The sequence below is a fragment of the Musca domestica genome, unplaced genomic scaffold (genome assembly GCF_030504385.1).
Source record: "Musca domestica strain aabys unplaced genomic scaffold, Musca_domestica.polishedcontigs.V.1.1 46, whole genome shotgun sequence".
In the NCBI taxonomy this organism is placed as follows: Eukaryota; Metazoa; Arthropoda; class Insecta; order Diptera; family Muscidae; genus Musca; species Musca domestica.
The window spans coordinates 996,614-1,240,406 of record NW_026712336.1 but is presented as its reverse complement, the minus strand read 5'-3'; the positions used below and the strand labels follow the sequence as shown (position 1 = coordinate 1,240,406).

The following is a 243,793-nucleotide window of genomic DNA, read 5'->3' as shown; positions in this document are numbered from 1 at the left end:
TACACGCACTAGCAGGGAAGGCAAATTGGAATGGAGAGCAAATCTCACAGATACAAAATCCCCGCCGAAGTGTTTGTGAGTGTGCGGAGAGAGAGAGAGAGAGTGCGAGGAACTCTCTGTGTTTTTGGTTTCTTATTTGACTGGCTCCTCCAATAAGAAACACTGTATTCAATTTGTTTGCCACAAAATTAGGGTGTTGTTTTGATGGAGAAACCGTGAGTGCAAGAGAGAATCAAATGTCCTCTCTCGCTGGGTGTGTGTGTTCGCCACATACACGTTAATATCTTTTGGGGCTAGTTAAGTTTTCTTTTGCTGCCATGACAAGTTTCCTAAAGGGAACAGTTCAGTTCAGTCAGTTCGAGTATATTGTTCGTGTCGTGCGTTTGTACTTTTTTCAGTTAGCGAATGTGAAAAAAGTAAGCAAAACCAAGCAACCAACAACAAAAACCAAAAGAAAAAAATTTAGAAGGCATTCAACAAATCTTTATGCCCTGTCGTCTTCTTGAATTTATTGAAAACAAACGCTGCAAAAAAATATTTAACAAAAACGAAATTAAAAAAACGACGCGTCTAAGAAATTGAAAAAAAAAATAGAAATCTAAAGAAGTGTCAAATACCCATTCTTTGAGATTGTTGTGTTGATTTTCACAACAAAAATGCCTAGCTAGTGTTTTGTGTGGATTTCCTCCCAATCTATTGCATGAAGAAAAACGGAAATCTATCATTAACAACAACAAGAAGAAGAAAAATAATAATCAAAAATTGTTTAATTGTTACAGGCAAACAAAAAAATAAATTGTGTGGGAAATTTGCTTGAAGCTTAAAAGAAAAACCCAAGCCAAATCAAAATAAATGCGAGTGAACTAAAGAATAGAAAATTCATCAGCAACAACCACGTACAGCAACAACAAAAAATCTACACAAGATTTCAACTTTAATTTTTTTCTTTAACAAAAAAAGGTAATTTTTTCTACAAATACCAACAACAACAACGCAAGAAATTAACATGTTTTTTTTGGGCTGTGGCCGTTAAATAAATTAACAACGTCGTCATCGTCATCACCAGCATTAACATGCTGGGACTTGATCATCATTGTCTTCATCATGATGATGATGATGGTGACGATACGATCCAACTTGAAGTCATTAAGAAAACTTACTTGGCCCAAAGACTCAAAACTTGTCTTTAGAAGACGGCCAATGAGAAGAAGAAACAAAAAGTAAAACAAGAAAAGCTTACGTTTCAGTGGTTACAAACAGCAGCAGCAACAACAACACTACTAAAAACCCAAACAATCCAAACCGTCAAGAAACGGCAACATAGTAGTAATAGTGGCATCAAAGAAAAACAAGTAGTAGAAAGAATACACAGAGAGAGAGAAAAGAAACCCCAAAGAAGAAAACGCCAAAAGGAAAACGCCAAATAGCATGCCTGCCTTGGTATGACTTCATAGTCTAAAATTCATACAGATACCAATGGCGCGCGGTAACAACTGCCAGCCAGGCCAGGCCACCAAATCACAACAATAACAAAAATCATTCAAGCAAACCACTCACACAATTCTTATTTTCGGTCTGTCACATAGATACTCAAATGCTCTCTCTCGCTCACAATATTTCACAACAATCATTACACAAATAAAAACAAGAACAACAACACCACAAATAACAGAGGCCCAACAAATTGTTAGAAAAAAGGGAGCTAAACAACAACAACAGACGAGTCAGTCATTTCATTAGTCAGCCAGTCAGTCAATCATTCAGTGACTGTCATTTGGTCATGTAGTCAAACAGACAGTCAGTCCCTTACTTAGTCATATATCTTCTGAGGGAGAGAATATTTTTGACCGCTCTTTGCAATCAAGTTCGTTGTTCTTATTTTTTTTGTTTTGTTCTGCCGTCATTTGGCATATGTGTGTGTGAGTGTGCAAGTGTTTGTTATTTAAGCCAGTCAGCCAGACATTCAAGTGTTTTGGTAAAATTCCCTCTCTATTATGGCTTATATCCGTTGGCTTCTGGTCTTGATGTTACAGTTTTGCTCGAAAAAATAGCAGAGGTTTTTGATTTTTAAAATGCACTAATATTTATAGACTTCATTCCAGAAAATTATCAAGGGAAATCCATTGATCTTTGATATAGTTGTGCAACCCTAATTCACAGGGCTTACTAAATTCGCTATGCTGTAAATGTACAAGGGTAAGCTAGATCGAATTATGTCGATAACTAAATAAGGAAGCCAGAGCGATAATAACGATTGCATTCTATTTAACAGAACCTAAAACATTTTTCCAATTAAAAATTAGTTAATAGTCTGTTCCAGAACTGCATGAATGTAAAAGTTTTTTTTACTACGATAACCGATTTTCCATTTATGATATCGAAAACAAATTGCAAGACTTGTAGATTCTTTCATGTACTGGAACGGAGCATAAATATTGTACTTTTTCAAAAGACCTCCAAAATACGGATACATAGTCGAAAATTAAGGTCGGCTGTTTTGTTCCTTTCTTTTTTTTATACCATCAGCCAGTTATATCCTCAGTTACAGAGTGTATATATACTTTTTGATACGGCCAAAACGTGTCTCATCGTTATAACGGTTTAGACACCAGGTCTCTTTGGAACAAATCCGTTTCACGACATTTAAAGTCGATCTAGCGATGTCCATCCGTCCATCTGCCTGTCTGTTTGTCTTGCTGGTGCGCACGATAACCCTCGAAGGGAGTATCCGATTTGATCCAAACTTGGTACATCGTAATATTATTGTCAAACTTAGATCGAGTTTGGAGATGGGTAATATCGGCCCACTCTTTCTGGTACCTTCCCCACAAAAGCTCGAAAATTTTAAAGAATTTTTTTTTGCACAGAAAGTGAACGGATATTCCGATTTTGCTCCAATTTTGCAAATCCCAATATTTGCATATGTTGTAGGTCAGGTGCGAAAATGGACAATATCCGTCCACTCCATCAAGTACCTGCCCCACAAAGGGTCAAAATTTGGAATAATTATAACTTTTATAAAATGTAATGTAAGTGGCTGATTGTCTTTAAATTACACACAGCACAGTATTTTTATTAATCCAAGGTCTGATGTGAAGATGGAATATATTGGTGCACTCCTTCTGATACATACCCCACAAAGGTTCAAAATTTTGAATTTGAAGTCCATAAAACACGAAATTAACATACGATTCCTTTCAGACTTGGCACATCCCAATATTTCCATCAACACAATATCTGTTATAAGTATGCTAGAGGTCGGTCAATTTCATCTGATACCTCCGCCACAAAGCGTCAAAGTTTTGAATAACCAAAGCGATCATAAAATCCAAAATAAGCATTCGGTTCTCGTCGTATTTCACACATCACAATATTTTTATTAAACCAAGATCTGCTGAGAAGATGGGATATATCGATCCACTCTTTCTGATACCTTCCCCACAAGGTGTCAAAATTTTGAATATTCATGAAGCTCATAAAACGTGAAATTAACATCAGATTCCATTCAGACTTGATACATATCAATATTTCTATCAACACAAGGTATGTTATAAAGATGGTAGAGTTCGGACATTTTCTTCTGGTACCTCTCCCACAAAGGGTCAAAATTTTGAATAAACCAATCGATTATAAAATCCGAAATAAGCATTCGCTTCTCGTCATATTTCACACATCACAATATTTTTATTTACCCAAGATCTGCTGAGAAGATGGGAAATATCGATCCACTCCTTCTTGTACTTTCACCACAAGGTGTCAAAATTTTGAATATTCATGAAGCTCATAAAACGTGAAATTAACATCAGATTCCATTCAGAATTGGTACATATCAATATTTCTATCAACACAAGGTATGTTATAAAGATGGTAGAGATCGGACAATTTCTTCTGGTACCTCTCCCACAAAGGGTCAAAATTTTGAGTATCCATAGAGCTCAGAAAACGAGAAAATAACATCCGATTCCATTCAGACTTGGTACATCTCAATATTTCTATCATCAAATGGTATGTTATAAAGAGATCGGACCATTCCTTCTGGTACCTCACCCGCAAAGGGTTAAAATTTTGAGTATCCATGGAGCTCAGTAAACGCGAAAATAACGTCTGATTCCATTCAGACCAATACTTATGTCTGTCATAACATGGGAAACAAGTCAGCGATTCTCAAAACCTCAATCTATGACACATAACCTCAAAATTCGCTCTTCAACGGTCTTATTAGAATAGATTTAAATAGCCCTGCCTTACTTTAGATTCAATAATTCCTTTTAAAATGTGTTATCTGTTGCCCAAAGTAATTTCCATTCCTAAAACTACTGCTATTTTAACATAAACCAACTCTTGTTATTCTCTGTCCCTCTCTCTCTCTGCTCTGTTTTGCTCGGTGTTGGTTACTCTCAGACGGTGTTATAATTATTTGTTGTTGTGACGCCTGTTATAATTTTATTCTGTGGCTTTGCTTTACTTAATTTTCCTCTTATTCGTTTTTTTTTGTGCCACAACAAAAACAACAACAAGGCATTTGGTGTTTTAGCCACATTTCTTGTTTAGAAATGTGCTGGGTTCAAAACAGAACACGAAAAAACAGAAAAGAATGTGTGTTTTACTCTTTAATGGGAAACACACAGAAGAAGAGAGAATTATTTTTTTTCTCTCTCTGCCACTTCTTTGATTTGCTATAGCTTGCTGGCCGGGGATTTCAACTGAGTTTATGTTGACTGTTGCTATTAACAACAATAAGAATGGTAACAATAACACCAACACCAATGCAAGGGGTTCTTAATAAACGTACAATTGGAGAACAGGGTTAACACAAAAACAATGGAGATTTTTACTCTAAGAGTTTAGGTGTTTTTTTTTTTGTTCAGGGGAGAAAAGGGAGGAAGTTCATAGCAGAGTTATGGAAGATTTTTTTGAGGCTTGAAATTTATGCCACAAACAAGTTATATTATCTCTCATCCCTTTTCCTCACATACTCAATGAGAACATTGTGGTGTGCTGTTAACTCCTTTGATACTGAGTCTGGCTGAGTAGAATTGGGTTGGGTGTTGCTATTGTCCCGCTTTTTTGATACCCTTTCGACTTTCTTTTACTTTTTTTCAAAGACAAATAAAACATAAGCTGTTTTGATTTGTGTTTCTTGTGTTTGTTTTGTTTTTATCCCAAGAAATATAGGCATAAATAAACACCTCTCTCTCTCGCGCGCTCTCATCAATTCACTGAGAAATAGAGACACTTAGAAATATTAGCGCGCAAAAATGTATTTTTGGCAGTTGGGGTGTTTTGCCTGGTCTGCCGCATTCACTTTGGATTGGGTGTTACTTTCTTTGCTTCTTCTTTTGTTCGTCTGCGGCCCGCAAAGGAAAGGGTTCGCTTTTGTATTTGGTAGGCATTTGATGAACGAAGTGTAAAGCCTTGTTTGCAACAAAGAAGTATTTGATAGACTTAAGGGATTTTTAACCAACCGCTTGACAAAAATTTGACACTTTCCCAGAGGGAGAAATTAATGCAAAAGGAAAAAGGGCGAAACAAAAACAACAACTTCTCAAAGTAATGTTTTGTTGTTTTTATATTACAAAGTGAGTAGGAAACTCATGGAAGCACTCGATTTGAAGTGCCATCATCAAGCACGTTACAAATGTTGCTTGAAGGGGAAATACAAGGCATTAAAATTGAATTTTAATTTGAAATTCATTTGAAAAATTGAATGAATTTGAATGGTTATTTTATTCAATTCCGTTGCACAGAAAACTTGTCACCACCAAAAAAAGTTTTGTTCTCATGATTTAAAAAAAAAAAAAAATAAATAAAAAAATCGAAACACATTTTTTTTGAGAAATTCAATTTAAAATTTTAATGTTGTCTGCTGCTGCTGTTGTTGTTCCCAAAAAAGCATGACGTCAGTTTTTTATAAGATTCAGGGTCGATAGCAAATGTTTTGTATTTTTGTGATGAACAAAAATATTCATGCACATGTATGTGTATGGCTATCAGAACACACACATATAGAATGTCCATGGCAAATGTTTGTAAACGAGAACGCCAAATTTATGGCTAATGTCGATTGTTTAGACAGTACGGGTCGTGATGGCCGCTATTAAGGGGTTTGATAAATTTTCTGCTAATTAGGGAAATGTTATTTGTATGGATTTTGAATGAAAATGGAATTAGAAATATAATTCAGATGTGAGGCCAGGGGGTCAGGCTAAGGTTATTAAGGTTTAAGTTTCATGGTGCCCAACATAAGTCTTTAAATGTTAGTATTTTGGAGTCCATACCTGCCATAAAACCTGGAAAAATATATTTATCTCAAAAATTAAATGGCGCCCAAAGCGGTGAAATTTCAGATTTTGTAAATCTGTGATTGGAAGGAATTTAACTATTTGAAATAAATGACGTCCAACCTGAATTAAATGGAGCATTGTTTTATCTTGAAGTGAAAATAAACTTCCGAAAATCCTCTTTTTCAGATTTTGTTAATCTGTGATTGAAAACGATCTTAGGTAGTGCTCAACAATGTTTTTTCCATTCGAATAAACCAAAAAAGGAATTAAATGGCGCCCAACCTGAAGCTTTGAATTTAGTGCTTTTTGACGTCAATATCTCCCGTAGAACCTGAAAAAAAATATTTATGGCGCATTGTTTTATCTTGAAGTGAAAATAAACTTCTGAAATTGTGGTGGCGCCCAATGCGGGTCAAACCCCTTATTTTCAGGTTTTGTAAATCTGTGATTGCAAAAAGGATAACAATTTTAAGTAGGGGTTGAAACAATGATTTTTCCATTCGAATAAACCAAAAAGGACTTTTGAGTACTTGAATTAAATGGCGCCCAACCTGAATCTTTGAATTAAGTGTTTTTTGGTGTCAATATTATTCGTAAAATTTGAAAAAATGTATTTATGTTGCATTGTTTTATCTTGAAGTGAAAATTAACTTCCGAAATTGTGGTGGCGCCCAACGTGTGGTAAGCCCTCAGTTTGTAAATCTTGGCCTGGAAACGTAATTTAGAATGTAAGAAGGGGTTGACCATGTTTTTTTGGTTTTTGGGGTTAGGCCCAAAGAACTTTGACCATAAAAGTTAAATGGCGCCCAACGTAAATCTTTAAATGTAAGTGTAATTCACCGCCTATATCTCTCGTGAAACCTGGAAAAATATATTAATTTATTTTAGCATGGAAATCGATAAAAAGTAGTACCCGTCCTGAATCTGCAACCCAAAAAATATATATGGCGCCCAAACAGAATTTGAGACTCTGAGTTTAAACAAATCATTTTCGATATGGCTATAGTTGATGCCTAGCAATGTAGGTATCAATGTTCGAAAATGATGATCTAAAATGATTAAATGGCGCCCAACGTGGGTTAATCCCAAACATACCATTACTTCAGGAATTACAAAAAATACAGCGAGGGTTTTTATCCTCGCTGCTAGGTATGCCAGCTCATATCTTCCTAGCTATTAATCCTGCAGTGACAATATTGTTAAGGTCTTGAGGAGAAAAATTAATACCCGACCTGTATCCTCAATTGGATACTCCGAGCTTTAACGAATGATTTTCGTTATGGCTGTTATGTCTACTAATGTAGGGTTTGATACCCAAAAACGTAAAATGGCGCCCAACGTGGGTCAATCACATACAAACCATTACTTCGCGAATTACTCAAAAATACCGCGAGGGGTTTCATCCTCATGGCAAAGTATACCAGTTCAGAACTTACTGTAGCGACAATATTGCTAAAAATATTAAATGGCGCCTAACGTGGGTGAGTCACAAATAATCCTTTACTTCATGAATTATGTTGAAAAAATATCAGCATTGAGAAAGGTTTCCTAACTAGAAACCCTACCAGAACAAGAGGTTTGCATATGGCATATTGCTCAAAAATTAAATGGCGCCCAACGTGGGTTAATCAAAAATAATTATTTTAAAATAACTGTGTTGGGAAAATTGGCGGAATAAGAGTTTGCATAGGACATATTGTTCAAATATTAAATGGCGCCCAACGTGGTTCAATCACACACAGCAATTTTCTTCACGAATTATGCGAAAATACCTGATTCGTTAGGATTTTCATCCTCGAGAATAAATACGCTAGCCCATAACATCCTGCAGCGACAATATTGTCCAAAACATAAAATGGCGCCCAACGTGTGTCAGTCACAAATAAATCTTTACTTTATAAATAATTTTAAAAATAACGGAATTTAGAAAGGTTTCCAAACTAAAACCCTGCTCGAACAGGAGGTTTGCAAAGGACATAATACTCAAACATCAAATGGCGCCCAACGTGGTTCCATCACACATAGTGGTTTTAAAATTACTGTTTTTTGGAAAGGTTTCCAAACTAGAGAACTTGCAGGAACAAGAGGATTACATAGGTCGCATTACTGAAAATGGTGCCCAACGTGGGTCAATCAGCCTTAATTCTCTCAAGTAGGAATTATGTAAAATAAAACAAATGTATTTGTTAATATTTCCCATCGAGAAACCCAACTGGGACAAGAGATTTCCATAAGGAATTATGCTCAAACATTAAATGGCGCCCAACGTGGGTCAAACACACATAATTCTTTACTTTATCAATTGCTTAAAAAAAAGTTCGAATAGAAACCGTGCCTAGACACGAAGCCAGACGTTGGAAGCATTTAAACATTGCGATATTAAAGCCATCAAATACATTAACAATTAAGTGGCGCCCAACGCAGGAAAATCTAAGTAAGGCTTTAAGTGAGACCTTTAACTGAATTTTTCTTAGCGTTACTGATAATTTTCTATAATTCCATAACAATTTTCCTTATTCTTCCTCACTTTTGTCTCCAGCCTGCTTTTTGGCTTCACAATTGCCCTCTGAGAACTTCAATAAATGCCAGTGGGTTATCCAGGTGTGACCTGGCATTTATCCGAATTCTAAGCTGATGTTTCGTCTATTTTTCAAATTAAATTAAACTTCTCTTCTTACCTTCTTCTTTTTTTCCCATTCTCTAAAAAGCTTTATAAGTTTAAATATTAAATATATGAAGAACACTCCCCTTTTTTTCAGGGAGCGGGAGGTAGGGGTAATTCAATGTTCAGGTTGTCTAGGTGAATAAAATTTATGATGTGTTGCTGGCAACCAAGTAAATAAACAACAACAACTAACAATTTGTAAGACAGTAAAAAAGCAAACATTTCATTTCTCTACTGTGCCATTTTGAAGGGGGGCAGACAGACAGACAGACAGATATGCCATGGCATAAGTTCTTTGGCCAAGTGGCCCAAGCACACACATACCACAGAAAAAGCCATCAGTGTCAGTGTCATCATCCATACGGCAGCTATACAAAGTCTCACTGCATTGTACTCAATCATTTTTATGGTGATCCAAAAAAAAAAAAAAAACTGGAAGTCGCTAAGGTGAGGCCAACTTGGTATAGGGGGGAAAACATTAGAAGCCGAAGTAGAAGAAGACGACGAAAAGAAGCAGCCATATCATACACACGTACGTGATGACGGACTATCAAACATTTTCATATTTAGGTCAAAGTGTCAGCTTTCCTTAAAAGAAACGAAAAAAAAAAACAAAAAATAGAAATGTGTCTGGGCCCAGGATATGTTTGCCTGGGATATCTTTTTTTGGGGAAGAGAGGGGGAGAGGGAAAATGTGCGTGTATTTTTTTGAATCTTGATAATTTCATATGGGAAAATCTCTTGGCTATTTGAGGAGGCCATGGCTTTTCCCATGAGTTCCGTGAATGTGAATTTTCGCCGATGCCACTGATGATGACCATTTGATGGCAAATGAGTGTCCATCTTTTAAATACATCATGGTGTGAACGGTGAGGAAGAGTTTTACCATAAATCTGATTTATGGCCAGATGAGATGGCTAAATGGCTAATTTCTTTTACTGCTTTCATGGGAATTTAATGGCGTTTAATCAAAAAGAAAATTAAAGAGAGACAGGGGTGGTCTTTTAGCCCCAAGCGATTTTCAAGATTACAAACCTCATGGCCTCATAACTTTGAAACTACGGCTCGTATTTAAATAAAACTTGCATTTATGTTCCATGGAATTTTCCAGGCAACATTTCTGGCTGAAAATATCCCGCATTGGTAGCCATTGGTAATCCTTAAAATACAATTCAACTGAGACACTCCTGAATTCTTATCATTACTTTTTTTCTGAGTTTAAATATACGAACTCACGTTGGGCGCCAGTTTGATTTCTTATGATAATTCATTGGCTAACACTTCGTAATATATTTTTAAGTCGTATGGCTTCTTTATAAATGACTACGGTTCCATTAATTAGATTTTCTTTTAATTTGGCGCCCAATATGGGGCACAAAAACATATTTTGTTTTTAATGGCTCAAAGAAGCATCTACAGTGTCATATAGTACCATTAAATGCAATTTAACGGCGGTTAATCAAAATAAAAAGTAGAGGGAGAGAGACAGAGGTGGGCGGTCTGAAAACTCAAAGCGATTTTGAAGATTACACTTCATGACCTCATAACTTTTAAACTACGGCTCATATTAAAATAAAACTTGCATTTATGTTCCATGGAATTTTCCAGGCAACATTTCTGGCTGAAAATATCCCGCATTGGATGCCAAGAAGGACTAGTAATCCTTAAAATACAATTCAACTAAGACAACTCCCAAATTTTTATCATTGCTTGTTTTCTAAGTATAAATATACGAAATCACGTTGGGCGCCAGTTTGCTTTTTTATGATATTTACTTGGCTAACTCTTCGTAATATATTTTTAAGTCGTATGGCTTCTTAATAAATGACTACGGTTTCATTAATTACATTTTCTTTCAATTTGGCGCCCAATATGGGGCACAAAAACATATTTTGTTTTTAATAGCTCAAAGAACCATCTTCCATTAATTTAATTTAAATTTAATCTTCGGTCATTTTAACGGCGTCTAATCAAAATGAAATAAAACTTAGTTATGTTCCATGGAATTTTCCAGGCAATATTTCTGGGCGAAAATATCCCGCATTGGTCTCCAAGAAAGACTAGTAATCCTTAAAATATAATTTAACTTTGGCAACTCTTGAATTCTTATCATTGCGTGTTTTCTGAATTTAAATATACGAACTCACGTTGGGCGCCAGTTTGTTTTCTTATGATAGTTCCTTGCCTAACTCTTTGTAATATATTTTTAAGTCGTATGTCTTCTCCATAAATGACTACGGTTTCATTAATTACATTTTCTTTCAATTTGGCGCCCAATATGGGGCAGAAAAACATATTTTGTTTTTAATAGCACATAGAAGCATCTACAGTGTCATAAAGTATCATTAAATGCAATTTAACGGCGTTAAATTAAAATAAAAAGTAGAGAGAGAGAGAGAGAGAGAGAGACAGGGGTGGTCTTTGAACCCCAAGCGGCTTTGAAGATTACAAACCTCATGACCCCATATCTTTTAAACTACGGCTCGTATATAAATAAAACTTGCATTTATGTTCCATGGAATTTTCCAGGCAATATTTCTGGGCGAAAATATCCCGCATTGGTCGCCAAATAGGACCCGTAATTCTCAAAATACAATGAGACCAAAAAAAAAAAATCAAAATTATAATAATAATAATTTTAAGCCACTTTTTTCCTTGAGTGTAATTGAATTGTTTACACAAACTGTCCAAACTGAGTCATCGGCATTCGGTAATTGATTGGTATTTACACGCAGTGCGATAAGATAAGTGAAATATTATTTCACATTTTAGCGAAAAAAGAAGAAGAGTAAATGGAGGAAATCAATAAAGCTTGCTTTTGTTTTCCGAGGGAAATCATTTTGTTTTTATTTTATGTAATGGGAAGGAATAAATTCTGCTGATAAAAGAGGTTGCGGAAATTTATTATTGATATAGTAAAATATGCAAAATAAAGGAAAAGAAAAAAAAAACACTTATGGCCACACGTTGGGCGCCAATTCTATAAAGACAATTTGGTCCTCCAGCTTATCTATGAAGACAATCTGGTCCTCCAGCTTGTCCATAAAGACTCTCTGGGCTTCAGTTCATCTGCTAAGACTCCATAACCCTCAGGTCTTCTATAAAGATTTCCTAAAGACTCTCTGGCAAGTTTCATATAAGGAAACTTCCTGATTGTCATCTTGCCTAAGGAGCTAACCTGGCCTTTTCTTCATAGACGAGATTACCTTCTGTCGGAAATAGCATTACATTTTAGAATAAATTTAGATTTGTTCGAATTGGTCACCTTTGGAACGAATTATGGCCTTCAAACGGCCAGTGAAACCGTCACACGCTGCCCGAATGTGGCTGTGCGGTATTGTGGCCCATTCCCGGCGAAGCGCTTGCTTGAGGTGATCGACACTTTGGTATTTTTAGTGCCAACCTTGCTTTCCAAAATAATCCAGACACAATAGTCCTACGGATTGGTATCCGGAGATTTTACTGGCCATTGTGTGCTGGAAATGAAGCGTGAAACCTCATTTTGTAGACATATTCTATTGGCGTCCAATGTGGGGCACTATTTGATTTTCTCCTGAGAATATTTGGCAAAATCTTTGTAAAACTTGTTTTAGATCCCTTGCTTGTTTATTCGACCAATGATTCTACAGTTACTTCTACTGATGCCTGTCGTCTCGATTTTATTTCATATTGGCGCCCAACATGGGACTCAAAATTATAATCCTGTTAATAATAGCACACACAAGACTCTGCAATGTCTTAATAGAGTCATTCAATGAATATAAAAAATATTATTCCATTTCTTAAATTGGCGCCCAACGTTGGTCTTGGACATTTATGATTTTTGGAGTCAAAGTTTTGTTTTAATATTTTTCTTAAGCCATCTACTCTTGATTTGTTCAAGAATTTGGTTATTTTATCTCCGATTTACTAGTTGCGATGTCAGTTTCCTTTTGTTCAATTTAAAAATAGGAGATCTCATTGGGCGCCAGTTTTTTTTCTCACATTTTTATTTGGGAAATTCTTCGTAATAGGTTTTTATGTCGCATATCTTTTTTATTCTATCAATAATTTTACGGTTTCAATAGCTGATGTCTGTTCACGATATTTTTACTCATATTGGCGCCCAACATGGGGCACAAATTGTATTAAATTATTTTGTTATAAATAGAAAAAAAATATATGTAGCCTCTGCTGTATTATGTACTACTATGCAAGGATTTTTCAACTATGTAACTCACTTTCTTGAAGTGGCGCCCAATGTTGACCTTAACATTCAATACTTTTAGACCCTGCACCATGCCTTGAATTTATTTCTTTTTTCTATTCTTCCTCTCCGTTTTTACTTTTTATATAGCACAGCCCCAACACCCATTCATCCCTGCATCTACTGAAAAAATGCCTTACCGCTCCACATCTTCCATGGCAAATCTGTATTAATCTAAAAATGTCAATCTTAACGAAGCATAAAATCACTTTTACGTGCTTTTTTATTCCTCCTCCATTTTTCTTGGGAGGTGGGTGGAAAGACAAAAACAAAAAAAAATGGTTCAGACCAAAAAAATGTATTGCGGCTTTGCTCATAAACACATTGTCACATTGGTGATTAGTAACCGTAGAAAAGAGAAGATGGGTATCTCTTCAGGGTTGAGTGAATATTTTTTTTTTGACCAGAGGTAAAAATAAGTTATTCTATGTCAGAATATTTTAGAATTTTGTGGTTGACACACGCACACAAAAACCTACCTCAATAAAAGGTCATGGAGATGTAGTTGAAATAAATAGATTGGTAATTATTGAAGGTTAAGGAACAAGAGGGTATAAAAAGGTAGAGGTGGAAAATACGTCTCAATATAGTATGGAAAATTTACAAGAAAATTGTTTTACAACAGAATTTTCCTAAAAAACGAAAAAAAACAAAAACAAGTAAAAAAGCTGCAAGTTCCACCATTTGGAGTGAATTTGGCAATTTTCAAACGAATAAAATCCGTTAAAATTTCTGTTGAAATCTTAAAAATACCGAAAGTAGCCGTTATATTAGGGTGTATACGACGACGTGGACTTGCACGGACAATTTTCTGTCATAGGCTGTAGTATCCATTACGACCTTCAAACACCAAATTTGAAACATTTCCGGTGAATAATGTCGCTTAAATCATCATCATACCGAAAATAAGGAGGTACCATTATATGGGGGGCTATACCAAAACGTGGACCTACATGGCCCATTTTCAATGCCAAAAGTCCTGCAGACATAATATACATTTAAATAAAATTTTATCAACCTACTTCATTTCGTTCGGAAGCTAGAGTGATTTCCACAGACGGACGGACATCTTGATATGTAGGTGGCGCCCAACAAAACCTGAGAAAGTGTTATCTTATTTCGTAAGATGAAATGAATCCAAAATGTAAGTTCCGCCCATTATTTGCCGCAAATCGAGCATTACAAAAATGAGTTCATTAAATAATGTGTTGATTGTATTTTAACTTTTGGGAAGTTTCCATTATCGAAATATAGATGGCGCCCAAAGTGAGCAGAAATGTATTCCCTTCTTTTCCAAAATGAAAGGAATTCAAACGATGAATGCACATGTCATAAAATATTTAATTACCTATCCATTTCGCGTTTCCTTTGTAAGTGCAAAGAATTTAGGAATTTCCCAAATTTTGATGTAAAGATGGCGCGCCAAATTCCCGCAATTTGGTTATAGATGGCGCCCAACAAATTATGAAAAAGTATTCCCGTCTTTCCAAAGATGACATGAATCTAAAAGTAAAGAGCCGCCACATCGGATCTTGAGGTCGACGGCCTATTTGTGGCAAAAATATCCGTTTTAATGTATGTTGGTAGGCCTTTTCGTTAAGGAAGTTTCCGTAATCGACATATAGATGGCGCCACATGTGGGCAAGAATATGCTCCCTTCTTGCAAGTTGAATGTTTATTTAATGTTAAATTTAAATGGTACATAATATTCAACCATCTATGTTCTACTTTTACCAGTACTCATACTTCTCAATTTGGGAAATTCTCATAATTTGATGTAAAGATGGCGTCCCGCACAAATTAAAACATGTGTTCTTCTCCCATTGCAAATCAATGATCCAAACTTTATCTGATGTTTAACTAGCCGGTCTAGCTACGTCATGTAGCATTTTGTGCTACAGTGGCTCCTCCGTTAGCCAAATTCCCAAAATTGAATGTATAGATGGTGCACGAAAATTGTGAGAATATGTTATCTTCTTCCCCGAAATTAAAGTAATCTTAAAGTGAACGTCCGCAACATCGCGTCATAAGTTCAACGGCAAATCTTTACCAAAAATATTCTCTTCACTGTATGTAGGCAGGACTTTGCGTTAAGAAAGTTTCCACAAACGACATATAGATGGCGCCCAATGTGAGCAAGAATATATTCCCTTCTCTAGCAAGCTGAATGGATTTTAAATGGAAATGCCGTACACTATTCAATCAGCTAGTCTACCTATTTCATATTATCTTTATCAAAACAGAGATTTATTAGAAATCAGGAAATTCCCAGAATTGTATGTATAGATGGCGTCCCACAACAAATTCATGGCATTGTAAGTTAGAGTCTATTTTTTAGTTATTTCCATTTTTTTTTTTTAAAAAGAATTTAGAAGATAAAAATATTTAGACTGGGTTAAAAATTAAAAAAATTTGAATATATTAACATTTAAAGGGTTTTTCCATGATTTTTGTAAAATAACTTGTCAGGCCTTGAACCTTGTGGTATTTACATTCCCTACCACGTTTGGGCGCCAAATTTGCATTTAATAGGAAATTCCCAAAGTTACCAAGTTTTCCTGTCACTTATTTTGTTAGGCCTTGAACCTCATTAAATTTCCTACCAGAACTTCTATGATTCACTCGGTAAAAAATAAAATTCACTAATTACACTGGCCAATGAAATTCAATTTAAAAAAGGGATTCCACGCAATTTGAAAATGTCTATCATAAATAGGCCTCGCTTATCTACAAAAAAAAAAAAAAAAAAAAACAAGCAACAAGAACTTGTCACCTCGAAACAGTAAACCTCATAAAACGGCTGTTATTTCGTAGGTGATATGCAGACTTCTCACTTTCTGTTCGAAATCAAGGGCAAGGGTGGAACGGTTGGGAGGTGAGAAGTAAGCAATCGATTAACTTAAAGATAAGATAAAAATTGAAACGCTTTTTGGTGGTGCTGGAGAAAAAAGCAAAAAATAACGATGTCGAACGAGTTTATTTGTCCAAGTTTAAAACAAAAAAAAAATTGGGACTCAAGAAGTCATCCGCAGAATTTTAGTGAGCCTGCAATTCCATTTTTAATTTTGTTTTAGAAAATTTATTTCGGACCCGTTTCAGAAAAAATATTATTCCCAAACTTCATCATCCATTCCCTTGAATTTTCTCCATTGAACTCACGTATTGCATTATCTAGTGCTTGAGAATTTTCAATATGGTCCGCATTATTATATAGTCTTCATTGCATATTGATAAGGCCAAGTAATGACGTTATTGATGCCTGTGGTATTATTTATGATTCGTTGGGACTCAATGGCAATTTGCGAAACTATCAAAGAAGAAAATAACAAACAAAAACATTGGTTGGAGTGTCATTTCACAACATGAACTCAAAGAAAAATTTCCATACGAATGGAGAGTGAGGGAAATATTTCTGTCAAAAATCTCGTTAAACATAATCCGCCCTATACATACCTTGAGATTTGGTAGAGCTATTAAAAAATACTCAAGAGGATTCTCCTTTAATTTGATGAAGTGTTGTCCATCCAAAAAAAGCCATTAAAGTCTGTGGTTTAGGTTTCCGTCCCCACGTTGGGCGCCATTTCACAAAAGCATTCCAGATGATAGACTGGCAATCGAAATATTTGTCTGATTTTATGTCCAAACCCATATAAAATCCTTCAAATTTCAATATTAATATATTTTTCCCATTTTTTGATCCTTTCTCACGTTGGGCGCCACTTTTTTATTTTAATTTTTAAAAACTAAGACAATGTAGTATTTCATTTCAAACTTTAAAATCGTTCATTATTTAAACAATATAGACCCAAGGCTAGCTTAGGTATATTAAAATGTTGGGTATTAAACATATCATGGGATTCTCTTCCTAAGTTGGGCGCCATTTCACGAACGAAAGAAAATTCGATACAAATAACTTTAATATTTTTGATCACCGTACAATTTAAAATCTTCAAGATATTGAAGAGGGAAAAGAGTTGATGATTGTCTTGGGTTACATTTGATTGAGAAATCTGAGAAGATGCTCACGTTGGGCGCCATTTTGTTATTTTATTTTTTTATTCTTAGTGGAAGCAAACATTTCCATTTATTTCTAATTTTATCCGAAATTAAGAACCCTGAAAATGTGTTAATTGACCACAACAATTACCAACCGAACAATTAGTTCATTATAGAACTCAATAGAATTCGAAGAATAATTAAAGAAGAGAGAACTCGATGAAGAGCTACTTAAAGAGCAGACAGGCATGTCTAATCGTCTCGAGGGCAATACTTCTTAAAGACACTTCAAAAAAAATTGAAAGAGAAGTAAGCCTGATGTGGAAACCAGTTTCAAAACATATCGATCTATGGATTCCAAAATACACACTTCTTCTGCTTCGATAAACTGCCACCTTCATCATGCCAACATAGAAGGCTTGTAATAAGAAGAAGCTGGGAGATGGTAGGCAAGCAACGCTTTGATTACAATTTTTTATTTTATTCAGTTTTTTTTTTCAAAACCAGTTTTTCTTCTAACAATACCAGCAAACACATATTTTCATTGTTAGCCGAGTTGATGTTAACTATTGGAGCATGTCGAACCCATGCTAGTGGTTTAGCTTTACTTCTTCTACAGCTATGCCAATGATGACACAGAACTTTTTTTTTGATAGTTTTCAAAGTTCAACAATTTATTACCCAAAAGCTTTGGTGTGTTATTTAGGAATTGATTCTGCCCTGGCATTACAAAATAATCACACAGCATCTCGAAGTGAAGTGGTAGTGGAGGGGGGAGGATACTTTTAAAATTTCGTCTTGTCAAAAGTTTCGTGTAATGAAGTCATGACAAATGAAGCTGAACCTAAAACAAAAGAAGTTTACCCTGAAAATCAAATTTATTACCAAAAACAACAGCAACAACAACAATGACAACAAAGACCAACAATTTTGTGTGTGGGTTGGTATTGTTACCTGGGCCCTTATCATAAAAAATTCATTGCTGCGAATACAATTCAAAGAACCTTGATATGGATTTTTTTGGTTTCTCAGCAAACGACTAGATTCTAAAAGGGAAGAGGTGGTTTTCGTTTTGAAAATTTCAACAAATAGTTGCAAATCAATAATTTTTATAAATAAAAAAATAAAATATAAATTCTCTTCGATTTGGACGCCATTTCGTTGGTAGAAGCAGATCCTCATATAAATTGAATTCTATTTTTCAGTTACTATCTTTGGCAGTGGAAGGTAGATTTTGTGGCACACAACGGCAAGGATATATCTATCTATGCTTGGGAGAAACGAGTTGTTAATTATGTTGGACGCCACCTATATTTAAAATTAGGAACTAAAAGGGGGAATGTTCATATTTAACGCGAAGCTTATTTCTGTTAAGGAGGGAAAACATTCATAACCGTGTTAAGCGCCACCTATGTGTGACATTCGTATATAGGATAGAACATTCGTATTTCACGTCATCTTTATATAAAAACGAAAAATGTCTGTACGAAAACAAAAAAAAAATAATAATAAAAAAATAATAAATAGTGGCAACCCCCGACAAGGAAAACTCTAAACCAAAAAAAAAAAAAAACTTTAGAATCAGTGATACCTGGTACATGGCTGTCTATTGTTCGAATTATTTTACGTGAAGAGGGAAAGAAAGACTTCATTACTTAAATTTAAGCGCCATCTGTATTTCAAATTACGGAATTTGCAAAAAAAAAAGAAAATCCCTATGAGAAAAAAATTACTCCGGCTATATTTTCAAGCCAGGAAAAATAGTTCTTAAACGCCATCTATATATGAGATTATATGTCTCAAATCTCATAAATAACAAATGATGTAGAAAAAATAATGGGTTCTTCTTACCCATTGATGGCCCTCTATTCCCAGAAACAATTCACATGAAAATAGAAAGGAATACTTTCATACACATATTGGGCGCCATTTTTATACCCTCCACATATTTAGTTCGTCATTCCGTCAAAACGTATAAAGATAGGAAGCTAAAATTTTGCAAATATCAGTCTTTTGTCTGCAGGCAGGTCAAGTTCGGAGATGGGCTATAACGATCCACGATATTGTATAGCCCCCACATATCGGTACCCTCCGATATTGGGTATTTTGATGATTTAAGCGACATTATTCACCGGAATTGTTTCAAATTTGGTATTTGAAGTTCGTAATGGGAACTACAGTCTATGCCAGAAAATTGTTTATGTAGGTCCAGGTCTTCATATAGGCCCCATATATCATTACCTTCCTATATTCGGTATTTTGACGATTTTAGGTACAATATTAACCGAAATTGTTTGGAATTTCGCATTTGAAGTTCCCAATAGGTACTACAGCCTGTGATAGGAAATTGTCTATACAGGTCCAGGTCTTCGTATAGCCCCGATATAACGATACCTCCCTATATTCGGTATTTTGACGTTCTTAGGTACAATATTCGCCGAAATTGTTTAAAATTTTGTATTTGAAGCTCCTAATGGGTACTACAGGCTGTGACAATTATATATGTATAATTGCGTATGTAGGCCCACGTATAGCCTCCATATAAAGGTACCTCCCAATATTCGCTATTTTGATGATTTTAGCGACATTTTTCACCACAGTTGTTTCAAATTTCGTATTTAGAGTTCGTTATGGGAACTACAGCCTATGACAAAAAATTATCTATGCAGGTCCAGATGTTCGTATAGGCCCCATATATCAATACCTTCCTATATTCGGTATTTTGAAGATTTTAGGTACAATATTAACCGAAATTGTTTGGAATTTCGTATTTGAAGTTGCCAATAGGTACTACAGCCTGTGATAGAAGATTGTCAGGTCTTCGTATAGGCCCCATATATCAGTACCTCCCTATATTTGGTATTTTGACGATTTTAGCGACATTATTAATCGGATTTTTTTAAGTTTCGTATTTGAATATTGCAATGGCTTATGACAAATATTGCCTATGCAGGTCCACGTCTTCATGTACACCCCAATATAACGGCTATATTCGGTATTTTCAAGATTTTAACAGAATTTTTAATGGATTTCATTTTTTTTTAATTTCCAAATTCGTTCCAAATGGTGGAGGGTATTAAAGAATTTCAAATTTGTAAGCGTATTCTTTAATATATGAATTATTTAAATTTTGCTTGTATTTATTACCTTTTGGGAAATGGCGCCCAACGTGAGGGGAGAATCCTAAAATATGTCCAATAACAACAACATTTGGGAAAAATTCGTTAACTTACGATATATTTTGTGGAATTGATTAGAAATTAGTGTGGAAAGTGAAATTGCAAATGCTTCTCTCAAATGGCGGCCAACGTGGCGTCTCAGTGGGTTGAAGTGCTGAAAGATTTCGTTGATCAGTTAAAGCCTTAGTTGAACAGGCAGCGTATTTTTCCCCTCAAACCTCCCCTCTTTTCACTGCAATTTGTGAATGAAATATTCTGGTATTCAATTTATTTTGGATCGATTGCAAGTTCATATTTTTTGGAGATTCTACATATTTTTTTACAATTCTTCACAATACCTCCCATCATTTAAATATACTTCCCTTCTAGTCTTCGCATCTCTCGTCACGCCCGGCAACATCGTGACGTTTTTTTTTCTTTATTTTCCTAAAACAATATTTTATTTTTTTTGCATTTTTATACAAAATATTAATTTTTCTTTGTCTCTCTCTCCTTACCTCTTTTCTCATTTCAGGTAAATAATTGAAATTCCAACACATTATCGATACAAAACTCCTATGCCTGTTTAGTATTCATTTTGTCATTCCCGTCAGGTAAGTCATCGATGGCAAATAATTGTCAATATTCTCCCTCTCTCCCCCCATCCTCTGTAGATTTAGCAACAAAGTAATTTAACAATTTCCTTCCAACCTCCTCTTCGCTCTCTAGCCACCCTCCACAAAAAGATAATCACTGGACCATGACTCTGCCAGCCAGCCAGCCTATTGAAATTCTATTTCATTGGATTGAAATTTGTCACGCTTTTCCAGCTGCCATCTGTCGTTGGGGATTTTATTTTTACCTCATTTGAAAGATTTACTGAAAAAAATATTTTCATTTTCAAATATAAAAGGCTGTGCAAGTGAGGTTGAGGGACGATGGTGGTGTCGCCATATGGCACAGGTGTTTCGTTGGAATGTAGCCCCTCCAAACTCCGCCCTCTCCCCTCAATGTGACATATCTATTTATGGTTTTTGCCATTTATAAATCTAATCCAAATTTAATAAAAGTTTAGGGGAAATGGAGAGGGGAGGTGGTAAATGTTTTGGGGAAGCTGAACATTTGGATTTATATGAGTCTGTTTGGGCAATAGCCAAGAAATCTAGTAGCACGTGCTGGGCTTTTAAATTTTAATTCAAATTTATAAATTTGGGATTGTATTTCCGGAAGGGGGAAATGTGCAGGGATGCATAGTTTCAATGGGGACCTATGCGAGATAAAAAGGTTTTGACGTCGACGAAAGAATTTTGTAAACAACCAGAATTGAATCCAGAGAGGGATTCTTCACATGAACTCCCTGAAAGAACTCTGTGGAGTCTCTTTAAACGAACTTAAAAGTCACTCTAAAAAAACTCTCTAATGAGGTTCCCAACGACTTTAAATGAGCCTATATAGGGACCCTCCAAAGGAACAATCTATATACTCCCTAAACATACTTTCTAAATATGTCTTTCACAATTTCTAAATGGACTCTCAAAATACTCCCTAAAGGGGCCCTTAGGGGACTCTCTAAATACTATCGAGTGACTCTATAAAGGGACTTTCCAAGGAAACCCTGAAGGACCTCTATAGACACGCTCTAATTGGACCTTCGAAGAGACTCTATGAAGGGACTCCTGAAAGGGACTCTCAAAAGACTCGCAAAAGGAATTATATAAAAACTTTCTCCAGAGATTAATCTACGGAGACTATTCGGGTTCCCGAGTGACTCTATAAAGTGACTGTCTTGAGACCCCTCAAAGGGCTTCTATAAGCACCCTCTAAATTTACTTTTTATAGATTCTCGAAAGAGACTCTCTAGAGACCTTATAAAGGTACTTCCAAAAGATATATCCTCTATACACCCTTCATACTCTCTAATATAATTCTCAAAATTCTCCCGAAAGGGTCTTTATAGAGATTCTCTGAAGGCAAAATTTTTGGACTCTCCTGAGATTCCTTAAAGAGACTTTCTAAATACTATCGAGAAACTGTATAAAGGGACTTTTAAACGACTCCCCAAAAGGCCTTTTAAACACCCAGTAAATGGACTATTTATTGACACCCGAGAGGAACTCTCTAGAAAATTTTTGCAAGGGACTTCTGAAACGCTCTCTCAAAAGACTCCCAAGGAGAATCTAAAAATGCATCCCCAAGTAACTCACTCTCAAGAAACTATCAATAGAATCCAATGACGCTATTGGGACTCTTTAATGACATCTCTCCAGTGAATACTCTCGTGTGACTTTAAAAAGACTTCCAAAAGAAATTTCTAAAGATACCCTTTTTAGATATTCTCGAAAGATACTGTCTTCAGACCCAATTAAGGGACTCTCAAAAGACACCCAAAAGCAATCTAAAAAAACTCTCAAGGAATTTTATAAAAACACTCCAATGCACAAAGGACTATTGGTAGAATCTATAGAGACTATTAGGACTCTTTAGAGCGGCTCTCTAGGGACTACCTAATTGCAATCTGAAAAGACCCCAAAGGGGGCCATCTATAGACCATATCAAGAGGTTTTTTAAATACTGTCTAGACTTTTCTAAAGGGGCTGTGGAAAGGCATCATAAAGTGGTTCTCTTAAAATGAGACTATAGAGACTCTCCGAAGGGTAAATTTAAAGTCTCCCTAAAGAAACTCTATACAGACTCTCTGAAAGACTCCCTGAAAAAACATTCTCAAAAGAATCTTTGAAGAGACCATATAAACTCTCTCAAGGAACTGTCTAGGGACTTGCCAGAGATGTTCTCTAAATACTCCATAGATACTCTCTAAAGAGACTATTTAAAGCAGCGCCGTAAAGAGATGTTTGTTTTCCCAATTTTATTATTCTCTGCTAACTTTGTTTTTTAATGGTTCCGATTGTGAGTGTGGTGATGATTAAGAGCATTAATGGCGCGCGTGCCCGTTTCGGCCTGATCCTTCTTTAAAGGAACTCTCAAAAGTCTATTTATAGTCTATCTATAGGGACTTCATAGAAATTCTTTAAAGAAACTGTTTAGACACTCTCTAAAGAACTCCTTCGAGACTTTCTTAAGTGATTCTGCAGAGACACTATTCAGAGATTTTTACCATTCTCTAAAGATATCTTGCTTGTTTTCAAGACTTGAGGGTCGTAGTTTAGAACGCAGCTAAGAAATTGTCTCCTTCAGGGTTAAAATATAAGCTATTTAGTCCCGCTTTTTCTCTCTCTCCCAGGTTGAAGAATTTCAAAGGCCCAACATGTTCTTATAGAACGACAGAAGTCCTTTTTTGTAAAAAAAAAACCCAAAGGCCTCCCTGCAGTAGTGGCGAAGGTCTTCCTATGGAAGAATATAAGGACTTCCAATAGAAAAATTGAATGCCTCTCTCTCTGGGTCAGGAATTGAAAACAATTTCAAGGATCTGGCTTTCTTTCTCCTCTTCCCTTCTCTTCTTTCCTTTCCTTCCCTTCCCTTCCCTTCTCTTCTTTCCTTCCTTTCCAGCTGTCCCTATCTCTACCCGCTAAACAATCCCCAAGAAAGTTTCTAAAGGAATTCTTTGTAGACATTCTTCAGAGATTTTTAACATTTCCATAGATTTGATGCCTGGGTCACAGAATTAAGGTTCGTGGTTCCGAATGCGCCTGTTCAGTCTTCCAGGGTTTAACATTTGAAGTATATGACTCTCAGACCTTCAAGAGAAAAAATTGAATGAAAATTTTCAATCTGGTGGCTTAGATTTCGATGTCATCTTATTGAAGAACCTAAGGTATTTTTTCTAAAGAAAATCACAAGATCTTCTGATAGTAGAAGAGATCTTCCTGAAAACGAGTAGAAGGTCTCCCTGTGAAAGAAAAGGGGGTCCCACAAGGAATCGCAAAGGGTTCTCTCCCTCGTTCTTCCCCTTCCTCTCATCTACCTACCCACCCACTCTCTTGCTCCCTCTGGTGTTAAGCTTTGCATCTTGTGGCTTTCATAGAAGAATTTTCCTACAAAAAGTATTGATTCTCGCAATATTTCTCTATAACTGGACTGAAAGCCAGCTGTCTCAGCGGTCCCTATATTGCCAGGCATGCGACTTACTTGCCCCAGAAACCCATCATGGATGAAATCATTTCTAGATAGCTCTCGAAATTGATTGAAATGATTTCATTCATAATTTTCCAACTAACTTCACATTCCCCCAATCTCCGTCTCCTCTCCGCCAATCTTCATCTTCAAAAATCATCTTAAACTGCCATTCTGTTCTCCATCATCTTTAATGTTTTTTCACTTACAAATTTTCCATTTTCATTTTTTCATGTTTGATTTTTTGTTTTTTTTTTTTTTTTTGGGTCATCCACCCATCAAGCCATCCACTCAATCCATTATTTTTTCTTTCTTTTTTTGCTCTGTGTTCCGCAAAATAATGTTTACAATTTTCAAAACTGCACTACTACAAAAATGAGGAAAACATGAAAACAAAATCGGGTAAAACAATCAACAAAGTTCAATGATCTGTGGGTGCAGAACATTTTGCTTTGAATAATAATAAAGAGCTCAACTTTGCGTTGTAATTGTTGTAACGAAAAACGAAAACAACAACAAAAATAAAAATAAACACAAAATGTGTATTTGTTGTTGCTGTTGTTGGCATGGAATTGGGTTACATTTGTAACGCCCCAATGATAGAGAATACAATTAATTTCATTTAGATTTTTTTTTATTTTTTGAAATCTAAGATTGAGGCAAGGGAGACTTTATAGAGAAGATTGGAAGATTTTATTTTCGATGGCAAATGGTGTTCCTTTGGAGGGCCAAAAGGTCTTTTTTTTTGAAGAAGAACCGAACTTTTACCTATAGAAGACTAATTGAAGTCCATGTCTTTTTTCTCCTTGAAACAGGGAATATTTTCTTCCAGTGGCTCTCTCAATTTTTTTTCAAATTTTCTTCCCTTTCTGCACTCAGATTCTGGCCTGCATTCATTTCAAATAACCAAAGAAAAAAATAGTCCAGCCATGATAGCAATGCCCAAAAATAGCCAATGAACTCTCCATTTAATTTGAATTTCTGGCTTTGGACCATAAACGTACACGTACACGCACGTACTCCGTGTCAGCAGCCGAACTGCCTGCCTCCCGATCCCCAATTTTTTGCAAAATGTTATTTTCAAAGTAGAAATGCGTGAAATAATTTTCGCTTTTTTCGCAAACAATAATTTATTACAGAAAACAGCTTGAAGTCCGACAGGGAGATGAAATATTTTGAAAAATTCGGAAAAAAATAAAACCTAAAAATCTTTCGTTAAAACAGCAGTTGGTTTCCCGCTTCCCCAGTGAGAATGTTCAATATACCGAGAGCAGAAATACTGAAAATTTTAAAAATTTAGCAATTTTTTAAGTTTTAAATTTTAGAAATCTTTTAGGTCTGTGGGAAAATAGCCCTGAAAAATCGTCCACTCCTTATCCTTATTTTGAAATCAAAATATTTTCCATTCACTGCTCAAAGTTAATGAACTTGTTCGTTTGTTGTTATTGCTGCGGGTTTGTTATCCACCCCCATTTCCTCAGATGGGCCGAAAATCGTTCATGCCAACCACATAGTCAACCCTCAGCCATAGGCTCAGGCCAAGCCACTGTGGCACCTGTACCGAAACTTTAATGAACATCAGATGGCATAAATTCACGTAGGAAAAAAAAACCATATTCGAAACACAGACACACACAGGTGGAAAAATAGGGATGCCATGTAAGGAAATAATGGGGATTTTTTATATTTATCTAGGACTTTTAGAGAAGACCTCCAGGTGTTCTAAAGAAGACCGCCAAATATTCTAGAGAAGACTACCAGGTCTTCTAGAGAAGACCTACAGGTCTTCAAGAAAATATCAAGAAGTCTTCTAGACCACCTGTAGGTTTTCTAAAGAATATCACAAGGTCTTTTGTTAGAGAGAACCATCAGGTCTTCTAGAGAATACCACTAGGTATTCTAGAGAAGACCTACAGATATTCTAGAGAAGACCAACAGGTATTCTAGAAGAAGACTAACAGATCTTCTAGAAAACAATCACCCGGTCTTCTAGAAGAAGACCACCAGGTCTTCCAGAAGAAGACCACCAGGTCTTCTAGAAGAAGACCACCTGTAGGTCTTCCAGAGAAGACCACCTGTAGGTCTTCTAGAGAAGACCACCTGTAGGTCTTCTAGAGAAGACCACCTGTAGGTCTTCTAGAGAAGACCACCTGTAGGTCTTCTAGGGAAGACCACCCGTAGGTCTTCTAGGGAAGACCACCCGTAGGTCTTCTAGGGAAGACCACCCGTCGGTCTTCTAGGGAAGGCCACCCGTAGGTCTTCTAGGGAAGGCCACCTGTAGGTATTCTAGGGAAGGCCACCTGTAGGTATTCTAGAGAAGACCACCTGCAGGTCTTCTAGAGAAGACCACCCATAGGTCTTCTAGAGAAGACCACCCATAGGTCTTCTAGAGAAGACCACCAGCTCTTCTAGAAGAAGACCACCAGCTCTTCTAGAAGAAGACCTCCAGCTCTTCTAGAAGACCTCAAAGTCCTCTAGAGAAGACCTCAAAGTCTTCTAGAGAGGACTACAAAGTCTTCTAGAGAGGACTCCAAAGTCTTCTAAAGAGGATTCCAAAGTTTTCTAGAGAAGACCTCAAAGTCTTCTAGAGGATACCTCGGGCTCTTCTAGAGAAGTCCTTCCTCTCTTCTAGGGAAGGCTTCTGCTGTTCTAGGGAAGACCTTATGCTCTTCTAGGGAAGACCTCCTAGTTTTCTAAAGAAGAAGAACTTTTCTTGCCCCGACATCTCTAACTAAAAACCTCCACAACTTAAACCTGGACAGCGACCGAAAACAAGCCTGGTTATGGTTACCATAAAAGTGCTTTTTTGTCGTTGCTGTTAGTTTGTGGTGTGTGCACAGCGTAGCGTACCGATTGTGGTACCGCCGCTCCACACACACACACGCACACACATGACCGAACGAATGCTTTTGATGTGTACTTCGATATGCCGATTATGGACTTAGCCAAAGTCTACGTCGTGGTGATGCCACCACCATGTCCCTCTATCCATACCCATTCCACCGGCTTTAAGTAGTCGGCTACCTAATCGTAACCATAGAATCAAACGTTCAATAAACACTCAAGCATGCAGTAGCAAGCCTACCCCCCACCTCTCCAACTTCCCAACCCTCCACCTCCTCCCCCTCTTCAAAAGTTTTACAAACTTCTAGTTTAAAAAACGACAATAACAACAACAGCAGCAACATAAAAACTTGTTGGCATTATTAAAATGCCTAAGTTGCATGCACCGTGCAAAGCAACTCCCGCTCCCTACCTCCTTCACTCTCTGGCGAATGCACTGAACAAACAATGAACGAACGCATCGTGGCCACGTTGCGTTGCGTACACACACACACCGTGTATGACGACGTTGTGGTCAATTTATGTGTTTGTTCTCTCCAATGGCGGACGGACGGACAGCCGCTTCACCATTGCCACATAATGAGAAGTTGGAAACAGTTGCGGGTCGTGCTGGTGGCTATGATGGCGTTGGCGTTATTGGGGTCTAGCCCGCTTACTTTGAATGGAGGTTTTGTAAATATTTTCTAATGTTCGGTGCGTGACTTGGATTTACCACAAATGGTCGAATGATTTAAGCCAACATTTTTACTTCTAACCACCACCACCAACACCAGCGCCATTGGTAAAAGCCATAGCCATTGTTAGTTAACTGGCTTTTAAAAATTCATAAATGGAGTTGGTTTTGTTGTTTTTTTTTTTTTGATAAAATGTGGTAATGTAACTGTTTACTGGGAGGAGGAGAAAAGGGTGGATGGAAGGGAGGAGGAATGTAAAATTTACATTTTATTAATTGCAGGGGAAAAGATGGGGTCTGGGGACGTTTTGGTATTCTGTATGACGTAGAAGAATATCTTCTGTCATTCAGTTCTTTGCCTGCAGCTCTTCTATTAGTAGGACTTCGGTTCTTCTATACAGGGTGAGATAAAAAATGACTGCAACAAAGTCAAACGCCATAAATTTTACATTTTTTCAAATTTTACTAAAAGAAAGCAAAAATGTCCGAATTGGCATCAACTTTTAGAATAAGTTTAGATTTGTTCGAATAGGTCACTTTTGGCACGAATTATGACCTTCAAACGGACAATAAAACCGTCAAACGTTGCCCGAATGTTGCTCTGCGGTATTTTAGCCCATTTTTAGTGACAACCTTGCTTTCCAAAATACTCCAGATACAAAAGTCCAACGGATTGGTATCCAGAGATTCTGGTGGCCATTGTGCGCTGGAAATGAAGCGACGAACCTCATTTTGTAACCATTCTTGGGTGGCGCGTGCTGAGTCCTGTTGGAATATCCAAGGTCTGCGACCAAAATGTTTTCGTGCCCAAGGCTTTAATACAGCCTCCAGAATACTTTCGCGATAATATTCGGCATTTATACGAGCGGAGAGCGACCATCGGTTGTTATGGTGGCCCACACCATAGCCGGCGCTTGAGTTCTGGTGGCCAACCGAAGGTTGTTTGTTTTCAAACTGCTGGACAAGGAATGTTTTCTCATCGGAGAAACCCAAATTCGACAGTTCACCACTTTCGGCCAAGCGAAAGCACTTTTGAGTCTATTTTCTTTCCGTTGCGGTGTAAGTTCTTTCACTCTTTGGAGTTTCAATGGCTTTACCCCGAGCTCATTTTTGAATATTTGCCAAATGGAATATTGCGATATATTCAGCTCACGAGCAATTTTTCGACCACTGTGACGTGGGTTTCGATCAAGTCGCTTCTTTACTTTTCGAACCATTTCTGCTGATGTTGCTGTTTTTCCGTCCAAGGACTTTGACTCTTCTGCTATAAGAAGGCCTTTGGTTCTTTTTCTATTAGTAGAACAGAGAAGTCCTTTGGGTCTTCTCCGATAAGAAGGTCTTTGGCTTTTAAGGAGGACTTTAGGTCTTCTATAAAGAGACTTTCCCCTCTTCTATATAAAATGCCTTTGGCTCTTTTTCTATAAGAAGGTCCCCGGTTCTTCTTTTGTAAGAAGCCCTTTATGGCTTCTCCTATAAGAAAGTCCTTGGCTCTTAAGGAAGACTTCGGGTCATCTTTTAAGAGACCTTCCTCTCTTCTATAAGAAGGCCTTTGGATCTTCTTCTATAAGAAGGCCTCCGGATTTTCTTCTATAAGTAGAACTAAGATGGCCTTTAGGTCTTCTCCTAAAAGAAGGACTTTTGCTTTTAAGGAGGACTTCAGGTCTTCTATAAGAAGACCTTTGGCTCTTCTTCTATAAGAAGACCTTTGGCTCTTCTTCTATAAGAAGGTCTTTGGCTCTTCTTCTATAAGAAGGCCTTTGGCTCTTCTTCTATAAGAAGGCCTTTATGCCTTCTCCTATAAGAAAGTCTTTGGCCCTTAAGGAAGACTTCTGGTCTTTGTATAAAGAGACCTTCCCCTTTTCTATAAGAAGGCTTTTGGCTCTTCTCCTATAGGTAGGACTTTGGATCTTCTTCTATAAGAAGGCTTTTATGCCTTCTCCTGTCTTTGGCCCTTAAGGAAGACTTCAGGTCTTTATATAAAGAGATCTTCCCCTTTTCTATAAGAAGGCTTTTGGCTCTTCTCCTATAAGTAGGACTTTGGCTCTTCAGGTATTCTATAATAAGATCTTCCCCTCTTTTATAAGAAGGCATTCGACTCTTCTTCCATATGGAGACCTTTGACTCTTCTTCTATACGATGACCTTTAGGTCTTTGGCTCTTCTTCTATGTGTAGGACCTCTTATTCCATGGTTAGGCCTTTGCCTCCTCTTCCGTATGAAGTCCTCTTATTTTAAAAGAAGGCCTTTGCCTCCTCTTCCATAAGAAGACCTTTGTCTCTCTTCTATGAAAAGGTCTTCGGTTCTTCTTCTAAAAGAAGACCTTTGGCTCTTCAGGTATTCTATAAAGAGACCTTCCCCTCTTCTATAAGAAGTCCTTCGGTTCTTCTTCCATATGAAGACCTTTGCCTCTTCTCTTCTCCTATAAAAAGGTCTTTCGCCCTATAAAGAGACCTTCTCTTCTTCTAAAAGAAGGCCTTCGGTACTTCTTCTATAAGAAGGCCTTCGGTTCTGCTTCCATATGAAGACCTTTGCCTCTTCTCTCCTCCTATAAAAAGGTCTTTGGCTCTATAAAGAGACCTTCTCTTCTTCTTTAAAAATAAGGCCTTCGGTACTTCTTCTATAAGATGGCCTTTATATATATTTTCCGATAAGAAAGTCTCTTCTTTCATGGTAGGGCTTTTGTCTTCTCCTCCATAAGAAGTCCTCCATTTTTAAAAGGATGGCCTTTGGCTCAGCTTCTATAAGAAGGAATTGAGCTCTTCTTTTATAAAAAAGCCCTTGGTCCTTCTTCTATAGGAAGGCCTACTGCCTCTTTATTAAGAAACCTATCGGTTATATAAGAAGTCCTTCGACTCTCCCATGTGTAGTAAAATTGGTGAACCCAAAAATGACCCAATCTGCCCCTGCATTGCCATCTGTGTCAACCCGAAATGTCATTGACGTCAAATGAAAAATCGGGAAAATGAAAATCAAGTAAAAAAACCGGGAAAAAAATAAAAACTACGCATCAAAACGATTCAAAGCCCGGCCATTCATACGTCCATCCATCCATCCACCTATCCAACATAAACAATGAAAATTGGGAAATTATTGTTGAAATGAGAAAAAAGAAAACAAAAACAACTACAGAACAGATGACAACACACCTCATTGCATTGATAAATACGAGAAAACAGATGATGATTTGGGTGGGGGGACAGTCAGTCAGGCAACTTGTCGAAGAGGCAGACAGCCAGCCAGCTAGCCGGACAGTCAGTCAGTCAAATTATGTGCGTGTGCACTTTTAATAAACAAAGTTTGTCATGCACAACGTCGTCGCCGTCGTCAACACATTAGAATAGTGGAAAAATGTAAAAGCCAAAACCAGGGGCCAACGAGGTGTAAGGAAGGGGGGGGGGGGGGAATGTGGATCCACAGAGAAATGAAAAAAACTGAATTAAACAGTTTATTTTTTTCTCACTGTTGCACGATTTTGTTCAATGTAAAAGTGCATTGAACGATGAGCAGCCGCAGCATTGTCGCAATTGAGGAGACGATAGACGACAATTGCTGCTTACGCACTAAAAATGCAAAGAACAGGAGGAGGAGGGGGAGCAGGAGGAGGAGAGAGTGAGGTGGGGAGTTGTATATAGACGCATGGTTGCTTTGGACATATTGGGGTACATGCAACATGACCCAAATTCCTCATTTTGTCGTTTAGAGGAACTTTAGTTTTCTTTTTTTTTCAATTTTGTAAAAATACAAAAAAAAAACAACAACAACAAATGCCAAGTTTTTTTTTTGTTTGTGGGTCGCATTGAAAAAAAAAAAAATAATCTGAAATTGTCGACAAATTTGTTACAAATTACTCATCAGATATTTGAGTGTGTTCGGCGAGAGAGAGAGAGATGGAGGAGATTTTGAAAATATTCAACAACAAAAATTTCGAAAAATATTTTTTTTTTCAATTTTTTTTTAATAATTTATTTTATTTCTATTTTCAGGTAAATACTATCCTATTTCAAATACCGACTAAACTATGTGAGTAAATTGTTAATTATAAGGTTACGAAAAGTAAAAATTGGTACTTTTTATGGTACCGTTAATACTGAGGGATTGGGAGGTGCTAGACCCGTGAATTTTAATGAAGAAGACCTCGAAGCTTTTTTATGAAGAAGACCTCGAAGCTTTTTTATGAAGAAGACCTCGAAGCTCTTTTATGAAGAAGACCTCGAATCTCTTCTATGAAGAAGACCTCGAAACTCTTCTATGAAGAAGATCTCGAAACTTCTCTATGAAGAAGACCCCGTTAATATTGAGAGATTGAGAGGTGCTAGACCCGCGAATTTTTATGAAGAAGACCTTAAAACTCTTCTATGAAGAAGACCACGAAACTCTTCTATGAAGAAGATCTCGAAGCTCTTCTATGAAGAAGATCTCGAAGCTCTTCTATGAAGAAGACCCCGTTAATATTGAGAGATTGAGAGGTGCTAGACCCGTGAATTTTTATGAAGAAGACCTCGAAACTCTTCTATGAAGAAGACCTTGAAACTCTTCTATGAAGAAGATCTCGAAACTTCTCTATGAAGAAGACCCCGTTAATATTGAGAGATTGAGAGGTGCTAGACCCGCGAATTTTTATGAAGAAGACCTTAAAACTCTTCTATGAAGAAGACCACGAAACTCTTCTATGAAGAAGATCTCGAAGCTCTTCTATGAAGAAGATCTCGAAGCTCTTCTATGAAGAAGACCCCGTTAATATTGAGAGATTGAGAGGTGCTAGACCCGTGAATTTTTATGAAGAAGACCTCGAAACTCTTCTATGAAGAAGACCTTGAAACTCTTCTATGAAGAAGACCTCGAAGCTATTCTATGAAGAAGACCTCGAAGCTATTCTATGAAGAAGACCTCGAAGGTCTTCTATGAAGAAGACCTCAAAGCTCTTCTATGAAGAAGACCGCGAAGCTCTTCCATGAAGAGCTAGTAGGGAGGGATTGAGAAGTGCAAGACCCGTGAATTTTTGTGAAGAAGACCTCGAAACTCTTCTTTGAAGAAGACCTCGAAGCTTTCCTATGAAAAAGACCTCGAAGCTCTTCTATGAAGAAGACCTCGAAGCTTTTCTATGAAGAAGACCTTGAAACTCTTCTATGAAGAAGACCTCGAAGCTCTTCTATGAAGAAGATCTCGAAGCTCTTCCATGAAGAAAACCTCGAAGAAGAAGACCTCGAAGCTCTTCTATGAAGAAGACCGCGAAGCTCTTCCATGAAGAGCTAGTAGGGAGGGATTAAGAAGTGCTAGACCCGTGAATTTTTGTGAAGAAGACCTCGAAACTCTTCTTTGAAGAAGACCTCGAAGCCTTCCTATGAAAAAGACCTCGAAGCTCATCTATGAAGAAGACCTCGAAGCTTTTCTATGAAGAAGACCTTGAAACTCTTCTATGAAGAAGGCCTCGAAGTTCTTCTATGAAGAAGACCTTGAAGCTCTTCTATGAAGAAGATCTCGAAGCTCTTCCATGAAGAAGACCTCGAAGCTCTTCTATGAACAGCTGTGTACTTAGGTTTTATAACCTACAACACACTGTAGTCAGGGTATTATGTTTTTGTGTATTTGTTGGTAACATGGCGAAGGAAGCGAGATCGACCCATGAATAGAATCACATTCTGAGTGGATTGATGCATGTCCGTCCGTCCTTTTGTCTGTCCATGTATTTTTGTAAGCAAAGTACAGGTCGCATTGTCCGATCGAGGTGATATTTTGCACAAATCATTTGTTTGGCTCAAGGACGAACCCTATTGAAATTGGTGAGAATCGGTCAAAATTCAGATATAGTTCTCATAGATATCTTACCGCAACAGAAAGAAAATAGGCTCAAAAGAGCTAAAGAGTTGTTGCGCTTGGCCGAAAGTGGTGAACTGCCGAATTTAGTTTTCTCCGATGAGAAAACATTCGTTGTCCAGCAGAGTTTGTAAACAAACAAAAACAAAATGATCGTATTTACTTGCCAAAGAGGTCAGCTGAAAAAGTGCGCCTTCGGTTGGCCACCAGCCACCAGAACTGAAGCGCCGGCCATGGTGATGGTGTGGACCGCCATAACAGCCGATGGTCGCTCTCCGCTCGTATTAATCGACCGTGGCGTCAGAATAAATGCCGAATATTATCGCGAAAATATTCTGGAGGGTGTATTAAGCCTTGAGCACTCAAACATTTTGGCCTCAGACCTCGGACATTCCAACAGGACTCAGCACCATCGCACTCAGCACGCGCCACCCAAGAATGGTTACAAAATGAGGTTCCTTGCGAAGCACAATGCCAATCCATTGGACTATTGTGTCTGGAGTATTTTGGAAAACAAGGTTGGCACTAAAAAAATACCAAAGTGTCGATCACCTCAAGCAAGCGCTTCGCCGGGAATGGGCCAAAATACCGCAAAGCAACATTCGGGCACCGTGTGACGGCTTCATTGGCCGTTTGAAGGCCATAATTCGTGGCAAAGTTGACCAGTTCGAACAAATCTAAACTTATTCTAAAATTTGATGATATTTCCGACATTTTTTGCTTTCATTCAATAAAATTAAAAAAAAAATGTAAAAATTATGGAGTTTGACTTTGTTGCAGTTTTTTTTTATCTCACCCTGTACATAATTTTTTTATAAAAACCCAAAATTCATCCACGGCCCCAATTGTCTTTCGTCCCATATCGAATAACATTTTCATTGAATAGTTGTCCTAATGTGAAAAATAACCTGTCCCCTCCAGACACACGGAAGACAAATATTCCAATCCTTAGTTTGTTTTTTCCATACTTCCTTCCTGCCGCTGTCACGATTCCTCTAGGTTTCCTTATCAACCAATCTTTGGTGTGGCATAACATGACATTTTTTCAACACTCCACTAAACATGGAAACTAAGGAAGTAAAGGAAAATTTCCTTTAAGGAGTAGGGGGTCCTGGGGAGACACTGGGTGGATATGCGTGTTAACATGAAATCTCATAATTTCAATAATACCTGTTTCGTAGTATGGTCGTCGTGTGGTAGCTATGGTAGGCAGAAACTTTTTAAATATAGGTCAAATCAATATTGAAGGAGAATTAATGATAGTCACAGACAAAAAGGAACGGAAAATTAACAAGGAATAGGGAGGGAGGCCAGAAGGGCTTTAAATGGGCAGAGGGAGGCCAAATAACTATGTTATATGGGAAACGGCCAGAGGACTTCTAGGACGGGTCAAAACCCATCCTCTATGAAGGGTACCACACGCTCTTCTGTGAAGAAGACCTCCAGGTGTTCTATGGAAGAAGACCTCCTGGTATTCTATGGCAGAAGACCTCAGGTGTTCTATAGAAGAAGACGGTCTCCAGGTCTTCTATGGAAGAAGACGGTCTCCAGGTCTTCTATGGAAGAAGACAGTCTCCAGGTCTTCTATGGAAGAAGACGGTCTCCAGGTCTTCTATGGAAGAAGACGGTCTCCAGGTCTTCTATGGAAGAAGACGGTCTCCAGGTCTTCTATGGAAGAAGACGGTCTCCAGGTCTTCTATGGAAGAAGACGGTCTCCAGGTCTTCTATGGAAGAAGACGGTCTCCAGGTCTTCTATGGAAGAAGACCTCCGGGTCTTCTATGGAAGAAGACCTCCGGGTCTTCTATGGAAGAAGACCTGCGGGTCTTCTATGAAAGAAGACCTCCAAGTCTTCTATGGAAGAAGACCTGCGGGTCTTCTATGAAAGAAGACCTCCAAGTCTTCTATGGAAGAAGACCTCCAGGTCTTCTGTGGAAGAATACCTCCAGGTCTTCTATGAAAGAAGACCTCCAAGTCTTCTGTGAAAGAAAACCTCCAGGTCTTCTGTGGAAGAAAACCTCCAGGTCTTCTATGGGAGAAGACCTCCAGGTCTTCTATGGGAGAAGACCTCCAGGTCTTCTATGGAAGTAGATCTCCAGGACTTCTATGGAAGTAGACCTCCAGGTCTTCTATGGAAGTAGACCTCCAGGTCTTCTATGGCAGTAGGCATCTAGGTCTTCTATGGAAGTAGACTTCCAGATCTTCTATGGAAGTAGACCTCCAGGTCTTCTATCAAGAATTTCCCGAAGCTCTTCTATGGAATAAGACTTCCAGGAAGAAGTCCTCGAAGCTCTTCTATGGAAGATGACCTCGAAATTCTTCTATGTAAGAAGTCCTCGAAGCTCTTCTATGGAAGAAGTCCTCGAAGCTCTTCTATTGAAGAAGTCCTCAAAGCTCTTCTATGGAAGAGGACCTCGAAACTCTTCTATGAAGAAGGCGACTTCGGAGCTCTTCTATGAAAAAGGCGACTTCGAAGCTCTTCTATGAAAAAGGTGACTTCGAAGCTCTTTTATGAAAAAGGCGACTTCGGAGCTCTTCTATGAAGAAGGCGACTTCGGAGCTCTTCTATGAAAAGCGACTTCGGAGCTCTTCTATGAAGAAGAAGACCTTGTCTTTTTTATGAAGAAGAAGACCTCGCCCTCTTCTATGAGGAAAGCGACCTCGATCTTCTCTATGAAAAGACGACCTCATCCTCTTCTATGAAGAAGTCGACCTCGTCCTCTTTTATTAAGAAGTCGACCTTTTCCTCTTTTATAAATAAGGCGACCTCGTCCTCTTCTATGTAGAAGGCAACCTCCTCCTCGAGGCGACCCCGTCCTCTTCTATTAAGAAGGCGACCTAGTTCTCTTCTATTAAGAAGGCGACCTCGTCCACTTCTATGAAGAAGGCGACTTTGTCCTCTTTTATGAGCAAGAAGAAGAAGACCTTGGAGCGCAAAGAAACGCGTCTTCTTTGAAGTAGACCTCAGGCTCCGCTGGAAAAAAGATTTTGCCTTCTTTTTATGGAGAAGACACTTTGGTCTTCCTTAGAGCCAAAGCCTTCTTTGGCTACAAACCCAAAAGATCTACATTCATAGAAGACTACAAGAAGACTTCTTATCTGGTCTTGATTTTTTTTCATCCACTAACCCATTAAAATTCAATCTCCGTCCATTCGAAAACAGTCAATGTTTACATTTTCCATTATCGCCCTACTGGCCGCCGAGATGACCAAGTTTCTGTTTTCCACTTTGCCTTGGGCTTTCTTAGGGTTCAAACGAAGAAAAAAAATCGAAAAAAACTCCAAAGAAAACTAGTTTCTTTGCGCGTCTTCCATACATGGAACGTGGGAAAAGGCATAGAAAACTAAATGGGACATCAAAAGTGTTGTTGTTGTTGGAGCTTTTTTTTCCATTTTCCAACAAAAATAATGATTGTCTCTTCGTACGCATCCCCATTGGCCAATGGTCGTGGTTTTTCACACAGTTTTTTTTTCAATGCAGATGACGTTGTTGGGATGGCTCTGAGAATGGATGCACTTGTTGTAATTTTATACATTGTGATAAGGTTGGCAAGTTGTTGGTGTTGTTGTTGTTTTTTATTTTTATAAAGAGTCAGTTCCGTTCCATTTACTCTTCAGTTTCAGTTTTATTTTCTTCTTCTTTGCATTTTTTGCGTCTTTTACTTCTGGGTTCCAGTTTTTTTTCTTGTGTTTTAAATTGAAATTTAAAAGCAAAACTATTAATCAAAAGTGGGTTTTAGATGTTTTGGTTTTAAAACTGATATGGGGTGTTTTTGCCGTGGTGTGACTAAGTCTTTGAGACGGGGTACTCTACGTGTATTATTCAGGGCAGTTATGACAGGGTTTTCTAAAAGATATCCTAGTTTGTATTAAGTTTAGAAACCATACGAATCTCCCAGTTATCTGAAACTTCCTTCTACTTCACTTATACCACACCTAGTTTGATCAAACATCTCTTAGAGGCCTTAAATCAGAATCTTGTATTTCAATCTGACCACACTTCGTTTGATCAAACTTCTTTTCTCGGTCTTAACTGAGGTGCCGTAGATTCGATCTGGATATTTTCTGCCTTGTTCGAAATACTTCAAATTACATTTTTAATCCAAAAGCGATCTGACAATTTGGGAGAAGTTTGATAAGTGTTATCCATAGGGCCATTTAAGGACTACCTTCTTCTTCAAACTTCTTCCTAATTGTTTGTTTCTTCCTCCTGTCTCAAACTCTTGCCTAGTTCGTTCATACTTCTGCCTATTTCTTTTGTTTTTCATTAAAACTCAATTTGCCGTTCAATTCATTGAAACAACTCCTAAATTGTTTGTAATTCCATCAATCTACTTCATAGTTTGATCAAACCTTTTTTAAGGCCGATCAAACGTCATTGTTGTTCCTAGAAAATAGGATAGATGCTTCCAATATTTTTCCAATTTCCTGAAACCATCCCTGGTTCGATCAAACTATTTTGTGGTAGCATATTAAACTACTTTGAAGTTATTACATCAAACTAATTTATAGTTTGATCAAACCTCTTTAAAGGTCGAGGTCCTATTTCTTTTGTTATTCATTAACAGAACACAACTTGCCTTTCAATTCATTAACAGCTCAACTTGCCTTTCAATTCATCAAAACAACTCCAAAACCTGACAAAAATTCCTTGTAGTTCCATCAAACTACTTTAAAGTTTGATCAAACCTCTTTTAAGGTCGATCAAACCTCATTGTGGTTTCTCCAAGACGGGATAGTTGTTTCCAAAACTTATAAAATTTCTTAAAACCATCCCTAGTTCGATCAAACTATTTTGTAGTTGCATCGAACTATTTTAAAGTCTCATCAAACTACTTAAGAGTTTGAAAAAACAGCTAGATTTCGTCAATATTATCCCAAGTACATCTAGACTTCATAAGAGATATAAAATTGCTCCAGAAGTTATTAAATCTGATCCTAACACCACTCAAATCTATTTCTTTTTGGTTCAAACTACCTAAAGAGTGTTCAGATCACTTGAAAAGAGCTCAAACTACTTCGAAATTTGTTCAAACTACTTTAAAGTTTCTTCAAACTACTTTGAAGTTTGATCAAACTACTTCAAATTGTGTTCAAACTACTTTGAAGTTTGACCAAACTACATTGAAGTTTGTTAAAACTACTTTGAGGTTGGAAAAAACTACTTAGAAGTTGGATCAAACTACTTTGAAGTTTGATCAAGCTACTTTGAAGTTTAATCAAACTACTTTGAAGTTTTATCAAACTTCGAAATTTGTTCCAACTACTTCGAAATTTGTTCAAACTATTTTGAAGTTTGTTCAAACTACTTTGAAGTTGGATCAAATTACTTTGATGTTTGATCAAACTACTTTGAAGTTTGATCAAACTACTTAGAAATTGGTTCAAACTACTTTGAAGTTGGATCAAACTACTTTGAAGTTTAATCAAACTACTTTGAAGTTTGATCTAACTATTTTGAAGTTTGATGAAACTACTTAGAAGTTGGACCAAACTACTTTGAAGTTTGTTCAAACTACTTTAAGTTTCTTCAAACTACTTTGAGGTTCGATCAAACTACTTAGAAGTTTGTTCAAACTACTTTGAAGTTTGTTCAAACTACTTTGAAGTTTGTTTAAACTACTTTGAAATTTGATCAAACTACTTCGAAATTTGTTCAAACTACTTTGAAGATTGATCAAACTACTTTGAAGAGTAGATTGAACTACTCTGCAATTGGTTCAAACTGCTTTGAAGTTTGTTCAAATTACTTTGAAGTTTGATCAAACTACTTTGAAGTTTTGGAATCTGTTCAAACTACTTTGAAGTTTGTTCAAACTACATTGAAGTTTAATCAAATTACTTCGAAAATTATTCCAACAACTTAGAAGTTTGATCAAACTTGTTAGAAGTTGGTTCCAACTACTTTCAAGTTGGATCAAACTACTTAGAAGTTGAATCAAACCACTCTGAAATTTATTTTGAAATGATTCAAAAAATATCTTTTATATCTCTCCTTAATTCCAACCCATACCCATTATAGCGTACCGTCTATCAATTTTACAACTAGTCAGTCCACCTCTGTGGCGCCTTTTTCCACTTGATCGCAATTTTTTATTTGTTTTCCATTTCTGTTTAGTTTTTTTCTTTTCAATTCATGCGATAGCCAAGTGGTGTCAATTAATTTGCTGGACATAAGAGAAAATGTTGCCATCAAACGCATCGAACTTGTTTCGCAACAACATTGAAACGATTAAACAAATTGCCTGCACTAGTTTTGTGTGGTGGGACCTGCAAAACATTTCGCCTATAATCAATATTCGTATTACAAATTTCTCCTATCTCTGGCACAGAGAGTTATTATCATGTAAATGCTTGAGATTACCGGGCGGCGGATCTTTTGCGGAACATAAATATAATGTTTTTTTTCAATAGAGTAGAGACGCGACAGCCATAAAACATGGACTTCAATAAAATAGAAAAGAAACAGTGAAGAGGCCTAGGAAAAGCCACTTGAAAGCGTTTCTTTAGCTTGCCATAATTTTCTCCGACCATTGTTGGCTGTCAGAGCGATTAAGATTGACGTCTATGATTTCCATAGACAATTTTAATGGCGCTTTAATTGTACATCTTCTTGAATTACTAGGGGAGTTTTCTTTTCTTTTCAATTTCTTTAAGTCTTTGGAAAAAAAAAAACAGAAATAACCAAGAGCTGCGAACAATGTCAATTAGCGGCCCTGGCTTTTGTTGGATTTTTTTTTTGTTCCAAAAATGTTTTGAAATTTATTTTTCCTTTTCTTAATCCAAGTTCAAGAACAATTCCATTAAAAAAACATATTTATCATCAGCTTCCAAGATGATCTCCAACAAAAAGTTAGCTTTCAATCGACCGCCATCTGAAGTCATCACCAGAAGTGAACATGACAATCGAATTAAATATTCTCGAGAATCATCTGCAACAGCACACAGACACATTAACCCAGAGAATAATTTTTTTGGGTTGGGTTTAACCTTCACTGCCTCCTTTTCCAAAAAAACACAACCAACAGCCCATTAAGTTCTCTCCAAACTTATGTATGACATAAGTGGCGAATTATGTCACATTTGAATGTTGGGCTGTCATATCTGCAGTGGCGAAAAAAGTAAAAATGACGAAGCGAACGAAAACTGTGTCAATTTGCCAAAAAAAAAATGGTCGTTGAAATGATGACGACCCTTTTGGGCAAGAGGTTCGTTCTCAGCTAATTATGAAAATTACATGGCAGTTATATTGTCATTGAGTCACCAGTTTTTGTGTCAGACTCCCTTCTGTCTGTAGTTCAAAATTGTAACAAAAATTCATGTTTGGTCAGCATTCGAAAGAATTATGTTTGGCCCATTGAAGTACCTACTTCATGTCTCAATTTCGTTTCGTTTGCCGCCACGGAATAAATGACTTTGTGGCTAATTTAAAAAACATTAAAACTAAATTTATTGTTGATTAGTTTTAAGTGTGAAATTGAGATAGCAAGATGATGGATTGTTAATGGCAATATGGACATTTAATGGAATGGGAATATAATTGAAAGAGACAAGCAAATCAAATATGGGAGTGGCGGAACATGGGACGTAAGCCTTTGATGTCATTTCAGTATGTATTTCTTCAATTTACTTGGCAAAATGCTACTTAGTTTGCTCAAACTATTTACTAGTCTGATCAAACTACTTCCTGGTTTGATCAAACTACTTGTCATACTTCTCTACTACTCATTACTTTGGTCAAACTACTCTCTGATTTGTTCAAACTACTATCTAGTTGGATCAAACTACTGTCTAGTTTGATCAAACCACTATCTAGTTTGATCAAACTACTCTCTAGTCTGTTCAAACTACTCTCCGGTTTTCTTTCTATGGTTTGTGACATGGCTTGCCAGCTTTAGGTATATAAGCCACTGTAACCTCTCCATAGATGAGGTATATATGAGTGATACAAACAAGCTTTATATATCGCTACTAGGATAACGTATACAAGCGATGATGAATACGGTAACATTGCGGACATAACACCATCCGGATCAGGAGATTTATAAGGCTGGAAGTTACCAATCGTCTATGTGAGTTTGGGCAAGAGAGTAGTTTGATCAAACTACTCATTAGCTTGGTCAAACTACTCTTTGGTTGGTTCAAACTGCTCTCTCGTTTGTTTAAACTGTTCCCCAGTTTGTTATACCCTCCACCTCTAGTATGGAGGATACATTTTGTTTGTCATTCCGTTTTTTCGTTGTCCAGCCGTTTGTAAACAAACAAAATGATCGTGTTTACTTGCCAAAGAGGGCAGCTAAAAATGTGCACCTTCGGTTGGCGACCAGGATTCAAACGCCGGCCGTGGTGATGGTGTGGGCCGCTATAACAGCCGATGGTCGCTCTCCGCTCGTATTAAATGCTGAATATTATCGCGAAAATATTCTGGAGGGTGTATTAAAGCCTTGGATACGCAAAGATTTTGGCCGCAGACCTTGGACATTCCAACAGAACTCAGCACAATTGCACTCAGCACGCCCCACTTCAGAATTGTTACAAAATGAGGTTCCTCGCTTCATTTCCAAAATCTCCGGATTCCGATCTGTTGGTCTATTGTGTCTGAAGTATTTTGGAAAGCAAGGTTGGCACTAAAAGATACCAAAGTGTCGATCACCTCAAGCAAGCGCTTCTCCACCGGGAATGGGCCAAAATACCGCAAAACAACATTCGGGCAGCGTGCGACGGTGTCATTATTTTTTGTGCACCGTTTGAAGGCCAAAAATTCTTGCCAAAGTTGATCAATTCAAAAAAATCTGAAATTATTCTTAAATATGAAGCTATTTCCGACATATTTTGCATTCATTCAATAAAATTAAAAAAATAAGAAAATATGGCGTTTAGCTTTGTTGAAGTTTGTTTTTATCTCACCCTGCATATATTCTTGATCAGCATAAAATTCTATGTCGATTTAGCGATGTCCGCCCGTCTATCCGTCTCTGGAAATCACTCCAGCTTCCGAACGAAAAGTAGGTTGATAAAACCACTCCCTAGTGTTGTCAAACTACTCCCTAGTTTGATCAAACTTCTTTCCAGATGTTCAAACTACTCCCTAGTTTGATCAAACCACTCCCTAGGATGATCAAACTACTCCCTAGTATGATCAAACTACCCCCTAGTTTGATCAAACTACCCCCTAGTTTGACCAAACTACTCCCTAGTTTGATCAAACTACTCACTAGTATGATTAAACTACTCCCTACTTTGATCAAACTTCTTTCCAGATGTTCAAACTACCCCCTAGTTTGATCAAACTACTCCCTAGTTTGATCAAACTACACCCTAGTTTGATCAAACTACTCCCCAGTTTAATCAAATTTCTTCCTACCTTCTTCAAACTACTTACTGGGTTGTTTAAACCATTCTCAGCTCGTTCAAACCAATCGCAATTTTTTTCATGGAAAAAGTATTTTTTTAAGCAATGACCTATTTCCTTAGATGTGATTTTTTTTGGCATGGCTAACTTTCTCATTATCCCCTTTTGTTCGAAATTAAAATATTTCCCAAAAAAGCCCGTATAAATTAAATATGCCAAACAATTGAGAAAAAAAGAGGAAACCTGAAAAATCGGACTCATAAACCATGAATAAAATGGAATGGATAACAGAAAAATATCGTTGGCTTTCCCATAAAATTTAATGAAAATAATAAACATAAAACCCTATAAACTAACCATGATTTGGCACTAATTTTCCGCTGGCCACAAACGGTAAGGGTAAATTAAAAGGCAACATTATTTTCTTCGCTCCAAGCCACTTAAGACCGTTAAGAGTGGCTAGTTTCTTTGTCAACGTTTTAAATACATGAATAACTATCATCAAGTTAGGTTTTTTTCACGTGTTATTATCAAGAGGGCCAGTTAAGTAGTGGAGGCAGGTCATTCAACTTTTGGCCATAGCCAAAGAAATTAACCCGGTACTTGGCTTTTGAAAAAGTAGTCATTATACAAAAAAAAAAAACTATTATGAATAACGAAAAAAAATTAAATAATAAACTGAGCACTTGCCCGGGTATCAAATAATATGCAAAAGAAATAATAAGGGGAAGAGAAGAAAGAAACTGGAAAAAGCAAAGCAAGTTAAACAGACTGAGGGAAGTAACATTAAAAAAAGAGAAAGCTTAACATAATTTCATGCAATAAATTTTGCTGGATTTTATTGGCCATGGACAATTAAAAAAATAATGTTTTTTTTTTTAATGTTTTCCTCACAAATGTTGTTAAAGTTTGGGAAATATGCATAATGAAATATATGTTTTTTTTTTTTTTATTGAAAACAATAATACCTAACCTAAATTTTGTGGATTTAATGATCCTCACATTTCATTTTTAATATTTCTCCAAGTAAATGAGAATTATAGCCTTGTAACACAACTAGAAAAAATGTCAAATAACTAACAATTGTTTGTTTTCTTTTATTTTTAGGTAAATTTCAACACTTTCAACTTGTAAGTAATATTAATTAGGTTATTTAAATTAGACACTTCAGAGGGACAGGAACTACGAGAAAGTTTTACATTATTTCTCCGAGAAACGGAAAAAGGTATAAAAATACTTGGTATTTTAATTCACAATTTATTGCCTCCACATCGCTAATGAATCACACCCGAAAAATTTAAAAAAGGCCATAAAACTATTTTTGTATTTTTTTAATGTTATTGCTTCCACATTGCTGATGCATCACACCCAAAAAAATTAAGAAAAGCTCCATATTTTTTTGAAAATATGTACGGAGTTCCTAAATTCCAAAACTATTTGCATATTTTTTTTTGAATTTTAGTGTTTCCACATTCTTGCTGCATCACACCCAAGACATTTAAAAAAGGCCAATTTTTTGAGTATATGTACGGAGTTCCTAAATCCCAAACCTATTTTCATAATTTTTTCAATTTTACAATTATTAATCTCTCCTTTTATCATTTTGCTACAACAAAGTTCAATAATTGTATGCTTTTCATAAAATCCAAAACTATGTTCTTAATTCCTTTTAACTTTACCACTATCTGCCCTAATTCTCACTCTCCCTTTCTCTTTTTTCTTTGACAAAGTTCACTAAATACTACGTAAAAACTCCTCAGAGAAGGGCTACAATAAAATATGTATGTTTTTCCTAAATTCCAAAACTATGTTCTTTATTCTTTCAAACTTTACCGCTATTTGCTTTAAACCTCTCTCACCTTTTTTTCTTGACACAAATCCATCAGATACTATTGTTGAAATAATGTTTTTTCCATTGGTATTTTCAATGCAAATCTCCAAACAGTCCCTTATATATCCTCTATAAATACCTCGAGAAACAAAAAAAAAATCTTTTTCATAACATTTTTAATACTTCTGTTCATAATTTACTTCCATTTTTAATAGTTGATGTAACCCATGCACTCTAGCCTTTAATGGTTCTTAATAAAATGCTCACGTTACAATATTTTTGAAAATATGTATATTTTTCCTAAATTTCAAAACTAAGTTCTTAATTCCTTCCAACTTTATCACTATTTGCCCTAATTCTCTCTCATCCTTTCTCTTCTCTTTTTGACAAACTCTCTCACAAATCCATTAGATACTATTGCTGAAATAATATTTGCTCCATTGATATTTCCACTACAAATCTCCAGGGAGCTTCTTAATGGGTAAAAAAAAACTTTTTAAAGATCTTTTTCATATTTCTATTCATAATTTACCTATTTTTTATAGTTGATGTAACAGTTCTTAATTTAGTGCTCAAGTTACAATATTCTTGAAAATATGTATGTTTTTCATATGTTTCAAAACTATTTTCTTAGTTCTTTCCAAATGCGTCCCCATCTGACCTAATGTTCTCTCTCTTTTTTTCTGACAAAGTCGCTCACATATACTATTCAATTTTATCATTTAAGAAATATTTACTCTATTGGCATTTTCATTACAAATCTCCAGTGAGTTTCTTAGATATTTTCTTAAAATTTCCTGAGAAACGAGAAAAACATTTTTTTCGTGAACTCTTTTATATATTTTTTTTCTAATTTACTTTATTTCTATTGTTGATGTAACCCACCAAAAAAGTCTTCAATTTGTTTAATATTATGCTCAAGTTACAATATTCTTGAAAATATGTGTGCTTTTCATATATTTCAAAACTTTTTTCTTAATTCTTTTGAACTTTAATGGTTATTTGCGCTTTACATATATTATAACAATTTTTTATTTTTTTTCTCTCCGGTTTAACAAACTCTCTCTCTCTCTCTCTCTCTCTCTCTCTCAAACAAGCGCTCAATCAAAATCCAGAAAAATGATTATTATCAACTTTTTTTTGATACTATTAATTTTAGTATTAATCATTTTCCACACATATTAATAAACAATTCATTTTATCTGGTAAAAAATATATTAAATTTAAATTGTCTCACCAATGGGTCAATTAATACCCACCAACAATTTTCAATGAGAAAATACATCGGCCGTTGAAAACATTCTCCAGAACATTTCATATTAATTTACATTCATGAATGAATGTTTGAGCTATAAATGTAAATTAATAAAAACTTAAACACCATACATCCACACACACACACACATGTAAACAAAAATGTTCTCATGTAAATATGTGACCTGATTTCCATGTGTATATATTCTGATTTCTGTTAACATCAATTGCAGAGAAACAATATTGAATTTCACATGAAAATGTTTTTGTGCCTGAAAAACCAACCTCATTTGCATATTGGGTGGAAATCTCTGTGGCCACAGGTGTGGAGGTCCATTGTTGGTCAATAACAATATGAATGAAAAACAGAAAAGTTTAATTGAATTAATTAAAAGTTGTATTATTGTACACTTTTTTAGAGAGAGAGTGACCACCTCTGTGTGGTCATGGAAAAATAATTTTTAAGAAATCCACGTCTTTTTGGGTTATTGAAAAAAAAAAAAAAATAAAAATCCAGGCCTGTCTAATTATGAGGAAATATTTATTTTTATACCCTCAGCCATATGGCTAGAGAGGGTATATATCACTTGATACGGCCATAGCGTGCAGTTTTTAACCCTAGGTCTCTTTGGACCAAATTCGGTCCTAAATGGACCAAAATTTGGAATAAGAAAATATTTTTTCAATGACCGAACCGACGTGAAGTTTTCAAAAAATAATTTTCTCAAAGACCGAACCGAGTGGATTTTTTAAAAATATATTTTTTTCAAAAGATCAACTGACGTAAGTTTTTTAAAAAATATATATTTTTTCAAAGACCGAACCGAGTGGATTTTTTAAGAAATATTTTTTCAACAAATCAACTAACTGAGTTTTTTAAAAAATATTTTTCCTAGGACCAACCAGGCATGGAGTTTTAAAGAATATTTTTTTCAATGATCGAATCGACGTTTTATTAAAAAAAAATACTTTTTTGAAGTGGATTTTTTAAAAAATATTTTTGAATGACCGGACCGACGTAGATTTTTTTTAAATATTTTTTTCAAAAAAAAAAAAAAAAATATTTTTTAACAAATCCACGTCGGTTCGGTCAATGAATTATATTTGTTAATACAACGTCGGTGCGGCCATTGAAAAAAATAATTGTTTAATATTTTAAAAAAAAAACCAGTGGATTTAAAAAAAAAAACATTTTTTTTTTAAATCCACTGGTTTTTTTTTTAAAATATTAAACAATTATTTTTTTCAATGGCCGCACCGACGTTGTATTAACAAATATAATTCATTGACCGAACCGACGTGGATTTGTTAAAAAATATTTTTTAAATGACCGAACCGACGTGGATTTGTTAAAAAATATTTTTTTAATTACCGAACCGACGTGGATTTGTTAAAAAATAATTCTCAGATGACCTAACCGACGTGGACTTTTTTAGAAATAATTTTTTAAATGACCGAACCGACGTGGATTTTTTTAGAAATAATTTTTTAAATGACCGAACCGGAGTGGATTTTTTTAGAAATAATTTTTTAAATGACCGAACCGACGTGGATTTTTTAAAAAATATTTGTTCATATATCTCCTATCTCTGGCAGGAACTTCTACAAAGAAGCCGGCTCTTCAAATCAACTGCCAGCTATTTTCTCCTTTGCAATTTTTTTTTGCTCTTTTCTCCTTTTACATAACCTCAATTGAGAAAAATTGATTACTTTTTTTTATTAATAAATGATATCAATTCATTTAAATTTATTAATAAAAAAAACAACATTGTTAGCACCAGGGGCAATCATCAGCATTTTACATAAATGTTGTCATCGCCTTTGAGTTTTCCCATTCAATAGTCATTTGTTTTTCTTTTTGTTGTTGTTGTTGTTTTTGCCTCGATTTACATTGGAGCAACAAAAATCATTGGAGTGTGGAAAGAATATCAGAATGACATCACTCACGTATGTGCGGTTGGTTCGATGGTTGGTTGGTGGGTTGCCTGGTTGGAGAATTGGCGTGTCAAGACAAAAAAAAACCTTATCAACTTCATTGTGTTCTTGTTGTTGTTGCCGATTTTTTTGCTAAAAATAACCTGAATTGTAATGTGTCAATTTGTGTGACCAAATGACGGTCGGCCGGGTTGGCTGGATGGTGATGATGATATTACGACCGACCTCTACATTGGCTTGGAATTAATTGTGAATGCCAAGATAAGAGAATTGTTTCTTTTTTATTTTCATTATTTATCATAATTTATTTAAATTATTAACGGGGGAGAGGGAGGGAGTAGGCCTTTTTGTTGTTGTTATTATTATTCATTCATAAATTGCATTAATTATTTTTTTTACAGCTCATAACTGAGCTGTTCGAAAAAAAAAGGAAATAGGGTCTCAGCTTATTTCCGTTCAGGGGAATAATGAGAATAGTTGTTATTTTTATTTTTAATTTTTTTTATATTAATTTTTTATTTATTTTGATTTTTTTTTTGGTTTTTTTTTATTTTTTTTATTTTTTTTTTAATTTTTTTGTTTTTTTTATTTTTTTTTTAATTTTTTATATTATTTTTTAAATATTTTTTTTTGAACTGCATACTTTTTTTTTACAGCTCATAACTGAGCTGTTCGAAAAAAAGGAAATAGGGTCTTAGCTTATTTCCGTCCCGGGGAATAATGAGAATAGCTGTTATTTTTCATTTTTTTTTCTATATTAATTTTTTATTTATTTTGATTTTATTTTTTTTTTTGTTTTTTTTTTTTTAATTTTTTTATATTATTTTATATACAATTTTTTTTCTTTTTATTTTTTTGTTCTTGTTTTCTTTTTATTTTATTTTATTTTTATTTTTTATCAATTATCTTATTTTATTTTTTTTTTTTTTGAGTTGGGAACTGCATAATTTTTTTACAGCTCATTATTGAGCTGTTCGAAAAATAGGAAATAGGGTCTTAGCTTATTTCCGTTCGGGGGAATAATGAGAATAGCTGTTATTTTTCATTTTTAATTTTTTATATATTTTTTTATTTTTTAATTTTTTTTTAATTGTTTATATTATTTTATATACTATTTTTTTTCTTTTTATTTTTTGTTTTCTTTTTTCTTTTTATTTTTTGTTTATTTCCCTTTTATTATTTTTTTTTTATTTTTATTTATTTATTTTATTTTTTTTATTTTTATTTATTTATTTTATTTTTTTTTAATTTGAAAACTGCATTCAATTTCCACTTTGATTCATAGATAATGTCAAACTGCCAATATGTAAAACAAATTTTCGATTATTTTATTGGCCATTAAATGTATGTGGCAGCCATCATTTGCCGCTCAGTGAGGATAAATGGCGCTGCTGCTTTTGGCACAAAATATTCAATTTTATGCCTCATTTAGCAATAATTTGAAGATTAAAGATTACAAGTTGCACAGAAAGCAATGATATAGGGTAATAAAATGCGGAAAATTAGTTCGAAAATTACAAAAAGCTCAAATTTTTATTGGCAAGAAAAAATAGTGTCGAAATTTGGAAAATAAGTTCAACGTTTTTTTTTCGGACAAAAATCACCCTATAATTCGAAACTTAACGCACTGCCATGTGAATGGGCCTATAAAACAAGTTGCATTGCAACGTAAATTCCAAAATCCTATGACGTAATAATTTTATTGCGTAAGCAAGAAAAATTCCAAAACAAAAAACAACCCTCCCCTAGCACTGCCCTTGTGAGGTCATAAATGAAAGATTTGAATGAATATTTAAGGAAAAGTTTTTTTTTCGGAAAAAAATTGGAAAAACTAAGACAGTTTTTAAGGGTGGAAAAAAGTCGATGGGAAATAACAAATGAACAGGTTAAAAAGTATCACTCGGTTTTGCCGACAAATACAGGTTGAGATGAAAAAACTGCAACCAACTTCAGACTGCTGTTATTTCTAAGCCACTCGTCCGAGAGCTGTTAAAATTATTTCAGTGACAGATCATTACATTGTTTACAAGCGTACAAAAGCATTTTGGTGAGAATTTTCCAGAAAAAAAGTCATTCGTGATGGAATTCAAGCGTGATAGTGTGATTTCTTTATTTTGGCTGGAAAACCACAAGTGGCTGTCGTTAGAGCACTCCAGCATTTAAATGTGAATAAAAATATTGTGTCTCGTAGCATCGCTCGTTACCGTGATAGCAATATTCCATTCGCCAAATATTGAAAAATGGGTTCGGGGTAAAGCCATTGAAATTCCAAAAAGTGCAAGAACTTACACCGCTACAGAAAGAAAATAGACTCAAAAGACCTAAAGAGAGAGAGCTTCTCTTGGCCAAAAGTGGTGAACTACCGAATTTGGTTTTCTCCATCTCCGATGAGAAAACATTCGTTGTCCAGCAGTTTGTAAACAAAGAAAATGGTCGGGTTTACTTGCCAAGGAGGTCGGCTGAAAACGTGCATCTTCGGTTGGCTACCAGAACTTAAGCGCCGGCCATGTTGATGGGGCCACCATTACAGCCGATGGTCGCTCTCCGCTCGTTTTAATCGACCGTGGCATCAGAATAAATGCCGAATATTATCGCGAAAATATTCTGGAGGGTGTATTAAAGCCTTGGACACGCAAACATTTTGGTCGCCGACCTTGGACATTCCAACAGGACTCAGCACCATCGCACTCAGCACGCGCCACCCTAGAATGGTTACAAAATGAGGTTCCTCGCTTCATTTCCAGCGCACAATGGCCCCCAAAATCTCCGGATACCAATCCGTTGGACTATTGTGTCTGAAGTATTTTGGAAAGCAAGGTTGGCACCAAAAAAATACCAAAATGTCGATGACCTCAAGCAAGCGCTTCGCCGGAAATGGGCCAAAATACCGCAGAGCAACATTCGGGCAGCGTGTGACGGTTTCATTGCTGTAATCATTTTTACCAATGTATGATGCATACTTTCAGGCGATCTGAAAATAATTTATCAATCAGATGTTTAGATCTCATTTTCATACATTTTCAGGATATAAAACACATTTTTCCCCGGAATAATATCCCCGGCTCATAGTATGCCTATCAATCATCATAATAAATTGCCATTAAATAATTCAATAGAGAAAACCTCCCAAATTGAGCCAGCAAATCTCTGACTAAAAAAAAAACATTGCAACATACAAACAACTACAGGTCCCCAGAGATTTCCAGCTGAAATAACAACTACCGCACAAAAATGGCAACTGAAACCAAACCAAAAAAAAATAAATAAATTATCACAATTAGTGCAGCACCGCACCGCATCTGACTCAACTCAACACACCAACTGTAATGCATCAATGCAATATTCGATATATGGTAGATCAAGTGAACCTCCTCCTCCTCCTCCTACTCTAGCGAGTGAAATAATAAATAAATATTAAATCATAATAAATAGTATTATTTACAGATTTTGCACAATTATGAGCGATGATGATGACGATGATGGTTGGTGGTTTTGAATTTTTTTTTTATCAGGCGCCAATGGCTTTTCCATTTTTTTTTCAAAATATCCGGCGGCGCTAGCCACCAAATGCAATGCAAACAAACATTGAGGAATTGCATTAAGCGGATAGGCAATGAACTGGGGATATGAATTTCCACTGTGTTCTCAGACGTTTTATCAAAAGTAGGTAGACAGACAAGGACATTTGGAAATGTTTGGAGACGAGAGAGAAAGATAAGGGTACCATTAGGGGGATGTGGGTAATTTTGAAAAAAATTTAAAAAAAATTAAATTCAAATAAAAATGGAAATTAATAGTTATTCTGTGGTTAGAAAGAAATATTTTATGAAATGTATTAGGGAAATTCGGAATAATAACTGGTCCTTGAAAATATATTTAACAAGTAAGGGTGAAGTCAAACACCATAATTTTAACAAAAATTTAATAAATTAATACATTTAACCGAGATCTAAACATCTAATTGATAAATTATTTTCAGATCGCCTGAAAGTATGCATCATACATTGCTAAAAATGATTACAGCTGATCTTTCATTCATATTTTTTAACTAGCAGAAAAGTCCACCTTAAAATTTTAGGCCTTTTTATACCCTCCACCATACATATTATGGAGGATATATTAAGTTCGTCATTCCAAAACAATCAAAGGCCATAATTTTTACATTTTTTTTTTCAAATTTTATTGTCACCTTTGGAATTATGGCTTTCAAACGGCCAATGAAACCACACACATGCAGCCCGAATGTTGCTCTGCGGTATTTTGACCCATTCCCGGCACGAAGCGATTGCTTGAGGTGATCAACACTTTGGTATTTTTTAGTGCCAACCTTCCAGACACGATAGTCTAACGGATTGGTATCCAGGGATATTTTGGTGGTCATTATGCGCTGGAAATGAAGCGAGGAACCCCATTTCGTATCCATTCTTGGGTGGTGTGCGCGTGCTGAGTGCGAGGTCTGCGGCCAAAATATTTGCGTTTAATACACCCTCCAGAACATTTTTGCGATAATATTCGGCATTTATTCTGATGCCACGGTCGCTTAATACGAGCGGAGAGCGATCATCGGCTGTTATGGCGGCCCACAACCATCACCATGGCAGGCGCTTGAGTTCTGGTGGCCAACCGAAGGTGTACATTGTTTACAAACTGCTGGACAATGAATATTTTCTCATCGGAGAGTTCATTCGGCAGTTCACGATTTTCGACCAGGCAAAGCAACTCTTTAGCTCTTTTGAGTCTATTTTCTTTCTGTTGCGGTGTAAGTTCTTGCACTTTTTGGAATTTCAATGACGTTACCCCGAGCTCATTTTTCAATATTTGCTGAATGGAATATTGCGATATGTTCAGCTCACGTGGCATTTTTCGGCCACTGCAACACGGGTTCCGATCAAGACGTTTCTTTACTTTTCGAACCATTTCTGCTGATGTTGCTGTTTTCTTCCATCCACTTCCTTGACGTCAGGTTACGCTACCAGTATCACGGTAACGAGCGACGATGGTACGAGACACAAACGATTTATTCACATTTAAATGCTGGAGTGCTCTAACCATAGGCACTTGCGGTTTTCCAGCCAAATATAAAGAAATCACGCTTGAATTCCATCACGAATAACTTTTTTTCTGAAAAATTCTCACCAAAATTCTCTGTGTACGCTTGTAAACAATATAATGAGCTGTCAGTGGAATAATTTTAACAGCTGTCGGACGAGTGGCTTAGAAATGACAGCAGTCTGAAGTTGGTTGAGGTTTTTTCATCCCATCATGTATTAGTCAGAATGGACTCCACAACAAAGATATTTGATGCCAACTATCAGATATAGCATAGAAACACATCTGCTAAATGTTATCGAGATCGGTTCAGATTTGTCTATATAACTCCCATATATATCTCTATCCGATTTCACGTTTAAGTCCCTCACAACCGTAAAATGGCTTCACATTAAAGATATTTGATGCCAACTATCAGATATAGCGTAGAAATACCTCTGCTAAATTTTAGCAGATTCGAGATCGGTTCAGATTTGGATATAGCTTTCATATATAGGCATATATATATCTCCAACCGATTTCACGTTTTCTGTGCACCAAAAGTGTAATATCAGCTCAAAATAGTAGGATTTTTGTAAAAATCGGTTCAGATATTGCTATAGCTCCGATATACATGATTAAATTTAAGTGTTTTCCAAGGCGAGAGACACAAATGCCTGCGTAACATTTAGTGGAAATTCCATTTAGAGTAGAATACTCCTCCCATATATTAGATCCTTTCTCTTTGAAATTATAACTGCTTTAAAGCCGTAATACGAATATTCGAAAACGTTCATAATTGGCATTTCTTCTGATAAATTCCTTATTTTAACGTTTATTTGTTACGGGTAGGCCGTTCGACTTTTGACCTGTCCTCACAGGTTTAATATATGCCTGAAAATATGCTTCATTTTTTTTGGTTTTTACCACTCTCCTTTTTCCTTTAAATTTTGTTCCTTCCTTTCAGTTTAAAATCTCTACAAAAAACATAAAACATTTCTCCATTTTCTTGGCGCCTTTGATAATTTAGTTTCTTCTTCCTCCCCTTCCGTTTTTCTTCTTAGGACTCCATTAAAGTCCTTTTTCCTGTAGCTTTCATGTTTAAACATTTCAATGAAACAAAAAAATGGAATATTATTTAAATGATTTTCATTCACTTTGGCATTATTACAGTAGGCAGTCCTCCCCTCTTCCTCAGACCCATTTTCTTTTTTCACAAACTCTTATCACTCCCCTCTCCCCCGCCTTCCCTCCTGAAAACCCAAAAGCCAGACAAACACAAATTTCCTAGCGGCAATACTTTGTCTCTCGACTGATGAAATGCCATTGCCAGGCCGAACAATTCCGGTGACAAGCCTGGCACGTCTGCTGTGATGTGTCACAACTACTAATGGCTGGCTGGTGATGGCGAATGGATGTCGGCCTAAAAGACCCCCCCCCCCCCTTCTCCTAGACGGAGTGACAGGAAAAAAAGTTTTTCATTTCCCCCATGAAAAACAAAAAACTACACCAAACTCCGAGAATATTTGCATGAGAAAATGTTATTTGATGCCATCATTCATCGTTGGTGCTCCGGATTTTTTTCTAGCCTGTTTTTAGCCCGCCAGCATTACCTCTTCCGTTATGTCGCATGCATGTCGAAACAATTTTTATTTCACAATTTAATTGCCTGGAGTACTGCAGCCGAGGAGGGTTCTCTTTGGTTTGTGGGTCTTGCGAGTCTATTTTTTGTGTTTTTGACTGGGTTTTTAAGTTTTGCTTTCGGCCGGCATGGATTTAGGCCATAATAATGGGTTTTGAATACCCCATTGCAGCAACCAAATAGTAATTAATGGACTTTGTTCTTTTTTTGGTTATGGCAACTTAAATATCCTCAATATGGGCATGATTTTGTTTAAAATTGCCTAAAAGTATGCACTACTTTTTAAATCACAAAAATTGGGCTGTTCTCTAAAAATTAAAAAAAAAAAAATCACAAAAATTCCGATTTTTTAATACCCGCCACCATTTGAATGGAACTCGTAAAGTATAAAAGAATACCTTAAAAAATATCGGCATTTTTTTTAATTCCGAATATGAGGTGTTATAGTTATATGGGCCCATAAAGAAACGTGCATCTCTTAAACATAAAATCATAAAAAAACTCGAATGTGGGGTATCGTTATACGGGGCTTTAAGAAGAAAATATGAAATAGTAGTAGAAATATTACATACTACCCATTGTGAACTTTAAATTTCAAATTTGAAACAGTTCCGTTGAAAAATGGAGCTAAAATTATGAAAATGCCGATTGAAAGGCGATATCGTTATATAGGGGTTATCTGAAGGAGTGTACTAGCAATTTTCTGTCAGTGGGGAAGGTATCCATTACAAATCATCAAAAATACCGAATATCTTATATGGGGACCATACCTAAACTTGGATCGATATATGGAAAGTTATTTGCAAGGATGTTTACTACATATAGGGAACACAAATAATAATAACAACAATTAATTATATTGTATTTTATAATAATTTTCTCCATTTGTTTCTTATCATTTCAGGTAAGGTGAATGATATAGAAAAATGGTAACGTTAAATAGTCCAATAACTAAGAAATTTCTAAAAAAAAGTCGCCTAAAAGTATGCATCATACATTGCTTATAACTTACAGTAAACAGGTGACAATAATATGAAACCACAAGAGTTCTGAGTGAAGGTAAACATGACAATAACATGATGTAAAAATATATTTTCATACTAGCAAGTGTCCGCTAATTTGTCAGCGAAAAGTCCACCTAACAATTTTAAGATTCATTCCAACAGTTCTGGTTAGGCCTTTTTGGCACTCAAAAATGCACCATTTCTTAAGTTTGAAAAAATTTTTAAATCAAAACTTCATAAATCGTACTAAATTCTCTGACTTTCCAAGTTTTATATGTTTTTCAACCTTTTCCTTTTTTTCGGAAAAAAATTATAGAAAAAAGTCTCCAAATTTACCGAGGAGGATATTAGTGAAACCATTGCACAATGGACCCACATCCAACTTTTCTAGCCTGAACTATTTCAATATGTCCAAATTTCAGGACCAAATTTCAGGATTGCTTTCATTCAATACCAAATTTAGTAACATTTAGTACGTATATCCAAAACAATCTACATCTCTCCATCCTGGACACCAACAGTTTTACAATTTAGTAGCATTTAGTACTTTTCGTACAATTAGAGTACACTTTTTCACATATATCTCAATCCCAGATACCAACAGAGACCTCAATATCAAATTTCGGAATTCAATTCACAAAATACCAAATTTAGTACCATTTAGTACTTTTGGCACAAATATAAGACACATTTCCAAATCCACCTCGAAATCTCAAACACCAACAGTGACATCTGTATCAAATTTCGAGATTCCAGATCTATTCCTTGACCCAATACCCAATTTAGTACCACTTCGTACTTTTCGTACAATTCAAGTAAATATTTCCAAACCCACCACCAGTTATCAATTCCAGATACCAACATAGACCTCAATAAAAAAATTTTAAAACCACCTTCATATCTTAAACATAGACACCAACTTTGACATTTATATCAAATTTTAGGATTTCAGTTGAATTTCTTCCCCAATACCGAATTTAGTACCACTTAGTACTTTTAGTACAATTCAAGTACCCATTCAAACCCACCTGCAAATCTTGATCCCAGATACCACTAGAGACCTCAATATCAAATTTCAGGATTTCAGCCCCATACCTTCACTCAATACCAAATATAATACCATTGATTACTTTTATTCGGTATTATAGTACCCATTTTCAAAGTCAACTCAAAATCTCAACCTCAGATATCAACAGTTACCTAAATATCAAATTTGCGAATTTTATCTCCTTACCTTCAACCAAAACCAAATTTAGTACCACTTAGTACTTTTCGAACAATTATAGTACATATTTCCAAGACGCATTTGCAAACCCACCTCCAAATTTCATACACTGATACCATCAATAATCTAAATATAAAATTTCAGAATTGTATCTCTATCCCTTTACCCAATGCCAAATATAGTACCATCCAATACCGTTTCGTACAATTACAGTACACATTTCCAAACCCATATCAAATTTCGGGATTTCACCAAATACCAAAAAAAGTACCATTGAGTACTTTTCGAACAACTATAGTACCCATTTCCAAGCTCACTTCCAAATCTCAACCTCAGATACCAAGAGTTAACTAAAAATCAAATGTCAGACATTTCCAAAACTACCTCCATATCTCAATTCCAAATACCAAAAGAGACCTCAGTATCAAATTTGAGGATTCCATCTCTATTCCTTCATCAAATACCATTCTGTACTTTTCGTACAATTGTAGTACATATTTACAAAACCACCTGTTTATCACAAACCTGTCCTCTACAGGTACCTCAATACAAATTTTAAAAATTTCAGCTTAACCTATTTGCCCTTAACCAAACTGTTCCAAACTCAGTACCATTTGGTACAGTTCGAACACTTGGTTCATATCTGCAATGCCACCGTCATATATCAAACTTACTTCCCTGCCTTGGTACTCATACCGAATTTCCAGTTTATACCTCTATCCGTTCACAGAATTCCAAATGGTACGATTTTAGAAGTTTAGTACAATTATAGATCTTTTCCTAACCTTAAACTTCTAATTTCCCGAAAAACCCTTTGCTACATCTATCCTGCACTTCATCCGTGACTCTCATTGCAAATTTCTATTTCTAGCTCATTCCGTTTGTTCGATACAAAGTATTAGATTTTTAGTACATTTTAGTAAATTTCGTACCCTTTTGGGACGAATTTCAAGAGTCGTACTCAAGTGATTTTTTTCAAGTATTTATTTATTTTTTATAGCATATTTTTAAGTGCTCCAAGCTTATTTTTGAATTAAAAGAAACGCTATCTATCCAGAATCTTGAAATTCGTTTTTAAAGGGTACGAAATTATCTAAATATTTAGCATTTTTATAGCATACTTTTAAGCGCTCCCAACAACTTTTATATAAAAAAAAGTAGTAAAATAACTGACTGACTGAGAATCAACGCCCAGACGAAACGGCTATAGCTAGAATTTTAAAATTCGTACCAAAATGGTACGAAATTTATTAAGATGTACTAACTCAATTCAAATTTAATTTGGATGTGGGTCCTCTTAAAAATAAATTTTGAATTAAGTTGGTACATTTTAATAAATTTCGTACCCTTTTAGTACGAATTTCAATATTCTAGCTCCATCCGTTTCGTCTGGGCATTGATTCTCCGTCAGACAGTTAATTATATGACTATTCTTCTATATATATGCTCAGAAAGTTTTTGGGAGCGCTTAAAAGTATGCTATAAAAATGTTTAATATATGATTTTGAAGAAAAAATCCCTTTACATATGACACTAACATGGTGTGTAAATTAATCTAAAGCCACAACAAAATTCCTCAGGCCTTAAACTAGTTCACGTAAATGGATTCTACTCCACCCTATTTTTTAATTATTGATTCAAGGAGGAAGAAAAGAACAAAGGAAATTAATAGGGTATCAATATCTCAATCCTGTTTTATTTTCTTTCTTTTCATTTTAGTTTGCTTATTCGATTATCTATCCTTGATTAGGGAAAATCTAATTTTTCTCCAGCCTCATGTTGCGCATCTTCCGCCTACACACACACGCTCTCCGATGATGATTGATAGACATTTCAATTTGCTACAGTTTGTATTCCATGGCGTTGACTGATGGCGATGATGATGATGATTATGCCATAGAGGCAAGGGCTGCCAACGATGATGGGTATGGTAAAGGGAATGAAGAGACATTGTAAAGACAAAACACAATCTAAAGTCAATTGTTTTCTTCAATTAAAAATTGAAAAGCAACTACAACAACAACGTCGACGACATGAAACGGGACAAATTTTCCCTAACACCGAGATGACATGCAACAATGTTTTGAGCCAATCAATGTTTACATCATTGGAATCGGAAAAAAAGAAATCAACACGCAATGCAACTGGTGTTGTGGTCTAAAGAGAACTATTTGCCCCCTCTCCAATACCTCTCAATGTCGAATCGGCAAACAATAAAAAGATACATGGCCGGTCATACTTTGTTGTCATGTTTCCCCATTTTCCCTGGGCTCAATTCTCCATCAATGAATGCCTTAATCCAGCACCTATTCTTTGGAAGTCGGCCAGCCAATCAACCATTTGTCCATCATCAATATGGTGGTCATATGGTTACACTCCATGCCGGAAAGTCAAGTATCAATTTATGCTTGGAATAATCGGAAAAGAAGACCTTTTGCTTTGCAACAATGTGCAACACAATCGAGCAACAAACAACATCATCTCCGAACACTACAAAGCTTCACATCATAGCTGACTAGCTTCCTCAATTGTTAGCTATGAGATTTTAATTGGCTCAGGCATTTCACTGGACAATGGAATTTTCAATGGAGTTTTTCTTTCTTTTTTCTTCTCGTCCAAAAGGCGTTATTTGTTACTTCGATGGAAATTTGAGGCCGTAACGCCCCACCCGCCCCTCTACTACTTGAGGTCAATTATTTTGGTTTGGGGATAGGTAGGTGGAGGAAAAACGTTTATTGATTTGCCAACTCCCGTTGTAATAAAGCGCAGCAAGCCATCAATTTTTAATTGAACCCCACCCTTAACTTTCTCTGAAAATGTTTTTTTTTCCATCTCACCTAAACACACAACATGGATGATAAGGCCTGCCTTCAATCATGTAAGGTTTTGATGGATTTTTTAGGTTATGTTTCTTTGGAAATTTAAGAAATTCAATTTCGTTTTAAGGTTATGTTTTTGTGAAAAAAGTTTAAATTAAATTTTTTGTATCGGCGGAGAGATGTAAATGGCTACAAAGCCAAAATTTAGTATACATCTACAATTAATTTAATGGATTAGAGACTAGTTTACACCTCTTGTTAGAGACATTTGAAAAAAGACGTTTTTGTGAGATATGTGAAAGTTTACACATCATATTAAAGTCATATGTTAAATGATTTTTTCACATTAATAGTTAGTATTTTTATAGCATAATTTAAGGCGCACTCCCAACAATTTTTTAAACGAGAAAGGTGCCCAACACTATCTATATACAAGGTGGCGCAAAGGGGAATCCTCCTATCAGAAAATGCTATAAATCTTTCGATGTCTTAATTACAGGGTGAGATAAAAATACTGCAACAAAGTCATTTTTTACATTTTATTTTTACATTTTATTGAATGAAAGCAAAAAATTTCGGAAATAGCATCAAATTTTAGAATAAGTTTAGATTTGTTCGAATTGGTCACCTTTGGCACGAATTATGACCTTCAAACGTCACACGCTGCCTGAATGTTGCTCTGCGGTATTTTGCCCAATTCCCGGCACGTAGCGCTTGCTTGAGGTCATCGACACTTTGGTATTTTTTGGTGCCGACCTTGCTTTCCAAAATACTCCAGGACACAATAGTCCAACGGATTGGTGTCTGGAGATTTTGGTGGCCGTTGTGCGCTAGAAATGAAGCAAGGAATCTCATTTTGTAACCATTCTTGGGTGGCGTGTGCTGAGTGCGATGGTGCTGAGAACTGTTGGAATGTTTGTGTGCCCAAGGCTCTAATACACCCTAACACCCATATCACGAAAATATTCGGCATTTATTCTGATGCCACGGTCGATTAATACGAGCGGAGAGCGACCATCGGCTGTTGTGGCGGCCCACACCATCACCATGGCCAGCGCGTGCTGAGTGCAATGGTGCTGAGACCTGTTGGAATGTTTGCGTGCTCAAGGCTTTAATACACCCTTCAGAATATTTTCGCGATAATATTCGGCATTTATTCTGATGCCACGATCGATTAATACGAGCGGAGAGCGACCATCGGCTATTATGGCGGCCCATCACACACCACACCATTATCATGACCGATGCTTGAGTTCTGGTGGTCAACCGAAGGTGCACATTTTCTGCTGACCACTTTGGCAAGGCAACGTGTTTAACGTTCATTTTGTTTTTGTTTGTTTACAAACTGCAGGACAACGAATGTTTTCTCATCGGAGAAACCCAAATTCGGCAGTTCACCACTTTCGGCCAAGCGAAGCAACTCTTTAGCTCTTTTGAGTCTATTTTCTTTCTGTTGCGGTGTAAGTTCTTGCACTTTTTGGAATTTCAATGGCTTTACCCTGAGCTCATTTTTCAATATTTGCCGAATGAAATATTGCGATATGTTCAACTCACGAGCCATTTTCGGCTACTGCGACTCGGGTTTCGATTAAGTCGCTTCTCTTTACTTTTCGAACCATTTCTGCTGATGTTGCTGTTTTCTTCGGACCACTTCAGTCCAGTATCACGGTAACGAGCGATGATACGAGACACAAAAGATTTATTCACATTTAAATGCTCGAGTGCTCTAACGATAGCCATTGTGGTTTTCCAGCCAAATATAAAGAAATTTCATTATCACGCTTGAATTCCATCACGAATAACTCTTTTTCTGGAAAATTCTCACCAATATGCTTTTGTACGCTTGTAAACAATATAATAAGCTGTCACTGGAATAATTCTAACAGCTGTCGGACGAGTGGCTTATAAATGACAGCAGTCTGAAGTTGGTTTTTTTCATCTCTCCCAAAATGAAATATTTGTTTTTAATTAATTTGAACTAGAGTCGGTTTCGCCTAAAAGTATGCTTTGAAATATTAAATATCATTTCGAATGCCTTCAACGGACATATTCAGATCAAAGTTGAGGTATAGTATTCTCTTTTTACTTTTGGAAATAGGCCAAAATGAAGGCCTTCGTGTTGGATGTTTTCCAATGCTCGGAAATAGTATTTCAAGATTTTCGAATAAACTACTGAATATATTTCTGAGGGTTTCCCAAGAATCCAAAACGAAGTCCTTCGTATCGTTTCTCAGTCTCTCGAGTCTCAATAGATATACCATTTTTAAATCTTTCACTTCAGTGTTAAGGGTTTCTCAAGAGGACCATCAAACTTACATTGTATCTCATTAAAGACATTTTATTTCCAATCTCAAATCATTATTCCAAAAACATATTCAAATATTCTACCTACTGCTTACCACAGGTAATTACATTTCTTCTTCTCCCCAATTTCTTCAATTCAATATTTTTGATTAATTGGAACCCTACTTTAATCCATTTTTATGGAGTTCAGCATTAAAACTTAACTATAATTCAATGTTTCCAATGAAATATTAGCCCCAACCCCAAAGAAAAAAGCCAATTGCGAAGGTCATTGTTTCCACATTCAAATCCGCAGAGAATTCGGAACACGAGTTCCCCTATTTCAAACAAGATAAAAAAAGCCAACATAGACAACGATCTATTTTAAGTTTTGTTGAAAAAAAAAAACATTTTTTTCTGAAGAACACCACACGCACACATGGCTATTAAAAACAAAACAGCCAAAGAAGATGGAACGAAAATTACACGAATTGTCTTAATTTAAAATTAAGAAAAGTGGTCAGTTTTTTTGTGCTGTTGTTGTTGTTGTGGTGGTGGTTGATCTTGTTTTTTTTTTGGGTGAGTTTTGGTGCGTGGATGGCGTCATCGCCATGAGTTTATGTCTATATCGTTTTTTTTTTTGGGCAATGCCATTCTATGGTCGTCATTATTATCAAGCAAACTCTGATCTGTTTCGCGGTACATCATCGTCATAAACTTACCGAAAAAACAAGAGAAGAAGATCACGATCATCCTCATAGACCGTAATGACTTTCAAACTTGATCTTTTTTCGTCCCGCCTTTTTTTCAATATTTTTTTTTGTTCTCAAGTATTTCAATCTGTTCTTAATAAGGCTTATTTTATTTATTTTTTTTATTTTGAATAGCAAAAACCCAAACACCATAAAAAATAAAATTTGTATTTCATTTTCAATTTATTTGGGGATCGAGTAAATTTCATAGTAAACAACTGGAAGAGGGGGAGGAGGAGATACATCTGTTGTGTGAAATGCTTTGAACACATATTTCGAAGAGATGACGAGAATAGCCACTGACCGCCATGCTAAACTTGTTGGTGGCCCCAGGCTATTTTTGTAGTTTTTAATTTATTTTTTATTTTTATTTTATTTTTGTTAAACATTCATTTTGGGTTTGGCACTAATTTATGAAAATAAGTTCCATAGCTGACAATTTTATGGGGTCAATTTGTAGTTCTATGAAGAGAAGAGTCTACTATCATAGTAAAGAGATCAAAGATCAGAAGATTTTTATCTATAGAAGAAGGTGTTCATCTGCAGAAGACCAGAAGGCCTTCTTCCATAGAAGATCCTGAGGTCTTCTTCCATAGAAGACCTGGAGGTCTTCTTCCATAGAAGACCTGGAGGTCTTCTTCCATAGAAGACCTGGAGGAAGAAGACCTGGAGGTCTTCTTCCATAGAAGACCTGTAGGTCTTCTTAAAGAAGGCCTGTATGTCTTCTCATAGAAGATCTGGAGGCCTTCTCATAGAAGACCTGGAGGTCTTCTCATAGAAGGCCTGGAGGTCTTCTCATAGAAGGCCTTGGATATCTTCTTATAGAGGACCAGGAGGTTTCTTATAGAAGACCAGGAAGTCTTTTTATAGAGGACGTGGAGATCTTCTCATAGAAGACCAGTAGGTCTTCTCATAGAAGAGCAGTAGGTCTTCTCATAGAAGACCTGTAGGTCTTCTCATAGAAGACCAGTAGGTCTTCTCATAGAAGACCTGTAGGCCTTCTCATAGAAGACCTGTAGGTCTTCTCATAAAAGACCAGTAGGTCTTCTCATAGAAGACCCGCAGATCTTCCCATAGAAGACCCGTAGGTCTTCTCATAGAAGACCCGTAGGTCTTCTCATAGAAGACCCGTAGGTCTTCTCATAGAAGACCCGTAGGTCTTCTCATAGAAGACCCGTAGGTCTTCTCATAGAAGACCAGTAGGTCTTCTCATAGAAGACCCGTAGGTCTTCTCATAGAAGACCAGTAGGTCTTCTCATAGAAGACCTGTAGGTATTCTCATAGAAGACCTGTAGGTATTCTCATAGAAGACCTGTAGGTATTCTCATAGAAGACCTGTAGGTATTCTCATAGAATATCCGGTGGTCTTCTCATAGAATATCCGGTGGTCTTCTCATAGAAGACCTGTAGGTCTTCTCATAGAAGACCCGTATGTCTTCTCATAGAAGACCAGTAGGTCTTCTCATAGAAGAGCAGTAGGTCGTTTCATAGAAGACCCGTAGGTCTTCTCATAGAAGACCAGTAGGTCTTCTCATAGAAGACATGTAGGTCTTCTCATAGAAGACATGTAGGTCTTCTCATAGAAGACCCGTAGGACTTCTCATAGAAGACCCGTAGGTCTTCTCATAGAACACCCGTAGGTCTTCTCATAGAAGACCTGTAGGTCTTCTTCAATAGAAGACCTGGAGGTCTTCTTCCACAGAAGACCTGGAGGTCTTCTTCCACAGAAGACCTGGAGGTCTTCTTCCACAGAAGACCTGGAGGTCTTCTTCCACAGAAGACCTGGAGGTCTTCTTCCACAGAAGACCTGGAGGTCTTCTTCCACAGAAGACCTGGAGGTCTTCTTCCACAGAAGACCTGGAGGTCTTCTTCCACAGAAGGCCTGGAGGTCTTCTTCCACAGAAGACCTGGAGGTCTTCTTCCACAGAAGACCTGGAGGTCTTCTTCCACAGAAGACCTGGAGGTCTTCTTCCACAGAAGACCTGGAGGTCTTCTTCCACAGAAGACCTGGAGGTCTTCTTCCACAGAAGACCTGGAGGTCTTCTTCCATAGAAGACCTGGAGGTCTTCTTCCATAGAAGACCTGGAGGTCTTCTTCCATAGAAGACCTGGAGGTCTTCTTCCATAGAAGACCTGGAGGTCTTCTTCCATAGAAGACCTGGAGGTCCTCTTATAGAAAACCTGGAGGTCTTCTTATAGAAGACCTGGAGGTCCTCTTATAGAAAACCTGGAGGTATTCTTATAGGAGACCTGGAGGTCTTCTTATAGAAGACCTGAATGTCTTATTATAGAAGACCTGGAGGTCTTCTTATAGAAGACCTGAATGTCTTATTATAGAAGACCTGGAGGTCTTCTTATAGAAGACCTGAATGTCTTATTATAGAAGACCTGGAGGTCTTCTTATAGAATACCTGAAGGTCTTCTTATAGAAGACCTGAATGTCTTCTTACAGAATACCTGAAGGTCTTCTTATGGAAGGTCTTGGGGGTCTTCTCATAGAAGACCTGGGGGTCTTCTCATAGAAGACCTTAAGGTCTTCTCATAGAAGACCTTAAGGTCTTCTCTTAGAAGACCTGGAGGTCTTCTCATAGAAGACCTGGAGGTCTTCTCATAGAAGAGCTAGTGGTCTTCTCATAGAAGACTTGTAGGTTTTCTCACAGAAGACCTCTAAATCTCCTTCGCCCATTCTAAACACAACACAAAATATTTTCATAATTCAACAGATGTTTGGAAAAAAACTCAAAATTTATTGCAAAATTCCCTTAAATAAACAACCGAATCGATAACAGCAACAATTGCCCATTAAACATGTCTACAATAACTCATCAAAAAAATTAAACATTTTAATTAGACTGGGATGCCTTTTTCGGAATTGAAATATTTGGCAATATACGACTTTTTGGATTGCTTGCTTGCCTGCCTGCCAGCCGTTCGTGTCTCTCTGGTATGTGAACAGTAGCCGCTTTAAATGGCCGGCCGGTTGAATCTGTATTTCGACTGACTCGTTCGTTACTCATTTAAATTGTTATGATTAAATGTAGTTGTTGTTTATTTTATCATTTAGCTGATGTTGTTGTTGTTGTTGCTGCTTTTGTTGTTAATCGTATTTTTCGCATTTATTGTTTATTGTTCCTCCAATGGCTGTCGTACTTGTAGAACGCTTATGTCATCATTTGATTACCATATTAACAACAACAACAATAACAGTGAGTGAATGGGGCGAATTTTAACAATAACAACAACAATAATAATAACAAGAATAAATATGTGAAGAAAAAATTGAAATAATTTCGAAAATTATTGGATAATCAAATATTGAAAAATACTGAAATTTGGGAATTGAAAATAACAATTCTATTTTTCTTAAGTTTCGAATACAAAATATATCTCCATGGATGGTTAACTACCGTTTAAAGAAATCAGGGACCTCCAAGTCTTCTATAGGAAGACCTCAGGGTCCTCTATAAGAAAACCTCAGGGACCTCTATAAGAACACCTCAGGGTCTGCTATAAGAAGACCTCAGGGTCTTCTATAAGAATACCTCCAGGTCTTTCAATATTTGGGCACAACCAAAAGCCTTTAATTATCATAATCAAAATTAGGCAGAATATTGAAATCCTGCAGAATTATTTACATATCATGGAACTCTCTTTTTTTCCTGTATCCATAGAAGGTCTTCCGTCGTCCATCTGCTCCTCAAATAATTTTAGAAAAATTGTTTGATTTCTTTTTATCCATTGATGGCCTGGTAGAGGATATGTAGGGGTATAGGACATTTCTAGGGGTCCTCTATATAGAATATTTTTTAGCACCACCAGTTTACCTTACATAGACATGACCTCGGCATCTAGATATAACGATATCTCTGGAAAACCTATTGTGGGTCTTTTGATAAAAAAGACCTATGGGTTCATCATGCGAGAACCCTTTGGTTTTCAAATATAAGATATATTGGTCTTCTGTTACAAGACCTATTGATCTTCGTTAAAAAGGAAATCCCTATGAGAGGACACAAACAGCTGTTCAGATTTACATAAGGAAATATATTCGGTCTCCTACTATTATAGAACCTTCACCACCAGTTAACCTTCCATAGACATGACCTCTACATCTAGATATAACAATCTTCTAAATCTTAGTGTGGGTCTTTTGAAAAAGACCTATGGGACTATTATGCGAGAATCCTTTGGTTTTTCAAGAGAAGATACATTGGCCTTCTGTTACAAGACCTATTGATCTTCGTTAAGAAGGATATCCCTATGAGAGGACACAAACAGCTGTTCAGATTTATATAAGGAAATATATTCGGTCTCCTACTATTATAGAACCTTTACAAGAAGGTCTGTTGAATCGGGTGGAATTCCCTGGTATCGTCTATATTTTTAAGGCCTCTTATATTTCAAAGGCCTCGGGTTTATATAGGGAAATATATTCGGTCTCCTGCTATAGATCCTCTACAAGAAGGCTAGTTGCCTTGTGTGGAATTCCCTATAATCGTCTAAATTTTGAAGGTCTCTTATTTTGAAGACCTCCTATTCTTAATGGATTGAGGTCTTTCTGATGAATATCATGGAGACTTCCTTTATCCCTTGGCTGCTTCCTGTCTACCTCCTATTAGGAAAAACCATAATTTTCTTAAAATTAAAAACCCCCTCCATCTCCCCTTCCCCAAACCTTCGATAACCTTGTTTAGACAACAATTAAAACCCTGTCTATCTTTGTCGAATATTTAGTTCCGAATAACAAATAGTCCACTGCGATAATGATATGATAATAATGGGAACAAAAACCGTCATTTTAGTATTTGTTTTATTTTTTTATGGAATTTTGTATTAGACTGGACGGACCGACCGACCGACAACTTTGAGCCATGTAATGTAATTAACAATTGTTTTATTGTTTGTGGGTTTCATGTCAATGCAAAAAGAAGGGTTACACAAACGGAAATAGTTTCACACATTTTTTTTCTCTTTTGCCTTTTTCTCATTACTGGAAAATCATGTGCTGTGGGACAGACTTTGTTTAAGTAGCCGTGGTGGTGGTGGGTGATGTCAGAATTTTACATAAATTACCTATTTTAGACATCGAATACAACTTTTAGATGATTCAGGGATGTTATCTTAACAAGGGTCTTCAAATAGAACAACTTCTGCCGGTTTCCAATGGTTAGAAGACCTACTATGGCCGATCTTCTCTAGGATATCCTAGGATAAAATACTTTTAACATGCCTTCCTTTGTAAAGATCTTTAAACCAAGTAAAACGCAGTTCCTCTGTAAGGAGCAAACTCGCTCGAAATCGCACGAAGTTGAGTGTAACCATTCCTGGGAGTCGAAAGAAACATAACTAACAAAACTCAGTTGATCAGGTTAGCTCGAATAAGGGCGAACATGCTTTGTTTGTTTTTAAAGATTAGGTGACCTACCGACTTTCCATAGCATATCTCTAGATGGAAAACTTTCAACAGGCCTTCCTATGAAAGACCTGTAAACCAAGTATCTACAGTCTACTTGGTTCGCTCGAAATCGAGTAAAGAGTGAAACTAGGTCGAAATCGAGCGGGAGCACTCCTGGGAGTAGAAAAAATAAAACGAAGAAAACACCATTTTACAACGGCCGACCTTCCATAAGATATCTCTGGATGGAAAACTTTCAACAGGCCTTCCTATGAAAGATCTGTAAACCAAGTAACCTGCATATCCTCTGTTTGGATCAAACTCGCTCGAAATCGAGTAAAGAGTGAAACTGGCTCGAAATCGAGCGGGAGTACTCCTGGGAGTAGAAAAAATAAAACGAACAGAACACTGTTTTACCACGGCCGACCTTCCATAGGATATCTCTGGATGGAAAACTTTCAACAGGCCTTCCTATGAAAGATCTGTAAACCAAGTGGACTGCAGTTTCTCTGTTAGGAGCAAACTCGCTCGAAATCGAGTAAAGAGTGAAACTAGCTCGAAATCGAGCGGGAGCACTCTTGGGAGTAGAAAAATAAAACGAACAAAACACTATTTTTCGGTTTCGCTGGAATAAGGGCGAGCACGACCAAAACATATTTTTTAGGTTTCGCTGAAATAAGAGCGCGCATGCTTTGCTCGTTTTAGAGTGGCAGACAATTTTTTCGAAAACGAGCAGATTTTGCAGAGCATTCTTTTAATTTGGGCTATCTCTGAATATGATAACTCCAACAGGCTTTCTTTCTCATGAAGGATCAGCATTCCAAGTTACCCACATTTCTTCTGTCAGGAACAAACTCGACCGAAAAACTCGTTCGAGTTCGGGTAAAAAGTGAAACTCGTTCGAATTCGAGCAGGATCACTCCTGGGAGTAGAAGAAAACCAAACGAAAAAAACTCTATCCATTCCGCTGGAATCAGGGTGACCATGCTTTGTTCGTTTTAGAGTGGCAGCAAAATTCGTTCGAAAACGGGTAGATTTTGCAGAGCATTCTTTTAATTTGGATTATCTCCGGAAATGATACCTCCCATAGGCTTTCCTATGAAAGATCTGTAGGCCAACTTACACGCAATTCTCATGTTAGGGGCAAACTCGACCGAAAAACTCGCTCGAATGCAAGTAAAGAGTAAAACTCGCTCGAAGTCGAGGAGAAGCTCTTCTGAGAGAGAAAACCTAACGGGCAAAATTCTATTGTTCGGTTTCACTCAAATAAGGACGAGCATGCTTTGCTCGTTGTAGAGTCGAAAACGAGCAGATTTTACCGAACATTCTTTTAATTTGGGTTATCTCTGTATAAGATACCTTCCACAGGCTTTCCTATGAAAGATCATTAGACCAATTTACCCACAGTTTAGGAGCAGACATCCGAAAAACTCATTCGAATTCGGTTAAAAAGTGACACTCGTTCGAATTCGAGCGGGAGACCTCCTGGGAGTAAAAAAACTAAAACTAGCATAACTCAATTGGTCGGTTTCCCTCGAATAAGGGCGAACATGCTATACTCGTTTTATAGTGGGACCAAAATTCTTTCGAAAACGAGTAGATTTTACCGAGCATTTATTTAATTTGGGTTGTGTCTGGATAAGATACTTCCAATAGGCTTTCCATGAAAGATATGTAGGCGAAGTAACCTGCAGTTTCTCGGATAGGAGCAGACCTTCGAAAAACTCATTCGAATTCGAGTAAAGAGTCACACTCGCTCGAAGTCGAGCAGGAGCGCCTCTGGGACCAGAAAAAATTGAGCAAGCGTAATTTTTCGATGTCACTCGTATAGGAGAGAACCTAATTTCTTTGTTTTTGAGTGGGAGCAAAATTGGTTCAAAATCGAGCAGATTTTACTCTTGTCGAGCGCTCTTTTAGTGTTTGCCATACCGTTTTTGTATTCCTTCTATCTATGTGTAGTTCCTCAAACCACAGCAGCAAACGCAACAAAACTGAAAAACGCGTTGGAAAGCATTGTCGCCAACTGTACCAACCAGACCTCCGAAGAACTAGCTCGAATTTTTACAAAGAGTGGAACTTTCTCGAATTCGAGCGAAAGCACTCCTGGGACCAGAAAAAATCGAGTAAATTTAATTTTTCGATGTCGTTCGTATAGGAGTGAGATTGAGTGGGAGAAAAACTCGTTCGAAAATGAGCAGATTTTACTATTGTTCTCTCTCTCTCTCTCTCTCTCTGCCTCTCTTGTCACAGTACACCTATGTATTTTCTCTTAGAATATCAACGGGTTTCTAGTATAAAAGACTTGAGGCCTGATATTCCATAGAATATCGTTAAGTTTTCTCATAGAAGCCACAATGCATTCCACGGAGAGGGCTCTCACAGGACCGATTCGCATTATCAACGAGAGATCAATGAGTGGATAAATTGAAATAAATACGACCTATTGCTCTTCTACAATGCGGCCTTATAAAATACCAATAGGTCATCTTTGTTCCAATTTTTTCTTCGCACAACACCAAAAGAACAATGGCAAATCTGTTTCTGGACAACTAGCTACGCTAACAGTTGTTCTCCATAACTCATTCAACGCTCATAACGGCCAATAATGAAAAAAAAAAAAAAACATTTGCCATCGGAATTTAGAATTCCATTGTCTGTGTTGAGACATTGATGTCATCGTCTGACAATCTAGCAGCCAGCCAGACAGCCGGGACAATCCGTTTTGTAATACCCATCTTAAAAATGCCTACAATTCTGATTACAGTTTCTTCTTTAATGGAAGACTGGGTCTATGCAAATGTTAAAGAAGAAGAAGGCATTCAATTGGAATTCCAAATTGTTTTTGTTGTTTTTGTTTTTCTCCTCCAAATGGCAACAAGTGGTGGCAATAAAACAGCAAATGGTTGTGGACTGTCTGGCAATGTGGGGTTATGATTATGAAAGGGAATGCGATGGATGGCCCAGACGGCTGAAATGGTTCAATGGAATGTCAGGCGATTTTATTAAAGGAAAACATTTTAATACTTTTTCAAAAAATATTTTTTTTATTTTTCAAAAATTAAATATTTATCAGTTCTCTTATATTTAAACGTTTGGTTTTTCAAAATCTTGAACCCTATGTGGGGGAGGTAACAGAAGAAATGGTCCAATCTCTACCATCTTTATAACAGATTATAATATTGAGAAAAAATTGAGATGTACCGAGTCTGAATGGAATCGGATGTCAATTTTCCGTTTTATGAACTTCATGGATATTCAAACTGTTGAATCTTTAAAGGGAGAGTACCAGAAGGAGTGGTCCCATGTCTACAATCTTGTGTTGTTAGAAATAATGGGATATGCGAAATATGAAAAGAACCGGATGTCTATTTTGGATTTTATGATCGTTTTTGGATATTCAAAACATTGACCCTTTGTGGGGAAGGTACCAGAAGGAAAGGTCCGATTTCTACTATCTTTATAACAGATCTTGTGTTGATAGAAATATTGAGATGTACCAAGTCTGAATGGAATCGGATATCAATTTCGCGTTTTATGAGCTTCATGGATATTTAAAATTTTGACCCTTTGTGGGGGAGGTACCAGAAGGAGTGGGCGGATATATCCCACCTTAACAGCATATCTTGTGTTGTTAGAAATAATGGGATATGCGAAATATGAAGAGAACCGGATGTCTATTTCGGATTTTATAATCGTTTTGATTATTCAAAACTTCAAAACTCCTGATATTCGGAGTTTTTTTTTTGGTTTGAACCGAATTGTCTATAATTTGATACCTTGGGTTCCAGTTGTATGAAAACTCGGGCTAGAAAATTCTTCGATATCCACATTCTGATAGTAGCCCCATAGAGTATTTGGTAGGTTTCAGAAATATTTTGGAAAAAACTTTCATTTGAAGAATTAAGGTTCTCTAGGTTCCCTGCGGCAAATTGCCAATACAGTCCCCATAATGATCTTAAATTTATTGTAGAGCTTGGTAGAACACCTTTTATGAGATTTCTCCAAAATGAGGTATTTGAAAGAGCTTCGAATATATTTTAAGTCGATTGAAGAGAGTTACAGCCAAAAAAATTAAATATTACAATCATGCCGCAAATTGGGCGCCACTTCGGTAGAGTGATCGTACACAACTTCTAAATAAACTCGAGAACTTTCATAGGACAAGTCAACACCAGATATGTTTTTTTTTTTTTTCATCCAAGAAGTCCAAGATTAATTTCACGAGGCCAGAAGTTTCGTATTCGTATATGCTGAGCCATACGTTGGGCGCCACTTTGGTCGTTTAAAACCAGCTATCTTATTTGATTGATCACCTATGAAATCCATTCCAAAAATCCCTCTACGCCAATAATGTGGTATTGCAAGCCACATGTTGGGCGCCACTTTAATAAAATGATAGAATACGTAAAAAGTTGGTTGGAATTTTAAGTTTTCAATAGCCTTTCTAAAAAACCAACAGAAGACCGCAGTAGGAAATATTTTCTTTCAAAAAGTTAATGACAGATCACCAGATTACCATGTAGGATATCTTAAAGTCTATGTTCTAGGGTATCACATGTTGGGCGCCACTATGATATTCCCTTCGAGAGTTATCGTGCGCACCAGCCATCCAGACAGACGGACGGACGGACATCGCTAGATTGGCTCCAAATGTCCTGAATCGAATTTGGCCCAAAGAGACCTATGGTCTAAAACCATTATTTCGATGTGGTACGTTTTGGCCTTATCAAATGATATATACCCTCTGTAGCCATATGGCTGAGGGTATAAAAATCTCATCTTAAAGTAGAAAGGCCAAAGGTCAATTATGCTTCATTTTTTATATCTCAATCTATTGAATTCTTCCCTTGTCTAATATAAAAATACATGACCATTGCTCCATGTCATGACCATTGGAGTCTCTGTTATTGACACTGGGGCCTCATGTCATGACGACATGACATCATGACTTGTTTATCTCAGAATTACAATCTATCTCGCTTTTGCTCTCCCCCTTCCCCTTCTCTCCTCTCCCCTGCTACCCTACCTCACCTCTCTCTTCTCGAACACGTCATCATTAATTTATTCCAACGCTGACAGCAGCAGAGCCCTGAACAAAAAAAAAAAACAAATACTTTAATGAAAGCGGAACAGCAGTTAACCGCATTTCAGTAGTACACTTTTGAGCGGCAGTGTAGGTTAGTATCATCGAAGCTGGTTGTGTGTGAGGTATGAAGTAAATAAAACAAAACAGCATGCTTCCAACATAGAATAAAGTTACAGATTTTGGATTTTAGATATTTTTTTCTCAATTCAAATACCGGTTGGTATTGTTGTAGTTTTGTTATTGTTGTTGTTGTTTTGTATGGTGATTGATGGCGTCATGTTTTTCCTTTCATTTGTAATTACATCACTCGCTCATGCTGTGAGAGAGGTTTTCAAATCAAGGTTTTTCATGATCAGTATTTTTTTGATTTGTTTTTTTTTTAATTTTTTCAGATTTTTTTAATAAAAAAAATCTATTTTTAACCTTTTTTAATGTATTTTTGTTTTTTTCTCTCTCTGTCTAGCATTTATTTACGAACCAAATAAAAAATTAAAAAAAAAACAATTCTCAACAACTGCAAGATTACTCATCGATCCCTCCCATAATCTAATTCATATATCTATGACCAATTGTCCGAATCATTTCAAATCGTAAAACGTCACGTCTGAAACGGAATCAACAACAATAATAAATTGTAAGTATTTTTTTTGTATTTATTACAAATTCAATTAAATATAAGTGACCGGAAGTATTTTAGAAGTGTTTTTAATGAGAAAAATAAGGCTTGAATAAGACCTATTCTTACGACTATAAAGTTTTTAATTATAAAAGACCTTAAGAAGATGTTCTATCTGTAGAATGTATAGACGACCTGTGTAAGGAGGTCTTTTACTCACAGAAGAACTACAAATGTCCTTCTTTTTAGGAAATATCTATAGGAGGTCTTCCATGTAAATATGGGCCATAGGAGGATTTTTTATAATCACAGCCGATGTAATTTGGGACCCCAGGCCTTCTAAAAATTTGAATATTTTCAGACATTTTTTTCCGATTTTTCTAAAAATCCAATTTTTTTACGTTCAGTGCCAACTAAAGTAATTTTTATTTAATTTTTTTAGTTAATATTTTCCTTCTGGCTATGATTTTTGTCAGAGAGCCGCATTAAGTATCTTACAAGCATGCCATCTTAAATTTTGGGATTTTTAATATTTCGGCCAAAATATTCAAATGGTTAAGAAATCTATTACCCATAAAAAAACTACAAGAAGTCTTTTAGTGGTCTGACTACAGAAGTCCTCTGGAAGGCCTTTTTATACTCACCATCATGAGAATATATGGATATGATCTTGATCAGAGAGCTGCATTAAGTATCATACAAACATACCTTCTGAAAAGTTGGGGTTTTCAACATTTCAGCCAAAATTTTCAAACGGTTCTCAATAGGTGGTACCTCAACCTTAAAGATCAATTCGGATTCATCTATACAAGACCTCTAAGACTTCTCTTACCCACAAAAAACTACAAGAAGTTTTAAGTGGTCTGCCTACAGAAGTCCTCTGGAAGGCATTTTTATACCCACCACCATAAAAATATATAGCAGACATCATGACATACTAAAATGTGGTTCAGGCTCGGGCTCCCAAACGTGGTGTATTTATGTAAAAAAAATCTTTTTTTTTTCGTTGGGCGCCACTTGAAGTATTGTTTTATAATTTTTGGCCTTGATAGGATCCCCCGTTGGTCGCTACTTGAAATATATATTTTTATCATTTCGGACTATGACCAGGATCGAGAACCCAGAATCAAGAACATTCTTGATCGGTACAAAATTCTAAGTCGGCTTAACTAAGTTTGTCTGCCTGTTGAAATCGCGAAAGAGCCCACACTATATTTTTGGCGTCACCATACCATAGAATTAAAAACGCTGTAGTTTTGGTCATTGGACCTATTGTAATGTAAGTCCACCATACAGCAGAACCTCCTGATATTCGGAATTTTTTAGATTTTAACCGAATTGTCTATAATTTGATATTTTGCGTTCTTATGGAATAAAAATTCGTGCTAGGACATTTTTCGGTACCCAAGTTTTGACATAAGCCCCATAGAGTGTAATATTTGGTAGGTTTGGGAAATATTTCCGATTTTTTTTTTTTTTTTTTGAAGAATTAAGGTTCTCTAGGGGTTAAGAACTGTTCCCTGCTGCAAATTGCCAATGTAGGCCAAATATATGTTATAGTCCCCATAATGAACTCCCATTTTTGGTAGAGCTTGGTAGAATACCTTTTATCGGTCTTCTCCAAATGGAGGAATTTAAAAGAGCTTCGATAAAATTTAAAGTCGATTTATAACTGTTGAAAAACAAGAATTAAATATTACAATTACGTCACATGTTGGGCGCCACTTTTGTTGGCTGATCGAACATCGACTGTGGACTTCCAAATTTTCGGGGTATTTTATATGATTTAATTTTGGCTCAAGGAGTTATGCAAAGAGATGATTCCAAAAACGTTAGACACATAAAAACAGCGCACGGGAATAAACTCAGGTGTTTTTATAGGGGACAAGTCAACACTAGATATGTTTTACGCCCAAGAAGTCAATAACAAGTCCAGGCATGTGGTTCTATTCTATGGTGTGCTGAGCTACATGTCATTTTGGCCGATAGAATCCAGTTGTCAATCTAAAATTTCAAATAAAAAATAATAGCGCCACACGTTGGGCGCCACTTTGGTAGGGTGGACGAACATCAACTCTGGACTTAATAGTTTTCAAAGGATTTCATACGATTTTATATCGGCTCTAAAAGTTCCCTAAAGAAATGATTTTAACAACTTTAGACCCAAAAATAGTCGCTGTTTGTTGATCGAGAATAAATTCTGAGAAGGTCCAAGAAATCCAAGCAGAGTTATGGCAGAACAGACATTTCATATTATATTTTGTGCTGAGCTATATGAAACCAGTTATCATACAGAAGTTTCAGGTTGAAAAGTACAATACCACAATACGTTGGGCGCCACTTTGGTAGGGTTATCGAATATCACCTCTGGACTTCATAGTCTGGATTTTATTGTGTTATAGGGGCTCAAAGAATTTAACGAAAAGGAGGTTTAATTAACTTTAGATCCTGACCCAGAAAATCTCTGTTTGTTGATCCAGAATAAACTCTAGGACTTTTATAGAGCAAGGCAACACTGACTATGCTTTTCCTCCAAGATGTTCATAATAAGTTCAAGAACAAATATTTTATATTCTGTGGTGAGCTGAGCCACATATTGGGCACCACTTTGGTCCATAGAAGCCAGTTATTAATCTAAAATTTCCAATAAAAAAGTACGATGACGCCACACGTCGGGCGCCACTTTGGTAGGTTGAACGAACATCAACTTGGAATTTCTTAGGTTTCGAAGGACTTCATATGATTCATATATCGGCTCAAAAAGTTACCCAAAGGGATGATTTTAACAACTTTAGACCCATTAAAACCGTGGTTTGTTGTCCGCAAAGAAACTGGACACTTTCATAGGACAAGAAAAAGCCATATTTTTTTCGTCGAAGAAGTTCATAATAATTTAATGGATAATTATACGAGATACGTTAGCAGACATTTCATATTATATGGTGTGCTGTGCCACATGTTGTGTGTAACTTTTGTTGTTTAAAGCCAATTATTAAATTGAAATTTCGAATTAAATAGTACGATGTTGCTCAACGTTGGGCGCCACTTTGGTAGAGTGATCGAACATGCACTCTAAATAAAATCGAGAACTTTCATAAGACAAAGCAACACCAGATATTTTTTTCATCCAAGAAATTCCAAATTCCAAGAAGTCCAATCTTATTTTTACGAGACCAGAAGTTTTATATTACATGCTGAGCCACATATTGGGCGCCAATTTGGTCGTTTAAAGCCTGGTATCAGATTTGGTTGTTCGCCTATGAAATCCATTCCAAAAATCCATCGACGCCAATAACCAAAGAGACATGTAATCAGTGTAGTATTGCCAACCCCATGGTGGGCGCCACTTTAATAGAATGATAGAATACATAAAAAGTTGGATGAATAAGTTTTCAACAGCCGTTATTAAATACTTTCCCAAGATTGCAGTAGAAAATAATTTCTTTCAAGAATAACATGGCAGATCTGCAGATTACCATGTATGACATTTCAAAGTCTATGTTCTGAGGTGTCACACGTTGGACGCCACTTTGGTAACGTCCTGTAATAACGTGCCACATGCGGTAAAATGTCAACACGAGTAGTTCTTTCAGAATTCAGTCAAAGTAGCCTTTATACGTCTTTTAATTGGCTAAAAATGCCTTCGTATAAAGTTTCAATGGTCTTGCGGCAACGAGTATTCTTCAGCTTCAGATGGCTATACCTTCTTCACTTCAGGTTTTGACAAAGAGGCTTTGAATATTATCGAATGTTTAAAATCGCATTCATATGGCGTAAACATGTTGGGCGCGAAATGTGTTGAGGAAATGGCTATAATGCCTTGAGAAGTCTCCGAATATATCTTCATATTGCCATTTAAGACCTTACAAAGTCTATGATATGATGTGCCACATGTTTGGCGCCACTTTGATCGAATACTAGTCGTCTGAGATATCCACAATGATTCTTTAGATTATTATGTGATTTTTTTGTAGTTCTAGTCCAACGTTTGACCTTCGTTTTGAAATCAGCGAGCAAAAAGAAATTTTTAATATAATAATATGGTAGTGAAACCATATGTTGGGCGCCACTTTGGTAAGGTATTAGAAGACTGAAAAGTTCAAGATAATATTAGAATTTTTTACGAAATATTTGTGGTTTTTATTCTTCTACCATTAGCGATCAACGAGAAATTTCCTATATTTTGGTATGTTGAAGTTCAATTGTTAATATTATGGTATAGTGAAATCACATGTTGGGCGCCACTTTGATAGGGCATTAAAAGGCTGAAAAGTCCAAAATAATGTTGGAAATTTATACGAAATATATGTGGTTTAAATTCTTCTTCCATTAATGGCTAAAAAGAAATATCGTATATTATGCTATGATGGAGCCCCATGTTGGGCGCCACCTTGATAGGATGCTTGAGCATTTAGAATTCCAGAATATATTAGAATAATATACAAAATATTTGTGTTGCTAGATCTTCGACCATTTCCTTGTATCTTGAGACCAAAGAAATATGTTCATTCTTATGGTACGTACGCTTAAGCCACACGTTGGGCGCCACTGTCATAGGGTTTTGGAGGTCCATGAAATTACATTATTATTTAAAATATTTGTAGCTTTAATCCATTGATCATGTTTTTGACGACGATATAGACCAAAGGGTAGTTTCCAAATTATGGTACGATTAAGCCACATGTTGGGCGCCATTTTTAATTGGGTAACAGAATACTTCATCTGGATTAAGTAATATTTAAGAAACCTTCATGTGGTTGCTAAATGGCCCTTGAAGTCTCCACAAATTCGTTGAATGATATCCTGGTAATGATAGATTCTTGAGGACCTTTCTTAGATAAAATTTTACCAAGACCAGCTCTGAAGAGCCCCTGTCTAAAAAAGCCACCTTCGGTTTATTCCGAAAGAACTCTATGAGACAATTTATAACGCCAGACATCAGTTAATATTATTTTAATGCAAGAAATTCCTGACAAGTCTTTAGACTACTTTAAAGGAAATTTTAAAGCCTATTGCATGAGGTGCCACATCTTGGGCGCCACTTTCCAGGGGTGATAGCCGACTTCGGATTATTATACGAAATTTTTGTAATTTCAATGCTTTGAAAGATCACCCATCTAAAGCTATTAAATATTGTAGATCTAACAATATTATGATAGTGTTTACACGTTGGGCGCCACTTTTGTCTTGCGATACGGTTAATATGGTCTTTTCATCAATTTGCTGAATCTCTTTACCAAATTAGCAATTTTTCACAACCTTGAAATCTCATCAATTACCTCATGAATAAAATTAAGGAAAAAACCCACATCTTTTATGTCTACCATTTATCCTTATGTCCCATAACCATATCACGCTCAAATATCAATTCCTTACCTTGGTTATGATTTAATGGCAGGCACTGGCAGCGGCCATTAAATATCAATTAACACTCAGTATCGTGTACTACCCATGAACTCCATAAACTTTTATTTTTGTGAACACAAAATTTTGCACAAAAATTGGTCATAAATTACTCAAACTCTTTGTGTGGTGGTCGCCAGGAAGTCTTTTGCCAAAAAAGGCTATTACAGAAGGACCAACCAACCAACCAACATGTCCATCCCATAGTCTATCAAACCGAGAAATATAGTGCAAAAATGACGCCATGGCTAAAACAAGGCAACATTTTGCAAACAAGTTGACAAAAACAAGCTCTCTCTCTCTCTTCCTCACATCCTGTCATGTCCTTTGACGGGGGAAAAACAAATGAACAAACAAACAAACAAAAAACTTAATGTCATGAATGAACAACACGCACTTTACGACAAAGTGTAGTCATAAAAAACTACACTTCATTGGTTGGCTTTTATGGACGGCGAAGAAAGGACCTATCCTGAGGGAGAGGGAGAGGACGACCAGGAGGACACTTTATGCCTTGTCAATTTTTATGATTGAGGGTTGTCTGTCATCGTCATCATCATCACGAATGCCAATGTGTTGCCGAGAAAGCAATTTAAATCTAATTTCCTTGAAGAAATATCCGCTTTTTATTATTAATAAAAAGAATGGGAGAAAGACAAACAGAAAGAGAGAGAGAAGGGAGAGGCAAGAGAACAAAAAATAAAAAGCATTTGAAATTGGAAAGAGCAACCGGAAATACATTGTAAATGCCATGGATATATTTTGTCCTCACACCACCCCCCCAAAACCATTTGCAATTGGGCGCCATAGCGTACCATAATCTCAACCTCCCATCAAAGTGGCGCCCAACATGTGGCGTCACCATACCATATAATTTGAAATGTCTGTTGGTTTTGGTCACTGGCGTCACTTGCGAATCCAAACAAAACGCATAACACGAAGAAGAAACATTTATGGCAAAAAAGCAAAAAAACTGAAAAACTTAATTAAGGATTCCAAACATAAGGCTAGCACTGCCAAATCTAATAATTTCCAACAATGAAACGAGGATATGAAGCGGAAATTGATAGCAAAGTAATATGGAAATTGTCCAGATAGCCGATGTGAAAAAGGAAATTATGGGAAGTAGTTTGTGTATAGTAAGGAGATAGCCTTTGTTTGTTCACGGAAAAGGCCAAGGAAGTGGGAGGCATTTTTCTTGGCAGGATGTGAGGCCAAAGCAATATCTTAACCGCAAAAAATATGTCGGACATGATGGAAGGAGACGAAGATGAAATTAGGGAAGAGAAAAATTGTTTAATTTATATTTCAAAGTTTTTGGTAAAAGTTGCCACATGTTGGGCGCCACTTTGGTAAGAAGCTTGAAGTCTGAAAATTCCATGTCGAGGCCTTAGATTGTTTTACGAATTGTTTAAAGATTTAATTAACCGTTTGATTGAAACTAGTTTACAAATTGAAACTGCCTATTTTTTTTTTTTACACCAAAGCCACGTATTGGGCGCCACTTTCGTATGCTAAAAGTTTCTGGAATCAGGATGAAGTGAGATATCATTAGATGTGTCAAAGTTAAGTTTTGGGAAAGAAAGAATATTGCTGACTTACGGCACAGGACATTTTAAAGTCTATGCTATGATGTGCCAAATGTTGGGCGCCACTTTGTTAGGAGGCTAGAAGTCTGAGTAATCCTTGTCTAGTCCTTAGAATGTTTTACGATATGTTTAAAAAATTAATTAGCCATTTGATTAAAGTTAGTTAACATATTGAAGCTGCCTATATTGGGCGCCACTTTCGTATGACAAAAGATTCTGAAATGAAGTCATATATCATTGGATGTGTCAAAGTTAAGTTTTGGGAAAGAAAGAATATAGCTCACTTACTGTACAGGACATTTTAAAGTCAGGACATTTAAAGCCACATGTTGGGCGCCACTTTGAAAAGATGTTAGAAGCCTGAAAATTCCATGACGATTCCTTGGATTGTTTCACGAAACATTTCAAAGTTTAATTAGCCATTTGATTCCATTTAGTCAACAAATTGAAACTGCCTATATTTTTGTACGTCAAAGCCACGTGTTGGGCGCCACTTTAGTATGATTTAAGATTCTGAAATCAGAAAGAAGTGGGACATCATGGATGATGGTAAATATAAAATTGGGGAAGAAAAAGATTGCTGACTTTCTATGAAAGACATTTTAAAGTCTATGCCATGCTGTGCCGCATGTTCGGCGCCACTTTGCCTGAAGTAAAGGAAAACCGTATTAAGTTTCGAATTTATTTTAAGAGATTTTTGTGGTTTTAATTTTTTTACGTACTGTTCTACAATACACTTGTCAGACCATGTACATTGCAACCACCTGTTGGGCGCCACTTTGCAAGAAGTCTGGGAAGTCCGTGTCAAGTTTCTAATTTATTTTTTGAAATTTTGGTAATTTTACTGTTTTTACTTACAGTTTTTCGTAGTTGTAGTTCTATAAGACATTTGCAAGACCATGAAATAGTTTGTCACATATTGGGCGCCACTTTCATAGAATGCCAAAAGCCTGAGATCTCCGTTTTGAATGCTTAAATTTTAATTTTTTTTTAGTTTTAATCCTTTGACAGATCTATTGACTGATGGTAGTTACAAATCGTAACCTTTTCCATTATTGTATATTGAAACCACCTGTTGGGCGCCACTTTGGTAGTATAAAAGAAGACTTTCTCTGGGTGTATCAATTTCAAACAATTTTTACGTGGTTGTATAACGACTCAAAAAATGTGAAAAAAGTTGAAATTGAATATTAGACGAAATTTTAATTCAAAGTATATGATATGCCCCATGTTGGGCGCCAATTTAATAGATAAAGGCTTCGGAAGTCATTCTTAAGTCCTTAGATAATTATTCGAAAATTTTGTAGTTGTTTCCCCTTTAAGTCATTGACTGGCCATTTAGTGCGACATTTTAATTTGTATTGTATGATGTGCCACAAGTTGGACGCCACCAGACGTCCGAGAACTTAATGTTAAGCCCTTGAAATATTTTACGAAATTTTTGTTTTAAATCTAGACTGATAATTCCAGAAGACCTTTCAAAGTTCATTCGGTATGATGTCCCACATGTTGGGCGCCACTTTGATAGATTACTATAAGTCGGAAAAGTGCCTGCTAAGTTTTAATCCTTTGACTGACAAACGCCTAAATTACTTTACAAGGAGACCGCATGTTGGGCGCCAATTTGATTTCTCTGGATTTTTAAACCGCCTTTATGTGGTCCTATAATGACCGATAAATTTAAAGCGGGCGGGGACTTTTGTAAATCTGTCATATATGTAGACCTTCTACACGGCATATCGTTTCACATGTTGGGCGCCACTTTCATATGACATTAGACGTCCTTAGATTATTTAAAAAAAAAATGGGTTTTAATTCTTTGACTGAAAATTCCACAAGACATTTCAAGGTTCATGGTATGAAGTGCCACTTTGATGAATTTTTTTTCGAGTCGACGAAGTGAGTGCTAAGTCCTTAGAGTGTTTCATGCAATTTTTTAAGTTTGCCTAAATTGTTTTACGGGAACATCACATGTTGGGCGCCACTTTGGTACGATTAAAGAAGATTTCTTCTGGTTTCCCTAAATTTTAAACTGCCTTTATCTGGCCGTATAATGACCGAAAAATTGGGGAGGGAGGGATTATTTTTTTTTATCTATTATGTAAGTCATTAAAAGGCGACGATATGCTGTGCCACATGTTGGGCGCCACTATATACTTCTGCTATACTTCTGAGAAGCCCGCGTTTTGTCTCATGTATATTTTCTGAGATTTTTGTGTTTTCAAAACTCATGGTATGATGTGCCACATGTTGGGCGCCACTTTGATATGACACCAGACTTCCCCGAAGTTCACGTTAAAGCCTTAGATTGTTATGTGAATTTATTTTTGGTTTAAAGCCTTGAATGATAAGTCCGCAGGACATTTCAAAATTCATGGCATGATATGCCACATGTTGGGCGCCACTTTGATGGATTGCCTGAAGACGGAATAGTGCGTGCTAAGATCCTTAAATTATAATATGCTTTGACTGATCATTGGTCTGAGACTAGTTAACAAAAAGATATTGCCCAAAATTACTTTTCGTGGACACCACATGTTGGGCGCCACTTTGGAAAGACTTCTCCTGGATTTTGTTTATTTTAAACGACATTTTATGGTCGTATAATAACCGAAAAATCGAGAAAGGGGAGGTAATTGCTTATCCTTTAAATCAGACATTTTAAAGTTTACACGGCATATTATGCCACATGTTGGGCTCCACTTTTATATGACACCAGACGTACGAGAAGCTCATGTTAAGGCCCTAGATTATTATACGAAATGTTTTGGTTTTGACCATAGTTAACAAAAAGATATTGCCCAGAATTACTTTACGAGGACACCTAATGTTGGGCGCCACTTTTGTACGATGAAAGATTTCCTCTGGGTTTATACAATTTTACACGGGAGTATAGAGACCGAAAAATTTAGAAGGGAAGGGTGGGAATTGCTTATCTAAGGAATTGCTTATCTTATCAAATAAGACATTTCAAAATTTACGGTATGCTGCGCTACATGTTGGGCGCCACTTTAATGGAATGCTAGACTTTTAAGAACTCCGTGTGTAATTTTTGTAATTTTTAATTTAATTTTTTGCATTGGTTTACCACCCGATTGAAGCTAGAAGACAGACTCATACTCCTCCAAGAATTTGCCGACCTCAAAATTTACGGTATGCTGCGCTACATTTTGGGCGCCACTTTGATGGAATTCTAGACTTAAGAAGTCCGTGTGTAATTTTGGTAATTTTTTAATGCATTGGTTGACCACCCGATTGATGCTAGAAGACAGACTCAAGTCACATGTTGGGGGCTATGCAAGTCCAAGAATTTTCTGTCCTCAAGGGAATTTATGCACTACTCAAATTGTCCCCTCCCAGTTTTCTTTCTATCTCCTTTTTTTCTTTTATCGTTTGTGGTCCCTCCCGGCTGCCAATTGTAATATTTTTAAGCTTGCATATTCATCCATTTCCCCTCATCCACTTAACTTTGGCGTCATCTTTTGCCCGGCTTGCCACAATGCCTTTACCAGATTTGGCTCCATTCGCCTCTTGTCTATCTTCATTTTGGTTATCTCTGTGGCATGCCGCCACTCACATTTGGACAAAGGCGTTAAATTGTTGCAGACATTTTAATAGCCATTATCGCAAACATTAATGTCACAATTAAATGCAGAGGATTGGACAAAACGGGTTCCTAGCCAGGCTTTGTGGTCAGCAGCTTTAATCATATGCCAGAGATGGAGGGAAAAAATTAAACTGTTAATTAAATCATTGACACCAAGCTACACATAATATGTTATAATGATGATTTATAAATAATGTGGCCAGCGCGTTAGGGACATAGATCACATCAACTGTCACATTAGTGGCTGGTAATGGCATTAATGGAAGGATTTAATTGGTAATTTTGTTTTTCATAAATTGTCATAATGCGTTATTAAGGCTTGTTTACACACACATATAAACACATTGTGATAGAGTCATATTTAAAGTGATGTGCCATATGTTGGGCGCCACTTTAATGGATTTTTATGAGTCAGCGTAGTGTGTGCTAAGTCTGTTGATAATTACATTCAAAGTTTTTTAAGTCTTAATCCTTTGACTGTTTGAACGGATATTGTCTAAATTGTTTTTCAAAGAGATCTTACGTTGGGCGCCACTTTGGTATGATATTAAAAAATTTTCTCTGGATTTATTAAATTTTAAATTGCCTTTATTTGGTCGTATAATGTCCGAAAGATAGAGAAGGGAGCGATAATTTTTTAACTATTATGTAAGACATTTCAAAGTCGGCGGTATGCTGGGAGATTTTTTTTGTTTTCAAAGTTCCTGGCATGATATGCCACCTGTTGGGCGCCACTTTGATGGATTGCTTGGAGTCGGCGAAGGGAGTGCTAAGTCCTTAGATTATTATAAGATTTCACTGACCACTTCGCTGAATTGAGACTTTCCAAAGAAAAACTTCAGTTCAGTTCCATTCATCTTAAATGCCTATGGTATGATGTGCAACATATTGGACGCCACTTTTATAAAATGCTAGACGTCGGAAAGGTCTTTGTTAAGCTCTTATATTATTATACAACACTTTTATCGTTTAAATCATATGACTTTCCCTTCGCAATAAATTTCAAAGTCTGTGGTACGATGTGTCACATGTTGGGCGCCACTTTAAATGGGTGACATAAGTCTGAGAAGACTATGTAAGATTTTGGATTATGTTACAACATTTTTGTAGTCTTATTCCATTCACTAGACATTCGGCAAGATATTTTAAAATATGTGGCATGATGTGCTACATGTTGGGCGCCAATTTTGATTAGTTGAGGTTAGTAAACAAGCAAATATTACCTTAACTACTTTACGAGGATACCACATGTTGGGCGCCACTTTGGTAAGACTTTTCCTAGACACTAACTTTATTTTGCTGGCCCATTTTTATTTTTTTTCTTGGCATTCATCGATCAGCCAAATTAGCTCAGATCAAATAAAAAAATCCTCTCAAAAAATTACTCTTTTAAATATCGTGTTACTGTGTCCTAGCCAAAACTTATGTGCATAACTCATAGACGCTATATTATGTTGCCTAAAATTAGGCTAATGTTGTAATAAATTTTTACTTCTTCACCGTTTTTTCTCTTCTCTCCTCCCCATATCCATTTTCCTTATCCTTAAAACAATTCCCTTGCCAATAATGTTATAATTGCATTAGATTGCCACATTGAAAACTCTATTTATGTCTAGACATTGGTCTGCTATGTTGGCTGTAGGAATCGTCTGCATGTGTGTTTGTATGGGTGTGAGTACGGTAATTATGCCCCAAGGACTAAATGGAGGAAAACTTAAAACAGGATATGAAACAATGACATGCAATGGGAGCAGGCAACATTCACTGAAGAATATTTTTGATGTAAACTTTAATTCGCCGAATTAAGACGTTCAAAGGAATAACTTCAATTCAGTCGCATTCGACAAAACACTTAAATGCGGGCGCCACTTTGATAAAATGCTAAACGTTGGATAAGTCTACGTTGAGGCCTTAGATTATTATATAAAATTTCTGTGGTTTTTCATCAAAATATATGCGGCAAAATATTTTAAAGTTTGTAGTACATTGTGCCACATGTTGGGCGCCACTTTCATAAAATGCTAGACGTCGGATAAGTCTATGTTAAGACCTTAGATTATTATACAAAATTGTTGTGGTTGAAATCGTATGACTGTCCCTTCGCAAGACATATCAAAGTCTGCGGCACGATGTGCCACATGTTGGGCGCCACTATGGTAGAATGCTTTAGTCTGAAAAGACCGTGTCAGATTTTTGATTATTTTGCAAAATTTTTGAAGTCTTATTCCTTTTCAAAATCTGTGATACGATGTGCCACATGTTGGGCGCCAGTTTCATAAAATGCTAAACGTCGGATACGTCTTAAATTATTATACAACATTTCAGTTGTTTTAATAATTTGACTGTCTCTTCGCAATACAGTTAAAAGTCTGTTGAACGATGTTTCGCATGTTGTGCGCCACTTTGGTAGGATGCTAGACGTCGGAGTATTCGATGTTAAGGCCTCAGATTATTTTACAACATTATTGTGGCTTAAATCGATTGACTGTCCTTTAATCAAGGCATTTCCAAGTCTGTGATACGATGTACCCCATGTTGGGCGCTACTTTAATGGGATGCTATTACCATTCGACAAGATACTTCAAAGGCTATGGTATGCTGTGTCACATGCTGGGCGCCACTTTGATGGGATGCTAGACGTCTGAGGAGTCCATGTTAAAGCTTTAGATTATTTTACAAAACTATTGCGTTTCGTTTGACTGTCCATTCCGGAAGACATTTCAAAGTCTATTGTATAATGTGTCACTTGTTTGGCGCCACTTTGATAGGATGCTAGATGTCTAAGATGTCTGTGTGAGGCCTTAGATAATTTTACAGAATTTTTGTAGTTTTATTTCATTGAGTAAACATTTGAGAAGAAGTTTGCAAGTCAGTTGTATGATGTGCCCCATTTTGGGCGCCACTTTGATGGGATACAAGACATCTGAGAGGTTCGTGTAAAGTCTAGATATGTTTGCAGAATTTTTGTACTTTTATTTCTTTGGCTGATAATTTTAGAAGAACTTTAAAAGTCAATTATATGGTGTGTCCCATGTTGGGCGCCACCTTGATAAAATGTGGGATACATAAGAAGTCTTTCATGTCCTTAGATTATTATACAAAATGTTTGCAGTTGTATTTCTTTGACTAGCCATTCGACAAGACCCCAAAAAGTCTATAGTAAGCTATTTAACAAACAGAATTTTTTTGAATGTTATTACATGTTGAAGCCGCATGTTGGGCGCCAAATAGTATTTGATAAAATAGTATTTAAAAATACCATAGGAAATTTTCAATTTAGCCCTCAGCTGAGTTGCGTTTTAATAAAGATTTTCATTTCCATAGAAAATTGTTTTTAAACTGAGTTTTTGCAAAGTTTTTTTTGGAGCCTCATTTTGGCAATTAACCTTGAAAACCCCCCAGAATCTGTATAATTATGGCCAAACATATAATTGTGTAATACAAAAATTTCAATTAGACGTTTTTTTAACTTCATGTCATGTTTTTCACACCATTATAATGAAGAAGAAGGAAAATAAAAAAAAAAAACCTCTTCCAAGATACATGTCTATTGTCTGCCGAAAAAAAAAATTAAGATTTCCTAATGTGAAAACAACACGCACCACAACAACAGACATTCATCACGCCACCATAATGAAGGTCATTCACAGACATTTTGAATTGGATGGTGAAAAACGAAACTTAGTGATGATGCTCCCCAAAGCAAAGCTTCATATTTCAGCCACAAAAATTAAATAATTTGACCCATATTTTAAATATCCATCATCCTAAAGCCCTAGAGGCGCATTCTAAACACCCTAACCAACCACCCACACACGTATGCGTATCGTATAACCACTGTAATTGCCCTACAAAAAAAAGTTCGCTAATTGATGATGACAGAATCAGCCAAGACATGGCTCATATGACACTCACAAACACACACACACGAATACACATAAAATAGAGTCGATGGCACAATCGGAGCCAGAAGCACAAATTTCCAAGTTAAGTGAACTGAACTGAAAACTACAAGACAATGATGATGAAAATGTCGCCGACAATAACTAAAAACAATAACAACAAAAGCCACCAATATTACGGAGCAAAAGACGTTGAAAACTTAAGAAGATAATATTCTTTGAAAGGTGGAAGGAGGGAGGCTAGGGACGGGGGACTGGCTTTGTAAACCTCTTAAAACAATTACGTCGAATAAACCTGCAAATTATACTGAGGCCCTACACAAGGAAGACCTGTCGCTTTACGACGAAAAAATTAAATTTTCTCTTTGATGTTGTTGTTGCTCTTGTTCTTGTTCTTGTTAAGGTTTTGAGTGACGTTGATATTCTTGAAGAAAAACATTGCAAAAGGGAAACAAATTGTTGCTCAATTCAATAAAGAACGGAAAAGGGTCTGATTGGTGGTCTATGTGGCGACGGATGACAAGCAAACAGAAAAAAAGTTTGGTTTTTCTTCATGTGAGGGTGGTGGATATGTTGTCAAATAAGGGTCTTGACAAACGGAAATTAGTTAAGGATAGATTACATGTTGTTCGAATGGCGCAAGAAATGAGAAATGGGGGGATTGGAAATTTCCTATGGAAACTATCAATGAAATAGGGTCTAACAGCAACGTGGATTAAAATAAATATTTTTTGGTCTACTACATTTTATACTTGATCTCGTATCAAAGTGGCGCCCAACATGAGGCTTCAACATACCATAATATAGAAAATTTCTCTATGGTAAATCATTGGATCGGATGGTAAATCAATGGATTTAACCACAGAGAAATCGAAAAAATTGTTAATCCCCTGGACTTCTTAGGCTTTTAGCATTCTATTAAGCAACGCCCAACATGTGCCATAAAATATCATAACCTTTGAATTGTTTCTCATCCTTAATTTTCTCATTCCAAAAATCTTTTCTTTGAGCCATTATTATACGAAAGTGGCGCCCAACATATGGTATGATCGTAAAATAATATTGGCGCTAATTTTTTTTTGTTTTAACATTTGTTTAAAAATTTGTGTAAAAATCAAAAGAATTTCTCAGAAATCTAGAATTTAATCAAAGTGGCGCCCAACATGATGTGAATTTTAAATGTCAGTCAAACGATTAAAACTCTAAAAAAAATTTACAATGATCTAAGGTCTTCGAACTATCGTATAGGCCCGTAGTATTTGTTAACTAACTTAAATCGAATGGTTACAACAGCGAACATTTTGTATAAAAATCTAATGTTTTTTTTATCAAAGTGGCGCCCAACATGTGGCTCGACATCTTTCAAAAATGTCATAAAAAATATATGAACACAACACGGGCTTTCCAGACATTTGCAATACTATAAAAGTGGCGCCCAATGTGTGTGAACAAGTATTTTTTGGGGTTTTACCAGTTCTAGTCATCTGTTTGTAAACTAACTTAAGACGAATGGTTAGTCAGAGGATTAAAACAAAAAAAATGTAAAAAACTTTAGGAACGTGGCTGACTTCTCAGACTTTTAGCATCTTATCAAAGTGGCGCCCAACATGTGGAATACCAGCACACCATAGACTTTTAAGTGTCTTGTCGAATAGATAGTCTAAGGAATAAAAAAACACAAAAACCACACGGATATCTCAGATTTCTAGCATCTTATATAATCCTCTGATATTTTGCATGCTGTAAAAGTCGCGCCCAACATGTGACACATCGTACCACAGATTTTGAAAGGACTAAACTTCGCAGTTAAAGGAGAAAAACCCACGGAAATATCGTATGAAAATCCATCAACTTTACATGGACTTCTAACACTTTTGGCAGTCTTTGAAAGTGGCGCCCAACATGTAACACATCATATAGGCTGTCATCAATGTGGATTTAAAGTAAAATAGCAGTAAGTTCGGCCGGGCCGAACTTTAAATACCCTCCAACATTTGGAAAGAATTTAGAAAATTTTCAAAAAAAAAAATCCGTTAAAAATTCTGTCAAAATCTTAAAAATACCGAATATAGCCCATATATTGGGGTCTATACGAAGACGTGGACCTGCATAGATAATTATCTGGTATAAGCCATTACAATATTCAAATACGAAATACGAAGAAATCCCGTGAAATAAAATCATCAAAATACCAAATATTGGGAGGTGCCTTTATTTCGAGCCATACGAAGACTTGGATCTGCATAGACAATTTTCTGATATAGACTGTAGTACCTATTAGGAACTTCAAATACGAAATTTCAAACCATTTAGGTGAATATTGTACCTAAAATCGTCAAAATAATAATATAAGGAGGTACTGATGTATGGGGCTATACGAAGACGTGATCCTGGCATAGACTGTAGTTCCCATTACGAACTCTAAATACCAAATTTGAAACAATTCCGCTAAATAATGTCGGTAAAATAATCAAAATACCGAATATAGGGTGGTACCTTTATGTCCGGGCTATACGAAGACCCGGCCCTGCACAGACAATTTTTTGTTACATGCTGTAGTATCTATTAGGAACTATAATACCGAATAATGGGGGTACCGATATTTGGGACCTATGGGAAGACCTATTCCTGCATAGACAGCCTGTCACAGGCAGCAGTTCCCATTACGAACTCTAAATTCGAAATTTGATACAACTTCGGTGAATAATGTCGCTAAAATCATGAAAATACCGAATATTGGGAGGTACCGTTATATGAAGGCTACACGAAGGAATGGGCTGGCATACGCAATTTATTGTCATAGGCTGTAGTACCCATTACGAGTCCTAAATACAAAATTTGAAGCAACTCCGGCAAATAATGTTCCTAAAATCGTTAAAATATCGAATATCTGGGGGTACCGCTGTGTGTGGGCTATACGACATCGTGGACCTATAAAGACAGTTCTCTTCAACGGGAGTAAAGTACTCAGAAGGAACTCCTTCTGTGGATTTTCAGAAAATGCCATTGAAAATATATCGTTATATGGGGGTTATACGATATCGTGGACCTATATAGCCCATCTTCGAATTGAAAATTTCCTATGGATATCTTAATTCAGCATTTTCCTCTGGATGAAGTGAAATTTTCCTATGGAAATACCTCCAATCAAGGAAGGCTGAATTCCAAATTTTCTTTGGAAATCTTTGACGGATTCCAATGTAAATCGCAATTCAGGCGCTTTGTTCATGATGCTGCTTCTTCTGCTTTTGTGTGTATGGGTGTGTGTGTGTTTCCAATTAGCACAACTCTACATAAAAGAGGTTAAATTGCTCCACTTAGCAAAGTTAATTACTTTGAAAATTAAATTAACAACAACAGCAGCACTTATGGCGCTCGCTTGACTTCTCTGAATCTGTTAATGATGTCATTTGGGGAGTGGAACCACTCTCTGTCTCTCTCTACCTCTCCCAAAGTGAGAGATTTTTTTTTTTAACGAGTAGGTTAGGAATTTGGAATTTATTTTAGACGCCTTCAAATGGATCTGGATTTTGAAATCCAAAATGGTAGCTTATTGAGGTCATCCCCACTAAACTGTGGTGGTCAATGGGTCCTAAAAATTGTCCTTCCGCCAAAGTAATGTTCTGTGCCATGTATCTTTGATACACATGCCCTGCTCTGCTCGTATTTGGCGCAATCGGAAATGGGTGATTACGATGCCAAAGAAATGCCCGATTGTACATATTTGAAGGACTTTTAATTGTGGTCAATGCGTCCTAAAATTAGTACCTCCACCACAGTAGTGATCTTGACCGAGATATCTCTATGTTATGTCATCCCCTAGAATATGTGGCTCACTTGCGAATTTAATTCCAAATTTAGGCCACAATTTGATCCACTCATTGGTAATAGACCGATCCGACCCAATGGAAGATTTTTGTCTAACCACCAATTCTTCTCAAATAACAAATTGCTGTTAATTTCTGGCCGAAGATTGAGGTGTCGGGTGTTATCTTTTTGTTGTCTCAATAAAATATTTGAAATTTCAACACTTTCCATTTCATGTAGACATTGGGTGTTTGAAACCCAAAACCCCCTAGCTTGGTTCTCATTGTAAATTTTCAAACATTTTGTGGTTGGCACACAAACACACAAAAAACCTAGAATAGATCTGCCGCAAAGATGTTTGAAAAGTGACGAATATATTTATTTCTTATACGAGGGGTGGCAGGCGAAGTCAGGGAAAGGAGTTTTTTGAAGTAAAAAGTTTTGCTGAATTGAAATTCCTAGAGGAAGCCTACAAATCATCAGCTTAGCCAAAAGGAAATTTTCAAACCAGTCCCGACTGAATGAAGACATGGGGAATTTGTTATAATTGAATTCGTTTATTGAACTGAAAAAAACTGAGAATACATATTTGACAACAAACATATTGATATCAAAGCCTATTAAGATTATGTTAATAATATTGGACAAAGTGTTTTATGCTAAAGTACAATATTTGATTCAATTCTCAACACTCTACCTGAATTAAATATTTCTTACATTATAATTACAAAACAATACAAGTTGGAAACTAAGCAATGCCAAAAACTCCTTTAAAATATTCCAACTTCTGTGGAGTTACTGCCTTGGTAAAAACGTCAGCAACCATTTCTTTTGTTGAAAGATACTTCAAAGATATTTCATTGTTGTCAATTTTCTGTTTGATAAATTTGGCTTTAATATCCACATGCTTTGTCCTTGACGAATACTTGTTATTTGTAGCCACTTGTATAGCTCCTTTGTTATCACAATACAAAACCATGTTGACATTGTTGTTGGGATTGAGTTCTTTTTCTAGTCGTTTCAACCAAACAGACTCCTGTATAGCTGCAGTTATTGCCATGAACTCAGCTTCCGTTGAAGATAGTGCCACCGTTTTTTGTCTTTTTGTGGACCAGGATATTGCTGCTGATTGAAAAATAAAGACATAACCAGTTGTCGAATGGCGGTCGTCCAAACTTCCAGCCCAATCTGCATCGCAATAGCCGGTAATATCTTCTTCTAAATTTTTCTTATAGATGAGCCCTTGTTCTATAGTTCCTTTGAGATAACGCATTATTCTTTTTACAGCTTCCCAATGCGCTCTACCAGGATTTATTCCGAATCGGCTCAGGATATTCACAGCATAGTATATATCAGGGCGCGAAACCTGAGCAGCGTACAACAAGCACCCAATAGCTTCCATATACGGTGTTTTCGACATTTTTTCCTTTTCAACTTCGGTTTTAGGGGACATACTTTCGTATAACTTCTTATTATAGTCCATTGGAGTTGAGGAAGGGTTACAGTCATTCATTCCGAAACGTGTCAATACATCTGATATGTACTTAGACTGATCAATTTTGATTCCATCTTCAGTTCGGGATATTGTCATACCAAGAACATTAGACACTTCCCCCATGTCTTTCATTTTAAATGTTCTTGAAAGTGTATTCTTGACAGAATTTATTTCGTTTTCGTCATTGGAGAATATAATTACATCATCTACGTATATTGCAATATAAATCTTCTTTTCATCTGTCACCTTTGAATATACGCATTGATCCACTTCTCCTTGTACAAAACCCATATCGATAAGTTCCTTGTTTATGGTTTCATTCCATACTCTCCCAGATTGTTTCAAGCCGTATATGGATCTGTTAAGCTTACAGACTTTATTAGAAGCATCACGGAAACCTTCGGGTTGTTCCATATATATGGTTTCTTTTAAAATCCCGTTTAAATAAGCGCTAACGGCATCCATCTGATGAATCTTCATGTCATATTTTGCTGCCAATGCTGCTAAATACCTTATTGATTCATACCGAACAACTGGAGAGAATGTTTCCATATAATCGATACCTTCAGTCTGTGTAAATCCCTTTGCGACTAGTCTTGCTTTCCATCGCAACGTGTTTCCATTGGAATCTTGCTTGGTCTTGAACACCCATTTTGACTTCAGAGCTTTGCATCCTTCAGGAAGTTGAACCAAAGTCCAAGTATTATTGACTTTCAAAGAATTCATTTCATCTTGCATGGCTTTTTTCCAATGTTCAGAATCTTCAGACGACATTGCCTGTTTTATAGTCTGGGGGTCTGAAGAAACATATTCTATTGCAGAAAATGCCGTTGATCGTTGATTACGGTTTGCTATCCTTTCTGATCTTCTAATATTTTCAGACGTTGGTATTGGTCGTGAATTACATTGATTTGGTTCCCATTCTTCATCATTTGGGTCCACATAGCCATTGTTATCAAAACATTCTGAATCCAAAAACTCACTATCAGTTTCAGAATCACTACGAGGCTCATTTTGAATTACATTATTGCCATCCAATTCGGTTGACTCCATATTCGTTGATACATTATTCACTGTTTGGTTCAAAACATTATCCATTTCTTCATCTGGAGATTGAATTAGCAAAGGATTGTACAGATTAGAAGATGGCGTTTCAATGTTTGAGTGAACATTTTCAAGAAATACCACGTCACGGCTAACAATTATTTTTTGATCACTTGGATCAAATAATCGATACGCTTTACTTTCCGTGCTGTATCCAACCATGATACATTCTAATGACTTTGGATCAATTTTAGATCTTCGTTGTTTTGGTACATGGACCAAAGCTGGACATCCGAAGACTCTAAGATGCTTCAAATTTGGTTTTCGACCCGACCATAGTTCTTCGGGACATCCTTCATTTCCTCGGCATGGCACTCTATTTATCAAGTACGATGCGGTAGAAGCAGCTTCTGCCCAAAAACGTTGATCTAATCCACTGTCGATAAGCATACATCTTACCCTTTCTATAATCGTCCTATTTATTCGCTCGGCTACACCATTTTGCTCGGGTGTATATGGACATGTTTTTTGATGTATTATTCCACTTTTTTTCAAGAATTCAGAAAAATGTTTGCCGGTGTACTCACCCCCATTATCCGATCGTAGAATCTTGATTTTTTTAGAACACTGGTTTTCCACTAAAGCCTTGAATTCTAAAAATTTCGGAAATACCTCAGACTTTTTCTTGATTGGATAGACAAACAGTTTTCTTGAGTAGTCATCCACAAATGTCAACAAAAAACGAGCTCCCGAGAACGAACTTTCTTTTAGTGGACCAACAACATCCGAATGAATAATTTCCAATAGCTCTTTGGCTTGAGTACCGACTTCTCTACTCACTTTTCGGGTTTGCTTTCCCTTCACGCAGACAACACATGGTTCAGAACATTCTTTGCCAAAATTTATGCCAACATTTGCGCTCTTGACATCACCCAGTTTCGCATTACAGATATGCCCCATCCTTCGGTGCCACAAATTGAAATCATTGGCCATGGTAAAAGCTTTACCCTTTTCCTCTTTCGAATTGCATTCTAACCGGTACAATTGATTCTGCGCAGTTGCCGTTGCTATAACACGTCCATTTTTATCAGAAATGCGGCATTTTTCACCTTCAAAAGTCACCCTTTTTCCATTCTTAGCCATTTGTCGAACGGAGAGTAAGTTGGTACACAAATCTGGAACATACTCCACGTCTTTGATTGTAACACATCTCTTATTTTTTCCAGAGCCAACTTCAATATCAACATATCCAATGGAGTCCACTACGAGTTCATGCTTATTCGCAATAATCACCTTTTTATTAAAAACATCACGGATGTTGTACATGTGGTTCTTCTCATTCGTCATGTGGTTGCTTGCTCCACTATCAACGTACCAGGCATTTAAACAATCTGAACTTGAAGTGGATTCCGTAGCTTTTGCACACGCGCTCACATCGGTAGTTGTAGCAAATAAAACATCCGACTTCTTTTCATGCTTCCTTGTAGCTCCATTGTCATTTGGCTTCAATTTGCTGGGACAATTTCTTGAGATGTGTCCAAGTCCACTGCAATTGTAGCATTTGATTTGCTTCTTACCTTTCTTGATACCTTTAGATTGTAACGCCGATTCTTTTTCTGGAGCTCGATCGAATTTCGCATCTTGAAGTAGAACATTCTTCACCTTATCCACCGTCAATTTCTCCTTGGTATTTTCCACGGCCATCACAAGCGGTTTAAAGTCATCCGTTAATCCAGCTAACATTAGAGATGCAGTCAACTCATCGTCAATGTTTAAGCCAGCATTTTTCACTTTAATAGCCACTATAACGATGTCATTGACGTATTCCTGAATGGATCCATAGTTCTGTAGCTTGATGTTCACAAATTGCTTCAGCAATTCAACTTTTCTGGTAAGGCCCGTATCTTCGTACGCATTCATCAATGCACTCCAGGCATTTTTCGCGGTAGTTGAAGTTGCAATGTGGCCGTAATTGTCTGGTTCAATCATCAATGTTATCTCGGCTAAAGCTCTCGCATTCAATTCAGCATCAGCGGTATTATCAACACATGCCTTCCAGCACCCTTTAATGACCAGATATGATTGCGCTTGCCTCTTCCAAACATCAAAGTTTTCGCGTCCACGCAATCTTTCTAGCGGAAAAGCTATGTTATTACCAGCCATTTTAATTTTTTTTCACAAACGTCACTAGTTTTCAATATTAAAAAATGTATCTATTTTGTTTTGCCGAATATTTTTTTCAAACGTGACTAAGGCCCATAACCTGTTATAATTGAATTCGTTTATTGAACTGAAAAAAACTGAGAATACATATTTGACAACAAACATATTGATATCAAAGCCTATTAAGATTATGTTAATAATATTGGACAAAGTGTTTTATGCTAAAGTACAATATTTGATTCAATTCTCAACAGAATTTTCAGTATCATCAGCAGGGGATTAAAAAAATGATTATTTTCAGTTAAATTTCCCAAAGAAAATTTCATTTCCAAAAGAAATTTTCAATTCCCGCAACAAATTTTCAATTTCCATAGGAAATTTTCAATTGAACCCCTCCTGAGCTCCAATGTCAGGTTAAAAGAATTTCAATTTCCGCCAAAAAATTTCAATTTCCATAGGAAATTCTCAATTCAACCCCTTCTAAATTCCAATGCCATGTTCAAGGAAACCAAAAAAACCACATTTCTCGCCAGCGATTTTCGAAACGTTTTCTTATATTTTTAATTCAAGCTCAAATAACCATCTAAACAACATCCATTTGCTGAGGATGACGCATTCGAATGGCTGAGTGTAGCCTCTGTGACAGTTAACGGCGCTATTAAAATAAATTGTTAATTGAAATAAATTTAATTTGTTGCCGACCACAATCAAAAGAAATTATATCATTTCAAGTGAAATAATCGAATTAAGAATTGTGACAGATTCAGGACAGAAGAGCTTGACAGAGAGATAGGTCCGAACATAATTTTTACAGATAGAATAATAGAAAAATTAATGTTTTTTTCTCTTTCCCTCCCCTCCATCTCTTGCAGAGAAAACAAAACGAAGTAAAAACAACTGAAAATGCCGGCGGATACCAAGACAGCAAATGCCGCCGATGCGGATACCACACCCACAAAGGGTAAGAAGTCCAGTAATTCCAAGGCCGCCTTGGCCCGTGTTACCCTGCTGGATGGCAGCATCCTCGATGTGACCATTGATGTAAGTTGGTGACCCTAAAATCTAAACTCATTTAATAAAATTTACCCTCTTCTCTCTCTCCTACAGCGCAAAGCCAAAGGCCGTGACCTGCTCAACTCGATTTGTGCCGGTCTGAACATTGTGGAAAAGGATTACTTCGGCCTGACCTATGAAACCCCCACAGATCCAAGAAATTGGTTGGATTTGGATAAACCTGTATCGAAATTCTTTGGTACCGATCCATGGTCTTTGCAATTTGCAGTGAAATTTTATCCTCCTGAACCATCACAGCTGCAGGAGGACATAACCCGTTACCATTTGTGTCTGCAGGTGCGCAATGACATTTTGGAGGGGCGTCTGCCATGTACCTTTGTTACACATGCCCTGCTCGGCTCGTATTTGGTGCAATCGGAAATGGGTGATTACGATGCCAAGGAAATGCCCGATCGTAGCTATTTGAAGGATTTTAAAATTGCCCCCAATCAGACCATTGAATTGGAGGATAAGGTCATGGATTTGCATAAGACGCACAGGTGGGTAAAGGGGATAGAAGTTTTTCTATGGAAAACCCATTCAGCCGGGGCTCGATTGAAGTATTCCTATGGAAAATCCCATACGGCCGAGGCCAAAATAAAAATTTCCAATGGAAACCCCCATACGGCTGAAGTTTTCCTATGAAAAACCCCACACACAGCCGAGGCTGAATTGAAGTTTTCCTATGGACCGGGACTGAATTGAAGTTTCCCTATGAAAACCTCCATTCAGCCGGGTCAATTTAAGGCGAAGCTGAATTTAAGTTTTCCTATGGAAACCCTCATTCACCCGGGGCTTTTTTTCTTCCGAAGATTACTTTCCTCTATAGAAAAGTTCATCTCCCGGAGATGACTTTTCCTCCATTGAAAAGTTCATCTCCCGGAGATGACTTTTCCTCCAGAGAAAAGTTCATCTCCCGGAGATGACTTTTCCTACAGAGAAAAGTTCATCTCCCGGAGATGACTTTTCCTCCAGAGAAAAGTTCATCTCCCGGAGATGACTTTTCCTCCAGAGAAAAGTTCATCTCCCGGAGATGACTTTTCCTCCAGAGAAAAGTTCATCTCCCGGAGATGACTTTTCCTCCAGAGAAAAGTTCATCTCCCGGAGATGACTTTTCCTCCAGAGAAAAGTTCATCTCCCGGAGATGACTTTCTCTCCATAGAAAAGTTCATCTCCCGGAGATGACTTTTTCTCCATAGAAAAGCTCATCTCCCGGAGATGACTTTTTCTCCATAGAAAAGTTCATCTCCCGGAGATGACTTTTCCTCTATAGAAAAGTTCATCTCCCGGAGATGACTTTTCCTCGCCAGAGAAAAGTTCATCTCCCGGAGATGACTTTTCCTCGATAGAGAAAAGTTCATCTCCCGGAGATGACTTTTCCTCGATAGAGAAAAGTTCATCTCCCGGAGATGACTTTTCCTCGATAGAGAAAAGTTCATCTCCCGGAGATGACTTTTCTTCGATAGAGAAAAGTTCATCTCCCGGAGATGACTTTTCCTCTATAGAAAAGTTCATCTCCCGGAGATGACTTTTCCTCTATAGAAAAGTTCATCTCCCGGAGATGACTTTTCCTCCATCTCTCCCCGAGATGACTTTTCCTCTATAGAAAGTTCATTTCGAAGATGATTTTTTCTCCATAGAAAAGTTCATCTCGGTGATAACTTTTCCTCCATAAAAAAGCTCATCTCGGAGATGATTTTTCCTCCATAGAGAAGTCCGTCCCCTTAGAAGAAATCCGGAGCTTCTTTGGAACCTTATAGCTTTAGGAATTCCCCTTTTAACTGTTTGCTTGTTTATTCCAGAGGTCAACCCCCAGCTGAAGCTGAACTTCATTACCTGGAAAATGCCAAGAAATTGGCCATGTATGGTGTGGATTTACATCCGGCCAAGGATTCTGAAGGTGTGGACATTATGTTGGGCGTTTGTGCCTCCGGCCTGTTGGTATACAGAGACAAGTGAGTTGTGACAATGATTTTTCCAAAACTTATAAATAATTCGAGATTTTTTCTTCCAGATTGCGCATCAATCGTTTTGCCTGGCCTAAGATTTTGAAAATCTCCTATAAACGTCATCATTTCTACATTAAAATACGTCCTGGCGAGTTTGAACAACATGAGGTGACCATTGGCTTCAAGTTGGCCAATCATCGGGCCGCCAAGAAGCTGTGGAAATCATGTGTGGAACATCACACCTTCTTCCGTCTGATGACCCCTGAGCCACCAAACAAATCAAGTTTGTTCCCCAGATTTGGTTCGAAATATCGTTACTCGGGTCGCACTATGTATGAGAGTCGCAAGAATCCAGTGGATCGTGATGCTCCCAAGTTTGATAGGAGTTTGTCGGGTCGCCGCTTGACCTCGCGGTCAATGGATGGTAATTTACAATTTCATTTAAAGGAGAATTGTCATTAATTTTTCTTTTCTTTTGAAAATTAGCTTTGGCCCTGGCCGAAAAGGAGAAGGATGCCCAGAAACGTCACACCATGGGCCATCCCCCAGAGCACATACCCGATTTGGATTCGCCACGCAGTCGCAGTCCCTTGAAGAAGGACAAAAAGGATAAGGTAGGTTTTCATAGATATCCCCCAGGAGTCATAAAACTAACATCTAAGAAAAAATGTAATTTTCCAAGTTTGATTTTCTTTTCTGTTAACAACCGAAATATCTATGAAATTACTTAACAAATGGAAATCTTTGATTTCTTTTTTTCCCAATTTTTTTTTGGTTCTAAAATATTTTTTTTTCCAAAAAACAAAACGGTTTGTTTGACTACTAATCCATTGTGCCCGCCCCCTAATTCCCAACCCCTTGTTTTGGTTTTTATGTTATGAAATCTTGATTTCCTACTTTGGATAATCTTTCCCTGCACTTACACCCCCTCCAATCTCCAATACCTATCATACAAATGACTACAAAATGCATTCTACCAAAAAAAAAAACACTAACACCAACAAACCAAACAACATGATCACAATATGCCATCTTGTTTTTTTCTTTCTCTTCTACTACTCCTCTCTGGAAAATGCAAAAAAAAAATAAAACTTAAAAACAAATCATCAACAACATCCTTAATCCTTTGCCTGGCTACTACCAAAAAACACACACACACATATGACCATAACAACTACTACTACCACTACTATTACACCCATACATCCAACCATAATACACACATAAACTCTGTGCCAACTTGACTTCCGTTTTACCTACCTATCTACATCTGTATGTGTTGTTGTGCATCTGAAACTTCTTAGTTGATACGTGAATCTAGCACTGGTACTGCTTCGGCTTCTTCGCAGAGTTCCCTTGAAGGCGATTACGAGACAAATACCGGTGCTGCGGCCGATGCTGCCTCAGCAGCAGCCGCCTTTGTGGGCCATGATCAGGTTAACCAATAGCAAACGTTTTTTCTTTCCTTTTTGTATTCTTTGAAATGAAAAAAAAAAAACAATACGTAACTCTATTTTGTTTTTCTTTCTTCTATTTTCCCCCTCTTCTAAATGACACCGATTTTCTTTTTTTCCAACACCAAACACCACTGTCATATACTATTTCTGTCACTTCTTGATATTGTTTTTTTAATTTTTCCCTTTATAACATTTGATCTCTTTGTGGGCTTTGTTTCCTTTAGTATTATTTTGTATGGGTCTCTTTTTTTAGTTCTGTCCTTCGTAATGTTTTCCGTCTAAGCCTAAAGCCTTTTTGAGTTTGCCGTAGTTCGAAATTTCCTTGGTATTGCAGAGAGTAGTATTGGCTATATATAGGAAAGGTCATCATCGATGAGCTTTTTCTAAAGGAAAGATCATGTATATCCATGACTTTTTCCATAGAAAAGTATAGAAAATATGGAAAAGTTTCCATATAGAAAAGGTCATCCCGCAGATGTTTTTTTGCCCGTATAGAAAAATTTATCTCGGAGATGACTTTTCCTGTATAGAAAAGTTCATCTCGGAGATGACTTTTCCTGTATAGAAAAGTTCATCTCGGAGATGACTTTTCCTGTATAGAAAAGTTCATCTCGGAGATGACTTTTCCTGTATAGAAAAGTTCATCTCGGAGATGACTTTTCCTGTATAGAAAAGTTCATCTCGGAGATGACTTTTCCTGTATAGAAAAGTTCATCTCGGAGATGACTTTTCCTGTATAGAAAAGTTCATCTCGGAGATGACTTTTCCTGTATAGAAAAGTTCATCTCGGAGATGACTTTTCCTGTATAGAAAAGTTCATCTCGGAGATGACTTTTCCTGTATAGAAAAGTTCATCTCGGAGATGACTTTTCCTGTATAGAAAAGTTCATCTCGGAGATGACTTTTCCTGTATAGAAAAGTTCATCTCGGAGATGACTTTTCCTGTATAGAAAAGTTCATCTCGGAGATGACTTTTCCTGTATAGAAAAGTTCATCTCGGAGATGACTTTTCCTGTATAGAAAAGTTCATCTCGGAGATGACTTTTCCTGTATAGAAAAGTTCATCTCGGAGATGACTTTTCCTGTATAGAAAAGTTCATCTCGGAGATGACTTTTCCTGTATAGAAAAGTTCATCTCGGAGATGACTTTTCCAATAGAAAAGTTCATCGTAGATGACTTTTCCAATAGAAAAGTTCATCGTAGATGACTTTTCCAATAGAAAAGTTCATCGTAGATGACTTTTCCAATAGAAAAGTTCATCGTAGATGACTTTTCCAATAGAAAAGTTCATCGTAGATGACTTTTCCAATAGAAAAGTTCATCGTAGATGACTTTTCCAATAGAAAAGTTCATCGTAGATGACTTTTCCAATAGAAAAGTTCATCGTAGATGACTTTTCCAATAGAAAAGTTCATCGTAGATGACTTTTCCAATAGAAAAGTTCATCGGAGATGACTTTTCCAATAGAAAAGTTCATCGTAGATGACTTTTCCAATAGAAAAGTTCATCGGAGATGACTTTTCCAATAGAAAAGTTCATCGTAGATGACTTTTCCAATAGAAAAGTTCATCGTAGATGACTTTTCCAATAGAAAAGTTCATCGTAGATGACTTTTCCAATAGAAAAGTTCATCGTAGATGACTTTTCCAATAGAAAAGTTCATCGTAGATGACTTTTCCAATAGAAAAGTTCATCTCGGAGATGACTTTTCCTGTATAGAAAAGTTCATCTCGGAGATGACTTTTCCTGTATAGAAAAGTTCATCTCGGAGATGACTTTTCCTGTATAGAAAAGTTCATCTCGGAGATGACTTTTCCTGTATAGAAAAGTTCATCTCGGAGATGACTTTTCCTGTATAGAAAAGTTCATCTCGGAGATGACTTTTCCTGTATAGAAAAGTTTATCTCGGAGATGACTTTTCCTGTATAGAAAAGTTCATCTCGGAGATGACTTTTCCTGTATAGAAAAGTTCATCTCGGAGATGACTTTTCCTGTATAGAAAAGTTCATCTCGGAGATGACTTTTCCTGTATAGAAAAGTTCATCTCGGAGATGACTTTTCCAATAGAAAAGTTCATCGTAGATGACTTTTCCAATAGAAAAGTTCATCGTAGATGACTTTTCCAATAGAAAAGTTCATCGTAGATGACTTTTCCAATAGAAAAGTTCATCGTAGATGACTTTTCCAATAGAAAAGTTCATCGTAGATGACTTTTCCAATAGAAATGTTCATCGTAGATGACTTTTCCAATAGAAAAGTTCATCGTAGATGACTTTTCCAATAGAAAAGTTCATCGGAGATGACTTTTCCAATAGAAAAGTTCATCGTAGATGACTTTTCCAATAGAAAAGTTCATCGGAGATGACTTTTCCAATAGAAAAGTTCATCGTAGATGACTTTTCCAATAGAAAAGTTCATCGTAGATGACTTTTCCAATAGAAAAGTTCATCGTAGATGACTTTTCCAATAGAAAAGTTCATCGTAGATGACTTTTCCAATAGAAAAGTTCATCGTAGATGACTTTTCCAATAGAAAAGTTCATCGGACATTACTTTTTCGATAGAAAAATTCTTCGGAGATGACTTTTTCCATAGAAACGTTCATCGGAGATGACTTTTCCAATAGAAAAATTCATCGGAGATGACTTTTTCGATAGAAAAGTTAATAGAGATGACTTTTTTGATAGAGAAGTTCATCGGAGATGACTTTTTCGATAGAGAAGTTCATCGGAGATGACTTTTTCGATAGAAAAGTTCATCGGAGATGACTTTTTCGATAGAAAAGTTCATCGGAGATGATTTTTTCGATAGAAAAGTTCATCGGAGATGACTTTTTCGATAGAAAAGTTCATCGGAGATCACTTTTTCGATAGAAAAGTTCATCGGAGATGACTTTTTCGATAGAAAAGTTCATCGGAGATGACTTTTTCAATAGAAAAGTTCATCGGAGATAAGTTTTTCAATGGAAAAGTTCATCGGAGATGACTCAATGGAACTTCAGAATTGAACTCTTTCATGTATTTTTCCGCCTTCAGTTCGATTTCGGAATTGTCTTGTCATTATATCTCTTTCGTTTCTCTATTATTTCCCTTTAGTCGGCTTTTTAGTTTTGCCTCAGTCTTAGTTTCGAGATCATTCTTTAAACGAAAAAAACTAAATTTGAATTATTGTTGTTTAAACAGTTTACATTGAAATTTACATAAATGTTTTGTTTTTTCAATATTTGTTAATGTTTTGTGTTTTGTCCTTAATTCATATAACTTAATGTTTATTGTTTCCATATACACTTTGAAAATGAACAGTAATGTATTTAAAATTTTTAAATAAATATTTAAAAATTATAAATTTCCAAAAAAGAAAAAGAAAAATTTAATTTTTTTGAGATTTTTTCCATTGATAATTATTTGAAATGCAATTTTTCCCTAGAGACTTTTGGTCCAACCTTCATCAATTGGGATCAGCAATAGTTGTTTGGATCCAGTTGGAAACTATTCAAACTATATTTTAAGACTTTTGTGAAATGATATCACACAAATGCTTACAACGACATTTGTGTCCGGGTTTTGTAAAGGACTGTTAAAAGGTCCTTTGGAGTTAAAATATTATATCAATATTACAATTATTTGAATCCCTCATTAAACACCAATATCCTTATTGTTGTGTCAACATATGGTTGATGATGAACTGATTCTCATTTCTTGGCATTTTTACTGCGCCTGAAAGTATGCTTTGTTTTTATTGGCAACCTCAATGCTATTTGATATTAAGGGATATTTTCAGTGTGACGCTACTTAAGTGAATAAAAAACACCATTTCAAATAAGTTTTAACATAATTTCGATTTTTTTTCAGTTAAATTCAAAATTTGAAAATTATATTTGGAATGGTGTTTTTCTGTCACATTTACCCTTAAGATTTTTTTTAAATTATTATCAGTTTTGATATTAAATCACTTTTGTTCAAATATCTTTTCAACTACTGTTCATTTTCAAAACTGTGACTTTTGTAAATATTTTCCAAAACGTACATACATACCTACCACATAGATATCAACTCCGTTCAGCTCCAACCTACTTGATATATATTTCCTCACAACGAATATTACATTTTATCTCTTCTAACTATCTATATCTTCTACACATATTCTACATATTTTATCGTGCCTTTCATACCTCTAGGATTTGTGTGAAATATATCCGTTTGTTGTGTAATTGGCTAAAAATAAATGAAATGATATTGAAATGTGAAGAAACAAAAAAAAAAAAATGAATCCTGGCAAAATTTTATCCACTACCCAAAAATCACACATAACACCACCACTACCACAAAATATCCACTCCTCAACACAATATATGTCACTCATCACCCCGCCCACCCACTCTCACCATAGAGAATCCCCAATTCCAAATTTCATTTCTACACTCAAATCACTCTGTAAAAAAGACACACAAATCCCAGTTGCAGTATTATTAATGGATTTTTTAATTATTATTGTTACTATTATTGAAAAAAAAAAATAAATAATTTATGTTTTTGTGCGAAAAAGAAAGGAGAACGAGAGAGAGAGAATTGAAGTACTAAAGAGATGTTCCAATGTTGTAAAATTTGACAAAAACGATTTTAGTTCATACTTTTGATTGATTGTTAGTATTAAAGTGGCGCCCAACGTGCCTCTGTTTTTTTTTTTTTTTTTTGAAAACCACAGTAATAATCAGCTTTTCTTGGGTCATAGGAAAAAATACCACACTTTTTTATACCCTCAGCCATATGGCTAGAGAGGGAGGGCATATATCATTTGAAGCGGCCAAAAAGTGCCTCATCGAAATTTGACCCTAGGACTCTTTGGGCCAAATTCGTTTCAGGTCATTTGGAGTCGATTTAGTGATGTCCGTATGGATAATCTGATTTTCCTCCAGTTTTGCAAATCCTGATATTGCATCAGTGCTAGGTAAGGCGTGAAAATGGACAATATTGGTTCACTCCATCAAACACCTCCTCCACAAAGGGTCAACATTTTGAATAATTGTAACTCTTATAAAATGTGATGTAAGAGTCCGATTGTTGATTGATTATACACATCATAATATTTTTATAAACCCAAGGTCTGATGTGAAGATAGAATATATCGGTCCACTCCTTCTTGTACCTCCCCCACTAAGGGTCAAAATTTTGAATATCCGTGACGCCCATAAAACGCGAAATTTACATCCGATTCCATTAAAACTTGACAAATCTCAATATTTCTATCAGCACAAGATCTGTTATGAAAATAATAGAGATCGGACCATTCCTTCTGGTACCTTCCCACAAAGGGTAAACATTTTGAATAACCTAAACGATCGTAAAATCCGAAATATGCATCCGGTTCTCTCCATATTTCACAAATTACAATATTTTCATTAACCTTAGGTCTGGTGTGAAAGGGTTAACATTTTGAATATCCATGAAGCTCATAAAACGGGAAATTAACATCCGATTCCATTCAGACTTGATACATCTCAATATATCTATCAACACAAGATCTGTTATAAAGATGGTAGAGATCGGACTATTCCTTCCGGTACCTTCCCCACAAAGAGTTCAGTTGATTCGATTCCTTTCAGTCTTGGTACATCTCAATATCTCCATCAGTACAATCACAATATTTTTATAAACCCGAGTTTTTGTGTCCATTCCTTCTGGTACCTCCCCCACAAAGGGTCAAAATTTCGAATATTCGTGAAGCTCATATAACGCGCAATAAGCATCCGATTCCATTGACAAATCTCAATATTTCTATCAATTACAAAAAAATAACTATTTTTCCTCTCTCGCTCGATTTTCTGTTCTCTCTTGTCGTTTTGTCTAACTCAAAAAAGCTTTTAGTTTTGTCATATCTTTACGAAATTAACAAAAAAATTCTCTTAAAAAATCTCAAATATGTTTGTCTTTCATGTTTCCATTTTCCATGTAAGCTGTGCGCCATGCATGCCTTAAAGCTTTTTTGTTCTACTCCCTAAGTTTATTTACAAATAATGCAGCTTGCAACTATTTTTACAAATGCTTTTTTTAAAAAGTAGAGCTTTATATAATTTTTTTTTTATGTGACAAATTTATATTTCAAATACAAAATCAAAACTAAAGGCTGCCGCTGAAGCTGAAAAGGAAGCTAAATTGCGTGAAAAGAAACAGAAGGAACAAGAGGAAAAGGAACGCAAGGAACGTGAAAAGAAGGAGAAGGAAGCCAAGGAGAAGGCTGCCAAGGAAAAGGCTGCCAAGGAGAAGGCTGAAAAGGCTGCCGCAGCAGGGGCTGGCATGAATGGTAAGTGTTTATTAAATTTTAAATGTAAAGAAGTGATTTTAATTTTGTTTTCTTGCTTCAGGCAATGATGATTTGGATGATTCCCAGAGATCTGGCAAGCAAAGGGTAAGTTGGCAGTTTAACATAGTTCCTATAAATATATAAATATTTGTAAAAAATTCTCCTCTAAATGGCTATATGTGTGTCCCTCTTGAACACAATTCATTTGTCCCTTACCATGCACAATTGAATGGCATGTTTGATCAATCCCCCGAGAAAGAAAATGTTGCTGATAATCCTGGAATGATAATTTGTTTATTTTTTATTTCAATTATTGGAATTTCTTAATTTTGCATTCAACTTTTATGACTTTTTATTTTTAAAAATTTAAATTAATTTAAAAAGGAAAATAGTTATTTTGTAATTATGAAAAGTGGGGCGCAATATGAGCAATGTTCTAGAATAAGATTAGTTTTAGATTTTTTTTTAACAGAAATTAACGAGTATTCTAAATAAAATGGCGCCCAACTTTTTTTTAGAAGCATCAACAGTTCTTGCGTTTACCAAGTGGCGCCCAATGTGAACAATGTTCTAGAACTTCCATTGCTAAGTGGGGAATAGGAATAATTTTAGGGATTTTTTTTCCACAGAAATCATAGAGTATTCTAAATAATATGGCGCCCAACGTATTTTAAAAGCATCAAATTTTGTTTGCGATTATCAAGTCACGACCAATGTAGCAATTTGTAGTTTTTTGTCTGGTTTTCAAAATATATTCAAATTGAATACAATTTTCACAAAACATTTTCAATGGCCTTTCGAGGTCTTTACAATTGGCAAAGAAGATTTGAATAGGTCTCAGAGGCGTTTACGTTTTTCACAGAAAATTTACAAAGGCCTTTCGGTACATTTACACTTTTCTTTGAAATACCTCAGAGGTCTTCACAATTTTTATAGAAAATTTTCAAAACCTCAGAGGCTTTTACAAGTTTTACACAAATTTCCAAGGTCTCCCAAAGACTTTACAATTTTTATGGATAAATATTCAAAGGCCACTCGAGACCTATTAAAATTTTTATAGAAAAAATATACAGAAGCCTTTGGAGACTCTACAATTATTATAGAAAATTTCCAATGGATTTCCGGGACCTTAAACTTTTTATAGAAATGACTGAAAATCTACACAATTTTTAATAGAAGAGTTCCCAAAGCCTTAGGGGCGTTTACGATTCTTAGAAAAATGTCAAAAGTCTGTGGACATTTTTTCTGAAAAATTTCAGAGGCTTTAGGTCATTTTAGAAGATCAACCTTTATTTTGCCATTATTAATGTTTCAAGGAGACACCCAATGTTTAAAATCTTAAAAAAAAAACAAATTTCAAAACTTCCACTGATAAGTGGGGAATAAGTCATGATTTTTTCAATGATTTTCCAAGTGAATCATAATTTTGCGATTATTTTAAACCCATGTACAAATTGAAATTAATTTCAAAGGTCAATAGCTATTTTGCAATTATTAATGTTTCAAATGGCGCCCAATCTAAGACTCAATAATTACCAAAACGTCATTGCAGTCAGTCAATTTCATCGTTGATTTCTAAATCAAAAAATAAATAGTTTTCAGAAGATCCATTTTTAGATGTTTGTCCAAGTGGCGCCCAATGTAGTAATTTTCACCGCCAATATCCAAAAAAACGATGCCGATGTGCCTCACATTTGTGTGGGTTCTATGCTAATTAAATACAATGACGGCCAAAGTTTTTTAAGAAATTTCAAATTTGTTAATGATTTTCTAAGTGCCGCCCACGTTTAAATTTACCACCAATACGTGGAATATGTGGACTTGCCATTCAAATAACATCGCCTTTGACATGGTGCCTCACCACAGGCGAAACGTGTCGACTTTTGGTGGACATTGGAAAAGAAATCAATTCTATATGTTCCCAAATCATAAAGCATCTATGATAATTAAAAAAAATGGTGCCCAACAATTTTTTCAGAAACTATGTTATTTAAGTGATCATCAAAGTGGCGCCCTCGTCACAGTTTACCACTAAATTTCTGTAACATTTTTTAAATTCTCAATTATTTAATCATTACCCAAGTGGCGCCCAATATAGCAATTTGTAGATTATTTGTCATATTTTCAACGTATATGCCATTACCGTTAAGAGCTTGTCTCACCTAAGTTCCCAACGTAGTCGATAATAATTTTTCTAAAATCTTAAAACTTCCATTGCTTTTAGGAAGCCCACACTTTGCTTCCGACTTCTTAAATCAAATGGCGCCTGACATTTTCGAGCAATTCCAAGTTATTTAAATAGTAATTATCAAAGTGGCACCCAATATCAAAAATTTCTATGCCATTTTTTAAATGAATTTCCCAAATATTGAAATAATATGCAAGTGGCGCCCAATGATATAATTTATCATCAACATATGTGTGGACAATATTAAGATGCTTCAATTATTATGAAGTGGCGCTTAACGTGGCCTTACGTTATCAACAATGTGTGTTGATTTTCTATCAAAATTTTAATACCCAAAATATTGAAATGTTAATTCAAATGGCGCTGAAGATGGCAATTTATCACTTGCCTATTTCCAGCAGCATATGAATGTGAAAAATATCAAGTGGCGTCCAACGAAAATTCCAAATTATACAAATTTTAATTCAAGTGGCGCCCAAGGTTTTCGCCTTAATCCGCCGCATATATTTGAAAATATAAAGTAATATTAATTTTTATCCAAGTGGCGCCCAACGTGGCGCTGTGCTATATAAAATCCCAAAATTAAATGGCGCCCAACGTGGTAATATACCCTCATATTCCCTCATATGTGAGGATTTTCTGTAAATCCATGTGTTAAAACCTCAATATATAAAGTTGAAATCAGATCTAAATTTGTTAAAAAAAAATCGGTTACGAAAGTTCTGAGTTTCATATTGTAGTCCAAATTATAATACCAAACCCAATATTTGGAAAATTTCCATTGCTCTGCATTCAAAGATCTTGTAACCAAAAAGAATCCCTGAACCAGAACCTGTATTTCGGATATCGTCTCATTTGTAATTACATATTTAATTTTATTTGTTATAATAATTATAACTTTATATATAATTTTATTTTTAATATATTTATAATTTTCAATTTTTATTTTTTTATTTTTTTGTTAATTTTTATTTTTTTCTTTTTATTTCATTTTTTTTTCATTTCAAATCTTCATCGATTGATCATCATTCACAATGGATTTTGCGAATGTTTAGGGAGGTGGTTTATTCTCTTCGGGTCGCAAGAGCAAGAGTGGTTCACCAGGCAAGGATGGCAAAGATAAGGCTGGCAAGGATAAGGATGGCAAAGATAAATCCGGCAAGGATAAGGATGGTAAAGACAAGAAATTGGGTCAATTGGAATTGGTTAGCACAACTGGAGTGGGTTCTGGTGCCGATGGCACTGGTAAGGATCAGGGAGATAAATCACGTGATTCCAAATCACAAGGTTTCACCAAACCCTATGAATACACCGATGGTGATGGTGAGACAAGTCCCACACGTAAATCCTATGTACCCGGTGGTTTCCGTTATGATCAAGATCCAAGTGGCGCCCAACGTGGCCGTGATGGTCAAGATCAATTGTCGCCAACATCACAACAAAAGAAAATCGGTTTGGCATTCAATTATGCCCCCGGAAATGAAGAGGATTTGAAGAAACAGGCCGAAAAATTGAAATCTGGCCAGTTGTCGCCACGTACCCGTGACAAGTTGAACAAGGGCCAATTGTCGCCACGCACAAAGGCCAAGTTGCTGAAGGAGGCCAATTTGTCGCCAACCACAAGAGCTAAATTGCAAGGTAGTGCCGTGGATGCTGCTGCCCAGCCATTGAGTGATGCCCAAAAGAGATCCTATTCGCCATCGAAGAGTCCCACACAGGGTTATACTTCCGGGGCTCCGGGTAGTTATAAGCCCTTGGTGGATCCCACATTGGCCTTCTTGGAATCGGAAAGATATAATAAGGAACCAGGTTATACAGGTCCCGATGGTAAGGGTGTGGGAGCTGGAGCTGGAGCCGGTGCTGCTGGTGCTGGCGCTCTTGCAGGTGCTGGTAAGGATGGTGCCGGCAAGGATGCCGCCGGTAAAGATGGACGTGCTGGCACAGCTTCTCCCAAAGCTGGCAAATCACCCACCACCCCTGTTTCTCCCACAAAGGCTGGTGCTGGTTTGGCAGGAGCTGCCGGCGCTGCTGGTGCTGCTGCTGGTAAACCCAAAAAGAAGCGTGTCAAGATTATGGTCATCACCTCCAAATTTGATCCCAGCAACAAGAGAATCGATGCCGAAACTGGCACTGTGGATCATTCCACTGGCATTTTGGACCCCACCACCGGATTGATTGATACCAAATATGGTGTTATCGATCCCAAGAAGGGTACCCTGCAGGCTTTGAATACCAAAACCGGCAAGAACGAAATCTATCAGGGAGAGGTTGATCCCAAGACCGGCAATTTGCATTTGGTCCAAGGTGTGGCTGATCCTGCCACAGGCCGTGTCGATGAGACTTTGGGTCAGATCTTTGCCATTACCCCACAAGATGATCCCGTTGTGGAATTGACCGTCATTACCAGCCGCATTGATCCTGCCACCGGCAAAGTGGATGCCGTCAATGGTGAGGTGGAACGTTCCTTGGGTGTTTTGAACATGGATTCCGGATTGTTGGATACCAAATATGGTGAAATTAATACCAGAACTGGAGAATTGAAGACCATCGATCCCAAGACCGGTAAAATGGTGGTGTCCAAGAATTTGAAGGTCGATCCCGGCACTGGACAAATCACAATTTTCGGTGTCATGGATCCCAAGACCGGAAAGATCGATCAAACCCAAGGTCGTATTATTGAGGTGGGACAACAAATCGATCCCATTGTTGAGGTTACCTCCTTGGCTGGCAAATATGATTCCAAGAAGAATGTCATTGATCCCAAGACCGCCTTTGTGGAAACATCCGGTGGCCAATTCGATCCCAAGGCTGGCAAGATTGATACCAAATATGGACAAATTGATTTGGTCCGACACACCATTACCTTCACCGATCCCAAGTCGGGTAAAACTGTTACCCGCGACATTAAAATCGATCCCACCACAGGACAAATTGTGCTCAAGAATCAAATCAATCCCAAGAACAACAAACCCGACAAAGATTATGCCCGCATAATTTCGCTGCGCATTGTCCAGCAACGTGTTGATCCCAAGACCAAGGCACCCATTAGCCAGGTTAGCTCGGCCAAGGACAAGGATATCATTATTGATCCCAAATCCAATCAAATTTGGATGCCAACTGGCGCCGTTGATCCCAACACCAAGGAGCCACAATATGTGTCGAGCAGTGTTGATCCCAAGACCGGCTATGTCATTACCATCTATGGTTATCTCAATCCCAAGACGAATGAAATCAAGAAACAAACCAAATTGGATCCCAATACCACGAAAATTGAACCCACCTCCGGAAAGATTTACACCGCCACCGGTGATGTTGATGCCGCCACTGGTGAACCCCTCTATGCTGCCACCCAGGTTGATCCCGAATCCGGTGAAGTCTACACCAAATTGGCCCGAGTTGATCCTAAGACTGGCAAAATTGTTATTGTTCGCATTTTGCTTATCTCTAAGGTCGATGAGCGAGGCCGTCCCGAGGAGATTGATCCAGAGACATGTGAAATTGATCCGGTTTCCGGACGTGTCCTTAAATTCTTTAACAAAACCGTTTATGTTTATAATATGATTGATCCCGTTACTGGTGAAATTGTACAGGTTGACCCGAATGATCCACGATTTGCTGGTGCTCGTACTACCGTCACCCACACCATGACCTTGACTGGGGAGATTGATCCCGTCACTGGACGCATTAAAAGTGAATATGGCCACATTGATCCCAATACTGGAGACATTGATCCTGCCACAGCCATCAAGGACCCGGTGACCGGAAAATTGATTTTGAACTATGCCCAAATTGATCCATCCCACTTTGGCAAACAGGCTCAAGTTAGTACAACCACCGAAACTGTGCCCATTACCCGGGAACAATTCTTTGATGGTGTCAAGCACATGGGTAAGAATGCCTTGCGTCGTGATTCGGAGGCCAGCTCGGAAGATGATATGACTGGAAAATATGAATCGGAAATTGTGAAAGATGTTGTCATGTCCTCGAGTCCAAAGAAGAGTGCAACCTATAATTTGGGCAAACATGTCAGTACCCCGACGGTGGTGAAGACAACCACAAAACAGGTGTTGACGAAAAACGATGATGGTGTAACGCATAATGTGGAGGAAGAGGTGCGCAATTTGGGTACCGGCGAGGTGACATACTCTACACAGGAACACAAGGTGGGTGTGAGTAAGAAACTCCGAAAAAAGAAAATTAAAATTTTGAATAACAAGAATATTTGTTAGTTAATAATTTTAGAAGAGCTTTTTGTTAAGTAGACCAATTGCTAATGTCAGTGGACTTGGTTATAAAGAGCTATTAAGGATCGAATTTATTACATTTGTGAAAAAAGAAATTATCGTAGACTTAACCCCGTCAGTTTGTTATAACCGAGTCCATTAGCTATTTTAGTTTTAAATTTTGCTATATTAGAACATTTTATTTGAAGTTTTAAATTTTATTTTTTAAGTTTGGCCATTTTTGAATTTTTGCCTTAAGTTTGCATAGCATGATTTGCCCCTAAAACCTTGCATAGAACCCTTTATTTTATGCATATGAATGTTTGATAGTTATTATTATCAAATCAATATTTTAATGTAAAATTATATATAAAGGACCTTGTAGGATCCTTTATATACGCCCACAGACTCTTGAGTCTTTACATGACAGAATCCTGTTTGCTACTTTACCCTTGAGCTCGAATATCCTATCCATATAAATATCCCTCAAGGCCATATAAAAAAAGAAAAGCCCTGGCCGAAGAAAGGCTTCCTTACTCTTCAACTGCTCTGTGATATTTTCTTTAAGCTGCCTGGCTCTACCCCTTTAGCTTTTCTTGGAAAGGCTCTCTGGCCCTTCAGCTTGTCTATGATAGACTTTATGGCCCTATAGTTCGCCTCTAGTAACATGGCTTTGATAGGCTTCTTCAGCTCTTTCATAGAGACTTGACTAAGATTTTCTACCTTACCCCCCATCTCTTAAGGCCATATAAAGAAAGTCCTGGCCGAAGAAAGGCTTATTTACCCTTCAACTGCTTTGCGATATTTTTTCTAAACTGTCTGGCTCTACCCCTTTAGCGTTTCGTTGAAAGGCTCTATGGCCCTTCAGCTTGTCTATGGTAGACTTTAGTCAGGCTTTCATTCAGGATTTCGTTCCCAGTTTCTGGTCATGACAGCCTTTTTTACTGTTATAGTCTACCTCACCCTTGAGCTCGTATATGATAGAATCTATATCCCTCTGGGTCGTCGAAAATGGACTAATTGGCCGAAGATATACTTCTTTATCATTCAGCTACTTTACGACATACTCTACCTTCAGTCCGACCAGCCCTTTAGCCTTTCTTTGACAGGATTCATGGACCTTTAGCTGGTCTATGATACAATTCTAACCCCATACATCACCTCTAGGAAACTTAGCTTCATATTCCTGAACCGGTATATTATAAACTCTCTGACCCTATCTTTACCTCCTTTATAGAGACGCCCTTAAGCCTGGCAGTAAAGAGATAATATTCAGCCAGGCTGTAGAGATACCCTACAGCCAGAGAGACGTTCTCCGTCTATAGATACGATCTCAGGCTTGTCTATAGGGACGATCTCTGTCTCGTATATAGAGACAATCTTCTGCTCGTCTATAGATATGAACTCCGGCTCGTCTATAGAGACGATCTCCGACTCGTCTATAGAGACGATCTCCGACTTGTCTATAGATACGATCTACGGCTCGTCTATAGAGACGATCTCCGGCTCGTCTATAGAGACGATCTCCGGCTCGTCTATAGAGACGATCTCCGGCTCGTCTATAGAGACGATCTCCGGCTCGTCTATAGAGACGATCTCTGTCTCGTATATAGAGACAATCTTCTGCTCGTCTATAGATATGAACTCCGGCTCGTCTATAGAGACGATATCCGACCCGTTTATAGGGACGATATCCGACCCGTCTATAGAGACGATATCCGACCCGTCTATAGAGACGATATCCGACTCGTCTATAGAGACGATCTCCGACTTGTCTATAGATACGATCTCTGACTCGTCTATAGAGACGATCTCCGACTCGTCTATAGAGACGATCTCCGACTCGTCCATAAAGACATCCTTAAATTTGACTAGAGAGTCTCACTCCAATTCGTCTAGAAATACGTCTAAAATGACTTCCTTCAACTCGTCTAAAATTATATCCTTCAGTTCGTCAAAAAAGACCATTCGGGTCGTCTATAAAGACTTTCCTCGAGTCGTCCATAAAGACTCCCTCCAACTCGTCTAGAAACATTCCCTCCAGTTCGTCTAGAAAGACCCCCTTTGAATCGCCTATAAAGACTCCCTTCCGCTCGTCTATAAAGACTCCCTTCCGCTCGTCTATAAAGACTCCCTTCCGCTCGTCTATAAAGACTCCCTTCCGCTCGTCTATAAAGACTCCCTTCCGCTCGTCTATAAAGACTCCCTTCCGCTCGTCTATAAAGACTCCCTTCCGCTCGTCTATAAAGACTCCCTTCCGCTCGTCTATAAAGACTCCCTTCCGCTCGTCTATAAAGACTCCCTTCCGCTCGTCTATAAAGACTCCCTTCCGCTCGTCTATAAAGACTCCCTTCAGCTCGTCAATAAAGACTCCCTTCAGCTCGTCTATAAAGACTCCCTTCGAGTCGTCTATAAAGACTCCCTTCGAGTCGTCTATAAAGACTCCCTCCGAGTCGTCTATAAAAACTCGCTTCAAATCGTATCCCTTCCCTTCAGCTCGTCAAGAGAGTCTCTTTTCAGCTGGTCTAATAAGGCTCTTTCTTCTGAAAAGACTCCCTCCAACTTGACCCTAAGTACCCCCATTTCTAGTCCCCTTTTCTTCCCAGAATCTTGAAAATTGTATTAGAAAAGCTTGGCTCTAATTCTTATTATGCTATTGAATAATCCTACTAGTACCAGTTATATCTAAAACCAGATCATAATGTTTATTTTTAACCCATTTATTTAACCCATATATGTTTTTGTTTTATTTTTTTCTTTACCATTTCATGTCCTTCTTACCCAACCACCTTTAATATAATTAATTTTATCAATGTTTAATATGTTTGTGACACATTTTTGATAATCCTTTTTGAAACCAAATGTTCTGACAATGCTGCACGTTGCACTAAAAACCGAAATTCCAACAAAATTTTTGCAACCCCCACATCCCTGAATTGGCCATAACCTCAAAATGAAAAATCGAAATTACCCAGGCTGATGCCCCAGCTGTTGATTTGACAAGTGGTGCTTATGTTACCGCCACTGCGGTAACAACACGTACTGCCACCACCCACGAAGATTTGGGCAAAAAAGCCAAGACCGAACAATTGGAAGAGAAGACCGTGGCCACGACACGAACCCACGATCCCAATAAACAAGAACAACGAGTGGTTACCCAGGAAGTAAAGACAACAGCTACAGTGACAAGTGGAGATCAGGTAAGCTAAGCGAGGAGAGAGAGATGGAAATGGAAATTGTACTCCAAACTGGCAGCAAGCATGACTGACCTGTTTTTGTTTTTATTTTTTTTTAATATTTTTTGTTTGATTTTTGATTTTTAATGCCTGTCTTTTTTGTGTTGTTGTTATCTACTTTTTATTTGTTGTTGTTAATGTTATAACGTTGTTGTGATATGCGTGTGTTATGCTTGATTGATGCAACCACCCCCCCAAACAAAAACTAAAACCAGTATCCCAGACGTGATAGTATTTCCTCGACAAGTTCAGGCGATTCGGGTACACCCATTGATGGTCCCGATGATGGATCTACGGCAATTCACAGTACCACAGTATATAAGGTTTGTTGCAGCAAAAATAGTTACGTCACTCAACACCCACAAATAGTAAAACTGCAAAAATTAACTATTTTTAAATAATTTATTATTGCATTAACATTTCATGGTTTAAACTAAACTCACTTTTGTGTCGTTTTTAATGGACAATTTGCTAAACGATTTTCTTTTTCCCCCTTAGGAATCTCCATTGTATAAAACATCCGCCTTTAACAATGCCACCGCTACCACCACCACCAGCCCTCACATTGAACAGACCCGCGTCATTTTAGGTGAAAACTCTCCCGGCTATGGCGGCGAAGGTGAAATTGTCTCCACCCAAACTGTGAGCAGCAAAACGCGCACCGTCGAAACGATAACAGTAAGTATGAAGATGGTGGGCAAAAAAGTAACTGGCCGTTTTCAGGAGGAGAATTCGAAACTGATTTTTGATGGATGGTCCTCGGGGCTTAAAATATATATTTTTAATATGAGTGTATCCTGTCTGCTTGTCATGTCCTTGTCTTACGAAATATTTTGTAAATATTGTAAATATTCATCTCATTTATATTGGGATAAGTTGAATCGCATACAATTCATAAAGCCCACGAGGAAAGGGTCTCCCAAGAAAAACCTCATATTTAGATCTCTTTAAAATATATCCTTTAAGTCGTTTAAAATGGAGTATTTACACTTCCCACAGGCAGTCTTTTTTCAACCACATAAAGCAGAGTTTAAGAAGACTACCTGTTGTTAGTCTAAAATATACCCTTTACAGACGCTTAAAAATTCTCTTTAAATCGCTTAAAGTACTCTCTTCTGTCGTATTCTATTAGTTCGATGAAATATACTTCGTTTAGGTTACCTAAAGCGCTTCCCCTAAAATATTTTGCTTAGGAAGTCTATGAATATTCCCAGATTTTCCTTGGATCACGCATGAAAGACTACGCTCATCTTAAAATATTATGTTTTCATTAAGTCGACTCTCCTTAACTAGATCAAAAATATTCCCTTTGAGGTTGTCTATAAATTCTCCATTTGTTTCACTTAAAAAGACTCCCTTTAGGTCGTCTATAAAGACTCCCTTCAGGTCGTCTATACAGACTCCCTTCGAGTCGTCTATAAAGACTCCCTTTGAGTCGTCTATAAAGACTCCCCTCAGCTCGTCTATAAAGACTCCCCTCAGCTCATCTCTAAAGACCCCCTTTATTACGTCGTCCAAAAAATTCCTTTCAGGTCGCTTAAAAAGATTCCCTCTGGGATGCCAAGAATTACTCCCTCTATGTTGTCTAAAGTATGCCCTAAAGTAGCCTTAAAAGATTTCCTATAAGTCGTCTATTAATATTCCGTTTAAGACACCTTCTCCCCTTAATTGGCCCAAAAACAATCGCTTCAAGGTCGTCTAAAAATGCTACTCTTGGGTAAAGAGAGTTCCTTAATCTAAACTGATTTACATCTATTACGCGTCTAAAAATATTCCTCCCAGGTCGCTCAAAAAGATTCCCTTTGGGATGCCAATAAATACTCCCTCTATGTCTAAAGTACGATTTAAGGTAGTCTTAAAAGATTTCCTATAAGTCGGCTGTGAAAATTTCGTTTGACACCTACTCTCCTTTACAGGCCCAAAAAGATTCTCTTTAAGGTCTTCTAAAAATGCTCCATTTAAGTCACTTAAAGAGACCGCTTTAATCTCATCTGATTTACATCCATTACCTCGTCCAAAAAATCTTCCAGGTCGTATGAAAAGATTCTCTTTGAGACGCCAAGAAATATTCCTTCTAAATTGTCTAAAATACGCCTTTAAGTAGCCCTAATAGATTTCCTATAAGTCGGCTATAAATACTCCGCTTGAGACACCTACTCCATTTAATTGACCCAAAAATTTCCGTCAAGATCATCTAAAAATGCTCCACTTGTGTCCCTTAAAGAGGCTCCCTTAATCTCATCTGTTTTACATCTATTACGTCATCCAAAATATTCCTCTCAGGTCGCTGGAAAAGCTTCCCTTTAGGATGCCAAAGAATACTCCCTCTATGTTGACTAAAGTACGTTCTAAAGTAGCATTAATCGAGTCGCCTAGAAATATTACCTCTAGGCTCCAAAAGGGCACCAAAAACGTCACCTCTTTTTCTTTAGTTAGACTAAAAATACTTTCACTAGGTCATATTGAAGTCTCCTAACCCGATAGTCGTAGAAGAATTCATCTAGGTCGCTTAAAATACATATATTTTGGGATTTCTTAAAAAATTGGCTTCAGGTCGATTAAAAAATTATGTCGCGTAAATAAAACCTTAAAGGTTGCCTAAAAATATTTCCACTATATCACCTTAAAGGACTATCTTTATAACATCTAAAATACTTTTTTTAAGTCACCTATAAAGACTCCTTTCAGGTCGCCTTAAAATATTACTATTAGGCCATCTCATCCTTTAGCTCTATTAAAAGACTACTTTGGGATCGCCTTAGAGTATTCCTTTTATGTAATATTATATAGTCTTTTAGGTCCTATAGAAGAATTTCTGCAGGTTGTCTAAAAAATTGTTCTCTAGTCGCCTTAAAAATAACTAATTCAGCAGGCTTAAAACGATTATCTCTAATTCGTATAAAAAAATCTCCTTTAGGACTCCAAAAAAGCTCCCTTTAGTACTCCTAAAAGACTCCGTATAGGTCGCCTAAAAATACTTTCTTCAGGTCGTCATTTAGATCGTATTAAACAACTTTTAGCTCGACAAAAAAAATAACCTTTGTGTTGTATAAAAAATACCCTTGAGTTGGTTTTAAAAGATTAACTGGGCCTAAAATAACCCTTTGGGGCACCCTAAAAAACCCTGTATGTAATATGAAAAGACTTCCTCTATGTCGCCTTAAAGGTTTTCCGTCTAAAAATTCGTTTTTAGGTCGTCTATAAATAAAATATTTTTAGGCCCTTGGATTGCAGGTGGCCTGTGAAAACTTCCATTTAGCCGCCTAAAGAAATGTCCTTTAAATGGACTAATAAACTTCCTTTAGTTCTAGTGCGTGATTGGCTAGCCTTTAATGACTCTCTAAATAGCAGACCATTATCGCTCTTCAGTTCGTCTAAAAATAATATATGCGCACTTCAGATAGTCTATAAACAAGTTGAACCTCTTGCTGGTCTAAATAGGACACCCAAACCCTTTTCAACTTTTCTATAAAGACTATCTGCCCCTCAAAACGTTGTAAAAGTATGTAACCTTAAAATTCTCAGCCCATGGTTTCCAAATCACTTCTAAGCCTAGAATATGGCGGTAAGCAAAAATGCCGGGAAAAGTGAAACATGTACATATGTCGATCCCGAGGGCTCATCCATGAAAAGCTTTTTCTTCAACCAGAAAAAGCATATTCCCAAATTTTCCCAAGAAGGACGCCAAACAAACGATTTTTCGTCTGAGTTTGAAATGTCACATGGAATTGGAAAAATCCAAATTCTAGTCCCCCAGAATGAAAAGGAAGGCCTTTGAATGTGGAATGGTATCTTCGTGGAGCCGGGCTAGAAAAATCTCATTGGACCCCGTCTCCTCAAATGAATTTCTATATGTACAAACTCCCAGCCTATGTAGCACTTCAATAAAAAGCTTCCTTCTTTAAGTCTCCTACAGATACTTCCTTTTCCGGATATAAAAACTGTTTTCAGCTCCTCATCTGGATAACCCGTATTAATAAATTTCTTTTTTTCCTCTTTTCCAGTACAAAACCGAACGAGATGGCATTGTCGAGACCCGAGTGGAACAAAAGATCACCATACAATCCGATGGTGATCCAATCGATCATGACAGAGCCTTAGCTGAAGCAATTCAAGTATGTTATTGATATTCCTTTCCAAATAAATAATAAATTACTAATAAATATGTATTATAATTTTGCAGGAGGCCACAGCTATGAATCCCGACATGACAGTGGAGAAAATTGAAATCCAACAACAAACCCAATAGAAATAGTAACACAATCGTAGAAATTTTAGAATAGATGGAAACAAATGCTTTTTATATAATTATAATAATGATGATGATGAAAAATACTATTATTACGGCCCTCTCTCTCTAATTTTTTATTATTGTTGTTGTACAATGGCAAATATTGTATTATTAACTGAGGCTAAGCGGAAAAATGTCAGGCTTTCAAAGAGAATATGGCTGGATGACCAGCATGAACGGAAAGCTGTATAGAAATGGCCTTTGTTTTAATGCAATTGCATCATTTTCTCCAAACCACACTCCTAAGCCTTCACCGATACACCTTTACCTTTATAAAAATTCACAACCACACCCACATACACTCTCGTACATGCAAAATACCTTGAAATATATATACAAATAATTTAAACAAAAATTAAATATTTAATAACGACATTTTAAAAATAAATACCCATACCCTGAATGCAAACCCTCCCCCCCAAAAAAAAAAAAAAATAAATAAAATATATAATGAATTGTAACCTGTTTGTAATTGATGTATGACAAATATTTTTTTTCTATTTTTTAATATTGATACCTTTTTTTTATTATTTTTATTTAATGTGTTTTTTTTTACATATACATATAAAGAATATTTTTTTATTATTATTATTACGATAATTATTAAATATATACAAGATTTTACCGCATAAGCTTATAAATGTTGAAAAAAAGTAATAAACAAATGAAGAAAAAAGTAAATGAAATAAATAAAATAAAACAGAATTATTTAACATAACCGAAAGATGCAAAATCAAAACAAATTGAATATAAAAAGTAATTACATTTAAATGTTGTTTATAATTATATAATTATTAATAATTAATTTTTTGCGCTATTTCTCTCTATACATATACATACAAAAATACAAATATACAATTTCTCTTATAAAACAAGATTTTGTGTTATTATTATTTTTTTAATTTTTATTTGAAATAAAAAATTTGAATTGATTTGAATGCCAAATGTGGAGGTTAGTTTGCAATTTGGTCTCAAATAATAATTTAATTGTTTATATAAAATTTGAAGGAAAATAATTATTGTAAACCAGAATGAAGTCGCTCATTTGAAAGATTTTGAATTATAATAAAAATGTTTTAAAATTATAAAATTAAAATTTAAATTTTATAAAAAATCAAAATAATACGTTTAGCTGTAACTTATTTGAATTCTTTCCCTTGAATTTTTCGAAACAAGCGACAAATTTTTGAGAGCAAGCCACAAATTCTTTGCATGAAATTTGTCATTCTAGCTGTAACTTAAATGTGAGGTTAAATACAGGGTGAGATAAAAAACTGCAACAAAGTCAAACGCCATAATTTTTACATTTTTTTTTTGTTTTTTTGAATGAAAGCAAAAATGTCGGAAATAGCATCAAATTTTGGAACTAGCTTAGATTTGTTCGAATTGGTCACCTTTGGCACAAATTATGGCCTTCAAACGGCCAATGAAACCAAAGTCACACGCTGCCCGAATGTTGCTCTTTAGGCATTCCCCGCCAACCTTGCTTTCCAAAATACTCCAGACACAATAGTCCAACGGATTGGTATCCGGAGATTTTGGTGGCCTGGAAATGGTGCGCTGGACATGAAGCGAGGACTGGAATAATTTTAATTTAGCTGTCGGACAAGTAGCTTAGAAATGACAGTAGTCTAAAGTTGGTTGCAATTTTTTCATCTCGCCTGTATATATTCTTATACCAATGAAGGCTTACATTGAATTGTCGATTTGTCTATGACGTAATTGAAATACATGAAACAAATGAGGGTACATAGAAAATCTAAACCCCAAAGGAGCCTCCTCCAGCTATTTTGGATTTTTATGGAATCTTTTAAAAATAAAACCGATTATTAGAAGATTTTCACATATGATTTCCGAAATTTTCTTTGATGTTTTTTGAAATAAATTTGTAACCTCCAACAAAGACTTTCCAGTACCTTTTCTTTTTGTTACTTTTTGGTTATTTTTTTTAATAATATTTTTTTGTTTTTATAATAAAACTGCATAAAAAAATACAAGAAGACGTAAACAAATATTAAAAAACAACAACAACATATAAATGACTTAAAATTACAGTTGCGGATAATAAAATTAAAATAATGTCAGGTATTTGGCGGCATTGTAGTAACTGTAGGTATTGAGTATAGATTTAGAAACTGTATATTGAAGATAGTATAAAACAGGTTTTGAAAAGTATCAGTCGGTTGTGCCGACAGATGTATACCCTCAGCCAATTTCCGTTTATTTAAATATATTTTGTGTTAAATGTTTTTTCGTATTTTGCTTATTCAAAATGTTGACCCCCTTGTGCGGTAGCTACCAAAAGGAGTGGACCGATAATTACCATATTCACACCAGATCTTGTGTTGATTAAAATATTGAGATGTGTGAAGTTTAGAGAGAATCGGATACTTATTTCGCTGTTTTATGAGCATTTTGATTATTCAAAATGTGTACCCCTTTGTGGGGGAGGTACCAAAAGGAGTGGTCCGATATCTTTCATCTTTACAACAGAACTCGCGTTGATGAAAATATTGAGATGTCCCAAGCTTGAAAGTAATCCGAGGTTTATCGTCCATTTTTTGAGCATTTTGGTTTTTCAAAATTTTAGCTCCTTTGTGGGGTAGCTACCAGAAGGAGTGGACCGATATCTACCATCTTCACACCAGATCTTGTGTTGATTTAAAAATTGAGATGTTTGAAGTTTAGAAAGAATCGGATACTTATTTCGTAGTTTTGTGTGAGAGGTACCAAAAGGGGTGAACCGATATACTCCATCTTCACGCCAGATCCAGTGTTGGTAGAAATATTGCATATATGTTAAATTCGAAAAGAATCGGATACTTATTTCGGATATTATGAAAATTTTTGTTTATTCGAAATTTTGAAAATTTTTGTGGGGGTAGGTACCAGAAGTAGTGAACCGTTATACTCCATCTTCATACCTGATCTTATGTTAATAGAAATATTAAGATATGCAGAACTTGAAGACAATTTGAGTCTTATTTACCTTTTTATAAGAGTTAAAATTCTCCAAAAAAAATTTATCCGTTGTGGGGTAGGTACCAGAAGGAGTGTTTCGATATACTCCATCTTCCCACCAGATCTGGTGTTGTTAAGAATAATGAGATGTGTCAAGTTTAAAAGTAATCCAATGTTTATTTTGGATTTTATGATCATTTTGATTATTCAAAATTTTGACCTCTTTGTGGAGGAGCTACCAGAAGGGTTGATGCGGAACACTTCATCATCACATCAGATCTTGTATTGATTAAAATATTGAGATGTGCCGAGTTTGAAATTAATTCGATACTTATTTCGCATTCCATGAGAATTTTGGTTATTAAACATTTTTGACCCCTTACTAAGGGAGGTACTTGAAGCGTTGTTCCAAATTGCTCTATCTTCACACCTGATCTTGTGTTGATAGAAATATTAAGATATGCGGAATTTGAAGACAACCGGATTTTCATTTCACATTTTATAGGAGTTGCAATTATTCAAAATTTTGACCCCGTTGTGGGTGAAGTACCAGCAGGGGTGGTCCAATATATCCCACTTCCACACCAGATATTGTGTGGATAGAAATATTGGAATGTGTAACGTTTAGAAAGAATTAGGTGCTTATTTTGGGTTTTATTGGAAATTGTGACTCTTTTGTGGGGGAGGTACCTGAAGGTGTGGACCGATATCTACCATCCTTATAGAAGGTATAGAGTTCGTAGATACATTAAGATGTATGAAATTTGAAGGCAATTGGACTCATATTTAACATTTTATAAGAATTATATTTATTCAAAATGTTGACCCCTTTTGTGGGGGAGGACCTAGAAGGAGTGAGCTGATATTGTCAATTTTTACACCTGACCTAGCACTGATAAAAATATTAAGATATGCAAATTTTGCACAAAATTCGATGCTCCTTTCGACCTTTTGACCTTTTGTGAGAGAGAAGGAGTGAAGCGACATTGTCCATCTCCGAACTAGATTAAAGTTTGATAATAATATTACAATGTGCTAAGTTGTCTGTGCCGTGTATATCGACTCCAAATATCCTGAAACGGGTTTAGTCTAAGATACCTTGGAGAAAAAAATCGTGTTGCAAAATTGTGTGAACTTGGCAACTCCAACAGATCATATTCAGAGAGTTATTCAACATAGGATTAAAAATTTATTTTTATTAATATATAATTTCGAGGCAACAGTCTTTATAAAAAATATATATTTTAACTAGCTGGCCCGGTCCGCGTTGCCGGCCCATACTTTTAGTCTTTAACGCTTAATAAATAAATCACAGATCTGACTTATGTAGGCGGCACAATTTTGATTATAAGTAATGACTCCATTATAATTACTCCAGTTTTGATTTTAAGTAATGACTTGATTATGAGTAATGATTCCATGACTAAATATAAATTAATATTCATGGCAAAAATTATAATTACCGTCGGTTTCAGATACTTTGAATAGCCTGATCTTATTTTTCAGTTGTAGGCTTTAATTTGAGTGTTAAATACCTATATGAACATCTATAATAGCCCCATGTGAAAAGTTAGCTCAATTTTTGGTATTGTAAAAAGCATTCAAATGAGCTATAATTTGAAATTTGTATTTCCAACGTTTAAAATCCCGTACTGCGTGGTATTTAGTTTTGTCCACCTCATACTTGAAGACAGAATGTTGTCAGAATAGCCAAAAAATTAATCTTTTGCTCCGATTACCGTAAGATGGGCATTAATTGTTTGTCATTTAAATTTTGCGGTGGAGATCCAATAAAGTTACTTTATAATTTCGTATTTTGTTGTTTCTGCCACAATTTCCGACTGAATGAGTCCCAGATTGACATTTCGGAGTTTATTTCATATAGACGTACATACCAAATCTACATTCCCAACCAATATTCTCTTGGGGGTTACAAATTCAATAGAATACCAAATTTTCTTTTCTGACCACACATTGGTTGGGAAAGTGGACTTGGGGTATACTAATGTGGGGACTATACTTAAATAAATTCCTATGTGGATAATTATTTGTAAGATGATTTTCTACCCCAGGGCTTTTACCCCAGGTAGCCTCAAGACTAAGATGCGCACTTTTCCGAAAAATAAACATTTTATAAGAAGAGGTTTTCTTCCCCCTTAGAAACAAAGATGTCAAATAAGAGCCAAAAAATGAAAAAAGTGGCCAAGACCCCGAAAATACTTTAAATCATATGATGGTGATACCAAAACGTGATAATTTTTTGCAAAGATGGTTTCTTCTTAAATTATCAACATAAGCTAAAATTAGTACGAAAAATATGGTTAAAATGTAGAATATACTTGAAATCGGGTTGTTCCGTTATCAGGGGTTATGATCCATATTATGACCTGCCAAAGCGATTTAAGGTATCTTGAATGTTTAGGTAGAATTTCTATTTTGCGTTCTATATAGTCGGTATTTGACTGATTGCAGTCCCAATGTATTTTGCATTTTGTGTTTTCATTTGACAATTTATTGTCATATGAAAGAAGCAGGTCCGCTTTTTGAAATTAACCCCATAACGCTTCTTCGGTCATTTTTGTTTGTTTAAATGTGTTCGCATCTTCCAGCTGAAGCACGATGTAGGTCCTGGAGTAGAAAGCATTTAACATCGTATTGCGCTCTCATTTCATTTTTATATTATTCATTCAGATTTCAAACCAATAAAAAAATGTACACTTCAATATAGAAAAAAGAAAAAGAATCTTCAACTGGTTCGATGATTTTTTTGCGGCAATTTTTTAAAGGTGATTACTAAGTTTGTCGGTAGAATGTACTATTATTTTGAAATTCGATTCCATTGAAAAATTGTCGATTTTTCCCGATTCTAGAATTTTCGTAAAAAGCGACAACGGATAAAATTGTTATTTATAGATTTTATGTATTTTTTGGCTTTGGCTTTTATGTATTGTGGCTTTATATTACCCAAAAAAAACCTACACATCATATTAGAATTAAAAAAAAAAAAAACACTACAAATGTACATTCGAAAATAGTAAGTCAAAATGGAAAAAAATATGCAATATAAAACATTACTATTGTACATTTTAAAAGTCAAAATGAAAATGTTCAAATTTCACATTTTTACGCGATTTTTTTGGATTTTATTCTTTTCTGCCAAGAGGCAATTCCGAATTTGTCTAAATCGTTAAAATCAGACCTGCGGTCTTTATGTTATAAGAGTAGTAACTAACACAACTTTCTTTTACATATAGAGAGATAGATTTAAAAGTAGACGCGTTCCTCAGCCCCTAAATAAGTACTTAGGGTTGGATGGAAAGCCAACAGCATCTCGTGTAATAATTCTCAAACCGATATCTTCACTATTTTGGCAAATATAAAGATTTCAGATAAATCGTAATAGTGGGCGTAAAAGGAGGCGTGGTCAATCTTTGTTTCTTCAAAAACCTAACTCGGGGTATGACGAACGTTTGTACAAAAAATTATGCAAATCGGTCCAGCCGTTTTCAACTGATTCCGTTACCAACAAACAACAATTGATTTATATATATATTTTAATATATAATTTAAGGCCCAGATGAAGGCGGTATTCGATCTATTCAGGTTTGAATATTATTATTCGCAACTGTAATAAATCACAGACAAACAAAGGGAGGACTCAGGTTATAAAAAAATCAAGAAAAACGTAAATTAAAAACTGAAAATCATAAGAATAATGGAAACTATTTTAACTAGCAAAAAAAAAGTAGATTTTTCAATTAAAAAAAAAATATATTAATATTGAAAAGAGAAGAAAAAAAAAAAAAACACTCACACAATTTTGATCCTCCCACCAAAATCATGAAACCTTGAAAAAAAAAAAAACAAAATTAAAGAAAAAATATTTATAAATCCAATAAAAAAAATTAAAATTAAACCTAAAAAAATATATATATTAAAACTTTGTATCCGAATTAAAAGAATTTTGAACAATATTTGAACCTTGTTAACCTAGAAAAAAAAGATATTGATATATGAAATTGAAAAAGAAAAGCAAATAATAATAATCCATTCCAGCCTTATATTTGATGTTAAAAAAATCTAAATCCATAAAACAAAAGTATACAATTTATTCCGCAATAAAATAAAATAAATATTCCTAACCAAAGAAATATTCAAAATATATAAAAGAGAACTTATTGAAATTAATAAAATCAAAAATTTATTATCCGTAAATCTCATTGGATGTATTCATATGTGACTCAATCTATTCCATTCTCAAACCCCTTGAAATACCACTACTCGAAAATGTCATGTTCAAACCGATAAAATCCAAATCATATTGTGTTCAAATCTTGGACTTCTTTTTTGATATAAAACAAATAATATTAAATACTTTGTTGTTGCAAAATATAAAACAACAATAAAGGGATAAAGCCAGACCATTTTGAAACAACAAAATACTACGGTATCCCGAACAAACAAGCCACACTGTTCTATTAATAGACAAGGCACGGACGAAGGGGTTTTTGTTGTAACAGACAAAACCAACTTACATGGTTATGCTACTTCGTTCAGGCTGAACGAAAGCATAACAAGTGGAGAAAGATGTAAATGTTTATAAGTGCGGTTGTAAGATTTAGAAGACTTTCCAAGAGAATTTTAGTTTTATTTAATTCTTTGGTTCCTCTTCTATTGAGCTTACGATCTCGTCACTTGGGTAAAAAAATGTTTTTTGTCATAGAAGTTATTTTTAAAATAACTTCTGGGGAGAATATCCCAGACAAAAACAAGGGAACTGATGAGGATTGGTGGCTCTTTCCGAAACCTAGGTATTCCCTGCCTTACCCCCTGGTAAACATTACCATCGTTCTCCACTAATAAACAAACGTTGTTTTTATAAAAACAACAATAAAGGGATAAAGCCAGACCATTTTGCAACAACAAAATACTACGGTATCCCGAACAAACAAGCCACACTGTTCTAATATTAAATACTTTTTATGATTTTTTTATTAAAAAAGAACTATATAGACACTTATAGATTGGAAATATTTTAGATTGGAAAATATTTATTAAAAAATAATAATAATTAATAAAAATTAAATAAGAAAAAAACTATTACATTTGGAACACTGCATATTTTTCGAAAAAAAAAAAATTCCAACGATTACCATCTCGAATCGTTTCATCTCAACTAGATATTCAATAATTTTTATAAAGTTTTTTTTTTTTCATAAAAAAAGTTCAAAAAAATTTTTTCTAATTTTTAAAATTTTTTTTTTAATTTTTAAAATTATTGAATTTCACACAAACGACCAGTTAAAGAATGCGACACCGAAAAACACTATCCTTTAAATTCTTTTTATAACGGGAAGAATTTGTAACTCAAGGATAAGTCTCAACATTTTTTGTTTTGTCTTAAAAAACTATTTACGACCAATACGAACCAATTTCTATCAACCTACTAGATGCAAAATGCAAATGTTTTCATTAACTTGACATTTCTAATAGATGTGATAGAGAAAAAAACCCAGACACACCCACACCCTCGAAAAATTAACAACTGGAAATCAAAACTAACATTTAACTTATAAATATAGTACAAATTATTAACCGATTTCTCTCAAATTTTTCTTGAATATAATCATTTCAAACGAAAGTGTTTTCAAATATTTTATAAAAAATTTCGAAAAAAACAAAAAAATCCATCTAAATGTGATTCCAATAACACTTACATACAAAATATAAAAAATATATATTAACAAGATTAACTGAAATTAATATTAACATTTTTATGTTTAAAAGCTAATACAAAAACCAAAACTAATAAAACTAAACTAATAAAAATTTACTAACAAATAACTGTTTACTCAAGTGATTATTTCAAATCTTAAATGAGAGGTTTAGGAAGAGAATAGGTAAGTAAAATAATATTGCGCAATTTTATCTAATACCATGTTCACATGGTTTGTGATTTACTCTATATTAGTTGTACGACTCTTTATTGAGGGAGTCAGTTTTTATAGCCTCCACCCATGGTAGAAGAATACAGGTAGATGCATCAAGGCTTGGGATATGTCAAAAAAAATTTAGATTTCTTCTCAAATATAAGTAGATTTTTATATGTTTTCTTATACGAGGTCATTCGGAGAATATTACAATACACGTTTTTCAACAATTTTTACAAATTCAAACAATTTTTCATTCAACATTTTTAATTCCAAATTGGGTTTGACAGTTCATTGTCCCAGCAGCTGTGTCGATGCGTCTACTTATATTCTTTTACCATGCCTGGAGGGTATATTAAGTTTATGATTCCTTTTGTAACACCTCGAAATATACATTTTAGACCCCACAAAGTATATACATATTCTTGATCAGCATAAAATTCTATGTCGATTTAGCAATGTCCGTCCGTCTGTGACAATTACTCTAGCTTCCGAACGAAATGAAGTAGGTTGATAAAATGTTACTCAAATGTATATTATGTCTTCAGGACTTTTTATATTGAAAATGGGTGATGTAGGTCCCCCTTTTTGTATAGCGCCCATATAACGGAACCTCCCGATATTCGGTATTTCCAAGACATTTTTCACTGGAATCGTTTCAAATTTTGTATTTCAAGTTCCAAACGGATAGTACGGCATATAACGGAAAATTGTCTATGCAGGTCCAAGTCTTCTTATAGCCCACATTTAAAGGTACCTCCACTATTCGGTATTTTGATGATATTAGCGACATTATTCTACGGAATTGTTTCAAATTTCGTATTTGAAGTTTATGTTTGCTGGTATGGTTTTCATTTAAATAATTTATTTGAAATTCTTCAAGATCCTTGGAAATGGTGGAAGGTATTAAAAGCCCGGCCCAGCCGAATTTAGCTGCTTTTATACTTGCTTTGTTTGTTTTATATTTTACATTGAACAAATACAAAAAACTCAAATACATAATTTTAATTGGACTTTTATTTAAAAAAAGATCAGAATCGAAACTACATCCAAAGGTTTATCTATTCCCTTCTCACCGAAACAAAGGATGTCTTAAAGATTTCATAAACATTTTTTTCTGGGACTCTAAAATGACGTGAATTTTTTCAAGATTCTAAAATTTGCTCTGCTCTCTTATTATTTTATAGCTTGGGCTCTTCCAGGCCCTAAAATGCGCTTTTTTGAGAATTTTTTCTAGGCCACTTCAAGGCTCTATTATTGGCATTTTTAAAAATTTTCTAAGACTTGACAACATGGATTTTTTAAAGACTTTTTTCCTGGCTACTCTAAGGATCGACAACATGGATTAAACAAAAATGCAATACTCCCCTAAGATTCGACAATATAGTTTGTAACGACAGGATTTCTCCCCTTTGGGCTAGAATAGGACATCGTGGTCCAAGGGTTCATACAGAAATTTTATTTGTTGAGACATAAGTGGCTCTTCAACTGGAGACCTGGATAATTACTCGAGACACGAGACAGGAACAACGGATTTCGATGTTCAGAATTTGGGGTGGATTCAGTGAGAGAGATCTGGATAAGCCAACTACAATGATATTCAAAGATACGATTATGAGAGACCTTAATAAGTACTGAAGCAGACTACAAGGATATTCTAGGGCACGGTTGCAAGAGACCTGAAACTGACTACAGGATATTCAAAGATACGGTTGGGAGAGATCTTAATAAGTACTCAAGTTAACTACAAGGATATTCAAAGATACAGTTGCGAGAGAACTTAATAAGTACTCAAGCAAACTACAAGGATATTCTAGGGTACGGTTGCAAGAGACCTTAAAAAATAACAGACTTCAAGGAAGTAGGATACGGTCGCAGAAGACTTTAATAAGCACTCAAGCAGATTACAGGATATTCAAGGGTACGGTTGCAAGAGACCTTAAAAAATACTCAAACAGACTTCAAGGAATAAGGATGCGGTCGCAGGAGACCTTAATAAGTATTCAAGCAGACTATAGGATATTCAAGGATACGGTTGCAAGAGACTTGCAAAGATTACCACTTTTTCAAAATTTTAACCGGTAACACTGCAATAACATATAATGAACTTATACTACACTTATATCATACTATAGAACTTTTCTTTGTAAAATAGTAGACTATATTAAAACTTGGGCCTATTAGTACTGATATCTTTACATATTTTCATTAATCTAAATTAAGGGAATTAATCTAAATAATCTAAATATAGGGAACCAAATAGCTCCATCCTTACCGGATGTAACGAAATTTCTTCATGCATACTATAAAATCTCACATCTGGCTTTAAACTTAAGTTTTTTACATTTCATTTAAATTTTCTAAGGAACAGTTTTTTGTTGCAATTAATTATTTATAATTGACCGCATATGAGGCACAAAAAACGCCTTAACATTGCAAATGCATTAAAATTTCACATTGTTTGACGGGCTACTCAAATACGAAACTGAAACAAAACCGCAAAAAAAGAAAAACTGTGGTAACTTCCGAGCAAATAATAACATGCAATGTGCAATTTTCGAACAACCTGCAGGACGACACATGAAATAACAATAAAGCAAAGTGCAGAAAGAGGAGGTGTGACTTGGTTGGGTAGTTGGTCGATATGAGAAATTTCATAACACATTTTCGGGAGATGATGAATTCACTTGTTAAAGACTCTGGTTTTCTTCTATTGGTAAAAAAAGTAAGAATGTGTAGCAGGGCCAGAAAAGAATATAACCGCTTCGTTAGGGTGTAATTTCAATTCTAGATCTGGCTCGAGGAACCAATGTAAATGAGAATAGAATCCAATCTCCCTCTTCGATTGTCAACTCTATTTTCTGTCCAGCTCGAAGGAGCAATAATGAGAAAAGAATACAACCGCTTCGCTTGAATGTATATTCAATTCTAGTTATACCCTACACCACAAGGTGGTCAGGGTATTATGTCTTTGTGCATTTGTTTGTAACAGGCAAAAGGAAACGAGATAGACCCATAGTTCCTTTTGATGATCTGCATAGAATCACATTCTGAGTCGATTTATGCATGTCCGTCCGTCCGTCCGTCTGTCCATGTATTTTTGTAAACAAAGTACGCATTTATTGCCCTATCCAGATGAAATTTTGCACAAATCATTTGTTTGGCCTAATGACGAACCCTATTGAAATTGGAGATAATCGGTCAAAATTTAGATATAGCTCCCATATATATCTTCGTCCGATTTGCCTTTTATTGTGCACCAAATGTGTAATATCAGTCCGAATAGTATGGAATTTTGCACATACAACTAAATTAGACCTAAAAATAAGTATGCCAAATTTGATCGAAATCGGTTCAGATATAGCTATAGCTCCCATATATATTGTTCATCCGATTTGTTATTTTTGTCCTCCGCAGCCGTTATATGCACTCTGTAACAACAATATTTGCGGAAATATATCAAATACAGCTCAGAGATACATTTGCTAAATTTTATCGAGATCGGTTCAGATTTGGATATAGCTCCCATATATAACTTCGTCCGATTTACCTTTGATTGTTCACCAAACGTCTAATATTTACCCAAATTGTATGAAATTTGGCCCTTACGACCGAATTGAGTCTGGAAGCTAGTGTGTCAAATTTGGTGAAGATCGGTTCAGACATAGCTATAGCTCCCATATATACTGTTCATCCGATTTGTAATATTTGTTGCTCACAGCCGTAATATGCACTCCGTAACAACGATATACAGGGAAATATATCAAATACAGCTCAGAAATATATTTGCCAAATTTTATCGAGATCGGCTCCGATTTGGATATAGCTCCCATATATATTTTTATCCGATTTCAAATTAATTGTGCACCAAATGGGCAATACAAGTCCGAATTTAAAATATACAAATGCTTCGACATATTTAGTCTTTTGAACTTTAAATTATAATTATAATCATAGGGTGTATGATTGAATTCTCGCATAAAAACGTTTAATTGTTATGCGCAGCTCTACTAAATTAGCAAAGTGGTGTAGGGTATCATAAAGTCGGCCCCGCCCGACTTTAAGTCTTTCTTTACTGGTTTTTTATTTAAAAATATGTTCCTTAAGTACTACTGAAACTAATCTAACTTAACCTAATCGCAGCCACACACTAATTCTTAGATATTCTAATATTGAATGGAGAACATTGTAGGGCTGGTTGTCATTTCATTTAAGTGGTCTTGTACATCTACTGAGCGCATCGATATCTGTATGTATCACATATTATTGTATGCGTCAGCTCACAAGATCACCGAATTGTGCACATGTGATATTTTATGGCGGTTGGGAAATGTGTAATTTTAGAACATTTAGTGTTTATTGCTAGATTTTCCCAGCGCCACTCAAACCGCACTCAAAAGTATGTACAAGGTATTTTGTACAGAATGGGTCACTCTTCTTCGGTCTCTCAAGAACATAGTTTTCGTTCAAAACAAAGTCTGCGACAATGGTAATTTCTCCATTTTTATTACTTCGGGAAGCTTTAATACCTTGGGTACAGCATTGCGTATAACAGCTGTCACAACGTATACGCAATGAAGTCTTAGTGGTTTTTGTTTAAAACCATTTGAATTCACCTTTAATTAGAGGTTTATCTCTCCCACTTGAACTTCTTCTCTCCTCCTTTAAAAATTTGCAAATTTCCTTTCGAAATTGCCCATATCGTATATGCACCTGTCATATCCTCTACGCGAGCCAACACGTGTGACTAGTTAAATATCCGCTATTAGCAAAAAAAGAAAATAAAAACTTATTGCAAAGTGCCTTTTGCGCCTTCGTCACCAAAGTGTTTCAAAGTTCCATCCCCCAGCGCCACTTACAACAAAGTGTTGTTTTTGTTTTCTGTTAATATTTAATAACAGTTGTCTAAGTTTTTATTGTTTTTTGTTTTCTGGTAAATTGGTTAAATGTGAACCGCGGTTATTCGGTAAGCACATTAATGGATTTGCAATACCTATGACACCGATATTGCACAGTGGGTGGGAAATGTTAAAAATATATTTCTTTTTCAAGGAGATGCAAAATACTTTTCATATACTTTTGAATGCGGTCGAGTCTCTGGGAAAATCTAAAATCTATTATAAAATTCGAACTTCCCAGCTAACATAAAACACCACATGTGCAGAATTCAGTCATCTTGTCGCATACGATAACCTGTAAGATAGAAAGGGTTATGCACACCGATATCAACGCGTTCAGTAGGTAGCCAAGACCACTCCAATGAAAGGACAAGCAGTCCTGCTTTGTTCTCTATTCAATATAAGAATATATAAGTATAATTGTATGGCTGCGATTAGGTTAAGTTAGATTTGTCTCTGTAGTACTTAAGAAAAATATTTAGAATCGAAACTACCTCCAAAGCAAAAGGTTGTATCTTCCCCTCTCACTCAAACAAAGGGAGTCTTAAAAGATTTCATGAAGATTTTTTAAGAATCTTAGATGGCGTTAATTTTTCAAGGTTTTAAAACCTGGATATTAAGGGTTCTCCTATTATTTTATAGCATGGGCTATTCCGGGCCCTAAAATGCGAATTTTTGAGATTTTTAGGGTACGGTTGCAAGAGACCTTAATAAGTACTGAAGCAGACTACACGATATTCAAGAATACGGTTGGAAGATACCTTAACAAGTACTGAAACAGACTACAAAGATCTAGGATACGGTTGCAAGAGACCTTAATAGACTACAGGATATTTAAGGAGACCTTCAACATTATATATGATAATTTTTAGAAAATTTTAAAATGTGCGTGAGGTACCAGATAATATTGGTATAGGCACAATTAAGAGAAAATCGAATCGAATTTATATCCAATTTTATGCGAAATCATAACTTCCATATTGATCTCAGATATAGTAATTAAAGAATCGCTGACTTGTTTCTTAAGTTATGACAGATAAAAGTACTGAAAATTGTGACCCTTTGTAGGTGAGGTACCTGAAGGGGTTCGCAGATATATATTATCTTTACAACAGATCTTGTGTTAGCAAAAAGTGTTAAATTTGAAGAGACAAGGATGCTTATTTCGCTTTCTTTGAGCGTTTTGTTTTTTCAAAATCTTGTACCCTATATGGAGCAAGTACCAGAAGAAATGGCCCGTTCTTTACCATGTTGATGGAAATATTGAGACGTACAAAGTTTGAATGGAATCGGATGTTAATTTCGCGTTTTATGAACTTCATGAATATTCAAAATTGTGACCATTTGTGGGGGAGATACCAGGAAGAGTAGACCAATATACTCCATCTTCACAGCAGATCTTGTGTTGGTAGAAATAATGGGATGTGTGATATGAAGAGAACTGGATGATTATTTCGGATTTTATAATCGTTTTGGTTATTCAAAACTTCGACCCTTTGTGGGGAAGGTACCAAAAGGAAAAGTCCGATATCTACCTTCTGTATAACAGATCTTGTGTTGATAGAAATATTGAGATATGTCAAATGTGAAATGGAATCGGATGTTAATCCGAACTCGATCTAAGTTTAATAATACACCAAGTAAGGGCCAAATCGGATGCTCCCATCGTTAGTTATCGTGCGTATCAGCCAGACAGACGGACGGACGGACATCTCTAGATAGACTCCAAATATCCTGAAACGGATTTGGTTCAAAGAGACCTAGGATCTAAAACCGTCATTTCAACACTTCTTACCCATGGTACTCCAACAAACACTGATTTTCTCCAATGAATTGGCATTTGATCTTTTCCCAATTGTTAGCATAAGGATAAGCATGTAAAATTAAGAAGGTAAAGTCGTTTCAAATAAGCATACCCATCTCTGCATTTTCTGTAATTTACCTTGTCAAATTTCACTTCATAAAAACTAAGTTTCCATCTCTGATTTGTGTATTTACAATAAATTTATAAATACATATTTTGACAATGAGATGTTGTCAAACGAATTATTTTGAAAAAATTGTAAGCATATGTTAGCATGACTTTACCTTCTTGATTCTACCATGTCTACAAGCAATGTTATCCAAAATATAAATGACACTGATTTCCATCAATTATTAACAGCAATAATCCACCGCAATATTTGACACCAACGTCCTTTCATTAGACGATTATTCTCCACGAATAATAATCCAACGATCGGCAATGTTATTCCACGAGTAACATTACTTTTTTACTTATTCTCTTGGTCATGTATATTAATTCGAAAAGGAAGACTTCTTTCGTATCAACTATAAAAGTGTATTTATTAAGGTTCCGATGAACCTTTCCCCTTGGTTGCGAAAATGGAGTGACAAACAAATAAGTTCTTCTACTAAGCAAACAGTACTTTTTTCTTGCACTGATGCTTCTTCTTATTAAATAGTGGCTTGTACTCTCAAATTCTATTTTTCTCAAAGTTGATAACTCTCTTGCTCTCTGTTGTTCGATTGTTGCTTTTCTTGTTCTATTTATGTTCATGCTAGTGAGTACAAAGGGGCGAAGAATAACAAAGAACGGTGTTTATGTGGGGTATGTTCAGTAAAAGTAATAGTGATGCTGCTATAGCGTTTCTGATATGAAGACCGTAGACTTTTTTAACGTCTTTCAGGGTCCTTTATGACGGAGAAACCTGCAGTTTTTAAAGATTTTTAAGGATCCCCTAAGTCTTAGCGAATTCCCTTAAGGTGAGAATACATAAAACGCTTTTTTGACTGGCTTCTTCGTAGAGGAACAAAGGAGTTTTAGGTTGACTTAGCTCGATTTTGGCCATACGCCTCTTTCTTCTTTTCCGAAGACACCAGCCGATGACTTAGGCCATTCAAAAAAGCGTTTTATGAATTCTCACCTTACGACTTCCTGACGGGGGCTTTAAAATAAAAATTGTTAGGCTCTCTAAGGCTTTACAATGTGGAGCGATCTTTTCTAGGCTCCACCAAGGCTATACAACAAAAAATCTAATATTTCAGTTTTCGTCATTGGTTTAATCTTTCCAAATTCCCTTCCCATGACCCACTGTGCCTGCTAAAAGCCCCAAGCACCATCATTTGAAATCATTAGCTTTTCACATTTCCTTGAAAGCATTTCAATGGAATGTCAATTTTGCGAAAAATGCAGTGCAACAGCAACATCGGTTACCCAAAGCAGTTCTGCGCCATGAAAGCCGGAATGCATTGAAATTCCCAGCAGTAATTCTGAGTGAAATGAAAATAGCCGCAAAAAAAAGTGTTCCACTATCGTGCAATTATATCCGACATTTGAAATTGGCAAAAAAAGCAACAGCAGCAACAACCTAGCCATTACCTGCAGAGGCAAGGAATGCATGTAACGCCACTAATTTGCCAAAAGAATACACGTCCATGAGGAGCCATCGGCCGTGTTGTGGGGTCCAATGCACTACAGCTGTCCTGGCCTGTCCAGTCCGCTGCGGCTGACTCACTCCTTATCTGAATGCAAAATCTAAATACAATTACGTTTTGACAATTGGGAGGAAAAAAACGTTGAAATGCTTTTGAAAGGATTAAATGACCGACTGCAAATGCGAATGCACTTCACACAGGACATGCAAAACTCTTGAGGTTTCAATGGTCGCCGTTGGTTTTTTTTGCACTGCAACCATCCATTGAAACTATTAATTTATAAAAGAATGGTAGTTGTTGTTATTGTTTTGCAATCCTATACTATGTCAAATCCATGTCCTTCTATTCTTATCGTTCAGATTCTTGGCATATTTTGATTTGATTGCATTCACAGTTTGGCAACAAAATTGCCAAACTCCCCATCTTCCCTCCCACAGCTGTCACGGCTATTCGGATGGGGTATAAGCTTTCATTTCTAAAGGCGGATTATTGTCTCGGTTGTAATGGCAAAATTATGGTTTTATTGGCAATATATTCTATTTTTGAGTTCGCTGTGGTTGTATTGAATTCATGGACATCAGGTGGGACCATTGTGGCAGAGGAAGGGTCCATAGGAAAGTTTTCAGAAGAATAACAAAATTCAATGTTTTTATATGTGGGAAGACGTGGAGGCTTCCTAACACTCCGAAACATTAGCTGATACGAGAATAAGTCTTGTGCTCATGGTCTTCTGTAATATCCTCTTGATCTGTAATAAAAATATATCCTCGCATTCTAAAATAAGACATTCTATTCTTTTAACAGGCCGTCAGGTTCTCCACAACAAGACTTCCTTGTCTTTCACGAGAAAAGCACTCTTCGCGAGAATCCCCTGATCTTCCACATTTTCTTTGAAAATACTTCTCTGTTTTTTTTTTTTTTTAAAGGAACCTCTTGTGTTCTTTGAAATGGGTTTGAGTCCTTTTTAGGAACAGATTCGCGATCCCGTCGTTTTTATTTTTGATGATATATGGGTGTTCTGGGAGTTAATTTGATGTGTCTTCCAAGTCATATAAGGGAAGATCCCGACTTTATCTAAAAACCCCTGTTAGTGAAGAAATACCCTGACTTCATATGGAAGATTTTCTTGAAGTCCTCCTGGTCTTTTTTCTCCAGGCCTTCATTTGAAGTCTTTAAAATCTGACTATAGAAGACTACTGGACCTTCTTTGAAATTACTCCCAGTGTCTTCTTTGACAAGACCTTCGTGCCTTCTCTAAAATGAGTTTGGGTCCTTTTTGAGAACAGATTGCAGGTCTTTTTTGATTATTTTTTTGACAATTTCTAGGTTTTCTGGGTGTACTCTAATTTGACTTCCGGGTTTTCGTGAAGAAAATCTTCAGATTCTCCTGGTTATATTTAAGGAGACCTTTTGATTTTAATTCAAAAATAGATTTTTATGAATAACATCCGGGCCTTTTTTGGGAAGATTTCGGAACCTTCTCCTGGTCTTATTTTGAGAAAAATTCCGGGACTGATTCTAAAAATCTTTAGATTCTGACTATAGAAGACTACTGGGTCTTCTTTGACAGGACCTTCGTGCCTTCACTTAAGTGAGTTTGATTCTTGATTTTGATTCAGAAGTCCCTCTGTGTGAAGAAGTCCCCGGTATTTTTGGGAGAACTTCTTGCTTCTATGTGAAGTAAACCTTTTCCAGACCTAGGGACCTTCATTTAGAATTCTTCCAAGTTTGACTTTAGAAGACCGCAGTGCCCTTTTTGAGAAAACTGCTATACCCTTTTGGAGAAGACCTCCTGGAAGTGGTATTTTTTAGGAAAACTTCTGAAAATCTTTGAAGGATACCCCGTTCCTCCTTGGAGACATGAGGATCTTTATTCAAATTACCTACTAATCTTCTTTCGAAAATTGACGTGGTCCTCTCTAGGAATACCCTCTGGTATTTCTCGAAACGGCTGCACTGGGAAGACGGTTTTTCTTTCCTGAAAGCCCACAGGCCTTCACCGAGAAGACCGATAGGTCTTCTTCGAGAAGTTCTCCTTACCCTGCACTTTTTTTAAAAGACCAAGGATATTTTTTTAAATATTAGTTTCTGATCTTTTTTAAAAGACACCATGGATTTTCATTGAGAATGCCTCCTGATCCTCATTCATAATTCGTCATGATGTTCTTAAAAAAGATCCTCATGATATCCTTGAGTAGACCCCCTTTTCTAACTCTGGTCTTCGCTGACAAGACCTAAAGTTTTTCTTTGCCGAGGAGACACCCTGGTCTTGATTTATAAGTCTTTGAGGTCTTGATGGAGCACACTTCCTGATCTTCTATCGGAAGACTAACTGAGTTTCAGCAAGACGACTTTCTGGTCTTTCTTGAGGACTTCTTTGGGCTTTCTTTAACAATACCTTCAAATCTTACTTCAGTGTATATCTGAGCATCTTCTTCTCCTCTTTTTGTCTTTCCGGAGAAGAACCTATGATCTTTTTTGAGAAGACCCTCTGGTCCTTTTTAAAAAGATCTAAAGGTCTTCTTTGAAGCTTTGTCATTGTGGTATTTTTGAGAACCCTCCAGGTTTTTTTTCTGTCAATCCTCACTGGCATTCTCAAGGAGATCTCCTGTACTTCATTTAAAAGTCTCCTTCATTAGAAAAATACACTTTCTGATCCTCCACAAAAAGGTTCTTATTCTTCTATAGGAATACCAGCTGGTCATGTAGAGGAAGGCTCCTTCCGGTACAAACTGAAAATATGTCCCAGTCTTTTAAAAAAATCTGTGGATCTTTTATGGGAACACTTTTAGATCTCCTCTGAGAAGAAGCTTGGGTTCCATCTACTTTGAGAATCCTACCCCTTCCTGTCCTTCGTCGCGAAAACTTTTTCGTCTTCTTTGAGTAGTTCCTCGAATTCTTTTTGAGAAACCTTTTGGCCTTCTTTGAGAAAAAGACTTCAAGGTCTTATTTTAGTCTTTCTTGAGGAAACCTTCGCGATTTAGATAAGAAAGTCTCGTTTTTTAAAAAAGCTTTATTTGAGATATTTTCTCCTCCAGTCCTTCTGGAGGAGAGTTCTTCTTATCTTCACAGACCAAAAATTTGTGTCTTCCTTCTCGATTTTTTTCAGAAGGTTTCTTTGAAGACCTCCAGTTTTTTTTTTTTTTTTGTGGAAACATCCAGGTCTTTCCTGAATCCTCGCCACCTAATTCAAGAGGTCCTTCCTGTCTTATTTGCTTGAGAAATTTTCATTCTATTTATGAAGCAGATTGTTTGGTCTTCGTTAAGAAGACCTCCCCGAATTTTTCACAAGTCTTCTTTGGAATTAACTCCAGATTTTCCTTAAGAATCCCTTCCGACCCTCTTCGAAAAGATCTTCAAGGGGTTCTTTTGGTATTTTTTCTTGAAAATATATTCTTGTCTGCATTTAGCAGAGTTTCGTGTCTTCATTAGAAAGACCTCTTCGAGTTTTTTTGGGAAGACTTCCATAATTTCCTTGAGCAGACCTTCAGTTCTTCTCTGAGTAGCCCTTCTGGCCTTCTTTAAGTAGTACTCCTGTCTTTTTCAAGAAGTTTTTCTGGTCTTCTTCAAAGGAATTTCTGATCTTCTTGAGGCAACTCCTGGTTGCCGTCCTCATGACCTCCGTTGAGAAATATTCTGGTCTTCTTGTAGAATATTTTTGGTTTTCCCCTAGAAGTATTCCAGTCCGCCCACTCCCTAGACCCCACGTTGATTTTATTGCAATTTTTTAATAGCTTCTATCATTTTATGGTTTCATCGTCAATAACTGTGATTTCCACATTCGTCCTTTTTTCTGTTATTGTTGTTGTTGTTGTTTTTGACTTTGTTGCCATTTGACAATTGGGGAACATATTTTCACTTTCGTGTTTTCGTCGTCGTCCTCATCGTTGTTATTCTGCAATCGACCGGTGTGCAGATTTCAGTTGGTAATTTCTTCATTACTTTTCAATTAACATCAATTTGGGGACATGCAAAGTTTTATTATTTTCAGATTTAATGATTCGAGACCGAATGACAATTTGCTGTCATAGGGCAATGAAAGCGGGCAAACCCCTTCAATATTTTCGCTTATATGACTCCTAGAGCTAATGGATGGCAATAAAATTATGACGTTCATAATTTTGTTCGAGGTCAATTGGAGGGTGGGGGCAGGTGAGGGAAATAAAGGGGATTTTTATGGGATTAGCGTTTGGTTCTGTGTTTGGAATTTCAGAATGAAAAATTCCAAAAATTGAAGGTTATTTGAACCTCCAAAGTCGTCTTTATTATTTTTTTTTTGCAAATACCAAATCAGGTGTAACTGACATTTCAGCTTCTATTTGGGTAGATTAATCCCTCGTTAAAATATTTAATAACGAAATTTTGCAGTTTGAAGGATTGTGGGAATAGCCGATAAGATTTCAGATGGTGGAAATCTCGTCGTTTTAGTTGAGAAACTGTTAGGAGAGCTAAAAGGTATGATGTAGACATTATCATTTTTATTGCATAATTTTAGGCGTGTCACATTTTTCAAATGAATTAAAATTTTTTATATAACTTAACGAATGTAAGGCTTAAGTAACTGAGAAGTCTTTCCAGTCTCCTTCAAGAGGTCCTTTGGGCCGTCATTTCCTGATAAGATCTCCATGTCTTCTTGAAGAAAACCTTTGAGAAATCTTCCAACCTTCCAACCTTTGAGAAATCTTCAAGAATCCCTACAGATCTTTCCTGAAAAGCCCTTCGGGACTTTTTGGAGTGGAACTTTTGAGTTCTTATTGAGAGGTACTTCTGGCCTTTCTCAAAAAGTTGCTCCGCTCATGAGCTATTTTTTACCCATGATCTTCGTAGAGAAACAATCAGATTTTTTTAAACCGTCTGCTCTACTTTTGGAAGTTTTTCCGATTTTTTCTTTGAGAGGATATCTACTTCTCTGTTGATATTCTTCAAAATATATATATTATATGGTAGAACGTCTCTTTTAATTTAAAATTTATTAGAAGATCCTAGAAGTATGCCATAGAAATACTTTAATGAATGTAAAAAACGCTTTACATATGACTCTAACCTGACGTGTAAAGTAGTTTACCATATTTGTGTTTCATAGTAATTGATTTTTTATAGTTATATTTAATATTTTTATAGCATACTTTTAGGCGTCTCTAAAAATTAAAATTAAAACAAGTGAAAAAGCAGTAAGTTCAGCTGAGTCGAACTTTGAATATCCTCCACCATTTCGAAGGAATTTTCAAATTCTCAAAAAAAAAAAAAAAAAAAAAAATAATAATAATAATAATTTTGAAAAATATTGCTAAAATCATAAAAATGCCGAATACGAAGGCCTGGCCATGCATGTACAATTTTCTGGCATTGACATTGGGAACTTCAAATACCAAATTTGAAACAATTCCGGTGAATAATGTCGCTAATACTATCAAAATACCGAATATCGGGAGGTACCGTGGTAGGTGGGCTATACGATATCGTGGAACTGTATGAGCCATTTTCTGTCAAAGAATGTTGTACCCATTAAGATCTTTAAATACGAAATTTGAAACAATTTCTGTAAATAATTTCGCTTAAATCATCAAAATACCGAATATAACGATACCTCCCTATATGGGGGCTATACGAAAACGTGGACTTGCACAGAAAATTTTCTCTCTTAGGCTGTAGTATCCATAACGAACTTCAAATATCAAATGTGTAACAATTCCGGTGAATAATGTCTCTATAATCATGAAAATACCGAATATCGGGAGGTATCGTTGTATGGGGGCTATACGAAGACGTGGACCTGTATGAGCCATTCTCTGTCATAGGATGTTGTTCTCATTGGGAACTTCAAATATCAAATGTGTAACAATTCCGGTGAATAATGTCGCTAAAATAATCAAAATACCGAACATCGGAAGGTGCCGTTATATGGGGGCTATACGAAGACGTGGACCTGCACAGACAACTTTCTGCCTTGGGCCGTAGTATCCATTACAAACTTCAAATACCAAATTTAAAACAATTCCGGTGACTAATATCGCTATAATCATAAAACTACGGAATATCGGGAGGTGCCTTTATTTGGTGGCTATACGAAGACGTGAACCTGCATATGCAATTTTCGGTCACAGGGAGTAGCACCCATTACGAGCTTTAAATACGAAATTTGAAACAGTTCCGGTAATTAATATCCCTAAAATCAATTAAATACCAAATATCGGAAGATACCTTTAATTTGTGGGGGCTATACGAAGACGTGAACCTGCACAGACAATTTTCTGCCTTAGGCTGTAGTATCCATTACGAACTTCAAATACCAAATTTGAAACATTTCCGGTGAATAATGTCGCTAAAATCATCAAAAAAACCTGATATCGGGAGGTACCGTTATATGAGGGCTATACGAAGACGTAGACCTGCACAGACAATTTTTTGTCACAGGCTGTAGTATCCATTACGAATTTGAAACAATTCCGTGGAAAAATGTCGCTAATATCTTCAAAATTCCGAATATCGGGAGGTACCGATATATGGGGCCTATACGACGACGTGGATCTGCATATGCAATTTTCTGTCATAGGCTGTAGTATCCATTACGAACTTTAAATACGAAATTTTAAACAATTTCGGTAATTTATATCCCTAAAATCATTAAATACCAAATTTCGGAAGGTACCTTTAAGTGGGGGGGGGGGGGGGGGTGGGCTATACGAAGATGTGGGCCTACGTATGCAATTTTCTGTCATATGCTGTAGCACCCAGTACGACCTTCAAATACGAAATTTGATACAAATCGGGTGAATAATGTCATTGAAATCATCAAAATACATAATATAGGGAGGTATCAGCTATACGAAGATGTTGTACCCATTGCGAATCTCAACTTGCAAATTTGAAACATTTCCGGCCAACAATGTCTCCATAATCATACAAAATACCGGATATAGGGAGGTATTGTTATATGGAGATTATACCTAAACCCAAACCCATAGCCAATTTTCAATACCAAAAGTCTTGAAGACTAAACACACAGCTGAGTAAAAATGTATCAACTTACTTCAATTAGTTCGGAAGCTAGAGCAATTTCCACAGACGAACTGTCAGACACACGAACGGACAGAAAGACAGACGGTCGGACATCGCTATATCGATATAGAATTTTATGCTGATCAAGTATGTATATAATTTGTGGGGTCTAAAATTTACATTTCGAGGTTTACAAATGGAATGACAGACTTAATATACCCTCCATATTATGGTGGAGGGTTCAAAAAACTCTACTGTATGTAGCATACAATTACTTAAATTTCTAATACATTATTTTATATAAAATACTTTCTCTTATTTAAAAAATGTGGGGCGCCTAAAATTATGCTATAAAATTATATTTTTTTGAGAACGTCCCTTACATATGACTGTAACATATTACGTATACTAGCCTTAATGTCTTAAGGTCAATCCATATGCTGAGGCTTTTAGCAATTTATGTTTTGTCACCTACATTTGGCTCACATAACACCCCATTTCATCTCCCCCTCTTCATGGTTCAATATGCGCACTTTTGGGTTTCCAAAGTTTGTTCTAATTCACATTTGAAAATACTGCAGCAACAAGTGTTCTCTCGGCTGCAATTGCGAGAGAGTGTTACTCAAAACAACAACAACGAAAAAAAAAATCGTTCAACAAATTATTATTAGTCTCGCGAATGAAAGAAAGAAAAAATCATTAATGCGGTAGCCTTTTGTTTGTAAACAAACCCGAACCATTCGAAAAAAATCATATTGCAAGTCTTTCGTGGGAGATGAGGTGGAGGTCGGCAAAATTTTCCCGCCTGTGAAATACATTTCAGCTACTCAAACATTTGCCCCTCCATGGCAATGCGCAGGTCTTTTAATTCTCACGCATAGTTTTAACAAAACATTCCAGTCTACCGGGAACTTTGACAAGAGAACATTTTCCCCTTGCCAACATAACTGTTATACAGTCATCAATCACTCTCTGGGAGAGTAATACCAAAGAGACTAATTGCGTTGGGGGAAAGTTTACTTTCACTAATGTATGATTGTCCTTCTGATAAATGTTTAACAAAGCATATCCTTCCGGTGTTATTACCAGCCACCCAACCATCCAACCTTCCACCATGCGGTCACAACTATTTTGTCTATTTCCGTAATTCTGATTAGTTTGTGGTTAGATTTTGTTATTGTTTTTGGGTTTTTTCTTAGAAATCTTCTCACTTGTAGTTGGTGTGTAATTATTTTTAGTCATATTTTTGGGGGTTTTATATTTTTATCTGGCCAAAGAAAAATTATGAATTTTGCATGAACCACGACTTATTTTTATTGATTTTTCTTTCGTACGTCAATAATAACACGAAAGGATATAACTCGGTACACATTGATACAGTTTTATGTTTAGGTGTCATTTAAAAAATTCCCATAGAAATTCTAATTTAATTCTGGAATAACTAATAATGCTGTTCACTTTCGAAAAAAGTTCATAATTTCAAAAAGACTAATATTTTTCCTATTTTTTTTCCAAAAAGGCAGATATTTTTTTGAGAATTCATGTGAAAATTTTTAAGAAACCAGGCCCATGAGGACCTAGTTTTGATATAAATATTAAAATTTCAGAAGGATGGAGTTTTCGTCCAATGTTTTCTAGCCTCAAAGAAACCAAAATACAAAATCTTTAGCAAAATCAATTAAAAGCAAGTTAAAGAGTACAAGTCGGTTTTGCCGACAGATTGATACCCTCAGACTCCGTTTCCGTTTATTAAAATATATTTTGACACGTTTTATTATTATTTAATATTCTGATCCTCTATAGGAGAGCTACCGATGGAGTAGAAAAATATTGTCCATTTCACTGATCAACTTAGTCTGATATAGTCATTGGAGGAAATTTGAAGGAAAATAGGACTCTTGCTTTAAATTTCACCTTTGTGGCAAAGGTATTCAAAGATGTTCTCCGATATATCACAACTTCATATCAGATCTTGTTCGGGTGGAAATATTGCGATGTGCGAAGTTTGAAAATAATCGGATGATTATTTTGAATTTTACTAGAGTTTTGGTTATTCAAAAATTTGACCCTTTGTGGGGGAGGTACCAGACAGAGTGGTTCGATATACTCCATCATATTTGTAATGGTAAAATTATTGGTATATGTGAAATTAAATTTTAGAATTCCAAATTTGGCCCCTTGTCTGGCATGTACTAGAAGGAGTTGTCCGATCTTGTCGCAACCGATATTGCGGAAATGCAATTATCACGATTTGCAAAGTTTGAACAAAATAAGATTATGCGTTCTCTTCCCATGCGGTAAATTATTTTCTATGAAAATGTTGAGCTTTTTTGGGGAAGGTACCAGAAGTAGTGGACCGATATTGCCCATCACCGAACTCGCTCTAAGTTTGACAAAAATATTACGATTTACCAAATCGGATACTTCCTTCGAGAGTTATCGAAGCCAGACAGACGGACGAACGGAGCAACATGTCTAGATCGACTCCAAATGTCCTGAAACGGATTTGATCCAAAGAGACCTATAGTCTAAGACCGTTATTTCGATGAGGCACGTTTTGGCCTCTCTCTATATAAAAAGTGGCCAAAATCCTTGCAAAAAATAAAATAAAGTAAAGAAAGGCTAAAAGTTGGGCGGGGCCGACTTTATGATAACCTACACCACTTTTCATATTTAGTAGAGCTATCCATAGAAAATAAACATTTTATGGGGAATTAAAGAGAATTAAATAATTCCTGATCGTTTTTTAATGCGTATTTTGACTTTGAAGCAGTTATAATTTAAAACCCAACGGAACTAATATATGGGAGACATATCCTCAAATCAAAATCTATTCTAATTGAGCTGATATTACACTTTTTACGCACAATCAATGCTATATCCAAATCTGAACTGATCCTATGCTGTATCTGATTGCTGGCACCAAATATCGTTGCTGTGGAGGGTATTTTACGGGTGTGAGGGACTTAAATACAAAATCGGATGAAACATATATATGGGACCTATAGCTATATCTTAACTGATTTTCACCTCATTCATACACTTTCTTTCAATTCGACCGTATATATATATATATATATATATATATATATATATATATATATATATATATATATATATATATATATATATATATATATATATATATATATATATATATATATATATATATATATATATATATATATGGGAGCTATATCTATATCCAAATCTAAACTGATCTTGATAAATCTTGCAATGACATGAGCTATATCTCAATCGATTCTCACAAAATTTTACGCACTTGTTTCTAGGCTCAATATGGATGTGCGTGCCAAATATTGTCCAAATATATTACTCATTTGGTGCACAATACAAGGCAAATCGGACAAAGATATATATGGGAGCTCTATCTATATTTTGACCTATTATCTCCAATTTTTGATTTGTGCAAAATTTCATCTCAGTCGGACAATAATGCAATCTCTTACAAAAATACATCGACAGAGGGACGGACCGACAGACAGACGGACGGGCAGACGGACATGCATAAATCGACTCAGAATGTAATTCTATGCAGGTCCTCAAAAGGAACTATGGGTCTATCTCGCTTCTTTCTCCATGTTACAAACAAATGCACAAAGACGTAATACCCTGGCCATAGTGTGGTGTAGGGTGTACAAATATTGTAAATTTTTTTATTGAAAAATTCAAATTTTAGACTGCTCGAAATTTGCGAGTTATCGGTAGTATTTAATAGCCTTTAAGTGCTGACTAAATCCATCGTCGTACTAAATATTAAACGTCTTTGGAAGATCTCCAACTTCGCGCAACTAAAAATGCAAACCTTTCAAGTCTATTACTGTAGATTTTCATCAAACGTGTTTGATATCTGCGAAATTTTATTCCGACAAATATATTCAGAACACCGTGCTCTTTGAATACAAATGCCTTGGATTTCCATAAATTTCCCTTTTCCAATATCGATATGGCCAATATTTCCTTTAGAATCTAACCAATTTCTTTTTTTTCAAATATTAAAAATTATTACAAAAACTATTTATCGGGTCCTTAAAAAAACACAAAAGGCTACCAATAACAATAATAATATCCCTGGGCATCGCAATCGACACAATCATAACTGACCATAACAATAAGCCTTTTATTAACCAAAACGAATTTAATGTTATTATCCTTTCGCTCACAAATCCTTAATATCTGCACAGGCAAATTGAACGAATATCGAAAATCATATGCCGACAATAATAAAACAAATATAAACACCAACAACAACAACAAACAAAATAACCCTCCATCTTTAGTTTCAAGTTTGATTGCCAAAAGAAAACTCATATTTACAAATTTTATGATGATTAGTATTTATTGAAATTATGTTCACAATTTTCACACACAGACACGAAGCTTAGGCTCTCCAACTATTTGATATTCCTGATAGCGTCGCGGTGACCATGGAAAACCAGTTGAAAAACCAACACAACCCGTTTTCTTATTGCCATTTAAATGGTCCATGAAAAATTGCCTATAGCTTTTATTTTGTATTTCGATGTGGATGCAACACTATCTGGCTCTGGTTTATCCAAAAGGGTTGATATTCCACTGGCCCAACGCCATTGACCACACACAAAACTCATCTCTCTCTCTCCCCCACCTCCTCCCAAAAAAAAAAAAATGAAGTGGTAAATTGCCAATCTGAATACGTGAAAACGGCTTTTCATTTATGTTTTTATGACTGACCAAATTTTTATGTGATTTTTTTTCGACAATTTAGGCCATTTAGTGCAAAATAACTTTTCAATATTTTCCACAATTGGAAATGCTGGTGATTTTATTTTTTTCGGAGAGTTTGATTGAGAATTTTTATAACCTGCAATTGTTCGATTATTTTTGCCCATAAGCGGGGGAAGGTTGAATAACTTTTGGTCAATTGCATATCATAACCATTTGGGTTATGACCTCAAACGGAAGTGTGTAAAATTTTACGATAACTGGTCGAAACAAATTGCAACGTTTTAGATGCAAAGTGAGTGAGATGTGTTTTGAATTTTAAAAAAGAAAATATGGGGTTAAATTGTGTAGCCTCCTTATGTGCATGTGTATTTGTATAGGTTATTTCTGTAGGCAGAAACTATTCATATTGTTTGTGATTTTAAAGGGTCTTCACAATAGACTAAAGGTGAGAATACATAAAACGCTTTTTTGGCTGGTTTAAGTTGTCGACTGGTTTCGTCGTAAAAAAACAAAGGGGTTTTAGGACAATTTCGGCCTATAATTGATACTCGTTCACCCTGCGCTCCTTTGTTCTTTTACAAAGAAGGCAGCCGGTGACTTAAGCCAGGCAAAAAAAGCGTTTTATGTATTTTTATCTTAATAGAGGCCTTTCTACCGGTAGAAGATCTTCTTGGTGTGATCCAGCTAAGTTCCCAGAAACGGAGAGGAAAACCATTTCAGTGGGACGATACTGCATACATTCCTGGCGTTCTCTATTCTTCTTTAGAAATTAGTCCTTCTAAAGATCTTATGAAAATGCTGAATTTTCTAGATTATTTTAATAAAAGCTATGGAAATATTGAAGAAGTCTTTAAAAAGCGTTTCAGACAAGAAGAAACGTTGGAAAATTTAAGGCAAGATTAATTGAGGGAGAGGAGCTTATAAATTTGAGTAAAATTTTACATTTGTTTTATGGCATGTTGGATATCGTGTAATCTTATAGAATGCTTTGGATAACATGGATAAACCTCTAGGATACTTTAGATAACGTGGATAACCTTCTAGAATACTTCGGTGAGCGTGGATAACCCACTGTGAAACTTTGGATGAGTGGTATATTCCTCTAGGATACTTTGGATAACGCGGATAACCGTCTAGGATGCTTTGGGTAACGTGGATATACTTCTAGGATACTTTGGATAACGTGGATATCCTTCTGGGATAATTTAGATAACGTGGATAATCATGTAGGGTACTTTGGATAACGTGGATATACATCTAGGATACTTTGGATAACGTGGATAAATTTTTAGGATACTTCGGATTACGTGGATAATCATCTAGGGTGCTTTGGATAACGTGGATAACCTTCTAGCATACTTTGGATAACGTATATATATACTTCTAGGACACTTTGGATAACGTGGATAAGCATCTAGGATACATTGGATAACGTGGATAAATTTCTAGGGTACTTTGTATTACGTGGATAACATTCTAGGATATTTTGGATAACGTAGATATACATCTGGGGCACTTTAGATAACGAAGATAACCTTCTAGGATACTTTGGGTAACGTGGATAATCTTTTAGGATCCTTCGGAAACGTGGATAAGCATCTAGGATACATTGAATCGTGGATAAATTTTTAGGATACTTCGGATTACGTGGATAACATTCTAGGATACTTTGGATAATGTGGATAACCATCTAGGATGCTTTAGATAATGTGGATAACCATCTAGGATGCTTTGGATAATGTGGATACCATCTAGGATGCTTTGGATAACCTGGATAACCATATAGGGTACTTTGGATAACGTGGATAACCTTCTAGGATACTTTGGATAACGTGGATATACTTCTAGGATAATTTGGATAACGTAGATAACCCTCTAGGATACTTTGGATAACGTGGATAAACTTCTAGGATACTTTGGATAACGTGGATAACCTTTCAGGATTCTTCGGATAACGTGGACAACCATCTAAGATACTTTGGATAACATGAATATACTTCAAGGGTACTTTGGATACGTGGATAACATTCTAGGGTACTTTGGATACCGTGGATAACTTTCTAGGATACCTTGGATAACGCGGATATACTTCTAGGGTACTTGGATACCGCGGATAATCTTCTAGGATACTTTGGATAACGTGGATATACTTCTAGGATAATTTGGATAACGTGGATATCCCTCAAGGATACTTTGGATAACGTGGATAACCATCTAGGATACTTTGGATAACGTGGATAAACTTCTAGGATACTTGTATTACGTGGATATATTTCTGGATAACTTGGACAACCTAGGATACTTTGGATAACGTTGTGAAGCTTCTGGGATACTTTGGGTAACTTGGATAACATCTAGGGTACTTTGGATAATGTGGATAACTATCTAGGATGCTTTGGATAACCTGGATAACCATATGGGGTACTTTGGATAACGTAGATATACTTATAGGATACTTGGATAACGTGGATAACATTCTAGGACACTTTGGATAACGTGGATAAACTTCTAGGATACTTTGGATAACGTGAATAACCTTTCAGGATTATTCGGATAAAGTGGATAACCATCTGGGATACTTTGGATAACATGAAATATACTTCAAGGGTACTGTGGATAACGTGTTTAACATTCTAGGGTTCTTTGATACCGCGGATAACTTTCTAGGATACTTTGGATAACGTGATATACTTCTAGGGTACTTTGAATAACGTGGATAAACTCTAGGATACTTTGGATAACGTGGATAACCCTTTAAGGACTCTTCGGATAACGTGGATAACAATGCAGGATACTTTGGATAACTTTTTAGGATGCTTTTGATAATGTGGATGTCCTTCTACGGTGTTTTGTATAACGTGTATAATCCTCCAACATACTTTGGATAACTCAGATAACTCTCTGGGATACTTTGGATAACGTGGGTAGACTTCTACAATACCTTGGATAGCGTGGATAACTTTTTAGGATACCTTAAATAATGTGGATATCCTTCTAGGGTATTTTGGACAACGTGGATAATTCGTGGATAACCCTCTATGATACTTTGGATTGCCAATATAACCCCCTAAGATACTTTGGATAATGTAGATAATCCTCTAGGATATTTTGAATAGTGTGGATAATCCTCGAGACTACTTTGGATAACGTGGATAATATACAAAAATATTTTCGATAACGCGAATGATCCCTATGATGCTTTGGGAATTGAAGATAACCTTCCAGGATACTTCGGATAAAGTGGATAATCATCTGGGATACTTTGGATAACGTTTATTACCTTCTAGGATAATTTGGATAACGTGGATAACCTTCTGGAATAATTTGGATAACGTAGTTAACCTTCTAGAATACTTTGGATAACCTATTAGGATATTTGGAGGTCCTAATTATACCTCTAGGTTACGTTGCATAACGTGGATAACCTTCAAAGATATTTTTGGATGAAGTCAATACTACTCTAGGATACTTTGGATAACATGGATATAGTAGGTTATTCTTTTACTTTGGATACCGTGGATAACCTTCTGGTATAGTTTGGATAATGTGAAAACCCTTCTAGGATACTTAAGATGACGTGGAAAACCTGGATCATGCCTGAGTTTAGATGACGTGGAAAACCTGGATCACGCCTGAGTTTAGATAACGTAAATAGAGTTATGTACATATATTTTTAGTTACAGGGTAGGGAGAGCTCCAAGCTATGGATGAAGATGTTGCAACATGGGAAAGCTAAATTTTCAATAGTACTGTGTAAAGGATATCATCCCTCCCCCCATCCACCGAAAAGTCCCAACCAACATTAAAAAACACTTAATTACCGTATCCCGGAAATGCGCTTCAATTGGGAGAGCGTGGGCGATGGACTTCCGTGTGCCACTAGACTAGTCGGCCACAGCGAAAGTGACAATTTTAAGACAATTATGTGTGAAACTATTGAAGGTTGTTTTCGGGGCGAAGACGACGCACACACCAACGAGACATTGTCGTTTTCGGTCATACATCATCACGTCGTCAAACGTCGTCAAAGTGGCCAATAAAGAAAATGATTAAAGCGTTTTAAATAATCGCCATGGCATGCCATGCCATGCGGGGGGCACTTAGGGGCACGTGAAGCTCGCCACAACTTTGCGTGCCACAAGTTTCGAGACTACTTCCCCCATCTCAAAAAAAAAAAAAACAAAAAAAAAAAACCAAATACAAATTGTCATTGGCAAACGTCAATGTTAACACACATTGTACGCACACACACACATACAAAGTAATTGAAGGCCATCGACATGAAGGGATTTTCTTCAAACCATAAAAAGAAAATTGAAGGAGGTGACCACCAAACAAATGTTTGAAAGACAAATGTTTCCCCCCAAAATTGGTGTTTGAAGGTTTTAATCACTGGCGTTTTTCTTCCGCAGACTAAGGAACTTTATGAATTACATGCTATGATTATACCCCTTCCCCCAACCCCTCTCTTGGCGGAGGTTATTTGTCACGCACATTTTTCACCGCAGACAATTTGAAATTCCAAAGGATTTCAAACAGGTTGGAAAATTGAGTAGTTTTTAGTTCGGTTTTTTTTCTATTATTATGCGGTTGATTTGAGGATGTGTGGTCAAAGCTAGAGGGTGTGGACTGTAGGGATGATAAAGAAAGTATGTCTAAATAAGGAAAATGAATGAATGAATGTTATCCACAAAGTTAGTGTAGTAGTTTATCTACGTTATCCAAGGTATCATAGAAGTGTAACCACTCGATCCAAAGTATTCCAGGGGATTATCCACATTATCCAAAATAACCCAGCAGGTTATTCACTTTATCCAAAGTATTCTAGAGGATTATCCAAAATATCCTACAAAGTTATCGACGTTATCCAGAGTATCCTAGAATGTTATCCCAAGTATACTAGAGGTTTATACAGGTTATTAGAGTATCCTAGAACTTTATCCAAGTTATCCATAGTATCCTAGAAGTATCCTAGAATAAGGGTATCCACGTTAACCAAAGTATCATAAAAAGTTATCGACGTTATCCAGAGTATCCTAAAAGGTTATCCAAAGTATCCTAGAAGATTATCCACGTTATCCAAAGTATCCTAGAGGTTTATCCACTTTATCAAAAGTATCCTAGAGGGTTATCCAAGTTATCCAAAGTATCCTAGAAGGTTATCCACGTTATCCAAAGTATACTAGAGGTATATATCCTAAAGGTTTATCCACTTTATCCTAAGTATCCTAGATTATTCACTTTATACAAAGTATCCTAGAAGGTTATCCACGTTATCCAAAATACACTAGAGGTTTATACAGGTTATTCAGGGTATCCTAGAAATTTATCCAAGTTATCCAAAGTATCCTAGAGGTTTATCCACTCTATCAAGAGTATCCTAGACGGTTATCCACGTTATCCAAAGTATCCTAGAAGTTTATCCACGTTATCCGAAGTATACTAGAGGTTTATACAGGTTATTCAGAATATCCTAGAAGTTTATCCAAGTTATCCATAGTATCCTAGAGGTTTATCCAAGTTATCCAAAGCATCCTAGAGGTTTATCCACTTTGTCCAAATTATCCTAGAGGTTTACCCACTTTATCCAAAGTATCCTAGAGGATTATCCACTATGTCCAAATTATACTAGAGGTTTATCCACTTTATCCAAAGTATCCTAGAGGATTATCCACTTAATGAAAAGTATCCTAGAAGGTTATCCACGTTATCCAAATTATCCCAGATGATTATCTACGTTATATTAAGTATCCCAGAGGATTATCCACTTATCCAAAATATCGTAGTCCAGAATATCCTAGTGATTATCCACTTTATACACAGTATCCCAGAAGGTTATGCACGCTATCCAAAGTATTCTAGAGGTTTATACAGGTTATCCAGAGTATCCTAGAAGTTTATCCAAGTTATCCATAGTATCCTAGAGGTTTATCCAAGTTATCCGAAGCAACCTAGAGATTTATCCACTTTGTTCAAATTATCCTAGAGGTTTATCCATTTTATCCAAAGTTTCCTTGAGGATTATCCACTTAATCCAAAATATCCTAGTGATTATCCACGTTATCCAAAGTATCCCAGAAGTTTATCCACGTTATCCAGAGGATCCTAGAAGTTTATCCATGTTATCCAAAGTATCCTAGAAGTCTATCGTCCTTACAGCATAGACATTTACTCACATGTTTTAATCTACTTAAAAGAGCTATTCTCTTTCTAAACCCCCCCCCCCCCCTTTTTAAAAATTTCCAATTCCAAGAATTTTCACCAAAATAAAATCCCTTTTAATAATGCATAACACTTAATGGTCACATTCAAAACTACATAACCTCGAGAGGGGGAAAAAGCAGCACCAAAATACATGTGTGCTGTTTGCTGCTGCGTAAAAAAATGTTTGTAATTTTCCATTGCAGTCCAAAAAAAATAATGAAGAAAAACATTAAATATTCTGCGTGCCACCAACCGGCAATGACCAATTTTATCAATAGATTTCGGGTGATGGCGTCTCCCCAAATTTGGGTAACTCCTACCAAACCAAGTTTGTCTTGAGACCACCCCCACATCAACCCCTAAACGCGAAACTATTTTTCCATTGCGTTTTTGGTGCTGCCAATCATAACGAAAAGCAAAGAAACTATCGGCTGATAATGATGATAATTTGATGAATATTTGATTGGTTTGGCCAAAAAAAAAAAATGGAAACCAGACTACAACTCCCAGCTGTCGTGCTAAGAAAATGCCCTGTTGGGAGTGGGGATGGGGTTAAGAAAGAGATACACACACACATACACAATTTACACGCACTTTGCTAACAACCTGAATATCCTTGTTAAGGTGTCTGGTGTCCTAGAATGGCCAACCAACACGCGCCAACTTGCCTAATGATGACAGCCTGGTTTTTCCTTCCGCCACAGGGGCAGGGGTAGTCGGTGAAGGAGGGGGAGGGAGCATATTACTTAGACTTTATGCTTGCTCATTAAACATTCATTGCCTCTAAAAGACTTTGTAATGCCATCTCCACATTTGTTGGTTCTTTTCTATGTCTGTCAATTATGTCTGAAGTACTTCTGTCTCATATCTCCAATTAAATCTTAATAAATTGTCATTTACATTCGATTATGCGGTATATGTATGAATGCATGGATTTTAGAGACCTCGAAAGGATTCTAAATCATTTATCATTGGGTTTTGTGGGAGTGAGCACATGGTCGTCTACACGTGCCTGGAAAGAATCGGAATTTTGAGTTGACCTCCGATCAATTAATGATGATGATATTTTAGACATGTTCTTAATAAGTCCTAAAATTTGATTTCCATATACAAATGAATAGTTTTGTTTTAATGGATGTAAAGTAAAATGTTTACATCTTTAAAGCATACTTTCAGGCGCCTAAACAAATTTTAAACTTTTAATAGTATATAATATATTTATAATATATTATTGTATACTTATGTTATAAGGCGTAGTTTTTTTTAATCATAGCCCATAAAAGTGCTATAAATCTGCAAGAGAGAAATATAAAAAGGTCACTTTGCACATGAGTCTGATATGATGTGTAAACTAGCCTTCGATCTAACCTTCGAATATTATAATATTTTTTGAACAAATTAAATTATTTTAAAAACGGAAAACGTGGTCTCATTTCTCCAGCTAAAATTTTTGAAAAAAATTTTAAATAAATTTTTTGAAATTAAAAAAAATCAGAAATCTCTTAAATTTTATCGAGGTGAAATGTGAAAATTTCACTAGATGTTCACATTTTTTAAGAAAAGTTTCTTCATTGATAAAAATATTGTTTTTTAAGGAATTTATTTGGTAGAATTATGGATTTTAAAATATTTTTTATAGTATACCGTGTCAACAATAGAGGGGTCTAAAATATATATTTCAATGGCTTCCTGGATTTAAAAAAATATATATTTCACAAAGGCGATCTGGTCAAAATCATAGATTTTTAAAAATTATCTTTTAAGGACATTCTGATTTTCAATTTTTTATGAACCTTTTTAACGATTTTAGAAAAAATATTTCCAACGACTTCCTATCATTGCCAAGGATACTTGGTGTCGAGTCAAGGATTTAAAAAAAAATTCTAAGAATTTCAGGATTTTTTAAAATTGTTTTTTAGGAACCCCCTTTTTAAACACCCCCTGTAAAGCAAAACTATCAATTTTAAAACTATTTTCAATAACTATATAAATATTAAAAAAATAATATTTTTTAAAAGGCTTTTGAGAGTATCAATACATTTTCGAAAAAAATGGCAAAAATCGTGAATTTGAAAAAAATTTCAGGACTTTTAAGGACTTTAAGGACTTCCAAGTAAAAAAACATTAAGTTCGGCCGGGCCAAACTTTTAATACCCTCCACTTTAGGGTAAAAGAAACATTAGAAGAAATGTGGCAAAAACCATTAAAAATGCCGAATATCGGGAGTTACCGTTATGTGGGGGGCTACTCCAAAACGTGGACCTATAATTACAATGTTTCGCCACACGAACTAGGACCCATTATGACCCACAAATACCAATTTTTAGACAAAACAGCGAAAAAATGTGGCAAAAACCATCAATATACCGAATATCGGGAGGTACCGTTATATGGGGGCTATATCAAATCATGGACCCATGCATGCAATGTTTCGCCCCCGAAGCTGAAACCCATTATGACCAACAAATACCAATTTTCAGACAAATCCGTGAAAAAATGTGGTAAAAAAATTAAAATACCGAATATCGGGAGGTACCTTTACATGGGGGCTATACCACAACGTGGACCTATACATGCAATGTTTTGCCACACGCTCCGGGACCCGTTATGACCTACGAATACCAATTTTCAGACAAATCCGTGAAAAAATGTGGCATAAATCATCAAAATACCGAATATCGGGAGGTACCGTTATATGGGGACTATACCAGAACGTGGACCGATATATCTCATTTTCAATACCAACCATCCTAGACACAATGCAAATAGCTCTGCTGTATCGTGATTTCAAAAGACAGAGAGACAGACGGACAGACAGACAGACGGACATCGTTAAATCGATTTAGAATTTTATGCTGATTATGAATATATATACTTTATGGGGTCTAAGACGAATATATAAGGATGTTACAAACGGAATGACAAAGTTAATATACCCTCCTTTTCAAGGTGGAGGGTATAAATATATATTTCAAAATAGTTTCTGGATTTCTGGTCAAATTTGGGAATATAAAACAAAACTATTGATTTATGAATCTAAAAAATAATAATTTTTAAAGGGCTTTTTGTTGGGGTTTAAGCCTGGTCATTCTACAACAACAAAAAGTATGCTATCTCGAACAAACAAGCCAACACTGTTATATTAATGGACAAGGCACGGTTGACGAAAGGGTTTTTGTTGTAACAGACAAAACCAACATACATGGTTATGCTACTTCGTTCATGTAAAACGAAAGCATAACAAGTGGAGAAAGATGAAAATGTTTATATGTGCGGTTGTAAGATTTAGAAGATTTCCCAAAAGAATTTTAGTTTATCTAATTCTTTGGTTCCTCTTCTATTGAGCTTTCGATCTCGACATTTGGGTGAATTTGATGATTTTTGCCACACTTTCTCACGGATATGTCTAAAAATTGGTATTTGTTGGTCATAATGGGTTCTAGCTCCGGTGGCACGTTTTTGTATAGCCCCCATATAACGGTACCTCCCGATATTCGTTATTTTGATGATTTTTGTCACACTTTTCACGGATTTGTCTGAAAATTGGTATTTGTAGGTCATAATGGGTCCTAGTTCGTGTGGCGAAACATTGTATGTATAGGTCAACGCTTTGGTATAGCCTCCATATAACGTTATCTTCCGATATTCGGTATTTTAATGGTTTTTGTCTCATTTTATCACGGATTTGTCTAAAAATTGAATTTGTTGGTCATAATAGGTTCTAGCTCCGTTGGCAAAATATTGTATGTATATGTCCACGTTTTTGTATAGCCCTATATAGCGTTACCTCCCGAAATTCGGTGTTTAGATGATTTTGTCACATTTTCTAAAAATTGGTATTTGTGGGTCATAATTGGTTCTAGTGTTTCCATTACCGTAAGGTGGAGGGTAAAAAAAATTTAAAAAACTTCCGGGAACTACCGCTTACATAAAAACTGTTTTATGGAGACTATACGAAGTCGTAAACCTGCATACGAAATTTTTTGTTATAGGCTGTAGAACCCATTACGAACTTCAAATACCAAATTTGATATAATTTCGGTAAATAGTGTCGCTAAAATCATGAAAATACCGAATATGGGGATGTACCGTTATATAGGGGCTATACGAAGACGTGTACCTGCATACGAAATTTTTGTCCATAGGTTGTAGTAACCATAATGATCTCCCAATACGAAATTTGAAATGATTCCGGTGGATAATGTTGCTAAAATCATTAAAATACCGAAAATCGGGAGCTACCGTCATATGGGGGCTGTACGAAGACGTGGACCTGCATACAAAAATTTTTGTCATAGGCTGTAGTACCCATTACGAATTTTAAATATGAACTTTGAAATAATTCCGGTAAATACTGTCGCTAAAATTATGAAATTACCGAATATCGGGAGGTACTGTTATATGGGGGTTATACGAAAACGTGGACCGACATGGCCCATTTACGAACTTAACCTGCCTACTGATAAACTATGCATGTATGCAAAATTTTAGCTTTCTATCTCAATTCGTTCGAAATATGGAGTGATTACAACAGACAGACAGACGGACCTCGGTAGATCGTTTTAGAATTTTACGCTGTAGGGTCTATAGGGTATAAGGTACTTTGTAGGGTCTATTATAAATATTTCGAGGAGTTACAAACGGAATGACAAAGTTGATATACCCTCCATAGAATGGTGGAGGGTATAACAAGGGAACTGATGAGGATTGGTGGCTCTTTCTGAAACCTAGGTATTCCTTGCCTTACCCCCTGGTAAACATTACCATCGTTCTCCACTAATAAACAAACGTTGTTTTTATAAAAAAAACAACAATAATGGGTTTAAGCCTGACCATTTTGCAACAACAAAATTTTCACTTCTTCTTGACTTCTGATTGAATTCTTAAAAATTATTTTGAAGACTTCCTGGCCATGAATTTTTAAATTATAACTTTTATGGTGTTTCTGGTTGAAAATTGTAGATTTTTGGAAATATTTTTAGATGGTTTCTTTTAACAAGAGACATGACTTCTTGAAACATATTTTTTATATTTATATTTTTTATAGCCTAGAATCGCTGATTTTTAAAAAATATTCTTTAAAGCATGTCCTGGCCAAGCATCGTGGATTTTTGAAAATGTATTTTAAGGACCTTCTTTCAAAATTGAACTTAAAAAATATTTTTTTTTAAAATACCACGGCCAAGAAGCGTGAGTTTAAAAAAAAAAATAAGAACTTTTTGGCCATGAATTTTAAAAATTAGTTTTCAAGGATTTCTTGGACAATAATCATGAATTTTTACAAAATATTTTTCAAGGACTTTTAGATTTTTAATCATAAAATTTTAAATACTTCCAGGCTAAGAATGAATAATATTTTTCAAGGATTCGTGGATTTTAACAATTATTGTCCGAAGACATCCTGACCAATAAGCGTGGCTAAGAATCGTGGATTTAAAAAAAATCTAGGGCTTCTTTGATTTGAAATATATATTATTAAGATAAAAAATAATGGATTTTGGATATTACAATATTTTCAAAGAGTTTCTGATTCAACAAAAGACATGACTTTTTAAAATATTTTTTATAGCCTAGAATCGCTTTAAAAATTTTTAAAAATATTTTTCAAAGCACTTTTTTAAAATATTTTTGAAGGACCTTCTTTCAATCATATACTTAAATTTTTTTTTCATAAACTCACGACCAAGTTGCGTGAATTAAAAAAATCAAGGATTTTTTGGGAATGGGTAGTGAACTTTTCAAAATTATTTTTTCAAGCATTTCCTGGCAAGGATTTATAAAAAATATTTTTCAGTGACTTCTAGATTTTTAGTAATCAATTTTAAGACTTCCGAGATAAGAATCAATAATATTTTTCAAGCCAATTCACCAACTTGGATTTAGATTTATAAAGTATTGTTCAATGATATTCTGGATTTTTAACAATCCTTAAGAATTGTAGAATTTAACAAATTTTTTGACCAAGAATCATAAAATCGTTTCCAAGGACTCGCTGGTCTAGAACCATGACTTTCGAGATATTAAGATTTTTTTTATAAATAGGCATTGTTTAGAGAAACATTTTAAAAATGTCTTCCTGGGCCGAAATCTTGAAGTTCATCGCATAAATATATTAACTTGTAACGTCCGTCAAAATTATTTTGAAATTGTAAAGAACTCCTAAAAGTATGCTCTAAAAATGCAAAACAAGTTTTTAAAAGTCTTCTATCTGTAGAAAATCTGAGGAAGTCCCTTCATCTGTAGAATTTAGTCCTTCGGTGAATAAAAGCCAAATACAATTTTTCTTTAGAAGGTCTCTTATCTACACAAACCAGTTCTTCCTCCTCCAGGACTCTTTTTTTTCACCACCATCGCCAAGTTAATCGCTGATTAAGTTCGTGAAATTACTTTTATTGTTAATGAAATACAAAAGTAAATATTGCCATTGTTATGGCCTTTACATTTGTTTGGCTAGTCGAATTTGGACTTAAGCCCCCTCTCGCCTGCCCCACAACGCTACCCGCAATCCTGTCAATCGGCAAAGCAATTGTCTGCTGGCAAACAATTACTGGCCGAAATACAAAAAAACACAACTAATAGAAAAGTTTGCTATATTTCGGTTAATCTAACCGAAATACAAAAAATCAGTTAGAGAGGGTGTGAGGTAAGGGGTACGGGGTAAGGGAGGGAAATTGTGACAAATAAATGGGAAATTGGAAAATTTTTTGGCATTTAATGCATCAAAACCATTAGTGTTTTGTGGTTTTTGGTGGATTTTTTTTTGTTGGCATTAATGTGGTTGTTGTTCTTGCTGATATTTACCAACAACTACTAGAACAACAACAACAACAACACGATATAGTAGCGTCGTGAAGTGACAATAAATAATTCATGCATGACACACATGTGTGCCAGTTCACTACAACAATTGTCCATTTGGCCAACAACGGACGGACGGCCCGTCCTCCCGTCCTAGGCTAGGTATTTGGTGGTAATGGTGTTGCTGTCTATTTGCGGTTTTGTTACTCCACCTCCCCGCCTCCTCCCGCCGTCTTTTCCAGTTACCAATGATAATTACCAATTTTGTACTTGGACAGGTCCTTTTCGTTTTTCTCGGTTAGTTGTCTCCTGTTTCGCTTTCATTCGAAGGTGGTCGAGTATTGCACGCAATTTGTTTGCCAGCAAATGTTGTTGTTATTGTTAATTTTCCCAAAAAACGAAATTGGTAGTTTTATTTTGGGTCAATATTCGACATTGAGAATGTAATGCGCAATAATGATTGCCAGAGTAGATACCAGTGAATTACTAACATACATATGATGATGGTGGATATGTGTGTCAAACATGTATAGCGGATAATGGGGTGTAATGGAAATTTATTCAAGCAAATGTGGATTAAAAAAAATCAAGGACCTACAAGCCATCAAAGTTATATTTTTAAAAAGGATTTTTTAGAGGATTTATTTATTAAAAAAATTTTCCAAGGTCCTACAGACCAACAAACTAACTTATCTTAAAAATTTTTTTCAAGAATCCACAGTTTTGGGGTTTTCAATAATTTTTTTTAACAAATCTGCAAACGTAGATTTTTTAAATAGTATTTGTCAAGAAACAACAGTTGATGGTCTGTGATTTTTTTAGATTTTTGAAGGACCTACAGATTATCAAACAAATTTTAAGAGTACTTTTCAAGTACCAACAGTTCATCAAAGATCAAAGATATCAAAGGATCAAAGAGAAACTTTTCAGGACCTATTGACAGTCAAACGTGATTTAAAAAAATATGTTTTTAAAGACCAAGAGGAATTCTTCAAATGTTTATCAAGGACCTGCTGACCACCAAAGTTTTTTAAAAAGAAGATATTTTATTAAGGACCTGTATTTTATAAAAAAAGACTTTTTTGGGAACCAAAGTAGATTTTTTTCAAGGACTAGAAAAGATTTTTTCAAGGAAGGATTTAAGAAAAGATTTTTTCAATGACCAACGATTTTTCAAGGTCCTTGAAAGTTGGATTAAAAAAAAAAAGGTTTTTTCAAGGACCAAAGAAGATTTCACAAAAACGTTTGGACCTTTACGTGGATTCTTAAAAATGATTTTTTCAAGGACTAAAGAAGATTTTTTCATGGACCATTGGACCATCAAAAGTGGATTCTTAAAAAATATTGTTTCAAGGACTAAATAATATTTTTTTCAAGGACCTTTGGATTCTTGAATAAGATTTTCTCAAGGACCAAACGTGGATTCTTAAAAAAAGAATTTTTCAAGGACCAAACATGAATTCTTAAAAAAAGATTTTTTTTTTCAAGGATCAAACATGGATTCTTAAAAAAATTTTTTTTCAAGGACCTTTGGGCCTTCAAACGTGAAAAAAAGAAAAGGATTTTCTCAAGGACCAAACGTGGATTCTTAAAAACAGAATTTTTCAAGGACCAAACATGAATTCTTAAAAAAGATTGTTTTCAAGGATCAAACATGGATTCTTAAAAAAAATTTTTTCAAGGACCTTTGGGCCTTCAAACGTGGATTCAAGGACCAAACATGGATTATTAAAAAAAATTTTCAAACGTGGATTTTCAAAAAAGATTTTTCAAGGACTAAAGAATGTTTTTCATTGACCTTTGGATATTCAAAAGTGGATTTTTAAAAAAGATTTTTTTATGGACTAAAGAATATTTTTATTGACCTTCAGACGTGGATTAAAAAAAAAATAATTCAAGGACTAAAGAATATTTTTAGGGACCTTTACACCTTTTTTCAATGACTAAAGAATATTTTTCATGGACCTGAATTTTTAAAAAAAAGTATTCAAGGACTAAAAATAAGGACTTTTAGACCTTTTTTAAAGGGCTAAAGAAAATTTTGACCTGGATTTTGAAAAAAAATTATTTCAAGGACTAAAAATATTTTTAAGGACCTTTAGACCTTGAAACGTGGATTTTGAAAATTATTTATTTTCATGGACCTGGATTTGTAAAAAAAATATTTCAAGGACTAAAGAATATTTTTCATGGACCTTTGGCCCTTCAAACGTGGATTTTTGAAAAAGATTTTTCAAGGACTAAAGAATATTTTTAGGACATTTAGACCTTCAAACGTGGATTTCTTTAAAAAAGATTTTTTCAAGGACTAAAGAATATTTTTAAGGACCTTAGGATCTTCAAACGTGGATTTTTGAAAAAGATTTTTCAAGGACTAAAGAATATTTTTAGGACATTTAGACCTTGAAACGTGGATTAAAAAAAAAATATTTTTTAAGGCCTAAAGAATATTTTTTAAGGACATTTAGACCTTCAAACGTGGATTTAAAAAAATTATTTTTTAAGGCCTAAAGAATATTTTTTAAGGACCTTTTGACTATCAAACGTTGATTTTTAAAAAAGATTTTTTTCAAGGACTAAAGAATATATTTTAGGACATTTAGACCTTCAAACGTGGATTTTTTAAAACAAGATTATTAAAAGGACTAAAGTATATTTTTTAAGGAGCTTTAGACCTTCAAACGTTGATTTTTAAAAAAGATTTTTTCAAGGACTAAAGAATATTATTTTCAAGGACTTTTTGACTATCAAATGTGGATTTTTTAAAAAATATATTTTCAGGGACTAAAGAGCATTTTTTAAGGACCTACAGGCCATACAACCTGGATTTTTAAAGAATTTTTTTTTCAGGGACCTTTGGATCACCAAACGTTGAGTTTTAGACTATCAAGAATGGATTTTTAAAAAAGATTTTTTGAAGGACCTGTTGACTATCAAACGCGGATTAAAAAAAAAGATTTTTTCAAGGAGCTATAGGCCATAAAACGTGGACTTTTAAAAAAGATTTTTTCAAGGTCCTCTGGACCATCAAAGTTGGATTTTTAAAGAAAATATTTTTAAGGGATTTTACACCTTGAATCAAAAAAAGAAAGATTTTTTCAAGGAAAAATCTGTTTTTCAGGGATTTATAGAACATCAAATGTGGATTTTTAAAGAAGATTTTTTCAAGGACCTATTTTTAAAGAGAAATGTTTCTAGGTCCTTTGGACCATCAAACGTAGGTTTTTATAAAGATTTTTTCAAAGACCAAAGGAGATTGTTTCAAGGACCTTTAGATTATGAAAAGTGGATTTAAAAAAAAAAAGATTTTTTTCAAGGATCAAACTAGATTTTTGTCAAGGACATTTTGACCTTCAATTGTGGATTAAAAAAAATATTTTTTCAAGGACCAAGAAGTTTTTTCAAGGATCTTATATTTAAAAATAACATATTTCAAGGACTTACTGACTATCAAATGTGGAACGCTTTTAACTTTTGATACTTAGTGGCAGCATATGTAAATTTATTAATTTCTTCGGCAAAATTTCATGAATTTATGCATAAAATCGTTTCTTCTCTTATTTTCTCCAATTTTATCTCCATTACACCCCATTACACATTGTCACCTGTGTCCATACATTGACCATATTATCTATGTATGCAATCGTTGTTTTTTTTTGTAGTTTTTGTTTCTTTACTCAATTTGGGTAGTATGTCATTTTTAATTTTGGTTAAATGACTTTCATATCCTGTCATCCTCTTCGTTTTTTTTTTTGACCGGCCACAGAGCCGAGGGGTTGATTATTCGTGAAAATGAACAAAAAAAAAAACTAACAGCAAAGGTACTTAATGGAAATTGGCCAATTTTCTTAATTGATTCCCCCGCTCAAAAAAAGGACAATGTTCGACATATATACCTACAAATTAGGTCATCGCATAAAGTGCGTATGCCGGGACATATTTGTGAAACATCATTAATTGTTGTCATATGTTGTGTTTTTGTTGTATTCAAATGAATTGTTACGAATTCGTTGGGAGGGATGTCAGATAGAAATTCAGAAAAATTTTTGCCCTGCAAAAAAAGTGATCTTTTGTGTCGAATGACATAAGAAGTAGTTTTCATATACACTTAAGCACAAAACGACGTAACTTTAAAAAAAATTGTTCCAGAACCAATATACCGATATATTTTAAAATATTCCGAAGCATTTGTATATTTTTAAATTTGGACTGGTATTGCCCATTTGGTGCACAATTAATTTGAAATCGTTTAAAGATATATATGGGAGCTATATCCAAATCGGAACCGATCTCGATAAAATTTGGCAAAGATATTTCTGAGCTGTATTTGATATATTTCCCTGAATGCCGTTGTTACGGAATGCATATTACGGCTGTGGGTAACAAATATAACAAATCGGATGAACAGTATATATGGGAGCTATAGCTATATTTGATCCGATCTTCACCAAATTTGACATACTAGCTTCTAGACTCAATTCGGTCGTAAGTGCCAAATTTCATCTCATTTGGACAAATATTAGACGTTTGGTGCACAATAAAAGGTAAATCGGACGAAGTTATATATGGGAGATATATCCAAATCTGAACCGATCTCGATAAAATTTAGCAAATGTGTTTCTGAGCTGTATTTGATAAATTTCCCCAAATATTGTTGTTACAGAGTGCATATTACGGCTGCGGAGGACAAAAATAACAAATCGGATGAATAATATATATATGGGAGCTATAGCTATATCTGAACCGATTTCGATCAAATTTGGCATACTTATTTTCAGACCTAATTTGGTTGTATGTGCAAAATTCCAAACTATTCGGGCTTATATTACACGTTTGGTGCACAATAAAAGGCAAATCGGACGAAGATATATATGGGAGCTATATCTAAATTTTGACCGATTATCTCCAATTTCAATAGGGTTCGTCCTTGGGCCAAACAAATGATTTGTGCAAAATTTCATCTGGATAGGGCAATAAATGCGAACTGTACTTTGTTTACAAAAATACAAAAATACATGGACATGCATAAAACGATTCAAAATGTGATTTTATGCAGATCATCAAAAGGAACTATGGGTATATCTCGTTTCCTTTTGCCTCTTACAAACAAATGCACAAAGACATAATTCCCTGACCACCTTGTGGTGTAGGGTATAAAAATGAATTTTTCAATCAAGGCTGTCAAATATCATCTAGCCTTGTGTTCTGTTCTTCCCTTTTGTTCTAGCCACCAATTTCTGTTTACTCTTTAAATTTAAGTTTACATTAATTTAACTCTGAATATTCCTTGATGTCTGTTGTTTATTTTGAGATAAAATGGTATGTTTTGTGTATTTTTTCTTTGAAACACGTCCGTTTTAGAATGTTCAAATAATATGACATTCATTTGTGGATGAGGAGATTTTTTTTAATTTTATTGACACAGATGAATTTTCAAAATATCTATTCCTATTAATTATTAGGTATGTACGACGACCCAATATTTTGTACTTTTAACCCAAAAGTCCTGTAAATGAGAGCGAGCAAAGAGAACAATATTGGCAGTTAGAGACTGAGAAATAATTTGCTCATCTAGTAACGATGGAAAAATGTTTTTTAATTATTTTTCAGATAACAATCATTTAACGTTGTATTATACGGAGTAACAGTACCCTATGTATTATGACGTACCATTCAGTATGTTTTTAGTTACATTTTCCCAAAATACAGTGGCTGTTCGCCCCACTGTTCAAAATTAACGATTTTTTTATAACATTGCACACAATTTATTTCTCCTTCAGTTCGCATTACCACAAAAACTGCCGCATCCAATTTTCACAGTTCTCTAAATAATGGACAGTTTGAGGCCAGTTTAGATATTATGTTAGTGTCAGATGTAAAGTGACTTTTCCACATTTTATATATTTAGCATTTTTATAGCATACTTTTGAGCGTTAGCATAAATTTTCAAACTAATTGCTGTACTACAAAATGCACATACTATACAGTGTGAGATGAAAAAAATGCAACCAACTTCAGACTGCTGTCATTTCCAAGCCACTCTGTTAAAATTATGCCAGTGATAGCTCATTATATTGTTTAAAAGCGTACAAAAGCATTTTTGGTGAGAATTTTTCAGAAAAAAAAAAAAATTTATTCGTGATGGAACTCAAGCGTGATGGTGTGATTTCTTTATATTTGGCTGGAAAACCACAAGGGACCATTGTTAGAGCACTCCAACATTTAAATGTGAATAAATCTTTTGTGACTCGTACCATCGCTCGTTACCGTGATACTAGTAGCTTAGCTCGACGTCAAGGAAGTGGACGTAAGAAAACACCAACATCAACAGAAATGGTTCGAAATATAAAGAAGCAACTTGATCGAAACCCTCGTCGCACTGGCCGAAAAATGGCTCGTGAGTTGAACATATCCCCATTCCATTTCATTCGGCAAATATTGAAAAAAATCAGCTCGGGGTAAGGCCATTGAAGTTTCAAAAAGTGCAAGAACTTACACCGCAAGAGAAAGAAAATAGGCTCAGAAGAGCTAAAGAGTTGCTTCGCTTGGCCGAAAGTGGTGAACTGCCGAATTTGGTTTTCTCCGATGGGAAACCATTCGTTGGCCAGCAGTTTGTAAACATACAAAACGATCGCGTTTACTTGCCAAAGAGGTCAACTGAAAATGTGCACCTTCGGTTTGCCACCAGAACTCAAGCGCCGGCCATGGTGATGGTGTGGGCCGCCATAACAACCGATGGTCGCTCTCCGCTCGGACCGTGGCATCAGCATAAATGCCGAATTTTATTGCGAAAATATTCTGGAGGCTGTATTTTAGCTACAGACCTTGGACACTCCAACAGGACTCAGCACCATCGCACTCAGCAGGCGCCATCCAAGAATGGTTACAAAATGAGGTTTCTCGCTTCATTTCCAGCGCACAATGGCTACCAAAATCTCCGGATAACAATCCGTTGGACTGTTGTGTCTGTAGTATTTTGGAAAGCAAGGTTGGCACTAAAAATACCAAAGTGTCGATCACCTCAAGCAAGCGCTTCGCCGGGAATGAGCCAATATACCGCAGAGTAACATTCGGGCAGCGTGTGACGGTTTCATTGGCCGTTTGAAGCTAATAAGTTGTGCCAAAGGTGACCAATGCGTACAAATCTAAACTTATTCTAAAATTTAATGCTAATTCCGACATTTTTCATTCAATAAAATTAAAAAAAAAAACAAGTAAAAATTATGGCCTTTGACTTTGTTACAGTTTTTTATCTCACCCTGAAGGGGCTTTAGAAAGACGTGTACTTGAATACAACAATTTTTGTCATAGGCTGTAGTAGCCATTATGAACTTTAAATATGAAATTTGAAATAATTCCGATAAAAAAATGTCGCAAAAATCATGAAAATGCTGAATATTGGAAGGTACCGTAATATGGAGGCTTCACGGAGGCGTGGACCTGCATACGAAATTTTTTGCCCTAGATTGTAGTACCCATTAAGATCTTCCAATACGAAATTAGAAACGATCCCGATACTTGATCAAAATACCGAATATAGGGAGGTTATATGGGAGCTATACGAAGACGTGGACCTGCATACGATTTTTTTTGGCCATAGGTTGTAGTACCCATTAAGATCTTTCAATACGAAATTTGAAACGGGTTTCGAAAGAAAATGATTACAACAGACAGACGGACATCGCTAGATCGTCTTTGAATTTTACCCTGATCCAGAATAGATATGCTTTGTAGGGTCTATTATGAATATTTCGAGGAGTTACAAAAGGAATGACAAAGCTAATATACCCTTCATAAAATGGTGGTGGGTATAAAAACCTTAAATTTGCAGGTACAGATAGATGGATTTCCACAAACAGACAGAAAAAACATATATAAGGACGGGCACGAATAAATAAAATATACTTTTTATGGGGTCTAAAATTGTGTAAAAATACAACTGTCGACAAACGATTGTCGCAAACCTGTTGTAATACAGTTTCCCATCCCTGATCCCAAAGCACCTTATCATCTTTAAAAGAGAACCTACATTTTAGTTCCTAAAATTACAAAGAGATCATGAAGCCAAACTTTCTGATATCATATTTACCTTAGCTCTCCCTCCCTCTCTCCAACGTTCTCATTTTGAATTTATGATCCAATGAGAATCTTTAATTACAAAGAGATCATGAAAGCCAATTTACAAATATCATATTTACTATGGCTCTCCCTCTCTCTCTCTCTCTGTCTGTCTCTCTCACATACAGTTTTAGGAGCTCTCATTTGAGTCTCTGCTCCAAAGAATCAAAAAGAAAACAGAAAACTGCTGACTTGGTGTTGAAGAAAGGTAAATAAACCATAAAAACCTGTTTAGATGAATATGTTGACTGCTATCGGACCGACCCCTGAGAGTTGAGCTTGGCTAAGTGCTTCGTTACTCATTTGGTTAATGCAGACTTTTGAGGCCAGCCAGCCAACATTTATCTGGCCAACAAGTTAATGTGTTTGTGTGTCGTTGTGTGTTTGTAAGCGATTAATAATTGCGGCATTAAAACAAATACACAGCCACCATTGGAGCAGCTCTCGATTATTTCGTTGTTTCTGTGTTTTTTTCTTTCTGGCCAACAGCTTTGCAACTTCACACAGAGAAGTCGGAAAGCGTGCGTTTTAGTTTCCATTTCGCCGGTAGTGGATAGAGAAGTCAGTTTCTGTGTGAGAGAAGAAGCCGCAAGAAGCTAGAGTTGTTGTGTGTCAAACTGAATTGACGTGGTGTTATTTGTTTGGTGCTGTGGAGGAAATTACCAGAAAGATGAGCCGAAATCTAGGTCTATTGCTGTTGATGATTTGCCTCTGGGTGGGAGATTTTTCGGAGGCCAATACCTGTCCTGGCTGTGTGGATCTGGATGATATTATTTTCAATAAAACCATTGAACGTTTTCCATATGCTCTGATCAAATTCGATATTGCCTTTCCGTATGGCGAGAAACATGAGGCATTTGCTGCCTTCTCCCGGGCTGCCCATTCGGTTACCGATGACTTGTTGATTGGCACAGTGGGCATTAAGGATTATGGCGACAATGAAAACAAAGAGTTGGGCGAACGTTACAACATCGATGACAAGAATTTCCCGGGCATAATGCTGTTCCGTCATGGTGTCAAGGATTTCTTACATTTTCCCGAACATTTGGATGTAACGGTGGATAATTTGAAAACTTTCGTCACCTCCAATACGGAGCTGTTTATTGGCAAGGAGGGTTGCTTGAAGGAGTTTAACGAGTTGGCCAAGAATTTTGTCAATCAAAAGGAGGAAGAACAAAAGAGTCGTCTCGAAAAGGCCGAGGAATTGAAGGCATCACTGAAGAGGGAAGCGGATCAAACGAGTGCCCAATTTTATAAGCTATTCATGGAAAAACTCATGGCCCAGGGTTATGATTATTTTGAGCAAGAAATCAAACGTTTACAGCGCCTTAAGGCCGGCAAGGTATCGGCTGCCAAGAAACAAGAGCTGGCCAAAAAATTGAATATTCTCGAATCGTTTCGTGTCAATGTTCTGACCAAAGAAGAGCTGTAGAAGAAAGGGACTGATTTTTTGTTCGTGTGTTAAGCCAACTTGCCTGAATTGAAAAATTCTAGAGTTTTTTTTTAAATATTTATATTAATGTATTTTTTTTTTGCTGTGTTGTTGTAACCAATGGCAACCAATTGGAATTTCAGATTTCATGCTTTGGTGTTCTCCGCTATTCTATTTTTCCAGCAAAGCAAGTTCTTTTTCGTTTTGGTTTTGTAATATTTTTAGTGTATGCATGTTTTGTACAAATTTCGTATTAGCTTTATTAATTAATTATTGTAATATTTTTAGATAATCTTTTTTTTTTAACTGTAAATAAAAAAAAAAATATGGAAAATAAAAATCAATGTCTGACCCTCATTTTTTTAATTTATATTCAAACGAAACATGTAAAAAAGCTGTAAGATCGTCCGGGCCAAACTTTGAATACACTTCACACATTTGGAACGAATTTGGCAATTCCAAAAAAATATAAAATCCGTTAAAAAATCTGTTAAATCTTAAAAATACCGAATATAGCCTCATTTAAAATTATCAAAATACCGAATATAGGGAGGTACCATTATATGGGGGCTCTACCAAAACGTGGACCTACACAAACAATTGTCATAGGCTGTAGTATCCTTTACGAATTTCAAATACCAAATTTGAAACAATTCCGATGAATAATATCGCTAAAATCACCAAAAATACCGAATATCGGGAGGTTCGGCTATACGAAGACGTGGACCTGCACATATACTTTTTTGTCACAAATTGTAATATCCATTACGCACTTCAAACACCAAATTTGAAATAATTCCACTAAAATCATCAAAAAATACCGAATATCGGGAGGGACCGTTATATGAGGACTATATATATACCAAAACGTGGACAGGCACTTTTCTGTCATAGGCTGTAATATCCGTTACGAACTTCAAATACCAAATTTGAAACAATTTCGGTTAATAATGCCGCTAAAATCACCAAAAATACCGAATATCGGGAGGTACCGCTATATGAGGGCTATACGAAGACGTGGACCTGTACAGACAATTTTCTATCATAGGCTGTAGTATCCATTACGAACTTCAAATACCAAATTTGAAACAATTCCGGTGAATAATGTCGCTAAAATCACCAAAATGCAGAATATCGGGAGGTACCGTTATATGAGGGATATATGAAGACGTGGACCTGCGCGGACAATTCTCTGTCTTAGGCTGCAGTATCCATAAAGAACTTCCAATACCAAATGTGAAACAAATCCGATGAATAATTTCGCTAAAATCAACAAAATACCGAATATAGGGAGGTACTGTTATTTGGGGCTACACGAAGGCGTGGACCAGCATGGACAATTTTCTGTCATAGGCTGTAATATCCATTACGAACTTCAAATATCAAATTTAAAACAATTTCGGTGAATAATGTCTCTACAATCATCAAAATACCGAATATCGAGAGGTACCGTTATATGGGAGCTATACGAAGACGTGGAGATTCAAAGACAATTTTCTGTCATAGGCTGTAATATTCATTACGAACTTCTAATACCAAATTTATAACAATTCCGGTGAATAATGTCGCATAAATCACCAAAATGCCGAAAATAGGGAGGTACCGTTATATGAGGCCTTTACGAAGACGTGGACCTGCAGAGAAAATTTTCTGTCACAGACTGTAGTATTCATTACGAACTTCAAATACCAAATTTGAAACAATTTCGGTGAATAATGTCGCTAAAGTCATCAAAATACCGAATACGGGGAGGTACCATTTTATGAGGACAATACCAAAACGTGGACCTGCACAGACAATTTTCTGTCATAGACTGTAGTATCCATTACGAACCTCAAATACCAAATTTGAAACATTTCCGGTGAATAATGTCGCTTAAATCATCAAAATACCGAATATAGGGAGGTTCTCTTATATCGGGTCTTACCAAAACGTGGACCTGCACAGACAATTTTCTGTCATAGGCTGCAGTATCTATACGAACTTCAATTACCAAATTTGAAACAATTCCGGTAAATAATGTCGCTAAAATCAACAAAATACCAAATATCGGGAGGTACCGTCATATGAGGGCTATACGAAGACGTGGACCTGCACAGACAATTTTCTGTCACAGGCTGTAGTATCCTTTACGAACTTCAAATACCAAATTTGAAACATTTCCGGTGAACAATGTCGCTAAAATCATCAAAATACCGAATATCGGGAGGTATAGTTATATGGGGGCTATACGAAGACGTGGACCTGCACTGACAATTTTCTGTCACAGACTGTAAGATCCATTACGAACTTCAAACACCAAATTTAAAACAATTCCGGTGAATAATGCCGCCAAAAGCAAGAAAATACCGAATATCGGGGGATACCGGGTTATATGGGAGCTATAAGAAGACGTGGACCTGCACAGAAAATATTCTGTCATACGATGTAGAATCCTTTACGAACTTCAAATACCAAATTTGAAACAATTCCGGTAAATAATGTCGCTAAAATCATCAAAATGCCGAAAAAAGGAAGGTACCATTATATGGGGGCTATACCAAAACGTGGACCTACATGACACATTTTCAATACCAATAATCCTGCAGACATAATATACATTTGAGTAAAAATTTATCAACCTACTTCATTTCGTTCGGAAGCTAGAGTGATTTCCACAGACGGACAGATGGATAGACGGACGGACATCGTTAAATCGACATACCATTTTATGCTGATCAAGAATGTACAGGGTGAAATAAAAAAAACGGCAACTAACTTCAGATTGCTGTCATTTTTAAGCCTCTCGTCCGACAGCTGCCAGCGGAAAATGTGCACCTGCGGTTGGCCATCAGAACTCAAGCGCCGGTCATTGTGATGGTGTGGGCCGCCATAACAGCCGATAATTGCTCTCCGCTCGTATTAATCATTCTGTCGATAATAAAATGCCGAATATTATCGCTAAAATATTCTGAGGGGTGTATTAAACCCTTGGGCCCGCAAACATTTTGGCCGCAGACCTTGGACATTCCAACAGGACTCAGCACCATCGCACTCAGCACGCGCCACCCAAGAATGGTTACAAAATGAGGTTCATTTCCACCAAAATCTCCGGATACCAATCCGTTGGACTATTGTGTCTGGAGTATTTTGGAAAGCAAGGTTGGCACTAAAAAATACCAAAGTGTCGATCACCTCAAGCAAGCCTGGAGGTGATTCGCCTGGAATGGGCCAAAATACCGCAGAGCAACATTCGGGCAGCGTGTGACGGTTTCATTGGCCGTTTGGAGGCCATAATTCGTGCCAAAGGTGACCAATTCGAACAAATCTAAACTTATTTGTAAATTTGATGCTATTTCCGACATTTTTTGCTCTCATTCAATAAAATTTCACAAAAAATGTAAAAACTATGGCGTTTGACTTTGTTGCAGTTGTTTTATCTCACCCTGTAATTACTATGTAACATAGAAAAATATCATCCATGTTCTTGCAATTTCACTCGAATTGCCAGCCCTTTTTTTAAATTTTTGAAAATATTCGGGTTAAGATGGAATCCTTGTATTTAAGGTGTATTTATCGGTGCAATATTTTTGTAAAACAATCAAAACCTCAATCAAGTAATTAAAAAGATCTTTTTTGGTCCTTTTCTTTTAGAACATTCAAAAAATCACATCAAACCAGATTCTCACATGTCTCCAGAACTTATTATTTGTACCCATATGCATTCTACATAACTTTACTCAATATTTGCTATCTTTAACTTTCATCCTCCGCCCCCCCCCCACCCCAAATGGAATCACAAAACTTGTAATGATGTGTATAATACCCCTTTAAAAAAAACAATCATTATAAAACATTTTAGGTTATTTTAAACACACTAGTTATTGTCCGATATGTTTTGATTCGGAAAAAAAACATTGTTAAACATTTGAAAAGTATTTAATTCATCCATTTAAAAGTTATAATTTAGCTATCTATATGAGATGAAAAACTTTCGATAAACGTGTAAATGGCTTTTAGCCACGAAGTCCATGGCAAAATTACCTAATAACTCTAATTTGGCGACCTAATAAATATTCGGTCGGTCGGTTTGTTTTTCGTTTTACAACATTCATCCCTCAAAATATGCAACAAAGTGTACAATTTTACATTGAATTAATAACTCATTTACTATCGTATGCTAGATGGCGCTGATAACAAATTGGTGATCATTTTATAACCCATATTTAATAGCTCCCTAAAGTAGGCAACATAATGAGTTGAAGTGAGTACATGCTTGAGAGACAATCATCGATCGGTAACATAGTTAAAAATACTCATTTTCATGTGCGAGCATGCGTTTGGTGTACATTGATGCATAAAATCCTGCAAATAATAATTTATATTCTCCATATCCACTGACTATATTGACTTGAAAAGTTCATATTCAAATCGGGCAAAAGAAAAATGCTCAAGAGTAATCTAGCCATTGCACAGTAGTAGCTGTCGTTACTCAAGACATATTAAATTGATATTTTTATATCCTCCGTATATAGTATGGAGGGTATACTAAGTTCGTCATCCCGTTTGTAACTCATCGAAATAACAATTTTATTTTATTTATTTTTATTTATTAATTTTATTTTAAAAATTTAGCCTTGTCCGTTTGCTGTAATCAAGCTAGAGTCAAAACGAATTAAGATTAGAAGTTAACATTTTGCACAGATCAAAATTTTGTCTCCCAGCAGGTCAAGTTCGAAGACACGCTTTAAAGGTCCACGATCATCAGACCCCCCCCCCCCCCTTTTTTTTTTGTATTTGGTTATTGTAGCCAAATCTTTCATGGAACTCTCTGGAAATCCACACAAGGAGTTCTTTCTATGTTGTTCATACCCTATATAAGTCCACTATATCGTATATCCCACATACAACAGTACCCTCGACATTCGGTATTTGGATGATTATAGAGACTTTAATCACCGGAATTATTTAAAGTTTCAGATTTGAATATCGTAATGGCAACATAACGGCAACTCCCTATATTCGGTATTTTTATGATTTTAGCAGCATTTTTCAACGGATAATTTATCTATTATTTTATTTATTTATTTTTTTCATTTTAAAACTTACTCCAAATAGTGTAGAGGAGATGTTAAATCGAAGGAGTTCGACAGCATATTATATTTGGGCCAAATCGGATATTTCCTTCGAGAGTTACGGTGCGAACCAGCCGGTCGACCAAAATGTAGTGTTTCCGAAAAATAATAGTATACAAACCACCTTCAGATACCAAAAGAGACCTTAATATTAAATTTCAGGCATGTAGCTTTTTAATTTCACCCATTACCAAATTTAGTACCATTTAGTACAATTATAGTACGCGGTAGGTTAACCAGCTTCTTTTCTCAATCGCAGACACCAACATCCATACCAGAATTCAGGATTTCAGCTCTAATCCTTCACTTAATACCAAATTTAGTACTTTTCGTGCAGTTGTAGTACACATTTCCAAAGCCACCTCCATATCTCAATCTCATATATCAACAGAATGACTAAATATCAAATTTCGGGATTCCATCTCTATCCTTTCACATAATTGCACCTTTAGTAACATTTAGTACTTTTCGTCCAAGTATGGAACGCATTTCCAAACCAACGCCAAAACTTAAACAAAGATACCATCAATAATCGAAATGTAAAATTTCTGAATGTTATGTTCATCCAACATCAAATATAGTACTGCACAGTACTTTTCGTATAATTATACAACACATTTCATAAAACACCTCCATATGCCCAGGCTACACATGACCAGCGACCTCAATATCAAATTTCATATTTCACCCAATACAAAATTATAACAAATTTAGTACTATTTAGTACTTTTCGTGCAGTGCATCTCGTGCATCTGTATCACAAACCAAAATGTAAAAATTCCAGATTTATCTGTTCACCCTAAACCAAAATGTACCAAATTTAGTACCATTTTGTACACATTTCCAAAATCACCTTCATAATATCAAACTTGCTTCCAACATTGAGTCTCCTATCAAATTTCAAGTTTTTACCTCTATCCGTTCACATAATACCAAATGGTACCATTTTCGAAATTTAGTACCATTTTTGAACTTTTCTTAACCTTAAAGTTCGAATTTCCAAGAATCGTTTGGCTTCTTTTTTGAACTCCTTTTGTATTTGGTAGAACGTTCCCAGGCTTACTTAAGACCTTTTTATACAAGCTTCTCTTCTATGATTATTCGATTTTTATACCCTCCACTATCGTATGGAGGGTATCTTAAGTTTGTTATTCCGAAATATAAATTTTAGACCCCACAAAGTATATATATTCATGATCAGCATAAAATTTCTCTTGATGTCCGTACGTCAGTCTATCAGTCCGTCTGTGTAAATTACTCTAGCTTCCGAACGAATTAATATAGGTTGATTAAATATTACTCAGATGTGTGTTTGTTCTGCCGGACTTTTGGCATTGAAAATGGGCTACATAGGTCTACATACGTCTTCGTATAGCCCCCATATAACGGCACCTTTCTAAATTCGGTATTTTTATGATTTAAGCGACATTATTCACCAGAACCGCTTCAAATTGCGTATTTGAAGTTCGTAATGGGTACTACAGTCTATGACAAAAATTATGCATGCAGTTCACGTCTTCGCATAGCCCCCATATAACGATACCTCCTGATATTCGATATTTTGATGATTTTAACGACATTATTAACCGGAATCGTTCCAAATTTAGTAATGATAGTTCGTAATGGGTACTACAGCCTGTGACGGAAAATTGTTTATGCAGATCCAAATGTTCGTATAGACCCCATATAACGGCACCTTCCTATATTGGGTATTTCTATGATTTCAGCGGCATTATTCAACAGAATTTCAAATTTCGTTTTTGAAGCTCGTAACGGGACTACGACCCCATATAACTTTTTTTCTTTAAGCCGATTTTTTCTACGGATTTTTTTTGGAAAATGTTCAAGTTCCTTCGAACTTTGCTGAATTTTTACTTGTTTATCTGTAACTTCTGACGATCCTTTCATTATAGAATAGCTTTTGAAAGTTTTTATCTAAAGAAGGCTTTTCGAAAACCTATGGTCCTTTTAGAGATCTTTAATGTTTTAAGGACCTTCAAATATCTATCTCCAATAGACGAATTTCTAGAGGTTTGCTGAAAATATTTCCTGTTTAGAAAGCCTCCTAGTGTTATTTCAGAGATGACAAACTTCTGGGTGACATTTAATAAAAAATTCCATTTTGTTAGCCTTTTTCACACTTTTCCTTTGCTGCAGTTCCTCTCCCCGTTTAATATCTTAAGTACGGTTGGTCACCTGAAATGCTGGTAACCTCAAAATATCCAAATTAAATAACACTTATCCCAGTGGGTTTCTTACGAAAGCAGATTTCTTAGTTTTTGGAAAATCATTGCCAAATTATTTTCAAATAATTTGTTTGGAAAACAGAAAAATGAAAAGGAAAACAGAAACTGTTGATAACCACCCAGGACTAAGAAAAACATTTATCAAAATTCCACCAAAAAAAAAAAAGAAAGACAAACTCAAGTGGATCAAACTCTTGAAAAATTGCCAAAAAGAAACGAAAATGCAATTCTTTTCAAATGGCCAACGGGAAAAAGGAAAGAAAAACAACAATAAAACCTTACATTAACCTGAAAAGAATTACCAACAACAACAAAAAAGTCAAATGTTTATCTTTTGTGAAAAAATGCAATTTTGGCACACCTTGCACAATGCCAAGGTGAGAGATAATGGTAGAGAGACCGACAGACAGATCGCTTGGACAATGCCACTCAAACATCATTTTTCACTTTGCACAATTGCCTCAAATGCTCACCGCACATAGACACACACTGTCACATTTTTATCATTTTGCCAAAAAAAGAAGTAACATTTTCCCATCATTTTTCGGCTGGACAGACTATCTCCCAATTTTTTTCATTTTTTTTTTGCCAAAATGTCAAATGTTTCTTTTCTTGTCCTGCCATCCTTGTTGTTGCCATTATCGTATTATACGATCCCCGTGTATAGAAGAGTCCTTTTGTGTTCACTTTTTGATATCACAAGGCAATCGAGTAACAAAATTTACGTCCTTTCCTCTTTTGACAACGGGCGTTGTAACAATTCTGCTGCTGCTTTATCATTTGCAGTCATCCCTTGTCCAATTTGAAAACAACAACACTTCTAGGCATTTCGAATTTTTATGCAGCGGTCATTGTCGCCAGCAGGTAGATAGCCCTCCACAACCTGTGCGTATGCGTGTGTGTTTTTGTGCAACTTTTTAATTTTCCCTGCTTTTCAATTCAGCTCACACAACCAACAACAACCATTCTCAAAGAAAAAACGCAGGAAAATTGCATTGCACATGCGCAGCATAAATTTAATGCCTTTTTTCTAACTTGTCGTCCCTCGTCTATCGGGAGAGGGGTGTGTGTTCTCTTCTGCAACATCTTTTTTTTTTTTCTTTATGACTTTATGGTTTTTTGTTGGTATTATCAAAATTTTGATATCTACTTTTATATGCGTATCCATGCGCAATGATTGCTGGCAGGTTGCCTTTATTCTCTTTCGCTTCTTTGTAATTTATTTTTCCTTTCTTTTTCACAATTTTGTTGTTAGTGTTGTTCTTTTGCATTGTCATGCTTAATAAGGCTTGGAAATTCGGGTTTTATGTCTTCCATAGAATTATTGCATTTCTGGAGCCGCTTTGTTGGCCTTGGCAGATATTAATGCGAATCGTGGAATAAAAATATTAAAACCATTTTAATGTGAAAATTCTGAAATTATTGGTCATTGTGGAATTTTGATAGAGGGGAAAAACTATCTACCTGTTCATATCTCTTAAAAAAGGAAGAAGAAAACGAATTTCATCGAAGGACTTAGCAATTTTGGGCAATACGGAATTTGAATACAAAGAATATTCAAAAATAGAAATACATTTTATCCAAAAAAAAAGTAAAAAAAAAACTCTAAGTTCGGCCGGGCCGAACTTTGAATACCCTCCACAATTTGGAACGAATTTGGTCTTTTTTTGAAAATACGTACTAAAAAAATACGACAAGCACTAAATTTGCTATTTGAAGAAGGGATAGAGCTGGAAAATGTAAAATTGGTATTAAGATCACTTTTCGTGAGGGGATTGTTTTGATGTATGGGAGGGGTACTAAAAAACTACGAAAGGTGCTAAATTTTAATTTGCGAAGGAATAGTGCTTAAAATTTGGTATAGACGTCTCTATTGTGTAGGGTTGAAATTTGGAGGTTTATTTGGAAATTCGTACTAAAAAGTACAAAGCTAGTAAATCATACAAAATTTGGTTTTTAAGGAAGAAATAGTGTTGGAAATTCAAAATTTCGTAATAGAATCAATTTAAGGGCAGAATCAATTTAAGGGCCAAGGGATTAATATGTGGAGGGGGTACTAAAAAAAAGTACGAAAAGTAATAAATGGTATTAAATTTGATATTTGGAGTGAGTACCGCTGATGGGGTTGAGGATAGATGCACCAAAGGTTTGTTGGACATCCGGACTATAGGTGTACTAAAAGTACTAAAGAACTAAATTTGGAAGAATTAAATTTGGGAATTGGTGTTGACATAAGGAGGTGGTCTTGGAAGTCTGTAATCTGTGTAAGAACTTTAATAAATAGTACAAATAGTACTAAATTTTTCATGGAATGCTGTAATTTCTCCAATATATATATATATATATATATATATATATATATATATATATATATATATATATATATATATACTTTGTGGGGTGTAAAATGTATATTTCGAGCCGTTACAAACGGAATGACAAACTTAATATAAACTCCATACTATGGTGCAGAGCATAAAAAATCATTATTTTTGCACCAAAATTTTTTCGAAACCGTTCGTTTTGAATTTTATACAAGAGAAGAGTGATCGGAATAGCAAATTTTCGGATTTAAGCTTCATTCCTTCACCCAATACCAAATTTAGTTCCATTTTGTACTTTTGGAAGAATCATAGTACGCATTCCCAAATCCACCTGCTTCTCTAAAAAACTATATATCAACAGTGTCCTCCATATCAAATTTCAGAATACGAAATGTATTCTACTACCCAATTTCAAATTTACTACCATACTCTCCATACAGATATACCAAGCATGTCCCAAACCATCTCCTTCTCTCCACCCTAGAAAACAACAGAGACTTCCATACCAAATTTGAGAATTTCATCTGTATCCCAACATGCAACGGGATATTTTGTGGCATTTTCGTACGTTTACAGTATTAATTTCCAAAACCACCTCTTTGCCTCAAGACAGACACCAACAATGACATCCATATCAAATTTCAAGATTCCAGATCTATGCCTTTACCCAATACCAAATTTGGTAGCATTTAGTACTTTTCGAACAATTATAGTATGCTGTTTCAAAACAATCTACATATCTCAACCTCACATACCAACAGTGGCCTTGATATAACATTTCAGGATTTCAGCGGTGTAATTTCTCCAATTGCCAAATTTAGTACCATTTTGTACAATTATAGTACGCATTGCCAAAACCACCTCCATATTTTAAACGCAGACACCAGCTGTGACATCCATATCAAATTTCAGAATTTGATCTCTTTTTCTCATCCAATATCAAATTTAGTACCATTCAGTACTTTTCGGAAAATTATAGTACAAATTTCCAAAACCACTTCCTCATCTTAATTCCACATATATAAAGAGACTTCAATAACAAAATTTCAGGATTTAAGCTCTATTCCTTCACCCAATACCAAATTTAGTACCATTTTGTACTTTTCGTACAAACATACGACGTATTTCCAAAACCCGCTGCCAAATCTCAATCGCAGATACCATCAGTAATTGAAATAATAATCAAAATTGTATCTCCATCCCAACACCTAATATCAAAAATGGTAGCATTCAGTACCACCCAGTACCAATTATAGTACACATTTGCAAAATCACAAGCATATGTATAGGCTACACATTAACAGCGACCGTATAACCAACTTTCTGATTCAAAGAACTATCTGTTCACCAATACCAAATTGTACCAAATATATTTAGTACATTACATGAACTTGTATTACAAATTTCCAAAACCAGCACTTTATCACAAACCTTCAACCCACAGGGACTCCAATACCAACATTTTTAAACTCCAGCTTCTGTTCCGAATTTAGTAAAATTCGCACACTTAGTACACATTTCCAAAACCACCTTCATATATCAATCTTTTTTTCTAACCTTGATTCTCATAATAAATTTTTAAGTTTTTCGCTCTGGCCGTTCACATAATACCAAAATGGTACCATTTTAGAAGTTTAGTATCATTTTAGAACTTTTCGTTAGCTTTAAGTTCAAATTTCCATAAACACTTTGGTACATCTATCCTATACTCCATTAGTGACTCTCATTCCAAATATTATAGCGACCCTCTTTACAAATTGCATATTTCTAGCTCTATACCTTCGCCAAATACTAAATGTAATAAAAATAATAAAATTTAGTACTTTTCGTACTTTTTCAGTATGCTCTCCATAAATCAAACACTCTTAAATAGATTCCAAATACCAAATTTTTAATTTTCAACACTATTCCTTCCAAGAAAACCAAATTTTGTACCATTTACAACTTTTGTAGTAAATTTTAGGAAGAATTTCCAAAATCACCATCGAATTTCAACCCTACACACTAGACACGCTAGTGCCAAGTTTTAAGCACTATTCGTACTCCCAATACCACATTTAGTACCATTTAGCACTTTTTGTCCATTCCTTTAACTGAAACCTAATAGTACCAAATTTAGTACTATTTATTAAAGTTCTTACACGGACTTCCAACACCACCTCCTTACATCAACACTAAACCCAAATTTAATTCTTCCAAATTGAGTTTTTTTAGTACTTTTAGTACACCTATACTTCGGATGTTCAACAAACCTGTGGTGCATCCATTCTAAACCCCATCAGCGGTACTCATTCCAAATATCAAATTTAATACTTTTCGTACTTTTTTTGAGTACCCCCTCCACATATTAATCCCTCGGCCCTTAAATTGATTCTAATACGAAATTTTGAATTAAACCAAATTTTGTATGATTTACTACCATTGTCCTTTTTTTAGTACATATTTCCAAATAAACCTCCAAATTTCAACCCTACACAATAGAGACGTCAATACCAAATTTCAAGCACTATTCCTTCGCAGAATACCAAATTTAATACCATTTAGTACCTTTCGTACTTTTTTAGTACCCCTCCCATATATCAAACCATTCCCCTCACGAAAAGTGATCTAAATACCAATTTTAGATTTTCCAGCTCTATCCCTTCTTCAAATAGCAAATTTAGTGCTTGTCGTGCGTATTTTCTAAAAGACCTCCAAATCTCAACCCACTCCTTATATTAACCTCACCTCCAAAAAAAACTATATTCTTATATCAAAATATCAAGATTATAGCTCTTCCGTTCACACACACACACACCAAACGGTACCAAATTAAATGCTCTGTAGAACTTTTTTCACATTTATAGTTCGAATTTCCAAAAAAAACCTTTTATACATCCGAAGCCCCAGAATTCATTTTGAGTTCGTTTTAGTGAACGTCTAGTTTGCATTTTTTTAAAATCCACCCTCATTCCACCCCTTCAAAATCACATGTAGGCTTTTCACATGAGCGCGGGCTTCAGAGAGATACCCTTCCTCAATATGCCTGTACAGATACAACCTTCAGCTCTTTTGCGGAGTCAATCTTCAGCTCGTCTATGGAGACGACATTCAGCTTGTCTGTAAAGGGTGTCTTAAGTTTGTCGACAGATAATATTCTTTTAACTCGTTCATAAAGACTCTCACCAGATCGGCCCTGAATATTGTCACTTTAGACATCTGAATATTGTCACTTTAGACATCTACGATATCAGACTTTTTCACGTCTTTAAAACTTCGCAGATCACGTCTCTAAAGATAAATTCCAGGTTTTCCATAAATACAACCTCCAGTTCATGTATAAGGTAGAACTTGTATAATAAACAAACTTTTAGCAATTCTATACTAACTGCCTGTAGATCGTCGATAACTTCCGGCATTTCGTCTATAACAAGGGCTCTCAGGTCTTTCATAAAGACTCGCTTCAGTTTCACCGATAATTACGCCTTACCCAACGTCCATCAATTCACCCATATTTTCTATAAAGAACTCCAGCTTTCTTCACGTCTCGCTGCAATTCTTGCTCTTCAGCTTCATATATAGATCCCTGCACTTTAGCTTGCCTATGCTGACTGCCCCCACCCCTCTTAGCTATTTTAAATGCTCAACATCGCAAATTGATTTCGTCATGATACAGGTTACTCCCAGAATAATGGCTAAAAATTATTCTGATCAGTTGGTAGATTGCCAAAAAAAAAACTACCAATCCTTTGTTATCCTTTCAGAATGCAAACAAATTTCCACATCACATGCATAAGTATGTATGTCAATGACAGGAATATCCTCCAACTCTTTTGATTTCGACAGGTTTGCATAGCTGCATGGCACCACATTCAAATGCAACGGAACGAATCCAACATCCTGTGGGAATCGAGAAACACAACTTAAATTGCGTACAAACATGAGTGTGTGTGTGGTATCCTTGGGAATTGTTGCCGCTGCATTGTGATGCTAATTCATGGTTTGATTACATAATCATTAACCCTTTTTCCACGCAATGCATGGTTTTGCTGCGAGAGTTCCTCGGCATTCCACCCCTGCAATTCTTGCTTTGAATTCCATTATCCTTTGCAGCCAAATATCCTTTCCATTGTTGGTTGGCTTTTCTTACATCGCATTTGGAAAATTCTATGGAACTTTGATTGACAATTGAGTTGCCGATTGTTTGCACATTCCGCAGTGGTTTCACGACGCAGACAATGGAAACCGATTTGTGAAAATATTCGCCCCCGGCTATGAATATCTGATCTGAATTGCATTTGCCTTGCAAAGTGGAAAAAAAACGGCGATGTTTACATCGTCCTGTCTGAATTGAAGGAGTTCAGACAATAGTGAAAAAGGATTGATTTTCACAAAAAGGTAAACACCGCACAATGAGGGCAACATTTTGAGAGACACATGAGGGTGTGTTTTTAAAGAATGGCAGTGAGGGGGAAGAAAAATTATTTTCGGTGAAATTAATGCAAGCGAAATTAGAACGTGGGAAAATGCTTTGGCTTGCAAGAAATTACGCAGAACTTTTTCTTGAGTATGGTAAAGAGATAAGGGGGTCTTATAGACCAACAAATGGAGGCTTCAATAAACTGGACATGCATAAAAGTCTTTAGGATAGGAGAGACTTTATATACGAGCTAAAGAGGGCAGAAGGCCAATGAGTCTCCAAAAAAAAAAAAAAAAGAGCTAAAGAGCCTGAAGGTCCAATAAGAAGATCCCGTAAGTTTCCATAGAAGAGCTTAAGTCCCAATGAGTCTCCATAAATGAGCTCAAGATTTAATATGTCTCCTAAGACTTTAGATCGTCTAACCAACGAGACTACATAGATAAAAAGTCTCCATGTGCTCTCTGTAGGAGCAGAAGATCTCCAAGGACAATCTAAAGGAGCAGAAAGACTCCGTTGACTATCTGAAGGAAAGTCTCCATATACAAGCTAAAGAAGGCTGAAGGCGCATGAGTCTCCATAGATGAGCTCTAGGTCCAAAGAGTCCCATTGAAAAACTAAAAACTCAATGAAAAGAGCTGAAGGCCAAATAAGAAGATCCCATAAGTCTCCATAGAGGAACTTAAGTCCAAATAAGACTCCATAAATTAGCTAAAAAGTCTCCTAAGACGAGCTGAAGGTCCAACGAGACTACATAGATACAAAGTCTCCATGCGCTATCTGTAGGAGCAGAAAAACTTCGTAGACTATCTGAAGGAAAGTCTCCATATACAAGCTTAAAAAGGCTGAAGGCGCGTGAGTGTCCATAGACGGGCTCAAGGCCCGAAACAAAAAAGTCCAAAGAAAACAGCTCAAATAAGAAATCTCCATAGAGGCGCTTAAGTTCAAATGAGACTTCATAAATGAAGGCCCAACGAGTCTCATTGTTGAAGAGTCTCCATGCGCGAGATAAACGTGGGGAGGGTGTCCAGGAACGATCTGAAGGAGCAGAAAGACTCCGTAGAGGATCTGAAGGTCTTATTAGTCTCCATAGATGAGCTGAAGACCCGATGAGCCCCTATGGATGGGCTGAAGGCTCAATGAATCTACATGGAGGCGCTGAAGATTCAATGCATCCTAAGGACGAGCTTAAGGCTCAATGATTGAGGTGAAGGTCTAATGAGTCTTAATAAATGAGCTGCAGTCCCAATGAGACCGAAGAGCAAGCGACTCTCTATAGGCGAGCTGAAGTGCCAGTGAGTCTTCAAAGACAAGTTAAAGGGCTACTGAATCTTCAAAGTCGAGCTAAACGGCTAGGGTATCGCCACAAACAAGCTGAAGGGCCAGTGAGCCTCCATAGGCGAGCTGAGGAGCCGGTGAGTTTCCAAAGGCGGGTTTAAGGATCAGGGAGACGTCTTAGAGGAGCTGAAGGGCCAATAAATCTCAAGAGTTGAGTTGAATAGCCAGTGAACCTGAGCCGAAAGTCCAGTGAGTCTCCATAAACGACCTGAATGTCCAATGAGTTTCCATAGTTAAGCTAACGGATCATGAAGACAAGCAGAGCGAAAGAAAGTCTCTATAGATGAGCTGCAGGGCCAATGAGTTTCTATAGACAAGCTTTAGGACGACGGAGTCTATCATAGACGAGGTCGCCTTGGTAAACGAGCTTATGGTCCAGCTCTCTCTGGGACAGGAAGCCACCATAGACAAGCTCTCTCTCTATCTCTCCCTAGAAGAGCTCTCTCTAAGACAGCGAGTTTCCATAGACAATCTCTCCCTTTCTCTGAGAGAGGTAGTCTCCATTAACGAGCTTTGTCTGAGAGAGGGAGCTCCATAAACTCAAAATCTCTCTCTCTCTCTCTCTTAAAGTGGTAGTCTCCATAAACAAGCTCTCTCACTCTCTTTACAACAGGGAGACTTCCTAGAGGAGCACTCTCTAGGACGGGGAGTCTCCATAGAGAAGTTCTATTGGGGAAGTGTTTATATGGAGTCATTTTAAACGAGCTGTAGGGAATAATCTTGGAAAGGTAGGTCTCCATATATCTGAAGAGCTAGGCAAGTGAGTCTATCTGAGGTGAGCTAATAGACCAGGGACAAGGGAGACTTTCATGTGAGCTAAATGGATTCTTTACCGACGAGCAATTTAGCACCAAATGACAAAGGGACATATAATTTGTTTTTAGAAGGAACACCTTTATAAAACCCTCTTCCATAGGTAAATAAATATATGGCAATTCTTGGTTCCCTCGTTCCAATAACATATTCCGGTAATTATCCTCTCTCAAAACATGTTGCAGTTAATATTATAATTTTGTCTTCAGATTTTTTTCTCTCCTACATTGTTTGCCAATTTTTACACCTTTTTGTATTTTTTTCCTCCTTTTTGTTTAAATCAATTGTGGTCTTCTGATCTGCCTATTGTTTATCCTGCAAACACTTGTACCCCCTGATGGCAATAATGATGATGGCAATGATCTTTGCATGCTGCCACTGTCTAAGACTGACTGCACTTGTTGTTACAAGTAGCAGCTGCTAATTATCCATTGGTCATCGCTGCATGCATGCGTGCAATATGCAGGGAAGAACAACCTGTGGCAAAAGAACAATTTATGGCCTTCTTTTCATGCCAAAAAACGACCGGGTGTTATTTATGCATGCACTTGCCTTCTTCGGTTTGGCCGAAAATGAAAATTGTTCTTCTTATTCTTTGTGAAAAATAAAAATCATGGTTATTTAGAATAGAAAAAAAATATTGCATTTTTATGAGTTTTATCGCCGTTTTTTTTTTTTTTTTTTTTGTTATGGATGTAAGACTCGTCTTCTGTGTATATTATTGTTGTAATTATTTGGGTTTTAGTTGGTGGGTTTGGTACAGGTGATATAAATAAAAAATGCCAATATGACCAACAATAGAAAACCATACCTCAAAGATATTTATACCCTCAGCCATATGACTAGAGTGGATGTATATGATTTGATACGGCGAAAACGTGCCTAGTCGAAATAACGGTTTGAGACCCTAGGTATCTTTGGACCAAATCCGTTTCAGGACATTTGGAGTCTATTTTGCCATGTCCGTCCGTCTGTCTGGCGGAATGGTGCACACGATACCTCTCGAAGGGAGTATCCCATTTGGCACAAACTTGATACGTAATAATATTATCAAACCTAGTTTGAGTTCGTAGATGGGCAATGTTAGCATCAGCCTCACAAAAAGTCGAAATTTTCAAAAAAAAAAAAAAAAAAAATATTACACAGAGAAGGAAAGGAGAATCCGATTTTGTTCCGACTTTGCAAATCTAATATTTGCATTAGTTCTAGGTCAGGTATTGACCAACAAAGGGTCAACATTTTGAATAATTTTAGCTCTTATAAAATGTGATATAAGAGAGCAATTGTCTTCAAATACACATATCACAATATTTTTATTAACCCAAGGTCTGGTGTGAATAACCAAAACGATTATTGAATCCAAAATAAGCATCCGGTTCTCTTCATATTTTGCACATCCCATTATTTCTGCTGACACAGGAAGTGCTGTAAAAATGGGATGTACCGGCCCACTCCTTCTGGTACCTCCCCACAAAGGGACAACTTTTTGAATGACCATGAAACTCATAAAACGGAAAATTAACATCTGATTCCATTTAGACTTGGTGCATCTCAATATTTCCATCAACACCAGATCTTTTATAAAGATGATAGAGATCGGACCAGTTCTTCTGGTACATCTCCCATTTAAAAAAATGCTCAAAGACCTCACCCACAAAGGGTCACAATTTCCAATATTTACAGGGTGAGATGAAAAAACTGCAACCAACTACAGACTGCTGTCATTTCTAAGCCACTCGTTCGACAGCTGTTAAAATTATTCCAGTGACAGCTCATTATATTGTTTACAAGCGTACACAGAGCATTTTGGTGAGAATTTTTCAGAAAAAAAAATTATTCGTGATGGAATTCAAGGCCATAGTTTATATTTGGCTGGAAAACCACAAGTGGCTATTGTTAGAGCCATCCAGCATTTAAATATGAATAAATCTTTTGTGTCTCGTACCATCACAAGTTACCGTGATACTGGTAGCGTAGCCCGACGTCAAGGAAGTGGACGGAAGAAAACAGAAATGGTTTGAAAAGAAGCGTCTTAATTGACGCAGTGGTCGAAAAATGGCTCGTGAGCTGAACATATCGCAATATTCCATTCGGCAAATATTGAAAAATGAGCTCGGGATAAAGCCATTGAAATGCCAAAAAGAGCAAGAACATACATCCCAACAGAAAGAAAATAGACTCAAAAGAGCTAAAGAGAGAGAGAGAGCTTCGCTTCACCGAAAGTGGTGAACTGTCGAATTTGGTTTTCTCCGATGAGAAAACATTCATTGTTTAGCCGTTTGTAAGCCTCCAAAATGATAGCGTTTACATGCCAAAAAGGTCAGCTTCAGTTGGCCACCAAAACTCAAGCGCCGGCTATGGTGATGGTGTGAGCCGCCATAACAGCCGATGGTCGTATTATTCGACCGTTGCATCAGAATAAATGTCGAATATTATCGCGAAAATATTCTGGAGCACGCAAACATTTTGGCCGCAGACCTTGGGCATTCCAATAGGACTCAGCATCATCGCACTCAGCATCATCGCACTCAGCATCATCGCACTCAGCACGCGCCACCCAAGAAGGGTTACAAAATGAGGTTCCTTGCTTCATTTTCAGCGCACAATGGCCACCAAAATCTCCGGATACCAATCCGTTGGACTATAGTGTCTGGAGTATTTTGGAAAGCAAGGTTGGCACTAAAAACTACCAAAGTGTCGGTCAACTCAAGCAAGCGCTTAGTCGGGAATGGGTCAAAATACCGCAGAGCAACATTCGAGGAGCGTGTGACGGGTTTATTGGCCGTTTGAAAACCATAATTCTTGCCAAAGGTGACCAATTCGAACAAATTTAGACTTATTCTAAAATTTGATGCTATTTCCGACATTTTTTGCTATCATTCAATAAAATTTAAAAATAAAATGTAAAACATATGGCGTTTTTAATATTTTTGCAGTTTTTTTCTCACCCTGTAAATATTGATATTACACTCTCATGATATTTTATACTATTTAGTTCTTTAGTACCATCATCCTTCAACGTTCTGAAATATCAGCCTACATTAATCCAAATTGCAGAAATCTAGTTCTACCAGTTGGCTAAAACTCCATTTAGTACATTTTTAGTACTACTGGAAATAAGTTACAAAATAACAAGTAAAAAAGCTGTAAGTTCGGCCGGGCCGAACTTATAATACCCTCCACCATTTGGAACGAATTTGGCAATTCTCGAAAAAAAAAAAATAAAATCCGTTTAAAATTCTGTTAAAATCTTAAAAATACCGAATGCCTATACGACGACGTAGACCTGCATAGGCATCTTTTATCATAAGCCATTACAATATTGAAATGCGAAACTTGAAAACAAAAATCGGTGAATAATGTAGCTAAAATCATGAGGTACTATTATATTGGGGCTATACCAAAATGTGGACCTTCACAGACACTTTTCTGTCATAGGCTGTAGTATCCATTACGAACTTCAAATACCTAATTTCAAACAATTCCGGTGAATAATGTCGTAAAATCAACAAAGTACCGAATATCGGGATAGACGGACAGATGGACGGACATCACTAAATCGACATATATATATATATATATATATACTTTGTGGGGTCTAAAATGTTTATTTCGAGGTGTTACAGACGGAATGACAAACTTAATATACCCTCCTTACTATGGTGGAGGGTATAATAATACAAATCCAGCAAAAATTGGTAGGTTTTCCTAAAAATTAGTAATTAAAAGAACCTACTTTTCTCATTACCACGTAATGAGTAAGGTTAACTTGATCTGTGAGTGTCTGACTTCAAAATCGAAGGATGTAAGCAAAATCCCCCATCTTTCACACTTTTGGAAATTTTCGGATTACAATTCTTCGGAATCCGTGCATTTTAGACATATAGAGTCTTCGGCAATATTGTATCTAGGTTGAAGATGTTCACCCTCCCCCTCGAGTCACCAAAGTGGTGTTTTTGGTCCTTTTTATACCCTACACCACAAGGTGGTCAGGGTATTATGTCTTTGTGCATTTGTTTGTAACAGGCAAAAGGAAACGAGATAGACCCATAGTTCCTTTTGATGATCTGCATAGAATCACATTCTGAGTCGGTTTATGCATGTCCGTCCGTCCGTCTGTCTGTCCATGTATTTTTGTAAACAAAGTACCGTTCGCATTTATTGCCCTATCCAGATGAAATTTTGCACAAATCATTTGTTTAGCCCAAGGACGAACCATATTGAAATTGGAGATAATCGGTAAAAATTTAGATACAGCTCCCATATATATCTTCGTCCGATTTGCCTTTTATTGTGCACCAAACGTTTAATATTAGCCCGAAATGTATGGAATTTTGCACGTACGATCAGATTGGACCTGAAAATAAGTATGCCAAATTTGATCGAAATCGGTTCAGATATAGCTATAGCTCCCATATATATTGTTCATCCGATTTGTTATTTGCTAATATGCTTTCTGTAACAACAATATTTAGGGAAAAATATCAAATACAGCTCAGAAATACATTTGCTAAATTTTATCGAGATCGGTTCAGATTTGGATATAGCTCCCAAACATAACTTCGTCCGATTTACCTTTTATTTTGCACCAAACGTCTAATATTTGCCCAAATGGGATGGAATTTGGCACATACGACCGAATTGAGTCTAGAAGGTAGTATGTCAAATTTGGTGAAGATCGGTTCAGATATAGCTATAGCTCCCACATATATTGTTCATCCGATTTGTTGTATTTGTTACCCACAGCCGTAATATGCACTTCAGGGAAATACATCAAATACAGCTCAGAAATATCTTTGCCAAATTTTATCGAGATCGGTTCAGATTTGGATATAGCTCCCATATATATCTTTATCTGATTTCAAATTAATTTTGCACCAAATGGGCAATACAAGTCCGAATTTAAAAGATACTAATGCTTCGACATATTTAGTCCTTTGAATTTTAAATTATAATAAAATTATAATCATAGGGTGTATGATTGAGTTCTCCCACAAAAACTTTTAATTGTTATGTGGAGCTCTACTAAATTTGCATAGTGGTGTAGGGTATCATAAAGTCGGCCCCGCCCGACTTTAGGACTTTCTTTACTTGTTTCTTATCTTGTCGTGAAATGAAATGAATTTGGTTCTTGTGATCACTCAACTTTTGATTGATTTTCGAAAAGAAGTCACAAAAAAACAATTCTTGGCCATAAATATTACATCTGCAATGTCCCGGGGCCACCTGTCTGATTTTCCCACACGAATTATCATGAAATGCAATGATCCTGCGGCTGCTGCCCCTGCTGTAACTTCCTACAACAATCAATAATTTTCGATGGCAACTGCGTTTGCAAATATTACAGCAGGAGCAACAACAATCAACAGGAAAACCCGAATTCCCACTGTGTCAAACCTTTATCAAAATCGCCTTCAGGGCATTATCAAATCATAAAAATCGACAACAACAACAAAGCAACCTTTTGGAAAAAATCCAAAAGTCATTTTCTAATAAAGACAAACAAACCATCAATTATAAATTCAAAAAGAAAGAAAGGAAAATCCAGGAAAAGCAATGCCAAGAAAATCGAATTCAAAAAGAGAATAACAAACGATCAAGCGCAACAGCATGTTGCGATCGTGGTTTGAAATGAAGAAAGAAAAAAACCTGCCAATAACTTGATAATGATTCTGACGGCCGTGGTGGTGGTGGTTGTGGCAAAAAGGATGTGAAAATTTCGATCCCATGAAACATTTTCAGTTTTTCAATTCCAATTAAAAACGTGAAAACGAATCACAAGGACCCCCAAAATCTAAGCCACACGAATGGAAAACGCGTAATCATGCTGAGTCGGAGGAAAACAAAAACAGAAAAAAAGGTAACAACAATAAATGATAGGGGAGGGGGATAATGGAAGAGATTGGCATTTGCAAGATGCCAATGTTGGTTCTCAAGGTTTTGGCTGGTAATGGCCAACAGACACACACACACCATCCCTAAAACCAAGGAAAACCACGTTTTTTTTTTCTCCCCCAACCACCAAATTGCCAAAGGGCCCATAACAATTGCCAAGAAGGGGATTGGATCTTGGCCTACCTAAGAATTTTAATTTTCACCTGTAGCCCCGACCAAGACAAGTGTGTGTAGATCATAGAAATTCTCAATTTACTACCCCCTGATAATTATAAGGACGACGACGACGTGATGATGGTGGTAGTGGTGGTTGGTCGGAATCAGTGATAATTTCTGGTGTTTTTAGCCAAAAAGTCAGTTTTTCACATCACCTTAGAGAAATGTGTCTCTCCATAAGTGAGTGTGTGTGTGTGTGTGCGTTTAGTTTTATGACCAAAAGAATACGTTGAGACTGATTTTTGATAACACAACAGTTTTCAAAACATTTAGCCAAACTGGAAAAAAGGGATTTTTGTTTTTTGATTTGTTTTTTTTTTTTCAAAATTTCTTCTCTCTTCTTTTGTTGTTGTTTTTTTTCATAGTTTTTGTAGTTGTTGTTTGTGAAGACCCTAAATTTACAAATTTTATGACTCTTGATTTCAATTTAATTTCACACACACACACGCATACAATCTCTATACCCATGTACCAAAAAAGATGTTCGATATTCATTTTTTTTTGCTTTTCCAGACCTTTTAAGCGTTTTTCACCCATCCTTTTTTTTTTTTGTAAAAGTGCCTCATAAATTTCCTGATTAGCTAGTCGAATGGAAAAAGATGCAGGTTTTATCAAAGATATTGCATCTTTTGTTAAATTTATTGAAAATTACAATTTATGTGAAATTTGAAAAAGAAAATCGTTCTGAAAGAGTTGAATTGGGGCTTAAGGAAAATTTGTTAAATTGTATATTTTTATACCCTCCACCATTCTATGGAGGCTATATTAACTTTGGCATTCCATTTGTAACTCCTCGAAATATTCATAATAGACCCCACAAAGTATATATATTCTGGATCAGCGTAAAATTCTAAGACGACTTAGCGATGGCCATATGTCTGTCCGATGTCCGTCCATGATAATTTCTGGTATTTTTGTGTGTCCGCCTGTCTGTCTGTTGTAATCTTTTGAATGAATTGAGATAGAAGGCTATAATTTTGCACACATGTGTATTTTCCCAGTAAGCAGATTAAGTTCGTAAATGGGCCATGTCGGTCCACATCTTAATATAGCCTCCATATAACGATACCTCCCGATATTCTGTATTTTAATGATTTTAGCGACACTTTTTAGCGGAATTGTTTTAAATTTCGTAGTTGAAGTTCGTAATGGATACTACAGCCTATGACAAAAAATTGCCTATGTTGTGCTCCACGTTTTCGTATAGCCCGCATAGAATTGTACCTCCCGATATTCGGTATATTGATCATTTTAGTGACATTACTCACCAGAATTGTTTAAATTTCGTGTTCTTCCCATAACCCCCATATGAGGGTTTTTCATTTGGGAGTTACTTTTCTAATTTTTTTTCGGTACTAAGTGAAGGAAAAAAGCTGAAATCCTGAAATTTGACTCACTGGCCCACCAGCTCGTCTATGGGGGAGACTCACTGGCCCACCAGCTCGTCTATGGGGGAGACTCACTGGCCCACCAGCTCGTCTATGGGGGAGACTCACTGGCCCACCAGCTCGTCTATGGGGAGAGACTCACTGGCCGACCAGCTCGTCTATGAGGAAAGACTCACAGCCGACCAGCTCGTCTATGAGGAAAGACTCACAGCCGACCAGCTCGTCTATGAGGAAAGACTCACAGCCGACCAGCTCGTCTATGGGGAGAGACTCACTGGCCCTTCAGCTCGTTTATGGAGACTCCCTGGCCCTTCAGCTCGTCTATGGAGACTCCCTGGCCCTTCAGCTCGTCTATGGAGACTCCCTGGCCCTTCAGTTCGTCTATGGAGACTCCCTGGCCCTTCAGCTCGTCTATGGAGACTCCCTGGCCCTTCAGCTCGTCTATGGAGACTCCCTGGCCCTTCAGCTCGTCTATGGAGACTCCCTGGCCCTTCAGCTCGTCTATGGAGACTCCCTGGCCCTTCAGCTCGTCTATGGAGACTCCCTGGCCCTTCAGCTCGTCTATGGAGACTCCCAGGCCCTTCAGCTCGTCTATGGAGACTCCCTGGCCCTTCAGCTCGTCTATGGAGACTCCCTGGCCCTTCAGCTCGTCTATGGAGACTCCCTGGCCCTTCAGCTCGTCTATGGAGACTCCCTGGCCCTTCAGCTCGTCTATGGAGACTCACTGGCCCTTCAGCTCGTCTATGGAGACTCACTGGCCCTTCAGCTCGTCTATGGAGACTCCCTGGCCCTTCAGCTCGTCTATGGAGACTCCCTGGCCCTTCAGCTCGTCTATGGAGACTCCCTGGCCCTTCAGCTCGTCTACGGAGACTCCCAGGCCCTTCAGCTCGTCTATGGAGACTCCCTGGCCCTTCAGCTCGTCTATGGAGAGTCCCTGGCCCTTCAGCTCGTCTATGGAGACTCCCTGGCCCTTCAGCTCGTCTATGGAGACTCCCAGGCCCTTCAGCTCGTCTATGGAGACTCCCTGGCCCTTCAGCTCGTCTATGGAGACTCCCTGGCCCTTCAGCTCGTCTATGGAGACTCCCTGGCCCTTCAGCTCGTCTATGGAGACTCCCTGGCCCTTCAGCTCGTCTATAGAGACTCACTGGCTCTCCAGATCGCCTTTAGAGACTCACTGGCCCTCCAGCTTGCCTATAGAGACTCCCTGGCCCTCCAGCTCGTTTATGGAGACTCACTGGCTCTCCAGATCGCCTATAGAGACTCACTGGCCCTCCAGCTTGCCTATAGAGACTCTCTGGCCCTCCAGCTCGTCTATGGAGAGACTAACTGGCCCACCAGCTCGTCTATGGAGAGACACCACATCTCCTTTCCTAGTTTTCCCCCTTTTCATTTTCAATTTCTCTAAGTGTATTCTCTGAAAGGCATGGCCGTGCATTTGTGCCTTTAGACACCAGCCATTAGCCCTAAGGCGATAAAAAACCAAAATCACATAATTTTTGAATGGCTTTAAATGTCAAACCAAACCAAAAGAAAAAAGAGGAGACAAATAAATAATCGACTCAGTCTCTACTTCGAGAATGGGTATGCCATTATTTGCTGATGCTAATCTGTGGACCCTTTTGTTGTAGGTTTTGAATTTTCTTCTTTTGTTACTCAGTTTCGTTGAGTTGTTGTTGTCGCTCTTTGTCTTGGCCTACAAAGGAGGCCCAAAAAAATTTGTATCAAATCTAGACTCTATTAACTGCATTTGATTCGAACGTTTACCTTAGTGACTTACATGTGTATGATGGTGTTGGTGTTGTTGTTCTTGCAGTGGCTGCTGGCTGTTGCATCTCAGAGCTGCTTGATTGCACTTTGTGACATCGTTGCAACAACAGCACACACACTCACACACACAAGTGTTACCAGCTATTATTGCCTTTGGATCGTTTCTTTTTTTTATGAAAATCCGGTTTGATTCTCCGATTTTTCTCTTTTGCAGGGTCAATGATTTTTTACCTGTTTTTCTGAGGTGTTTTGGCCTTTTTTAGCGTGGCTGCATTTTTTCGACTATTTCTTGCCTTTTTCTATTGATTAGAACAGTTTGATTAGAACAGGTTTCTTTGTTAGTTGGTTATTGGATTTTTTTATTGGAAAATTGGAATTTATTGGCTATCTTTTCAATAGCATCAAAGGCTTGCTTTTGCCTAGGTAGACAATACGTATGTGGACTTGATGTTGCAATGTAAATGCTGTAGATTAATTTTTTGTCGTTGTTATTTCATTTTTATACATTTTTTAACAATAAAAATTGGGATTTAAATTCTCCCAACCTTAACGAAGGAAGATGGAAAATTGGAAAATGTTTTAGAAAAATCGGAAGTTAAATAGGAAGCTAAAGTCATGGATTGATTTCGTAGTATATGAAGCCACATTGATTCTAGGACTCAGTTTAAAAAAAAAATTAGCTCATTGGAGTTCCTCTGATTCATCCTTAATCTCATTAAGTAAATCGAAAAATTTGGCCTTGCTAATAGATTTTCTCACAATCCTATTTGAAAATGGAGACTCTCTGGCCCTCCAGCTCGTCTATAGAGACTCTCTGGCCCTCCAGCTCGTCTATAGAGACTCTCTGGCCCTCCAGCTCGTCCATGGAGACTCTCTGGCCCTCCAGCTCGTCCATGGAGACTCTCTGGCCCTCCAGCTCGTCCATGGAAACTCTCTGGCCCTCCAGCTCGTCCATGGAGACTCTCTGGCCCTCCAGCTCGTCCATGGAGACTCTCTGGCCCTCCAGCTCGTCCATGGAGACTCTCTGGCTCTCCAGCTCGTCCATGGAGACTCTCTGGCCCTCCAGCTCGTCTATGGAAACTCTCTGGCCCTCCAACTCGTCTATGGAGACTCTCTGGCCCTCCAGCTCGTCTATGGAGACTCTCTGGCCCTCTAGCTCGTCTATGGAGACTCTCTGGCCCTCCAGCTCGTCTATGGAGACTCTCTGGCCCTCCAGCTCGTCTATGGAGACTCTCTGGCCCTCCAGCTCGTCTATGGAGACTCTCTGGCCCTCCAGCTCGTCTATGGAGACTCTCTGGCCCTCCAGCTCGTCTATGGAGACTCTCTGGCCCTCCAGCTCATCTATGGAGACTCTCTGGCCCTCCAGCTCGTCTATAGAGACTCTCTGGCCCTCCAGCTCGTCTATAGAGACTCTCTGGCCCACCAGCTCGTCTATAGAGACTCTCTGGCCGTCCAGCTCGTCTATAGAGACTCTCTGGTCCTCCAGCTCGTCTATAGAGATTCACTGGCCGTCCAGCTCGTCTATAGAGACTCTCTGGCCGTCCAGCTCGTCTATAGAGACTCTCTGGCCGTCCAGCTCGTCTATAGAGACTCTCTGGCCGTCCAGCTCGTCTATAGAGACTCTCTGGCCGTCCAGCTCGTTTATAGAGACTCTCTGGCCCTCCAGCTCGTCTATAGAGACTCTCTGGCCCTCCAGCTCATCTATAGAGACTCTCTGGCCCTCCATCTCATCAATAGAGACGCTCTGGCACTCCAGCTCGTCTATAGAGACTCTCTGGCCCACCAGCTCGTCTATAGAGACTCTCTGGCCCTCCAGCTCGTCCATAGAGACTCCCTGGCCCTCCAGCTCGTCCATAGAGACTCTCTGGCGCTCCAGCTCGTGTATAGAGACTCCCTGGCCCTCCAGCTCGTCCATAGAGACTCCTTGGTGCTCCAGCTCGTCTATAGAGACTCTCTGGCCGTCCAGCTCGTCTATAGAGACTCTCTGGCCGTCCAGCTCGTCTATAGAGACTCTCTGGCCGTCCAGCTCGTCTATAGAGACTCTCTGGCCGTCCAGCTCGTTTATAGAGACTCTCTGGCCCTCCAGCTCGTCTATAGAGACTCTCTGGCCCTCCAGCTCATCTATAGAGACTCTCTGGCCCTCCATCTCATCAATAGAGACGCTCTGGCACTCCAGCTCGTCTATAGAGACTCTCTGGCCCACCAGCTCGTCTATAGAGACTCCCTGGCCCACCAGCTCGTCTATAGAGACTCACTGGCCCTCCAGCTCGTTCATTCCCCTCACTTCGTTTTTGAAATGCCATAACCCTGTTTACCCTCTGCCCACATATTTTTGCCAGAAGAATTAAAAACCTCCCCGTCGGACATCGCAAATATATAGACATACACACATGTATGTCCATGCCGTTGTATGCACAGTTTCCAATTTCATCTCTCCCAAAATAACCCCTCAATTAATGTCAAATTATGAATTGGATAAATAAAAGAAAATTTGTTCAATTTCCACCAAAGTTGACACTCAATTTGTGTGAAGTTACGAATTTTCCATTCGAACACCCAAAAAAAAAAAAAAAACACGCACAACCCAAGACGACGTTCAATGGCAAGCGTTCATAAATTGCTGGTGCTGGCAATAATCGAAATGGCATTCCAAAAGATGCGGGCAAATGGGTGCTGGGTATTGAGAGTGACTTGGCTGTTCGATTGGCTGTTGTGCAGAATACAGCTGAGAATGGGGAGGAAATTGCATTGGAATTTATTAAAGATACATTTCCAGTTAAAGACAGCCAAAAGCTGTTCATTCATTGCAAGAGGCCTACTTTCGATCCAAGAGAAAGTTAAATGAGTTGTTGTTGTTGTTGCTAATGCTGTCAATTGATTGCTATTAGGGAGATGGCAATTATGTTTTTTTTTTTTCTAATAATAAAACAAGGGGTCATTGGACCTTTCAATAAGATTGGGAAAGTTGTTATTGTGAGCTGAGAAAGGCGTTTCATAGACGAGTTGGAGACCAGTCTCCATAGAAGAGCTAAAATCCTAGTAATCTTAATTGAAGAGGAAGTCTCCATATACGAGCTGGAGGGCCAGGGAGTCTCTCCATAGACGAGCTGGAGCGCCAGGGAGTCTCTATAGACGAGCTGAAGGGCCAGGGAGTCTCTATAGACGAGCTGAAGGGCCAGGGAGTCTCTATAGACGATCTGGAGGGCCAGAGGCTATAGAGTCTCTATAGACGAGCTGGAGGGCCAGTGAGTCTCTCCATGGACGAGCTGGAGGGCCAGAGGCTATAGAGTCTCTATAGACGAGCTGGAGGCAAGTGAGTATCTCCATAGACGAGCTGGAGGGCGAGTGAGTCTCTCCATAGACGATGAGCTGGGGGGCCAGTGAGTCTCTCCATAGACGATGAGCAGGAGGGCCAGTGAGTCTCTCCATAGACGATGAGCTGGAGGGCCAGTGAGTCTCTCCATAGACGAGCTGGAGGGCCAGTGAGTCTCTCCATAGACGATGAGCTGGGGGGCCAGTGAGTCTCTCCATAGACGATGAGCAGGAGGGCCAGTGAGTCTCTCCATAGACGATGAGCTGAAGGGCCAGGGAGTCTCTATAGACGATCTGGAGGGCCAGAGGCTATAGAGTCTCTATAGACGAGCTGGAGGGCCAGGGAGTCTCTCCATAGACGAGCTGGAGCGCCAGGGAGTCTCTATAGATGAGCTGAAGGGCCAGGGAGTCTCTATAGACGAGCTGAAGGGCCAGGGAGTCTCTATAGACGAGCTGAAGGGCCAGGGAGTCTCTATAGACGAGCTGAAGGGCCAGGGAGTCTCTCCATAGACGAGCTGGAGCGCCAGGGAGTCTCTATAGACGAGCTGAAGGGCCAGGGAGTCTCTATAGACGAGCTGAAGGGCCAGGGAGTCTCTATAGACGAGCTGAAGGGCCAGGGAGTCTCTATAGACGATCTGGAGGGCCAGAGGCTATAGAGTCTCTATAGACGAGCTGGGGGGCAAGTGAGTATCTCCATAGACGAGCTGGAGGGCGAGTGAGTCTCTCCATAGACGATGAGCTGGGGGGCCAGTGAGTCTCTCCATAGACGATGAGCAGGAGGGCCAGTGAGTCTCTCCATAGACGATGAGCTGGAGGGCCAGTGAGTCTCTCCATAGACGAGCTGGAGGGCCAGTGAGTCTCTCCATAGACGAGCTGGGGAGCCAGTGAGTCTCTTCATAGACGATGAGCTGGGGGGCCAGTGAGTCTCTTCATAGACGATGAGCTGGGGGGCCAGTGAGTCTCTTCATAGACGATGAGCTGGGGGGCCAGTGAGTCTCTTCATAGACGATGAACTGGGGGGCCAGTGAGTCTCTTCATAGACGATGAACTGGGGGGCCAGTGAGTCTCTTCATAGACGATGAACTGGGGGGCCAGTGAGTCTCTTCAAAGACGAGCTGAAGGGCCAGTGAGTCTCTCCGTAGACGAGCTGGAGGGCCAGTGAGTCTCTTCGTAGACGAGCTGGAGGGCCAGTGAGTCTCTTCGTAGACGAGCTGGAGGGCCAGTGAGTCTCTTCGTAGACGAACCAGGGGCCAGTGAGTCTCTCCGTAGACGAACTGGAGGCCAGTGAGTCTCTCCGTAGACGAGCTGGAGGGCCAGTGAGTCTCTCCGTAGACGAGCTGCAGGGCCAATGAGTCTCTCCGTAGACGAGCTGCAGGGCCAATGAGTCTCTCCGTAGACGAGCTGCAGGGCCAATGAGTCTCTCCGTAGACGAGCTGGAGGGCCAGTGAGTCTCTCCATAGACGAGCTGGAGGGCCAGTGAGTCTCTCCATAGACAATCTGAAGAGCCAGTGATTCACCATGGACTAGCTGTAGGGCCAGTGAGTCTCCATAGACGAGCTGGAGGCCTGGGAATCTCTATGGACAAGCTGGAAGTCTAGGAGTTAGCTCAGGCGAACTGGAGGCCAGGGAGTTTCTAAAAACGAGGTGAAGGGTTAGGGGGCTCTTCATAGAGTGGAGATCCTGAGAGTCTTCATAGACGAGCTAAAGGCCCAGCCTTTCTCTGAAGGCGGGATGAATGTCCAGCCTTTCTCTAAAGGCGAGCAGAAGCCCCAGGGACAGGGAATCTTTACAGGACTCTTTGTAGACAAGTCGAGAATACACGCAGTTTGCATAGACATGCAGAGGGATCAGACAAGTCTCTTTACACGAGAAACAGGATCTACAAGAGATCAGTCTTCTTTATAACAGGTCAGGAAAATTAAAACCCGCGGGCTTTCAATGAGTGTAATTCTCTCTCCAAAAAAATTGAGAGAACAAAAAAGTACGACTCTCTGCTCGATTTTGCTGAAGACCGAGGAGGAGAGGCCTATTCCTTCGTGAATGGTCAGATATTTTCATAGACGAGCTGATGGTGAGTCTCTTTAGACGAATCTCTTTATGGGATTAAAAGCACCATAGTCTCTCTTCAGAACGTAGAGGATCAGAGAGTTTCTCTATAGAATATCAGGAATTACAATTAATCTCTCTCGGCTAGTTGCAGTTCCAGTGAGTTCCTCGAAACAATCTGAAGAGCGAGATCAAGGGTTAGAAAATCTGGTTATTTGGGACAGGATCCTTAAAAACATAATGGAAAGCTGTGAGGACAGGGCCGAAAGGAACCTTCAAAGACGATCAATGTGAAATTAGTAGTATAGTCAGAAGAGGTCCTCTTGGACGACAAGCGGTGTTTTACTCTGAACATGCCAACGAATGTCAATATTTGTTGTCCTTTGTCTCTCTCTCTGTGGCCGGATGATAGAGATGACTTCGCTCTGCCTTTATTGAGAGCATTTCTTGACGGTTTTTTTTTATCATTCAATGTTTGTTGTCCTTTGTCCTGAGAATTTTAATTCTGGATATTTTGCCTATTTCTCTCGCTCTCTCTTTTTCTCAGTGTACCAAATCATCACAAGCTCACAATGCATCAGACTCCAGACAAAAAACGGCAATGTCTACCTTGGTACCATTTCAAAGAGACACAGCAACGAAACGAAAAAGAAGTATTTAAGTGATAAATTTTAACAGCTCCGATTACTTATTTTAAGAGCATTTTTGTTTAGCTGACTTTGTTTCTCGTTGGTTGGAAAGAGACAGGAGATAAAAGACAATTGGATTTTTGGAGATTTTTGTTGAATGAACCTGGAGTTGTCACACGTGAGTTTGTGTGTGCGTGTGATTAGTTACATTTTCACAACATCGAGACAATTGTTTTTTTTATGGCTTAGAATCTTGGCGTCGGAGTCTGTGTTATCAGTCCGGTACCAAAAGTGCAATTAGCCTGGTTTAGTTGCTTCATTGGAGTTCGTACTTTTTAGGTTTGAGATGTCACTGTTGAGATAAGAGTTAATGCAGGTTTTTTCATTCTCTGGGGAGTTGTTTTCCTGCACTTGGGATTTTGGGCAAGGGTATTTTTTCGTTAACGTCTATGAGGCAGATTATGGTAACCAAAAATAAGTATCTGTAGACAAGTAGAAGGGAGATTTTTAGACGATCTAAAGGGAATCTCTATAGACCAGGGCTAGGCAGAGAGCCTCAAAAATTTTTTGTGATTGTATGTGTTTTGAAATAACAAAATATTGCAAGTGTTTTTTTTGCCTCTCTTTACATAGTGAGAAATAATTTGTTATTTTTTTAAATTTCCAATTTAAAATTTTCTGTTTTCAATAGTAAATAAAATTCTAAATAGTCGTAATTTTATGCTGATTAAAAACTCATATCCTGCGTTCGGTCCTAAAATATTATTTCTATGAATTACAAACAGAATGACAAACATCAGATCCTGTTCTTTTTCCTAATATTAACTAAGAACGTATATATCATTTCAGAGAAATCAAGGGATATGAAAATGTCCACTAATTTGGAAGGACAATAAATTTATCTAAAAATATTAAATGAATTTCTATTCCTAACATGTGAATTCGTATGCAAATTTTGTCAAATAGAATTCAATCAAAGAATTTAAATCTTAAAAGTTGCAATTTTTACAATTTCGGAAATATTTGTTTCAAATATGTAGTAAGATATATTTATGTGTTCCAATATTTCTTACGGTGTATTCATAAAAATGTCCGACAGCACCTTCCTCATCGACTGCTCGAACAAAACTAAACATTCTCCCAAAACCAATTTGACAGAAAATTCAAAACAATTTGTTTTTTACAATTGTGTTGGTGAACACACAGATATCCCAAGGGATACTCTTTGCCTAGCCTTGCTATAGACGATCTGAGAAAAGTCTCTTTAGAGAGAGAAGAGAGAAGGCGATCTCTTTAAAATAAATGAAGGGGATCTCTCTACATGAGCTGAAGTGAGAATCTTTAACCAAGCTAAAAGGCCTCGCTATTGATGAGCTTGAAGAAATTTCTATGGACGAATAGAGGGGATTTTTAATTGCCACTGATTAGCCAGCATCATCGATTTGACACTAAATAGTCAACTCTTTGGCATGAAATGTTTATCTCAAACCCAAATCTATCCCTTTTTCACATTGTAATCAATTTTAATTTTCTCCACTTTTTTGGAAAACCGCAAAAAAAATTCTCAAAAAATACATAAAACCAACATTCTCATGATAAGTTTTAGATAATTGCAGATTACAAAAGAAGATAAGTGACGAAAAGGCCACCAGTGATATTTCACAGCACCAGCAAATGCCAAGCATGACACCACCAGCTGAGAGAGGCAGAGAGGAAATTGACAGCGGAAAAAAAACGCAAGAGTTTTCCATGAGTTCTTTTTTTTACGAATGCACACCACACACACTTCACATGGACAACCCCCTTGACCCGCAGGTTTATGGTTCGACTCGGCTAGAAAATGACATTTGAACAAATTATGTTTTTATATTTCAGTGGGTTTTCCTTTCACTCGGGAATAGAGAAAGGGGCAAAAGTTCAAGCAGGCGTAAGTGTGTGAAAATTCTACTCTGCACTTTTGTTTCATATGCTTGCCATGTGAGGGGAAAGGAAGTAAATTTTTTTTGTTTTTTTTTTTTTTTTTGTATGTGTGGGTCAATTGGTGGCAGCATTCCTCGAAGTCAATTATTGATTATTTTCTCACATTTGCAAAAATGTTTTAATTGAGCTATTGATTTGCTAACCGGAAATATGAAGGTAGTCGTAAATGTCATTTTATGTGGGTAGAGTTCAACTTAATTTTCTTTAAGGTCTTCGACAATTTTTGGCAGAGTTATGAGGGTTAAAGGGTAATCTTGATGAAAAGTTTTAGGATGTAGAGAGAAAGGGTCAGGAAAACCTTATAGACAAGCTGAAGGGGCAGAGAGTCCCCATTGAGAAACTTGAGGACAAATAAGTCCCCACAGAAAATCTAAAGGGCCAACGAGACTCCATAGAAGGGAAAGCGAGTGGGAGAAGGGCCAATGGGTCTTCATAGACGAGTTACAGGGGCAGTCTGTCTTCATAGAAGAGCTCAGTCTTCATGGAAGAGCTGACGAACCAATGAGAGTCAATTGACGACGTAAAGCGGCATTGTGTCTCAATATAGAATTGAAGGTCAGAGAGTCTCCTTAGCCGAACTGAAAATCAAATAAGTCTCCATATTAGAGCTGACCATCCAATAAATCTCCAAAGCCGAAGTGGAGAGTTAAAAGATCTCCATAGACGAAGGAAAACCCGTCTCTCTCTCTCTCACTTCTGTGGTGACTTATTGCCCCTTTTTCTCGTGAGCTAAAGGGGCAATAAGTCCCCACAGAAGAGCTGAGGATCAAACAAATCTCCCCAGATGAGCAGAAGGCCATGGAGACACGCCATAGACAAGCCTAATGGTGAAGGCCTAATGAGGCTCCATAGACAACCTGGGAGCCCATGGAGTCTCCATGAATTAGCTGGAGACCCAGCCACCATAGACAAGCTGGAGGGCCGATGAGTCACTAAATAGGAACTGGAGGACAAATAAGACTCCATAGAAAACTGAAAAGCCAAGGAGTGTCGTAGACGAGATTGACAACAAGTCTATACAAATGAGGTGAATGTCAGGCAATCTTCACAGATGAGTTGAAGGTCTAATAAGTCTCCATAGACAAGCTAAAGGGCAAGTGATTCTCTATAAACGAGCTGATGCGCCAACGGGAATTCAAAAACGAATTGGAGCGCCAACGAGTCTCCAGAAACGAGTTGAAGGTCAACGAGTCTCCATAGATGAGTTGGAGGTCAACGAGTCTCCATAGATGAGTTGGAGGTCAACGAGTCTCCATAGATGAGTTGGAGGTCAACGAGTCTCCATAGATGAGTTGGAGGGCCAACAAGTCTCCATAGATGAGTTTGGAGGTCAACGAGTCTCCATAGATGAGTTGGAGGGCCAACAAGTCTCCATAGAAAATTTGGAGTGCCTGTGAGTCTCTTTATAGACGATTTGGACCAGTTAGTGTCTTCATAGACGAGGTGAAGGGCCAGTTAGTGTCTTCATAGACGAGTTGGCCAATGGGTTTCCATAGACGAACTGGAGGGCCCGTGGGTCTCAATAAACGAGTTGGAGGCCCTGTGAGTCTCCATAGACGATCTAGAGGACCAATGAGTCTCCATAAACGATCTGGAGGATCAACGGATCTTAACCGAAAAGTTCGAAGACCAACGAGTCGTCATAGACAAGGACGAATGAATGGACAACGACGAGTAGAACACCTGGTGACGAGATGGATTGACAGATTACATTGAAGAGCTAAGCTGAACGGCCAATGAGTCTGCACAGACGAACTTATTGCTCATTAATTCTCCATAGAAGAACTGGCGGATCAATGAAACACCATAGAAGAGCTGGGGGATCTATTAGACTCTATGGGGAAGCATTTGGCCAATAATGGGCCAGTGAGACAAGCTGAAGGCTCAATGAATCTCCATAGACGACGAGCGGAAGAGCCATTCAGTTTCCTTAGAAGAACTGCAGTTATCTGCATAGACGACGCGAAGGCCCAATGAGTCTCCACAGACAAGCTGAAGACTCGTTAAAACTCCACAGAAGAGCTGGAGGACCAATGAGTCTCCATAGAGAAGCTAAAGGCAATTAATTGGCCAGCGAGTCTCCATGGACAAGCTGCAGGCTCAAAAGGGCTTTATAAACGAGCTGAAAGCCCAATGAAGGGTCAGTGAGTTCCCATAGAGGACCTGAAGAGCCAAAGATGGGCTAAAGTAGTCCGCATAGACGAACTGAGGGCGCAATAAGTTTCCATAGAAGGGCTGTAGGGACCAATAAGTCTCCATAGAAGTCTCCACGTAATTTTTATAGATGATCTGAAGTTCCAACTATACAGGCGAGATGCAGGGCCTGTGAATCTAGATAGATAGGTAAGCGAAAGGAGCTTGTTGATCCAGAAGGGGATCCCTTTAGATTTTCACAAAGGATCTTTCCACAGATAATTAAAAACCATTCAAGCTAAAAACTAAGTGTTCTCCTATGACATCACCACAAACTGAAGTGTTTAAATTAAGATGATTTATATCCTTTCAAAGTGTCTTTCAAAATTTTATGCAGATTTTCTCTTTAAGAAAATGCCTGATTAATGACATTTATATTTCCCATAAAAAAACAACAGCATCCTTAAGTACCCACTTGAGCAGGATACTGTGTTGTGTTTTTTTATTCCCAAGACATTAAATTTGGAATAAATTGAATTTGTCGTGATAGTTTTTCTTCCACTTTTAATGACTTGTGATATCCTGTTGCCGTGTTGTGCTAATGTGGGAGTTTTGTGGTGGAATTCCTTTCACTAATTTTCCCATGGCAATGGTGGTGGTGGAGGTGGGGGAATTTTTCTCCCTTGCAGAGTAATGTTTCTGTGGTTTGTTCTCTGGCTCGACTTTTCGATTGATGTGTGCGCGCATGCGTGCAGATTTCAATTTCATTTGAGTTGTTGTTGTTTTTTTTTTTTGTAATGCGGGTTGAGAATTTTGGCAGTTCTTGTAAATAGTTGATGACGATATTTGATATACTCGTATGGGAAAAGGGATTGGTTTAAACAGTATTTAATAAATAGTTAATGAATCTAGAAAGGGATATTTATTTATAAATGAATGCAATGAAATATATTGAGAATATTTTCCAAAGACTGTCAGATCAATCAATGTATCGTTTTTTTTTCAGCCCTGTCAGCCCAAATATTGAATAAATATAAGAAATATATAAAAATAATAAAAAAACAAGTTACAAAATTTCAGTCGGTTTTGCCAACATATGTATACCCCCAGCCAATTTTCGATTATTTTAATATATTTTCAACTTCTGTTATGATTATTCAAATTGTTGACCCTACTCCATAGGTTCCGAAGGAATGGGTTAATATTGTCCATTTCGTATCGGACCTAGATAAATATGATATAAATATTGCGACGTGCCAATATGAAATATGTGACAATTTTGAGAAAATTTTCAAATGGACGTGAGGTAGTCGACCGAAAAAATCCATTTTCATTCTTCATCTAATACAGATAAAACCAGTAAGGAAAGCTCAAAAGTCGGGCGGGGCCGACTACATGATACCCTACACCACTATGCATATTTAGTAGAGCTCTCGTAAAAAGGTTTATACAGGGCATTTCAGAGCTCTATTGGACATTTGGTACAAAATCAAAATCTATCTATTTCTATCGTGGATTTTACGAACTATAGCTATCTCTGAACCGGGTTTCTCCAAATTTGAAGTATTAGCTTCTAGACTGAATTCGGTCTTATGTACGAAAATTCAGGTGATTTGGGCTGATATTGACCATTTAGTGCACATTTAACCCGAAATCGGATGAAGATATATATGGGAGCTATATCCAAATCTGAACCGATTTCGATAAAATTACAAACAGCTATTTCTGGGCTGTATCTTATATCTGGTACCAAATATCATTCTTGTGGAGTGCATATTACGAATGTAAGGGACTAAAACACTAAATCGGATGAAACATATATATGGTTGCTATATCTATATCTGAACCGATTTTCACTAAATTTGATATACTTGCTTCTAGGCTGAATTTGGTCCGATGTACTAAAATTCAGTTCATTTGGACTTATATCAGCCATTTGGTGCACAATTAACCCGAAATCGGATGAAGATATATATGGGAGCTATATCCAAATCTGAACCGATTTCGATAAAATTACAAACAGCTATTTCTAGACTGTATCTTATATCTGGTACCAAATATCATTCTTGTGGAGTGCATATTACGAATGTGAGAGGCTTAAACACCAAATCGGATAAAACATATATATGGGAGCTATAGCTGTTTCTAAACCGATTTTCTCCAAATTTGTTGTATTTGCTTTAAGGCTAATCTCGGTCAAAATGTGCCAAAAGTCGGGCCATTTGGGCTGATATTGGCCATTTGATGGTCAATTAACCCGAAATCGGATGAAGATAGTAGGAATGTGAGGGACTTAAAGATCAAATCGGATGAAAGATATATATGGGAGCTATATCTGAACCGATTTTCTCCAAATTTGATATACTTGCTTCTAGGCCGAACTCGGTTGGGTGTGCCAAAATTCAGGTAATTTGGACTGATAGTGGACATTTGGTGCGCATTTGACCCGAAATCGGATGAAGATATATATGGGAGCTATATCTAAATTTGATCCGATTCTCACCAATTTCAATAGGGTTCGTCCTTGGGCAAAAAAAATATTGTTTGGAAAATTTCATCTCAATCGGATAATAAATGCGACCTGCGACCTTCTTGTTCACAAGAATACATGGACAGACGGACGGACGGACGGACGGACAGACGGACTGACATGCATAAATCGACTCAGAAAGTGATTCTATGAAGGTTCTCAAAAGTAACTATGGGTCTATCTCGTTTCCTTCTCCATGTTACAAACAAATGCACAAAGACATAATACCCTTACCACTATGTGGTGTAGGGTATAAATATTAGTATGGGCAAAAATACAAGAAAATCGAACATTTATTTGCAATTTTTTTTTCGATATCATAAATTCCATATTCATCTCAGGTTTCTGGTTGAGGGAAATATTTAGATATAGCAAGCTGTAAAGAATCGCTGACTGGTTTCGTACCATATGACATTTTGATGATAAAAGTATTGAAAATGGTGACCCTTTGAGAAACAGAAGGGCTTCGCAGCCATAATTTTTAATTTTTTTTTTAAACTTTATTAAAAGAAGGCAAAAAATTTCGGAAATGTCATCAAATTTAAGAATAAGTTTAGATTTATTCGAATTGGTCATCTTTGGCACGAATTGTGGCCTTCAAACGGGCAATGAAACCGTCACACGCTGCCCGAATGTTGCTCTGCGGTATTCAGGTCCATTCCCGGCGAAACGCTTGCTTCACTTTGGTATTTTTTAGTGCCAACATTGCTTTCCAAAATACTCCAGACATAATAGTCCAACGGATCCAGAGATTTCTATGGCCATTGTGCGCTTGAAATGAAGCGAAAATCCTCAGTTTGCAACAATTCTTGGGTGTCGCGTGCTGAGTGCGATGGTGCAGAGTCCTGTTGGAATGTCCAAGGTCTGCGGCCAAAATGATTGCCTGCCCAAGGTTTTAATACACCTTCAGAATATTTTCGGATAGTATTCGGCATTTATTCTGATCCACGGTCGATTAATACGAGCGGAGAGCGGCTATTATGGCGGCCCACACCATCACCATGGACGGCGCTTGCGTTCTGGTGGACAACAGAAGGTGTAAATTTTCAGCTGATCTCTTTGGCAAGTAAACACGATCAAATTCGGCAGTTCACCACTTTCGGCCAAGCGAAGCAACTCTTAAGCTTATTTGAGTCTATTTTTTTTTCGTTGCGGTGTAAGTTCTTCCACTTTTTGGAATTTCAATGGCTTTACCCCGAACTCATTTTTCAATATTTGCCGAATGGAATATTACGAGGTACCAAAAGGGATGGTCCGATCTCTACCATCTTTTAAACAGATCTTGTGTTGATGGAAATATTGAGATGTACCAAGTCTTGAATGAAATCGAATATTAATTTCGCGTTTTATGACCTTCATGGGTATTCAAAATTTTTACCCCTTGTGAGGGAGGTACCAGAAGTAGTGGACCAATATATTTCATCTTCAGTTGAAGCAATGGCATGTGTTCCTTTGTGGGGGAGTTCCTTTGTGGGGAAGGTACCAGAAGAAATGGTCCGATATCTATGATCTTAATAATGGATCTTGTGATGGAGATATTAAGATGTACCAAATCTGAATGGAAACGAATGTTAATTTCGCGTTTCATGAGCTTCATGGATATACAAAATAATGATCCTTTGTGAGGAAGTTACCAGAAGGAGCAGACCGATACATCTCATCTTGACAGAAGATCTAGTGTTAGTAGAAATAATGGGATGTGTGAAATATGAAGAGAACCTGATCCTTATTTCGCGTTTTATGACCTTCATGGATATTCAAAATGTTGACCCTTTGTAGGGGAGGTACCAGAAGGAATGGTCCGATCTCTACCATCTTTGTGACAGATCTTGAGTCTATAGAAATATTGAGTTGTGCCAACTCTGAATGGAATCGAATGTTAATTTAGCGTTTTATGAGCTTCATGGATACCCAAAATGTTCTTCCTTTTGTGGGGGAGATACCAGAAGAAATGGTCCGATATATTCCATCTTCGCACCAGATTATGGGCTAATAAAATTATTGAGATGCGTGAAATTTGAAGACAATCGGACATTTACATTTCATTTTATAAGGGTTATACTTATTCTAAATATTGACCGTTTGTGGGGGAGGTACTTCATGGAGTGAACCGACATTGTCCATTTTCGCACCTGGCCTAGGCTAGCAAAATGGGATAATCCTTTCTCTTCCTGTGCAGAAAATATATTTTTTTAAAATTTCGATTTTTTTGGGGAGGTACTTGGTGGAGTGGATCGATATTGCCCATCTCCGAAGTCGATCCAAGTTTTATAATAATATTACGATGTTCCAAGTTTGAATCAAATCAGATACTCCTTTCGAGAGTTATCGTGCGCACCAGCCAGCCAGAAAGACAGACGGAAGGTCAGATACCCCTAGATCGATTGCAAATGCCCTGAAACGGATGTGGTCCAAAGAGAAAAAGGGTCTAAAATCGTTATTTTGATGAGGCCCGTTTTTTTGGCCGTATCAAATGATATAAACCCTCTCTAGCCATATGGCTGAGGATATAAGAAATATTTTTATACCCTCATATAGTCCAAATCTGGCATGTCGCCTTATTTGTATCATATTTATTTAGAATCGATACGAAATGAACAATATTGGTCCATTCCTTCGGAACCTACTGCATAGAGGTTCAACAATTTCAATAATCTTAACAGAAGTCAAATTATATTTAAACAATCGAACATTGGCCGAGGGTATACATCTGTCGGCAAGTCCTATAAAATGTCCAAAAAAAAAAACTTTACATTGGTTCCTTAGAGATTCACTTTGTCTTGTCCATAGAGACTTCTTTCAGCTCCTCTAATTGGATCGTCTCTAAAGTTTCTACATGTGCCAATCTCTCAGCTCATCTTTTTATACCCTACACCACAAGGGTATTATGTCTTTGTGCATTTGTTTGTAACAGGCAAAAGGAAACGAGATAGACTCATAGTTCCTTTTGATGATCTGCATAGAATCACTTTCTGAGTTGATTTATGCATGTCAGTCCGTCCGTCCGTCTGTCCATGTATTCTTGTGAAAAAAATGCAGGTCGCATTTATTATCCAATTGAGATGAAATTTTCCAAACAACATTTGTTTGGCCCAAGGACGAACCCTATTGAAATTGGAGATAATCGGTAAAAATTTAGATATAGCTCCCATATATATCTTCGTCCGATTTGCCTTTTATTGTGCACCAAATGTGTAATATCAGCCCGAATAGTATGGAATTTTGCACATACAACCAAATTAGGCCTGAAAATAAGTATGCCAAATTTGATCGAAATCGGTTCAGATATAGCTATAGCTCCCATATATATATTGTTCATCCGATTTGTTATTTTTGTCCTCCGCAGCCGTAATATGCTCTCTGTAACAACAATATTTAAGGAAATATATCAAATGCAGCACAGAAATACGTTTTTTTATTTTATCGAGATCGGTTCAGATTTGGATATATCTCCCATATATGTAACTTCGTCCGATTTACCTTTTATTGTGCACCAATCGTCTAATATTTGTCTAAATGGGACGGAATTTGGCAATTACGACCGAATTGAGTCTAGAAGCTAGTATGCCAAATTTGATCGAAATCGGTTCAGATATAGCTATAGCTCCCATATATATTATTCATCCGATTTGTTATATTTGTTACCCACAACCGTAATATGCACTCTGTAACATCGATATTCAGGGAAATATATGAAATGCAGCTCAGAAATACCTTTGCCAAATTTTATCAAGATCGGTTCAGATTTGGATATAGCTCCCATATATATCTTTATCTGATTTCAAATTAATTGTGCACCAAATGGTCAACACAAGTCCGAATTTAAAAGATACAAATGCTTCGGCATATTTAGTCCTTTGAATTTTAAATTATAATTATAATCATAGCGTGTATGATTGAATTTTTAGATAAAAACTATTAATTGTTATGCGGAGCTCTACTAAATTCGCAAAGTGGTGTAGGGTATCATAAAATCGGCCCCGTCCGACTTTAGAACTTTCTTTACTGGTTTGAGGTTATATTTCTTCCTCGATTTTGAGGTTATGTGTAGAAAAATGTTACATCAATTTTCGCCTGATACCAGTATCCCGCTGATGATTGCACTTTGAATAAATAGGTATTTATGTATGTGTGTGTGTATAAAACAAGCAAACAATAGTACGAAAATGTTACAAAAAAAATCTTATCAGTTTTATGCTGTTGTTGTTGCTGCTGCACTCTGACGACGGCTATGCAACCGCTCATTTATTTCATTATTTATTTTTCATTTTTCCCATTTGAGTGTTAATTTCTTATCAATCGGCTCTCTAATGTTTTTATTATGTATTTATTACACAAAAAATTACAAAAACAAAAAAAAAATGCTGAAACTTGTTTCGTTTGTTGTTGTTTTCCATCTTTCTCGTGTAAGAAATCAAAAATTGTAAACACTTCGTGGTTAGGTTTTTTCGCCGACCAAGTGGTTGGGGGTTGGGGGAATGTCGATGTGTTGTGAATCTTTTGCTGGTGTAAAGGCCATCTCGTCTGGACGCCGCCATTGTCGATTAGCCATTTATGCACGTACGCCAATTGTGGATTATGGCAAGCAATGGGGCCATGTGGTTTTATTGGCTCAGGTACCCAGAGTTGTTGGCCTTCCGCAGTCAGTTTGCTTTGCATTTTTTTTTTACGGGATTTGCATAGCAGAGTTGCAGTTCTACGATTTGTTGTGACTGTCTTTATTACTGAAGTTTACCTTGGTGTTATTTTAATATGGCCATATTGTGTTTGTGTGAATGTATGGATGTGGTAATAAAAATGTATTTTAATTCTCCGCCACTTTATGGAGGGTAGATTAGCTTTGTCGTTCGAAATATACATAATTGAGCCTACAAAGTACATATATTCTGGATCAGCGTAAAATTCTAAGATGATCTAGCGATGTCCGTCACGCTATCTTTCGAACAAATTGAGATAGAAGAATTGTTCGAAAAGTACGAAGTGGTACTAAATTTCGTATTGGATGCAAAAGGGAAAATTTTAATAATATATAAAACCTTGAAAGCTAGGAAATTTAGTACGATATATGAAGTTTTGATTAAAAAGTTTTGTCAAACTGAACAGATTGTGCAGATTGTGAGTTCATATAAGGCCTAACACAAACTGTGGAAAAAGATCTAAAATTTTAAGGTGGACTTTTCGCTGACGAAGTAGCGGGTACTTGCTAGCCTTGTATATAGGGAATAGAGAGAGACTCATTGGCCCTCCACCCTATCGTCTACGGAGAGAGACTCACTGGCCCTCCAGCTCGTCTTTGGAGAGAGACTCACTGGCCCTCCAGCTCGTCTTTGGAGAGAGACTCACTGGCCCTCCAGCTCGGCTATGGAGAGAGACTCACTGGCCCTCCAGCTCGACTATGAAGAGACTCACTGGCCTAACACAAACTGTGGAAAAAATCTAAAATTTTAAGGTGGACTATTCGCTGACGAAGTAGCGGGTACTTGCTAGCCTTGTATATAGGGACTAGAGAGAGACTTATTGGCCCTCCAGCTCGTCTATGGAGAGAGACTCACTGGCCCTCCAGCTCGTCTATAGAGAGAGAGAGAGAGAGACTCACTGGCCCTCCAGCTCGTCTATGGAGAGAGACTCACTGGCCCTCCAGCTCGTCTATGGAGAGAGACTCACTGGCCCTCCAGCTCGTCTATGGAGGGAGACTCACTGGCCCTCCAGCTCGTCGTCTATGGAGGGAGACTCACTGGCCCTCCAGCTCGTCGTCTATGGAGGGAGACTCACTGGCCCTCCAGCTCGTCGTCTATGGAGGGAGACTCACTGGCCCTCCAGCTCGTCGTCTATGGAGGGAGACTCACTGGCCCTCCAGCTCGTCGTCTATGGAGGGAGACTCACTGGCCCTCCAGCTCGTCGTCTATGGAGGGAGACTCACTGGCCCTCCAGCTCGTCGTCTATGGAGGGAGGCTCACTGGCCCTCCAGCTCGTCGTCTATGGAGAGAGACTCACTGGCCCTCCAGTTCATCTTCTATAGAGAGACTCACTGGCCCTCCAGTTCATCTTCTATAGAGAGACTCACTGGCCCTCCAGTTCGTCTTCTATAGAGAGACTCACTGGCCCTCCAGTTCGTCTTCTATAGAGAGACTCACTGGCCCTCCAGTTCGTCTTCTATAGAGAGACTCACTGGCCCTCCAGTTCGTCTTCTATAGAGAGACTCACTGGCCCTCCAGTTCGTCTTCTATAGAGAGACTCACTGGCCCTCCAGTTCGTCTATGGAGGGAGACTCACTGGCCCTCCAGCTCGTCTATGGAGGGAGACTCACTGGCCCTCCAGCTCGTCTATGGAGGGAGACTCACTGGCCCTCCAGCTCGTCTATGGAGGGAGACTCACTGGCCCTCCAGCTCGTCTATGGAGGGAGACTCACTGGCCCTCCAGCTCGTCTATGGAGGGAGACTCACTGGCCCTCCAGCTCGTCTATGGAGGGAGACTCACTGGCCCTCCAGCTCGTCTATGGAGGGAGACTCACTGGCCCTCCAGCTCGTCTATGGAGGGAGACTCACTGGCCCTCCAGCTCGTCTATGGAGGGAGACTCACTGGCCCTCTAGCTCTTCGTCTATGGAGATAGACTCACTGGCCCTCCAGCTCGCCTATGGAGAGAGACTCACTGGCCCTCCAGTTCGCCTATGGAGAGAGACTTACTGGCCCTCCAGCTCGTCTATGGAGAGAGACTCACTGGCCCTCCAGCTCGTTTATGGAGAGAGACTCACTGGCCCTCCAGCTCGTCTATGGAGAATCTCTCTGGCCCTCCAGCTCGTCTATGGAGAATCTCTCTGGCCCTCCAGTTCGTCTATGGAGAATCTCACTGGTCCTCCAGCTCGTCTATGTAGACTCAATGGCCCTCCAGCTCATCTATGGAGACTCACTGGCCCTCCAGCTTATCTATGGAGACTCACTGACCCTCCAGCTCGTCTATGGAGAGAGGCTCACTGGCCCTCCAGCTCGTCTATGGAGAATCTCTCTGGCCCTCCAGCTCGTCTATTGAGAGACTCACTGGCCCTCCAGCTCGTCGTCTATGGAGGGACTCACTGGCCCTCTAGCTCGTCGTCTATGGAGGGACTCACTGGCCCTCCAGCTCGTCGTCTATGGAGGGACTCACTGGCCCTCCAGCTCGTCGTCTATGGAGGGAGACTCACTGGCCCTCCAGCTCGTCTATGGAGGGAGACTCACTGGCCCTCCAGCTCGTCTATGGAGGGAGACTCACTGGCCCTCCAGCTCGTCTATGGAGGGAGACTCACTGGCCCTCCAGCTCGTCTATGGAGGGAGACTCACTGGCCCTCCAGCTCGTCTATGGAGGGAGACTCACTGGCCCTCCAGCTCGTCTATGGAGGGAGACTCACTGGCCCTCCAGCTCGTCTATGGAGGGAGACTCACTGGCCCTCCAGCTCGTCTATGGAGAGAGATACTCACTGGCCCTCCAGCTCGTCTTTGGAGAGAAACTCACTGGCCCTCCAGTTCGCCTATGGAGAGAGACTTACTGGCCCTCCAGCTCGTCTATAGGGAGAGACTCACTGGCCCTCCAGCTCGTCTATGGAGGGAGACTCACTGGCCCTCCAGCTCGTCTATGGAGGGAGACTCACTGGCCCTCCAGCTCGTCTATGGAGGGAGACTCACTGGCCCTCCAGCTCGTCTATGGAGGGAGACTCACTGGCCCTCTAGCTCTTCGTCTATGGAGATAGACTCACTGGCCCTCCAGCTCGCCTATGGAGAGAGACTCACTGGCCCTCCAGTTCGCCTATGGAGAGAGACTTACTGGCCCTCCAGCTCGTCTATGGAGAGAGACTCACTGGCCCTCCAGCTCGTTTATGGAGAGAGACTCACTGGCCCTCCAGCTCGTCTATGGAGAATCTCTCTGGCCCTCCAGCTCGTCTATGGAGAATCTCTCTGGCCCTCCAGTTCGTCTATGGAGAATCTCACTGGTCCTCCAGCTCGTCTATGTAGACTCAATGGCCCTCCAGCTCATCTATGGAGACTCACTGGCCCTCCAGCTTATCTATGGAGACTCACTGACCCTCCAGCTCGTCTATGGAGAGAGGCTCACTGGCCCTCCAGCTCGTCTATGGAGAATCTCTCTGGCCCTCCAGCTCGTCTATTGAGAGACTCACTGGCCCTCCAGCTCGTCGTCTATGGAGGGACTCACTGGCCCTCTAGCTCGTCGTCTATGGAGGGACTCACTGGCCCTCCAGCTCGTCGTCTATGGAGGGACTCACTGGCCCTCCAGCTCGTCGTCTATGGAGGGAGACTCACTGGCCCTCCAGCTCGTCTATGGAGGGAGACTCACTGGCCCTCCAGCTCGTCTATGGAGGGAGACTCACTGGCCCTCCAGCTCGTCTATGGAGGGAGACTCACTGGCCCTCCAGCTCGTCTATGGAGGGAGACTCACTGGCCCTCCAGCTCGTCTATGGAGGGAGACTCACTGGCCCTCCAGCTCGTCTATGGAGGGAGACTCACTGGCCCTCCAGCTCGTCTATGGAGGGAGACTCACTGGCCCTCCAGCTCGTCTATGGAGGGAGACTCACTGGCCCTCCAGCTCGTCTATGGAGGGAGACTCACTGGCCCTCCAGCTCGTCTATGGAGGGAGACTCACTGGCCCTCTAGCTCTTCGTCTATGGAGATAGACTCACTGGCCCTCCAGCTCGCCTATGGAGAGAGACTCACTGGCCCTCCAGTTCGCCTATGGAGAGAGACTTACTGGCCCTCCAGCTCGTCTATGGAGAGAGACTCACTGGCCCTCCAGCTCGTTTATGGAGAGAGACTCACTGGCCCTCCAGCTCGTCTATGGAGAATCTCTCTGGCCCTCCAGCTCGTCTATGGAGAATCTCTCTGGCCCTCCAGTTCGTCTATGGAGAATCTCACTGGTCCTCCAGCTCGTCTATGTAGACTCAATGGCCCTCCAGCTCATCTATGGAGACTCACTGGCCCTCCAGCTTATCTATGGAGACTCACTGACCCTCCAGCTCGTCTATGGAGAGAGGCTCACTGGCCCTCCAGCTCGTCTATGGAGAATCTCTCTGGCCCTCCAGCTCGTCTATTGAGAGACTCACTGGCCCTCCAGCTCGTCGTCTATGGAGGGACTCACTGGCCCTCTAGCTCGTCGTCTATGGAGGGACTCACTGGCCCTCCAGCTCGTCGTCTATGGAGGGACTCACTGGCCCTCCAGCTCGTCGTCTATGGAGGGAGACTCACTGGCCCTCCAGCTCGTCTATGGAGGGAGACTCACTGGCCCTCCAGCTCGTCTATGGAGGGAGACTCACTGGCCCTCCAGCTCGTCTATGGAGGGAGACTCACTGGCCCTCCAGCTCGTCTATGGAGGGAGACTCACTGGCCCTCCAGCTCGTCTATGGAGGGAGACTCACTGGCCCTCCAGCTCGTCTATGGAGGGAGACTCACTGGCCCTCCAGCTCGTCTATGGAGGGAGACTCACTGGCCCTCCAGCTCGTCTATGGAGGGAGACTCACTGGCCCTCCAGCTCGTCTATGGAGGGAGACTCACTGGCCCTCCAGCTCGTCTATGGAGGGAGACTCACTGGCCCTCTAGCTCTTCGTCTATGGAGATAGACTCACTGGCCCTCCAGCTCGCCTATGGAGAGAGACTCACTGGCCCTCCAGTTCGCCTATGGAGAGAGACTTACTGGCCCTCTAGCTCGTCTATGGAGAGAGACTCACTGGCCCTCCAGCTCGTTTATGGAGAGAGACTCACTGGCCCTCCAGCTCGTCTATGGAGAATCTCTCTGGCCCTCCAGCTCGTCTATGGAGAATCTCTCTGGCCCTCCAGCTCGTCTATGGAGAGACTCACTCACTCGTCTATGAAGAGACTCACTGGCCCTCCAGCTTGTCTATGGAGAGAGACTCACTGGCCCTCCAGCTTGTCTATGGAGAGAGACTCACTGCCCCCCAGCTCGTCTATGGAGAGAGACTCACTGGCCCCCCAGCTCGTCTATGGAGAGAGAGGCTCACTGGCCCCCCCCAGCTCGTCTATGGAGAGAGACTCACTGGCCCCCCAGCTCGTCTATGGAGAGAGACTCACTGGCCCCCCAGCTCGTCTATGCAGAGAGACTCACTGGCCCCCCAGCTCGTCTATGGAGAGAGACTCACTGGCCCCCAGCTCGTCTATGGAGGGAGAATCACTGGTCCTTCAGCTCGTCTATGGAGAGAGACTCACTGGCCCTTCAGCTCATCTTTTACTGAGACTCACTGGTCTTTCAGCTCATCTATGGAGACTCACTGGCCCCCCAGCTCGTCTATGGAGAGAGACTCACTGGCCCCCAGCTCGTCTATGGAGGGAGAATCACTGGTCCTTCAGCTCGTCTATGGAGAGAGACTCACTGGCCCTTCAGCTCATCTTTTACTGAGACTCACTGGTCTTTCAGCTCATCTATGGAGACTCACTGGCCCTCCAGCTCATCTATGGAGACTCACTGGCCCTCCAGCTCCTCTATGGAGACTCACTGCCCTCTAGTTCTTCTATGGAGAGACTCACTGGCCCTCCAGCTCGTCGTCCATGGAGAGATTCACTGGCCCTCCAGCTCGTCTATGGAGAGACTCACAGGCCCTTTTAATTAGCCCTTTTTATTCTTTTTTTTTAATTTTTCGAATTTCCTCTGAGAAAGGGGGAGAGTTCCTTCTACTTAGCGTTTTTACGAAGTCTGTAGAGATTATTTAAAATTATTTTTGTATTCCAAATTTTTACATTTCATAATTTCACATAAAAAATAATCTTTTTTTTTTCAAATAAATGACTCTTTGGCCTCCCCGGCTTTGCAAGTCTCCCCCCATAAAAACCCAAGCAAAAAAAAGACCTCATTAATTTGTCTAAATTCACGACAAGTAAAAAACATTCAAAATCTCCATTCTTTTCCCTCCCAATTGAAAATACATAGAGTGCGAAAGAGAAAGAACAACGCCGACAGCGGCCATGGCATGAAAACGCATTAAAAGGCACATTTTTATAGTTTCTAAATTCATACTTATCGCAAGTTGCAGTCATTCGAAAAATACACAAAAACACTAAAAACTTGAAAATTTACAACAAAAGTTCAACGCACAAACACATACAGATGCAAGCATTACTCACACACACACACACAGACATTGAAGCACAACGAAAAACAGCCAAAAAAATCTGGAATGGGAAGGGAAAAACAAGTTCGTAAGCAAAAAACGCTGAAAATTAGACAAAACTACAAAAATCACAAGAAGCCCCTTTCGTTATGCACACGCACTCGCTCACGCGTACACACACACTCTTGCACTCATTCGGAATGCCAACACACTGCGCCGAAATAAAAGTGGCAACCAGAAAAAAGAAGTTCATTGACTTCTTGTTGGGTCGCTCGGTCGATCGACGGCCGGTCCCTCCACACCAAAACACGAAAACATGATGACGGATGGAAGACAAACAGACAAAAAAAACACAAACAACACACACACTAACACACCAAACATTGCAACGCCAACAAGGCGCAACAGTTGCCACTAACTGCTGCTGCCGATGGCTGCAATGCTCGCACAATCCAACCCAACCCAAACGATCCCCGATCCAAACCATATGAACAAACAAACGCATTCGTGTGTGCAGCTTTTTTGGAGTACAAATGGAGAGGGGGGACAGACGCAGAGACGTTGGCGGAATTAACTGACAGAATTAAAAATGGCGCATTCGACGACGACGAATGGGAAAAAATAAACACCAGACAACGAAACAAGCAAAACAAACAACAAATTTCAAAATGTGTACCCTCGAAAACGACACGAATGAACTTCCATTTGCCACAATGCACAAGCACACACACACTCATTAAAAGAGCAAGCACACGTACTCACACACACACTCTCTTTCACTGTGTGGATTCATGCACAAATGAGCGCCACCACACATTGCCCCCATTGGGCATTTTTATGCACCCATTTGCAGTAATGATCGCATAAACATTTGTGTCAACTGAGTCGGAGAGACAAACAGAGTGGGAGAGAGAAAGAGAGAGAGAGGGAGTATTAATGAATACTACAATGTGGCTCCCCTTCTAAATAAATGTAACTGCATTATTTAATGTGAACTGTTATACTCAACACCAAATTGGGTGGTGGGGAAATAAAAGAGCGAAGAAGCCTGTATGGTGCGTGCGGTTTTCATAAAGCACTGTGGGATATTTTGAGGATTTCAGAGATTTTAAGCCAAACATGGGAATTTTTAACAAAAGAGATATTATTATATTAATAATTTATTAATAAATAAGCTGTTCTATTGATATTGTAAGCAAACAGAAGTAAACAAGTGTTTGTCAGTTTGTTGGAAGCCATTTTTAGAGATGGTCCGTATTACGCTTTAGTAGGGATTCTGCTATTAAAAAATGCAATATTTTCTCTGAAATATGTCCCAAATGGGTTGATAAAGTCTTAGGTCTTATTTGTGAACTCTCGGCGATCATATTGCCAAGTAAAACGACTGGTATGTGTACATATTTACACCCTACACCACAAGGTGGTCAGGGTATTATGTCTTTGTGCATTTGTTTGTAACAGGCAAAAGGAAACGAGATAGACCCATAGTTCCTTTAGATGATCTGCATAGAATCACATTCTGAGTCGATTTATGCATGTCCGTCCGTCCGTCTGTCCATGTATTTTTGTAAACAAAGTACAGTTCGCATTTATTGCCCTATTCAGATGAAATTTTGCACAAATCATTTGTTTGGCCTAAGGACAAACCCTATTGAAATTGGAGATAATCGGTCAAAATTTATATATAGCTCCCATATATATCTTCGTCCGATTTGCCTTTTATTGTGCACCAAATGTGAAATATCAGCCCGAATAGTATGGAATTTGGCACATACAACCAAATTAGGCCTGAAAATAAGTATGCCAAATTTGATCGAAATCGGTTCAGATATATCTATAGCTCCCATGTATATTGTTCATCCGATTTGTTATATTTGTTACAGACAGCCGTAATATGCACTCCGTAACAACGATATTCAGGGAAATATATCAAATACAGCTCAGAAATATCTTTGCCAAATTTTATCGAGATCGGTTCCGATTTGGATATAGCTCCTATTATTTGAAAATCGGTCAACATTTCGTGTAGTCCCACAACAGAGATGGAAGTGAGTCGATTAAAAATTGATTTTCTGCTCGGTCTTTTCAGCGGTAGGCAGCCGTCGATTATGTTGACGCAAATCGGCTAAAAATCTTCGCCAAGAAACAAGTCAAAACATCCGATATCAAAATATTTTCCAAAAAAATAATAAATAACCAGTAAAGAAAGTCTTAAAGTCGGGCGGGGCCGACTTTGTGATACCCTACACCACTTTGCTAATTAGTAGAGCTCCACATAACAATTAATAGTTTTTATGGGAGAATTCAATCATACACGCTATGATTATAATTATAATTTAAAGTTCAAAGGGCTAAATATGCCGAAGCATTTGTATCTTTTAAATTCGGACTTGTATTACACATTTGGTGCACAATTAATTTGAAATCGGATAAAGATATATATGGGAGTTATATCCAAATCGGAAACGATCTCGATAAAATTTGGCAAAGATATTTCTGAGCTGTATTTGATATATTTCCCTGAATATCGTTGTTACGGAGTGCATATTACGGCTGTCTGTAACAAATATAACAAATCGGATGAACAATATACATGGGAGCTATAGATATATCTGAACCGATTTCGATCAAATTTGGCATACTTATTTTCAGGCCTAATTTGGTTGTATGTGCCAAATTCCATACTATTCGGGCTGATATTTCACATTTGGTGCACAATAAAAGGCAAATCGGACGAAGATATATATGGGAGCTATATCTGATTTTTTACCGATTATCTCCAATTTCAATAGGGTTGTTTTTTTTTTTTTTTTTTTTTTTTTGTTTGGAAAATTTCATCTCAATCGGATAATAAATGCGACCTGCATTTTGTTCACAAGAATACACGGACAGACGGATGGACAGACGGACTGACATGCATTAATCAACTCAGAAAGTGATTCTATGCAGATCATCAAAAGGAACTATGGGTCTCTCTCGTTTCCTTTTGCCTGTTACAAACAAATGCACAAAGACATAATACCCTGACCACTTTGTGGTATACCCTACACCACAAAGTGGTCAAAGACTGGTACTTGTACATATTTCAAAAAGTTAAGGCTCAAATTTAACAGAACCGCCCTTTTCCAGATATTCAGAAGTTTTTGAAAAAAATTTCCACGTGCTTTGTTATGATATGACATTTAAAGTTCTCATTACCCAAGTTATCTGTAAAAATTATTTGAAAATCGGTCCAAGTTTCGTGTAGTCTCATAACAAAGATGGAAGCGGGTCGATTAAAAATCGACGGATAGTTCCTGCTCGTTTTTTCAACGGTAGGCACCCGTCGATTATGTTGCCGCAAATCGGCTAAAAATCTTCGACAAGAAACAATTCAAAACATCCGATAGCGTAAACACGCTTATTTTTTCAATTTTCATTCATTATTTTCTCATTATGTTTGAAAAAATCCAGTTGTCTTTTTGACAACATAGTTGTCTTGTCTTTTAAGCTACTCTGTAAGAATTGTAATTGTAACTAATGCATCCCCCAGTTGGCATTAATCGATGTTTGAAATTGAAACCCCTAAAAGTCGACCTTTGACTTTGGAAAAAATTTCAAAGCTTACTTTCCGTTATCGATTTTTAATTTTGAGATCATCGATTTTTTTCTACTTTTGACTTCTTCTTGAGAAATACATTCCATTAATCACATTTTTAAAAATGTGTCCTTCGACTTTAAATCCCTTTCTTTGAAAAGTTGAAAATCGATTTTTGACTAATTGGACAAAATTGAAAAGTCCGTTTTTTGTGAATACAGTTCTCGTTATTCAGCAGCGATGGGCGCCTGATGATCTCAGTAGGTGGTTTTCACTCTATATTCTTCTATAACTTTATTCCTGCATCCGGCGAAATACTATTCAGTCCCGCTTGATAGGTTTGTAGGGTCTATCTCTCCACCGATAGTAGTTCTGGTCGCTATGACCCTTTTGATGAAAATCATTTCAGGAAATTTGTAGTCAAATTGGTGATGTTCATTTGTCAAACTTGTAGGTATGAACTCTCATAATATGTTTTTGATTTGCTATATAACTTCTACATCGCAAAATTTGCGCCAAACAAAGACCACGTTCGTATATGGTTCTGCCACTCCCCACCGAGGGAAAGTTTGAAATTTCAAAAAAAAGTCAAGATAGTAATCAGCATCATCCAAACTTAGCACATGTTAATATTTCCATCAGACTAAGGTCTGGTGCAGCAACATGGAACAACTCCCCCCGGGTACCTCCTCTTCTAAAGATCCACATTTTTAATAAATATCGCTTTTATAAAAGTCAAAGTATTTGCTCAATTTTTCCCAAACTATGCACATTGTAACACTATTTCAAGAGTAAAGATTAGAAATATCGATCGCCCCTAACAATGTTTGTAAAGAATAAGAAGACCCCAATTTGAATTTATTATCTGATTCTCTTCATACTTCGTTTATATCAATATTTCGTCCAATATAAAAGACAACGTCTATTGTTAATTTCCCGATAAGTTACCAAATTTGTGTAAAAACCTATCCACTGTGCCGATCAATACTCACTTTCTTCGCTCATTAAAAACAAATGCTTCTCCCTCAGTTTGAACACTTCTAACAGTTTGGCTTGTCCAACGAAATGCATTTCAGCTCTCATTGTATAACAGTTTCTTTTCCCCTTCGCTATGATAAAGCTCTCTTTCAAAATATTTCTTAAATATTCTCAAATGTTCTCCAATATTTCTCGTTTGATTAGTTAAAAAAAAAAAACGAAATTTTTTTCCATTTTGATTTTTTATGTTTTTACTCTCGCTTCCCGCTTCCTCTCTTTTCTATTAAATTGATTACTACTCGATGGTTGGAGGCAGCTCTTCGTAATTTCTAGATCAATTCGAGAGAATTAATAACGAAATTGCACTTCTATTTGGATAAAATGAAAAAAATCATGAGTAGAGGTTATTTAGTCATAGTTTGACAATTAAAAAATTATGATTTATTTTTAAATATATATGTTTTTTAGTAATGTTTATTGTATTTTAAATAATTTGAATTTTATTGTAAACGTTTTATTGTAAAATTTATTTAAAAAACGGCAAACATTTTCAATTTTTATTATACCCTACACCACATAGTGGTAAGGGTATTATGTCTTTGAGCATTCGTTTGTAACATGGAGAAGAAAGCGAGATCGACCCATAGTTTCTTTTGATGATCTGCACAGAATCATAGTCTGATTCGATTTAGAGGGCGAGATAAAAAAACTGCAACAAAGTCAAGCGCCATAATTTTTTCATTTTTTTTTTTAATTTTATTGAATGAAAGCAAAACATGTCGGAAATGGCATCAAATATTAGAATATGTTTAGATTTGTTCAAATTGGTCACCTTTGGCACGAATTATGGCCTTCGAACGGCCAATGAAAATGTCACTTGCTGCCCAAATTTTGCTTTGCGGTATTCTGGTCCACTTTGGTATTTTGGATCGACACTTTGGTATTTTTAGTGCCAACTATGCTTTCCAAAATACTCCAGACAGAATGGTCCAACGGATTGGCATTCGCAGATTTTGGTGGCCATTGTGCGCTGGATATAAAGCGAGGAACCTCATTTTGTAACCATTCTTGGGTGGCGCGAGCTGAGTGCGATCGTGCTGAGTCCTGTTGAAATGTCCAAGGTCTGCGGCCAAAATGTTTGCGTGTCCAAGGCTTTAATAGACTCTCCAGAATATTTTCGCGATAATATTCGGCATTTATTCTGATGCCACCACGGTCGATTAATACGAGCGGAGAGCGATCATCGGCTGTTATGGCGGCCAACACCATCACCATGGCCGGCGCTGGAGTTCTGGTGGCCTACCGAAGTTGCACATTTTCAGCTGACCTCTTTGGCAAGTAAACATGATAATTTTGTTTGTGTACGAACTGCTGGATAACGAATGTTTTCTCTTCAGAGAAAACCAAATTTGGCAGTTCACCACTTTCCACCAAGCGAAGCAACTCTTTAGCTCTTTTGAGTCTATTTTCTTTCTGTTGCGGTGTAAATTCTCGCACTTTTTGGAATATCTATGGATTTACCCCGAGCTCATTTTTCAATATTTGCCGAATGGAATATTGCGTTATGTTCTCCTCTCGCAACGGAGCTTCTGTGTAGATCCAAATTTTGCTATAACCCTCCTGATTTCCGACATTTTGGAAGCTTCTGTTACAATTTCCATCCAGATAAGCTCAAATTTATATTTTTTGCGTTTTCATTAGGTTTATTATCTGGTTACAAAAAATGTTCGATGCATGTCCACTATTTGGTATAGCTGGTATAAAATGGTACCTAATGATTCGGAAGGTTGGTTTATGCCTCGATTTCGGTTCATTGGTTCTAATTTGATATTTAGGATTCTTATAGGGAGATTTTCTGCCAGAAAAAAAGAATCCCAACATTTGATAAAGGCCTTTTCAGAATTTCGACATTTGCAGGAAAAAATCTTAAAAATGGCGCCCAACGTTTTTTTTTTAGCTTCTGTAAGATTTTGGCCCCACTTTTCAGCCGAAATAACATCGTAAGGCAGTCAATTGTGGCTATTTGGAAAATCCTAACTAAGTTAATTAAGCCATTGTCACTGAACTCCTTAGTTCTGTCATAAAAACTTTATGGTACTACATCAAAGACCAAAAGTTCAGATATGTTGTGAGGAGGAAATTGGATTGCTTTCGAAATTTTTTTTTTGCTAATGAGAACATCAAATGCCAACTAAATTTTCAATTTCATAACGCTGAAAATCGTTATAGAGGATAGAAAAAATTAGTTTTATCAATATTGGAAATTTTTCAAAGGGCGGGACTATAACCTTTGAGAACCTCACTCTCCGAATACGAGCTAAATTAGTTGGAAATTAATTCTGAATCCTTATGGTGGACTATATCGATTTTTGTTACAGGCAATTTCGATTTAAATTTTTACACTTTTAAAAACCAAAATGCGATTAAGCCATCAATAACAACTCAGCGTATGCATCCCATTCTTCCTTTAATTCTCAAGTTCAGTTCTTAGGGAAAAATGTTTTTATACCATCCACCTCCCTAAATATTCGTCGTAGAACCCAAAATGTATTAATATTCATAATCAGCATAAAATTCTAAGTCGATTTGACAATGTCCGTCTGTCTGTCCGCATGTCTGTCCGTCTGTCTGTCTGTTTAAATCACGATACAGGCCACATTATTTGACGTAGAGCGTCAAAATTTAGCAGAATAATTTGTATTGCGTCTAGGATGGTTGGTATTGAAAATGAGATGTATCGGTCCACGTTTTGGTATAGTTCCCATATAACGGTACCTCCCGAAATTCGGCATTTTGATGATTTTTACCACACTTTTTAACGGATTTGTCAGAAAATTGGTATTTGTAGGTCATAAAGGGTCCTAGTTCGTGTGGCGAAACATTGTATGTATAGGTCCACACTTCGGTATAGACCCCATATAACGGTACCTCCCGATATTCAGTATTTTGATGCTTTTTGCCACATTTTGTTCTGAATTTGTCTAAAAATTGGTACTTCTTGGTCATAATGGGTTCTAGCTCCGGTGACGAAACATTGCATGTATAGGTCCACGTTTTGGTGTAGCCCCCATATAACGGTGTCTCCCGATATTCGGTGTTTTGATGATTTTTGCCACATTTTTTCACGGATTTGTCTGAAAATTGGTATTTGTACGTCATGAAGGGTCATAGTTCGTATGGCGAAAAATTGTATGTATAGGTCCACGCTTTGGTATAGCCCCCATATAACGGTATCTCCCGAAATTCGGTATTTTGATGATTTTTGCCACATTTTTCACGGATTTGTCTGAAAATTGGTTTTTGTAGGTCATAATGGGTCCAAGATTTGGCATATCCCCCATATAACGGTACTTCCCGATATTTAGCATTTTAATGGTTTTTGACACATTTCTTCGCGGATTTGTCTAGAAATTGGTATTTGTTGGTCTTAATGGGTTCTAGCTCTTTTGGCGAAACACTGTATGTATAGGTCCACGTTTTTGTATAGCCCCATATAGCCGTATTTCCGGATATTTGGTGTTTTGATGATTTTTGCCACATTTTCCCACGAATATGTCTAATGTTCTAATGTTTCCATTACTCTAGGGTGGAGAGTATTAAAAGTTCGGCCCGGCTGATCTTAATGTTTTTTACTATTTTTTTTTTTAATTTGCCCTGAATGATAATTTTCACCTGCATTTTTGCATTTTCCCTTAAAATCGAAGATGTGGGCCACAGTTAACAAATGAAATAAATTTTCGTTTATGATCTTCTTCCCTAAAATTAGCTATTTACCAAAAAACAAGATCCACCCATTTCTATCACATGATGTCGTCTTTTGCATAGGAAATTTCCTTCTCAAAACTAGAGTTCGAGAACAAATTCCCAGTGGTTAATTAAACCACACATCTGCATGACATGATAATGAGAGCCACACCAAAGAGGGCCACAATTCTCAGTAACAACCCGACAAACGAATGATAAAAAAAAAAAAAAACAACAACAAACCATTTCACGAACGACATACATGTTCGAATGCAAACTTCCGGTTTTGTGACAATTTAAATGGCATTTGCATTGTTGCGTTTTACGCACAGCCGAATGTGGCGAACAAACGAACGCATCAATGCAATGACATTTATTCTCATTCTCTCTCTCTCTCTGGCGTTATCATTTTCACACACACAACAACGAAACTTGACAGGAAAACAGAATACACCCAAAAATTACATGAAAATGCACAATAAAAACCAAAGGAAAATAAGAGGAAAACGAACGCAAAAAAAAGAACTTCAACCAAATTTTGAAATGAAATTCAGCCGGAGGGAAAAAGCCAATGCCCTCCTAAAATTTACGCACCACAAAGTGTGTTGTTGTTGTTATTGTTATTTTCAAAAAATAACAAAAAACACCAACAGAAATTGTAAAAACAACCCAAAAAATTTGCTGCACATGTAAAGCAATGCAGCCGATCTGTGAGTATGGGACGGATGGACGGACAGAGAAATGCACAGCCAAATTTATGGTTCAGCGACTGGGAGAGACGGACAGACGTATGTGGCAGAAACGAAAAACATACCAAAATTAGATCAAAGAGGGGGTGGTTGGTTGGATCTGAAATGACAGCAAAATGTAGGCATGTGAAAATGCGGCAGGCTGCAGCGGTGACCAGCTGCCAGGGATGGAAATTTGGAAAACCATCAGAAACCTTCCACATGATTTTTCATGGAGAAAAATAGGTCCACAGAAATTCAGTAGATAGGACACTTTCCACAAAAGAAAATCGTCTATAGTTCGTTTTTGGACCAGGGATCTTCATCTGGACACAAAAGAGCTCCTGCAGAATTTCTGGAGACAGAAAAACTGCTGCAGATCTTCTAGAGACAGAGGACCGCCAGGAAGTCTTCTGAAGACAAAACTCCTGCAGATCTTCTATAGACAGAAGACTTCTGGAGACAGAAGACCTCCTGTAGGTCTTCTGGAGACAGAAGACCTTCTGCAGGTCTTCTAGAGACAGAAGATTTTCTGAAGGTCTTCTAGAGACAGAAGACCTTCTGCAGGTCTTCCAGAAACAGAAGATCGTTTGCTGTTCTTCTGGAGACAGGAGACCTTATAAAAGTCTTCAATAGACAGAAGACCTCCTCTGCAGATCTTCTAGAGACAGAATACCTTTTTCAGGTCTCCTGGAGGCTAAAGACCATCTGCAGGGCTTCTATAGACACAACACTTCCTGCGGGTCTTCTAAAGACAGAAGACCGCCAGGAAGTCTTCTGAAGACAAAAATCTCCTGCAGATCTTCTATAGACAGAAGACTTCCTGCAGGTCTTCTAGGAACAAAAGCCCTCCTGCAGGTCTTCTGGAGACAGAAGACCTCCTGTAGGTCTTCTGGAGACAAAAAACATTCTGCAGGTCTTCTACAGACAGAAGACCTTCTGCAGGTCTTCTAGAGACAGAAGATTTTCTGAAGGTCTTCTAGAGACAGAAGACCTTCTGCAGGTCTTCCAGAAACAGAAGATCGTTTGCTGTTCTTCTGGAGACAGGAGACCTTATAAAAGTCTTCAATAGACAGAAGACCTCCTCTGCAGGTCTTCTAGAGACAGAATACCTTTTTCAGGTCTCCTGGAGGCTAAAGACCATCTGCAGGTCTTCTATAGACACAACATTTCCTGCTGGTCTTCTAAAGACATAAGGCCTTCTGCAGACAGAAGACCTTCTGCTGGTCTTCTGGAGACAGAAGACCGTTTGCTGGTCTTCTAAAGACATAAGACCTTCTACAGGTCTTCTGAAGACATAGCATCTTCTGTTGGTCTTCTGCAGACAGAAGACCTTCTGCTGGTCTTCTGGAGACATAAGACCTTCGGCAGGTTTTCTAAATACAGAAGACCTCCTGCAGGTCTTCTAGAGACAGAAGACCTTTTTTAGGTCTTCTGGAGACTGAAGACCTTCTGTAAGTCCTCTGGAGACAGAAGACCTCCTATACGTCTTCTAGAGATAGAAGACTTTCTTCAGGTCTTTTAGACATAGAAGACCTCTTCAGGTTTTCTAGACATAGAAGACCTTCTTCAGGTATTCTTTAGATAGAAAACCTCATCCTGGTCTTCTGATACAGAAGGTTCTTCTGGAGTCAGAAGACCTCCTGCAGATTTTCTGGATACAGAAGACCTCCTTTTGTTAGTCTTCTGGAGACAGAAGATCTTCTGGTAAAAGAAGACCTTCTGCTGGTCTTCTGGAGACAGAAGTTGTAGAAGACCTCCTGCAAGACCTCCTTCAGATCTTCTAGAGAGAAGACCTTTTTTAGGTCTTTTAAAAACAGCAGCCGTCCTGCAGTTCTTCTATAGATGGAAGACCTCCTCCAGGTCTTCCAGGGACAGAAAACCTAACGAAGGTCTTCAGAGGCTCCCATCAGTTCTTCTTGAGACAGACGACCTCCTGTAGTTCCTCTATGAAAAGGAGACTTTCTGTGAGTTTTCTACAGACAGAAGGCCTTCAACCTGTATTTTAGTGACAGAAGACCTCTGCACGTCTTCTACGAACGGAAGGTCTCCTTTATAATTTTTAAGATAATTTTAAGATATTCTTATTTCCATCCCTGGCCTTCGAGGCCTGCAATAATAAAAAACGCACACTCACCCATACACTGGCGGACATAAATAATCATTATAATAACAATAAACAACCAAAAACGACAACAACAAAAGGAAACATGTAAATTTCTTTTCGGTTCCCTAAAAAGAAAATAAAAAAAAAACAAGAAAAAAGAGCAATGCTCGCATTTCTCATAGCGCAAATATGCACTTTCCCCCGGGAAATAAAATTCTCGCACACACACACGCATACACCCACATGCTCATAAATTTGTAATAATATGCTTGTGTGTATTTGTTCTCCTACACACCCCCCACTCGAGCACATTTTCTTCTATTCTCATTTTCTTTGTTATTACATATTTGCTTTGTATCTTTTGGCAATGGTGTTGGTTGTTGGTGTGAGTTACTGTTCCGAATGTAGTGCAAACTTCCGGTTTATTGCTGTTGTCGGCGATGTTGTTTTATTTCAATTTGTTGTAAAATAAAAAAGATAGAACAAAAAACGCACACATTAACGACTATAAATTCATAATTTTTTTTTTCGTACACCCCGGACAAGGGCCTATTAAAATTAATTAGTTTATGCTTTGGCAAGCATACATAGATGTTAGCTGGAGATTGATGGAGTGGGGAAGGAGAAGGAGGGGAGGGTATTTTTGTGTGTGTGTTTTGCCTTCAAAGGTAACTGAGAGCCATTATGGTCCCAGTGTGAGTTGAAAAGCCGTACTCCACTTTACACTTATCTCGGAATGGAGCAAATATGAATTGAGGCTCTCGGCAGCTCAGCTTTGGTCCATAAAAATTTTTGAAACAAAAAAAGGTACAGGAGTATGTGTATGCGAAAATTTTCCAGCTTTTTAGCTAACATCTTTAGTTCCCACCCCAGCTATTTGGATTTAGGAGGATACACATATTCACTTTACAGAGATGGAAATTTGAATGGATTACAATGGAGGGCTTAAAGTTTGTATCCCAAAATAACCTTAATAGAGGGGTTAGAAACTCCCTCTAACGGGTTTCGTAGCAAGTTAAAATTTTCTAAAAAAAATTTATTTGTCAAAAAATTTTACTAGGGGTCAATAGGACGCCAAAAGTCGAAGTTGTACCTAAACATCAGGAATTACATAAAAAATAATAACAAATATTTTTATTTTTAGCTGTAAGTTCGGCCGGGCCGATCTTTGAATACCCTCCACCATTCTGAACGAATTTGACAATTTTCAAAAAAATAAAATCCGTTAAAAATTCCATTAAAATCCTCAAAATACCGATTGTAGCCGTTATGTTAGGGTCTATAAAAATTCTCTTAAAATCCTCAAAATACCGAATGTAGCCAATATGTTAAGGTCTATACGACGACGTTCATAAACCATTCGCAATATTCAAATAAGAAATTTGAAAAATATCCGGTGAATAATGTAGCTAAAATCATCAAAATACCGAATATAGGGATGTATTGTTATTTGGGGGCTGTACGAAGACCTGGACCTGCATAGACAATTATCTGTCAAAGGCTGTAGTACCTATTAGGAACTTCAAAAACAAAATTTGAAACAATTCCGGTAAATAATGTCGCTAAAATCATCAAAATACCGAATATCGGGATGTATCGTTATTTGGGGGCCATACGAAGACCTGGATCTGCATAGACAATTTTCTGTCATAGGCTGTAGTATCCATTACGAACTTCAAATACCAAATTTGAAACAAATCCGGTGAATAATGTCGCTAAAATCATCAAAATACCGAATATTGGGAGGTACCGTTATATTGGGGCTATACGAAGACGTGAACCTGCACAGACAATTTTCTGTCATAGGCTACTACAGCCTGACAATTTTCTGTCTTAGGCTGTAGTATCCATTACGAACTTCAAATACCAAATTTAAAACAAATCCCTTGAATAATGTCGCTAAAATCATCAAAATACCGAAAATAGGGATGTACCATTATATGGGGGCCATACCTAAATGTGGAGATACATAACCCACTTTTTAAATCGACATAGAATTTTATGCTGATCAAGAAAATATAATTTGTGGGGTCTAAAATGAATATTTCGAGGGTGGTGGAGGGTATAACAATATACCATTCCAATTTTTTTTGAAATTTTCAGATTAAGATTCCTTGGAATCCTTGCAATTTAGGTATGTGGTGTCTTCGACAATATTGCGGATGACAATACCAGGATTATTTTGGTAGAACATTTTAACCCTCAAGCGAGTCAGCAAAGGGGTCTTTTTGGTCCTTTTTAAAGTTATAGTTAAAAACTTCCTTTAAACGGAATCGTATCATGTTAGAATATTCTACAAAATTATTTATCACAAAATTCTACTATAGGTCTCGGAAGACATCAAAATTCTACATCTTAACAAAACCCCAGGAGTTCACAAATATTAAAAACTCATATTAGGGTTAAGGCCATACCTCAAGTGAGTTTATGCAAAATTCTCCTGCAAAACATCATTTTAGAAGGATGATGTCAAAGACAAAATTATTCTCCAGCAAATTTCACTATAAGTCGCCAGAGGAAAGAAATCTCTTTTTCCGTTACAAGTCAAAATAATACTTCAATTTTGCAAAAAAAAAAAAAAAAAAAATAATAAATAAAAATTCAAAAATATTTTTTTAATTTTTTAATCACTTTTTACTCTGACTTTTTTTGGAGTTGACGCTTGAAAGTAGACAGGTAGTGTCAAAAGAAGAAATATTCTAAACAAAATTTCATTATAAATCTCAGAATAAATAATATATCTAGATATAATGGGTTTTAAGAAAATTATATTTGAAGTTGGTACCTTACAATAGCAAAAATATTCCCTAATTATTTGATTTATTTTTTATGCTTTTTTCGAGTTGATGCCTGAAAGTAACATAAAATTTCATTTTAGGCTAAAAGTGTCAAAGGAAGAAATATTCTACACAAAATTTCACTATAACTCTCAAAATACACTATATATCTAGGTATCATAGGTTTTAAGAAAATCTCATTTTAAATTGCTACATTACAATAGCGAAAATATTCCCTAAAGTTTTTGATAAATTTTTACCTAGCCTTTTTTCGAGTTGATGCCTGAAACTAATATAAAATTTCATTTTAGGCAGAAATTGTCAAGAGAAGAAATATTCTACACAAAATTTCACTATAACTGTCGGAATAAATTATATATCTAGGTATAATAGGTTCTAAGAAAATTTCATTTGAAATTGCTACACTACAATAGCGAAAATATTCCCTAAATTTTTTGATAAATTTTTACTTAGCCTTTTTCCGAGTTGATGCCTGGAAGTAACATAAAAATTCATTTTAGGCTGAAATTGTCAAAATAAGAAATATTCTACACAAAATTTCACTATAACTCTCAGAATAAACCATGTATCCAGGTATAACAGTTTTTAAAAAAATTGCATTAGAAATTAATATATTATAAGTGAAAATTATGCGTTGAATTTTTTTACAGAAAATTTAACACGTTTCCATTCTAGGGCGAAATCTCCCTTAATACTTCATTTTTCGGCGAAAGTATCAAGGGAAGTAATATTCAGAATCAAATTTCAATGTGAGTCTCTGAACAAAAGAAATTTGTATACTCAATATGTACCATGAAAAATATCGAAAATTTGAGTTTTTTTTATTTTCGACTAATTTAGCATGGTTTCAGAATTCGTGGCAAATTTTCTTGAAATTTCACTATTCAATAACCATTTTGAGTTGTGAAAAGGTCCAAGTGGATTTTATAGCACTAGAATTGTAGAAACAGAAAATCTCAAAAAGAGTCTCAGGTTCTTACGGCAAATTTGGCTCTAAGGTCTCCATATAACCTTTACCGTATACAGAGGAACGCCAATATTTTGAGATATAGAGCTTTGAACATTTTTCAATCTCTTCCACTTTTTGTTGTCTACAATCATGGTACGCATTCTTAAATCCACCTCCTTTTCTCAAAAGTATATACCATATCAAATTTCAGAATTTCAGCCCCATCCTAAGACCCAATCCCAAATTTATTACCATACTTTTCGTACAGTTATATTACACTTTTTCAAAACCACCTCCTCTTCTGCACCCTAGACACAAACAGCGCCCCGATACAAAATTCCATATCTATCCTAACACACAACGTCACATTTTGTGGCGTTTTGTATTTTTTGTACGTAAGCTCTCAACCACAGACACCAACAGTGACATTCATATAAAATTTGAGGATTTCAGCTTTATCCCTTCACCCAATACCAACTTTATTTTTATGCAGTATTTTTCGTATGATCATGGTATCATTTTCAAAAACACCTCTATATCGCAATGAATGTCGTTATTTCAGCTCTACCCCTTAACCCAATACCCCAATTTGGTAACTTTAAATTCCTTCCGTACAGTTAAAGTACGCATTTTCCAAACAATCTCCATATTTGAACCTCATACACCAACAGTGACCTTAATATCAAATTTCCGCCCTGTAATTTCCCCCATTTACCAAATTTAGTACCATTTGGTAGAATTAAAGTACGCATATTAGGGTTAAGGCCATACCTCAAGTGAGTTTATGCAAAATTCTCCTGCAAAACATCATTTTAGAAGGATGATGTCAAAGACAAAATTATTCTCCAGCAAATTTCACTATAAGTCGCCAGAGGAAAGAAATCTCTTTTTCCGTTACAAGTCAAAATAATACTTCAATTTTGCAAAAAAAAAAAAAAAAAAAAATAATAAATAAAAATTCAAAAATATTTTTTTAATTTTTTAATCACTTTTTACTCTGACTTTTTTTGGAGTTGACGCTTGAAAGTAGACAGGTAGTGTCAAAAGAAGAAATATTCTAAACAAAATTTCATTATAAATCTCAGAATAAATAATATATCTAGATATAATGGGTTTTAAGAAAATTATATTTGAAGTTGGTACCTTACAATAGCAAAAATATTCCCTAATTATTTGATTTATTTTTTATGCTTTTTTCGAGTTGATGCCTGAAAGTAACATAAAATTTCATTTTAGGCTAAAAGTGTCAAAGGAAGAAATATTCTACACAAAATTTCACTATAACTCTCAAAATACACTATATATCTAGGTATCATAGGTTTTAAGAAAATCTCATTTTAAATTGCTACATTACAATAGCGAAAATATTCCCTAAAGTTTTTGATAAATTTTTACCTAGCCTTTTTTCGAGTTGATGCCTGAAACTAATATAAAATTTCATTTTAGGCAGAAATTGTCAAGAGAAGAAATATTCTACACAAAATTTCACTATAACTGTCGGAATAAATTATATATCTAGGTATAATAGGTTCTAAGAAAATTTCATTTGAAATTGCTACACTACAATAGCGAAAATATTCCCTAAATTTTTTGATAAATTTTTACTTAGCCTTTTTCCGAGTTGATGCCTGGAAGTAACATAAAAATTCATTTTAGGCTGAAATTGTCAAAATAAGAAATATTCTACACAAAATTTCACTATAACTCTCAGAATAAACCATGTATCCAGGTATAACAGTTTTTAAAAAAATTGCATTAGAAATTAATATATTATAAGTGAAAATTATGCGTTGAATTTTTTTACAGAAAATTTAACACGTTTCCATTCTAGGGCGAAATCTCCCTTAATACTTCATTTTTCGGCGAAAGTATCAAGGGAAGTAATATTCAGAATCAAATTTCAATGTGAGTCTCTGAACAAAAGAAATTTGTATACTCAATATGTACCATGAAAAATATCGAAAATTTGAGTTTTTTTTATTTTCGACTAATTTAGCATGGTTTCAGAATTCGTGGCAAATTTTCTTGAAATTTCACTATTCAATAACCATTTTGAGTTGTGAAAAGGTCCAAGTGGATTTTATAGCACTAGAATTGTAGAAACAGAAAATCTCAAAAAGAGTCTCAGGTTCTTACGGCAAATTTGGCTCTAAGGTCTCCATATAACCTTTACCGTATACAGAGGAACGCCAATATTTTGAGATATAGAGCTTTGAACATTTTTCAATCTCTTCCACTTTTTGTTGTCTACAATCATGGTACGCATTCTTAAATCCACCTCCTTTTCTCAAAAGTATATACCATATCAAATTTCAGAATTTCAGCCCCATCCTAAGACCCAATCCCAAATTTATTACCATACTTTTCGTACAGTTATATTACACTTTTTCAAAACCACCTCCTCTTCTGCACCCTAGACACAAACAGCGCCCCGATACAAAATTCCATATCTATCCTAACACACAACGTCACATTTTGTGGCGTTTTGTATTTTTTGTACGTAAGCTCTCAACCACAGACACCAACAGTGACATTCATATAAAATTTGAGGATTTCAGCTTTATCCCTTCACCCAATACCAACTTTATTTTTATGCAGTATTTTTCGTATGATCATGGTATCATTTTCAAAAACACCTCTATATCGCAATGAATGTCGTTATTTCAGCTCTACCCCTTAACCCAATACCCCAATTTGGTAACTTTAAATTCCTTCCGTACAGTTAAAGTACGCATTTTCCAAACAATCTCCATATTTGAACCTCATACACCAACAGTGACCTTAATATCAAATTTCCGCCCTGTAATTTCCCCCATTTACCAAATTTAGTACCATTTGGTAGAATTAAAGTACGCATATTCAAAAACAAGCTCCTTCTCTCAAAAACATTATCAAAAGTCAGGATCCCAGCACTATTCCTTTACCCAATACCAAATTTAGTACCATTTAGTATTTTCGTACAAGTTTTTCAAACCAGGGCCAAATTCCAAACACAAATACCATCAGTGACCTAAATATCAAATTTCAGAATTTTATCCCTATCCCTACCTCAAAATTGTACAAAATTTAGTACATATAAGTGTCAATTTCCAAAATTACCTCCATATTCCAAACCTACACTCTGACTGTAAACACATTTCCAAATTTTAGGACACCTGCTGTATTGGTTCACCCAAATCGGAATTGTACCAAATTTAGTATCATTTAGTACACATAAGTACAAAAATTTCCATAATCGCTTACATCACGTTATAGAATAGAATTATATAATATCCTATTTCCAAGTTTCTGAATTCTAACTCTATCGGTTCTCCAAAAATATAAATTGTAACAAATTTAGTACCATTTTGTACACATTTGGTACGACTTTGCGAAGCTTTCTACATACCCCAATTCTACACTCCCACAGTAATCCCAATATCAAATAGTAATCTAATAATATTCAATAGTAATCTTATTTCCGAATTTCAGCATTCTAGCGGTTCACCCAAGTCGAAAATGTACTAAATTTAGTACTATTTACAACTATTCGTGCACATAAACACAAATTTCGAAAAATGCCTCCATATACCAATCCTACACACCGCCAAAAATGTTAATGTAAAATTTTAGGATTCTGGCTTCATCCGTTCCTCAAAATTCAAATTGTACCAAATTAAGTACCGTTTAGTACTTTTTGTATGCATGAGTACACACTTCCAAAACTACCTCCTTTCATCGACCTTACTCTTCAACCTTGATTTTCATTCCAAATTTTAAATTTGTAGCTCTGACCTTTCACATGATACGAAATGGTACCAAATGTTACACATTTTAGTACTTTTCGTACACTTATAGTGCGAATTTCCAAAAACTCATCAGCGAAATTCCAAAAAACTAAGGCACTCCATCAGTGACCCACATTCCAAATTTAAGAATTCAAGGTCTACGGGCTCGTTAAATACAAAGGGTACCATATTTAGTACCTTTTAGTACTTTTCGTAACGTAACTTCTACTATCTGACACCTTCGAACCAAGAGTGACCCTACCCGTGTATTTAATTCCAAATTTAAGAATTCAAGGTCTACGGGCTCGTCAAATACAAAGGGTACCATATTTAGTACCATTTAGTACTTTTCGTAACGTAACTTCTACTATCTGACACCTTCGGACTAAGAGTGACCCTACCCCAGTATTTAAATAATTTAGGGTCAAATTCTAACCGAACAACAAAAAATTGCAAGACTAGTTAAGTCATGTACAGAGACTAACTGCCTGTCAGGGCCTTTATCTCGATGAAAGGGGGTAGGGGGTAGAACCATGAGAATGCCTGCCATTTTCTGTGGAATACTTCTGAATCCTTATATTAAACAATATTTTCTTTAATTTTTCTTGCATTGGCATTTCTGGGAGTCCCCAAATATTAAGACCTGTTTTGAACATTTCAGAAAGCCTTCAAACATTTCCATCCCTGTTTACATCTCCTCCATTCCCCACCTCAACATGTCAAAACACATAAATTTGCGTATGCCAGTTCTACTTAAGTTAAAAAACAACGAAACAACACGCAATTTTTCCTAATCTAGTTTACGCACACACACACACATCTGCACACACACACACACACACATTCATCGAGAAGATTTTCCACTTTGGCACACTCATTCGCTTGTTTTATTAAACTAAAAACACACACTTAAGGACACCCTCCTCAGACGCTTAAATCTGTCTCTCCTCCACCTCACCATAACCAACAGCCATTTCAATTTTTACCATTTGTATATGCAAAAACAAACATCTCCCACCCCACTGCCATACCTCCTCCTGCCACACGAGAAGTATGATGATGAAAATGAAATTGGAATAGATGACATGGACGGCAACGACGATGATATGAATGAATGGAGACAGGAAGTATAATGGAGATGCTTCCCCAACCAATTCTCCTGGTGTGCAAATTCAAAGGCAAAAAAACTCAAACACACACACACGAACAGAGAGATGTTTTTCCAAAAAAATCATACACAAGAGTGGTGAAAGCAAGAGCTTTCTCCAAAGTACTCACACACACATACCCACCTACACATCCCTGGAAACAAGGAAGTAAAATTTTTGCCAACCCTCACCCTGTAAAAAGCATACACGTGCTGTAGAAACACTCACACACACTCATATACATTGACATACGCTACATATAAAAGCCATATTTGTTAAAATAGCAACAAGAACAACAAAAAGTAAAAAAGCAGTAAGTTCGGCCGGGACGAACTTGGAATACCCTCCAGCATTTGGAACAAATTTAAAAATTTTCAAAAAAAATAAAATCTGTTTAAAATTTTGTTAAAATCTTAAAATTACCGCATATAGCCATTATATTGGGGTCTATACGAAGACGTGAGCCTGCATAGGCAACTTTTGGCCGATATTCGGTATTTTGATGACTTCAGAAAAATTATTAACCGGAATCGTTTAAAATTTCGTACTGGAAGATCTTAATGGGTACTACAATCTATGGCAGAAAATTTTGTATGCAGGTTCAGATCTTCGTATAGCCACCATATAACGGTACCTACCGATATTCGGTATTTTCATGATTTTGGCGACATTATTTACCGGAATTATTTAAAATTTCGTATTTGAAGTTCGTAATGGGTACTACAGCCTATGAAAAAAATTGTTGTATGCAGGTCCAAGTCTTCGCATAGCCCCCATGTGACGGTACCACCCCATAGTCGGTATTATGACGTTTTCAGCGACATTATTCATCGGAATTTCAAATTTCGTATTGAAAGATGTCAATGGAAACTACAACATATGGCAAAAAAAAGCGTATGCTTTTCCACATCCTCATATAGCCTCCAAATGAAGGTACCTCCCGATACTCCGTACTTTGATGATTTTGGCGACATTATTCGTCGTAATTGTAACAAATTTCGTACTCGAAGTTCGTAATGGACACTACAGCCTGTGACAAAATATTGCATATGCAGGTCCACTTCTTCGTGAACTTCCGAATTTGTCCCCATAAAACGGTTTTCATTTAAGTGATTTTCGGATTTTTTTTTTTTTTTTTTTGAAATATTTTCATTTTCTTTGAAATGGCGGAGAGTATTAATAGTTCGGCCCGTACGAACTTATCTTCTTATCAACTTTTTTAAAAAATATTGGAAATAGTATCAACTTTTAGAATAAGTTTAGATTTGTTCGAATTGGTCACCTTTGGCACGAATTATGGCCTTCCAATGAAATCGTCACACGCTGCCCGAATGTTGCTCTGCGGTATTTTGGCCCATTCCCGGCGAAGCTCTTGCTTGAAGTGATCGACACTTTGGTATTTTTTGGTGCCAACCTAGCTTTCCAAAATACTCCAGACACAATAGTCTAACGGATTGGTATCCGGAGATTTTGGTGGCTATTGTGCTCTAGAAATGAAGCGAGGAACCTCATTTTGTAACCATTCTTGGGGGGCACGTGTTGAGTCCTGTTGCATTGTCCAAGGTCTGCGGCCAAAATCTTTGCCT

The 243,793-nt window shown here is 37.0% G+C and overlaps 2 protein-coding genes across 9 annotated transcripts; both read left to right on the top strand.

Moving 5' to 3' along the window:
* Window positions 1-265: 265 nt before the first annotated feature.
* LOC101892444 (protein 4.1 homolog) lies at window positions 266-121,711 on the top strand. Of its 8 annotated transcripts, none has more exons than XM_059127623.1 (17): window positions 266-416; window positions 780-960; window positions 73,817-73,987; window positions 97,852-98,020; window positions 98,087-98,532; window positions 99,835-99,987; window positions 100,047-100,405; window positions 100,468-100,595; window positions 101,286-101,417; window positions 107,561-107,738; window positions 107,800-107,843; window positions 110,982-114,089; window positions 117,125-117,349; window positions 117,601-117,708; window positions 117,884-118,063; window positions 121,390-121,500; window positions 121,569-121,711. In XM_059127623.1, the coding sequence occupies exons 4-17, from the start codon at window positions 97,883-97,885 to the stop codon at window positions 121,632-121,634; spliced, it is 5,376 nt and encodes a 1,791-aa protein (XP_058983606.1). In that variant the 5' UTR covers window positions 266-416; window positions 780-960; window positions 73,817-73,987; window positions 97,852-97,882; the 3' UTR covers window positions 121,635-121,711. The 8 variants fall into 8 exon arrangements, with proteins under 8 accessions (XP_058983606.1, XP_058983608.1, XP_058983610.1 ...); XM_059127624.1 differs by adding an exon at window positions 20,885-20,963 and having other exon boundaries at window positions 342-960; XM_059127622.1 differs by having other exon boundaries at window positions 342-960.
* A 50,503-nt stretch (window positions 121,712-172,214) lies between these two features.
* On the top strand, window positions 172,215-173,480 carry LOC101892274 (protein windbeutel). The gene has a single exon (XM_005183162.4). The coding sequence runs from the start codon at window positions 172,421-172,423 to the stop codon at window positions 173,180-173,182; it is 762 nt and encodes a 253-aa protein (XP_005183219.2). The 5' UTR covers window positions 172,215-172,420; the 3' UTR covers window positions 173,183-173,480.
* Window positions 173,481-243,793: the final 70,313 nt, after the last annotated feature.

What these genes read in the sequence shown, in the direction of transcription:
- LOC101892444 (XM_059127623.1), top strand. Translation starts at nt 97,883, where the DNA reads ATGCCGGCGGATACCAAGACAGCAAATGCCGCCGATGCGGATACCACA. An exon ending in CTGTTGGTATACAGAGACAA is followed by an intron (nt 99,988 to 100,046) that starts GTGAGTTGTGAC and finishes TTTTTCTTCCAG; the next exon opens with ATTGCGCATCAATCGTTTTG. An exon ending in CAGTGACAAGTGGAGATCAG is followed by an intron (nt 117,350 to 117,600) that starts GTAAGCTAAGCG and finishes AACTAAAACCAG; the next exon opens with TATCCCAGACGTGATAGTAT.
- LOC101892274 (XM_005183162.4), top strand. Translation starts at nt 172,421, where the DNA reads ATGAGCCGAAATCTAGGTCTATTGCTGTTGATGATTTGCCTCTGGGTG.